The 212623-nt window shown below is 39.7% G+C and overlaps 3 protein-coding genes and 3 long non-coding RNA genes across 13 annotated transcripts; 4 read left to right on the top strand and 2 right to left on the bottom strand.

Annotated features, from left to right (window-relative positions):
- The first annotated feature begins 7112 nt into the window (after positions 1 to 7112).
- DICER1 (dicer 1, ribonuclease III) lies at positions 7113 to 80282 on the top strand. Of its 8 annotated transcripts, XM_080594903.1 has the most exons (31): positions 7430 to 7592; positions 25639 to 25704; positions 26578 to 26678; positions 28767 to 28942; positions 30607 to 30709; positions 34087 to 34279; positions 35183 to 35345; positions 35785 to 35915; positions 37567 to 37701; positions 38578 to 38738; positions 39979 to 40147; positions 42225 to 42697; positions 46826 to 46958; positions 48578 to 48820; positions 48918 to 49072; positions 50430 to 50562; positions 51058 to 51133; positions 52166 to 52305; positions 54675 to 54854; positions 57205 to 57418; positions 57814 to 57967; positions 62144 to 62326; positions 62649 to 62754; positions 62850 to 63025; positions 63294 to 64077; positions 65476 to 65631; positions 69489 to 70371; positions 72307 to 72575; positions 74825 to 74987; positions 75079 to 75154; positions 75441 to 80282. In XM_080594903.1, the coding sequence occupies exons 6-31, from the start codon at positions 34136 to 34138 to the stop codon at positions 75604 to 75606; spliced, it is 5766 nt and encodes a 1921-aa protein (XP_080451029.1). In that variant the 5' UTR covers positions 7430 to 7592; positions 25639 to 25704; positions 26578 to 26678; positions 28767 to 28942; positions 30607 to 30709; positions 34087 to 34135; the 3' UTR covers positions 75607 to 80282. The 8 variants fall into 8 exon arrangements, with proteins under 8 accessions (XP_080451031.1, XP_080451028.1, XP_080451027.1 ...); XM_080594905.1 differs by lacking the exons at positions 7430 to 7592; positions 28767 to 28942; positions 30607 to 30709 and adding an exon at positions 7113 to 7227 and having other exon boundaries at positions 34090 to 34279; XM_080594902.1 differs by lacking the exons at positions 7430 to 7592; positions 28767 to 28942; positions 30607 to 30709 and adding an exon at positions 7114 to 7227.
- LOC308196204 lies at positions 15218 to 25632 on the bottom strand. Its single transcript, XR_013952124.1, has 2 exons — positions 19474 to 25632; positions 15218 to 18884 (listed from the first exon to the last, which is right to left on the bottom strand). It is a non-coding gene; the product is annotated as an uncharacterized lncRNA (long non-coding RNA).
- A 387-nt stretch (positions 80283 to 80669) lies between the features above and the next one.
- LOC308196203 (uncharacterized protein) lies at positions 80670 to 163713 on the top strand. Its single transcript, XM_080594909.1, has 5 exons — positions 80670 to 82151; positions 107099 to 107233; positions 110265 to 110393; positions 155946 to 156005; positions 160706 to 163713. The coding sequence occupies exons 1-5, from the start codon at positions 81859 to 81861 to the stop codon at positions 160746 to 160748; spliced, it is 660 nt and encodes a 219-aa protein (XP_080451035.1). The 5' UTR covers positions 80670 to 81858; the 3' UTR covers positions 160749 to 163713.
- A 3003-nt stretch (positions 163714 to 166716) lies between these two features.
- LOC308195973 lies at positions 166717 to 170035 on the top strand. Its single transcript, XR_013951988.1, has 3 exons — positions 166717 to 167395; positions 167831 to 168003; positions 169406 to 170035. It is a non-coding gene; the product is annotated as an uncharacterized lncRNA (long non-coding RNA).
- A 25517-nt stretch (positions 170036 to 195552) lies between these two features.
- LOC308195974 lies at positions 195553 to 196656 on the bottom strand. Its single transcript, XR_013951989.1, has 3 exons — positions 196113 to 196656; positions 195926 to 196017; positions 195553 to 195692 (listed from the first exon to the last, which is right to left on the bottom strand). It is a non-coding gene; the product is annotated as an uncharacterized lncRNA (long non-coding RNA).
- A 201-nt stretch (positions 196657 to 196857) lies between these two features.
- Positions 196858 to 198544, top strand: GSC (goosecoid homeobox). The gene is made up of 3 exons (XM_080594284.1): positions 196858 to 197393; positions 197607 to 197866; positions 198232 to 198544. Exons 1-3 carry the CDS (start codon positions 197066 to 197068, stop codon positions 198382 to 198384), a joined length of 741 nt encoding a protein of 246 aa, XP_080450410.1. The 5' UTR covers positions 196858 to 197065; the 3' UTR covers positions 198385 to 198544.
- Positions 198545 to 212623: the final 14079 nt, after the last annotated feature.

The raw sequence follows: 212623 nt of genomic DNA, 5'->3' as shown, positions 1-212623 counted from the left end.
AGGAGATGAATTTTTGTGTAATTTCAAATACGTTTCTTCTAAATGCTTTCAATCAGTGGTATGTATTGAACATTTGCACTTGTTGCTCAAAGCTAATTTTTGTGAGGAAGAAATGTATTCTTGTGTATAGTTGGTAAAATAGCAAAGAAAACGTTTTCAGAAACTGCTACTCTGTAATAAGATTAGTATAATTAGTATTCACTATTAGTGAATAGTTCTACTTTATTTTATAAAATCTCTTATTTTGAAATAAATGGACAGGCTTCCTGTATATAATCTGTCATCTGTGGGTTTGTCCTTTTCCTCTTGATTTCAGTAGAAATCACCATTTTGTTCTTATTATGCACTTTAGTGCCCAGAAGCTATTCACTTTTTAGCAGAGAAGATCTCAGTAAGCAGAGTAAATTCATAAAATGTATTGTTTCCCCATCTACCCAGCAAGTGACTTTTAATTTTGGAGGAAGAAGCTAAACTGTAATTCCAGTCAACAAACAGAATGAACTCTTAAGTTTTTATGAAGGTGATTATACATTACTAAATTTGTTAATGCATAGAAATTGGTATTAAAAAGGCAAGCTTACAAAAACAGCTGTGCTGAATTATATACTGTTCTTACAATTCAGTGTATCTGGCCTGTTTCTAGGCAAGTGTCTAAATGTTTAGACCAGTGGTTTAGTAAATTACTAGGTGCAAAACTGATTCATATTTACTATGCTCTTCCCTCTACACCTTAATTCCCTTGGCAGTATATGGGCAAAGGGAAATAACGTACAACTGAGATCCAACACAATTCAGAATCAGACCCATGATCTGCCTCCTGAAAGATGTAAATAAAATGGATAAACAGTATGTGGGGGATGGCGTAGGAGTTCTTCCCGAACTAAACTTAAGGGCTGGTGGGCATCACGCTTTTTGTAAATGTTCCTCCATTCCTTGCTACAAAACGAAATCACCTCACATACTTCCAGTGTTTTTCTCACCACCCCTGCGGTAGCTGGTACTTATTTTGTGGACCATCCTCCCCCACACCTAATGCTTGTAGACGGTAAGAGAATACTCATAATGCTATTGAGAATTTGCGATATTTGGGTCCAGTGAGAGTAGAATAAGTTTTTACAAGAGTATGGGATCCAATCTTTTGTACAAACTCTGACACAGTGAGAACAGGAATTGTTGGATTCGATTTTTTTGAGTGCACTGGGAGAAAAGTCATTGTGGTAGCAACTAGAAAAACAGTCTCCCTTATCCTTGCTGTGTAAACGCAGTTTTTGTAGCTTAAAGAAGATGGAAATGCAGCATAGGAAACATAACCATCTGTCTGGATCATGACAACAATAAAACTAGCACAGGGTTCATTTTACGTAAGGAACCAGTATGCATATCGTGGTTGTGAGAAAACCCGACCCTCCTAAGGATAACCTGTGGGCATCAGGCATATATTCTGGTTGGTACTGTATGTTGAAACCTGTGATCTCTCTTCAGTGCTTATTTTACCTGACAGGTAAACAAAACCTAGCAAGAGCAGGAATTCCTTCCACTTGCTGGGCAAATATAACAAAACGTGAGAGCCCCTTCTCTTAAAACACCAATAGCCAGGTAATATTAACAGCAATAATCTTTTCCTGAGTTGCTATTTGTATTGATGTTACAAGGATTATTTCCAGGAGAGTTCATCACAGTAATTCATGAAATGTCTTCTGTGACTAGGTCTGTTCCTTGGCTAGACTGTACCATTGGTAGATATCTGTCCTTGCCAAACTGTACACTTTACCTTGGAATCTGAGGTAACGTATGATCAAAGCAAAATATATAGCTCCATCTGCTGTAAATACTTTGAACTGATTATTTCTGCATTACTTTTATGGCTGATCTGCACCCGGGGGAACCGAGTGATCACTTTGCTGATATGTATTTTCTGCACGTTAGCAAGAATCATCGTAAAAATAGTAGCTAAGCACATTTTACATTGCAAAGTCTTATTTCTTGATTCTCAGGTAAAATGGAGTGCAAAAAGTGTGTATTTCAAGGATATTATGAACATTTGCTTGTTAGGTATAATAGATGTTTTGTACTGAAGCTGCTTGTGGAACCCAGAAATTACCTGACTTGCTTAAACTAACTTTAAGTCAGTGACAGATGAGAAAAAATTCCCAGTCATGCTCCTACTAAGCAATGGCTTTCCACATTAATGAATAGCAACATTTATTATCAATTATTTTTGTAAGAAGCAGTCATCAATGCCGACTCTCTGCATGGGGAGAGTGAATGAGTTGATATCTCATTTTTAATATGGATTTGAAAAGTAAACCAGCTGTTTAAAAAGGTCAGAAAAGACACGACAGCAGTTGAAAATATTAAAGTTTTGCTTGCGCTGGGGGAAACATCCTTATTTAGAGTTATGAACTCTGAGCCACTGAAGTGTGAAAGCACTCAGATATTTTTTTTTAAATAGCATCCTAGGGGGGGAACCAAACGTTTGTGCAACCTAACACCTTCTTTAAAGTTTTAAGAATGGACTCTGCTCGAATAGAGGTTCTTTCTTTCTTCCAACTTCCTCCTCCATAGTCATACCTGCAGCTTTTTCTCATAATACATTGCAGATGTTATTATTAACGCTGTGGTTTAAAGTGTTTGTAACTGCTCTTTTCTGCAGTGATTCACAACTATGAACTAAAAAACCTGGTAGCCAGGCTGGGGGCCGTTTGAGAGGAAAGTCTCAATTTAATTTTTTTCAAGCGGGGTGCAGAATAGACACGTTCTTTCCTGGCCAGAAACTTGCTTGCAACACTCTGGCCCATATTTTATCGATCAGTGCCAGCTTGTTTCGAAGAGCATTATTGAAATAGTGTGTGATGCAATGACAAAACAGCATCGTGGCTGGTATCAACAGAAGGGAACAACAGAGGTCACCATTGACACGCGGGAAGGAATCTCTTCAGAATCCATTTTGGAACGTGATGAGGTGTGTAGAGCCAAAAAGCACAAAGCCTGGTTTCCACTGGCATAATTTCAAAGTTCTGTAGCATGAACAAAGACAATTACTTGTCACACAGTGAGTTTTTTTTTTTTTAATTGAATTTTACCTCCATTCTAACCCATACAAATTTTGTTTCTCTCACCCAACAGAAGGAAAAAAAAATAAAAAAGCATCATTTTGTGATATGATTTTTTAAAAAGGGAGAGATAAATGTCTCTTCTTGTTGTTGGTTTTGTCTTACGGCAGTTATCCCATCGAGTAAACCATCTATAATTCCAGCACTAAAGATATTTTGAAAGCTGTAATTTAGTGCATTATCACTGTTTGTGTTCTGGATTTTAATTAGTTGGGCTATTCTATTCCTTTAATCCAATGGCCTCTTTGCTTTGTTTTTATAGTTGCATGTGTTTTTTTTTTTTTTAATCAAACTTTGAAAGCCAAGAACTTAGTGCATTTTTTTAGAGTTTTTATCACATTGATAATTTTCTTCTTTTTTTTTTTTGGTAAGAAATTTGTGAAATTAAAGGTTAATTTTTGATTTGGCCTTAAACTCTGAAGAATAGCTGTCATAACACATGCATATAGCAAAAAAATATCCATTCCTTCAAAGGAGGGGATAGTGATGATAGAACAATAAAGGATAGCACAGGTTTTATCCTAACTGTGCTTTTAAATCAAAAACTCCTGTCAGCTGGCATGCTCAAGGAGGAAGTAGCTGTGGAGAAAGACACCCTTTTCTTTATAAGAAAATAACTTCCAGAATTCTCCTGGCATTTGTGTTTTGTTATCTGTGTTTTAAGCATTCTGCTTGCCTTCTCTTTGAACCTCCTTGAATTGGATAAAATTCATTATTTAATCATGGCCTGCAGAGGATTAAGGAGGGTTTCTTTCTGCTTTATTTTATGTTAGAAATAATCAAGAATGCCAATTTCCTTCAGTACTTCAGTTAAAATTGGAAAAATAGACCCATATGTTCTGACAGCTCCCACTGGATAAGGCTGAACAGCTGCTCCTCTTCCTAAGGTTTTGTCATGGGATATAATTATTCTTCCATCCATAAAAAACAGAAGGGTGCCCCCTCAATAGTATAAAAATGCTTAATATTGTGGTATTTACTAATATGGGCATTACAAAAGACATGCCCTAAAGAAGAACCGAGGTTTGAGCTAGGTAAAGGAAACACTTAATGTGGTAAAACCATAGGCCTCTCTGTCACTTTTTATCTGAAATCATTTCGCAGAGGTTTAAAAGAATCTTAGCGTGCTCCAGTTACCTTTATCTCCTCATACTGATTTAGTAGGCACAGTCATACTAAGGAAGTGGTAAGTCCCTGGCAGAGTGCAGATGGATGAGGAAAGCTGGGTCTCTGGTGACAGACCCGTTGCTGTATACCCATTGCATTCAGCCCAACTAAAAAGGGGGAAGTGGCTTTGTATTACATTTACCATCTTCGTTAGGCAACAAGGATGATCTCCAGTCCCTCTGTCAGGAAGTGTGATCTTAGGATAGTCCTGGACTAACACAAGTGTAACTGCATGCCTGAAACAACTTGTAGTGTTGTGCAGCACGGCAAACAGGATCAGTGAAACACAGCATGAAACTAAATCCATCCACTGTCAAAACGAGGTGCCAGGAGTAGGCAGAACGGGGCCAGCTGTGTATATCTACGTTATTTAAAGGTTTCCTTCCACAAAAATGACCACATTGTCCAGATGTGGCTATATCTTTACATCACTGGTGTGGTGATTCATATGGGCAGTCCACAGATCTGACTACTTACTACTAGCACTGTAGGTAGGCCTGTTATAAGCTTTAAGTGTATCCCATCGCTGTGGTAAAGTATGGTAAATACACATTTTTCTTGCACAAAGAGTAGGAAAATATGCAAAGTTAAGGGTTTTTGGACACTTGTGAGTAAAGGACAGGGAAGAAAAGTTAAACAGAAAAACTGTTTTTTGCGTTTAGCAGACAAAATGAGAACAAAACAAACTGTTGCTGTTGTCAGTAAAGATTTGCACTGCTTACTTCCATTTTTGGCACAGTTCTTTTTACCATGCTTAGAAGAAAAAACAGCAATCACCAAAACCTCTCTTGTTGGTCAACAATTCATTTGTTGATAATGTAAATGAACCTCAAGAAGAGGGCACCAAAGTAAAAAAGTTGAGCTACTAAATCCATGGACAGTTCCAGGATAGTCTTAACAGCTGGTGTTAACACTGAAAACATTGACTGGTACTGCAAAGGGTGAGCACAACGTGTTGAGCAGGTAGGGGCTTGTCAATGAGCCAGATACAGCTTTTTCAAGGTCGCTTCCAGACAGCTGTTCAAGAGTGATGCGGCAATTTTGTGCTCTAACCCTACTGTAACTGATGACTGGACATTCAGTAGGATGATTCCCCTCTCGTTCCATAAAACTGCCATTTATGTGGGGATAAGACCAAACAAAATTGGCATGTGATTATTGCATTTCAGCTCTGTGGTGATCTACCTCAATTTACATTAGGCCAAGGGACTTTAAAACTCCAAATTTGACTGTACAAGAGTTATCCTCTGTCCAACTACCTGAAAGGAAGTTGTGGGGAGCTGGGGGTTGGCCTCTTCTCACAGGTAACTGGTGATAGGACTAGAGGGAATGGCCTCAAGTTGCACAAGGGGAGGTTTAGGTTGGAAATGGACATTTCTAGGAGAGAAAAGGAGACATTTCTACTCAGAAAGAGCAGTCAGGCATTGGGACGTGTTGCCCGGGGACGTGGTGGAGTCACCGTCCCTTGGGGTGTTCAAGGAAAGGTTGGACGTGGTGCTTAGAGACATGGTTTAGTGGATGATATTGGTGGTAGGGTAATGGTTGGACCAGGTGAAGGTCTTTTCCAACCTTAATAATTCTATGATTCTATGATTATTTGCCCTCTGCATCTCTCTGGTCTGGGCTGCAGCTATGGATCTAAGCGATGCTGTAATCAAGCTTGGAGGTTTGATTATTAGCTTCATCTCTGCGAGGAAGGTTCAGTCTTCTCACCAGTCACAAAGAGAACGGTGTTGGCAGGTGATGCCATGGGAGGTGGGAACTAGGGACTTAAAATAACCTGGGATTTGAAATTAAACTGTAACAAAACTCCAAACGGGCTAGTTCTGATCAAATAATTCATTTCAATCCTGCGCCCTACCTTACCGACCAGTTCCTCACACTTACAACCAAACATTCCCCTACATCAGGTATTATTTGGCAGTCTTGTTGCACTGCAGCCCTGGTTAGGTAAGTTAGGTAAATTCAAGGCTTTTTATTGTCTTGCCATTTCCCCCCCCCACCCCCAGTTTTCCAAGGACTTGAAGATATTGATGTCAATTGTGCCAAGAAAATAAAAGCTGGAAAACAGTAGCATATGAGGTGCAAGAGAAATTGTGTTCCTGTCTGTACACCAAGCATTTTTCAGTTTCTTCACCTCTGGTTGAAGGGTTTTGATGGTGCAAATAATAGTTACTCTAAATCTAAATCAGCTGTTTAATCCAAGAGCTCTTTTGTTTGTTTCCTTTTTTTTTTTTTTAAATATAGTTGTAGCTTGTAATGTCACTCAAGTGTGTGCTGACAAGAGATGGAGACCAATGGTCCAGTTAGTCAATGCTGTCCCACGCAACGGCAAAAGGAGATGCTGCTGAGGGCGCACAAATGGACCCAACTGCCTCCAGTGGCACTTTCTTCTTCCCCCTTCTGGCCTAGCACCAGCAAGGTATGTGGGTACCAGCTCCCTGATGAGCAGAACGGGCACTATGACCACCTGTGTGTATGGATATGTGGAATTTCACTACACAGAAGCACTGGAGGTGAAGCGCTGCTGTGCCCTGAGACTGATCTAAGTCATCAAGGACTGCTTTTTGCCTCCCGTTCAGTGACATTCAAATCTTCAAGACCACTCCTGCCCCAGAGGAAAGAGCAGTGCCCTGCAGGCGGCCTCACCACCTCCCCGCCCTACGACCCGAACAACACAGCCCGACCCCGCCGGCCTCCGACCCCGCCGGCCTCCGACCCCGCCAAGATGGCGGCTGCCGCCCTTCGCCTCAGCGCTGCGCCCGCCACCTCCCGCGCGCGCGAGCCCCGCCCGCGCGCATGCGCAGGGCAGGAGCGTGGGGGCCGGGCAGCCGGGGCCGAGAGCCTCGCGGCGCTCTGGCGGGGGAGGGGAGGGCGCACACACGTGAGCGCCGGGACCACCCGGCGGCTCCCCGGCAGCTGCCGTGTCCGGCGAGCGGATTGGCCGGTCGGTGAACCTTTCACCTTTTACCCGCCTCCCGCCGCCAATCGCGCGGCTCCTTTCACAGCGCGGCGATGGGGAGCGTGCGAGCTGCGCAGGGCGGAATTCTCGGAGCGGGCTTGCGTCGCGGGCGTTGGGCGGCCCCCGTTGGTATGGGTGGGAGGGCTGGGGGAGGTGCTCCGTTTGCGTAGGGCCGGCGGCGTAAGGGGGGGGGGCAGGCAGGGGGAGGCGGCCGCGCGGGGGCCCAGGTGAATGGAGGAACCTGACAGCCGGGGGCAGCGCGGCGGCGGCGGGCAAATGGCGGCGGCGGCGGCACAATGAGACGCGGCCTGTAGCGGGGGGACGCGCCGGGCCGCCTCCCGTCACAGCAGGTAGGAGATGGCGGCCGCGGCCCGGCCCCGCGGGTGCGTGAGGCGGGGGCCGCGCTCCGGCCCCTCACGGCTTTGTCTGCGCGCGGGGCGCTGAGGGGGATGGGGGGGGCACGGGGCGCCGCTCCGGGGCGGTGTGTGAGGCGGTGTGCGGGGCGGCGTGCCCGCAGCGTGCCCGCAGCACGGCCCCGCGCCGCTCTTCCCCTCCCCGACCGCTTGTAGAAGGGGGGAAAATGTAGCGGCAGGGTGGTGAAGGCGTGCCTTGTGCCGCGTGGTTCGGGGCTGAGAAAGGCCAGGAGGGGAAAAAGGCGTAGTTCTGCGCTGGGGTTGGTTGGTGCCGGGGGTAAAACTGGAAAAAGGAGTGAATGGGTAGAAAACTGACTGTGATATTGACATCTGGAGGGATTTCTTAGTGTATTATCCTTCCTCATAAATCATTATTTCCAAAAAGTAAATCACCAGTTAACTTCAAATACTGGAAGTCTGGAGGTTGTTTGGTACTTCAGGTTATAAGATATCAGCAATCTTTACGCTAAGGTATTGAACATCAAGTTATACCGTGAGCTAGAGTGGTGCAAGTTGTAGGTTTGAAGGTGATGACCACTTTTAAATGAAAAATCAAAACAACTTTTTAGACACTCTTTTCTTTATATTACTTTGTTTTTTGTTTTGCTATATAAACCATTCTGGGTGCTGTGGTGAAGTGCAAACTGCATGCATATCTTTGGTGAGTTGAGTGTGTGTGGTGTTTTTCTTTAACCAGTTGATATAGACACAAACAGGAATGACTTCTAATATGCCATAATTATTCTAAGTCTCTCTATGAAGAGGAGCTTTCCCATTGTCTGTGTCTCCAAGATGTGTTGTAGTCTTCCAAACTACAAAAGGTTTGGAGATATTCCTAGAAGGTTGCAGCTGGAAGGTGCTTATATGTATATCCTCATTGGATTGCTACTTCATTATTTATTAATGCATAGGATTTAAAAGTATATACCTGTGTATTCAGAAGTGCCAAGCTTTGAATTAGCTACTGCTGTTTATGAAAGTGTCTTGGTGATGCTTCAGTTCTGTGCAAGTGGCAGCTCAGTACTCAGCAACCAAAAAAGCTAAAAATGTTGGAATTAACATTTAAATTAAAATAAACTGGCATCAGTATGATGGAGTTTAATTCCTTGTTTGGCCTATATATTTAATGCTAAATGCAGTTTGGGTATTCTTCCTGTCTGTCTATTCTACATGAAAAAGGCTGTGTTAGGCTAAAAAAAAAAAAGGTAGAGGCAAAGTTGACTAGGACTTTTCACCTGGGGAAAGAGTCCCCAGAGGAGGGGTAAGGGGCATTGTGCAGTAACTTTTTTTCACCTGCTTTTGAAAGGTTACTGTAGTTTACAGATTTAAAACAAATGAAAGGAGTTACTACTTTATATCATGGGTAACTAAAATACCTGGTGCAGCATATTAGGAATGCCAAAAGTTTACCTGAAAAATGAAACAGTTAATTTGTGTGTGTGGGGGGGGTCAGAAACTATCAAACACGGAAATATCTTCTCAGGCTTGGCAAACATCAAGGTGACTGGTCAGTGAAGGTAAATTACGTAAATTCAAGGCTTCCCTTACTATTATACTCCTTCATATATGTCCTCCATTGGATACTGGCAGAGGGAGGCCAACAAGCTGGAAAGATACTTTGTTTGACATATTATACAAACCTTTTTTTATAGGAGTTATACTTTGTTTTTGAGATCTACCTTAATGCTCTGTAGATTATGGGAAGAAAAAAAGCAGAATCTACAGTTACACAAAAAATGTTTTTTTTTTTTTATTCCATACATTTCCTGTTTCAAAGATTTGTAAGGTCCTTTTTCCTTGACACAAAGTTGCTTCAGGTGCACCTTATTACAGAGTTTCAGTACTGCTGCTTTGCCCATGTACACTTTCTGTATGTGCATTGATCTGTAACTGAATGCAAATTACTGACAAAAACAAACAGAAAGCATTTTTATACTTTTTAGTAGAGCAAGGAGCAACCTGGTAAAATGAATATGGTGAACGTGCAGTTGACTTATTTCTCTTTGGGTAAGCTGTAGAATGTGAGTGAGAGCAACAGTTCAAGAAGGTTTTTGGAAAGGATTGTATGCTTAAGGACGAGCATTATAGAGTGACAAGCATTATAATGCGAAGACTACAGACGAGTTTTATTTATGGCCTTAATCTAATCTATCAAGCATCAAAGCATACTTTGACATGGATTATACCATTATTTCATAATTATTGGAGAGAAAATGTGGTTTTCTTTTTCTCTCATGCAGTTGGTGTGGTACAAATGGTGGATATGGAGCTTGATAGGTTGCTGGCAGAGCAGTGAGGTGGCCGCTGTGCTCCACTTCCCTCCTGTTGTAATGGCTCGCTCTGTAGCCACTGACCATCTGTGTCCCATCACCTTCGTATTTCAGCAGTAATTTCTTCATACTGATAGCACAGAATTTATTTTACACTCTCAGCTCCACTCCCTCAGAAGTGGCTCCCTTTAAGTTAAGTAGAAGTGTAATTGTAGTACTGTACAGAGCAGTGACCTCTGTATAATTGTGTGAAATGTGCTTTTTGAACACGCTATCTTGAAGGCAAATAATAAGTAAAGGAAAATCGTGCTTTCTCCACTCCATTATTTCTTTATCCTTCAGCCTTTCATGACTTCCATATGGATTGTGATAAACCAGAAGAAAAACTTGATATATAGTAAAAACTAAAACTTCACTTTTTAGATGAAGTTACTGCAATCTTTGGTTTGAATTTGAAAGTTTGGTGTTCAAAGAGTGCTGACCATTTGAGGGGGTGGGCAGGTGTAGGAATGTCATTAAATAACCATGCTAAAGGATGGAATCAATGGGACACAGCAGCATGCAATTTTATTAAAGTATGCCTTGATACTCTGTTAAGTGAACTCTTGGTTTTGTTAGTTCTTCCATGCCTTACCTACTGATGTCACAAATGTTCAAGTTTGAACTTAAGCAGCGTATCTCAAACTCCCTTGTTATTTCTGCTCTTTATTGCAGACTGAGTTAAGGACACTTTCCCTGGTATTTCTTACCTTCAAATTGCTGCATGGTCCGGAATTGTGAAGCAGAGAACTGGAACTAGGAAGAGCAATATTCTCCAATTTTTCCTTGCATAAATACTACTGAAGCCAGGGTCTTTTGTACCTGTTGTTGTGGCTTTTATGTAGCTGTATATACACGAATCTGCAGGTTCTATTTTATTTTTTTTGACTGAGACAGTGGGACAGGTGGGTCCCTTCTGACCAAGGCATTAGAACCAAAATCATTCTTTCTTCATCCTTGCAAATTCAAGAGTCTTGTAGAAAAACTTGTTTGCTCTGCTTTTTTTTTTATGTCCATCACATAGTACTGCAAATGCTGCCATGTAAGGTGTAATCAGTTTCTGCCCATGTTTTGCATCTTTTGTTGCCATTCATAAAGGATCAGTTCCTTAACTGAGTTCACCAAATAAGTGTGCATTTGTGTCCGACGTGCAGTGGGATGGCTGCTGGGAATAGAGGTAGACAGGTTTGGACTATTTAAGTTGGCATTGTGGGTTTTTAGATTCTTTTTGTAGTTTTCATAAATCACTCATCAGTGTACCTGTTTTTTTCTTGTTTTTTCTTTACCGTTTGTGTACACAAGAAAATCCCCAACCCTTACTGTTAATTATTAAAACCTGGTTTCCAGTGCCTGTCTCTCTTTTGGAGTCTCTTATTCCTGATAAAATGTCAACCCACGTAGAGTTTCCTCAGCAGATGCTAAAACCTGACTGGGTAGCAGGAAACACTTGGTCTCCTTGAAAATGCAAGAATTAATGATTATTTTTTTAATCTTTATGAAAGCTGGCTGGAATTTTAGACCTCCTTGCTGATAACATAAATTTCCTTTCCCCATAGGAAGAGAGGCAAATACAGTTTTTCTGAAGTTAACTTGTTTGACTCCCTTGAGCTGATTTGCCTATGCAAACGTGTCTGGGCTGGCTAACTTTGCAATTCATGTTTCTTTTTTGTTTGCAACAGCCTCCCTCCCTCATCTGTGATCTAGATCAAGTTTCTTACAGCTTTCTTGTAACTGTTGCTGGCTCTTTGGCTGTGTATTTTCTTCTTCAAAAAGAAGTGAACAATGTAAATTTGCTTCATAGTTGATGCTTAAGAACTTCTAGAGATGATCTGTAGTGGTCCAGAGTTAATTCAGGTATCTCTCTCTCTCCACCCCATTCTTTCAGTTTAACTTTCAAGTGCTTAAATCAAGGACAGTTACAAGATGTTTGTATTCTGCCTTTGTACATTAAGAGAATTAGATACATTTAAGCTGACTTACTTTGGCTTTATAAAAGTTCAGTCACCTTGGCACTAATATCCTTATCATTAAAGGTGACCAAGTATAATCACTCTCAAGTGAGACTCTTAGTTCCTCGCTTAAGTTTTGTATTTCTTAGTGGGCAAATCTGTCTGCCTTGCTAACTTCATGGTCAATAGTTATGTCTTCTTCCAAAAAGAAAAACTAGGGGAAAGCAAATGCATTCAGTATAACTGAGTTTTAGCCTTGGGTGTTATTTTTTTTTCCTCTGGTTACCTACAACCTTTTGCCACCATGGCACTAAAGTTAAATGCCCGTATTGCTGATCTGCCCTGTGAAGTTATTAATCAAGAAGTGATATGATCTCTCGAAAAGACTTGGGGGGGCGGACGGCACATGCCCCTCCCATTACTTAAGATCATTTTTAGTTACTATTGCTGTCTGACTTAGTACTGTCAAAACGATCTCCAAGGCTTTAGAAGCTGACTACTGAAGGTGGATAATGGGCATGAAAAGTACACCACGTCAAAAAGAAAACTTGATTAGATCTGTTGTTTCTGCCATATGCTCTCTGAGTCCCTGGGAAGATCTGTGTGTATTTCTTACTTATTTATTGTTCTTACTACTAATGCTTTCCTGTTTCTGTGGTGCTAAACAAGGAGAAAATTGACCTGAGGAAATGAATAGTTTCAACCTGGAGTCAACCTGAATGGCAGAGACTGTAAGAGGAAAGTGACACGAGCATGTTACTAAGAGCCTAGAGGTTATTTTTCTTTCTCATTATTTCTACAGTTATTCTAAGCAAGGCCTGCATTTTCTGTTTGCTAGGGAAAATTAAACAGGATCCCAGGGACCTCACTTTAATTTTTTACCACTTGTAATGAATTTTTTCCTTTCTTCATTGCTCTAAATAACATTGAACTCTGTCAACATGAGCCTCCTGAATTGACTTATTTTGGCACTGAAGAAACATAGAAAGCTGTAACTGACACTGCAAGAGAGAGTTGTTTATTTGTATGCCTTCAAGGATTATAAATAATTAAGAAATGTATACCCAGCTATTCAAGTCTATATGATTATCTGCTGAATACATCAGTTGATTTGTTTGCTGTGTAATCAGAAAGACTACAATTTCATGAAATCTTTCTCTGAAGAAGTGTGACTAGAATATGCACTAAAGAATTCCTGTCCTGGGATTTGAGAGGAAAGAGCTTGAGCTGTGACACAGAGCTCCAGAGGAGGAGGTGTAGGTTTTACGAAGGTAATGTACAACCTAGGCCTGCATTTTTACCTTGAAGTAGTTCATTGAAAAAAGACTGGGAGAATGCCAAAAACATTTATGAGCTCCCTGGGTCTTTGAAAGACATACAATCAACTTCCAGGAGATGAGTAATTTTCCCTATGGTAATCTTTGCATAGTTAATGCTCTGCTGTGTAGAAATTGAGATGTGAAACCTGCCTTGATTAATACTGAATTTTCTGAAAAGTGGTCATCTTAAGTCTGTGTTACTTATAGAAGATGAGTTTTCAGTAACAAAATCCATGATTAGTTGAAACTGTCCACCGACTGTTTTTCATCTCAGTGGATGAGGGCATGCAACAAACTGCTGGATGATTTTAGGGCATGTAGTGACTGGCATAATGATGAAGCAGGTGCTGATTTCTGGCAAGCATTTTGAGTAATGTGCCAATAATGCTACTAATGTATACATTGACTGCCAGCTATTAACAGTTGTTAAAAGTCTTTTATCTGGTCATCCTGTTACTGCTGTCTGCTGCCACTAGATGTTTTCTTTTGTTGCATTCGATTAATTGGTTTTGGACTGGAGAGCAAGAAGTTCTGTTGCTGGAATTTTAGGTTTCTTGTCACTTAGTGACACACAGGTCAGCAACAGTTGGCAATGAAGAAGTTAGTCTCTCTTTTTGAGTGACAGTCAAAAACCTCTTGAATCCAATTTGCTTGTTTTCTGTCACGTAGACCGTATGATGGCTGTCAAAACGGATGACAATTGTCTCCTCATGCCAGCTCTAATACTCATCTGACACCTGCACACAATTGATTTCTGCTGGTTCAGCAAGCACAAGCTTCCCTAGGTAAAGGAGAAAAATGACATGGTTAGGGAGCTGAACTGTATTTTCCAAGTCAGACCAGGGGCACAGCTGTTTAGAGATGGGAAGGAGCAGTGAGAAGAGCAGGGTTCCTCTGTCTAGCACTAGGTTGCCACAGGATTGGATCAGCGGTCTCATGAGGTGTCATCCCAAAATACTACCCTCCACTTGATTGTCTTCCCTATTGAATCAGTGAATACTTCCATATTATGTGAATATTGATTTCTCACATGTTAATTAAAAGTTGTTTCATATTTTTTCAACATTCCACTTTCTCACTTTTCTTAATTGTTATAATCAGATACATTATTATAGTTATCGTGTGGGTTTTGTGTATGAAAATCGCTGGGGTGAATATAGGATATGAACCAAAGTGTGTGTGGGGTGAAAGCTTATGGTGTGGAAAGTCTAATGGATTCAAACCTCCACTTAATGACATTTCTTTACTGAATAATATTCTGAGGTTTCAACAGCTTTTAAACAAAGATAATACCACCAGAATGTGCTAGCAAGATGGAACACTTGTGCTCTAGCTTATTAGCTTTGGAAAACTCAGATCCAAAGTTATGCCTTGTATAAAACCCATCGCTTCTATCTAGTGATAGTATAGTCTCATGACTCCGTAATTCAGGAGCTATTCAAGAAAAAATTCAGAAGCCATTCAAGAAAATGGTCTAAGTTTTAGAACATCTTTTCCTGTTTTCATCGAACAGTGATTATGTGTTCCAGGGTGGTAGTAAAACTGAATACAAATCAAAGTCTAATAACTTGAAGATGAGTGTTTTCTTTTACGCTGTTTCACATTCTTCTGAAACTTTGAGATTTTTTAGTCTTTGTCTGGTTAACCTTAGGAGCTTTTGGAAACAGAGTGGTTAGGTTTCAGCAAGGGAAGGGCAAAACATTGTCTTGACTTAAAAAAAAAAAAAGTCTGTTTACTGCCAGCATGATAGAGATTTGTAATCCTTAATCTGAAATCAAAGCTTTAGGACCTCACACTATCCACAACACAAATCTTTAAATGCTTCTGAACTTCTCACATAATTAACAGGTTGAAGTAGTTGGAAAAGGCAAGTCACCTTTGTAAGCCAGGAAAACATTCTGATTTTTCTTTTTTTCCCTCAATTTGAGTAATGATTTGTAAAATTATATGGAAGGTAGAGATTAGGCTATGCAAGTTATCTGGGCTGTGTTTTTCTCTGAGTTACTCTTGGTTTAGGGGTGAATATTGACTGCAGCTTTTAAAAACACATGTAATTTATTGGCGATAGTACAGTTAAGATGCATGAAAACTTTGAGCAAGAATGGCCAAAAAAGCGAACAGAGTGACTTTCACTCTTTGGTTTTCCACACTTAAAGTAGGGGCTAAACTTTTCTATCCTACTATATTTATGGGGTAAAGAATATCTATCAGTTTCAATTAACAGACATACTATTTAGAATATCATTTGACTATGTATAATTTTCATATGAAATTTTAGCCAATAATTAATACAGGAGTGTTTGCAATTGGTGTTACGATACTGTCTAGAGGGTTAACTAAAAAGACAAGTTTTCTACTTTTAACTTCTAAAGAAAACAAACATTTTATATTTTTCATTCTAGCTAGGTGTTATATGACCATGGAGATAATACTCAAAACAGTAAATACTTCCGTTTAAGCATCTGAGGTGTGTTGGCTTCTCATGTATGCCAGGCTGTATATAGTTGGACATGCATTTGAGCTGCCGTTCCTGCCTAGGAAGAAAATGCATGTGTGTCCCCTGGCTTAATGGTACTTGCTATGAAGCTTTGAGTGCAAGCATTTCTGAAGCTGTGTGGTGCATTAGGGAAACTGCTTCATCTAAGAAACAGCTTTCTTCTGTGTGATTTTATTACTGTTATGTTCTAGATCTGGTCACAAATTACCTGGAAAGGGTTGTGCCAGCATTAGATGGAGTGGGAGACAGCATGTGGGCTGAAGAGTGAATAGAAGAGGGATGTTCTTGCATGTATGGCAGTCTCTATTAAATGCATGTTAAGCTGACAAGAGGATAGCGTTTTGTCTCACTTCTGAGTGAAAATGGAAGAGAAGTGATGACAAAAATACTGGAGACACTTCATATTTCTATACCAGGGATATCACATTTCCTCTGTATATATTCTAGAAAACTTTGACTGTACAACCAGACATGGGCTTGTGTGAGAGTATTTGAGAGCTAAAACGAAACACCACTGGTGAAACTAAGATGCATATGTTCTGTGTTTAATCCTAATTGAAGAAAAGTAGTAGGGCCACTCTCCTCAGCGACAGCTTGCCTGTAAGGGTTTAATTCACTTTTACCTTCCAAATTAACTTCATTGCCTTGATTGATTAGACTCACTTTCTCTAAGGTCTTATCTGTCCAGCAGTGTCACAGTTCTAATAACTATAACTTTACAATCTCATTTCAAAACTCCTTATTACAAATATTACAGGCCTAAATCTACAGGTTGTTTTTTCCTCAGTTTTAGTGTATGTTTGGAAGATGCTGAAATAGCTTGAATTGTAAATTTTGAAAATGGCTATCTTTTGTATACATTATATGTAGTTAGAGGAAAAAATGAGCTTGAGTGTCAGTATTGTATTCTGTGTTCAGCAAATGTCTAATTAAGTATTTAAAGTGGTAGAACAAATGCAGAGATTAGTTTTCAAATAACAGTACTTCTGATTTTTCTTATGCAAGAATGGTATTGTAATTAATCTGTTAACTAAAGAGAAGTTAGATTTCCTCAGCTTTGCCTCCTTCTTTAGAGCTAAGAAAGAGTTAAGAAAAAAATTCTTTTGAAAAAACTTCAAATCTCCATTGAAAGTTAGGCACTACATCTGTGTAAATCATTCTGAAAGTCATACCACTCAATTATCTTCTTCCTTCAACGTGTTGGTGCCTCTCTTCATGCCCACTCAAATAAATCAGCTCATTAGCTATAGGTGATATAATCAAATGATTATTCAGTGAAATTAAAAGCCAGTTATATTTAAATATTTACTTTACATAATGTAAAGTTTTGTTTAATGATGGTTTAAAGTAATTTGTGTATAACTGAGTTCTAAATTCTTTCTAAATACACCACAATACATGTAAGAGGCAGACAAACAAGCTGTTCTGCATAATGGAAAATACCAATTAACAAGGTAAATGAAGTAAGTGAATGTTCATAATAGTGGTAACAGTACCCTCCTAACTTATTGGAGGTTCATGTTTATCAGTTGTAGACCCAGGTAATTAATATCAGTAAAGAAGGAATTGTTTCAAAGGAAACCTCAAAACCTAAATGAGTTTTTAACTGATTATTTAAAGTTTCCTTGTAAAAGTCAGTATTGAATTAAGGGGTATTAATACCGTGGATTTAATCAGACCTGCTGTATTGGGATGCTGTGGTGGAATAATTATTCTGTCTTAAAATGTGTATTATTCCCTTGCTTTTAAATGTCTTTTATTTGGTGTCTTATGACTTTCAGTATATTTTTTTTTAATTTGAGAAGGAGTATCTCTACTTCTCGAATGTTTTGCTTGCATTCATGTTTTTCTTCTGTGCTTCTTGAAACCTGTTTCTTTCCTTTAATTCCTTCGTACCTAGATTGAGCTTTCATTGTTCTTTGTCATTTAAATGCTGGCAGCATTTCTTCTGATACTGCCTAAAAGGTTGTGTTCCTTACAGCTGCTGCTTCTTCCACCCTCTTGCATGCTGCTTCATGGATCTCTTTAGTCTGGATTTGATTGTCCTCTGGAGAGTTGTGTGCTCAGTCTGACCTATGGAATTGGTCATCTGCAGGGCACAGGGAGGATAAGTGAGGGCAAGAAAATATTCCTCATCCAGTACTCATTGTTAAGTGAAAGTGTTGAAGCATTTGTAGAGCTGCCCAAGGGTCAGATAACAAAAGGTGTCTAGGAATGTTTCCACAATGTGCTGCCCTAGAATGAGTCATAAATGTCAAACACTGAATTTTCTCAACTCAGGTTGGAAGAATGATATGGTGATAAGTGCAAATTAGAGATTCACGTGTGAATCTGTTTTTCTTTTGCCAGAGTCAGCATCGTGGAGATGTGTTCCACTCCTTACCGTTTGTCTTTCCCTCCATGCCCCCAAGATTTCTGTAGTGAATATACCTGCTAGGATTTTTTTGGTAGGTCCTGATATATCCAGAGTAGAAGCTTAGGACACCAGTGGAAGGGAGAGACAGTCTAGGCTCTGCTCATGCAGCTGCCATGTAGACATCACAGAATGTGGTTCTTTCTTTTTCTAAAAATTCAGAACTGACAAAATCACCAAAAAAAAAAAGTTTTATTGATAACTACCTGCTGTTGGCTGCTTAATTGTGCTGGAATCAAGCAACCTGTAAAATGCTTGCTTATTCCCCGGCAATCAGATGATACTAGGCATAATTGTAGGTGGTTTGACAACTTCAGTGCAAGCTAGAACTGATGTGGTATGAACAGGACAGAACTTTTTCCTTTGCTTCTTATTTTTCTATTTTTTTTTTTAAACTGCTGTTATTTGGTAACCAGTTCTGTGGAGCTGGAATTCTGGGTAGAGCAAAATCTACACTGATATATGTATTTTTTTTATAAAAGCTCTTCTGAATTTTATCTTTGTTCTGCCCTGAAAATACAATTCTGAGCTGACTGAATTGTAGGACTATGCTTTAGTGCTACAGAAGAGAGGAATTCCATTTAACTGATGAATGTGGACCAAGATCCTGTAGGTATGTCTGTCTTCCCAGTGCAATATTATCCCGGTTATTTAGGCTAGATCTGGAACTGAAAGAACTCGATGAATATATTAATTCTGAGTTCCCCTGGGCAGAAGGGTTAATTGCCAGCTGGAGTATGTCCTGGTTCCAGTTAGGACAGAGTTAAGTAGCTCATAGTAGCTGGTAGGGTGCTATGTTTTGGATTAGGATGAGAAGAGCGCTGATAACATGCTGATGTTTTAATTGTTGCAGAGCAGTGTTTACACCAGGCCAAGGACTTTTCGGCTTCTTGCTCTGTCCTGCCAGCGAGCAGGCTGGGGGTGCAGCAGGAGCTGGGAGGGGACAGACCCAGGACAGCTGACCCAAACTGGCCAAAGGGGTATTCCATACCATCTGACGTCATGCTAAACAATATATAGGGGTGGCTGGCCGGGGTGGGGGGGCCGGCTGCTCGGGGATAGGCTGGGCATCGGTCAGCGGGTGGTGAGCAATTGCATTGTGCATCACTTGTTTTCTTACACATTATTATTGTTAATACTATTACCATTATCACTATTATTATTATTATTGTTATTATTATTTTCCTGTCTTAATAAACTGTCTTTATCTCAACTCACAGGCTTCACTTTCCCGTTTCTCTCCCCCCATCCCAGAGAGGGAGGGGGGAGGGTGAGCGAACGGCTGTGTGGTGTTTAGCTGCCAGCCGGGTTAAACCACAACAGAGTACTACAGTGTTATATTGCTTCCAGAACCCAAACTAACCCAAACTAACATTGGAAACTCTCAACTGCACCATTTACCGGGATTTAACTGCTTTAAAACGCTATTTCTCAGCCCTGAATGGCTTTATATAAGAATTTAGAAAAAGTGGAATTGTTTAGCAAAATTCAATTATTTTTGCTTTCTAACATTTTTCAATAATCATTAAATGAGTCGATGCAATATTCAGTTAACCATAATAGCTTTGATATCTGGAACCACCCTTTTATGTTCATAGCTGGGTAATGCTGTTGTTTATAGGCTGGGATAGCTTCCACTCCAATTTTAAGAAGTAAAAGGTAAATGTTCTGTGATGTGCTTATCTTCCTTATTTTTTTAATGGCTCACATAGGTAGTAGCAAAACAGCTTATTTCACTTTTTGAAGCTCTTTTATTATTCAGCAAGGAAGAGCAGCTTGGTTACCTTTTTTGGTAAGGTGAATAGTATAAGTACACGTTACTGTATTTGTGATGTACAAAGCTAACATGAAAAATTGGACTAATGCTGCACTGGATTAGAAAGATTCTTACCTATAATGTAGACTTGGCATTAGGCAAAAATACTTGCGAACATACACACAGAGAAATCTCTCACAGATACCTATTTTATCTGCACTAATTCTTTGTCACCTTGTATTCATTCTGCTCCTGTGGAAGATTCACAGACGGCTGACTCCAGACCAGGTCTGTTCTCTGATTTGTGTGTGCGGGCTCTGAGTGCTACTGGTGCTTAGCTGCATCAGCACTGCAGTTAGGGGACCCTTATGATGAACAGGGCACTTCACAACTTCGCTAATGTGTTTGGCTGTTTATCTTGTTTGACCTTCTTCTGTCTTTCATAGTTAGAGTGAAAGGCATTTAAGGGGGGGGCGGGGGGGGGGGGGGGCTTTTCATTTTAAGCTCGTTACTGTTAGGCATCTGTGATCCCATGCACAGTGCACAAGGTGTTCCAGTTGCATTTTGTGCATCTTAAATATTTTTATTTTTCGAAGTCAATAGTAAGGCAATATTTACACTCCTAAGATTTCTATTTGAGACATCTGATAAATAAAGATGTTTTTCTTTTTTTCTTTTTCATTGCAAACCTTAAGTTGTAGAGCACAAGATAATATTTACAAACCGTCCCAGTTTTTCTTACCTCTGGTTCAGGACTAAAAATACACAAGACAAACGTTTCTTGTCCTGTGCTGCTATTTTTTGCCACTTCACCTTTGCTAAGGATTTCAGCTGTCCTATTGCCATCCTTTCACCAAGTAATTTTTTATAAAATATCTAAGTTGGTTTCTTGTCACCAGTTATTTTTGAAAGCCAACAGTACTACAGATAACCTGTGATGCAAAAATACTGTATGAAACTTCTAGCTTCATAGTGTTAAAATGTAATTTTAAAGGCTTCTTTGAATGCCAGGCAGTATGCAAATATGCCTTTTTGTGCAATGTTGAAAAGTGGTCAATGTATTAAAATAACTAAAAATAGCTAATTCATTATAACTTGAAGTCTTATTATTCTTAATTTGTTTAACTGTAAGTAATGTAAAAGAATTAAGTTCTAATTTATATGCATATGTTTATATGGAGGGAATAGCATTATATATAAAATGCTGTAGCTTTTAATGCAATGTTCATTGTGCTCCTCCAGGTACGTAGCTGTTCAGGGGCTGAGACCCAGTCTTTCTGTAGGATATAAAAGCTACTACCTTCCCAAGTCCCAAGGATTGCAATTTTTTCAGTGTGACTCAAATAGAAAGCAGTAATAACTACTGTTAGAAGAAAGGTTATTTCAATTCTTAAAAAATTCAAAATATCTGGAATCCATGTGAAGTGCTTCATGGTATGCAAAGTTTTCTAGTGTTGGTTTTGTTAACACTGCCAAAAGCACTGCACTTGTTGATTTGAGATTATCATCCAGGTAATTAATGTTAGCCTCATTGATTCTCAGCTCTAAAAACAATAAATAGCTTTATAAAAATCTTTATTTTCTTGTGCTGTGCACAGTAAGTTGGTTAGCCAGATGTATAAATTACTTCCTTTTCTAATGATCTTTTCCATTTTGTAATTTATTCAGCTCGCTCTGCAAACAGGCACATGTATTCTTGTCTGGCAGTGGGGAGTGCTGTTCTTCATATTTTGTGTGAGTGCACTTGAAACACTGTTAAGATTCCACAGAGTATTTTCATCGACTCCTTTACACATTATTATATAGTCTGTTTAAAATAAATACGTAAAAACTGGCAGGCATATAGAAATGTCTTACAGTTTATACAGTTTTTTCTTCAGTAAAATGAAGTCTTCCCTCTACCCTCCTCATTCCCCCCTATTTTTTCCCCCTATCTGAAGATATCTGTCTGCAGATTGGATTTCCTGGCATCTGAGAAGGTGTGGTGGGGTGTTTTTTCTTTTTGAGGCAAGAAGACATGAAGGCGTTAATGCAAAAAGACATCAAAGGTCTGTTAATTTGGGGAGCGTTAGGTGACTGTCTTTATAATATATTTTTATGAACTTAATATTAATTCTATCCCAGCTTCACATAAAAGAAAATTCCAGTAGTGTGTCCACAGGTAGTTGGCCAGGAAAGAGTATACACAGACCTGTAGTGTGATTAGTGAGAAGCTTTACTTTTTTAAGAAAATAGACTAAAAACCACAAAGCCCAAAATGTAATTAAATAATGTAGTAATCGGTATGTAATACTTCTGTATTTTGTGTGTTTCATTAGGGTAAGTTAATTTGCACTATTAATGATACATAAATTAATTTGGGGAAATTAAGCCTACTATTTCCACATTGATTCGTGGGTGATAGATGAATTAATATTATAGTCAACGCTAAGAGATCTGAACTCTCATTTAGACTTGGTGAAAATTGTAAAAAATGGCTTAAAACCCAGATATCCATAGACTTTTTGCATTGTGATGCTAATAATTTCAGAGACCTCTTGTGTTGTAGGACTCCATTAATAACTTTGGATGTTCTGGCAGAGAAAGTACAGAAAACTGTCAGACACCTGTGTTTTGGGGAGCTTGACTTCTTGCCACACGGGGAGGAAGGATTTATGTTTTTGTTTACGCAAATAACAGGCTTGAAATCCCCACGTGGGGTTATATTCAGGGGGCAGCTGCTGCTTTTACTTACCGTAAGCAAGAATAATTGGTGCTTTGGAACTGTACTTGCCTCACAGCTTGCCCCTGGGCTGGGGAAAAGAGAAATCCCTGCCCTAAGGTCTGCTTAATTGCCTTCCTGTCAAAACATACACTTGCCTGAGAGGCTTAAACGTAACCTTTAGCTAAATTAAATAATTACCAGTAAATAATTTGCTACCTAAGTAAAGGACCACATAATAAATTCATAGATCTGTTTGGCTATGTTTTCTTCTGATATTGATGTCATAATATTATTAACTGCATAAATTAGGATCTGTGCACTTAACTGTGATTTTTAAATGGGTAAGTTTTCAAGTATAGCTTGAAAAAAAAGGTGAGATAAGTATTACATGGAGTAATTTGACTTTAATTGTTAAATCTATTAAATGTTTCAGTGTTCTTACACTTGGCTTCTCATTTAAAGGGATGTTCTGAGTGTTTTTTTTCCTCCGGACTTCCATGGAGAAGGCTTATTAGTTCCTTAGATGCTAAGAGTATTTTTTTTTTGGAGTGAATCTGAGGTAGTATGGAGTTTGTACTGTTGTTCCTGACTAGCTTTGTTTGCAGTGTAATAAACCAAAGAAAAATATTTGAAATATAAGGTTGCTGGGATAATGAAGAGAAGGCTGACTCCCACTTGGTACTGACTCCACTTTATAACATGTACACACACACAGGATGCCAGCCCAAAGGACTTTCTCTTAACCATAATGGTGGTTTCTACCCTCTGATGCTGCAGGACTTTGAATCACACTACAATTTGTTTGTTTGCATCAAGATGGTTCACCTCATAGCTCTCTTGTGAGCTTCAGTCTGATTGCATAGATCTTCTTACAAGATAAGAAGTTCATTGTCAAGCTGGTAACAGTTCATGAATAATAGTTTAATTAAGCATTAATATCGTTATGTGGATGGAAGGAATAGTTGTTTAACTTCAAACTGTAGATGGAGAGAGAACACTAATCTTTTTCAAATTCAGTCCATTGCCTGTTGTGTGTCACCAGCTCTTTTGTTTCTAATATTTCATTCATCCATCTTCCAATCTTTTCTCTTTTTAAATAGCAGCAGTTAGGTATCACATCAAGATGATTTTCAAATACTGAATTACAAAACCACAGTATGAAAAAAGTAAAAATGAGACCTGTTGATATATTTTTCTGTATACTCCATAATACATTTGCATACTTGCCTTTTTTGCAGTAGCAAATAGCCTAGATACTTGAAGGTCTTGGCTGAGTTTGGCAGAGATGCGTGGTTGCTTGCAGATTGCCAGGGCATTGGAGATCTGCAGGAGTAACTTGTGTCACTTCTTGGATGCTTTTCTTGACATCTTTATAGGACCTGATTTTTTTTGACGTTGCTGCTTTATACTTTGATTATTTGGTGTGTTTGCAGTGTGCCTAATTAGACAAAATAACTAGCTGTTTTGGAATGCTTACCTTCTACCTTTAGATGAAATATGTGAATATTGAGCTCTCAAAAATTGTTACTGTTAAGTTTGAGTTTTCTAGAATGTCTTCTGTTGTTAGTGGTATCAGTGTCATTTAAAAAGTCACTTTTCCTTTTTCTCCTCTGCTTTCTTAACAAGACTTACAGCCAGTGTAGAGTAAAATTATATATATTATACTATATACATGTATTCTGTGGTTGAAAAAATCACATCAGATTGGGCTCTGGTTTTTGTAGGCAATCAAAGCTGGCTGTTCATTTTGTTATTTACGGGGGTAAGCCCTGTCTGTGTCCCTTGTTGGGCTGGGATCACTGGCAAGCTGCACGTGCCTTGGGCCTGCAGGCCCAGCTGACTGCTGCACCAGGATTTTGTCTGGGCGGGTGCACCAGCACCATTTAGATGCTAATGGCATCGAAGTTTGCTGTTTTGTAGGAGAACTTGACTGCATCTCAGGAATGTGGCCTGTCTGGTTATATGTTAGCTTCAGCATTAAAAGGGCCTACTGTAATTCCTGCCTGCCAATCGATTAAAGCTGCAGTCTTCGGGTTTACAGCTGGGATGTGCCAAAGGAAATCGTTGGGCTTGGTGGAGAATTACACACTTCTTTGGTTCTCCCAAATCTTACCTACCAATTTGTTTGCGTTTTGCTTGCCATCTATGTTTATGGAATAAAGTGTATTTGCTGTGTGAAGCAATACATGGCATTAGCTCTGCTGACAAATAATTGAGACTTCGTGTTTGTTATGTGGAAGGGTAACTAAATGCTGTAGTTGCAAGAGAAGCAGGAAGAAACAATATAAACTGGTTTATTTCTGTATTTTTCCTGCAGAAGTGACAGTTTTCTGTTGTTAGGCTATTTTCTGGTTCAGTGCAATACGTATTCTGGTTCATGTTTTGGAGGCAGCGAATAGATGAATAATCTAGACATAACAGGGATATATATTATAATCAATTTAAGTTCTACTCACTACATCCTACCCATAATTTTCTGTATTTTGTGCAGAAAAAGGTGTGTGTGATGCAATCGTGAACTTGAAAAGTATCCCTGGCAGTAAGATTTGTGTTGGTCTATTTTATACATTAACATGGTACTCATCAGATTTTCTGCTTTGCACTCCCTACATGTTCTTGTTGTAAAATAAAGCAAAAATTGTTTATTTTACTTTCTCAAAAGAAGTGCGTATTCTTTAAGCTTTTTCAAAAGTGTCAGCTGATAAATTGCTTGAAGACCTCATCACAGTATTAGGTGAAACTCCTGTGGAGGGAGCGCAGGGGAAGAAAACTGTAAATCTAGTTGTACTCAGCTAGCAATTACTTTAGCAGATAAAACAGAAAATATGCAAATATCTCCTGAGCACTTATGGCTTTCAGATGCTGGCTGTCTGTATCCCTAGCCAAAAAAGGACATATGATAATTAGATTTTGAAGGACCATGTGCTGTTGCTACAGAGCTAAATATTAAAATGCAAGAAAGCAGACTACCACATGGCACAATTGATTTTTATGGCAGTTCATGTTAAAATGCTCTCTTTTTATATTGCCTTTTAGGTTACCTAGGGTGAAACAAAATTACAGGCTTGGAAACTCTGGAAAAGCTCAGCATCAGCATTTGAGGTAAAAATGAACATACTGAAGTAATCTTGGGAGTGTCCTTCTTGTTAACTTTATGGAACTGATTGGAGTAGAAATTTTCATCAAGATTCATTTTACATTTAAGTTTTCAGTATTGATTAAAAAAAAATTGACTTCAGAATCTCTCTAGGTCTGGGAAAACTAATATTTTAGGTGAATATCTCATGTAAATTTTGTGCTTCAGAGCTTTGAGGATATTGTAAATCTGCTTAGATATATTATGTTTTGTGTTTTTAGTTTTATAAAGTTGCCAACGTATCTATGAAACTGTCATGAATGACTGATTTTACATGTGTAGTTAAATGTGTTTATACAAATTGACATTTAATAATTGCAAAATATTACTTTAAATATGTGCTAATGTGCTTAGAAATTGTTGCGGCTTTTTTATCAATTTACTGTATTGTGGCTTCAAATTGAAATAATTTAAATGAAATTCAGATTTTTTAATGTTTAACCTAAGTGAATGAAAGTACTTGCGCATGGAAAAAACATTACATTTGAAAGATAGAAAATCGTTTAAAACATACTTCTACTGTATTTCTCATATGAACCAATTATTAATCATAGTAACCTGTTAAGAAGGATTAGAGAAATATGCTTTCCTCGCATATTTAAACTATCGAAAATTAGTGTTTAAATCACTCTTTAATTTTTTGTTTCTACTACTAAAGTAAAATAATTCATGTTCAGGATGGACTTTAACTGGCCAAGAGAAATGAACTATTTTATTATAGCACTGACACCTTTATAATGTTTATAACCAAATGAATTTCCACAGTTAACCCTGGTATTGTAGTTCCTTTTTCAAATCATTTTTATACTTCAGAGAGATTTTTTTTGTTGTTTTTTAAGAGCCGAAGCTTGCAAATTATGTGATTAACCTACAAGCTGATATCATGATGTCAAAATGCAGTTTGGAAAGCATAAGCACAGAGGCTGCAGAAATTAAAACGGTAAGTCTGTGCGTTGTGGTATGGGAGAAACAGATTTTTGTGCACCGCTTCAGTATATTCTCCTGGTTTATATTTAAAGCTCCTTCAGGACCATTAAGTGACTGCTGTGCATGTGGATATAGGAACTTATGTTGACTTTCTTTGGAAAGAATAATGAAAATACCTACATTATGTTATCCGTGGATGGTTAGGTAAAGCAATGGCATAAAGAAAGGTGTTTGCTGAGCAACACATGCTTTGATATTTTCTGTAAAACTGGATATGATTGGAAATGTATTTTTAAAGCGGTTATTGTTTAACATTTTTTGTGGGTTTTACACTCAAATATAGTTGTGTAGGTGAAATAGAAAGGAAAAGAAAGGGGAAGAGGGAAGATGCAAAGTGTTGGAATTAGAATTAAGTTTATATGTTTTAGGAGATAAAAAGTTATTGATGAGGAAAGTAGATGGCAGGTAAGTAGTTTTGGTTTTACTCTCAGTTTGGGTTATAGTTGAGCAAAAACAGGAGAGAGACTATCTGATTAAAGTTGCGTATTAAAAAAAAAAAAATGTATATGCAGCTCGATGTCATAGTGAGGGCATACATGTACCTAGTTTCACCTGCCCTCACCTCCATTTGCCTTGTATTTAAATGCTGTGTGCTTCAGGTTTTATCTCTTGCTCTCTGTGTTAAGGGGGTGAAAGGAGGAATCTGCATCCCAGCAGTTCCACACCCCTGATTAATGAACTGTATAGATGGGCCAGTTGCACTGGGACTCGTATGCATCTTTTTAAACGATGAAATAGTTTGTCCCAGTGTCTGGCTGCACGTCTGTATTTGTTACAGGAGAACTGTCTCCTTTTTAAACTGTTACTCTGAATGCCTCGTATACTTGTGTCAGTACCGATATGCTAGAAAACAGATGCGTTTTCATTTTCTCATTTCTGGACTAGCAAATACCTTAGAGCCCATGTACACTATGCTGATATATCAAGGTATAATCCTATTGCTTTGGGGTCTGTTACAATGTACAGCAGCATAAGTTTGTTGGTGTGAACTGTGTCCTGCTGGCTTTGTTGATAGAGCTGGGCTAATTGCAACAGAAAGCGTTTATTATGCATTTGCCTCAAATCTAGGTTTGCACATACCAGCGACTGAACACTTGAAGGACTTCAGGGGTTGTGCATTTATCTGAATCTGCTAAGTGTCACATTATACTCCATTTCTCTCCTATTGTCAGTAGTTTAGGAGGAGTCTGGCAGGCATTCCAGCTGCTAACTATATCGTGTTGCATGTAGAAGTGCTTTGGAAGCAGCTCATTCAAATGTGGAGCCTCAGTGTAATCTTCATTTTCCTAGGTTTTCCAATTAGAGTTTTCTGACTAACAAAAAGCAACCTCTGACTCCCTTGGCTTGCTGTTAGTACAACCAGAACATTGGTCTCTGTAAGGTTGTTTTTATATCATAAAACTACAACAAATAAAATCTAGTTCAAGATGAACGTTCACAGTGAATACTGATTGTACTAGGGAAACCAGGGAAGCTGGCTTTTGGAGGAATACTGAAGTTTGAGTTTTGTAAGCATTTATGCATTCTGTTTATATGTCTTGAAAGTGAATAGATCTAAACTTTTATTTTTAAAAATATTGTAGGACCACAAAAACTGTTAGTGCGTCTGGTGAAGGTCTTTGAGGGATAACTGATAAGGAATGTTTTGTGCAGTTCCACTGTATATGTTGAAATATGTTAAAGATAGCATGCAATAGCAGGGATTTCTGATTCATGCTCTTTAATTATACTGTTTGACAGTATTTTCTTACTTTAAACGTCTGGGCCAAGCGATGTCCTTCAGAAACTTGGGAAAGTATACTTTGGATCCTGATTTAGAAACCAAATAACGGAGGAATCTCGTATGTTCACCTTCACTTTAGCAAAGTAATTCTTGCTGGAGAGAGCTTACAGTATAAAAAGAAGTCACTATACCAACAACTTTAGTGTTAACTGAATATTTTCCATTTTTTTAAATTAGCATTTACATTGATCTTTGATTCTGTACTTTGTATTCTTAATATTTTACAAATTTCTTTTTGTTTTTTTCATCCATTACCAGGAAAGAATTTTCTGTATTAGATCTTTAACAAATTCATGTTTCATGTAGTGCTCAGACATGTAATCTGTTGTAAAGAGTGCGATGTTCAGACTCTTTAGGTGCTCATGGGAGAGAATATACAAGCAGCAAGTTTCTGTTTCTACTTCTTGTATGGGTTGTGGTTTATTTACTCTCAAGTAAGTGTTATTTCATCTCTTCCTATCAGAGGTTAATCTGTTTTTTTCTTCCAAGGCTGACAATGTTTTTAGATAATAAATCAGAAATCTGTAGGCAAAGATGAAAACCTATAGCGTCAGAAATAATGTTTTTTATTATTAAGACTGTATCAGAAAATCAGACATCAAGGCTAGAGGTCTTGAAGGCAGAGGAAATATGTTGTATTTGTCAGTAATGATTTTGTTGTTAATAGGAGGGAGGTGTAGTTTTGTATTAATTTGTTATAAATGTAACACGTAATATGCATGCAAGTGGTGGTTAAAAACTTGAAAGATGAATCCCAGTGGCTCTAGTCTCTTCTCTGTTTACTTCAGTGTCATTCTATAAATGTTTTAAACAGTCCTTGGACCAGGGTTAGATCCAGGATGTCCTATTTCAGGTGAGTGCCCTACTTGGTTTGGCTTGTATTCCTTAGTGCAGTAAAACTGGAAGTTTTCTTGTGCACCAAGGGACTGCTCCAACTTGGGTATGGTCCTGTGACTGACAAACCTATACCACTGTTCCAGAATCATTCTAGCCTGGAAGAAGCTGCTATTAAATGTTCATTCCCAACCTTGTGCCCTTTTAAAATACATCTCTTTAAATGGTACAACATGGGGCTAGTTTTAATTGAAGTTTGCAGTTCACTGTGTGTTCACATAAACACATTAAAGTAAGGATATCAAGTTGTGGATTTTGCTGTTAAACTATCAAGACTTGTGGCCAAAAAATTGGACGTTTCAGTATTTATTTTAGTAGAACAGATAAGGCTGGACACTATGCTGCTTTGTCCAGCATTTGTAACCTAGTCTAGAGCCACAGGAAGCAGGGCTTCTGTTTCCTGTAGTTTTCCCTCCAAATTTGACTTCAGCAAGTTCTTAGTTTCTTGCTGTATCAATATCCAAATAACACAGTTGGTAAAGATAGAACATCTTTGCAGATATCTTTGTTACTTATACTGGCAGAGCAGGATAAGTTTTTTCCTGCTTCCCTTTTAGCTAGTTTCAAGGCTCAGTTAACTTCTGTCCACAAATTCTGAACATATGTACTTATATCTCAACTGTTTCCAATTTAAAACCTGTTCTTCAAGTAGATGTTTTTCCCCTCCTTATTTCTAGATGATCTTGCACTGCTTTTCTTTTATTGGAGAACTTGATATTTTTCCTTGCTATTGAAATAGAGACTTATAATGATATAATTACTTCGTTATTATGGCCTATTCCCATAATAACATTGACATTGGTCTTGTCAGATCTTATATACTTCCAATACAAATAATAAAAATGGAGGCCAGGACTAGGAAACTGTTCAGCACACCAGGAAGTAGCATTGGTGGTTTACGGAGGTAGACTTCTTTCTTCTTACCTGAGTAACCATACAGTGGGTGGGAATCAAAGCTATTCCAAGTGTGCTCTGCCTGATGAGAGCTTGACTCTGTTATTTTGCTAATCAATCACTCAGTTCATGATAGCTAAATCCTGCTTTTTGGGGGTCAGATTATAGGGTAATAATAGTATGATTAACTGAAGAAGACGACACTGCTTTAAGTTACTAATGCATACATACTTCTTCCTTTGCACATCAAAAAATTGCGTGATTTTAAATGAGAATGCTTTTTGATCTCGATGAGATGATTGTACTTTAGTGCAGGTCTTTCATGAAGCTATGTGGAAAACAGAACTAGTTTACAGTGTTCAGTGTTTCCCAGGAGCAAGGCAATGGTTCATAGGATCAAGCTGGAGCTGTATGTAAGTATGAATCTCTGCTCCTTGCGGTGGGATAGCTAATCTGCTATCACTGTCATGGAGAAGTATGTTGAAAAGGAGATAAGCTTCTTTTTGAATATTACATCCTAAAGATCCTAAGTTTGTTTTACTAAGACTTCTCAAACATATTTAATTTTTAATATTTTAATATTTAATTTGTTTGTTCCCAAAGTTGTATTTATGGTTCGGAAGAGAAACACAAAATAGGTGGAATAGTAAACAAAAAGGAGGCACAGCTGATCCTAAATGCTGTATAAGACCAAAGTGGCTGAGCTTAGGTATGAAAATGATGGGCAAATCACCTTAGTAAAAAATAAAAAAAATTCTGGTCCATTCCAGCCTTGAGCAATTATGACTGTTACCAGGTCTTGTTTTAAAACTGAAAAGCAAATAGAAATTATGCTTCTACGTGAGTTACTTTGTGGAAGTAGAGAAAAGTGCCTGAGGCCATTTCAATGAAATGTTGTAGTCATCAGAAAGACCTCTGCGTTCTTCAAAGGATTTTTTTGTGTGTTACCAAATAGCATATTACTCATTTGAATATAAAGAAAGAAAACTAGATACATTAAAGGATAGCCTCATCTATTACCTTGAGAGGGGGAGAACTTTCCACAAGTCCCCCCCACTCTCATGCACCTTAGCTGTTAGTTCATACAGAAGCTGCTTCTATGTTAGCAGTGCCCAGAGTTTCCGGGTGCTTTCTACCAGTAGCTGGGGAAGATTGTGTATCGCATGAGAGTCCTTGCCACGTGACTGATATAATCTGATTAATTACATATTGGTTAACATCAGTACATTTGATGTGTAAATGCTTAGTAGATCAGAATGTCAAGGATGATCATCTTTTACTACATGCAACTGTATAGCACATACATGGGTTTCCTGCAGCTTGTCTTACGTGGCACAGAGCTGTGGAAACTTCAGTGAAGGAGCAGCTGTCCATGAAGCCACTGGCTCCGAAGAGGGAGTGAACCAAAGACTCTTTTGGCCTTAATGGATTTGAAGACTGTATAAAGTGACTAGTCCAATTATTAGAACAGAACTTGCATGTTCTCGTATACAGCCTGAAATGTATAAAAACAACATTAAAATCTCCAGGAGTCATCTTGTATTACAACTGAAATTAATAATAATGTATTTCTGAATTTATGATGTGTGTAACCTATGTTGGTTTTGTACTTGCAACCAAATAAAGCAATATTGTATTGATCTGTTCTTTTCCATTTAGAGAATCTGAAAGACCCAGGCTGAAAACATTAACTTAGGTTACAGGACTGAAAAAGTAAATGAGAAGAACTCACAAGATTTGAGTTTAGAGATTTTTTTAAAAGCAGCTGGAAAAATCAGTTAAAATGTCAACAGCATTCTCTAGTACATCCTTTGAAAAAATACATTTATTTTTTTCCCCTTAAGCCTTTGCACGTCTTATTTCTGGTATCTTCTAACCCTGACAGTTTCTGTGAAGATCAAATTAAAATACCATACTAGGTTCCTGGAACAGTAGCACTCTCCTTTTAGTAAAGAAATACTTTTTTTTCCTGATAGAGAGGAAAGTGCATTGATCGCTGAGCCAAAGACTAAGAAGTTAAATTTACCCTCTTTTTCACTAAGCATTTGTTTCTGACTGCCTTTAAAACAGAAATAGTTCTTTATAATGGAGTGCAGCAGTGTTACTTTAACTTAACCACACTGTTCTTCAGGATTCTCCTGCCTCTTTGGAAAATAAAAAATTGGAACAAAGCTTTGTCTCTGATCACTTTTTTGTAAAGTGGCATTACTTCTGCATGAATGTCCAAGGGGAGTGAGCATATAATTCAATGTAATGCCTTCTTTTTGTCTTACAAGATATACTGGAGATGGAAACTAGACTGAATCAGTCTGATCTCATCAGAGCTTCTCATAGTTACTTAATGTTAGTTACATTAGAATACAAGTCAGTGTCTAGACGTGGTATAAATTGTAATATTTAACTTCAAAATATGAATATACAATGAAGAGCTTACACTCTGTTGTAAATAAAAGAAAAACTTGTCTTGATACAAAGAGAAATGAATACTTTTCTTTTTACTTGGACTGCTTTATTTATAGTCTTTCAAAGTAGTTATTTCTCATAACCTTCAGAGGTCAGTGTTTTCTATTACATACCATATCATACTTGTGTCAGAATTACAGATGTTCTTTCCTAGTGCAACAGTTGGAAAGCATAATCAATTTTCCTGTTCTACAGAATAGCAAGCACATTTCTGTACAATAGGGTATTAAAATAGGATGTTAATTAGCTTTTTCTCTAAGTCTTCAATTTGAAGCCATGGTTAGTTTTAGCATCAGTCTCAAAAAAAAAAAAAAAAGGCAGGCATAAAATGAACACAAAGCATCTGGAAATGTCGAGGAAAACCAGCTATTGAAAACATCTAGTTGAATAGGATATGTATCTGCTATGGAGGTAGGGGGAAGCGTTCATAAAGTTCGTCAGAGTTGATGCAGTATGTTTGTATTATAGCAAATATTGCTGTGGTATATCTTCATGCCTTGTCTATTCAGTCTCCTTGGGAAAGGTAGAATTGATTTATACCGTGATCATTCTTATCAAACATTTCTAAAAGCCCTCAGTGATGAGGTCTTTCCCCTTAGTAGGGAAGTATTTTCTGGTGCATAATTGTCATCAAATTGTGAATGGTTTGTCTATTAGTTAGTTTCTTTCTGGAAACTTATGGTTAACCTGACAGGGGACCCATTCTCCATTAGTTCTTATCAGCGTCATCAGCAATCATTTGTGAAATTTCTGTCAGCTCTTCAACAGATTTTGGTTAAGTTAGCAGTTTATTTGAAAACAGGTTCTTTTGAAGCTCTTTCATTTTCCTTCTGATTAAAATGAAGTCCCTGTTGCGTGCATGTATGTGTATGTAAAGCTTTGACTGGTTATAGGACTTACTGCATGGGAAGAAAAATGGAAAATGTGGTAGACTTATTTAGTACCTGTGATCTTGAAAATCTATTTATTTTCTTTCATGAAGCACAACTAGAACAGCTTTATTTGTTTGTTAATCAAGAAACTTTAAAAGGGGGGTCACCAGAACACAAATGGAACTTTATTCAGAAATGTACAAGTCCACATGGCTAGAATGAACTTTGCCCTGTAAAGTGCAGCTCCTTTTGAATTTCTTTGGTACTTTGATAAATACGCATCTTTAAGTGAAAGAGTCTCTAAGTTTGAAATTGAAATATTCTGCTGAAAGTAATGAGACTTGGTGCTTGCTGGAAGTAAAATTTGAGTAAAGTTGTATTATTTTCTTAGATTTTGTTTTGGTTTTGCTTTATATTGTGACTATATCTAATACTGTTTGTCTTTCTTCTCATAGTAGGCTGTGCTGGAACAAAAATGCAATGAAAGAAACACTGGATGAATGAATGAAAAGCCCTGCTTTGCAATCCCTCAGCATGGCGGGACTGCAGCTCATGACCCCTGCTTCCTCCCCAATGGGTCCTTTTTTTGGACTACCATGGCAACAAGAAGCAATTCATGATAACATTTACACGCCAAGAAAATATCAGGTACCAGTGATAATACTTTTTTTCTGACATTGATATATTAGTAAAATTAAATGCATTAATAGAAAAAGAACTAGAGCAGCTGGAGAAAGTAGTGTTGGACATAGCCTAGGCATATGTCTCTTATAGCTCCACCTATTGGAAGCTAGTTGTGTCTCTGTTTCCTTACCTTGGCTGCATTCTACTTTTGTAATAATCCCCATTCCCACTTCTCAGTTTGCTCTAATAAACCAAACTTTTAAGCTGAATATTCTCTTGCTCTGCTCTCTGCAAGATGCTTTTAGGGGCAGATACAATAAATACGACATTGTGCACCGTGATTATATGCGTAGAGTCATGTCTCCTTCTGTCTTCTACATAATAAATACAGATTTTGATTCACATATGTATCAAAACACTTCAGTAATGTCAGAAATGCTGTCATCGCACTCTGATTTTCAGTTTGCTACAGAAAGCTATTTCTGATTTCTGGAATTTTAGTTCTCTTTGTGCCCTGCAGAGGTGCCTGAAAGCTAGCATTTGGCTAGTATTACTGAAAAAGTTACATCACAGTGAGCTAACAACATACTTGCATATTTGACTGAATTGATGTATATAATTAGATTTAAAAGCACTAGCTTGTTGTTTCAGACAGTATGTCTAGTAACATAATCATATCTTAAAAAGCTATAGTTAGGAAGCTATTTAGAACATGAATAAATTATGATACTAGAGGAATTTAGTTTTAGAAGCAAGACCGTGTTACTAATGAGGGACTACATTGTTAAAGAACACTGTTAATTCTGTGGCACTGGGAGAAAGCTCTAAGAGGTAATACTGGTCTGTCTGTAGTTTATTTATCACTTGTGTTGTTTTTTGTCAGCCTTTTCACTGCATTGCTGCAAATAATATTGTTTTTAAACCTAGGTTGAACTGCTTGAAGCAGCTTTGGATCATAATACAATAGTCTGTTTAAACACTGGCTCAGGGAAGACTTTTATTGCAGTACTACTCACTAAAGAGCTGTCCTATCAGATCAGGGGAGATTTCAACAAAAATGGAAGAAGAACTGTGTTCTTGGTCAACTCAGGTAAGAGGAGAAGTATACAAAGTTCCCGAATGTGCTAATGTTACTGTTATGGGATACTCCTTAACAGAAGTTGTGTGAAAGCAGAGTTGGGAGAAACTTTTGCATGAAGTCCTTAACGGTAAGGATATTGAGCTAACTGAAGAATGTGATTGATACCTTTCACTTTTTGCCTATCATACTCTTGACACAAACTCTTTATCTTTGACATCTCCTGTTTTCTGGTTTAAAATCAATGCATAAAATTCGAAGTGCAGTTTAATTAGCAATTTGTTTCCTTACTGTAGTTTTACATGGAGGTAGTTGCCATGCAGCCAGCCTGGTTTGGCCTAACAAAGATCACATTGTGAAATATGGTGCTAGTAATAGAGCAAACATCTTAAGGGTTTTTTCATACATTAATTTTTATGTGATTGAGGGTTTTTTGTCTTTTTCTTTTAAGCAAATCAAGTTGCTCAACAAGTGTCAGCTGTCAGGACACATTCAGATCTTAAAGTGGGAGAGTATTCAAGTTTAGAGGTAACTGAATCATGGACAAAAGAGAAATGGAGTCAGGAATTCTCTAAGCATCAGGTAATGTATTAAGTATAAACTACAAATATAAGCAGAGTCTACAGTAAGTTAGGCTTGGTGAGAATTGATAGTTTCTTTCCATTTATACGTTAATGGTTCTAAAAGAAATTTAGCATGTTGGTGAGATTTGTATATCAATTTTAAGACAAAACACATGAAGAAGGTAGTCAGGTTGTTTTAAAAACCTGCCCTTTTAATCCTTTGTTTCCAGTCTCCCTACCTTGTGGTTCATAATGATGATTGCAGAATAAATTTTTAATGTGCAGGTTGTACTTTAAATGCCATTAAAATATGTATAAATGTTAGGTAATAAATAAAGATGTTAAAATTGAATGGACATCAGGGATCAGAGCATTTATCTTTTTGTCACGCTTTTTATTTCTGCCTTTTTGGATTTCTGTATAGTTCTCTTTTCAGATGGAAAATCATTGCCTTTAGTAGTAATATAGTAATATTTTTGTAGGTAGTTCAATGTTAGCATAAAAATAGTACGTAATTTTATCAAGAAATTCAACTCTAGTATGCTATAATTATATGCTGATTTCTGTAACCTAAGTCTTGAAACTAAGAGATGGTCTTAATATGTGTTTACTGCTAATAAAATCCATGAAGCCTAAACTGAGAAATTTGAGATACTGTTCTGGACAGTTCTTGCTGATTATAGCATGAAGATGTAGCAGCAAGGAATTATCCAGTAGCTCTCTCCACTACTTGGAAGAACTTTTATTATTTTCTAACTCCAACAGTTTTAGTTAAATGAGTTTTTTTAAGAAATATAAAATAAACTTGAAGCTCTTCAGAAGGGCTAAAATTATTCTGTTATCTCATTTGATAAATTTTCTTACCAATTACTCCAGTACGCAATAATAGGATTGGTTATTAGGGCCTAATTGTAGTACTTGTATTGGCATAGATGTTGTCAAGTAATGAGTTCAGAACTCCAGAGTCTGAGAAAGAAGATGAACTAGTCTAATTTATGTACAAAATATATATACCCCCCCACCTCTGTTTTTTGATTTAACAGAACCCTCTGTGTTGTTAAAACTTATTTAACTGTGATGCCTAAATGATGCCCTCTTTAAATTGTAAATAATCATTCTAACTTTCTACAGAAGTTTTGGTGCTAGAGGGCAGGGTGCAATTTTTAAAGTGTTTAGATTCACTTCTGAATGGTAATTTTGAATTTAAGGTTGGCCTTCTAAAGATCTTCTGTTGCTGTCATTAATCCCACTGTAGGCTTTACCATTTGCATGACAATTTCGTTAATTTTTGCTGCATGAGCACGTGGTTATCAGTTTATGCAGAAATATTTTTCTTGCTGTAGACATGATGATGGGGCAGATAAGGGACGCTGAATTCAGTGACATTTGTTCTGTGTAGTCTTGCTGGCGTTAATATCATTTATTTATTGTATTTGGTTTTTCTAGGCATGTGACTGGAGATATGTATAAAGCCTTTAGATAGATTACTTTCTCAAGTACATAATGTTTTGTTCTCCCATGCACTAAGGGGATGTAGATGAATAAATGCCATTCACATTTGGTAATACTGTCTAGCAAGACCTGCAGAAGAGCTTTTCCATTTTACTTTGACCTCAGACAGTTTGTACTTTCTTTTTTTTTTACTAACACTTTTTTCCCCTTTTATCTAGGTTTTGGTTATGACATGTCATGTTGCTTTGACTGTTCTGAGAAATGAATATTTATCCCTGTCAAATATTAATCTTCTGGTGTTCGATGAGTGCCATCTTGCAATCCAGGACCACCCATACCGTGAAATTATGAAGGTCAGTTTCCCCTGCATGAACGTTTTAATGCTTTGTTGAGGAGAAGGAGTGTGGTGGAAGGGTTGGAGAAATGGGAAACGTTTAAGCCAGCTTTTGATACTGGATGAACCATATTTTATTGTTCCATTTTGTCAATGGAACCATATTTTAGCATGTTGTGGAATTGTAAATTTACTGTAATGAATTAACACTTCATTGATGTTATGAGACAGAAAAAAGTGTGTTTACTACATTTTATAGTGGTGATTAAAGAAAAACCTGGCATTAACATAAAAAAAGAATTTATGGCATTAAATACATTTTCTAAATTAATTGATTAAAATATTTGAGAGGGAGTGTTTGGAAATGGGCTGTACTAGTCAGTTTCTTTATTTTTAAATTACTGATTTCTGAATATGTTTGTAGAGCTTTTTTTGAATATTGCTGTCTCTGTGTGGTATTTGGTTTATATAATATGGTTAACCTTTATAACAGATGTCTTTCCAGATCTTTCTTCAAGTTTAACCAAACCATGTGTACTTTATTTATTAGATAATACTTTTTTTTTTCATGGTGTGTAAGTATTATGATGTGTGTGTGTGCGTTGTAAATGTGGCAAGGATATCCTGTGCAATCCTAACAGTCTATTTCTTTATATATTTCCACCAAGTAAATATTTATCTTTAAATGTGATTGCTGTTAAATGTTCTTTAGTTCTCTAGGTTAAATTCCAGGCAGTAGAGTAGAAAATATCTATTGGGTGTTTGTTTCCCTGTCCAATACTCGCTATTCAAATACTAATTTCCTATTAAGCTTCTTGCCTAGTAGTTTGATAGCAGGCTTGCAGAATGGTGGAAACAACTGTCCGAAGGTATTTCATTCTGGTTTAATTTACAGATCTGTGAGAATTACCCATCATGTCCTCGAATCCTGGGATTAACAGCTTCCATTTTAAATGGGAAATGTGATCCTGCTGAGTTAGAGGAGAAGATCCAGAAACTGGAGAAAATACTAAAGAGCAATGCTGAAACTGCAACTGATTTGGTGGTCTTAGACAGGTATGTTGTTGTACAGTTATAGCTGTTTAATTCACAACTGCATTTTCATTTAATAAGGAATAAATCAGTAGAGTTTTTTCCTAGTTGAAACCTTAAGGAAAGTGTGTGTATCTGGTGCCATTACATCCATATGGGGTATGGACAGGAAGATAAACATAAAATTGCTTTTTGAGTAACCATGTTGAAGTACATCTTTCCTTAAGGTTAAGTATGAAGAGTGCGTCACTTTAATATTCAGACATTTTACATTGGGGGAAAAAAAAGACAAAAATCATACCATAACATTTTTTGTTGTAAAACTCACTGTCTTATGTTTGGAGTAGCTGGTTTATGCTCAGCGTATGCTGTAATGTTGCTATTTCATTTAGAAAAACGTTGCAGCATCCACAGTACAAGACGCCAGAGAAGTTGCATGGATTTTTTTTTGTTGTTGTTTTAAATGACTAATCTGGGTTTAGATGGTAATGAAAGCCAGAGGGAGATAAGAGGAAGCAGTAAAAACACTACTGGAATAGTATAGCGAGTGAGTGTTTTCCACTGTGTTTTTTACGTGCTATAAAATGCTGTGAATTTTCTTTTTTTAAATAAAGGTAGTGATAATGTGACTGCTGTGGAGGAAGATTAATGTAAAACAATAAATTACATATATTCTTGCATCAGCTGTACTGTTTTGTATGAACTGAGTTTCAGATAACATCAAAAAGATGTTCTGGAACAGTTGCTTTGTGTTCTTGTTTGTTTTTCTTGAATGTATTTTTTCTGAGCCGATATGAACCATTTGCTTTTACAAATTTCTCACTTGTAGTTGTGACATTCAAGAAGAGTAAATACTTTACTTGTGTAACTGCATATACAGACCTAAATCTATGTTACGTGTATTTTATTTGTTTGGCATATCAAAAGAGTATACTTTGGAATACTAGAAGTGAAGATGGTGATCAAGTAGATTCAATTTGCTTTGCCATAAATTTTCTGATATTTGAAGTGTAGATAGTGATATTAACCTCTTTTTTAGGAAGTATATGAGAGAATAATATTTTAGAACACGGTAGTTTAGTATTTGTGGTGGTGGTTTTTTTACTTTTTACTTTTTTTAATTCTACTTTTTTTTATATATTTAACTGTGTAACTCTATTCATTCATGGTGGAGAAATGTACTTGACTATACTACATATTGCCCTTGCTATTTGCCATGTAACCTTAACAGGCTGAAATAACTTGATCTTTGCCCTCAATTAAGATATACTTCTCAGCCATGTGAGATTGTTGTAGACTGTGGACCATATACTGACAAAAGTGGGTTGTATGGAAGATTATTAAAGGAATTGGATGAAGCGCTTCATTTTCTAAATGACTGCAACGTATCTGTGCATTCAAAGGAAAGAGATTCTACATTAATTTCAAAACAGGTGAGGACATAACATGTGCGGAAAAAAAGTGGGAATTGAAATCATACTACTGTTTTTCTTTGCAGTATATGTTACTGAAACTTTCTAAGCTAACTGAAACTTCCTAAGTCAGCCTAGCGTATCTAAGCAAAAAGACTTCTTATTTTTGTATTCCAGTGCAGGTATGATTCGGGCTTAAATGTCAATCATCAATTCCTAGATCAGAACTTCATCTGGTTTGAGAATCTTGTATTCGAATTAGCTTAAGGCAGAAAAATATTCTGCACCCTGATTTCTGAAGTCAAGAATTTGACATCTTTATGATCTCCAGCGACCTTTGAATAATTCAGTACAGAAGAGGAAACAATGCCTCAGGGAATATTAGGAAAAGCTGCGTGTAGTTGTATTACAAGATGATAAAGTAAGAGTAGAGGCAAAAATTCCAACCATAGCCCTACAATTTCCACAATTTATTTTAGAACAATGTTGAATTAGTGGAATGGAATTTCAACCTGAAGCTTGCCCCTACCTTTCTGCGTGTTTGCCCATGTGTTGTCATGCAGGATGGCAGAGTAGAATACAGAAGGCATGGTGAGCATCTATTGAGCAGGGACCTGTCACACTTTAGGTCTGAGGTCGAAGCACCCTTTTTTTCCTTTGGGGTTTGGGCATTGAAATTGCCTCCTGAGGTTACAACTATGTAAGTACTTAAGTCTCTTTATTTAACAAGAAGTTAGAAGTGAGTTGTATTTCTATAGCAATCTATGAGGAACTTGGCAATCGTATTTCTGGAATACTTTGGGCTGAAGAGAGTTTCCTTAAACATTTCTAGAAAACCAGCACTCTGGCACTGTCCAGAAAAAAAAAGATTATTTGCACCAGAGAGAAGGATGATAAGTAAGGCAGGCTGTATTTCTACTTTTCAGTCTGTCACAATTGCGTGAGAAGAGGAAGTCGTGGTTACTTTTGTGCTAAACTTAAAATGCAATAGGGTAAAATAAATAAGGAATACTGGCAGTTGGGTGTGATCCCAACGATTTGCATAGTCCAGAGGAGTGGATTAACTGCTATGCTTCTGATGCATGTAGCCCTCTGTGCTTGTTTGCTGATCCAGTAGCTCTACAAGAAGATGGAGGCACCCGTATTAAGAAAAAGAAATGTTTTCCACCTGTGATGTCCTTTTGTCTTGGTTGTGGGGAGAATCAAGTGTCTGTATGCAGTTACAATTTGTTTAGAAAAAAAAAATGCCTTCAAGTCCCATAGCTAACAAATGTTAGGGAAGATAGTGTAAAGAAATCTTGCTCTATATTCCTTCACAGAATTAAGGAAGAGGAATTAAGGACGAGGACAACTGAAAACTAATATCCTGACTATTTTGAGATGCTTCTGTTGTAATAGGACATGTAGATCATTAGTATTGTTTGTAACTCATTTCTGTATTTATTTGTTTAGTGTTTGATCACTTGACTCTGTGGGAGGAATAACCTTGCCATCACATAAGATGTTGATGGTACTTAAGAGTCTATGCTTTTTTCTTTGAGTAATGTATAGTTCCCTCTGTTTTTCCTATTGGGCCTCCACGTACATACCCCTAATTTTTTCCTTTGAGAGGTGAGACTTAGTAAGATTAACCTAATGCAACTTCCTGCTCAGATATTTTTGAAATCTTAGGGGAAGTATCACTAACAAATAAAAAAAGAAAAATGCCTGCTAAAGCATTTACTTTGTTATTAGTTCAATGTTAAACATAAGGGATAATTCTTTCTGCTTTGTTTATTGAGGTGCCCCAAGAAGTATTCTCCTTTTTAACATAATTATCTTAAGGTAAATTTCAAATAACAATTTCATCAAATTGCAAAATATTATGTAAACTATTTTTGAGGTTCAGAAATGTCAGAATTTGAAAGTTTAGTTGTGACTTAGAACCAAAGTTTCCAAGGTTGTCTAAATGACAGAAGCCAATTTTAAATATTTTTGTAATAGAATAGGTATCATAATCCTTACAAAGATTGTGCTATATGAGAAACAAGATCCCAATCTTACATGAATAATTCTTGAATGTATTCTTTAAACTGATATTTGAATTCATTTGTTGTAGATATTGTCAGACTGTCGAGCTGTGTTGGTTGTTCTGGGACCCTGGTGTGCAGATAAGGTAGCTGGGATGATGGTGAGAGAGCTACAGAAGTATATCAAACATGAACAAGAGGAGCTGCACAGGAAATTTTTATTGTTTACAGACACTTTCCTAAGGAAAATACATGCACTCTGTGAAGAGCACTTCTCACCTGCCTCACTTGACCTGAAATTTGTAACCCCAAAAGTAATAAAGCTGCTTGAAATCTTGCGCAAATACAAACCATATGAACGGCAGCAGTTTGAAAGCGTTGAATGGTATAACAATAGGAATCAGGATAATTATGTGTCCTGGAGTGATTCTGAAGATGATGATGAGGATGAAGAAATTGAGGAAAAAGAGAAGCCAGAGACTAATTTCCCATCTCCTTTTACTAATATTTTATGTGGAATTATTTTTGTGGAAAGAAGATACACAGCAGTTGTTCTAAATAGGTAAATCTTCTTTATTTAAAAAAAATAATTAAAAAACACACTCAGCTGCCAGCACATGGATGATAGTATTGTGAATATGTAGGATATTGTATATCTTGTATTTTCAGAACTCCATTTAAAGTTGGTTTAGGAGACAATACTGGATCTATGTAAAGAAAGAATAACAGCAAAAAAATCAGGTTATGTGTATATGGGGTGGATGGGAAGGGCCAAATATTTTTGAAAATTATACTAAAGGGCTCATTTTGGATCTGGGTTTGTAATTTGATTTGTTTAGAAGGTGAAATACTGTACCTTAACTGTAAAATAGACATATACTGACTTGTACTAATCGGTCTTTTAATTTATATTTGCAATGGATGCTGGAAATTCCTTTAGCCTACTGAGTGCAATAGTTCTGGAAATTTTACCATTACCTTACTAAATCACATTATTATATGATTCAGTCTGCAGAAATCAATTTTGCCCTTACACAAATATATCTTAAGATTTACCAGTACTACTTTAACAGTTGGTGTTTATAAAAACGCCTATTCAGTAAAACACTAAGTACTTTCTTATAGCATGCAATAAGAAAAATATGAACCCTGGAATATTTGCCAAGATCCACTTTGCAGTACTCTCATTCCTTATCAGTTCTAATTCCTGAATGTGATCCATGATAATTATACATAACATTTAAAATTCTTAAATGCCATTTGCCACAAACTGAGTGACATCTGATTTATTTACGTCTTGATTTTGGTGGGGAGGGGAGGTAGGTTTTTTAATAGTGTGCTAAATGTCCTGTGCAATCTGTTTATTGAGTTCTGGATACCTCTGAATCTGACCCTTCTGTTGTTACCTTTTGCCTGACTGAATAGTTTGTATTACATAATATAGTCTTTGATCTGCAGACTTGCCTTTGTGTTTTTTGTGAACTTCATCTTTTTTGTTTGCTTTTCTGCACTCTTAAATATGTTTACATAAATATGCTATATAATGCAAATTAAGCCATTCAGTGAAATGACGTATTCTGTTATTAACTCTTGAAGAAATAACTTTAATAGATCCTGATAACTTCGTTGAGTTGAAATTAGTATTTCACTACCCTACAGGGAGTGAATGGAAATGTGAAATTTTCTTTTAAATTATGAATGAGGTTGAAATACTTTTTTTCTGCTGTCTGTTCTTGTAGACTGTGACTTATGTACTATACTATATGCTAACTACTATTGAAACCAACAGAGAATGATATCTAGATCCAGTAGGTAACCGATTTCTGCCATCTTTAAGCTTTAAGCCCCTTTTGGTATAGGCTATGGGCAGCAAAAAATCAAACTGTATGCATCTTTTTATCCACTTTTGAAAGCTAGCTAACATAACTTCAGAATGCTTCTGTACCTCATGTACACCTGGCCTCAAAATTCCTGGAAGATCAGCACCCTTGAGGTGATTGACAGAAGCCTGGAGGTCTCCCACGGAGAATCTTAGCGTAGGCTCACTTAAACTGAGAGGATTTAGTTCAAGGGCCTCATTGATTCTGTACATACAGGTAGAAATACTGTTTCCTGAATAAGGAAGTCAGAAACTTTTGAATTAGTATATTAAAATCACCCAAGTTTCCAGTAATCCAGTATGGATCAGAACTAACTTAAAGTAGTAGTAGTATCATTATTTTTTTAAAAAATCTATCCCACAGTAAAACTTCAAGACTGTAATCCTGTTTTATGAAGTCCGTAGTTCATGATGAATGGGGAAGGGCAACACTTGTAGCCTGTGTTGGACTTGGTGGTGGAAAGGGGTAGGATTTTCCTCTGACACAGTAATTAGGGCTAATCTTTCTTTAGAGATCTTTAGCAGCAGCCACTGCTCATGTTGTAAATGCTACCGACTAGAGACGGGAGAAAAACAAAAGCAAACAAAACCAACCAAACAAAACCAATCCATCTCCTGCCCCCAAACAACTTTGTTTTCTTGGTTATTACTATGCACAACTGATGAAGTGGCTCATTTACTGTTTTGTTTGGTCTATACAGTTCATTCCTGATCTGAAACGGAGCTTAGAGGAACCTGAAATCACTTTTTGAGGCCCCATGTCCATCTGTTTTCATTGCAGTGCCTCACAACTTCCCTAGAGAAGGGTCTGAAAGCAGAAATTTGGGTCTGTTTGGAAAACAATACCTACCAGCTATCACTACTTAATTTTCTTTTTGACCACAATATTAAAGTCTTAAATGTTTCTCAAGAGCTTTCCAAAGCTGTGCACAGTGACATGTTTATTCAGTTGCTTTTAATTTTTGTCCATTTCTGTAATGAGTGAGACACAGTAGGAATGTTTGGAATGCTTACTAGATAGATGCTCAAATTGAAGCTATACAGCTTGGCAGAAATGCCACATGGAGAAATAAAACAAAAATAAGGCTTTGCTCCTATTATAACTCTTAATTTCTTAGAATGCCTCTCTCTAGAGCCTAGGCTGCATATAGAAATGGGAATCTGTTCAGCTAACAGAGCATTTGCTCTAGTACAAGAGAATCACAGAATGGTTTGGGTTGAAAGGGACCTTAAAGATCATCTAATTCCAATCCCCTGCCATACCCCATGCCCCATCCAGCCTGGCCTTGAACACCTCCAGGGATGGGGCATCCACAGCTTCTCTAGGCAACCTGTGCTATTGCCTCACCACCTTCTGAGTGAAGAATTTCTTCCTAATACCTAATCTAAACCTTCCCTCTTTTAGTTAAAGCCATTCCACCTTGTCCCATCACTGCACTACCTGACTATGAGTCCTTCCTCAGCTCTCCTGTAGCCCCCTTTAGGTACTGGGTGAACACTGTAAGGTCTCCCCAGAGCCTTCTCTTCTCCAGGCTGAACAACCCCAACTCCTTCAGCCTGTCTTCATAGGAGAGATGCTCCAACCCCTTGACCATCTTTGTGGCCCTCCTCTGGACTCATTCTAATACACCCATGTCCTTGTGCTGTCTGTTTCTATAAGGATACCAAACTATTTTCTGCTTTTCAATTTCCTTGCTTATTCTCCCTGACCATTCCAGTTTGAACAGAGTACAAAGGAAGGAAGCCTCCAAAGTGCTTTATGTTTGCATAAGCTTCATTAAAATCGGTGACTTGAGCAGTATTCCAGTGGGGGAGAGAGAGCAGGAGAACTGCTATTTTCTATTTGGTTTGACAGCAGCTAGCTGGGCATGTGCTAGGTATGTCACAGGCTAGCACAACATCCAGCCTCTTCCGTGAGGCAGAACTCCTCGAGATGTAAGTGAGGGGAATTTGGATTTCTGTTGGAGGTGTATGAAGGCAGGTTGTCCTTACACGTGAGGACCAGGTGATGGACAGATGGATGTGTTATGAGAAAACTGGTAATGGGACGGCTCTAGTGAGAGATGCAAGAGGTGTAACTTTTTGTATATGACCCCTTGATTTTATTGGCTCCGCTGCTCATAAGTCTGCTATGGTTGAGAAATCCCAGATTCTGTCCATACTGAAAACAGATCAACTAAGGATGCTACGGCATAAGCAATTACTTTGATTGCACAAGGTAATTATGCTCTTAAATCCACAAATGCCTCATTCTAGATTCAGTACTTTATTTATACAAACAATCTTCTAGCTTGTCTGTGAAATCAAAGCATTGCCTTAGTCAGTCTTTTCTGCTTGTGTAAGCTAAAGAAAGATGTAGGGGAATAAACTGAATGAACACCTTATGTTGAGGAAACACACTTTTTGAGGGAGCAGTTAGAGGTCTTTCTGCTATGGTTAGTCGTTTACAGAAAAAGAAATTCACTAAAATGTCATGAATAGGGTTTAGCAACAACAGGAAGCTTTAGAGTATTAGCTTGGTTTAAAAATACCTGTTTTTTAACAACAGGTTTTACCATGATAAGTCTAAAATGTATGTGATGCATGCAGTCGCATGCTTTGTACGTGGTCTGTCTTAGTATCATTGTAGAGGTTTTCACTACAGATTAGTCTTTTTAAAGAAATCTAAGAAATCTAAGGCTAGGTTATGTGCTAGCAAGATTTGTAATTTTCATGTTTCCACTTTTATTTAACATAAGTTATTGTAAACAAAAGATTGTCTTCCATTTTTTTGGTTTGTGTGACTTCTAAAAACACATGTAATATTTTTAGGTTGATAAAAGAAGCTGGTAAACAAGATCCAGAACTGGCTTACATCAGTAGCAATTTTATAACTGGACATGGCATTGGCAAGAATCAGCCTCGTAACAAGCAGATGGAAGTAGAATTCAGAAAACAGGAAGAGGTAACTTCAAGAAAAATAATTGAAACTAGCAGTACCTTCAGAACTTTTTTTTTTTTTTTTTAACAGAGTCTGGGCACAGTCACTGGAAGTTCAGGGAATACCCATGGTTTAACAAGTATGCATACTAATTTGAAATACAGATGTTTTTCATAAAAATAACAGATGTTTAGATAAATTGCTATGTCACATTGTACAAACAAATTAAAACTTCATGTAAAATTATGCTCCTGTCTTGTGAGATCATCAGTCATCTAATTGTTCTCCGTTGGGTTAATAGTGGTACAGTAATACTGTATAGAAAGTCAAGGTTCCTGGCATTTTTAACAATTATTAAGTTGCTTTTATGTTTATTTTTGCTGAAAGTGAGTTTTGTAAATCTCTAAGTTACATAAACATAGAACTCCATGATTTTGACCTCACATGCATGTAAAGTATTTTGAAGACAAATGCATTCCTCCCCCATACCCCAGCTGGGTTGTCAACTTTCTAGCTTTTGTGATGATGTTGTCATCTGGTATCCTTCTGAAATCATTGTGTACTTGTATAAATTTGGCCTTTTATATGGTGAGGAGAAAATAATGTTAAATAAAGAACGTTAACTTAAATGCACAGTAAAAAAAAAAAAAAGAACTTAATGTAGTAAAACTGAAGTGTAGAAGATCAGGAGTTGAATAGTGAATGTATTTAAAAGAAAAAATGTCGTCTTATAAAAGTAATTAAGCTAATCATGCCTAATAAATCTGATTAAAAACAAACACACATACACACACATTTATATAAGAATAAACTTACATGCATGAAAGGGGTGCAAAAAGACACATCTGTCATACAGAACATAAAGCCTTTAAAAATGTCATAAACTAGTATGGGTTTAGTCCACTAATGAAAGTTAGCTGATCATATGCCACATGTACAAAAACTTGAAATCAGTGAATGTTGTTGGCACCTATTCAATAACAAATTTAAAACATAAACTTTTCATTTTGGGGGGGGATCTTCTTTCTTTATTAACATGGTACAATCTGTATATTTTACTTTTTAGGTTTTTTAAAATATTTGTTTCTTTTCTAGAATTTCTAATATAACGGCACAACTGCTAATGTTCTGGAAAATATTTTTTATGCTTCTTCTGACCCTTCCTTTTTCCACCTCAAAAAAAAAAATCCTTAATGTTTACTAAACAGTATAAATATGAGAAGTACCAACTCTAGAATGAGGCTTTTTTGCCCCCAAAGAGGATGTTTCAACCTTAGAAATAGCTGATTGAAAAAAAAAAAAATGTTCTCCTGAAGGCAGCATTTTGTTATGCTCTATTTAAAAATAAATTAAAAAAAAAAAAAATAGGTGGGTTCTTCTGTTGCTAGTGGCTGCAGTATCTCATTAGACTTGCATGATTTCAGATATATATCAGATATAATTCCTAGAAGTCTGACTATTCTTACAAAATGGTCTTGCTGTGTTTCTGAAAGTACTTTTTATAGTGGCTTTGTATCTGCATACTTAGCCAAATTTTTGGAATGTCTGATCAGTTCTCCTTGATTGTACTAGCTTTTGAGGAAATGGGTGATGCAGTCAAGTGTCAGATTAATCTCTCAAATTCATCTTCATTACTTTTGCAGGTTCTTAGAAAATTTCGAGCACATGAGACCAACCTACTTATTGCTACTAGTATTGTAGAAGAGGGTGTTGACATACCAAAATGCAACTTGGTGGTGCGTTTTGATTTGCCCACAGAATACCGTTCCTATGTGCAGTCAAAAGGAAGAGCTAGAGCACCAATTTCCAATTACATAATGTTAGCAGATACAGACAAAATTAAAAGTTTTGAAGAAGATCTTAAGACATACAAAGCAATTGAGAAGGTATGTGGCCAGAGGAATGTGCCTGTTTTTGTTAAATTTATCATAGCATGTTGTAAAGGAAACATCTCTCATCATATTGTGTTCTTGAAACGTTAAGATCCTGAGAAACAAATGCTCAAAATCTGTTGATGCTGGCGAAACCGAAACTGAACCCATTGTTGATGATGATGATGTATTTCCACCCTACGTGTTGAGGCCAGATGAGAACAGTCCAAGAGTTACTATTAACACTGCAATTGGACACATAAATAGGTAGGAGGCATGTTCGCTTTTACTTTTTGTCTGTGAATAAAAAGCTTGTAAGTTTGTCTTGGAACATGGGAGCATAGGCTGGGGCATTGTACCTATTTCCTCTTGGGAATGTTGAACAGGGTCTTCTCTTCGAAAGAAAGTGATCACGCTGGTTTGAAGGGATAGTTCGCTTTCTGTCTCTTTATCCTACAGAGGTTCTAGCTCTGATATAATAAATGTAATAATAGATTCCTTTGTAATTAAAACCATTCTGTAATTTAAAGCTGTCCTGAAAACTTAATTTCAAACTAGATAGAGGTCCTTTTTTTTCCCTCCTCTTACCAAGCTAGATTTAAAAATAGATAAGTAGCATGTTAAAACTGTAGTAAAATCTTCCAATTCTGATATTCACATTTGCCAGATCAATGTGTTGCTGTTGTTTTTGTTGTTGTATTCAAAAACAAAAACATAGTAAGCTGAACATAATACCATTCCACAAGACAGGATAATATGCTTCCAAGGGAACAAGCTGATTCCATCTTTGTAAAGTCATGGCAGTTAGAGAAGGTCCTCAGAGACAGGAAAAGGTGAATGTTGTGACCCTCTTCCAAAAAGGCAAAGACGACGAGCCAGAGAGGTACAAACTGCTCAACTTTCCCGTAGTCATATGGATCAAGTCCTTGTAGAATGTGTTCCTAGATGTGTAAAGAAAAGGTGGTTTGCAATAGCCCACAGTGTCATCAAGGGCAGTTTTTGCCCTTGAACCGACCCTGTTGTCTTCTGTGTTGAAAAGTTTGACTCTATGAACAAGGGAAGAGCAGCGAACATCATTTACTTCACTTAAGTAAAGCTTTCGATGGAATTGCCATAGCACATCAGTAGCCATATTTGTGAGATGTAGACCATTTGGGTGGGACGGCCTGGCAAATAAAACATGGCAAAGCAGTCAGATTCACAGAGTGTAGTGGTAAATGACTCAAAGGCTAGCTGGCATCTGGTTTTGTGTGTCATTATTCATGGGCCATTAGCAGATCAGATGCAGGTCAATTCATTGACCTGGTAGTATAGAATGCATCCTGCCTTTGACACCTATTTAGGAGGCAGGGGACATAACTACAGCAGAGGAAGGGCTACCGTTTGGAGGGGAAACTTGTCAAAGTGGAGAAACAGGACACCAGTGAACCCTAGAGACCAACCCTAGGTGGTCTCCTATTTGGCAGTTAGTTGAACATTAGTCGTGCATGTCCCTTTGCAGTGCTTAGTATATCATGAAATGATGTTATGTAGTGTTTATGCCAGTAAGGCAAGAGTCCATTGAAATGTCTTTAGGTTTCAATCTGCAAGTTCTGATGATCTGAAAAATCTCTTGTCAATTTAGGTACTGCGCTAGATTACCAAGTGATCCATTTACACACCTAGCTCCCAAGTGTAAAACCCGAGAACTACCTGATCATACATTTTACTCTACTCTCTACCTGCCAATCAACTCACCTCTTCGAGCTTCCATTGTTGTAGGTATTTGGGGAAGGAAAAGCATGGAAATAAATGAATATGTTGGTATAGATGTGTGCATGCCTCTTTTAGATTATTTTCAATGTTGTTAATGAAAATCACATGATTTTTCTCTTCCTGTATTGTGCTCTGTAACTGTATTTAAATGTGTCTATTTGCGTTACCTGTTTTCCAGCAGTTACTGTTTTTTCCATGGGCAAAAATACTTAGATATCGTTTCCAACGCTTTGAGGTTTTTTTGCATGTTTATATATCGGTCAAAGGAACATGTACTTTATTGTTTTTGATCAATAATAGTTTTCAGTTCGAAAGCTTGTAATTTTGGTTTCCATAGAAAATGAGTGTAAGTATCCTCATGAAACTTTCATTGGTGTAATATTTTATTAAGCTTTGCTTGTCTAATATTTTTATGTTAAATTAAACTAATCGTTTCTAACATATAATAAATAATGTGCTAATCAACTGAAGTATTTAAGAAATATTTATGTTTGTAGGGTCCTCCAATGAGTTGTGCAAGATTGGCTGAGAGAGTTGTAGCTCTTATTTGCTGTGAAAAACTGCACAAAATTGGTAAGAATTTGAAAAGCAATGTCTCTTTGGTAAAGAGTTTTTTGATAATTAAAGATTGAAGAAGGTGCGACTGTTATGCATATATATGGATTTTTGATGTATCCATCTACTGTAACTTCCTTTCTCTTGCCTTGCTTTATGATGTCGTTATGTAGTCAATAATTTAGCATACACCTTTTAAGCTAAAGTCATTTTCCAGGGAAATTTTCTTATTTAACATATTCTATTGCAAATGCAATAGTAATAAGACACAGACAATTTTTTACATCGAATATACTTAAGGTAAAGGGGAAAATAATCTTATTCCCTAGAAAGTGTTGGTTATAGATCAGGAACTACATACCACGGCCAAAAAATAATTTCATGTTTTTTAAAATGAATCTTAACAAAGAAATATTTAAAATATAGAGAAATTAGAAAATATTAAAATTTATTGTATTTACTGCATTGTAAGTCATTGTCCAGAAATAAGACACTGCAGGATTATTTTAGTTGTCTCTAGTAATGACGCATATTCTTAGAGAATGTTTTAAAGAGAATTCCATGTTATCAGCGCTTTGAATGCGATACAGAAATATTTATATTTCATTTAAACAACAAGTTTGGCTTTTATATGTTGTCCATCTGATGAATTACACCTTTTGATCACTGAATTCAAAGCAATAAATTTGTCCAAGAATAACATTTTGATGGCTAAACTCGGTATTGAGGCCGTGCGATCAACAGTAGTATTTCGCTTTTTAGAATGATACAGGAACATAAATGTTCTCTCTTTCTTAGCATAACTCCATGTGAATTAAAATTTCTGATAACTAAGTATTTTAAATTCATAAAACGTTACTATAAATAAGTACTTAATAATTTAACGTTTTTCGCTCCTTCCCCAAAGATAGACTTTTGGAGCCTTGCATTAGTGTATTTAAAAAAATGATTTGAGGTGTTTTCCTGAGCAACACATTTGCACAGTACTTGAAGAGACCAAGGCTTGATTGTTCTTAATGCTATTTCTTTGTAATCTTTCACAATACTCAGGTGAACTGGATGATCATTTGATGCCAGTTGGGAAAGAAACGGTTAAATATGAGGAAGAGCTTGATTTACATGATGAAGAAGAAACCAGTGTTCCAGGAAGGCCAGGCTCTACAAAAAGAAGACAGTGCTATCCTAAAGCTGTTAGTACACTCAGTGCTGTCCACATCTCCAATCTAATGTGTTATGTACTGATCAGAATACAAAATTGCTAACTCACAATGCTTACCTGATAGGAATCTTTTACAATTTAATTTAATCTTGAAATATTTTGCAGTTTTAGCTGTATGGAAACTTGCACTATTACCTTATTATTACAAAAGAACTTATGGGAGAGGATGCTATGGAAGCACGCCTGTAATTGAAAGAATGTACATTTTCTGTAAAGCTAGTTGACTGTATTTTCCTAGTATAGTGATAACTAGGAGATAAAATTATACAATTATCTTGCATTGGTAATTTGTAAAAATTTAAGTTCTTTGGTAAATGTATTAGAGCAATGGAAGAATTATTGCCTTTCTGGAAAAGATAATTTAAGATGGATGGGGATGTCCAGGAGGCCAAAATATATCTGCCAGGCACTCAAAATTATCTGCAAGGCACTAATTAAATGCAGAAATTGCTCTTTTACACACTGGTTTTTTTTAGATGCTTGGTTTGGTGACTTTTGTGGTTGAGCGAGGAATTTGGTAATTTTTTGTTTAACGTAGAGTATCAAATAATATACTTCTAATATTTTTATTTAAAAAATAGAAGCTTTAAATATTAAACTTATTATAATGAAAGGGTTAGCTAAGATAACTGATAGTTGTTTCATTAAGTAGCTTATCCATAGATCTTTTACAACAGGTTTCAGTCATATAAGGTTGTAATATTGGACTTATTAGATGTTATTTGTGGAGATTTTTTTTTTTTTTTTTTTTTTGTAATAATAAGAGGAAATGTAAGAAAGAAGTTTTGTGACTGCTCAGGAACCTTCCTTCTTCCCCTGCAGTTGTTATGGGTTCTGTCTAAGGTCCTTTGAATTAACTTGTAATTTGTTCAGAAAAAATCATTGAGAATAGATTGCTGATAATTGCATTTCATGAAGAAGCCTGTAGCCTTTGGTCACATCTGGGAATGTCTGCATGAATACTCAGAGCGGTAGGGTACAGTGCTGTGTTCATGTACAGCCTCAGTTATGGTGATACCCCTTAAGGAATTCCATTCTTGGCATCCTCCACAGGCTCCAATTTTATTAGTAGTTTAAATAATTAGTTATTAGGAAAACCAAGGAAAGGATACTGTGACATCATAAAGAATATCATGGAGGGAGAGTCAGATGAGAAAAACTTTTTCTTGCAAGACTTGACAAACTTAACCAGCTTGGATCTTTGATGTGTTTTGTGGTGCTTCTTGTCACCGCAAGTGCCTTTTTCAGTCCTCTTACTTGTCTATTCATTTTTTTGAATTGGGGCTACTTGTAAAATGCATGATATTATTATTCATTTGGAGGAGTTGATTTGTCAAGTGATGTATCGTTCTTTCTCGGTTATTTTTTTAATACAAAATCCAAGAATATTTTCCCTTGCTTTTGTCCCAGCTTTTCACATCTGGAAAAGAAGCTTTGGCAAATGTTTAAGGTCTACAAGGTCCTCTTGGGCTTAATATAGTTATTAAACTTATGAGTAATTTTCCATTAAGCCAAAGCTGTAGTTTTGCTGCAGTATAACTTTAAAATTCACAACTACATGTATTGCAGTTTATTTTTAGATAAACAGAAGGATCACTTTCTGAGACCTATAAAGTAGTGAACTCCTACCAAACATAAAGCATGGTTTCTTAGGGTCTGTGAGAAATATGAACAGCAGAGTTAAAAATGCTTCTGGCTGTTGAAAGTATTCAAATCTACAAGCTAGAATTGTTACTGGAAAACTTTTATACTGTAATGCCTGCCTGGGCAACAGGGGCAATGTATATAATTTTGTTTGTGTTTATCCCTAATGGGGAAAAAAATGACGTTTTGAAACTGTTTTTCTGGGGAAAATGATCTGTGTTATAAAACTGTAAAGTCAGCCAAGCTTATATGAAAGCTGAATTACTGAAGTGTAGGGTTTTTAATTTGTTTTATTTGTCCAAAGATCTAGGACATAAAGGGTGTTCCAGAGATACTGGCTAAACATGGTAATTGGCATCAAAACTTCACTTTTATTAATAGTGAGGTTAAGTCTATGTTCTACAATTAGACTTGTGTTTCTAACACAGGGTGGATACAGTGAAAAGTTAGGTATGTAATAGAATTTGCCTTACCAAATAGGAAGATCTGGAGCACTGCAGGAGTTCGTGACTCCCAGGTCAATCTGGTGACCAAATGTCGTTGCTTAACAAAGCAAAAGTCTAAATTAATTTTCTTATTGCTCATTTTTAGCAATACTTTTTCCAATTACATGCACGAAGCTTGTTCAAAGAGTAATGTTTAGGTGAATTTTCCTAACTTAATCATGTTAATATTGTGTTCTTTTTTGATTTTTAGATTCCAGAATGTTTGAGAGATAGTTATCCCAAACCCGAGCAGCCCTGTTACCTGTATGTGATAGGAATGGTGTTAACTACTCCATTGCCTGATGAGCTCAACTTCAGGAGACGAAAGCTATATCCTCCTGAGGATACAACAAGATGTTTTGGCATATTGACAGCCAAACCTATACCTCAGGTAATGAATCTAGCTCCTTTCCTTCATCTACATGCTTCACAACCTCTAGTTTTCCAGACTGAAGAGTTGGAAATGACCATGAGAGGCAAGAGGCATCTGGATAATGCCATTAATAATATGCTTTAACTTTTGGTTAGCCCTAAAGTGGTTAGGCACTTGGACTTGATGATCTGTGTGGGTCCCTTCCAACTGTTCTGTTTTATAACTGCTGCTTGTATCAAGCAACCTCTGGAAAATAAGCAGTAATATATCTAGTCCAGTCACCACTTTATTAATAGAACAAGCTGTTCTATTGCAGCCACTTTCATTTTACAATTTTATTTTTTATTATTTTCCAGTGGCAAATTCAAAATGTTCCTCCTTTTTTGTATGAAGTATGATAGGAATGGAGTTTCAGCTAGAGAGATGGCCTGCAGCACTAACTTATCTAGAGGAAAGCTATGATAACAAGTCCTTTCAGCATTCACAGTCTGCTACAGCACAAAAAATAGGCTGTGTTAATAGAAATTGGCACAAAGCCCTAAATGATAGTTACATCTGGGAGGAATTGTGTGGTGAGAATGCAAATGAAATAATTCAGTGACTGTGCCCTTGCCTAAAGTGAATACTCAATTTCCATCTTGGCTTAAAAATATCTTTTGTGACAAGGGTAACAAACTCCTAGCAGATTATAGTCAAAGGAAAACTATGTTGTAGACCTTTCTACAGAGGTTTTAATCCAAGCACATGAATGGGATTCCTGTGATTAAATATGAGAATCTTTTAGCAGAAGCATAGTAGAAGTGAGTACTGAAGTTTACTTAACTATCACTGCTAAAACCAGCATGCTCCATTAGCAGTTCCTATCATCAAAGTTCTGCAGGAAAAGTAATATTGGTCTTATAGATTGGAAAGCCTAGGACCAAAGTTTTGAAAAGAGGCCTTAAAGAGTGTAGTTCTAAAAATGTTCAGCATGGAGAGACTGTCTGCATGATCATACAAATCCAAATCAAAAGTGCCTTCTGATCGCATGTTTTCACCTGAATTCTAAGAAATGTGGTAATACTTAACACACCCAGTTACTTTGTAATTTATATTTTAATCAAAATTGAGATGAAGGAACCAGTAGCTTTCATATTCTGCCAGATAATGAAAACATTTTATATCAATTGGCTTTTTGGAAGTAAAAAGTGCTTGTGTGTTTCTTTTTTAAAGCTAGAGAATCATTTATCCATTGATCAAAAATAAGTAGTATTCACTTAAAGACTCATACAGACCTGTAATATCATTGTGTGAAACTTTCTAAGGAGATGGAAACAACACACTTCAGTGCATAATTAGGTGATTTTTTGCACATTTTCCTGGATATCATATACAAAATAAATTTTTAAAAATGCAGCATACATAAAGACAACTTGGTTTTCAGATTGGGTGCTTATTTTGAAATACCATACATTTCCAGTATTTCCTTTTACACCTACTTTCACTTTACTTCAGCTGCTTTGAGGCATTATGTTAAAGCAAAAACACACTCAGTCCTCAGAAACATGTAGTAGTCATGGAATGTAGTCACGTCAGATGTCCTGCTGTTTGATCTTTATTAGCTACTTCATATTAAGATTCAGTAATGGTGCTCCTTTGAAGATTAGCCCTGCTGCTTCTGTTTGGCAGTTGAGTTGCAACTGAAGAGTTATACGTGGCTCCAAACTGTGAGGCATTTTAAAGTATTTACACTGTCGAGGTGGTTCATGTGATAGCTGAAGTACTCTGTTTAACTCTCCTGGTCCTGCACAGTTCCACTGGACTAGCAGATCTGTGAGGGCTTCCTTGGCTAACCAATGTCCAAGTCTAAATTACCTGATACAGAGATCCTGCATGGTTTTTGTCAGATATGGAAAATAGTGACCAGCAGTTTCAGCCACAAATGAAGTGCAGTTCATTGTAGAATCCGCTGATTGGTGGTTTTTATGGTGTTTTTTGAGAGCAGGGTCAGTTTGTTGCAAGTACTACTTCTGACACAAATGTTAAGGTAGGAAAGTGGCAGGAGAATGCCAACTGACAGAGGAGTACCTGTGGAGTAATTTCATACTCTTTGAGGAGGCTGGGACATCAGCTGGTTTAGTGTGTAGTCTGCCCTCAGCCTTGAAAGGGGCATGAGTTAGCACAAGTGCTTGAAATATGACTTGTTTCAAACAGCTGAGAGGCTTTATTTTTTTTAATCACTTAAATTGATTTCAGTACCATTTTTATTAACAAAATATTAGTACCAGTCTTTGCATAATTACCATTATCTGAACTAAGCAACTGGTACTCTGTAGAGGAATCCTATTCTGAATTTTTCTTTTTTTTGTTGTTGTTGTTTCATATTTAGATTCCTCACTTTCCTGTGTATACTCGCTCTGGAGAGGTTACAATATCTATTGAGCTTAAGAAATCTGGTTTTACTCTGTCTCTGCAAATGCTTGAGCTGATAACACGACTCCACCAGTACATTTTTTCACATATTCTTCGTCTTGAGAAACCTGCACTAGAGTTCAAACCCACAGAAGCTGATTCAGCCTATTGTGTTCTACCTCTTAATGTTGGTAAGAATGGAGTGTTTTCTTTTTTAATATTCACTTTTAATTCTTTAACACACTTGTTAATGTTTGTTAAATTTCAGGGGTTAGCTGTAGAAATAATATCATATGTGGTAGTATGGAATTTTATTAAGTTATAATTTTTATTACTTCACAATTCAAATTACTTTTAACTTAGCGATGTGACTTGATTTATAGTAGATTTCAGCTGACTTTGTAAGGGTCTAAAATCATATATATGTCTCCTTTGAAATCTCTTGGGGATGGATAAGTAAAATAAAAATAATCAAATATGTGTACAGAATAAGAAAAAAAGGTGTTGTAATTTACAACTTGCCAGAAAAGTTCCTCCTGGAAAACTCTCCCCTGAATAACTGAGTTATGCATTTTCCTTTTTGAAGTTGATGACTCCAGCACTTTGGACATTGACTTTAAGTTTATGGAAGACATTGAAAAGTCTGAAGCGCGTACAGGCATTCCCAGTACACAATATACAAAAGAAATGCCTTTCATTTTCAAGTTAGAAGATTACCAGGATGCAGTTATCATTCCACGGTGAGAATCAAGTATTTCTCTTATTTGGACATTCTTCAAAATAGGCGTGATTGTGAATAAGATATGGAAAAAAGATTTCCTGGGAGCTTCCTTAACCAGCATTTTCTTCAATGAAGAATTTCAGAAAGTCTGGGGATAAGGTTTTCTTGAATTTCTCTTTGGAAGAAAGCTAAAAATACTCATTAATAATATATTAATTTTATTTAGAGATGACAATTTAGGTATTTGAATAGAAGCTTAGTGATAGATGAAGTAGATCAAAGTACAAAATAAGCTAATAAGCAAACCTAAACATCAAATGTATCTTGTACAGTTACTTTATCCAAAGTGTTCTATGTTATTTGGTCCCCTAGTGATTTCATGTAGGAAAAAATTCCTTCCTGAACACAGATCAAGTGCTGTACCAGTCAACAAATTACAAAGTAAAAGAGAGATTTCAGTATGATTACACATACTAACTAGGCACTGCCCTGTATAGTCTCTACTTATGACTGTTCCGGTACTTTAAAAGAACAGTTATGGGTTACTAGTTTAAGCAACAGCTTAAACTGGCTCAGCCATGTTTCAAAGAGAGAAGGGGTATGTCTTCAGAGCCTCAGGGTTAAGAGAAGCCTTGATCCATAGAGTTAAGGCAGTATAGATTTGTAGGTAAGCATAGTAAGTAAACTGCAGTCAGGTCCTTGTGAGGCTACCTAGGAAACCAGGTATGTAAAGACTCCTTTAAAAAGTCTGAATTTCTGATGTTAGGATTTAATTAGATTTCCTGTTTTCTTTGTTGTCATTGTTGTTTAATTATTATTTTCTTGTATGTGTTTATCACATAGAATCAATAGCATCACTAAATTTAACAAAGGTGTTGCAGCATTCTGGCTTTAGTTTTCTAACATCTTACTTCTGTTAAAAGAGCCACGCTGTCCTTGAAAGGCTTGTGAATTGACCATATTAAGTATTTGAATTTTTGCATTTTACTTTTAGTTGGAGGATGACTTAGTTAAAATACCAGCTTAGATTTGAGGTAGTACAATGTTTGTATGAGGTAGAACTCCAGTTCTACTGATCTCAGCACAAAAAGGAGATCAGATTTAAAAAGCCAAGTTATCAAGTTCAATTGTTAGGTATTTGGAATTAAGAAATTATAATTTGTAGTATTACTTTTGAGATTGTTATCTATATATTGGATTTTGAAGACACAAATCCCCCATTTAATTTAAACATTTATACAGAGGAAATTAAGAGTAAAGCAAATCTATAATATCTTTATTTATCACAGAATCACAGAATCGTCTAGGTTGGAAGAGACCTCCAAGATCATCTAGTCCAACCTCTGTCCTAACACTAACAAGTCCTACACTAAACCATATCACTAAGGGCTACATCTAAACGTCTTTTAAAGACCTCCAGGGATGGTGACTCAGCCACCTCCCTGGGCAGTCCATTCCAATGCCTAACAACCCTTTCAGTAAAGAAGTTCTTCCTAATATCCAACCTAAACCTCCCCTGGTGCAACTTTAGCCCATTCCCCCTTGTCCTGTCACCAGGCACGTGGGAGAATAGACCAACCCCCACCTCTCTACAGCCTCCTTTAAGGTACCTGTAGAGAGCGATGAGGTCTCCCCTGAGCCTCCTCTTCTCCAGGCTAAACAACCCCAGCTCCCTCAGCCGCTCCTCGTAAGACTTGTTCTCCAGACCCCTCACCAGCTTCATTGCCCTTCTCTGGACTCTCTCGAGCACCTCCATGTCCTTCTTGTAGCGAGGGGCCCAAAACTGAACACAGTACTCAAGGTGCGGCCTCACCAGAGCCAAGTACAGGGGGACAATCACCTCCTTAGACCTGCTGGCCACACTGCTTCTTATGCAGGCCAGGATGCTGTTGGCCTTCTTGGCCACCTGAGCACACTGCTGTCTCATATTCAGCTGCCTGTCAACCAGTACTCCCAGGTCCTTCTCTGCCAGGCAGCTTTCCAGCCAGTCATCTCCCAGCCTGTAGTGCTGCTTGGGGTTGTTATGCCCCAGGTGCAGGACCCGGCACTTGGCCTTGTTGAACTTCATGTAGCTGACCTCAGCCCATCGGTCCAGCCTATCCAGATCCTCCTGCAGAGCCTTCCTTCCCTCGAGCAGATTGACACACGCACCTAACTTGGTGTCATCTGCAAACTTATTGAGGGTGCACTCGATCCCCTCATCCAGGTCATCGATAAAGATATTGAAGAGGACCGGCCCCAGCACTGAGCCCTGGGGGACTCCACTAGTAACCGGCCTCCAACTGGATTTGGCTCCATTCACCACAACTCTTTGGGCCCGGCCATCCAGCCAGTTTTTAACCCAACAAAGCGTACGCCAGTCCAAGCCACGAGCAGCCAGTTTCTCGAGGAGAATGTTGTGGGAAACGGTGTCAAAAGCCTTACTGAAGTCAAGGTAGACCACATCCACAGCCTTCCCCTCATCCACCAAGCGCGTCACTTGGTCATAGAAGGAGATCAGGTTCGTCAAGCAGGACCTACCTTTCATAAACCCATGCTGACTGGGCCTGATCACCTGGTTGCCCTGCAAGTGCCGCATGATGACACTCAAGATAATCTGCTCCATGAGCTTCCCTGGCACTGAGGTCAAGCTAACAGGCCTATAGTTCCTCGGGTTTACCCTCCGACCCTTCTTGTAGATGGGCGTCACATTTGCTAGTCGCCAGTCGACTGGGACCTCCCCTGATAGCCAGGACTGCCGATAAATAATGGAAAGCGGCTTGGCCAGCTCCTCCGCCAGTTCGCTCAGTACCCTCGGGTGGATCCCATCCGGCCCCATCAACTTGCGTACGTCCAAGTGTCGTGGCAGGTCGCCAACCATTTCCTCATGGATAGTGAGGGCCACATCCTGCTCCCCATCCCCTTCCACCAGCTCAGGGTACCAGGTATCCAGAGAACAACCGGTCTTGCCGCTAAAGACTGAGGCAAAGAAAGCATTGAGCACCTCAGCCTTTTCCTCATCTTTTGTAACTAAGTTTCCCCCCGCATCCAGTAAAGGATGGAGATTCTCCTTAGTCCTCCTTTTTGTGTTGATGTATTTGTAAAAACGTTTTTTGTTATCTTTAACGGCAGTAGCCAGATTGAGCTCCAGATGAGCTTTGGCCTTTCTGATTTTGTCCCTGCACAGCCTCGCAACATCCTCTTGAGTAGCCCGCCCTCTTTTCCAAAGATTATAAACCCTCCTTTTTCTCCTAAGCTCGAGCCACAACTCTCTGCTCAGCCAGGCTGGTCTAGTTCCGCGTCGGCTCGTCTTTGGGCACGTGGGGACAGACCGCTCCTGAGCCATTAAGATTTCCTTCTTAAGGAGTGCCCAGCCTTCCTGGACTCCTTTGCCCTTCAGAACCTCCTCCCAAGGGACTCTGCCAACCGGTGTCCTGAACAGCTCAAAGTCAGCCCTCCGGAAGTCCAAGACAGCGGTTTTACTGGTCCCTTTCCTGACTTCGCCAAGAATAGAGAACTGAACCATTTCGTGGTCACTCTGCCCAAGACAGCTCTCGACCACCACATCTCCCACCAGTCCGTCACTGTTTGTGAACAGAAGGTCTAGCGGGGCACCTCCCCTGGTAGGCTCTCTAACCAGCTGCGTCAGGAAGCTATCTTCCACGCTCTCCAGAAACCTCCTAGACTGCTTTCTCTGGGCTGTGTTGTGCTTCCAGGATATGTCTGGGAAGTTGAAGTCCCCCACGAGAACAAGCGCTGATGATTTCGCGGCTTCTGCCAGCTGCCTGTAGAACTCCTCATCAGTCTCCTCATCCTGGTTCGGTGGTCTATAACAGACCCGCACCAGGATGCTTGCCTTGTTGGCCTTCCCTCTGATCGTAACCCATAGGGACTCAACCTTATCATTCCCAGCCTCAAGTTCCTCAACATCTAAACACTCTCTAATATAGAGAGCCACACCACCACCCCTTCTGTGCTGCCTGTCCCTTCTGAAGAGCCTATAGCCAGACATTGCAGCACTCCAGTCATGAGAGTGGTCCCACCACGTTTCCGTGATATTCTTCTCATTTAGTATTTGATTTGGCTAAATTAGTGGTTTGGGGAGGGGGAGGCTTTAAGTGAGTTGTTTAATAGTTTATCACCTGACCACATTAGAACATGAAGTTAGCACAAGCTTTACTTTAAAGATATAATATATGTTGAATTTTTCTTTTAGGTATCGAAATTTTGATCAGCCTCATCGATTCTATGTAGCTGATGTATACACTGATCTTACTCCACTCAGTAAATTCCCTTCCCCTGAATATGAAACTTTTGCTGAATATTATAAAACAAAATATAATCTTGACCTGACCAATCTTAACCAGCCACTGCTGGATGTGGACCACACATCTTCAAGGTAACAACAGTCATATTTCTGTTTGATGTTTGTAGTTTGAGAACAAAGTACTGTTTTTTTTTTTTTTTTTTTTTTTTCTCCATGTGATATTGCTAAGGGCTTGTGTTTTCCAAAGTACTGATTTTTTTTTCCTGAGGGGTACCTAGCTTATGTTATACCAACTGTAGCTTGAATCCATTTCTTTTTTCCAGAAGTGGCTGTGCTGTCACTTCACAGTACAATAAGGGTGAATACTGAATAAGTCATCACTTTGGAAAATTTAGGCCAGTAAGTTCTATTCATTAATTATGTACTTATATTAAACTTTTCACATGTATTTTAGACTTAATCTTTTGACTCCTCGCCATTTGAATCAGAAGGGAAAAGCACTTCCACTGAGCAGTGCTGAGAAGAGGAAAGCAAAATGGGAAAGTCTGCAGAATAAGCAGGTAAAATACAAATATTTCATTAAAGTTGCCTCTCCGTTAACAGTGGTTTGATAACTAATTTTACAAGTAAAATTCTTTTCTTCTTGCTTCCCCAGATACTGGTTCCAGAGCTCTGTGCTATACATCCTATTCCAGCATCACTGTGGAGAAAAGCAGTTTGCCTCCCCAGCATACTTTATCGCCTACACTGCCTTTTGACAGCAGAGGAACTAAGAGCTCAAACAGCCACTGATGCTGGTGTAGGGGTTAAATCACTTCCTGCAGATTTCAGGTATGTATTTTTTCATTATGTTTAATAACTGACCTCATTGAAAACAAGGCAAAAAATTAGTTGTTATGAGAATTTAAATTTGATACCCTTTGTTTAACTCATGTCACTTTTCAGTCAAAATGGTAGTTAAGAAACACTTGATTGCGAATGGTGAAGTTAGATGCTGCAGACACTTTTTACAGAAAAGCATTGCTTTCTTAAACAGGTGCATGTAGTCGTCTTGTCATAATATTTTTTTCTTAATAAAGCCAGAGTGTTATCCTTACAGATACCCCAACTTGGACTTCGGATGGAAAAAGTCTATTGACAGCAAATCCTTCATCTCTATACCTAGCTCCTCTTTGGTAGAGAATGAAAATTACTGTAAGCACAGCACAATTGTAGTCCCTGAAAATGCTGCACATCAAGGTGCTAATAGAACCTCTTCTGCAGAAAAACATGACCAAATGTCTGTGAGTTACAGAACACTGCTCGATGAGTCACCCAGTAAACTCCAAATTGATGTCTCGGCAGAACTTGCAGCAATTAATGGTGTTTCTTATAATAAAAATCTTGCCAATGGCAATTGTGATTTAGTTAACAGAGACTTTTGCCAAGGAAATCAGCTGAATTACTGCAGGCAGGAAATTCCTGTACAACCAACTACCTCATATCCCATTCAGAATTTATACAGCAGTGAGAACCAGCCCAAGCCCAGCAATGAATGTACTCTACTGAGTAATAAATACCTTGATGGAAATGCTAACAGATCTACCTCAGATGGATGCCCCAAAATGGCAGTGACCACCAGTACTTCAACAGCTCTTAATCTTTCAAAAGACAGAGTGGATTCTGAAAAGAACCCTTCCAGTGGGTACTCCTCAAAAACTCTTGGTCCTAATCCTGGTCTCATTCTTCAAGCTTTGACTCTTTCAAATGCTAGTGATGGATTTAATCTGGAGCGGCTAGAAATGCTTGGTGATTCATTTTTAAAGCATGCCATCACTACATACTTGTTTTGCACTTACCCTGATGCACATGAGGGACGGCTGTCATACATGAGAAGCAAAAAAGTAAGTAGTAACAATCCAATGATATTACATAGAAGGCATGTATATTTATATTATATATATAGTATATATAATATTAAATTTATATATAGAAAAAGTATATATGTGTGTGTTTCTGTGCGTATCTATATTTGTGTATATAAATGCAAGTTGAAGGAATTAATGTTACCATAGCTGTAATTGATTGAAACTGTTTTTTATGGTTCATTTCTAAATCTAAACCAGCTGGTTACCAGCCTAAGAAAGAATAGGACCGAATCAAACTAAAAGTTCTGGGTTAGTGAGAACACATTTGGTGGACCAAACATTAGACTTGCTTTGAGTAGAAACTCTTAATGGGAGTACTTGAATGAAGAAGGATCAAGAGTTAGCAGCACAGAGCATCTGGTTGTAGCTTTATTGACCTTTTTCTCTTTGTTTCTTCATTGAGTTACTTTCCAAGAAAGCTTTCTGCATAATCTTACAAGAATACGTAAAATTAAACAAAAACAAATCTTACAGAACTGTTGAATCAAAACTTATAGAAGTATTCTAACGTAAATGTAAACAGTAGTGAGCAGTCTTCACTTTACTATTACTGTTTTAGAATTCTGGAATAATCGATTGTAAAAATGCTTTTTTTTTTCATCCTAATGTGATAATTTGAATGAAATGCTAAGTATTTGATTGTCTACTTCTAATAAAAGGCATCACAGAGGATTAAATGTTTAAATGTAGTTTAGTCTTGGAAAGTAAAGAAGGCTAAATAATTTGCACAGTTCAAATAAAAGTGATTGAATATTCACGTTCAAATTTCAAGACTTTAAAAAGAAATATGGAAAGTGTGTTTAAAATGAGAAATGAAGACCAGAAGTTGGTAGTTCAAAAGGAAAAAGATATTTGTGTATGTGACTGGGCTTTTTCCCTTCTATTTATATTATTTAAAAGAATCTGAATCTTTCAAAAATAACATCTGGATTATGACTTAATAAGATTTGTTTTACGGAACTGTGTTAACACTTTCTATTGCCAAGGTTTAAGTCAGTCTATTCACAATAGTAATCATTTTTCATTCCAAATCTAGTTTAAATGTTGATTGTTAATACAGGTAATTAATGATAGTTGTCCAAGTCATATTTACTATTATTCTAAAATGAGCAGTAATTTTGTTTTTAAAGAGAATTCAAACTGTCAGATTTCTTTAACTGAAATTGTTGCACCTAATATATTTGTCTTTAAATTAATAATATTTGCTGTGCTGTAAATTGGTTAAGAAGGCTGAACACCCTTTAGAGAATTAGAGGAAGTGCCTAATGATACAAAATCTGGCTTGACCATGTAAAATTGTTTTACTCTTTTATATTTTATCATTTTCTCTTATAAATGTATGTCCAGAGATTTATCAGAATATTTTTCCTGAAGGTCAGCAACTGTAACTTGTATCGCCTTGGAAAAAAGAAGGGACTGCCTAGTCGTATGGTGGTGTCGATTTTTGATCCCCCCGTCAATTGGCTTCCTCCTGGTTACATAGTGAACCAGGACAAGAGCAACACTGATAAATGGGAGAAAGATGACGTGGTAAGACTTTCTTTAACTATGTTGAAAAATAATCATCTTTATGCATCAGGATAATGTAACGACTGTGGTCTATATTCTTTCGCTCCTACATCTTCCACTCCGTCAGGTATTTTGCTACATTTTCAAATAAATAAAATCAGTACCATTGTTTCATTTCTGTCAAAAACTTCATAACTTAAGGAAAATGAGGAGCGGACTGATCCCAATTAGAAACCAAACTAAGGAAATTGGTTGAACATCATCCAATAAAGAATGTGTATATTAACAGAAAAGCAGGAAAGACAAACTTTTTTCCATGTAACGTGCTGTCATGAGTTTGCCAGGTTTGAAATTTCTCTTGGAAATTTTAAATTGAATTATCATTATTGTTTTTGCTGTAATAGTTATAAAGAAGGCCTTTTTATGTATGTCTGCTTTTTGAGTTTACCTTTACAGAACGTATGAAAAGGAGTTGCCATTTTTCATAGTGCTTTGGCAGAATAAAGTTTGCAGCTGGCTTGAAAAAATATTGGTTGCTGTTAGCTACAAAGCAGGGATGATCAAGAGCTACTTCTCATCCAAAATAAAATGCTGGGGTAGACACCCTTACTGTCCATTGCCAAAAGCTTTGGAATGGCAAATCTTAATGAGGAACTACGACAATTATTTTCTGACTAAACTCCCTGTATGCTGAGATTAAAAGTGGGTGTTTAAGAAATATCACTGATTACAGCAGTGAGTAACTTAATTTTTAAATGTTTGAGAATAGTTTGTAGGTTAGGGGCAGTGGGAGGATTTGCTCTTTTCTCCCATTCAAAGACCACCCTCAGATTGTAGAACCACCAGAGGGCACATGAGAGGGCTGATAGGTAGTTGTGCTGCGCAAATAAATGTTTATTGCAGAATAAAATAACCTGATTATTGTGGTTCTGTATTGTGCCAAGATTTCATTTCAAAGAGACTTACTGTTCTACTTTTCTCAAAATAAAATAGTGCATGTGGGACAGGCGCTAATCATTACTTTTAAAACCTTTCACTTCTCCATAACTTTTCAGTGGCCTTTTCCTCTTTGCTAGTTAGTCACTGTTTATTTGTAAATAAAATATTAAATTTCAGACCAAAATACAGTGATACAACTAAGTAGTAGGTTGTGGGTTGTTTTTTTTTTGTGCCAAGTGGCAACTAGATGTTTTGCAACCTCAGATTTAAATTTCATTCTTTATCCATGGAGTCATGGTCTATGACTGGAGCTAGAAATCTCCTATCATTATAAGAGATTATTACTAAAACATCCTAGTCAAATGTTAGTATTTTTTGTGTTATCAAGCATTAAGATCTTCCCTGTCCTAGATTGGTCTGTTCATTTTATCAAATACCTCTTTTCCAAAAACCATGAAAAAAACACATGATGTAATTATCTTCAGCTTGGAAGTGGCCATAACTTCTTCAAAATGAAGCAGATGATCTTTAAGAAAAACTCATCTCCTCTGGAGTTAATTTTGGATTATTACGTGAAGTGCTGTTCAATTATGAAAAAACTCAACTCTCCGAATTGTTTCCTGGCTCGTTTAGCTACTGAGCATTCTCACCACTTAGATTTCTCATTTTCATATCTTTTTAATACTAGAAGTGATGTGCAGACAATGTTAGGGTAGGTTACTGAGATGTCCTGTTTCTTAAAAATTAATTGTAATTAACTTGTGAGTGAAAATGTAGTAATTTATCAAATTTAAAATCTTTGCAAAAACAGTCAGTGGAGTCTTCCAAATTAACACATCTCATTCAGGGAGTGTATTTTTATTTTAGTGACAGATGGGACAGGTGTTGAGTGATAAGAAAAAAAATCAGCACTAGCTCGAGTTGGGACTGGTTAAATACACTTCTCTTGAACATTGTGCTGCTACTGCTGTCCAAAATAACTTCTTGAATCAAACTTTGTAGTTTGGTACTGAACAATTAAAGTTAATGAAATCCCTGCTTTGTGTGTGTGAAACGGGTAGTTACAGCAGCAGAAATTTTTGGCAAATATATCCGAACTATCAATTTCTACAGGAAACATTTTTCCTCTCAGTCTTTACTAAACCTGACAGCCTGCTCCGTTGTGATGAAGGTCACCATCCATTTGATCAGCGGGTGGGTTCAAGGGCTGCTAGTGCACCTTACGGCTGCCACCCATCCACCCCTCTAAGGAGTGGTGCGTTTGGCCCAAAGGGAGGTGTCCCCAGCGTTAGCATCTGGTTCACAGATTCACAGAATTAGATAGCTGAGACTCCGGTACAGCATACATAGATTGAGGGCAGATAGAGGCTGTTTCACTTGATTCAAAATGGTGTTGGCTTTCAGGACCCAATCCAGAAAAGCACTTTGAATCTGATCTTGCTCCTATCAAATTCAGTGGCAGAATTCCCATTGACATCAATGATGCTGGGTTGAGCCTGTGAATAGTCCTTTTGATGTAAGGAAGACTACTTGTGCATTTAGCTAATATGTTTAAGTGCTTTCCTGGATTGGGGCCATAGCAAATTGTACAGCATTGTATAGCCTGGGCATATCTGTGTTCAATTTATCATTTACTTCAGTCCATACCAATTCGCTCCATATGAGGAGGGAAGAGATATGAGATATACTTCTACTGTTGTGGATATGAATTTATGTATTAAAAAATTGGTGGCAAATGTAGCTTTTCTTTTAAGTAGGTAAGGCTATAAGTATAGCCTGGAAAAAAAAAAAAAAGTAGTTGTTTAAAGGGTAGGAATAATTCTAGTTGCCTTGTTGCCTTTACCTTGCATTATTATCTTACTTCATGATTTAATGTTTATGTTGATATTCAGTACAAAACAAAAACTTATATTGTGTAAGCGTGCCATTTATCTGCTTTTCCATTCTTAGAAGTTCTCTGCTGAAATCCTGGTAATATAAAATGTATGACAAACTGGAGAGATTTCATATTTGTTAAAATTACAAATTATTAACTTGTATTTTGGTTCTGTAGCAGCAAGATCACTTATTGAATCCCTGATGCATGCAATCAAGACAGTCTCCCACACAAGCATTTAATTCTGGGCAACTGGTATTAGGCTCCTAATTTTGATTTGTAATATAAAAATCACCTACATTGATTCAGTAATCTTACTTTCTATTAGCTTGCTGAGTACACTGCAGATCATTTGCAACTAACTGTATGTGAGAGTATAGATAAATATATTTTGCTACTTCAAGTGTTTATTATTGAAGCACAAGGGTCAAGTTGTTTCTTACAATGTTTCATTAAATGTGTTTTCAGTTTATTTGTCCCAAAACTGAGCTTATGGTGATTGTGACTGTAGTGAACCCTATGAGCCCCTTCCTACTTGGCGTAGAAGGATGTAGAAAGAATCTTCAAAATTACATTGATGAAACGTTTGCAGTAGCCTTTCTTAGTAGACAGAGAGAAGGGTATACCCAAATCTGTTCCTTTTTTAAGTCTCTAAATTTGTTAATTTAAAATTATTTCTTTATTTTTCTTTGGCATGCAATTAGGCATCATTTAGTAGTTTTTGAGTAGTTGTGTGTGCATTGGATACAGGTAGGAGTTCCTATATAAATGGGATGTACAGTGGGATGTTCATATGTGCATGTGTTGTACATAAAACATACAAAACCTTTATAACTTAACCTGTAACCGTGTATTCCAAGACAATTGCTCCAGTCTTATAATGCTAGTGTTAATTGAGATTCTGTTGTGTATCTGACTAGACAGTGTCATTAGGAATATTAACTAAAAATAAAATCAGGCTTTTTATTAGCAGATACTACTCAAGTCATATTCTTATGACACTTCTGGAATAAGAGCTTCTCATTTTCCTCCTCAGTAGCACATTTTTTGTGTTCTTTCACAGACAAAGGAGAATTTGTTGGCCAATGGTAAACTTGAGGATTATGATGATGATGAAGAGGATGAAGACCTAATGTGGAGGTTACCCAAGGAAGAACCAGACTTTGAAGATGATTTTTTGGAGTATGATCAGGAGCATATCAAATTCATTGATAATATGTTAATGGGATCAGGGGCTTTTGTGAAGAAAATTTCTCTCTCTCACTTCTCAACCACTGATTCGAACTATGAATGGAAAGCACCCAAAAAGTCATCCCTGGGTAATGTTCAGTTTTCATCAGATTTTGATGATTTTGACTATAGCTCTTGGGATGCTATGTGCTATTTGGATCCTAGCAAGGCTGTTGAAGAAGATGATTTTGTAGTGGGCTTCTGGAATCCATCAGAAGAAAACTGTGGTGTTGATGCAGGAAAACAATCTATCTCATATGACTTGCATACAGAGCAGTGTATTGCTGACAAAAGCATTGCAGACTGTGTGGAAGCCCTGTTGGGCTGCTATCTGACCAGCTGTGGTGAAAGAGCTGCTCAGCTTTTCCTGTGTTCATTGGGGCTGAAGGTGCTCCCTGTAATTAAAAAGACTGATTGGGAAAGCACTTTGTGTGCCACCGGAGAGAACTGTAACAGTGAGCAGAAGAATCTTTCACCAAACTCTCTTTCTGCTTCTGTAGCTAATTCAGAGCCTTCTCTTTATAAAGACCTGGAGTATGGCTGTTTGAAGATTCCACCAAGGTGTATGTTTGATCACCCAGATGCTGAGAAAACCCTGAATCACCTTATTTCTGGTTTCGAAAACTTTGAGAAGAAAATAAACTACAGTTTTAAGAACAAGGCTTATCTTCTTCAGGCATTTACTCATGCCTCATACCATTATAATACCATTACTGGTAAGTTATCTTAAAGAAAACTGTTTTTTCTTACATGATGAATGTAAGAGAGGTAGTTTATGTTGTATTTGTTCCTCTGTGTAGTCTTTTTTTTTTTTTTTTTTTTAATATCTGGCACGTTACTTTAGGAAGTCAACAGTCTCTTAACAGAAAATCTTAGGAAACAGTATCTTGCATTGATTTAGAAGGGGGGATACTTGTTGAAGCTGTGTCTCAACGATTATTCATATTTTGACTTGATACAGGTACAAGTGTCATCTCTGACACTGTATCACCAGTTGCATAGAACTTATGTTAGATCCTCATTTAGCTGTGATAAGTTCCTTTATAACTCCAGAAAATCACAGTTTTTCTAGAAGTAGAGATCACGTTTTGCAACTACATTTACCAGTTTTGTCCCATAATTTAATCCCCCAAATATTACACTTTGACTGTACTTCTAAAGACTAAGTGTAGACTATACAACATTTATTAGCTCAATAGTCTCTAAAATAGTGAAATACAGAGATTTCAATTTGAAGTTGTGAATTGGAAGGCTTAATTAAGTCTAGGTATTTTATTGAGTAAATACTGAAGCGGTTTACTAAATCAGACTAAATATTAATTTCAGGTAGACTGCCTAATGTCTCATAAAAGATTTAAGAGCAATCCAAATTTGTATGTCTGTAATCTTCAATTACTTTTGCTTATACTAATTAATTAATTATTCATTCTTTCTAAAATTATAAATATTTTGCTATTATAACATGCGACCCTATTTGAATGGCAAATGCCTGTGCAGTCACCAGTCCAAATTTTTCCCTATAGTGAATTGGTTCCTTATTCCAAGGAGTAATAAGTCTCTGTTTTAATTAAAGAAATAAGTCATTTTAAAAACTTAGTACATTGAGAAACAGTCCTGACGAAACACTGAAATGCTGCTTTGGTTTTTCATTTGAAGTAGTATTGCCTACATGTACATTTACTTTTTACAGAAACTTCACAAAACGTATAGAAGGTAGATGATTCCTTTTTATATATGCTAACAGTAACATTGGGGCATAGTGCCTAGATGAAATTACGTTGTTCGTACCCAAAACATTTGATCCCAGTCCCTTTTCTATTTACCAAATAAGATAATTTGGAGTTGCTGCAATAGGCAAAGCTTCTTTTCTTAAGAAGCATTAGTTGTGATGTGGCAGTATCTTAGATTCAGTTGCTATAAAAGCAGCTTCCTACTAGCCATTTCACTCTCAAGTAGTAATTTTGTACTCCTTCCTTCTCTTCCCACCTATCCCTATTTGCTTTCAAGAGGTTTAGTTGGTGGTGGTAGTTTTATTTATTTTCTAAAAATAGACCTCCGTAGCTCTCCATTCCCTTCTCCCTTGTCAATTTTCCAAACAGCGAAAGCTTGCCAATTTTATTTGTCAGCTTAAAAGGAGCCCCTTCTGAATGGGAATCTTGGTTCAGTGCATTTAGAGAATTCTAAATTTGTGGCCAACTGCACCAAAAAATCTCATTGTATGTCCCCCTGCTTTTAATGTAGTGATTTCTTTATTCATTTTTGGAAGACTAATTGTCATCCTTTTCAAATTAATTTCCTAGTAGAGTCTCTTGATTTTTATTTGTGCATGTTTCTCAGCACCAAAGGGCATAAACATTAATTGTTTATAAACAAAAGTATTTTGCTAGCCTGACAAATTAACATTTGGTTTAAAAGTAGCTTTATTTTTAAATAAAACTTGTATTTTTTCCTTATTTTTATAATTCACTAACAACCTTTTTAAAGATAACGATACCTGTTTTAAAATACGCATTGTCTTCCGTGAGCATTGGATAGTTTGTGGAATTCACAGGGCAGCGTACCAAACCTCCTTTCCAGAAAGGCCTGGAAAGAATGTGTGTGATAAACTTAATTGTGTTGTTATATATTCTTGTATTTCCAATGCTTTCAAGATTGTTACCAGCGCTTAGAATTCCTGGGAGATGCAATTTTGGACTACCTCATAACCAAGCACCTTTACGAAGACCCACGACAACATTCTCCAGGAGTTCTTACTGACCTGCGATCTGCTCTAGTCAATAATACCATTTTTGCATCACTAGCTGTAAAGTACGACTACCATAAGTACTTCAAAGCTGTCTCTCCTGAACTGTTTCATGTTATTGATGACTTTGTGCAGTTTCAGATGGAAAAGAATGAAATGCAAGGAATGGATTCTGAGGTTAGTGGTAGTAGAAAAAATGTTTTGAGTGTCTGATTTATAGCATGGCATTGGATTTTTTAGCATGATGCGCATTTTTGTAATGTTTCAGTTTTAAGCACAAAGCAGCCAAAAAAGCAGGTGGCTCCCAGTAATAAAGTATTCAATATGCAGAGTAAAATACAATCTTCAGAAGATATAACGTACATAAAAACATTCAGAATATAATTTGAGACCAGTTTTGCCTATAGATTTTTCTGTGACAGTTAATTTCAATTTAATTTTCACCTTTGTGTCATTGTTATTAGAGTGTTTTCCCTGTGTTGTTCTTAGCTTGCTTTCTCCTCTGATCAATTGGAAGCCTACTATACAATAAAATTGTAACGAAGAGGCACTAAGTCGCATAGTGCTGACTCGGGATAGGATATTCATGCAATGCTATGAACAATACCATCTTGGCACAATGACTGGGATTATTTAATTTAGCACACTGTATAAGAAATTCTCACTCTTTATTCTGGATGATTTCTGCTGGAGCAGGTGTCATCTCATTGCACTCCAGTGTGTTTGAAATGTAAAACAAAAAGCTTTGTATCCGCTAGACAGGGAAACATAAGCATCATTCAAATAAACCACTTAATAAAAAGGTTAACTGAAGACTTGCAAGCACAGATCATATGTGTCTGAATGGGAAACATAATAATGAAAATTTACTAAAGAATGGACTAAAACCAACTCCTTTAGATAAGCTGCTCAGAAAATGTGTGAGAGCAAGGGCCTTCGGGGTCAAATTCTAACCAGGGTTTTGGAAGAGATGGATGTCATCCTTTTTTAAAAATGTTATCAAATAGATATTCCTAATAGTTTGTCTTCTGAAAAACTATGACTAATCTCTTAGAAAATATTCTGAGAATACCCTGGCACTAGATAAACACGTTTTCGCTGACTTTAGTAACTTCTACTTTCTGATATACAATTTAAAGCTTGGGAATGAAAAGGCTTCAGTTCCTTATGTGTTTACAGCCCTTGCATCTGTTAGAGAGTGAAATCCATATGTTTTACGGGAAGGTTGAGAAAGTATTGACTAAGAAAAATTTTCATTGAAACTTAGATAATACAGATTATTTCACATCAGAGATCAAACTATTATCTGTGTTCATCACGGTGTAAGTAAAAAGATTAGAAACTCAACTTACAAGCTCATAACAGTGATTTTTAGCTTTGTTCAGTTCTAGCTGGTATGCAAAAAGATTGCCTAAAAACTTCCACCGAAGTTGCGACCAAATTGTGAGATAGCTGTTTCAAATAAAATTCTTGTTTCACTCTCCCTACGCCTGCTCCCTATCTTGGTCTGGCACTGAATTACTGAAACTCCTATTTCATCACAGTTAATGCAAGAGTCTTTGTTTCTGCAGTTCATGCCAGCTAGACTGGTTTCCATGTGTGTCTCCACGTCATCTGCTTTTCTTTTTTCAGATCTCACTCCTGAAACATCTGTTGCTCCTTGCCTTATAGCTCTTAATTTCTCTCTCCTTCTATTACTTAAGTTCTGTGTAATTCTAAAGTGCTTCAGTTTGCACTTGGTATGAAATACAGTATTCAAAACACAAACCATTTCTTTTTTTTTAACTCTGAAACTCCTATTTGGAAGTTAACACATGAGGTTTGACTTGTTTAATTGATTTTAGGTAGGAATGTTGGGTGGGTTATCAGTTATCAATGGCTTATTTTAATAATGTTTATTTTATGCGTGTCTTCTGAGGTGGATGAGGTAAGGAAAGATGCATCCAACTTTCATCCATGGATTTGACTTAGAGATTTTAAAGACTCCTTCTAGGAGGTCTTTAATGTATGAAGTCTTCTTTTGTTATGAGTAGCTTGCTAGTATTCACTGGTAGAGCCAAGTCTGTTTCTTATTGCGGGAAAAAAACAGACCCATGGTGAAATCCTACAGAATTATTAAAGGAGGAATTCACAAAGCATATAAGTCCTCTGTACACAATGGTGTTTGGGATTTTTTTTCCACATTTGAAAAATGATATATCCAGCAACTTAGTTTCATGGTTTCATTGGGGAATAAAAGAACAATTTCACTGTGGAAAGTTGTCAATGAAAAACTTAAAGGAAGCAGCTCAGGATAGGATGTAAGAGAGGTTACATTTCTGAAGATCTTTGTTTTATTTTAAAAGAAGCAAATGTCTTTCTCTTTTCTCCCCTCATTCCTCCCTCCCTCCCCCCCCCCCCCCCCCCCTTTTTGTAATTGCAAACAGCTCAGAAGATCTGAAGAAGATGAAGAAAAAGAGGAAGACATTGAAGTACCAAAGGCCATGGGGGATATATTTGAGTCCCTTGCTGGTGCCATTTATATGGATAGTGGAATGTCTTTGGAAATGGTTTGGCAAGTGTACTATCCAATGATGAGGCCATTAATAGGTATCGTCAGCTTTCAGAAAATAAAAAATTATTGTGTCATTTGTTATGAAGAGAACAAGCATCAATTTTTTTATCATTTATTTTTTAACAGAAAAATTTTCTGCTAATGTGCCCCGTTCCCCAGTGCGAGAGCTGCTGGAAATGGAGCCAGAGACGGCCAAATTTAGGTAAGAATACACTTTCTTTGGTATAGACTGCCCTAAAATGGTTTTAAGCTGTGCTTTGTAAACTGCTGAAGATTTTTAAATGTCATGAGTGACTTCTAATCTCATTTGCACTAAGGAGCTAAGATGGTCTTTGTATTCATTTTTTTCCCCATGTATAACTTTCTGAGAAAAGTAATGATTTCTGTTTAACTATGCTGCTTTTACTTCTGTAGAAAAGAGAAAGTAGGTCTTGTGTTTCACATTAACTTGCCTAGACAGTAAGTAATTCTTGTGTATATTTTTGCAGTCCTGCAGAAAGAACTTACGATGGAAAGGTCAGAGTAACAGTGGAAGTTGTAGGAAAGGGAAAGTTTAAAGGTGTTGGCAGAAGCTACAGGATTGCCAAATCTGCAGCTGCAAGAAGAGCACTACGAAGCCTCAAAGCAAATCAACCTCAGGTCCCAAACAGCTGAGACTCCTCTTAAAAAATAAATAAAATGGGGAAAAAACACATATGAAAAAAAAAAGCAAATTTTTAAAAATGTTGATGTTGAGAGGAACAAATTGGAAGACAGAATCTAAAGTTTGTTTGATAACAGAATAGTTAACAAAACATTTAACATGTATAAAATTTTGGAACTAATTGTAGTTAGTTTTTTGCGCAAACACAATCTTGTCTTCTTTCCTCACTTCTGCTTTGTTTAATCACAAGAGTGCTTTAATGATGACATTTAGCAAGTGTTCAGAATAATTGTTGTTAGGTCTTTTTGGTTTACTTTTATTGTCAGTACAGCTTTGCTTAGTGTTAGAAGGCCAGGGAGCTTATGCCTAATGCAGTTGCTAGATTTATATATAGTAATCTTGAAATTCTTCAATCTGTGCACTAGTGCCAGTCATAAAGCAGTTGATAAACTGTACTGGATGATTGGGTATAAGAAAGAATAAGTGTGCCAGTATTCTCCTTTTTTTTTTTTTTTCCCTCCATGTCATCTTTTTGCATTAAGATGACATTCCCAATCATTATTGCACTTATTTGTTAGGGACAGATTTTAATTGAAATGGCTGGCATGCTGGTAGAATGAGACTTCAATTTCCTTATGCCACATAGTCTTGCATAAAAAAAGGTTCTTGCCTTAAAAATAAATAAACCCTCATTAATAATCATTAATTTTTGATCTTTTTTGGAACAAGCTGTTTTACATTCCCGTCATTTTGTTATGCATTTTACAATGATACAGCTCTATATTTACAGTACAACTCATTACTATAGCTGTGAGTTATTACAGGATTATAATAGAAATTGTATTCATATATATGTAATTAGGTTATTTTTAACAATTCAGAGGAGGTGGTTAGTCTACAGATTTTTTTATACCATAAACAAAATATGGTCTTTGGCTAAAATTCCAATTTTACACAAACCTGCAAGCTAGATAGTTCCAATACTGGAAACAGTAATGAATAATTGCACAGTGCAAGTTGTCACTCTAACAAAATAACCTTAGACATATCACACCTAAAATATGCTGCAGATTTTATAGTCAATTGGTTACGTATTTAATGAACGGAGCACCTTTACACTTAGAGATATTTCCACGTAAATTTCTTACTGTACTTTTCAGAGTTGCATGCATATTTCACCTACCAAAGCTGTGCTGTTAAATAACATGAAAGTTGATGTTTGAGATAACTGCCGTACTTTTGATACATCTGTGATTTAGGTCCTTAATTTAGAGAAACTAGCTCATTGATGTTTTGGTCTACTGGGGGTGGGGGGAAATCATACTTTTATTTTTTAGGCTTTGCCTATACTTCTTTAATTAGATTTATGTAGGCACTCTTCACTTAAATACCTCAGTTCTTTTTTCTTTTCTTTTTCTTCTTTTTTTTTTTGCATGCATTGTTTTTTTCTGTTTTGGTGCTATGTTTATATATTATGCTTGAAATTTTAATTTTTGCACTGTAACTGTAATACCTCTTAATTTACCTTTTTAAAAAGCTGTGGGTCTTGTACTCCCACCAATATCAGTAGAGGTTTGCTGCAATTTTGCCCTGTTTAATTATGCTTGAAGTTTGAGAAAGCAGAGCAAGGTGTTTTAACGTTTTCCAGCACAATAGTTTGAACTTGATGCTGTGTCTTATGTATTAAATTACAGATAAATACTGTATTTCCTGCTTTTAAACCCTATTCCTTTCCTCACAAAATGCACACTAAAACAAAACAAAAACTGTCAGCTCTTGCTTTCTTAAGAAAAAAAAAAAAAGACAAAAAAAAAGCCTTAGTGGCAAGGGATAGGCATTAAGCTTTTCTGAAATACAGTTTTCAAATGTTCGTGTATTTTCTATCTCAGTCATTTTTCATTCTGCAAAAAGGACCATTCCTGTATTTGAAAAGAGCATTGTTATAGTACTCAGAGTGAGAATTAAAATACTGGCTTGTAAACAAATTCTAGCATTTCTTTGGTACTTCAGTCATGAAATTATAACAGCAAAGTATAAGACCTGCAAGTCTTGATGTGTATAAAAATGTGAATGAGATGGAACAGTGAAAACATGCAGTCTAAGTTTTCAAAAGTAAATTGCTTTGAGTTAGCTTTTTCTTTAAGTTATAGCTCTTTCTTCCTCCTATAGCTCACTCCTAGAGGGTCGGAGTGAAGTTTCTTAGAGAAAATACATGGTCAGTAAAGTTAGCAATTATGTGTTTCTCACCAGACATCAATCAGCAGATAAAATCAGACCATCCAGAAAGTCTTAAGTAGTTTTAACTGCATTACAGGAAACTAAAATTTAAGTTAGTCTTTGAATGCTTAAAATTTCTTACTGATTGTTGAAAGGTTATAGATTCTCAGGGGTTTCAGGTGATTGTTAGCAGTAAAGTGGTACAGAGTGTTTTTGATGCAAAGAAAATTAACTGAATTTGCTCTGTATTTCAGAACAGTTTAATGATCACTTTGTTACTAGATAAAGCCTATGAATTGGAAATCTGAAAGGTGTAGTGGCTGACTATTAAAGTAGTTTCTGCTGCTGATGCGTTTTTAAATGCGTTTTAAATGCCGTAATTTTTTCCAGTGTGACCTCATTGAAATATTTTGTATCCTTTGAGATAGAAAAATCATATTAGTTTCCATGTTGTACATCTGTGTGTTTTACCCTTCAGTTGATATGGTTTTGATATTGGACAGTGTATGCTATTAAAGACCTAAATCTGATCATTTGAAGGTTGGGATAGAGATCACTTGCCAAGCTGTGAGCACAAGTGTAAGCAGACTGTTGCAACCCATCTTCAAAAGCAACCACACAGGCTCATCATAAATAGTGTGGGGGTTAGTTGGCATGAACCTTGTTGTTTTTTTTTTTATCTAAGTCCTGTTATACTGTACTTTAAACAGTCCTCCTAACTATGCTGCGTTTTTATTTTTATGGCTTTTTTTTTTGCGCTGTTCTGTTCATGTAGCACAAATAAGCATTGCACTTGGTACCATGCTTTACCTCATTTCAAGGAAAAAATGCTTAACAGAGAGGAAAAATGTGGTTTGGCCTTGCTGCTGTTCTGATTTACTGAATTTGAAAAAGATAATTATAATGCCTGCAATGTGTCATTTACTTGCACAACTTAAATAGGTCATTTGCAATGTCTGTGGCATTTTTACTGTATGTGGAAAAATACAACGAACGTGTGTAACAACTCTTGGTTGTATTTTAAAGCTATTGTTTTTTTACTACATCATTTTACTGTTATGTGAAGTAATTAAAATTAGAATGACCTCTGACACTCCAGTAATTAATTATCTCTGAACAAACCGACATATTATATGTATAATGTAGTTTCTGCAAGATGACAGTCCCTAGAATTTGGTCAGCCACAACTAAATCTCTGCTCTGTCTGAATATCGAGTGTCCAGTAGTGACTTCTGAAGTGTTTGTTCAGCTTGATGCTGCTAAAGTCCATACAGAAAAAGCCTATTATTTTTTAGCCTCATTACACAATAGTATGTTGTGACTGCAGAGTACAGAACTTAGAGAAGAATTCAGACTAGTTTCAGTGCTGGGGAGAAACATGTTGTTGGCCCAGGGATGAGGCGCCAGATCCTCAGCTAGTGCAAGTTGATGTAGTAGTATTTTAATTAATGGAACTGCGTTCTTTTACAACCTGAAGATCCTGTGCTTTTATATATATAAAGAGTTTGGATTCTTCTCCTTGTAAGTAAATACAGAACTATAAACTGGAAAATAGGGGTTTTATGTTGCTGCGTATGAGATAACTATGCTACATGCATTTATCTGTATAGAAAATGAAATTGTTGTATCCCAGTCACAGCATTACGCATAATCTGACAATGACAAATAGTGCTGAGATCTGCTGTGATGCTACACTTGCTTCTGTCTGACAGTATTCTGGGTTTGTATGCTTTGGGTGGGGTTCCCTACAAAAACATTCTTCTGGAAATCTGTGTATTTTTTATATGAGTAAAGCGAGAAGGATTTTGATTTTTGGTACTTAATTACTGACATTGATCCTTTCCCAACTGCTCTAATTTTCAAGAAGTTAATTTCTTTACTTTCATATTAGGTTTAAAACTTAAAACACTACAGTTCATGACCATGAAATGTAATCTGAATATCAACTGTAACTCAATCTGAATTATGTTAGCAAATATCTAGAGGTCATTGTAGTATACTCCACTAGCAGTTAAAATTAACTTCTGTCAAAGCTAACTACATTTCTTAAAAATAAATTTTATCCAATAAACTCCTTGTTTTTATTTCCCTCATTTATTTGAATGGCAACCACAGACTACTTTAATTGCTTTGTAGATGCACTCAGAATTTACTGCAGCAGCAAGTTAGAGAGAAAAATGTTTGAAAACAAGAATTGGAAATTGCAGGCATTTTTATTGTAAATAGTTTGACTGAAAAGATGGTTGAAATCAAGTAGAATGAATAACAAATATAATTTGATGGACAATAAAATATTTACCATCACATGCTGCAGCTGTCTTTAAGGGACATAAAATGTAATTCATTCATACTGTAATCATGCTGCAGAAGTTTGCAATCTGCACCTTATGGATCACAATTACCTTTAATAGTTTTTTGTAATAATTGTAGCTGAGTATATCTCCAATAAAGTTATGGTCTGTTCACCTTGTATTGTCTTCTTGCTTTTGTTTTTAGTTACTATTAATATTTTTATAAATCTTCTAGAGTTTACAAGAACTTACTTTTCAGTCTCAATCTGAAAAAAAAAAAATCTAAAAAAGTGAAAACATCATTTCTTGACCTAGTTTAAATACAAGTCTGCATGTCTTCTTCCTCTGATGAATGAAGTGTCTTCATAGTTATGTGACGACTCTTAAGGGACGCTCAGGTTAAAAATGATGGGGTACATGTTACGATTTGATCTGTGTTGACCATTATACCTACAAAATTCCTGCTGGAGCTGGGAGGCCCCAGAGTACAAGGGTTCAGAAACACAGCTTTGCACAGTTCAGCATGTTTTAAGAGTAGCATGTTAATCTGTGCTAATAGTCCCCAAATTAATCAAATTGGTTTTAATTATTTTTTCCCATTTGTTTTCCGTTAAATATTTCACGTATCCTGAATATTGAAAACATGTTTGTAGTAACGTGGTGGGTGCACCAGTGTTGTATGTCAGTGTTGCACAGAGACGAGGTAGACCTGCCAATCTAAGATCAGGGGTTTTCCTTTTTGAAAGCTTCCCAGTGCAATCAGTTTCTTGGCATCTGCAGTGGGTAACGTGCACCTTTCTTCTACAGCTTTCCAGCTTCTCCTCCCAGCCTAGGTCCCCACCTGGCACTGATAGTTAAGGTCCTTTAAGCTCAAATATGTTGGCTAGATAAGCACAGCCCTTGCCCCCAAGTTCTAGCAAGCAACTCAAATCAGAAAACTTTCTTTCCCCATTTTTTTTCAACAGGAAAATTAAAATAAATTAAGAAATGAAAAGAAAAAAAAAGTTGTCACCTTGGAGGAATAAGATGTGGGGTGGCCATCTAAACTTGTCTCAGAGGAAGTGATCCATCCCATGCTGGTTCGTAATGTGAAGCATCTGGAGTTGTCCAGAAAGTCAAAGGGTGAAATCAATAAAGTATTCCTGCTGCTGATGGCTGATGAAATTAAATTTAAGCTACACAGAAGGCAGCAGTGACTGGGTTCTTCCCACACACCCCTGAAGGTACATCAGGCTTGACTTAATGATAAACCTGTTTTCTTGATCTGCAAAACAACAATAAAAGTCATGAAAAAACGAATAATTTGAGTAAAGCTAACATCAAACTTCACATTTTATTTTACTTGGTCAGATAATCATAGGACAAGGGAGAATGGTTTTAAACTAAAAGCGGGGAGGTTTAGGTTAGATGCAAGGAAGAAATTCTTCACTCAGAGGGTGGTGAAGCACTGGCACAGGTTGCCCAGAGAAGCTGTGGATGCCCCATCCCTGGAGGTGTTCAAGGCCAGGCTGGATGGGGCTTTGGGCAACCTGGTCTGGTGGGAGGTGTTCCTGCCCATGGCAGGGGGTTGGAATTAAATGATCTTTAAGGTCCCTGCCAACCCAAACCATTCTATGATTTTCAGGATATTTACCCTTTGCCATCCTGACAAAATTCAATGACCACTCTATAGAAAGTAAAAAGAGAATGTCTCTATATCTACCCAAAGAAGTATTTACAAGTACTGATTTCTCATACTCTGTATTACAGGAATAAATGTTTCATAATAACATCAATGAGGCTAAGATGTATTTGGTTAGCTGCTGTTCTTCCGAAGTAAAACCATACAGGAAAGGAATTGGAGTGAAAACTGAGGGGAATAAGTTTTTGAATATGCTTGCCCTGAAAAGAAGTAGTAACAAAGCTAATCGTGGCTTTGAGTCCAGAAACATGGAGGAGCAGATCTGGTACTTGGCTGGGCTTCCCCTAACACTTCTACTAGAGTCCAGGTGCAGAATCTGTTCCTTAGAGGAAATCTCCATGTCAGCGGACGGAGCCAGTACTGACATGTAAGTGTGTTTTATTTTTCTCATAACTATCATTATGTCCTTCCTTATTGTAGAATGTGAACAATGCTTTCATTTTGCTGAGTAAAATAATCAAGGGCCTTCCATATGTTATGAAAACAGTATCATTTAATTTGCAGTTTAATCATCTTCCACTTACCTGGCTTATACTCTTCTTTTAATATTACTTTACTTTTTTTTATATATATATATTTTATTGGAAGCCCCATGCTAACTCTTAAATTGAAGTAATTTTCTTCTGTTAACTTGAAAATTTCCTGTAGTTTGGGGTTCCTGTCCAGTTCCAACTGAAGTCATGGGGAAGACATCCACCTGGGCTCTGTAATTGGCGTGCGTTTGAACTTAACACAGACGTCTTTCAGATAAAGTAAATGGAAAGAGTTGAGGAATGCAGCAATATAAAAAGCCAACCTCTTCTGTTTTGCTTTTATTTTTTTTCAGGCTCTTAAACAAAAAGGGTGGCATGACAGCCAGCTACTTGTGAGATAACCCACCTCTTGTGGTGAATATCCAACTGTTTGTTCCATTATTCCTTTGCCAGGTGGGCGAGATTTAGAGGGAAGGAACAAGGGCCATCATCCTCAGAGCTTTTATTAATGTCCAGGACTCGTCAGCTTACTCCAGGCACGCTCTCTGCAGACCGCGACAGCTGTGACCAGCTTCCCCTGTCCGCGAAGGCATGGCTGCAGCCACGGGGCACCGTTCAGTTCTGCGCTTAGGTGGCCCTGTCAAAATGAGGTGACTTAAATGAGAGAAAGGCTCCTTCCTCCCCACCCAGGGCTGGCACTCAGCAGTGAGGTACATGGATCCCCCTCTGTAGCTAGTAGGTGAAATGTTCCCTTATGGGAAAATGACAGGCAATGGGAGGAAGAGATTTCTTCTTGCGTAGCATGTCCTGTGAGTCACTAGTAACTCCATGGTCACACTCATCTCTTGCCAAGGTGAGGTCTGTCCCCTCTTATTTACTCGGGGTGAGTATGATCTCTTGAGGCTGTTTCAGCATTTGTAATGGCGGGATGCTAAGTCTGCACGCTTCACTTACCGAACGGAAGCACTGAGCTACATGAGGGGACTGTGGGATTGTCAGTCCAGTCCTCAACTGTTCCTCTCAGAAAGCAGTTTTCAGAGAGGTATTTCAGTGACACTTCAACATCAACTTTAACATTTTCAACTTTGTTTTATAAATGAAGGTCTAAATATAGATGAAGGAGCAGCTATGCTTGTACGAGTTGCCTGTTTTACAACTACTAGCATTAGCAGAGGCATCAGTGAAGACATATCATTAAGTAGAGACATCTGCTTTCACGTTCTCATACCACAGCCACCTACACCAGTCATTTTTGCTTCCATGCTGTGCACTACCCAGTCATCTAAATTCAGGCAAGACCTGAGTTTCAGAACAAAACTCTGCCTGAATTCAGTAGAGCCTCAGGATCTTGATAGCTGAGATCTGCCATGCTTTCACACGCTTATGGTAATTGATAGTATTTTGCGGAACGAATTCTGTTTGGCAATTATTGTTTTCAGGGTGATTCTAGCTGGAATAGCAGGGAATTACATTCCTGCCAGCAACACTCATTACCTTCCTCCCAGCTTTACATAGTGCTGTGTTCCAGGCAAGAGGGACCTCGTTAGACAGATGAGTGTGGCACGGGCAGCTGTACTCGCTGCCTGTCCAACTGGCTGCTGCAAGGCAGGGCCTCCAAAAAGGCTCCCTGAAAACAAGGGCAGAAGTTCTCAGGCCTCAACAGCAGTCTGGAAGTTGCTGGTACTGGAGATGGAGAGGAATCTGTGACACTTGGAAGATGTAGTAACCCTTTTTTCCTGGGCCAAAGGCCTTATTTAATGCAGCAGCTAAATACGTGGCACATGGCTGCAGGAACTAAATGTTAGCGTGTAATCTGTGATAGATATATAACAGCTGCATTTTGTGTAGGATATGGCACATTGATGCACGTCAGGGAATCCCAGAAACTGCAATAACTGAGAAAGGAGTGGTGGGGACATGCAGAAAAGCCTGAGATGTGTCAACAAATGGAGAAAGCTGTGGGCTAGAGATGATATGGAAGAAATGCCACAATTCAGAGAGGGCTTAAATATAGAGAGGAAAAGGAATGGGCCTGGGTAACTTGGCTCATAAATCAGCTCCCCAGAAAGGGGTGAGCATGGTGGAAGGGGACTGGAGAGTGGTGGAAATGGGCAGAATTTGCTTATTTCAGCATTAAGTTTTCAGGTGAGAGCAGGACATACAGGAGGGACTGGGAAGGAGTGAAGTAGAAGTAGGCCGAGTGAAGTAGGCCACGTAAGGTAGAGCCTTGCAAAAAACAGTGGTCAAGGTCAGCCACCAGGCACTCCAGAACTCACTTAGTTTTGGCCACTTCTAACATTTTTTAAGTCTCAAGTATCCCTGAGCTTAGTCCTCTGGGGTGCAAGACAAGTCCTGTGGCCAGGAGCCATCTTGCCATGAACGTTGCCCCTTCCTGAAGCAGTTCAGAGCTTGTGCTGGTTTGCACCTCACCCCTGTGCAGACCCTGTGTCTTAACTACAGTAGTGAAAACTGCCCTGCAGCCAAAGCAGCCTCAGGGCAAGAAGAGCTGTGGTCTGTCTGTTGTGCTGGCAGCAAGGGAACAGTTTGAGTGGCTGCTTCTACTTCAGAGAAGTGCCAGCCCTGGCATGGTCAGCAGGCACAGCAGGTATGCGTTTGAAGGGTGCGAAACTGTTTTGCTGTTAGAGGTAGTCCATTTGCAACCTTTTGGCACCACTCAGCACAAAATCCCCTGCTGGTTCTTCACCTTATGACTGCTCACATAGGGAGCTTCATTTCCTGATCCCCTGCTTTGGCACAATCTGCTTTTTTCTGACGGAGAACCTCTGCCCTGAGCCTTCCCCAAGATTATGTGTCTCAAACTAGAGAGAAGCGATTGGAGCTTAGGTTTTCAGTTGTCTGGCTAAAGTCCTGCAGGCAGGACTATGTCCTTCGGTGGTGACTTTCAGGGGACAGCTTTAAGTGTTTTAATCAGTGACCAATTGTCTTGTAAAGCTAAACCTAACCTAATGCTCAGGAGTTGATTCCTCAATGTGATCAAAGAGATTCTGAGGAGATCCTGAGTGAGACCACGCCAGAGGGATCTGGGGCTGACTTGAAGCCACAAGAGATTACTTTGGCAATGATAGCAAGTGTAAAGAAGCAGATGAAGCTGCAAATATAATCAACTGAAGAGCACAAACAGTTTTCAGCAGTACAGGTAACGGCAGTCTTTGATGGCCAGGTTCTAACTGTGCCAATGCCTAGCCATAAATACATGCATCTGCCTGATTTTTCTCTAAGGTTGCATTATTTTTGGACAGTTTCACTCAGCTGCCCACCACAGAGGTCTTGCTTTCCTGGAAGTGCGTCTGGGGTTATCTGCTGGGTATAAGGGGATTCAGCGTGGTGATGCTGGAGGCGAGTAGCCCGTGAGCTAGGATGCCTACGGGACACCTGGGGGCAAAGGCAGCGTGAGGGCTGACGCCTTCTTCGAGACAAAAGCTGGAGTTTGGGCCTTGGATGGCCACGGCAAGGATGCCCTGCCTCAGCACGCATCCCGGCACAGCTGCCTACGCACCTCCCTCGCCTGCTTCAGCTTTTTATATTAGGCTCCTGAGACCTAGGTATAATTTTCTCCACTCCCCGTCCCCAACCATCCCTCTAGGCTGTCAGTGTTTATAACTGCTGTGTACAAGGTCTCTCCTCTGCTAAGCCCCGCTCCACCCCAGAGGCAGCTGTATTTCCACAGCGCATGAAGCAATTCCTGTACGCAGGGTTTTAAAGTGCTTCGGGATCCTGGGGGAGAGAAGGTGCTATTGTACGAGTACAAGATATTATTAAAACAGGAATCTGCGTAATGGGTGATAAATTTTGATACTGTATGTTTAATATAATATGACGGTTGTAAATCCAGTGAATTACCGTAGGTATTTGCTGTGCAGTGTGTTTATGAATTGTTTGGGCAGGTGTTTTTCACGTCCCAGGTTTTCACACAAAATGTGAATTATAGGACAGTTTAATAATATTCCTTGCTGGATTCCAATATGCTACAATTAGCTGCAGAAATGTTATCACTGAATGCCCCAGCTTGGTTGCTGATTAAGTCCATATATAACAAGGTAAATGAAAAAGCAGTGCAGAGAACGGAGATCTGCAGAAGTAAACTTTTAGATCTGACTTTGATCTCTTATGAGCAAATATCTTTTAGAGCTGAAGAAATCAATAGTTTCAGTTTTGTCCAACTGCATTTTACATGTGCTTCCATATTGGTTAGAAGCAGTTGCAATAATGGAATAGTTTTTAAAAGTTTATGTTCGATAGTTATACTCTTAATATTTATCGATGTGAAGGGATATCTGTACTGCACATGTTATTTGAATCAAACCTTCCTGGATAGCTTTTAAATCAGATCCAAAATAATGTAATTCAGGATTACATAGGGTCGGAATTTCTTATTTTTATTTTTTACTGACTTGCACATAAAAAAGACTTATAAGACCTTGAAAAAATATTCCCCTTTTCTGCGGAAGAGAGAAGCACTCCAATTCACCATTCCATCTGCTTTTGTGCTACAAGCTGAATCTCATCCTGAGCTGACTTTACACCAAGCAGACTTTACTGCACTAAACTATCTAAAGGTACAGCCGGGTGGAGGTTTAAAGCCTTGTGGGTGAAGAACACATCTTCTCAATCATTATAGGATTTTGTGGGTGTGAGTTTGGTCACAGCTAGTTTTATTAATGCCCATTGCTGGGTTTCCTTGAGGGGGGGGAGAGACCTTCTCATGCTAACGTAGGTGCTCACAGCTCCTGGGGTCACTTACACACCTCCCTGCCTACTGCTGGCGCCTTCCAGATGAATGAGGCTCAGGGCTGGGTTTCAGAGGTGCTGCAGTCCCACCGCTGCTGCAGATGTCCTTGGGGTGTCTGGAGGCGCTGGGCATCACCGCCCCTCTCCGCCGAGCCAGTAGCTGGGCTGGGGGCTCACCGGCGCGTTCTGTTCCCTCCTGGCTCATGCAAGGGGCACACTCGCAGTCCCCATGCCGTGACTCACTTATGTGCAAAAGCCGCCCTTGGCCCCAGATGATATGTTTGCATTTCATAATTAATGCTGAACTCGACTCGAGGCAGATACCGAAGGACGATTTTTTAAACAGATGTTGCAGGTCACTTGTAAGTTATTTGTCAAATAAGTTTCAGAGCGCAAGCCGCTGCTTTTGCCATTGTAACCAAAGGCGTATGCTGTTCGGCAGCAGTAATTACAAAGCCAGGGCAACGCAGGGAAAATTCATCTTATTTAAAAGTGTTTTAGTGTCACCAAACAGCTTGCTATGCCATTAGGCAAGTTTTGCTAGACACGTTCGAGTCGAGGGTTTTAATTTGTTTGAAGTATTCTCTAAAACAGAATTATGTTGGAGTTTACATAAAATGAGAGAATGACATGAAAAGTTTTAACTTAAGCAGCAAAATATAAAGGCTAATCTTATTTAAAAGTAATATGTGTGTCTTGATTGAGTGCCCAGATACACTCAACTGGGACATTTTAGTGGAATCGGTTCTAAGCTGTTACACTGAGTTATACAGAGTAGGTTTTCCTGAGCTCACATTGCCAGACCTGAAATACTCTTGTGGCTGCATTTAATAAAGAAACGAAAGTCTTGGGTAAGGGGATATGATTTTTTATGACAGAAGGAATGCAAATAACTTTTAGTCTCATTGCCTAGACCGGGTTTGGTCTGATTTGATGGAGTTTAATAATGACTTATAACCTGTGCTGACAATGTGCAGACCCGCACAACGTCATTTAACTCATTTATTCTGCTTGCTGTAAAAACAAAGAGATGGCAAATAAATATATGGAAAGTTCATTGTTTGTCAGAGGGCCCAAGCCAAAAGTTTTCAGTGACCTTTTAAAATATGGTCCCAGGCTAGTACTAAAATGTCTGTCACTCAGCGCACACACTTGCACAATTTGGCCTTTTAACCCGTGCATCTTGTTTTTCTCTCTTTCAACTGGTTGTATGAATTTCAAATCAGCTGCAGCTATTTAAGTTTTTGCATTGGAGGATTACTGTAAATTGCAGTCTGACAATTACAATGTACAGCGCACAGGAGAGTTATTAATGGATAGGCCTACTGATGGCCTTTCAGCGCTGACGAGGGCCTGGTGTTCCTCACCCGTAATTAGATCCAGTGGTCACAGTCTGGGCGGACGAGGCAGAGGAGGGGGCGGCCGCTGAGTGCCGCTTTATCGGAGGAAGATATCAATTGATCATGGATAGTTACTATCGGCAACGTCTAAATCTCTAATTCACCTTCTCCTTAATGACTTGTATTGGCTTAAGAAGCTCAGCCGCTTGACAGCACGGCGCTCAGCTGACAAAGCCGCGCAGGTGGTTTTAATAGAAGATTTCTGTTGCTTGAGATTTTGCTAAAGACAGAGCAACAGTTCAACAGACACAATAGAGGCCAGTAAAAACCCCGGTCTGTTCCTCTACTCGCCGAGGATACCGGCGGGGCCGGGGCTGAAGCGAAACACCGCTCACATTCACGGGGCACTTTTTCCCCTCACGAATCCTTCACAGGGGCCTTCTCTGAAGTTTCAGTATTTATTTTAAGGAATGAATCTTATGTGGGCATAAATTATATTTGACAAATGAAAAACCCTTCTGGAGGTAGATTTTCTTTTTCTTCTTCTTTTCTTTTTTTTTTTTTTTTTTGATACAGCACTATGAAAAACATTTTCCAGAACACATAATGTTCCTGAAAAATTAAATACACTTCTTCAGACAAAGAAAGGGTCCTGTGCCCAGGAAGAAATACTAAGTTTTACGAACGTTGAAGGCAATAGTTTTTACTATTGATAAAACCAGAAAATAAATGGACTACAGGAAAAGTGCTTAGATGGACATGGTGTCCCAAACCAAAATTCTGTCTTTTTAATGAAGTGACCCAAAAAGCAACAGTTTTGTGTTTAGATTATCGCAGTGTAAATCCAATAAGTGATGGGCACTCAACTTCCCAAGGCACTTCTGATCCAGCCCTGATCCTTTCTAGAAAGATTACAACCACCTGCTGGGAAGTTTTCCACTCAGCAAAGTTTGTAGCCAATCTGATGTTCACAGTATGTCCCAGAGGTTTTTTATTGTTATTATTCAGATTATGTATACCTATCTTGAATATAGGTTTGAGTCTGTTAAGGCTTTTTTTGGCGGGTAAACATTTGTTTAAAATCATGTTCCAATCTCTTAACACATCTTGAAGTAAAACCTAATTGAGTAGATCGCTGGCGTAGGCGGAACTTTCTGTTGTTGTTCTTGAGGGAGACCTCAAAAGAAAAGCAGGTCTGGAAGACTGCATTTTAGCCTTGAGTGGAAACATATTTATCAGTATAAAATGTGCTTTTCAAACCATTCTAGAACTTGAAATGCTGATGGACCTGTCTTCTGGTTTCACTACTAGGTTCATGACCTCACTTCCAGTAACACTTCTGGGCTCATGTCATGGTTTCTACTTGTGGGCACTAATTTGCCATTTGCACTTCCTCTCAACTCGCAACCCATCTCTGTAAGGTTTAGTTTCACAGTGCCTAGGTCAGGGACCACTGGCCCGAAGTATTAAAAATAAATACCCTGTGCACCTGCTGTGTGCTGTTATCTCAAGATCTCAAAGTACCTTTGAAACTTGCTAATTATGCTATCAAGCTCTGATTGTTACCCCTGTCAAAGGACAAAACAAAGGCAGAGATAGATAAGAAACTCCACTAAGAACAATAAGTTGTTAAATGATGCTGCGTTAAATGTTCATTAAACGTTTTGCCTAGACAGGGATATAGACTGAGCTATGAGCATGACTGAAATCATGATTCTTTCATGCTGATTGTGAGATTTCCGTGGGCTTCAAACTTGTCGGGAGCTCACTGGCATGTTTTTTGCTTTACGTGAGGATAGCACCCAGGAGCCCAAGTCATAGATGAGTTACCACATAATTGTAAGATTTCCTCATTAAGATGAGAGAATTTGGAGCTTATCCAGGCCCTCATTCAGAAAATGGTGTAAGCATCTACCGAAGCACACTTTTTCTCAAAAAAGTTCAGAGCTTTAGTAGACTTTGTGGACTGTCTCTGCTGATATAGGGTTTGGCTGGAGTGTAATGTCCTTGCTCACTTGCATGTGGGTCCCATTCTGGAGATTCAGAACTGGGGGAGGCTTTGCAATAGGAACTCCTGTCACATTTCAGGAAACCAAAGAGATCATTAAAAAGCGTGGCAAATAGGGGGGAAAGTAACGTGTCTAAGGGCATATATCTGAGCTTTGGATACAGGGAGCTAGCTTATGACCTGTCTGAGTTCTGTGGGGTCTATGGCGCTCTGTAAAAATACCCTCCCTTCCAAGGAGGGAGCAGTGATACTGAATCTCATCCTGGTCTGGGTCTCTAAAAACCCATGGAGTCAAGGACGGAAAAGTCAAGCATGCAGCTCACAGACTTTCCTGAAGCCCCCGAGCTGAGACTTTCATCACTGCTGTCTGAGCTAGTTAGCGGGGCTGCCCACATCACCCTGGTTTGCATGTGGATGTACCAGCAGAAAGCTGAGTGAGAGAATGGTGCTGTGGTGGACGGCTGTTTCCCTCCTGTCTCATGTCTTGTGTGAGCTGGTATGGATTGGTGCTGGGGCAGACCTGAGACTCAACCGCAATGTCTGCAACTACGTGTCAAACCAGAAAAAGTTGAACTTCTCATTGAGGAAGATTTTGGCACCAAGAATCAAATGCAATCCTTTTTCTTGCCTTAAGTCTGTCTTTTTGTTTTATTATTCTTATTTATTTTTCCTTTAAGTATGGATTGGAATGTTTCCATTATTGTATTTTACCTTACCTGTGTTCGAGGACTTGCAGAAAGAGTCATTTTGGATGCAAAGACCAAGCCTTGATCATTCAGCCCTCAAAGGTGACAGTTTTGGCATGGTTTAAGGGTTCAAAGTAGAGGGGGCATATTCTTCACTCTTGTAAAAAGGGGAACCTCTGCTGTCTGTTGAACCCAACAGTGTGCTCTATAATGGTTTCCATAAGAGACATCTCAGCTCAGCCCCTGTAATAGTCTGTTGGGTGTGAATAGTCTGCCAAGCTGTTAGCAATTTTGAGCAAGCCTGTTAGCACCATGGTCTGATCATCTGAGTTTTGCAGAGAGACTTCACTGAGCTGCTCTGTTGCTCGCAGCTGCATTGCTCTTGCACTAATCGTCTTCCTGCAGGGCAGCAACACTCGGGAGCTGCTGACATGAGGTAACTCTTCACCCTTTTCATCTTGCTGCCCAGAGACAATTGTGCTCCAGCATGTGGTATTTCAATTCAAACATGCTTACTAATTTTAATGAATTCGAAGATAGTTGCTTCCCTGATTAATACACATTAGCTAATGATGTTTGTGCAAGCTGTTCAAATATGGTTTTGAACATACATTTTTCTACCAGTATGCCCATGAATTGAGACCAAAAAATATTTTTCTGTGGATTGGAATATGCATCTATACCTCATTCTCCTCTCCCAAAGTAAAAGCGTTTACTGATTTAATCTTGAGTGTGGCTGTCCATCTATGATTTACACATCGAGCCATCTGATGACAAAGCACAGAAAACAACCAGCTCCTCAGCTTCTGATGCAACATACTGCTGCAAAAAGCATTACAATGAGTAACTGAGTTCTGTCACAGTGGTGCCTTCATCTTTTTATTCCTTTTTAAAACAAAGTCTGTTTTGACTGCTTTGCTATACTGTTAACAGACAGATACACTCAAAATGTTGGCAGTTATGTTAAAGGCTGGATTAATATAGGTTTGTTATTTTACTAGCATATCCAAAGGCAAATACTCCTACTGGACTCCACCCTTCAACTGTGAAGCAGGTTGTAAATCAGTCCCTTTTTTTGTTGTTTTAAAGTAGTTTAGGGGCTTTAAAATGGTATTTAATTTTATTACAGCCTGCTTGAATACGATTTCTAGCTATTTCTTCATTTTTATATCAATTTTTCTGTCACTCAGAAGTTTCTGAAGATAGAAATGCAGTCACCACTAATACCAAGGTGTAACAGAAGTGATTACAATATATTTCATGACTATTCTCTCCCGCATTTCCATATGTACAGAGGGAAAGAACAACGGACAGTTTTTCAGACTTTGTCCCATTGTCTTTGAAGCTGGAATGGGTGAATTGGTCTTTGCTTCTTTCCTTTGGATATCTCTGGTAGGTGCACAGCCAGCTGTCCTTGTGCTTGTGCTGCTCTCCTTACTGTAGCACTAAGACTATGGAAAAAGTATTCTGCATCTGGAAATATGGACGGACATGGCTACTGGGTCAGGAGCCAGCAGTTCTGATGCTAGCACTTGTTCAGCCACATCCATCAAACATGCCATGACCTGTGAAAATTATATCCTAAAACATCCCTCTTTGTTTGTTTCTATTTTGAAATAGAAATCCGGATGTTCACCAGAATTATCCTCTTTCCTCAAAACCAGAGCAACGTAATCTGAATGTTACAGGAGAGTGTTGTATGAGCTGATCTTCTGAGATTCTTGATTCCTTCTAAAAATAGAGCCCTCCTATCCATTAAGATAAGACTGAAATGCTGGTGACATTAAGCACTGCTAATAGCTTTGGCGTTCTGGGTTGCAAAACAATGTCCATCCTGTCTAGCAGGGACAATACGTCTGTCTGGTCTCTCAGACCCATGTGAGAGACTCTAGTCCATAAAGTGCCACCTCCCCCCACGTACTTATGGCTACTGCCCCCTGAGAGAGGTACCCAGCAAACCTGTGATGTTTCAGAGTTCTTGAGATAAGGCCTGTGTATCCTGGAAGACAGACCTGCTTCTGCTTCGTTTTGCCCTCTTGTGATTTCATGTCCCTGAAACCCCTTGTGCTGTTTGTTTTCATTTTCTTTGTAAGGCTCCCTTTATCTGGACTGCTGCTGGAGCTCAGTTTCCCCCTCACATCCTGCCCCTTCAGCCGGAGAGCGCCTGTGGGAGCAACTCAGGGGAGTGCTTGGCCATGCCTATGGACCGGCATCTGTGAACAGTGTGCTGTGCAAACCCAAGGCTGCTGGCTGTGCTGGAAGAATACTTACAGTTTTCCAAATGTAAGGACCAAAAGTTGGAAAAAATGTTGATTTTTCAATCCCTATAGGATAAAGTCTGACACCAAACCATGCTTTCCTGCTCTTCCTTTTGCTCCCCAGCACTGTGTTCCCGCATACTCCCTGGCACCAGCAGCGGTGTTTGCAGACTGCGTACTGAGACCAGTGAGGGAACCATTCCCATCAGAGTGTATATTTGTTTTATTTTCTGGTTTGTGGTCACATTATATTTCTGTTGGATCGGGTCGTTGTGACCTGCTGCATAGCTTCAGGAGCACCAGCATCAGCCCATGGGGGAAGGAAGGGCTGCTGGAGGCAGGGCAAGTGCGGGCTGACCCCGGTCTCTGCTTCCCCTGGCAGTCTTCTGCTGCAAGACCATCTCCCCTGTTCTCCCACCCCGTGTCTCCCATCGTGTCAGCTGTGTGAGCCAGGGTCAGCTCCTGTCCTGATGCTCAGATTGTCTGATGAGCTGATGTGCCTGCGTGCAGCCACGCGGTCCCAGCACAATGAAAATGGCAGAAAGGGATGGCAATGGGCCGGAGACAGAGAGCCAGCCGCAGATCTCAGGAGCAGTTGGTGGTTGGATCAGCCTAAGTGTGGTGTGAAACCTAGCCCGTGTGGAGGCACGGATCAAAGCACTGTCTCAGAGCGTTCACATCAGATACAGAAAGCATTTAGCAATTTACTTTGGTGGTGAGATAGAAGTTTACTTAATATTTCTGGAGAATATAACCCTGTGCTGCGGTTCGCTCCTGCTCACCTCGTTCCCCATCCATTACACCCACCCACCCACCCACCAGCACAATGACTTCTTTGTTGCCGTGGAAAAATGCTCCACGGGGAGCTGCACATCCCAGAAAGCAGCTCTGTTTGCGTCTCGAATCGTGATGGATCACTGCGGGGAACTTTAAATCTCTGCAGCTCTCAGATCTCTATCGAACACGGGGGCAGCTGGAGTATGCTCCATTTAACACAAACTACATGCGTAGCTGGATTCTTTACCACCTTGTCAATGCCACCCCCAACTGCCAAGGTCGGAGAGCCCCTGAGTCTACTGAAACCAAAGGGAGGCAAGGATTTTCTTTTACTTGGATGCAGTTTTTTTTTAAGGGGAACTTGGGAAATAATTAACACATAATTAACCTGTGGAACTTTCTGCCAGGAAGTATTACCGAGGCCAACCGCTCTGCAGGGTTAGGAATTTATATGAATAATAAGAGGTCCAAAGTGGAAAAGGTATCAGCCTTCAAAGCAGGGTGGACATCATTAACCAAAATGAGTTAAGGAGATGGTTTTCTTACGGATAAATTATTTCCTAGTGGTCTATTACGGGATATCTTGTGCCTTCCGCTGAAGCCTCTGGGAATAGCTACTGATGAAGACAGGATACTAGGCAGGGATAGAGCACTGGTCTGATCCACTTTGGCAAACGTGTTTCCTATTAAATATTCGGTCTTGCAGATGTGCTCTAAAGCTAATAGAGCTGTGCTCACCTTGGTTCCTGCTGTGTTCCAGGAAATAATTGCTTGTTCAACTGATTAAGCAAAAAATCTTATTTGATCCCAGATCTGTCACTCTTGTAGATTGTCATTGTTTGACTGATTCACTGTTGCTTCATCTCAGTGGGAAGTTGTTTGTTAGAAATGAAGAAGTTTGTAACGAAGGTAGCCGGTCTGCTAGGGAGTGAACTAGGTACGGGTGTGACATTAAACTGTCAGAACAGGTCAGACTGAAAAGCCAAGCTGCATATTTACGTGGTCTGTAGGAGTCTGAGGGAGGAGTATAAGCCATGGAGTAAGCACAGAGTTGTCCTTCCTTGTAGACCATCTGATTCTGGCACTTGCTGGTCTGTGGACTCCTGGAGCTTTAGGCTGCATCCCAAACATGAGACCCAGTAGTCACCGAAGTGCTTAATTCCTTTTTGATCCCTTTTTACATTTTAGCCTCCACCATGTGCTGTGGCAGTGACTTCCAGTGTTGTATTTGCACCCTGGGTGGGAAGGCGTCTCCTTTTGGTTTTCTGAGCCTGGTCTGCCTGCTCCCTCAGCTGCCATGGGATGGGCGAGAGTGAATGGCCATTCCCACAAGGTGCTATGGACACAGGGGCTTCTCATGTATACCTTCTGCCTCCTGCCAGCTAAATACCCAGCAGATCCTGGGACATCTCAGAGCCTTGGGGTGCTCCTTTCCAAGGAAGAGGCACCTTGTCCCCCATGGGCTCAGCTAGAGACGTTTGTGCTGGGGAATATTTCTCTCTGCTTTGCACCCTGTCCTCCAAAGCAGTAGGTTTGACTTCCTTTTCTCCTTGGCCTTGCTAAAGATCTGAGCTTTTACTCTTTACTTTCTCTGTAGCATTTGTAATTTTAAACACTTCTACCACATTTCCTTGCTGTCTTCATACCTAGTACACCTTGTCATTTCTTTTCAGTCAAGGCACCTTTCCCACTAACAGCTTCCATGTATGAAAGTTTATTACACCCTTGTTTTTTACTGCTCTCTGTGGGCTTTTCTCCAATACCCTTGTTGTCTTTCCCTTCTGTAGTTCTGCCACATCGTGTTAGAAACTGGGCAACAAGAACAGCACAAGGATTCACAAGAAGGTGTCACCATACATGTACACAGCAGTGCAGCAAGTAGTGTGGATTCTGTGAATCCCAGAACTGATACTTTCAGAGGACAAACTGCAATGAGTCCAGGATCTCTTTCGTAAATATTTTTTGTTTAGGAAAAGGAAACAGCTCCAGGACAACTCATTGTGGGCACTTTCTTTCCAATTGAGAAATGAAAAATGGTTCTATTGTTTTCACAAGAATGAAACTACGGCCACATTGGATCAGACCAGAATTGTATCTTGCCCAAATTCAAGTCTCTCTGAGAGCAGCTTGTCTTGAATGCTAATGGAAGGAACCAGGTTATACACTGTGATATTTTCTGTATATACTTTCTACATTATGCCAACCTGTGGCTTGGGAACTTCTTGTCCAGGAAGCTGCATCTCTATTTTTGGTCCTTAGGGGACCTTTCCTCTCCTCATTTTCTCATGGAATTTTGAATGCCTTTTATTTCAGCCATTTATTAACCTGCAAGAGTAACCTACTGTTATCCTGGAAGAGCCTAGGTCTGGAGCTCCTGGTTTCTGACCCTCTATGGAAAATCCTGGTTCATTCATATGATAGCCAAGATAGCTATTGGCATGATTTCACTGAAAAATATCCTTTCCTTATATGCTCTCCTTGTCCATTTGTCTGTCCATGTCAGAACCCCAAGAGTACTGCACCTTGTGAAAGCCCTCCAACCTGGCTTGAAGCTAGCTGCCTCAGAGCACCTGGAGACCATGGCAAGGTGCACAGCTCTTGTTGGGGTTATTCAGCCTTCTGCTGCCATGGCTGCACTGTTATCAGTACCCAGCAAGCCAGATGAAAGCTAGTTCAGCTGTCTGCTCAAGTTGCAGTCACACCTCCAGGCTGCAGTATAGACACCCCCTCTGTCTGAGAGTGTTACGCCACATGAGTTCTTCCAGTTATAATAAATTTACAGTGAAATATTAAACACTGGCGTATACAATTTTTTTGGCAAAAAGAAGCAAAAGTTGGAATCTGAATTTAAAACTGTAATGCAACAAGTGAGCATGCAGGATTTATGGGCTTAACAAACACACACAACTTTTGAGACATGTCTAGCAGACATCATGCTTTTAAAATGTCACAGTTCATGTAGCTGTCACTTCAAACACTAAGGAAACTGGCACTCCCAAAGTGCTAGTAAGCTCTGGCTGGACAGTAACAAGACTCAGAGGTCTAAAATTAAAAACTGTACAAGAAAACTTATAACTTCTTAGAGACCTTATTCTGAATATTTTATACAACACTCCAGTTCGCAAAGAAATGGTTGTCTGATTAGCTAAATAGAAATGAGATGTTTCTACCACACCTTTGGTATAGGAAACAGTGCTGTTTGTAATGGAGCAGCTTCCGTGGGGAACGTTATGAGCCCTGCTGATTGAAGAATGTCTTCTCCTGTGAGGTTTGCTGGCCTTTCTCTGGCAGATGTCTAATCAGTGATGTTGACGTGTTTTACACAGTGGCCCATCACATGGCCTATCTGAACGTCACTGATGAATAGGATGTATTCTAGTTCTGCAGCTATCAAAAGCCTCATTTCAGTTCACGAGTCAGATAATTTTTCTTTCTGTTACAGCATTTTAGTAATGTCAGCTTGGAAATCTCATTGCAGCCTGTTTCGGCAAACGAGGTACACTGACCTAATTGAGACCTCTAATATAAACAGACAAAACTCCCTGGGTTTTGAGACCTGTTGCCCTTCTCCTCCTAACAGCAGCAGACAGACACGCCTATGGAAGCAGCTTTCTCCTGCTGAAATGCACCAAATCACTTGATAAATGAACCTTCTTCTTCTGGTGCTCCAGAAAGTTAAAATAAATATCAGAACACAGAATACAAGAACGTGTATTATGAAATCCAAGCAGACTTCACCCTTCGAAGAAACACATTTATGTTAGGTCTTCAGGAACTTAAAAATACAAATTTTCTGGTGGACTGAGACAGGAGAACTCTGGAGTGAATTTATTCTCTGCTAACAGGATATTCTGATGATGCACGGCATTAAATAATCATAGATCAGATGTCTTAAATGTTATTTTCCATATACTTAGGTGTAGTTTTACAACCAGCCAGCTACCCTTCATCATCCCAGAGACCTGCTCCTTGTGCTGGATTTTTCTGACCTTCCCTTAGGATTAGTTTTCAGCCAGATCAACTCCCTCGTCCAATTGACCTCAGCCTCCGAAGTACCGCTGTGAACACAGGTACACGTGTCTGATGAAGGAAGGAACATCTCATGTACTTTCAGCTGCAGGCTCATTAACCTTTTTTAACCTCTGATGCTGTTCCTTGAGCTGTTGGACACTAATTAGTGTAATAAGTACCCAGTTGCGCTGAATTCCTTGTTTCCCTTGATGGCTTCTGTCGTGCTTCCAAGCCAAAGGTGTCTGTTGGATATGGTGGGGCTTTGCGTTTTGGCTTAAATAAAGCACAGAACAGAAACACTGTAAAGTCTCATCTGTATATCCGGAACCATACTCTAAGAACAGTTTTGTTTGTAGTTTCCATTTCTAAGAAGGGTTGGTTTTGTGAGGCAAGTGGAAATAAAACAGTAAGGAAAAGAAATACTCCTCCCTATGGGGATGAACAAGAAAAATAGGGAAGGCCATTAAAATCCTAGGACTAAAAAAAAAAAGACCAGAAAATAAACAATTCCTGCTTTGTCATCAGGGACATAGGAAAAAATTATATTGTCTCTAACTTTGGGTAAAATTCATTTTTCTGTCTCCCCTTAAAAAAAGACTGAAGACAGCAACAAGAATTACAATACCAGTGCACTTCTCAGCTTTACTGATCTCCATTCTTTCCTCTACCAAATTACCAGACTTCTCAAAAAAACAAACAAACAAACAAACAAAAAAAACAACAAAAAAAACAAAACAAAAAAAAAAAAAAAACAAAAAAAAAACCCACCACCTTTCAGTTCATGAAAAGTTCAAAGATTGCAAGCTTGTACACTGAAGGACTAGAACAGAATTTTTAATTAAATTCCAGGCTTGTTATCTAATTATTGTCACGACAGACAATTTTGCTTTGGAGATATTTTACTTTAGGAAGGATTACAGTGATAACACACACCACAAAACTAATTAGACCAAAAAGAAACTTCTTCAAGAAAGTCAGGAAAAGAGGAATCTTCTGTCTCTAGGTTATCAGATCCCTTTTGCTCAATGTTTGTGACAGGCACACGGTGGGATATAGTGAAGTATTGTACTACTTGAACAATACTAGAAAAATATTTATAAAAAAAATGCTTTCATGGATTTTTTTTTCTCATTTAGGTGGGCAAGGCTCCTTGCTCATGACTGTAGCTGTAGGGTTGAACACAACCCCAGTTGAACTCAAGGATTTTCTTTTCCTGAGGCACTTACCAGGAGAGCCCATCACAAGCTTTTTATCATCTTTCCAGTATTTAGGACCACTTTTCTCAGACCAAGTCCCACAGCTGGATTCTTGGGAACACAGCTGCTACAGACATGAATTCTCCACATAAGACCACGTGTCCCGCATGTCCCCTTCCCAGTGCATGTGTATCACAAGAGTCCTGCTTCTAGCTGTGCTGATTAGGTGTGTGGCTAGAGCTGACCGGCTAGTTGGGATGATTTCTTTAATTACTCCACTGGGAAGATTAAACTATTTCCCTAGCTGTATCCAGTGAGCTAGCCATGTATTTGACACCCTCTATTTACAAGGAGATGACAAGGCAAAACATTTGGTATTGGGTGTAATGGACGGATGGATTATGCAGAAATTTGGAGGTGGAGTAAGCAATATATTTAAGAGAGGTACAAATTTGTAGATCGAAACCATTGGCTTAAAAGTTTATGAAAGATCTGAGCCCTTTCATTCCTGTCCTGCCCTAGACACCAACACAACAGTGAAATGAAAAAACAGCTCATCAAGAGCACTTTGGGCTCCTGGAGAACCTTCCCACAGTGCAAAAGGGTTTCTAAACTGGCCTGAGGAAAAAGGGAAACCTGGGAGGAGCAGATGATCCCATAGTTGCTGTTGGCCACTGTGGTGTCAGGGGCAGTTTCTGGAAGATCTGAATTCTCTCCTGACAAGCCTGTGGGGATCTCTGGTGGCTTGGCTGCTGAGTAGGTCAGGTTAGGTGTCTGCACCAGCATCTCCCAGCACTGCCAGGAAGCCCCACTGTTGGTGGGGCAGCGTGGTGAGGGCAGGCTGTATAGGGACAGCCCCTCCTGGGACGCCACCCAGCTCACACGGTGTCTGGGCAGTCCTGGTGAGGGACATTCACACACATTTAGTATCTCACTAGCCTTGTATGACTTTCAGGACTAGCAAGTTATGAGTGAGAGGAAATATTTTTCAAAGTGTGAAAAAGCCATTTAAAGGTAGGCACAGCAGCTCTGGATTTTTACACTGCTTCTATCAAATGTTCCTCCTGATCCCAGGAGTCATCTTTGGTTTCTCTGGTTTGTCCATTACGCTCTTGGTGAGCCCTTTAGCAGCCCACAGGCTGTCTAGGAAGGCTCAGCCCTGCTTCACAGGGTGCAGAGGCTGCAGGCCCTGCCCGATGTGCTGCTGATATCAACACAGAAAGCTGCCTGGACTGTCTTGAGTTGTAAAGCTTGCTCATAATAAAGACAGATTTATGGATGGGGATGCTTGTGTGGTGTATTGGTAATAGCTTTCTCCTTGTAGAAATGTATATTCAAAAAGATAGAGAAATGTTGAGCTGTCAAAAAAGTGATTGAAGCAGCTACCTATTATCTTTCAGAGGAAAAAAAAGTGTTCATTTGTCACTGACCATCTTCTCTTGATGTGGTTATCCCCAATTAGGCTAAAAGTGCCAGAATTACAATATAGTGTCTGCCAATTTAGCTTTACAATGGCTTGATAATTATAGAGCAGGAAAATAGTATGTCTGGAAGGGTGTTAACTGAGGAGCAAGGGAGCGTGTAACTAAACTTGACAACGATATAGAAAGGCAAGAAAAAGACACTACTGGATAATAGCGTTATGGTGTGCAGGAGTTATTTACATGCAACCAGAGCTTGTCACAAATAATGAGAATTAGAGAAAAGCCCCTGGCCCTGCATGCTACACTCACCATGGATCCTCTTGGCCTCAAAAATGTAAGCATGGGAGTTTAATCTACTTTCTGTGTCACACAATGCAGAAAATCAAAAACTAAGACTTCTGGCTGGGCCTAAAGCATGGTCATGGCATCAGTCTCCAACTACCAGCTCTCCAGGCAAGTTCCTTTTCAGAGGTAAATCAGTTCAAGAGAAAAGTGGGAAGGGGAATATGGGATAGAAGTGGGGTTTTTTTTGTTTTTTTGTGTTTTTTTTTTAGAAACCATAGAGTTTGGGGGGGGTGGGAAGAACTCCCAGGAGTTGTAAAGACTCATGTTAAAATCCACAAAAGTTAACAACACTAGACGGTATTGTGGCATTCCCTTCATCATCAAAGAGTAATTACAGAAAGATTAGCCAAAACTTCTACTGACTTCTATGGATTTCACTAGAGACCTTCCTAACTTCAGCCTGGTCTACTTGTTCTCTGAAGTATTTAACTTTGCTCTGAACAAATGCAAGCTTTCTCTGCTTTGGCCTGTCTTGACCTGAAGTTATGGTTAGTGCAACTCTAATAATTATTGGAGAAGTAGATTAGCACAGATACAATACTATGCTAATACGACCCCATTGGTTTTAGCCTGCTCTAAGCATGTGCAGAGTGAGCTGGAGTTTGCCTGGCGAACACTGTGTAAATGTTCTTTCCCCTGAATTAAAAGGGAGGTTTGTACAGCATCCAGCAGAATGTCCTGCTCTGTGACAAGGTCTTTTATCTGTGCTGAAAAATAAACAAGGATTGTATCCATAGCTAATAAATATCTTCAAGATTTGGCCCATAGAAATGATAAATGGGATAGGTCTGTCAGATTATGAGGTGTACCTACGATTTCTCAATTTTTTTTCTAACTGTGGCTGTACATTAATGGAGACACTATGCCAAAAACTACCCGGTATCGTGATATTCACTACATTGCATAATACCCCATTTTGTGGGCAGGAAGAAAAATAAAAAGAAAAAAGTAAAACTAAACAAACAATATTCCTTCTCCTCCGAATCAAGAAACGTACATTTTTAGCTGTCATGGTGACAAAGAAAGCTCAAAAACTGGAAGCGAGCTCACTATTCAGGACTGAAGAGCAGGAGAGCTGGCAGCAGTTGCCCTGTGCTTTTAAGTAAATCGATCTTACAGGTAATTTTTAAGTCATTGTTCTGATTTAGAGGGGCTGCACTGCTGCTGTTGCACAGAGAGGATGAATCCCATTGCCTGTTGCCCTCTTTCTGGAATCACATTGCCTCCCTGTGGTTTTCCATCAAACACTTTGACGTGAGAAAAGTGATGTTTCACATTTTGTTTCTTTCTTTTAATGCAACATAACAACCGTGAGAAAGGGAGGAAGGCAGCTTGAGTCTGCAGCCAGCAGATGCCCCCTGGGTGGCCAGTGGCCAGTGCCATGCAGTCTGGGTGGGTTCTCACCTGCAGAGGGGTCAGTACCATCCTGTGTTGCATAGTGGAATGGTAAACACTGTGTGAGAAATGATCTCCTGCTCTCCTAAAGAACCATTTTCCTGTTGAGTAAGTTTCATACTTGGAGTGTTCAGGAAAATTGCAGTTATCCAATTCGCCCCATTAAGAACCATTCTCCATCCAAGCCATCAATGCTCAGTATGTAACTGAGGCTGCTGCTTGCATTGCTGGTGAAGCACTCACTGTAAATGTATGCGGTAATGTTGCAGCAGAACGGCTGTCCGTATCACTAAAGTTCAGCCTAGCCAGTATCTTCTTCATCTCCCCCATGTCATACAGTTACTGCCCTCAGGTATGCTGCCAAGGCTGTAGGTATGGTTGCTTCAGGCTTCAGCAGGGTTAGCTGGAGTGCATGAGAGCAAAGTTGGAACATTAATTTTCATCCAGTGTGTGTACAAATACACACAGCCTACCCCAGCTGTGCAATGTTGGGCATCTTCCAATCTTCCCTTCTGGTCACGTTTCACATCTCTACCTAGGGAGATGTAAATATTTCCGAATCTGACTCTGGGTGACTAAGGTGCCTCCATGCCATCTATTTGTTCTGAAACAGGATATATTCCTCCCAGCTTCTCCATGCTGAAGTAACACAGCCTGGTCCCATGCCACCCCACAAAGACACCTCGCCAGTACTTCACAAGGTTAATGGGTCCTTCTCATCTGCTCTTTCTCCCATTCTCTCTGTCTTTGCTGTTGTTTCTTTGTCCCACGCCTGCCTGACCAAGGGCTGAGGGATGCCTGTCTGCCTCCTGGTGCTGGTGGGGCACCTCTTGCCACATGATTGTTCGTAGGAGAACTTGAACACCATATGGCAATGCATTTTTTTCCTAGCAGTTTCATGTCATTGTAAACCATGTAAGAAAAGCAGCACATCCAGGGCTGAAAAAAGTGTTTTGAGGTAGCTGCAGGCCTAGATAAGCCCAGGTTTCAGAGGTTTCAGGGTTTCACTTTTGTTGCGTCCTGGTGATTCAGCCAGCAATAAGACTTTTTCAAGTCCTGTGCTTCAAGACACACTTGCCCTCCTTCATATCCTTCAGAAAATGGCTATATTATACATTAAAATGGCATCTCATTAAATGGGTCTCAGCTGTAAAATCTTCCTGGCTTGGCATCTTGCTCCTAAGACTGACCTCTTCCTTCCCTCCTCACTTGAACTGCCATGATTTGGGAGAGTAGGTCACCTGGGCACATTTAAAAATCCCCTTAGGAGCCTGTCTACTTCTCCAGAAATGTAAATACTTATGAAACTCTGGCCTGTTGGCACCTTAGCAAGTTTCATCTCTCCATATTTGATCTGTTTCCAGGAGCATCCAGAGCTGGCAAGCAGAGAAGTAGGTGGTATCCCTGCAGATTCTCTAATCAGATAAACTAGTTACCAAACCTTATGAATAATTAAGAGAAAATTAACAACATAATAGTATGGCTTCTTTACAGCTTCTTAATGGTTTCCTTTCATTTCTATTCACTTGGAAAGAACCCTACTAAATGGCAAAAATGAATACATATAGAGTCATCGGGCCAAATGCTTTCCTGATGATTGGCCAATGGGGTTGCTCTTGGGACGAATTCAGCTCAGTGGGTTTAGGTATGTCTCTGTTTTCCATGTGAAAGGACTCACAGCTGATAGGAAGCATACCTTGGCACATTCCCACAGTCCATGAAAAGAACCCGTGTTTCATGTCTTTTAAATCTGAAGATGTGCTGTGTTTCATATTTCACATCACATAACCCTTGGAAAACTATTTCAGCCTACTTAAATCCTTCATGATGCAATCGGCACAAGGAAGTGAAAATAGGTGGCCTTTTAGGGATTTTTGCATCTTCAGGGATGCCCCAGTGGAGTAGAGCTGGGGCAGAGGGATAAATGCCCCCTTCCTGCTCTTGCACGAAGAGGTGTAACATGGAGAGATGTGAAAGAGGATTTGGGACCAAAGCATCTGACCCTCTCCTTTGTCCATTACCTCCCTGGGGAAGGAAGCGTAGGAGCCATGGATGTGGTTTTCCTTTGGGTTAAGCACACCAGAGAAAAATGGTCTGCAGGCACCTTTCTGTTTCCTCCCTATCACACCCCTCTCTGTTGTGGTGAGCCCAGCGTGTCAGATCCCCAGGATCTGTCCCCAAATATTTAGCTCATTTTGTACATATTGCCTTCAAGTAATCATACACCACTGAGTCATACATCATGGGATTAACAATCCTACACATGGTATAAACAGAACCTAAATAAAATCCCAGAAAAAGGATATTGCCTTTTAAATAAGTCCTGACAGCTGTGGAAAATATTATGCCCCAATACAACCCTCCCATACGACATACATTAATACGAAGAGAACCCCAAACTGTTCCTCTGGATATTTTGTAAGGTTTTATTTTATTATGGATTGGACATATTGAAGTAAGACTATAATCTTATTGTGCTCTGACCTGTGTTTTTACTGCGCTGTATAAACAGCAGTTACTATGTTAGATGGAGAAATGTTTACAGAAAGAAGAAATAAAAACAAACGGATTTATTGTGTTGCAGAAATCTGAAACAGGGCCGAAAGGCTGCCCATGTGTTTTGTGCTCATAAGACCTTTTCCTGATGGAAACAGACAGCTTAGACATGACAGAAGCACAGAGGTCCTGCACTATCAAAAATAAAATGTAATATCCGCACTGCAGTGACTCTCTCCAGCCAGCCTTGCCTACAATCAAAGCCCTTGATACGTCTTTGCTGTTGTCTGTTCACATATAGCAGGGTTGGGATCTAATTTTTTTAATAGATTTTGAAATTGTTTTTAAGTGCTAGTGAAAAGTGCCAGATTGACAGCTCTGGAGTCTGGAGTCTCTTTTTAACCGCAGAAAGAGTACAGCACGGGAAATGGCAAAACAAACTTCCTTCCCCAGCCCTGCTCCCAAACCCCATCAGTGCAGGGGAGGAGGGAAGCACGGCGCATTGTCCTTCCCCACTGGAAACACCCCGAGCTGCAGCCACTGCCCCCTTCAGCGTCGGCGCAAGAAGTCGCCCGGGGCACCCATAAAGCCGGTCCAGGTGAGCAAAGCACCGGGGAGAACCTCTCTCTCCTCCTCTCTCCAAAAAGCCAACTTCTTCTTAGGGTGAAGATTGTTAGAGAAAACTGGACTTTTTCACATTTCCTGATTTGGCTTCTTTTTTCTGTTGACATTTTTATTGACAAGTGTTATCAAGATCAATGCCAATATGATTCGCTTCTATTTTCCATTTTTCCAAATGCTGTGTTTTTGGCAGACAAGAATGCTAATAAACATGTCAGTTATATCCTTGATAAGAACAGTGATTAGAAACATCATATACAAAACTTTTAGTGATAAAACACAGAAATGAAAAACTGGCCTATTTTCAACTCCACAAAGTGGAAACAATTTTGAAATTTTTTAGGATTTTTCTGTTTCGCATTTCAACCAGCCTTGTGATCCTCCAAGTCAAATCTCCAAAGGCTGCTCAAAAAGGAAGAAAGAGCCTCTTAAAATGAAATCCTGGCCCCACTAAAGTCATCTGCAAAGCTCCAGTTGAATTCAACCCATCTAGAATTTCACCCCTTATTTGTATACTGAACAAATCTGATCTGGAGTCGGTAACACATAATAAACATGGGACCCTAGGATGCCATTTTTAGTCACTTTTCAGGGGAGAACTGTGCTTTAATTTATTTTGTCAACTGTTTCCACTTAGGTTTTGCCTATTAATGCTGCTGTTACCCACTGCACAGTGAGGTTATACCTCCTGTAAGTTCTTCTTCTCCCTTAATAGTTGTGGTACTTTTGCAAATATTGCTCTGCTTAATATGTGATTTCAGAATAATGAATGCTTGTCAAACTGATTTTTTTTGCTGTCTTAAAATGGGTGGATGTGTTAAGCAATTTGTGCTAAGAAACAGGCATGATATGACTTAAAAATGACAGTGGGACCACTGAACGGGCCGAATTATCTAGAGCATCTTTCCAATAATCAGATGTCAGCTATTTGGCTGTTAAAAGGATGTTTCAGAATTCATGATACTTCAAATGAGTTCTGTCCCTTTCAAACCCCCATAGTGCAATGTCTGTGTATACATGAAAAATGATTTTCTGAGATTAACTGTATATCAGATAAAACCCTGAAAAAATTCTGACAGCCACCAAGCAGAATAAGGAGGGTGACACACATCCTTTCACCTTCACAGAAGAGGAAATCATAGTCCAAGTGGTATTCTTAGTAACAGTAACAATAATCAGTAACATTAAATAAACAGGGATGTAAGGGGATTATCCTGAAATAAGAATTAGTCAAAAAGAAAAACACAAACACACACACACAAAACAACAACAGAAAAAACAAACAAACAAAAAAGCACAGAAAACACCTGGAGAAGAATGTTTCCTGATTTTTTTCTCTATTTTTTTTTTCCCTCTTTTAGCAGTGGACAGTATACATATCTTCCCATTATGAAGAGCTCCTTGGGAAGCTAAAGATGGATGTTCTGAAAAATGACAAATAATGCTTTTTGTGTGGGAAATTATGCTAAGCAATAAATACAACAAACAGCTCTAACAAAATTAGCTTTTCTAAAGCTCAAACCATTCATTTTAAGGTCTAATCCCTTGGATGGTTCCAGGGCTGGGACAAGTACTGGCTCATCCTGGCATGCTCCAGCTCCATCAATCCTTCCAGCAGTATGCAGCTCCAACATCTTCCCCTATAGGGCTGTGAGCTGTCAGGCTTTCAGGTAATGGCAGTTTTACATAAGGAAACGTTGTCACTAACTCACATTAAAAGTTGGCAAGATTAGATGTCAAGAAATGATCACACTGATATAGAATCCCAGATTTTGGAGGAAAGAAAGAAAGGATTTTTTTCTCATATATAAGGAGATGTAGAGGTGGATGTAGATATAGGTGTAGGTGTAGATGTATAAAAATGGCTATTTGAAGTTGTTTACAAATTGGGAAATCAGTAAGAAGATGCCTAACTCAATGAATGCAGGTGATGGTAGGTAAATAAATATTAATTGCACAGCTTTGTTAATTTTTTGCCTTCTGTGCTCAAGGAAAAATGGTCTGGGAAGAAACTCCAGAAGTTAACTATTCTGTCTCAACAGAGGAGGGATCAGCTTTATTGTGTGGAGTCTAATCTACATCTTCTGAGCTTGGTGAGGTGTTTGACATGATCAGAAGTGAGAGATCTGTACCGATTGCCATCTGCGTTGCTTTCAGACAGTAGAACTTGTGTTATTATGATATAGGCTGGAGCTGCCTCAACACAGAGTGGAGAGTGCTTTACATCACTTCTTATCACTCCATTGGAATACCATAGCTAGAAATGAAGTGTGGGCTGATAAGAGCTTCAAAACTTTTTTAGAGTAAAAAACTGAAAGAAATGTAACCTATTTATTTTGTCACACAGAAACTGGGACCATGGTTCCAGGTGACATAGGAGCCACTCCAACAGCTCACTGCTGCACAAAGGGATGCCCCAGCTTCATGCTATGGTCTCCAAGGGCCACCTACATATTCAATATCCCTCATGGGGAGGAGATTTTGGATATCAGATAGCTCTCAATTTTGTCAGTGCAAAGGGTATAAAAATCAGCAGCTGGAAAGGTAAGCTTTCCAAGGCAGTGATGTTTCCCTCACCAATAAATAAATAAATAAAATAAAATAAAAAATCAGTCGTCTCTGATTGCTGGAACAATTTCTCCAAAGCTGTAATGGATTGCCCAAACTGGAGATCTCTGTTAACTTCCAGGGCAGCCAAGAATCACTTCATGGCCTTTGTTATTTTACGGCTGTTGTTATGTCAAAAGTCAGACTAGATGATCATAACAGCTCCTTTCAGCTGTCAGGTCTTTGGAGCTATTATACAATTTTAGAAAAATCCTACCCTGGCTCCAATGAGTTACATATGGTATGAGTGAAATTCAGAGGAGAATGCTGCCTGTAGAGGTACATGTACTCTCAGTATGTTGTTGTACAGATAGGTATAGTGCACAAAGAGAAAGATAGATGAGCATTTGTGTGAGCATGAGAATGAAACAAAATGATGCACTACAGAGAGCATGACAGCTCGATAAAATGAATCTCTATTTAAAACCAGTCATCTAATGGAAAAAGAGAGAACAGATGGTGAAATAACTCTCTAAACAAGCTGCTGCTTTAGACTCTGGCCTTCCACAAACAAGTTGCAAGTATTTCTGATCCATGGTCCAGTGATTAAAGAGACCAAATTCAAAGGAAAAAGTGCGGGAAATCAAAGAGGGAGGGGGATGGAGGGGGAAGAATGCATAAAACCCCAACAGTTTAGGTTTCATAGTGGAATATCAAAGCAATATTGAAATATAGGAATATCAAATACCAATACTTTATTTTTATGTTTTGCATTTACTGAATCACTTTCAATTGTATGAAGCCCTCTGCCCTTAAGCCCTATGATATAAATTTTATTGGATTTAAAGGAAACAGATTGGGAATCTGGGACAGAAATATATATATATTTTACCAGTACAGATTTTATGGTTTTGCCGAAGGAAGCTTCAAAAACGTTTGAAGTGTTGCTTGCTTAGTACTCCTAACATATTCAGAACTCAGGAATGAGAAGAAAGAGAGATGTGAGGGAAAGCAGAGAGAGCTGTGCAAAACCAAGTAACGTTTTCCCCCTGGAAGCAATAAAGTGATCAGAGGCTTCAAGTGTGCCTGGGGATGTGTGAGAGGGAGATGGAGATGGTGAAGAGAAGGGGCTATGGATAGCTGCCAAGAGACCTAGCAATGGCTAGATCCCACTTTGGCTGGGGGGGCTTGGTGCTCCCCAGATGTGCATCTTTCCTGTTTTCAGGAAAAATAAGAGTTACATTTAAGTCTGCTACCATTTTTAATAGGGATAACCAGTGATCTGGTCATCCATTAGCAGTCTTCTTCACCATGGTGGTGACAGCCATAGGTTTGTGTTTTCCAGATACCAGTTGTCTGCTTGGCCACTTCTGTTTGTGCATCCTACTAAGCCCAGGGTTGTAGGCTGTACTGCTGCAAGTCTGAGGCTCCAGCTTCCTCAGGATCAAAAATGCAGAACTCCGTTCCTTGTGGAAAGCTACTTTGCTGAAAGGATGAGCAGCTGGTTGCTAATAGCTCCTCATCCTGCCTACCTTGGCTATGGGTCTCTTGGGCTGGCTGCAAAGCAGCTAATGGTGATGACCCACATGCCTGAGTCTTTCTGTAGCAGCTGTAGTAAGTTAGGGTGTTAACAAGGAGGATGAAATAGTCCTCCTTTGACTCTTTTAACTTCTTGGTTAGAAGGAAATGGAGAGAAAATTTCTTCCTGAAAAGGAAATGGTGGTTGTGGAAGGATGTACAAGAGGTAGGGGAAGCTTTAATGCCTCCTGAAGGGTTGGGCTATGCTGGGGCCTCCTGGTCATGGGGAAGCTGAGGAAGCCACAAGGCCTTGAACTTCCATAAGTGAGGCAAATGTTGACAAAAGTATGAAGTCTGTGGTGATGGTGGTGTCACCTGTTGATTCTGGACACTGAGAAATTCAGTTGTTTCCATCACTGATGATTGAAGGGGCCAAAAAAAAAAAGGACTGGCCTACCACAGGACAGGAGAAAGCCCTGTTGCTGAGGGAGGGGAATGTGTTTATGGAGGTAGCTGAACCTGAATGAAGAAGGGTGTTGATCTGCCTTTCTTGAAATGTATGGGGCTGGGTATTTATTTCTGGTTGTCAATGACTGGTCTCCTTTAACCCTGAGTAGCTCTTTGTTTTCTAAGTAGTTCCAGAGCTTCTTCAGACACAGAGGAGGAAACTGGGAGGCAGAATAGCTGGTGGAAAATGAAGAGTATGGAGTCTTATCTGTGGCCTTCATTTACTTCAGAACTATTCCAGAAGTTCTGCTGGAAGAGGTAGGACCAGGCAGTTAAATCCTCTGCCAAAGATGGGAGGTCATACAGCTCTGAAATGTAAGGTTGCTATCTGAAGTGGCTAAAATTCACCAAAAAGCACTGATTTGTATAAACAATTGTACTGTAGAGCCATCTTGTTTACTTGGGCATTGGTCACTGAAAGTGTTTAATAATGACTGTTTATGTTGCCACCATTTTAAGTCACTCTGTCCTCAGAGCTCACATTCACTCTTATGCTAATGCGTCACCACTTACTTGTCACTAAATTACATTTTAAATGTATAAACTCTTTAATAAGTGATGGGCCCAGCAAATATTTTCTAGCAAAATATTTTTTTAAGCTAAGTCCTGAGTTCACTTCAGCTGTGTTTGTCTTCTGTGAATGCTGAAGAGAGCAACTTTGCTAACAGTGATGTTTTCAGGAAAAATGACTGCCAAGCACATACTAGAGACTATGCATGGAACATAAATTATAACGATGTAAGAGTGTGCAGTAACACTTATCTTGTGTTAATCCAAGCAGAGGATAATCTGTAATGTGTTCAATAAATTTAATACTGGATATTTGTAGTTGCTCATTGGAAGCACTTCTGTGATGGAAAAAAAAAATCAACAAAAAAAAAAACACAACATTTTTCCTAGAGAAAAGACATTTATTGTGCTTTTAATTTTTCTTCTCCTGAAGAAGCCTATATTAACCAAAAAATGCTTCTCTTTCCTGGCCTTTTGTTGCTATTTCAACAACCAAACTTTTTGTGTAAAGTGCTTAAAAATCTGAATGAATTCTCATGAGATTCTGAGTAGAATCTGAAAAACTGTTCATCAAGAATTACGATAATTCATCTGATTAACCGTATTAAGTGAAAAAAATTCATCTGCCAATTATCTAATTTGAGAACTAAAAATATTTTGTGGAATGATCTGGAACAAAAATAAAAGGGTAACTTCTACTCAGTTATTAGTGGGATTTGTCAAAACCACACTCAGTGTTCTGAAGTCTGTTCTCTTCTGAAGTCTACAACTTCTTCGCGAGGGGGAGTGGAGAGGCAGGTGACCTATTCTCCATTATCACCAGTGATAGGACCCAAGGGAAAGGTGTTAAGCTGGGGCAAGGGAAGTTTAGGCTGGACATCAGGAAGAGGTTCTTCCCCGAGAGGGTGGTTGCACACTGGAACAGGCTCCCCAGTGAAGTAGTCACTGCACCAGCCCTGTCCGAATTTAAGAAGCGATTGGACTGTGCACTTAGTCACATGGTCTAAACTTTTGGACAGACCTGTGCGGTGCCAGGAGTTGGACTTGATGATCCTTATGGGTGCCTTCCAACTCGGGATATTCTATGATTCTATGTTCCCCACAAGTTTGCATATTAATGTGAATTAATTAAAAAAAAAAAAAGAAAAAAGTTTTTCAATGATAAAATATTCTTATTGATTTTGATCTCAAGGAAAACTTTAATTGAATTCACTGGACTATAGTATCTAGGCTCTGAAAAGAAGGTTATTGCTATCCAGTGTGGAAAATCTCATCCTGTGGGAGAGGAGGGATAACCATAATACCAGTAATGCTTGACAAAAAACCGTCTATGTGGCTGCTGAAGGAAGACAACTGTAGCATTAAAAAAAATCTTTACTATTAAATTACAATGTGTACTAGGACTTACACTCTGAAACAGACTTTCTTGTGCATAATCCTGGTTAATAAAATGGTTGGAAGGTTTGAATATTTTTTAGCTGATGGTTCTGACAAGTTAAGACTAAATATACATTGCTGCAACCACTGTTGTATATACGTTTCATGCACAAATGGAGAAAATAACATGTTGACTGTAATTTCATAAGACCAGAGGGATCAGTCTCAGATTCGTATCTTAAGATAAAACAGTGCAATTACCATTGCAGTCCATCTTTGGAATGTCTTCAGTCTAAGAAAAGTCAACCATAATTGTGGATTTCAATGGAATATAGATGTAGCAAAAATGTTTCAGACCACTGTGATTACATCATCTGCATCTTGAAGATCCTGTGCTGTTCACTCCCGAGCCCAGCACAGCCACAGCTCTCTCGGTATGCTGTAAAGATCAGTGATACTGTACAGATGAAGAGAAAACAAACAAACCCCAATTAGGGCTTATAGGGATTAGTGTGCCAACATACACAGGTTTGCTTGCGTGCCTGGAGAGCAGAGGGTGAGGCTTGGGGGTCTTGGCTGTGGTCCCACCCCACAGGCTTTGTTCAGGCCAAGGGTGGGTGGTGGAGGAACCACTGCCCATTGCTGTGTCCCTCTGATGAAAATGTAGGGCCAGAGAAGACTGCTTCTTCTATGGACAATGAGGACTCAACACCTCACTGGGGCTGCTGGTGGTGGAGACCTCAGTGTGGGACACCTGAAAGATTGGCCAGAAGTGACTTCTTATCCCTGGGGAATGCAGTAAATGAGAAGAGACCCAAGAAACGAGTCCCTGTATTAGCAGGGCAGTGCTAGGATCTGTGCTCTCTCTCCCTGTACTGCAAAATGAATGGACCTCACTGGGATGCCCTTGTTCTCCTGCTGAAAACTTCTGCCAGCGCTGGGGCACAGACAGTCCGCCTTGTCGTCTGCGGGACTGTCAGGGCTGTGATGGATGGGAGCGGGGCGGAAAGGCAGGAACATGGCAGGGAGCAAGGGAGAGCACAAGAGCGATCCCCGAACACCATTACTACCCCGAGCTTTTGGTTTCTTTTCTGTCCCCAAAGGCACTGTGTATACATTGTGTATCCTGCTTCTCAGCCATAATAGAGCAATGTGACATGCCACATATGGTGCCATGGACCTCTTTTATTTAACCCACCCTTGGAAAAAAGAATGCAGTGCCACCGCCATCTCACAGACTTATGCAAGTTATAATAATCACCATTTTAATTTTTCCCACAACTTTGAGGCTTAATAGCTTTAAAATCTTACAAGTTGTAAAAACAATTAAAGCAATAATTTTAAAAATAAGCAGAATGGGACCTTCAAAAGAATGTGAACCTTTAACACTTCACAGTTAAATAAGGGCCTTGTAATACAGTCACTTGAAGGCCAGCCCTGAGAAAACGCAGAAGCATCCTGTGAATTTGTTGATGCTAGTTCAGACAGACTGTTTATTTTCATGATTTCATGGAAGAATTTTAATTTAATGAGTGTTTTATACACTAATGTAAAGCATAGTTTCAACCCTATAATTATTGTGTCAAAATATTTCTGCTTAAACAGCAGCAGCTGACTACAGAAATGTGATTTACATCTGAATTGTATCAGGGGGACACTGCTAAAAATAATCATCATGTGTCTCTTAATTGAATAAAAAAATTAACAAAGACTATCAATGTATCTCTCAGCCTCAGTATTTCTGCCTTTCATTTAAATGTTCTGCTTATTTGCTTATTGACATTTTAGGGCTAAGGTTTCCAGAAAAAGTAAAGGCACAGAATAGCCGTGTGTCACTTTGCCTACCCGTTTCTCCCTATTGCACACACAGCGATGGGAAATTGCATGAGCAAATTGTCGGTTCCTGTCATTGGGAGCCTACATTTTTTGAAAATCTCACCATTAATCTTTCAGCTCAGTTTTAAAATAACCAACTGCCATCATGAAACAGGTTTCTCATGCTGTTTAAGGCTGTCAGCAGGTTTTGACCAGTTCAGGCCACATTTTGCTCTTGGAATGGAGTTAGAAATGTTTTTTGTTGTTGTTGTTGTTGTTGTTTGAGAATTCATCTTTTGAGGTAATGCCTAGGGCAGCTTCAGATGGGAGAAATCTTACTTGCACACTCCCAATATGTTTATACTGTCACACCACTGGAGATAGGAACATAGCCCTGCTGCAGCTGCCCTGGTCTTTGTCTAGCGTTTGTCCTTCTGTAGGGTAGGACTGTTCTCTGTTTGCCTTACAGTACCTTTTAGAGGCCCCAGATGAGGCAGCGTGCCACTGCACTGGGTGTTGCATGCCCTTCCCAAGGAGGGAAAGTCTCTTCCCCAAAGAAACTCTGATCTACACACACAAGTCAAGGCAAAGAGAGGAAGCACCATTATCCTTATTTTGGAAAGTGAGGGCTGATATTAAGGCAGCTTCCAGATGGGTAGATTTGGCATCCTTCTGCCGTGTTTGGCTCCTTACTAAGGAAGGTCTCTAATGCCCCTTAAAACCTCCTGTGCTCACCATTCCCACCATAAAGGAGGGAGGGGCAGTGAAGGAGGGCACCCCTTTAGTTCAGCAGAGGAACACAAATCCAGGATCTCATCATAGCATATACCTGCCCTCCAGTCTAGACAACTTCCAACGTTATGTTAATGTTTGAATTCGACTGGGAAATCTGTAGCGAAGCAACTTCTTCGCCCAAGATGTTTTGTTTCACTCATGCATGAAGTAGAGGTGGGAAGGGAAGACCATGATGCAGTACCATACACACAAGTATGCCCAAGTTTGTCTTTTTTTCAAGAGGTACAGTAGCCTGCTTCTCCTCTTCTGCACCATGGGAGCTTTTGTGGGTTTTCATTAAGGAAAGGTCCCTTGTTTCTTCAAAGAAATTTTAAGATAGCTAGCTAGTTTGCATATCCTCACTTTTTTCTCTTATCATTCTGCTTTGTGCTAGTTTCTTTGCACAAAGCAGTTCTTACAGCCAGCATTTTCTTTTTGAGCCAAGACAGCATCAGCAGACTGCTCCAGCAGCTCTGCAGCAGTGTCAGCAGCCCAGGGTTCAGCAATGAGACCCCGAATGCTAGCCCAATGCACCCCAGTGAGCTACTGAGATCTCCATGGCAAAGCTTGATAGACGCTGTCTAAATCTGTTCAGTTCTCTTTTGTTACTATTTTCTGGCCTAAAAATGTATGATTACGGCCTTGCACAACCAGTATGTGAAAGTGAACAAATCTGCAAGTTAGCAAGAAGTTTCTGTTATGTGTGGCTAAACTGTGTAAACATTGCATACATGCCTTATATATCGCGCATGGGCATAGAGGTATGTGTGTGTGTGTGTATAAATATTATGCTTTCCTTATTTGACGAAGCACAAATTTGGACTCCTCTGAAATTCCAGGCCTGATCCTGATTCTTGTGTATGTATTAGCTTTAGTGCACTGTATTCCTGCGGCAACAGATACTCTCCAATGTGAGCAATGTGATACTAAAACTTTTTCACAGGGCAAGATCCTGAAGATTTGCTATGCCCTTTCATGACACTAGGATCAACTTGTATAGCTGAATCTGGTATTCGTATAGATTTCAATGTCTCTGTGGGAACTGCATATGCTCTTTTTATTTTATACTAAGATTCCACTAAATTGTCCCTTGGATTTATTTCAAAGAAGTAGAAGGGGGAAAAGGCAGTAAAGATTGCTCTTCTTATGCTTTAGTTGTTTTTTTAACTCAATTATATTTTGACAATTCTGTATGAAACTTTGGAGTATGTCTTTGTTTAAGCAGTATACCTTCCATAGGAATAGTCAGTTAAATGTATATGGCTAGTTTCAGGGATAACAAGCTTTGACAAGGGCATTTAGCGGTTGTAATTCAAATCTAATTCAGAACATCTTAGCGCTGGACCTGTCAAGCACTTGAAATGCACTGTAGCTGCAAAACCAAGGGATATGGTCCCAGTCGTGCTCTGTGTGGCATCAAGCTGATGTGTCAACAAGAGCAGTTACAATTACAGGTTCTTTCAAGCATACTAAACTAATTTACAGTACTCTGAAAATGTGGGAAAAGGCCTTGCTAGCCTAAAAGGTATATGGGACTTTCAGACTGCTAAGGCAAGGCAAGTGACAAGGCCATTTTGCTCAGGAGTTTCAATATTATGCAGTTTCAGTACCACCTTTTTTGGGGGGGTAGGTTTGTAACTAGATATTTTGTAGATAATAATAGATTTGCCTTGAAGCCATCACATACCCTTGTCAAATCCCATTAGAATCACATTGCACATTTATTTGAAACCTCAATCTAAAATGTACCCATTTGCTAAGTGAGGATGGGGTCTTAATTGCACCGGCAGTGACTGGTCCTTTTTGTTTGTCTGTCTTGTTTACATATTAAACACCACTCAGCCTGGCTGCAAAATGCCTTGGCTTCTTCTGCCAAGGCACTGGCACAGGTTGCCTAGAGAAGCTGTGGGTGCCCCATCCCTGGAGGTGTTCAAGGCCAGGTTGAATGGGGCTCTGGGCAACCTGGTCTGGTGGGAGGTGTCCCTGCCCATGGCAGCGGGGTTGGAACTGGATAGTCTTTAAGGTTCCTTCCAACCCAAACCATTCCATGATTCTTTGGTTCTGCTTACATGGATTAGAAAACTTAGCGCAAAGGGAGAGGTCTCTCCAGAAGCAGATTTGATCCAAGGATGTCCCACAAAAAACAAGACAGAATTACTGTAACCAACATGTAATTTTAACATCAAGATATAAAAAGACTTGATTTTAAAGTGCACCAGTGATTTAAAGCAGCTGCACACATTTAGAGGCCATTGCTTTAATGTGCGCACAAAGGCTAATGGAAGATTTTACAAAAGAAAAAAAAAATCAGGTTTTATGATTTATCTACTTTTTATGCGCAACATTATAGGCCCTCCCCCTGGGGACTCATAAATGTGATTTTTACTTCCCAAATTACAAAGCTAGTCAATTATTTGGGAATGAGTCATTCATTCAAAAGTGTCTGTAACGGGATGTGTTAACCATCAGGAAATTTTACACCAATTGGAATTATAAACACCAGAGTAAAAAAAGCTCGTGGCCAACCAGCTATGTCTATTTGTGAAACCTCATGCACGAAGCACAGTGTAATGCATGCTGGAGAAGGCCTGAGAAGCTGACTTCTAGGGTAGGAGGGGGCAGTGATTTTTTTTCTTTCTTTTTCTTTCACTTGTATAAAACTTGTTTATTTTATTTTGGAATAATGTAGTTAGCTAGTCTGTAGCAACTTGCAGTAAAGGCTCCTAAGGTGCCTTATAAACCTTCATCAATTAAGCCTTGCAGCCAAATACAGGGGAAGGAACCATTAACCCATTTTATGGAAAGAGTATGGAAAGAGTATAACTGGTGTACATTTCTTTTCTGGAGATGACATTGAATCTTTGTTCTCAGGAAAAGAAATTCATTCATGCACATCAATGAAAAATGAAGGGTGAAAAAGTAGGGATAGCGTATTTATATTGCCACTGCTCTTTAAAGTATAAATGGGACCCAAATCATTGTTTTTTACTTATTTATTTATATCCCTAAATGAATTTGAGCATTGTAAATAACTTCAATGATGGAAATGTTTGCCTCAGTTCTGTGCAGTAAGTGTAGCAAAGAACTGAGTTTTTTGCTTGTGTGTCATCCTGACTTTTCTACAACTGAAATGTATTTTGGTAGAAAGTAGACTCTTAATTAGTGAACATAGTCTTCAGGCTCCTAGGTGCTACAACATCTGGAATGTAAATCTTATCTCCTCTTATCTCCTCTTGGTCCCAGATGGGCCACTGATTCCACATGAACAAAACCCATATGTCAATGTGAGGACAGAAGTAGAGTTATACAGAATGCTTGGAAATAAAAGAAGAGGAGCTACCACATAGCAGTGTCTAGACGTGGTCATGTACATTAGGTGCCTTGGGGATAAGTCTTACAAAGGGTAGTTCAGACTTGAAATGGGCCACAAGGCATTGGCTAAATATTGTCAAGACTGGGGAAAGCTTCAGTTACAGGAGTAACTGGCATAGATCACATCTGCAGGCAGATGCAGAAAAGTAAGAGGTGTCATAAGGCCTACAGCAGAAAGGTGTGCAACAGGGGCTGAACTTGCAACTCTGTGAGATAGAAGAAAGAAAGATAGCAACACTTACCCCACTGATCCACTGATAAGGTTCATTTTCTCTCTTTTTTTTTTTTTTTTTTTGGTTCTCAAATCTGGACCACTGGAGTGCAGAACTGGGTACTTTGCTTCTTCAGATATTTTCTTGCAGCTGCATTTCTGCAGGTTCATCTGCAAATACTGCCAACACAAGGCGGGCATGATGAGGTCTGTTTTCTCTGGGAATGGAAGCAAAATCAAATATCATCTCGTGAATCCTCTAAAACCTGGGTGTTCAGAATCTGTGTCCAGATTTGAATAATGTGACATAATCCCAGCAAAAAGACAGAGGACTGTAGTATTTCTTCAAAGAGAGTGGTAGAGCCAAACCATGCTTATAAACAATCAACTTCATTCCATATCCTGTTTGCAGGTAATGCCATCATCCAAGCAAAGGCTGTATCCTACAAGGAAGTGAGAATGTCGTTACCATTAAGTGTGTGAGCAGATATATTGCCTTCAAAAAAAAGTCATATATAATGTACAAATTAAATATATTTTTAGGTGCTTGCAGAACTAATTTCCAACAAAGCCAGTTATGGCTCACAGAATCAGGCCCTGAATAGTGTGGTAGTGCATGATGAAAGCTTTCCTTCTGTAAAGTACTTTCTGTGAAACACTTTAACTGAGTTCCAGACAAGTGGGAAGATTAAAAAAAGGTGGAAATTTTCAGAGAAAAATAGATTTCCTGAAGTCTTATTTAATACGTCAAGAACTTATCTGTTACACAAGGCTAAAGGGTCAGTTGTTAAATTTTTAAGTATTTTCCTGACACGTATTTTTCCAGAGAAATCTGAAAAATGTTAAGTAGCTTGGACTCAGGTATTATTTACAGTGCAAATCAAGATATTTTTTCTTTTTCTTCCACCAAACCCACACGCCAGGAATCTGACATAGGATCTGAACTGCAACGATTGAAAATTAAGGAAAGTAAAGGCTATTCTCTTTGTCATCACACTTCCACTTATAGTGATATGCTCTTTTGTTATTAAACAGGCCCAATCAAAACAAAAGGGATACTGTTTCTTTTATGAGTAATGCACTAACCTACCAGCAGAAAAAAGTTCACATAAAATGTATGGGTTCAGACAGCATAAGATTTATTACGATGGCTACAAAAATTATTCCTTCTTAACAGCACTTAAATTGTCTAATTATTCACAGCTGTTTTCAATTTGTTTCAGGTTCTTAATTAGGGGGTAGGGTCCTCTGCCCAAGTTCTAAACCAGCAATGTAAAGAGCTAAGAATTGCTTCATGCTGAACTAGCCCAGCCCTGGGGCTGATTAGTGGAATCCACTGCAAGATAATTTGTTATTCATACTTATCCATCCACCTCCCGCTGGGCTGAGATAAAGGTACGGAGAGACACAATTTCCTTCTTGTTTGTGTAATTATTTTGACCTATCAAGGCAATCATGGACTTAAGGAGAAAAAAAATAGTAGTGTTTGTTGCTCTTTTAGAAGAGCAATGCAGGGTAAATGGATATATTTGTGAACCAGCACCTGATAATCTTAAGTGATCTCTGGATTTGGTGTTGGGAGACCCTTGTTAAAATTTAGCATAGCAGCAGGAGGCTGTGTGCCTGAGGGATTTTTGGGCAACCAAGAGATGCACCACCTGTGGGTAGGAGGGACTGCTGGGTGCTTTGGGCTTCCAGCAGGGGCATCTTTCCTGAAGGATGTTACAGCAGGACACAGCTGGGCTCTGCTGATTGTAGGCAGGGAGTTAACACTCTGTTGATGAGAAGAACATGCCAGTTCTCTTTATATATATGGGACTATAAAAGTGGGGAATTATGTCACGTTTAGAAAGATGAGGACTCAATTATTCTTTTCAGGTTGCCTCACGCTTGCTCTAGACTTTTTCTTTCCTTTGAACGGTATCCATGCTTCAAGTGTTACAGTTTTGAGAAGGGAAAAACCAAGGGGATGTCTTGTTTTCCTTCTGCCTGTGAAACAGCCGTGCATTTTGGATCAGCACTGTAATAAGTAGGTGCAATTCCTACCCTTGCATGCAGGAATTTGCACTTGGGTTGGGTGGTTAACTGGGCACATGCAGTAAAGGGAGCTCAAGCCATTCCAAAGGAAGTCTTACTGGTTTAAGCGGGAGTGAGATCAGGACCAGAATAAGTCTTTCAGGTCACCAGCTGCACTTAGCTGGCCTCGTTAAAGTTCAGGTCCTTAATATCTGTGTGTGAGTGTATGAAAGGGGGTTACGGGGTGAATTGGTCAGCAGATTTGAGGTTTGTTTGTGGTCCCTGTGGACTCCCCTACTGAAAAAGTCCTAGAGAGTTTAATAGGAAAAAAGAACCTTTTATTTTATATTTTAGCTATCCTGTAGGATTTAGTAGGGAATTATATCCTGAGTATGGACATTTTTTTTATGGTTCAGATAACTGTAGGCAAGACTGATTTGTGCATTACTGCATTTTTCTAGTGTGTCTCAATTATAGAAACATCTGCACTAAGTGAACTTGAAACCTCTTTGATTCCCTGTGCAAATTCTCACTATTCAAAAGCCCTCATGTTTTCCTATTTCTTGCCTTTAGCTTAATAGTTTCAGAGTGGGTTGCAACAGTATGTAACTGTGTAGCTTACAAAGGAAAGAGGCAGTTTTTTAAAAATGTAATTACTTAAATCTTTCAGAGCCTACATTCAAAAAACATACCCAGCACTGATTCATCTCCTGGAAGTTATCAGCAGCATCTGTTGTCTCTGGTAAAGATGAAGATTTTCAGCCTAAATCACAATACTTACTCCATGCAGCACTTGATTGGTCTGGGGAGGTGATGTGAATCCCCTCCTACAGTCATGGCTGTTTAATGCCGTAGTGGAATTTTGTCTATTTTACAGGTACATGGAGATTTTCTATTACTCTCTGGTGCCATTTCCACCAGTGCAAAATCAGTGTCAACTGCTGCCTCCCAGCCTTTAGCTGGGCTGTTTCACAAGATGCAGGATAGCAAATTTTTTTTTTTCCCCCCAGATAATTGGAAAATGAAATAAAACACATCATTAAGTTTCCAAAGTCATTTTCCAGGTTCATATAACAAGTTTATAGCAAGTTGCTCTTGTGTTGGTTGTGTTGGACAACCCAACCAAACTGTGGATCTACTCAGGGTGAATGGTTTGGATTAATTTTTGCTGCAGGGTGCCCCCAACACATGGTGATACCAGCTCCAGGTCCCCAGCTGCATGATCCATCTAGTGAGATGGCCTGAGACCAGTTTTGGTTCTTGACTTGACCCTGTCTCCAAACAGAGCCCAGGGACAGTATTTCCTTTTCAGCCACTCCTCAGCAACCAAAATGCCCTGTAGGGCCTAGCCTGCTGCTTTTTGCCCATGGCAGGAGGTTCAGAGCCCCTGCCTTTCATGTGGTGGTAGCCTCCAAGAGAGGGGACCTTACTGTCATCTCACCTGGTAAAAGGCAGTCTGGTTCCTGTAAAGTTTTCTGTCCTAACAAGTACAAAAAACTAACAAATAATACCAGAAACCAAGTAACTGATGTCAATTTCTGCCATCACTATAATCAGGATGGTTGTAGTAGGCAAGGACTGGGTCCTATGGCTCTTCCCCTTGGAAGAAGTCAGGAAGTATCACCAAGGAGTCTGTGGTACAGTTCAAAATTGAACTAAAAGTTCATAACTCACTTTGTGTTTTTTTGTTTGTTTTTTTTTTTTTTGTTTGTTTGTTTGTTTGTTTGTTTGTTTTTTTTTTAACCTAGCCTTTCCACCTAAGTTATCCACATCAGTACAACCCCCTTACTGGAGCGCAAACCACCGGTGGGTTGATGTGTGTTGGATATCATAATTAGATGAACATCTGCTGATATATGCTTTTTTGTGTACAGAAGGGCCAATGCTCACTGAAATAGATTGAAAGTCTCTTAATACAATGGGCTTTGCCTGAGATCTGGAGTGAAAGTGTTTGAGTGGGCATTAGATAATTTAGGCTGTTCTATGACCATTGCTGCTGTATGTCCTCTGCCCAATCTCAGCAGCAAGTGGATTTTGATAGAAACAACAGACACTGGCTGCTCTGAGGTGGCTCTTATCTGAGCCTTGAGAAGGTTTAGTCCCATTTTGGATTTTTGTGATGGCACTCTGAAATCTGTCCAGTAAATTCAAACCATTCTGGAGAGACTTCAGAAAAATTTATACCAATATAATTTTATGCTTGTATGAATCATCTCAGTGTTTTGTTAAGTCTTAACTTAGTTTGCATTTTAGTTGCTCACTGGTACACCAATAAGAAAGAAATATCCTTAAAGAAAAAACAGCTGGTGACTCAAAAACAAATCCTGCTAATATTTCTCTCCCAATAAAATTGGTATCACTGATATGAAGGCAAAATCTTCACATTATATATAATATGATATACTATAATACATAATAGAGTATATATACACACATAAAACCATAATGCTTTAAGAGCTAGGATTTAGAAAATATATAGGGAAACAAAATTACATTCACTGCTGTGCACTCAATTACCGAAAAGTATCTAGACAAACTGGAAGGGCTTCAAGGAGAAGGCATTGAAGTGATGGGGAATCCAGGGGAACTGAGTTATGTGGAGGGATTAAAACATGTCTAAGGAATCATGAAGAGGTGACTCAGGGCTTTGACTTGCATCAGCACTGGTACGATTTTCAGCTTGCTTAAGGAGGCAAATTGAGGCCAGGATTGGTTTAAACAGGGCTGTAAAGTGCTGTGGTGAAGCAACAGCAGGAGGAAATACAACTGCCCCTGCAAATGGCTCGGTGAGATGCAGATGAGGTGTAGTGCACCCATGGTCACACAGACAGCTTCTGACAGAGCTAGTGATCCAGCCAGGCCCTGAGGTCCAGGGACATAACCAAACTCAAATGCTGCACAGGAGGAAAAACTACACACTGTGTTTATCTTTGTCCTTTTGGACAGGTTGGTTGATCTAACAGAACTCTTTCACTTCAAACATGAATTATTTCCATTCAGGTATTATATGACAAATTAGGATATATTTTCCTATTAAAATCATATTCCTTATTTTAGTCAGTTGGAAAATGAAATTGACTCCTGCAAGAACACACACACACACACACACACAAATGACTTAAAGGTCAAGATATTGACATTATATTGTCATTTTAAGTGTGAGAAAACCTGTTTCACAACTGGAGCTCCATTAATAAGGAACTCAGACATTCATATCCAGGCACATAAGATACAATGCATGGATGCTCATCCAAGAACTGACCAATAAACCTGTATAAAGGTAACGGACTTAAGCTTGTGCATAAATTCTTTCTGAATCAGACCACCAATTACTTCTGCTTCCTCCATATTTGGAACTTCCTCTTTTTATTTTGTTTAGAAAAAAAAAAGTACTTATCCCACTTAAAACCATTTCCTTTTTCCTCTTTGCAAAGTGAAAAAGCAGAGATGTGAATTAGTAAACATATAAGAGCTATGCATCTGCTGCAACAAGTTATTGTTGGAAATCTTGAATCCTAATTAAGGGGAAGAAGAAAAGACGACCTTTGGAAAGTGATAATGTAATATTTTATGAATATAAACATTTGGAGAGCTGCAACTGCTTTTGTGTTTGAATTTAGAAGTGAAAGGTAAAATATTATTAATGTAAGTGAAACATGCTTCAAGCAAAGAATAAAGCAATGAATCATGTTAAATGAATTTTTAAAGAACGTGCAGGGGATATGTTCCTGAATGGTTAGTTTCTTGCAAACAGGCTGTTAGATTGAAACCGTATCTGTGGTTTGCCGTTTAATGAAAGAGCAAGATAAACTGGGGAGACTACAACAATAATGAAAAAACAGAAATTCATGAGGCAGGTTTCGTAGAGCACTTCCTCAGGGAGAGGAAAAGCAGGAGGGATGGATTGCTAATGACTACAAGTAGTACATTTGATGGCATTACCAGGCAATGTAAATACAGGCTAATGGCCTCATCCTGCAACACCTCTTCAGAGGTGCTGAGTGACCAGCCTCAACACTGACAGCAGCCAGAAGAAGCCTAGGCTTTTTTGGGGATGAGACCTGACCTTCCTGGGAACAAAAAAAGCATAGGATCTGATCTTTGGGACACAAAACTCCAGGAGTCATCAGCCCCTTCAAGTTTCTGTCCAGTGCAGCTTGAGCATCATGGGCTTCATTACAAATTTCTGCATTAAAATCTCCCATTCTTACAGTTACTTAGGGATGCATTCAGATCCTTATGTCAGGTGACTTCCAGCTGCCACTCCATAAGGGCACGAATTGCTTGTAAGGGACCTCTGTCACCTCCGCTGTCCTTGTACAGATGTCCTAGGTGTCCTCAGAGGTCCAGATGGCACTAAATGCCTTTGGCTAGGCACCACCACTGCTCCCTTCATTCCAATAGGGATATCTGGATGGATGAGGTAGGTTTTATTTTATTTTATTTTAAAGATACCTTTCCAATGTCCCCACTGCATTTATGCAAGTGAAATGTTGCTGGCTTAGAGCCCTGGAAGCTGGAATCATCCCCAGAGGAGAGCTGGTTTGTACATAGCGACATATAGCAAATTTTAACACAAGTCTAATGGGTCATAGAGACTGCAACTCTATGAAGAAAAGAGCACCCATGCTTATTGTCATTGTCTAAAAACAAAACTGCCAATGTGCATTGCAAAAGAAGAGCAGTAGTTCTGGCACTAGAACATTATTATATAAAATTCTTCTCTGTGGGTCTTGTGCCAAATTCATCTATTGTTTACATGCATGCACTGCATTCAGTGGCTGGTGTTCTTCCCACAGACACGGGAGCACATTCCCTCTTTCTGTTTTCCCTTCAGCTACACTGCTCCTTCTCCAGGTATGGCAGCTTTAAAATACCAACAAAGTCCTCTTTAACCTGCCTGACCTTTAAGCACACGGCCCGTGAAAACATCGTCTTCTTTATATCTACCGTACTCTGTATATCCAAGTACACGTTTGACATTTATGCTTTCCTGAGGCAGTAAATTTTCCTTCTGCTGATACTGAAGTAAATGCTTTAATCAGAATAAATCTGACTCTTTAAATCAGCTAACTACATCTATGGTGAATTAATTACTAAAACCAGCTGTGCTTAGGGAGATTGGATGTTTCTACTATTTATTTAGAGCATAACTTTTTTCCACAGTTCCTCAAGAGATTTAATCTCTGTGCAAATGAATAATTCCAGTTCACTGCAGCAGCACTAGTATGTGGGTTAGGTGTTATTAGTCTGGACCCTAAAATTAATGTGAAAGTTATTTCAGTGAACATCTGTGCTTCCAAGGGAAAAACCAGACTGAGCAAGGCTGAAGGAAGTCATCTTTAACTCACGTTGTCTACAAAATGAATCTTCCTCTGAGCAGGTGAGGTTCCCTGATCACGGAGCCCTGGGCACAGCTGTGCTCGAGGATCTCTCTCTGCCGCCTTCCTCCAGGCAGTCCCCGGACTTAGCCCCAGGTCTGATCCCCTCCTAAACACTCTGCAGATACAGCCATTGGGCCCAGACTGAAATCAATCAAAGCTTTCCTGCAATTTTTAACGGGAAATGCGTCAGGCCTCCATAACAACAATAGCTCATAATTAAAGACACTCTTTAAAACTTAATTTGGTTGAGAAAGGAAGCTTTTGCTGTTTGGAGGAAATGCCAATCCAAACCCTTTTTGTGCAAAGAGTCTTTAATGGTTTTCAAAACCTGCTGTAACTGTCTAGGATAACTCAGAAATCCAAACTTCTGAAGATCTCTTTTCTCCCATGCAGATGATCAAAGCAAACTCCCTCCTTTTCTGTTTTTCATGTGTTTCACAAATTTCTGTCAATTACACTGAAACTCAGGCAAGCCCTTTAGTTCATATTTTGTTATGAAAGAATGTATTTTTCATTTTTTTCCAGTTTTCACAATATCTTTCCGCTAAATATGACTGCTGTTGCTCAGAAAGCAGTGAGTTTGGCCAAACTTCTTTAATAGATGAACACTGTAATGGGAAATAAAACTAAGAGCTTCCCACACCCAGATGGATTCCCATTATTTAGCCCTTTGTTTCTTTCTCAAAATACTTTAAAAGCAGAAGGGGCTGCATCCAGACCAGCCCGCCCCAGCACCGCCTGCAGCTCGGCATCGGGTTGTTTCCCAAGACACCACTGAACGTTGAATTTGTGGTGGAAGCATCTTTCTGTCAGATCTCCCTTCTGGCTTGGTTAAAATGCTGATCGTGGGTGGCAGGCTGTGCATCTGTGACACCCTGCAGACCCTCAAGGGCATAGGGGGCTGGCGTGGTGCGGCAGCAGGAGGGATCCCACCGCCCCCACGCAGCACCAGTGCTGGGGAAGGCTACCATGGCTTTCCTGACTGGCATGTGCCCAAGAGGCAACGCCAATTAAAATTTTAGGACATTCACCAGAAAGCTGGTATTCACCTTCCAGAAAAATGTTAAGTTTTCCAAGCCACTGTTTTTGGCGGCCACAGCTGAAAGGGACAGAATGAAAGAGGAAGGGGACCTTGGAGAGAAGGACAAAGGAACTGGGGCCATGTAACATGCAAAGGGAATTTCCCCCACCAGAGCTTGAGCCTCAGCTCAAATTTATTCTGCCCTAACATGCAAATCAAGTGGAATAATAGGAAGGAAATCAAGCATCGTGAGGATTTTCTCTTTACCAGACTTCACATCAGAAAAGCAAGGCGTGTCTTAATGCACTCAGGATGTCTCGCGCTTGCTTCTGGCTAAGTCTGGAAGGCTTGGACCAACATCAAAGCCTGGCATCTCCAGAGGAGCGGTGTGTGTAGGAACTTTGAATGCCTGCTTCCTTGTCCAAACCTGTGCAAATCTGAATTCTTCCTTCCAGAGCCAGTGACATGAGTTGTGTTTAAAATGGGCATCATTCAGCTGAAAGTGCTGGCCCTGTGGATTTCAGCGCTCTTGAAATCTGGTTGAAATTACACTTCCGGGGTGAAAGTGCCATTTTTACAGAATCCATGGGGATACTATGCAATCCTTCACTCCATTCACAATCAAAAGAGAGAGAGAGAAAAAAAAAAGTATATATATATATATATATATATATATATATATAAAGATCAGAAGCTCACTAGATAAAGAACAGACCCTCTCTGGAAAAAAACCAACAGCAGTTGCAGGCTATTCATAAGTCTGATGAATAAGTGATTTGACACTTACTTGCAAAATCCTGCAAAATTATTGAGGTTTTCCCCTCTGCTACAATAAAGAGCAAGTCAGAGATTAAGCCACTGATCCACCAAAGAGTTCAAACTCCACTGAAGGGTGGAAGCCAACAGAGCTGCCAGATTCATGAGGTCATGTTCAGAGTGAGATAACTGTGTCCAAATCTCATTCCGAACATGAGCTTGCTTTCTGGTATGCATGTGAAACCTTTCAATTTCTCCATTGACTGTAATTTTAAGTTGTTCTAAGCTTGTTGGACTGGTAACTCAGACAAAGATGTTAAGTAAGTAAATAAATGAATAAAAGCGCTTGTTTGCCAAAGAGATAATTTTCAGACTATCTCTGCTCAAACAAAAACTGTTAGAAAAAAGCAATACTGAGCCAGCCTGTATGACAATGCATTTAACAAAAATGTAACCAAATTAAAACTCTGGATTTAACTTCTGTAGGTGCAGGAGGGTTCATGAGCTGCTGTCAGTTGCATCAACTTGCTTTCTTTGAATGTTTCATCCACACCTTCAAATAAAAGCAAATTCTGGGTAGTTTTGGTTCTGAACTCTTCAAACAGGCATGTAGCCTATAGACTAACACTAAGCCAGAAGATAATTCAAGAAAGTGGGGATTTTAATGAATGACTACCATCAATTTCCAAGGATATCACAAATGAAGTAAATGGTAATCATAGCTAAAGATGCAATAATTACTAAATTTACAGATTTTCCCACTGGGTACTGCTGCAGTGGTTTTAACTAGATTTTTTTACCCATGACTCTCATATTTATATGCTCATCCCCATTTCACAGATGATGAGGTTGGGACACTGAGGGAGACTCATGTTAAGGGTGATCACTGGAAATAACAAACAACTAAAAGCCCCAGGTGGCCCATGATATGTCCCTCTGCCAGGTTCCTGGGGGCACTGGCCACATCCATCTCTTCCCCCAGGTGGTCCTGTGACCCTGTGCTGGGTCATGCCATAGATGTCCATGCTCAGCCCTGCCCCAGCGCTCAGCGAGGTGGGCTAATGCTGTTCTAGAGAGCTGGATCGTGTATGTGGTCTGTGGCATGGCTCCTGGCCAACAACCATCCCAATGCTGTCCTCAGGGACCATGCTGGGGGGTTTTATGGGTCTCTGGGAGAGCAGTGGGGAACAGGAAAGGGTAAAACGTGCTAAAGGCATAGGCATTGGTGGGGGGGATCTGAACAGCCCCTGAGACGATGGCTCATTTTAAGCTTTGATTAAGTGGATATCAGGTTAACTGAGGCCAGAGGCTGCTCTCAGTAAATGATTTGATGGATTTACATTCTCCAGTGGGTTGCAGTGGCACAGATTTGGCAGCTGACTCTGTAAGTGACCCCTGTTGGGGCAGAATATGCAGCGAGCCTCTTCTGCCAGCTCAAGACAGGGTGACAGTCATACTATTACAGCTCCAGTGAGGCTGGACTGATCCGAAGCATTTCCAACCCAAAGATTCACCGAGTAACCCTGAGGACATTTGTCTTTATCAACCCTGAAAGATACTGAGATACCATAACACACTGAAGTAGTTTTTTGAGTAACAATATGGCCCAGACCTAGGTATTCAGTTACCAAATCTCTGCTGAAAACTTGCACATTTGGCACTTAGATATCTTAGAAGATCTTAGTCTGAGTCTTGAAGTCTTAATTCAACGAAAGACCTTCCACTGCATGCAACAGGAGGTTTATCAGAGTAGGGAGTGCAGGGTTTAGTCTTCCATTAGAAGGCAAGCAGTTTTAAAACTACTGGCAACAGGATGAGACTGCCTGTTTGAGAAACTCACAGCAACTTTTGTATGACAGAAGCAGAAATTCTAATGCCATTTTTTTTCTTGCAGACCAGTGACAAGAAGTATAAAAATCTTTCTCTTTTTCTTTCTTTCTCGCTCTCTTTTTTTTTTTTTTTTTTTTTTTTGAATAAGTTCTCTGCAACTTTAATATCTCTGTGTAGATTTGTGGGCATGCTGAATTTGCCTGTCCACAATCATTATTAGATAAAGAAGACTTTAAAGGAACTACTTAGGCTAAAAACGATAACTTTCCAATGATCATCTGCACCCTGTCATTCTGACTTCTTAAGCCTGAAGTTTGCGGTGCCTCAGGCAAAAACATTACTGTTACTGTACCTCAGATAAGATGCGGCCTGGCTTATTTTATATATAATATTTATAGTATATTGGGCATTGCTAAAGGGGATTTTATTTTAACCAAAGCCAGATTTTCTGCAGTTAATAGAGTTAGGAATGGTGTATTATTTTCCAACTTGGACTGGCTATTAATACTTATAAGTTGTGAACATGGAAAGAATTCCCATAAATCTGTGCACAATCCTGCAGCTCACGGCAGAAGAGATAAAGATGTATAAAGAGCTGCTGAGCGCCTGCACGTTACGTTCGGCCCCTGCTCAAGGGCCCAATCCTGCTCTGTGCCAGCATGGGGTCAGCGCTCCTCCTCCCCAGCTCCGCCACATGCTTTCCACGCACGTAAGGACCAGCCTCCCCCTCCCACCGGGTGTGGTTCAGCCAAAAGTGGGAGGATTTAGCAGGACCACGCAGGAACATTAAAGGATTAATATAATATATTTCTTCTGCACTGCTTAAAGGGATGAGCGTGGCTCTCAAGTTGAAAAGCCTCATAAATGTTAGCTCCGGTTAACGGGGAGATCGTATTCAGACATTGCTGTCCTACATCTGGTAGACTTTGGAACTACAGAAAGTTATATACACCTGTATGTGTAAAGCTGGACTTTTCCCCCCACTGTGCCATATATAATTAGGGGTCATTTTTATTCAGATGCCTCCTTTCAGACCCGCACATGCCTCCCCTGCACGCACAAGTGTGGCATTCATGCAAACCAGGTGCATGCAGAAAAAGAATTTTGCTCTGAATATGTATTTAGGCAGCAGTCACTAAGCTCTCCAAATTCTTCCCGCAGCATGCCCAGGGCTTTGTGTAAAACCTGGAGCAGACTCTCACCCTTTAATTTCTCAGCTGTCCTGCTCAGGGAAGCAGGGAAGATCTTCCCACGACACAGCAGCTCTGCAGCTGCCTCGCCACGTGGCTTTGGGCAGCACGGGCAGTGCACAGCCCTGCGAGGGGCTGAGAGCTCTGGCCTCCTCCCAAGCAGCATGTGAGCGTGCTATGGAAATCAAAGGAAGGACTCATTGGCTTCAGTGCAACCCATGCTTGTGCTTTTCTGGAAGAGGAATGAAGCACTTGGTACCTCATCGGATCCAGTCCTTGATGAGGCTGTTGCAACTCTCACTTTCCCTCACTGTCTGTAAAAACTCAGGTAATGATGCTCAGCTTGCAAGGATTTTGTTAGCTTACGCTTATGTCAAAGAAAAACTCAGGAAAGTGGATTGTAAATGTCAATGTATTATTTTGGGGAAGTGTAGGAAAAAAATGTGATATATTCAGTCTGTCTGAACAATAGCAATCGTCACAATACTTCTACATCTTCTGTACATTTATTCTCACTGCCCCTTGCAAGGTCACACTAATATCCCCAGATTCATCGACATACAGCTAAGGGAAGCTAAGTGACCTCCACAGGTCACAGAAAAATCCATGGCCATGCAGAGACTCAGGTACTCTACTCATGCTGCACCCTCTGAATTGCCTTCGTGCCATGCTGCTGAGTTACAAATAGCCTGGGTCCCATTCTGCTCTCACTCATGCTGTTGTAGGTGTGTCCCATTTACTTGTCACTGCTGTATGTCTCCTGTACGAAAGCTTACTCTTCAGCTTCAAGTTCTCTGCTGCCATAACTCACATGTGATAAGGAGATGATAGATTGGATGGCTAGAGCTCAGTTAGGTATAGCAAAGTAAACAGCCCTCTCGCATAGGTTTACAGTTGTGTTCTACTCAGATCTGGAAGTGGTCTCATATTTGTCTGCATATGCATCAAGCTCTGATCATATCTGACAAAAAAGCAAAATGGAAACCTCCCCTAAGGCAGGATCCCCAATGCATAATTAAGGTGCTGAGTGTGCAGACGGTTGCATTGCATACACACGGTGCTGTGGGACACACAGCTGCAGTTTTCTCCCTCTCAGCACTGACGGCTTCCAATATGTGGTGGGGTGTAGGCAAGGCAGGTTGTACCTCACGCTTTCTTAGTGTGCTCCACAACAAACTGAAAAATCAGTTTTCAATTAGAAAGTGACTATTCAACATTTTTGGGTATAAAAAAAGTAACTGTCTGCTGCTGAAAACATACATGGGTCATCTTGGACCTTTGGACGTGGTACAGATACTCTTATTGTCTGATGACTTTGTAGTTGTCACATTAAACACATGACCATGATGAGGGACTATCTGACAATGGGATTTTTCTCCCTTAAAACTTAAACAGGTGTGACAAAATTCCCTTCCAGGGCTCTCATTCACAAACACTGTTGGGCCAAGCTGTATTGACTGAAGTAGTTAGTTGCTGACGCTTTCATCAACCAGACTACCTGCACCTGACGGAGACTTTGAATTAGTCCACAGACCTACACAGCAGTGTAAATTGAAATATATATCTATGGGTTTGTTTGTATACCAGGCTGCAAACTTTGAAGGCTTCTGAAAAGTAGACAGTCTGGTTATCTCATCTTCACATAGGTACTGTAACCTGGGTAGATAGCCTGGCCATGTGGGGAGCAGAAACTTCTCTATCCATCCCAAGCTGTGAACCACAGATTGCTCCTCCAGTGGAACCATATCTCACTGATGTGGGTGCACTGGTGGGAGAAAAGGCCTCTGAGTGTCTGCAAGTGCACTATAAAACTTTGTTTCAAAGAGAGCAGCATTGCATACTGAGCTTGCTTGTGTTAAGAGAAGTCCTTATGAGAGGTTTTCCAAGCATCTGGATGGTAACTTCATTGTTTTTGTGAGAAACCAGAGTACTCCAAAGGACTACCCATATGTGAGGCATTGGAAACTCACTTTCAATAGACAGTTTTGATGGGATGCATCTCTGCAAGTGGTTGCTGCCACTGGCGCTTACTGCACACCACTAATGGAGGTTGCTGCATAAATCTGATGGTAGGCAGAGAGCTCCTGAAGAGGCTTGTGAATCTTCTCCCTCTTCATTCTGGTGTACCATGGTGTGCTAAGCACCTTTCCTGAAGGAAAGTGGAAGGACAACCATTATGCACCCAAAGCAGTATCATCTACCCAATGCAATGGACTTCATAGCAAAGACCGTTTTTTTAAATGGAAAACGAGCTGTCTGAGCTGCGCTGCTCCTTGACTGCAAACAGCAGAGCTACATGGCTGTTTTGGGAAGCTGTATGTGAGATAGAGAGTGTGGGAGATGGGAAGGCAGAGCAGGGAAAGTCAGCAGAAAGCAAGTGAAAGGGTTGTCACTGCCTCCCTGAGGGGAAGCGACACTGAACTGACTCCAAGGCAAGTTTGTAAATTATGAGCAAGGATAGTGCATGCTGCTTGTCTCACCATTGTTCAGAGGAATTTATGTACAGTCACATAAATGAACTAGAGTGCAGCAAGAAATGTTCCCGAATTTATCTTCCACTTCTTCTCTAAGAGTAATAATTGCTTCAGGATCTCAAGCTCCAACCGATAAATATGTGATTACCCTTTTGTCCCCAGTGGTTAGACAGTTTTCAAAGAAAGCTACTAAATATTGAAAGATTGCTGTGTACACATGTGCATGCAGTCTTGGAGATGTGTATGCTTGTGCATTTTCCAAGCCTGTTCCCAGGGAGAAAAGCATTACTTTGCAAGCCCTTCAATGACTTAGTTATTGGGAAAGACAATTCCATTGTGATTTGAATTGCGCCTGGCGTTATTAAAAAAAAATATCAAACATGGTTTTAATTGCTACGAAGGTTTGAGTTGCTTATAGCCAGGAATTTAGCTCAAAATGTCTGCACTCCTGAGTTTAATTTGTGCAAACTTTAATATCTGCATGCAACAAACCACTGAGGTATTTCTGTTTTTAGAACAGTATACTAAACCATTCTGACTTCTCCAGGCAGGATCAGTTTAAAGCTTTGATTACCTAAGCTTTAAATCCTTAATCTGTGCTTGGAACAGGCGGGGGAGGGCAGCTAGTGGAGAATGTTGAATATCTAATAACAAAAACAATAGATTTTTTTGCAGCACTGATGCATGCAAAGTTGCCCGCCACAAAAACGTATCGGCGTGCGAATTTGGTGGGCACACGCACGTGTGGTGTGTGTGTGATGGATAAAACTCAGGACAAGTGCCTGCCCTCCTTAGTCCTTGCCCCTTTTACCCCTCGCAGCCATGCGTGAGTAAATCACAGCTGTCAGTGTGGTAGCAGCTTGATTAAAGTTCAGGGGTTTAATAGATCATTTTAAAAACCCCAAATTACTCCCACTCCCCAGTCGATCCACCTGGACCCTTGCCCTAGGTGCATGGCAGTTTTCAACCAGCGCTGGAGAAGCCAAGTCTGGGCCTGAGGTTCCTGCTTATTCCCCGAGGATGCTCGCTGCAGACCTAGACCAACATTCTCAGCTGTATTTAATCTGCTCTGAGACAAGCTGGCTATGAGAAAATGCAAAGGAAAAGGCACATAAGCAAAGACATGGAAAAACTTGGACAGTTGGCCTGCTTTGTTCACTTGGTAAACTGGAGGCCGGCCAGTAACAGCGGAGCTCCCTTGGCAATACAAGTCTGTTCCAATTAATCGTGTTTAACCATTCTAATCACACTTTAGCACATTAATCCTATTTTCAATCCAAAACACATCTGAAAGAGCGGCATGTGGGCCTTTTTATAGCAACCGCAAATCAGATGTAACTGAGAGACATAGGGCCCTAGTTTACTCTGCACTTTCACTGAACTTAAACTTAATAAAATATGTGACTGAGTTGTGGTTGGATTTACTGCATGATGTTGATGCTTCCACATATAAATAGATCCCTTAAGTAACTTAAAAACCTGTCAGAAAGGGCAGTGAAAATTTGATTATAAGGTAACCAGTGCGTGTGTTTTCTAACAATGACATTGCTCCTCTGGTCAGTGGTACTGAGAGAACTTTTAAAATTTAATCTGCTTATGGATATAAATGATGCTGCACTCAGAATTGCAGAGCTGCGTTTTGTATCTCAGCCACTCTCGGTTATGAAGAACTTTATGGCTTGCTTTAACCATGAAAATGAGATAAAGCTGTTATCTTCTCCCCAGCGTGCTTTCTTCTGGCATTTAAAACAAGTTTTAAAACAGCAAACTTTTTAAAGTTCATTGTATTCAACACACACAAAGTGAAATAATATTTTTTATTTGTTCTGCTAATAAAATTTAACTGCTTTGTGTTGCTTCTGTGTTAAAAACCTTTCTTTCAATGAGAAATGATCTTGTTAAGGTATAGATCCTTGATACTGCATTTTACTCTACCCTGCAGATTAGCTTTAAACCGAACAACAGCAATAAGCAAAAAACTCAAATCCAAATACACCCAGCCCCAAATGTCTTCATGTCTTTAGTGTTTGAATCCATGTATATAGGCAGGCTCAAAAGAGGTTATTGAACTGTAAATTATGCAGAAGGGTATGTGTCTGAGCTTTGAATTTAGCTGTGGAGTGGGACTGGAGTTATCAGTTCATGCTAAATGAAATATTCAGCAATTCAGAATATGGCAAGGCAAGATATATAAGAAAGTTCAGTATTAAAAAGGAAAATCTTGGACAATTACCAGGATTACACTAGATGTTTGGTTTTCTAAGTAAACACTTCTAGTTTTTATGTTACGAATAACAATCTGGAAAGATGCATTAGGGGAACCTAAATGCAAACTAGAAATGAGTTTATCCAGGTAAGTAACATTTTATTAAACAATTTAATTCATTCCAGTTCTTTTGGAAGAAATTGCAGGTTATGGTTAATGTAGTGTATCAGACAGGAATAGCATTCACGGAGCCACCTGCATTTAATATACAACTGTCAGAAATCTCTACTCACTACCACTTACCCAGAAAGAAATATGTAACAATTTGATCAACCCAGAACTTTTAAATATAAAATAAAAAATATATATATATACATACATATATATATATTTCAGAATACATTGAAAATACAAACATAATTCATGGGATTTTGCTCTTCAGTGAAATATATGTGGTTTTTTTAAGCTTATCAAATTAACTGTCATTTTGGCCCCTTCTGTATGCTTTGGTAGCCTCTGGAAAATACTATCCACTGGGACTGTAACCAAATAGAGACTTAAGACAGTACGTCCAAGGCAAGTCTCATAAATAAGCTTTCCCAAATATCATGAAATAAGGTCTCAAAAATAAGAGTTCTAGTGATGCCAAAGCCAGAAAATCCTTGGGTTAAAGATACCAACTGATGCATGGAATATTACAAAATTCCACGACCTTCTAATGGAAACAGATTATCTAGCAAGTATTTCCAATATTCTTCAAAAAAAGACTCTGTTATTAGTGAAAAAAAAAATAAAAAAAATATTGGGTGACCTGGTGTTTGCAGTGGTGGGACAGAAAACAGTCAGATGACAGTTTTGGCTTCTCCTCCGTTGTCATACTGATGAACAGCACGGCCTGAAAAAATCTGAACCTGTTTTGTCCCAGCTTTCCTTCTTGGCCCTGCAAAATGGGTACAACCCAGGGGAGGCTGAGAGGGTCGATTTTACTAAGGCATGAGCTCTGAGATCCCCACTGGATCAGGTTGTCTTCACAGGGAGGAGGAAAGGAGAAGCCTGCTCTAATGGGAAGCTGGGAACAGTGCAAATTATTTATTTTTTACTAGCTGTACTGTTTCCTGCAAAAACTTGGCATGGTGGAGTGAGTGAATTCAGTTTCAGATTTTAAGGGGGAGCTAGGAGGCAAATGGGGAGAGTGACACAAAGTACTTTTCTACGTACCCAAGAAAATTAGCTATAGCCTGCACAAGCTGACTTGCCTGTGCTTTGGGCAAGCATTGATACTTTATTGTCTTCTGTAAAGCAGAACCACTACAGGGCAAGGCGTTTAATGCATTGATCCTTAAACTCTTGAAATTCAGCAAGGTTTTTATCCATCTGTTTCAGAGGGAACAAGAGTAGCTCAAAACCTACCTACAGTCTCTGTTCAGTCACAGGCTTTAACAAGTGCCATGGGACTCTGCTGAACCAGGGCCTGTGTCACAAGCAGAAGAGAGGCTGATGGATTTATTCCCTTTCTGACCACTTGCCCCTATTAGAAAACCTTTCCCTAGTTTGCAATCACACATCTTCTGAAGCGGAGCTCTGCAGCAGACGAGGAGGTGCTTGGCCGGGTGGCACAGGGACGGCTCCATGCCCCGCAGTTGGGTTTTCAGCACTCTGCTCACTGCTCACTGCCTAGGCCCAGCCTGAGCACCCCTGAGACCACACATACACCACCAGTGGGTGCCCACTTACCCCTAGGGGCAGTATCCTCACTCTGCCCGTTTCTTCTTTTCAGCAGTCCTCAGAAGTAAATCCTCCATCTGCTGATCACAGAACAGGGGCCTCTAGCAGGTCTTAAACCTACTTCCACCTGAAAATGCTTGCTTCCTTTAGGCTAATTTCTGTTGTTTTACTAGAGTCTAGTAACTTCTCACTTGTTCACAAAGCCTTTGTTTATTCAGTGGAGAAAGGAGGCGGTATAGGTGGGGGTATTGGAAATGTGTTTAAGTATTTTGACATTGTCGTGAAAATATTTCCCAGAGTAACAGATTAAGAAATTAAGATTTATCTTTTTATTATTTATTTATTTATTTTAAGAGAGGATATTTTGGTTGTGTTTATTTTTATTAATTCACATTAATAAATGTCTTTTTTTTTGTTGTTAACATTTGTTGCAAATAAAGACAGGATCAGCATATAAACTAAATAACCATGAAAACAGAAGTGATTAGGGCAAGAAGAAAATGTGTAAGTGTAGTTACTTGGCCATCTCCTGGATTATACAATTCTAAGGAATCCTTAGGCTCAGCATTACACTCAATGGCAGGATATGGATGGGAAGACCTACATTATTTGCTTGGTTCCCCTGCTATGAGACCGGAGTAACTCCATTAGAATATGGGTAGGAAGACCTAGATTATTTGCTTAGTTCCACGAGTATGAAACTGAAGTAACTTCAGTAGTTCAGATTTGGATCCCTATTACAGCAGTTTAAATCCTGCAGTAACATTATTATCCTCTAGGCAGCCTCTGTTGCTTATCGTGATTAATACCCATGTAAATATGATCAGAGTCTATCTCCCAAAATCAGTTTGGAAACCTTTTATAATGCTAATTTAAATTTTGATGTAGTTGGTCTCTAATCTCCTCCACCCTCCTGTGTTAGCAGTAGGTGCAGATGCAGCCTAAAAGCTGCAGTGCAGTGTAAAAGCCACTGTGGAAGCTTTGTAATTCCCCTTCAGGAAGGGTGCAATCTCATTGTCCAGGTTTGTAAAGAAGAAATCCATCTCTTTAAATGGGGTGCTTCTATCTTTGTCCTGGGATAAGACTTTGTTCCCATGACAGTCATTTTTTCTAGAACATAAAAGAACTTGAATGCATATTTAACTTCTGGGAATAGCTTGGAAACTCCCATTATGATGCAGTCATATATTCCACAGATGAATGAAGAGGATACAACGTCATGGTTCTGTTGACTGCACGGTAAATGCTTCTGTGAAGATTTTGTGCTGAATGCACTCACATGGATCAGCTAGCTGCTATCGCTATTAATTTGCACTGAAGAAGCAGCCATCAGTCAGCTCTGTGGTGCTGGGCACAATGGAGACATAAAATAGAAAGGTGGCCCCAGTCCCACCAGAGGTTAGAGCTCTAGCTTAAGGCATGGTTGTTCTTTACACTAGATTGGTTTTGGCCCACTTTCTGTCTAAAATTTTTGGATCAGCAGACCACTATCAATCGTCAACACTGCTCACAGCCCATATTTCCAGTAAAACTTTAATCTGAAACATGATTAAATCCCCTGCTTAATGCAGTCCAGCCGTGGATCGCTTACCATGGCCTCATGATGTCCTCTAATGAAACAAGGGAAAAAATGACATCTACAACTAGCTCTCCGATATGCATATCAGAGAGGAAAGTCTCATTTAAAACACTGATTGTGTTCTTATCATTTCCTTTAAATATATATATAAATTGTTATATATACCATTTGATATGTACAACATTTGTTTTTTTGGCTAAGGAATATAAACTCTAGGTGAGCTACAGGCCAGTCTATATGATGGGTAATGCCTGTTGGCTTGGACTGAGATCAGTGCATAGTTCGTGTCAAACATTAGCAGGAGCACACATAGCACCTAGAAAAATTGATGTAGCCTTAATCTTAAGCGGAAATACTACACAATGTGTACATATGGAAGTACCACATCTCAAGACACAAGACTGAATTTTCCAAGGGTGGAAGTGCACCAGACCTTAACCCATGACCACCCTCAGTTTGTCTAGAATATTATAAACCTGGTAAGAAAACTCATTTCCTGACTCAGTAGTTATCCTATGTGAGACCCGAAACCCCTGGGAGTAAAGGGGAAGCCATTCACTGTGGGCAAAGCATGTAGGTTTAAAACAGGAGGACTTCAAACTGGCCAGGCACTGGCTGTAGAGAGACAACAGGGCAGTCTTTCAGGAAACTGAGGCCACTTTCAGGATTTCAGTTGTGGCAGTGCTTTACACTCATGTATTATACTTGTAGCAGAGTTAGAATCGTTTGCAGTCTGGGTGGTGCTGATGCATGCTTTTCGAGCTAGGTAACTATTTGTGTTTGTGTGGTTGGGTAACAATATTGTAGTTCAACAGTTCAAAATTGTGCAATAGCAGTACTGCAGCACTTAGGTATCACAGGTGTGGACATGAACTGCACGGTGCTGCAAAAATGCTGAACGAAGACACATTCCATGCCCTAAAGACATGGATCCTAGAAGACAAGAGATGACAGATGTGGGAAAATTTAGGAGATCAGACAGGCCAAATCAGCCTGTATGGTGGTTGGACAGTACATTAGTAAATTCACTCTACATTTAGTTAATGCAGGTCTGTATAGAAAAGGATCGTATTTCTTATTGAGGATTGAGATATCTTTTTAGAAATATTTTAGCTCATTTATAAATAAAATTGCTGGGATTTGTCCTAACAAAGGCTCTGTAAGTCTTTGCACTGGCCAATAAGAGGAATGCATTGTTCCTTGTACATTCTTGTGCACGTGTACAACAATGTGAAGAGCTTCTCTTCCAGGTTTGTATTTAGACCAAACCAAAGAGGCAGGCTTCATAACCAGCCAGTCAGCTCCAAGCTTGTAGCCCTTGGGGTTTTGTGTGGGGGAGCTATCATAATCCTGTCCCCAGAAGGGATGTTCCCTCATGCTTGTGTGTTTAGCGATACTGTCTGTTGGCCACACAGATCTCAGCTTACTCAAACTTTGTCGTTCCCTTAAGGAATTGCTGCAGCCCTGGGTACTCCTCTCTGATCAAACTTTGGCAGGATGACAGCCTTAAAAAAAAGCAACAGGCAGTTTGACTGCCAGCCCTGTGTCAAAGTCACTGTGTCACTGAAACGTCACAAAGTGTTTTCGCTTTGGGTGAGAATTTCAGCCAGCTGCATTTGGCCTTTTCACCCATGTCTGCAAAGACATAAATACACTGGTGTGCTTGCACATTAACTCAAACACAGCTGAGGGTGTCTGTGGAGCTCAGACCCCTGCTATTTTAAAAAAGGAAAACAAACCCTAAACGTTATTATGGATGTAGTTAAAACTAGAAATAGATCCAAGTGGAAATAGGCAGAATGAGTCCAAGTCAAAATATGCAGGCTGGACCCGTATTTTCACCCTGCTTGCATCTGCAGCTCTGAAAAGAAAGCGTGGGGTGTGTTTGAAATGCATGCACCAGGTCTGGGGCAGGCACATCTCTCGCTGCAGCTAGCAATGGCCCCCACAGGGCAAAATGATGACTTGCAGCTGAGATCCACGCTTCCAGCCTTCCAGGATCTGAGCCATTTGGTTTAGGCGTTGTCATCAGAAGATTGCAGTGCACTTGATGGCAAGGCCATCTGTTTGAGATTAAATGAGAGAGGGCTCCATGCCCTGCTGCACGGACATACAGAGGCAGCCTCCAGCTCTGTACCTCAGTCCATACTCTCACCTGGCCATGAACCAGCAGGGTGTTTGCAGCAGGTTTAGAGCTGTGCAGACGTCTTCCAGAATTGCTGCACTTCCCACAAGCACAAGATCCCGAGAGGGCTGTAAGGGCAGCCACATGCCCTCTCCTAAACTTCTTCCAAAGTACATTTTTAACAAAGCTGCAGAGAGCTTTTTTATTTTATTTTTTTTTCTTTTCAGTCCAGCTATGCCTAATGAATAAGCCTCTGAGAAAAACAGGTCAAACTCACAGTTGATTTATGGAGTTCGGGGTAATAAGTATATGTCTTGTCTGTGCTACAGACTCTGGGCTTCAGGGGGTAGCTTAGTAACTGACCTCCTCCATGAAGATCTCTGAGCAGAGGCTGGTCACTGGTGGTGCCTGAGCACGAGTCGGTGCATCCCCGCTGCAGTGCACACTCCTCCTGTCACCACAGCCTGGGCAGTGCTGGGCTCCGGAAAGCAAAATGATGCCCACAGACACTTCTACCACTTCTTCCCACCCTGCTGAGGCTCCATGCAAGCAGCTGCTTGGATAATGGGATGCCACCGCATTTTCGGAGGGAAGTGAGCAGCGCAGGGCTTTTCGACAGTAAAGGATGGGCTCAGATCTTGTTGCTGAGGTGTGTTTGTTTGGGTTTGACAAATTTAGCTTTTCCTTTGTGAGCCTCCCGGACCTTCCCTTTGAAAGTCTTTGAATTCCATCTCTGAATTCCAGCTGCCTGAATTTCAGGCAGGCAGGTTTTGAGTCAGATCCCTGTGGTTTTGGTTAAGGGTTATATCCACAACTGAAACAGGCCTTAATTTATCCAGTTCCTCTTGGGAACAGGGCCAAAACATTGAGGTTTCTGCCATCTTGATCACAAGTTTCATAAGAAATGCTCCTGAAATTTTGTTGCTGTCAAATTGAAGCCCTTCACGCTGCTTCAGCATGACATCCCAGGTTAAAATCTAAGTGTAAGAGATCACAGCCTGAATCTTTGAACTTCTATGGATTTGGGGCAAGCCAGAATTATAGCAAACAGAGTTCTCCCTGCACATCACTTCCTCATCACTATTTGAGATCCGAGACTGCTGCAGTTCTCATTTCTTCCTGCTGTTCTGGCCTTGGAGATTGTGATTAGAAAGAGAAATAGAAATGCCATCAAAATGACTGGAGGGAATAGGAAACTGCCTAAAGAAAGCTGCTTTGAGGCATATACCTAACCAAAATGGGACAAGAGAAGAGAAGTTGTAGCCCTATTACGTTCATATTTTTTGCCCCACACCTCTCCATAGAAACAGGGATGTGGCCGAGGCTGCAGAATGCATGCTTCCATGGCATATTTGGGTTTTGTTTATAATGGTAAACAGGTAAACAACCTCAGGCACTGTTGGGAAGTCCTGCTTGGTGTCTATGTGATAGCACCTGTCGGGAGGGACTGACTGAGGGACTCCAGAGCCCAAAACTTTATGGAGCACCCCTGGGGCAGTGGTAGCAGTCTGGGGTCCTGGGTGGAAATCAGGATCTTGCCAAAGAGTATTTGTGGAGCACAGAAAGGTGCCGAGCTATGGGTATTAGCCTCCTGGGGCTGGCACAGAATGAGGGAGGGAAGAGTGCCATGGCGATGTATGACAGGATAATCTCTGCAGATCTCTGCATCCAGAATTTAGGAGCTGTTCCTTCAGACTGTGTTGCTTGGAGGAGGTTTTTCAAAAAGTTTGACAAGCTAAATCTGCTGGGGTTCATCACTGGATGTATTATTACATAGCATGAGCCCTCTCTCTCCAAATAGATTCCCAAGGCCTCCTTCCCCTGATGAATAGTGACATTCTCTAATGCAGAAGCGCGTTGGCGAAAGGAGTGTTTTCCCAAAATGCTGTTCTTGCCATTGGCTCTTTAAATATAGCAAAAAGTAGCTGCTGCAGCCCAGAAGCAACTGTAAGCCATTTTAGGTCCTGTCATCACTCACTCTGTCTCCTCTCCCAGCTGGTAGCTCTTGTCACGTCTTTCTTTGCTTGTTCCAGAGGAATTTCTGGGTGTTCGTAACTATTCCTTCGTGCTTCTAATTATTTGATCAGTCCTCACAGCTTCTACCCTTCCTCCTATGTGTGACCAGGATGGGTTGCTGCTTTTTCCCTAATATCTGAAGAGGGGAGTGTCGCAAGAGGGGAGATGGAAGAAATACCTATATGTGGTAGTGTTGGCTTTGACCACAGAATCCCTGCTGTGCTTGCTGGGAAAGCTGCACCGATGTACATTTTGGTGTCACCGTATGCTGCCTTTCTCTCCTGTGCTTTTGTCTTTAGCTGCCTGCAGGGGACAAAACTCCTTGTGCCCTCTGCATCAGATGCAGGCTGAGAGGGACCATGGGAAGAAAGGGGATTGCCTCTCCCTTGGACTACACATTTGTTATTATTTCATTTTAATTGTCCCCAGTAATTCTAGACTGAAATCTGCCCTGTGTGTCTGGGGAAGCATGTACAAAAGCTTCCTTTTTCTATCTGAAGAATTTTTCCTTTCATTCATTCTTCAGCTCTCTTCTCCCTACCCCCTTCCTAATCTTCATTTAAAAAAAAAAAAAAATCTTTGCAAAGAAACATTACCTCTCTTCTTTTTCTTCTAAGCTATCATTTACTTGTTGTTGAAATGGGGAGCACTAGAAATGGTAATTATTACTACTTTTCACATTACATAAGGATACTGCTCAGTCACAGCTGCTGGCCATATGACCAGCCTTTCTTTGGGGAAACCCTGTTTGGTTTCACTGTGTAAATCTGCACTCATCCAAAGCCTGCCCTTCTGCTGTTATGGTCTCTTGTAAAATGGACATTTTTGTTATGAATTAGGTGTAGATGTTGTAAAGAAGTTTAAAAATAAAGAAGGTCCTGACATCAAGATCTTAAAAAAAAAAAATATATATATATATATGTTTTTACAGACTAGATTGTAGAGGTAATGGTTTTAGTGGGTAGCATCTTTCAATACTTTAAGAGTTTGAGCTAAGCAGAAAAACAGCATTAAACTTTGAACCCCAGTGAAAATGGGATATGTTTTAGTTTAAGGAGAAATACAGGCTTTGGGCTGTGACTTTGGCTCTATAATCACAAAGTTGTGAGCCCATTTCTAACAATTTCCTAAGGGATTTTTACACAGAAGGTTACTGGAATGTCGATGTTATGGAAATATGGAGAATACGGAGATCTGGGGATTTTTATGTCTTCATGCACCTCTTCGGTATCTTCTGCAGCTCCTGGAGAAGTGGGGGGAGCTGTGTGCTCGCATCATTTACAGCTCTGCTGCAGAAGTACCAGCGACATTTTGGGGAGCTGGGGAGCTGCAGGTGAGGCAGAGACAGGGCCCCTCTCAAAGAGGACGAGGCAGGGATGGCCGTGGGAGCACCACGAGCGGGAGGATGGCTGGCACTGGCAGGGGTGGGAAACCACCTGCAGTTCTGCGTCTCCTGCTGCTCTGCCTGTGCAGCTTTTTCAGTTGTATTTGGAAACGAATAAATACGGAGGCGGGTGCCAGAAGCCAGGTCTGCTGTTTTGCCAGGGCTCAGCCCAAAGTGCTGTGTTGGTGGTGGTTGAGGTAGTTTCATGAGAGGAGAGAGGGATTGAATCCTTCAGCTTGAGAGGGACAGCAGAGCAGGTCTCCCATTTCATGAGTGGATTTTGTAGCCACGGAGGCATTTTGGGAAACCTGGCCCCAGCTGTTTCAGACTGAGAGTAGTCAACAGCTGCCATGCACTTGTGTCCATGCTGCCAATGTGTGTTCAACCTGCTGACTGGAGGCATCTCTCAGTAAGGGAGCATCTAATTTCTTAATCCCAAGTGTATTTGCCTCTCCAAAGAAAATACAGGTGCTAAAATTCCACTTAGCCCCAATAAATGTGCATCTGGGCTTATTGGAGAGCTTTGTTTTCCTGAGAGCTGTGGTGAGGATGAAGGTTTCTTCAAGCCCCAAGACACCCAGCAGCTGGTGTGTTGTTCTGAGCAGTACTGGTTGGATTCCCAAATTGCACCCAAGGGTCTTTGAGTGTTTCCTTTGAGTGGTTTTTCCCCTGCCTCTACTCTCACCCCTGTGTTCTGACACAGCCCATGGAGAACCCAAGGGGATGCCCTCTGGATGAGAGGCTTTTCCCACAGTGCAGGGGGCAGGGTGGCTGTGCATGCAGACATGGAGAGGACACTGCAGGGTCACCAAGCAGCTGTACAGGAGCAGGAACAGCAACCAAGGTTGCAGGAGGCAGGACCTTCTTCAACTGCCATAGAGAACAAAATTATCTGCTTTAGCCCTCTGATGAATCAGCCTTACTGCCTGTCAAACAGTGTTGTCTTTTCGTCAGTGGGCAGTTTTTCTCCTTGGCGGATGGACAGACAAATGCCTGTGGGCAGGCAGACACGTGACATCCTGGATACCAGACCCATTTTTTCCCCTCTTCCAAGAAATGAGGGAATCGCCTCTCTTTGTACTGGGAGCAATAAACCACTTGCTGAATGCAGGTCTCCAGGCCTGAATTACAAGTGGCTCTTCTGCCACTATCAAGCTTTTTTTTTTTTTTTTTTTTTTTTTCCTTCAGGACAGCACTTGAAGAACATTCAAGAAAATGTAAAATGAGAGTGAAAGCATAAGGCTCTGTTTTTATTGGACCAGACACAGAACCCCCACTGACTCACATTATATCCCTAAAACAATTGTGGGATCAGATTGTGAGTATTAAAGGCTGGTAAAGTAGGTATGCTAGGGCAGGGTTAGGGGGAAATAGGTGAGTTTACCTTAAAAATAAAACTCGCTGTTAGGCTAATAAAACAATATGATACATCTGGGTTGATTTTCTCTTTGGTGATAGAGGGTTGGTCTAACAGCTAAGCCTTGGTCATGGCTGACTTGGATATACTTTAAACTCTTTGATAGGGTTCTCATATCTCTTTCTCTTTTTCTAAAATCATGACAAGAGGAAAGTATTTATTACCAGGAAGGCTGCACCCCTAGGCTAGAACTAGTCATCTTTGATTTAACTTTCAACTGAAGTTGCTGAATTAAATGTAGTTTTGTTTTTATCTGTTTGCATGGAAGGCTTCCAGATAAAACAACTGTTTTAGTGACCTGTGCACTTGTATCATGTTAATTAGGTTTGAAAACTCATATATTGTTTTCATAAGGCTATTACATTTTCTGTAATTAAATTAAGCAAAAAATAAGGATGCATGGCAATAATATTTATTATTAATACCAGACTCGAAAGGCTTACAACATGTGAATTGAAGGTAAGGACCTTGAAGACAGCCTGAACTTCAAAACAATGTCAAATAGCCTAGTTTTTCAGCAAGTCATTACTACGTGTACTTTAAGAAAGCATTGATAGAGTGAAAAATAGCCCCACTGAACAGACAGACTTCTGGTCCAGTTTGAAATTGGGCAATTTCTGGGGTCTTCACTGTCTTAATGGGAATGGAGCTTTAAGCCTAGCTGCAGAAAATGGATGGCACTGTGATCTTGTGCAGTGTCATGTGTCTGGTTGTGGGATCAGGCTGGGAAAGCACCCCATCTCCTGGGGGTTGGGGTGCGGAGCATGCAGCGGGCACAGCACCCCAATTCTCGCTCTGCAGCCCAATGCAGAGGGGCCTGTCTGTCATGCCCTGGCACAATGGCTACAGAATGGTGTCCTATCCTTGTCAGGTGGCCTGCTTGCATGGTCCTCATGTGTTGGCTGATTACAAGAGAAGCCATTCTATGTCAGAGCAATGCTAGATACCTGTCCCACCTGGTGTCCCATCGTTGGTAGTAGCCTTGCACAGATATCTAGGAATGAATGAGTATAAGAACAAGGCAAAAATGCATATAAGTATTCTGCAGAATAAAGTCCTATCTTCCACTGTTTTGTTTTTTGTTTTTTTTTTTTTTTTTGTGAGACAAAAGTAGTAATTCTGAATGTGATCTCTCTGAACACATTTTTTCTTTTATCCAGATGCTGTTTGAACTCAAATCAGCATTTTGCAGCTCCTTACCCGTAGGTTGTATGAAGCACTCTTTGCTTTGGTTTGCTCTGGACCTGGAACCCACTTCTCTCCTTTCTTGGTCCCCCATATCTACACCTCTGGGAAATGGGTGCTGCTCCAGATGGACAGCATCTCAGTGTGTGTCCAGTCCTGCAGGATGGCAGGTCAGTATGTGACAGTCACTTTCCTAACCACTGCCAAGTGCTGAGGGCAAAATTTTGCCTTCAAAATATGTTTAAAATAAGTAAACATTAAAATAGACTTATGCTGTATCTCTGACCACAGAGATGAGAGCCAGCCTGGTTAACATGCTGTTTGGGAGCAGATGTCCTGTATCGCTCTTGGTGTGCTGGAAAGCCACTCAGCTACGGCTGCCACTTAGCACAGCTGGACTATCCCAGAGGGCCAGGCTCTGACACTAGCAGCTGGGTGGCCAGTGGATTGCATTTCATAAGGTTTCTGTAATTTCAAGGGCAAATTTGAAGTGCTGCCCGAGGAAGGCAGAGCAAAGGCCCACTGAGGAGAGGCTGTAGGACCAGGGATTGTTTGGCTGAGAGGAGACAGCTTCAGGGGGACCACACAGCAGCCCCCCAGTACCCAAAGGAGGTATGGAGAAGATGGGGCCAGGCTCTTCTCAGCAGTGTGAGAAGACACTTTCATAATAATGCAGATTTTCTCACAGAGAAAATAATGCTAATTATAATACTGATAATGCTAATAATGCTAGTCTAATAATGCAGATTTTCTCACAGAGTTTCAGTTCTCCAAAAGATTGCCTGTGTTCTTTAAACACAGGGAAACAGTGTCTTAGAGAACTTCCCCTTCTGTCAAATTCAGTTGAACACTGTTAAGGAGTTCAAAAGGTCCAAGGCTGGGACACGTGGATGAGTAGGCAGACATACACATAGAAACAACCTGACTGACTGCAAAAGCCTCATTTCCTTAGGTAAGAAGGCTAATATCTGCCTTAGTTCATTTCTAAAAATGGACAAAAGTTTGAGTGAAATATAATCATTGCTAAACCAGCTCACCTGGCATTTAACATAAAGATAATTAAAATAAGTAGTCCTTCCCTGGAAATAAATGCATGGCAGCTAATTGTGGCTGAGGTATGCTGCAGCACAAGGAGACTTTGCGTGCCTTGTAAGCAGAATATTCTGAACTGTCTCGAGTGCATGCACATCAATCAACCGGAACTAATCTCATGGTAAACATATACTGTGCAACAGCAAAACCATCACTTGGATCCTCTAAAATTTAATTAAAAACCTATGAGAAATTTTTAAAGACATAATGAGATTGTTTATCAAATGTGGTCATAGCTGTTGCAATGCTATTTGTAATCTTGGGCTGTGTCCTTTTACACTGTATGTTGGTCTTTTGACATAACTCTGGAGGCTTCTACAGTTGTTATTTTACAGGATACTTTTAACTGGTTTTTATAAAGGTGCCTTTACTGCTTGGGCCCAGGCTATTGGTAGAAATATGTATGGCCTGCAGTACATTGCTTTTTGTGTTTACAACTGAATTTGGGTAGATATGTTGAGCAGCTGCATTTTAAAGCCTCTCATAACAATAGCTGTCCTGCAGCATTACTGTTTAAGGCAGCTTTGTGAAACAGAGATTGGGGTTCCTCATGTAGAGAGGCCTGGCTTTTACCTTAACTTTGAAAGTCTTGTCTCTTGACTTTCTCCCTGCAGTTGTCATGTAAAATCCCTTCCTCCTGCCTGAGCTGCCAGTCCCTGGCCCCACCGGCTGCTCCTCTCCATCCCTCCACAGGCTGCCAGAGGCTGCTGTCCCTCTGTGCCACCTGGCCATAATGTGTGACCATAGAGCAGAACCACTTGCACCACGTGTAGGACAACTCCCCAGCCATTGTTTAGCTGAGTCTCCATAGCTCTTTGGGCAGTGACCTCCACGTCCTGTCCAGATGTGTGGTTTTATGAAATGCACCGCTGCCATCTCCTCCCCTGATGCCTTTGCCCAAAGACATGCCTCCGTCAGGAGAAGGAACGGAGACCACCCCTCTGTCACTCCTGCCTTACGCAATGAGTAAGTGGTAGTCACAAGACGAGTGTCGGTGGTTTTATTTCCATGCCCATAGAAAAAAATGGAATTATTTCAGTAAAATTCTTTAAATTCATTTATTCACACAGCTGAAGTTGTACTTTCAGATGTTTGTGAATAAAACAATCAGTGGCTTCATTTGGGACAGATGATGGCTCTTTGAAAATTGTTTTGGTGTAAGGATGGCACATAAACAAAGTGGTTCTTTTTCTTCTGGGCATCAGCTGCTGGCAGAAGTAGATGAAAACAAGTTCTCGCTTCATACCACTTATTTACATTTTCCATATGCTGGATTTTAAGATTATAGGGTTTTAGATTCTGACTTCGCATGTTGTACTTTACATAATAATGAGTTTGTGTCTGAGGCTGAGTTGATACATGAGAAAGCAGAACCACCACCACCACCCAGAAAGCAGGGAAACAACAACACACATCTTGGAAAGAAACTCTCAGTGAGCACTTCATATTTTTTTTCCAGGAAGCATCTTCAAGTTCTGTTTTCTGCTGTGCAAAGGTTATCTGCTTTTGGGCAGCATGGAAGGTGTTTGTCTTCTTGCTTTTGGGACCTGTTTCTTTTAACTTAATTGTACAGAGTTTCTGAGGTAACATCAGTCATAGTTTTCATCATAAATTAATTAATCAATCACACCACTAAATTCTTGTTTCAGTACTTGATTCTAGCACCATTGCAACTCTTTGTCATCATAGACTGGTCTTTCACTGACTGTTTTAACTGTAGAAACAACACCCTAGCAAAAGGTAATCCTTGAGCAATGCTGTATTTTTACCATGTTTCCCCATTACAAGGGGTTTCTTTGGGTAAAAGAGGATATATGTGTCTGTGTAGTACAGATGTTCTTTGGAGGCTGGGTTAGATGTCTCCTGAGGTCACTTCCAGCCTGAATTATCCTATGATCCTACATGAATTTTAACAAAACTCTCCCTTCCCTCCCTCTGAAAATGAATTAAAGGCTATATTTTTTCTAGTTGTTTTCATTTGGTATTTTTCTTCATTGAGCACTTGCAGGTGAAATGCCAGCCAAACTTTCACATTGCAGAGGGCCATACTGGGCATTATGGTATCTGGGTGTGCAAGTGGATGTGGTCCATTAGCATCTGCGCAGCACAGCAACATTCTGTGAGCATTATTTCCCTCCACTTCTCTCTACTCTCACAGCAAAATTGAAGTAACTGGTCTTTGCCACGGCTGAGAACTCTTTTTTTGGTTGGATTCAGAAACTGAAGGCCTTTCACTGTCACAAAAATCCCTTACTGTCTTCAGAGATATTTTCAAGTCATTTCTGCAGTCACAATGCAGCTGGCATCAAACATTTCCTTGGACATAATGTTGGGTAGATCCATCACACCCTGCTTGGTCCTAAACTCCTCTCATCTCAGCACTTTTCCTTAGCAGAGCCCTTGCAAAAATCAGAATTTTGCTGAGCAGAGAATATGAATCACATGTGTGGAGCAATGTTTTTATATCTCAGTGAGCAGTTGTGCTCAAGATGGGTTCACACATTTTGCTGTTTAAATGTAGATTTTATCAGTTGACCTATAAGGAAGACTTATTTCAGCACATGTTCTATGAGGAAAAGGAGTTACTAACATTTCAAAAGCTCTTCATACTAGAAAGTACCTAATATTTAAATTTATGGTGTGTTAACACTGAAGACAAGACATCTCTAAATAACAGTCTCCGGAGCATTAAGGAACACTTAGCTTTGGATAGTTTTTTGTGAAAGGATGTTGCACAGATTCCTGGTCGCTCAACAAAAGAGTTCAAACACCTTTAGTAACATCAGTTTCAGCAATGTCTTGCAGTAAAGGAAAAAATATCTGCATATAGTGTTACAGGATACTGCAGAACATCTTATTACTACCATGGCATTGACTGAAAATGAACATGGATCTGCTGCTAAAAAGAGCTACAGTAAAAGTTGGAGACATGGAATATGTCTGAATTCTTCAGCTTGAAAACAGCTGTAATTATAATGAGCTTATAGAAATAATGCTGCAATAGTAGCATGTTTTTATCTTCTGCCTGGAATTAGTCATAGACTCATAGAGTACCCTGAGTTGGAAGGGACCCACAAGGATCATGGGGGGATCCAACTTCTGTTTCCTGACTGGACCACCCAAAAAATCAGATGATTTTTCTGAGACCATTATCCGAATGCTTCTTGAGCTCAGTGCTGTGACCACTTCCCTGGGGAGCCTGTCCCAGTGCGCAACCACCCTGAGTGAAGAACATTTCCCTAACACCCAGCCTGACCCTCTTCTATCCCAGCTCCATGCTATTCCCTCGGTTCCTATCGCTGTCCCCAGAGAGCAGAGCTCAGCGCCTGCCCCTCCGCTCCCCTCGTGAGGGAGCTGCAGGCTGCCATGAGGCCTCCCCTCAGCCTGCTCTGCTCTGGGCTGAACAAACCAAGGGACCTCAGCCTTCCTCATATATCTTCACCTCTAGGCCCTTCACCATCTCAGTTGCCTTCCTTTGGACACTCTCTAACAGTTTTATGTCCTTATATTGTAGAGCCCAAAACTGCACACAGTGCTCAAGGTGAGGCTGCACCACAGCAGAGCAGAGCAGGACAATCCCTTCCCTTGACCAGCTTCCAATGTCAGGCTTGATGCACCCCATAGTATGGTTGGCCCTCTTGGCTGCCAGGATACACGGATGACACATACTCATTTTACTGTTGACCAAAACTCCCAGATCCCTTTCTGTGGGGCTGCTGTCCAGCTTCTTGTCCCTCAGTCTGTACGAATATCCAGGGGTGCCCCTTCCCAGGTGCAGAATACGGCACTTGCTCTTGTTAAATCTCATAGGGTTGGTGACTGCCCAGCTGTCTGATTTGTCAAGATCTCTCTGTAAAGGCCTCTCTACCCTTGATGGAGTCAACAGCTCCTCCCAGTTTAATCATCCACAAACTTACTCAGTACACCTTCAAGTCCTGCATCAAGTCATTTATGAAAATATTGAAGAGAACTAGCCCTAAAATGGAGCCCTGAAGAACTCCAGTAGTGACTAGCTGCCAGCCTGATATAACCCTATTTACTATAATTCCTTGGAGCACACCTAGTCAGCTGATTGTTCACCCATCATACTATGTTTTTGTCTAGCTGTATTCTGGACATTTTGTCCAGAAGGATACTGTGAGGAACAGTATCAAAATCCTTGTTGAAATTCAAGAAGATTACATCAATTGGTTTCCCTTGGACAAATAGGTGGGTAATATTGTTGTAAAAGGAAATTAAGTTCATTAAACAGGACCTTCCCCCCGTGAACCCATATTGGCTGTGACCAATGACTGCATTGTCTTTCAGGTGTTTTTCAATGACTCTCGGAATAAGCTTCTCTATATTTTTACCAGGTACCGAAGTGAGACTGACAGGTCTGTAATTACCAGGGTCTTCTTTCTTGCTCTTCTTGAAAATTGGAGCAATGTTTACCAGCTTCCAGTCAACTGGGACCTCTCCAGATTCCCAAGGCCATTGAAAAATAGTTGAGAGAGGTCATGCTGACGTATAAGAGGACTCACACAGAGGCATAACACTATCTTTCCATGGAGAGGAATGTCAGTTCTTTGGCTATATGATAAATCATTACGTGTTTATTAGGAAATGGAGAATGAGAGAAACGGTCTTCCATTATATGCTTACCCAATTTGTGTCCAGCTGCTTTAAGAACACCCTATTCCTATTTAGTATCTTAGCAGACTTTGCTAAATCCATCTGTTCTAAAGCAGTATTGTGTTAAGCACAAAATAAAGAACCCAAAGCAGGCACCAGCTGCAGTACCAACAAGCAGGCTATTGAAATCCACTTGCTCTAGCTTACTAGACACTTATGGGAAAGAAAGACCATTCTAACACATTTAAGGCTAGGACAAGGTTGTGTCTCCTCAGCTAAGACAAGCAGCCCTGAAGATCATAGCTGGTGGTCTGGATGGCAAGAAAGGGCAGGACAGTCTCGGCAAAGCTCCTTTGACTTCAATGGCAATATGGATTCAGGCATGCCGACTGAAGGATTTGGCCCTGTGCAAACAATGGGAGTATGTGAAGCTAATTATCTATCCAATGAGTTTTTCTCCTTCACCTTCCCCCTTTCTAATTTCTAATGAATGTAGATAATTGCTGTGTTCCCACTAATGCGCAGATTAGGCTTCTGGGATTAGGCTGTGATTGAGTAGCTAATACTAAGGGTAAACGCCTCTGGTGTTCCTGCTAAATGCATTCTTGCTAGTAAGTTAAATAATCACTCTACTAAAGCATTACTAAAAGATTTAAATACTTGTTTTGGAGACTTGTAGTAGATTTCAATAGCTTCTGACATACTGTGACATGCTTCAGAATGTTCATTTATATACAGTTTGATTTCTTTTGATGATTGTCAACTTAAGTTACTAAAAAAGGAGAGTATTTTGTATGGAGAAAGGAAGGGGGTGGAGGAAAAGCAATATATTAGAAACATGAGTAGGTGCCCTGGCTTGTCCATCAGTCTTGGCATCATTTTATTTATACATTTTCGAAAGGATTAGAAGTAATCAGTTCCAGAGGATGTGCTCTGGAGTACTGGCAGCGTCTACTTTCTTGGCAATCATTCCAAATATTTTATACAGTTTCATATTGTCTGGTGAAGTACTGAGCATTGGCAGTTTGATGTAAACAGTGTTAATGTTTTAACTTCTGTGGCAGCAACACTATTCTCCCTTCATGCCCTGAGCTTTGTGAAGGCTGAGTGGTGAAGGGGCACATTGAGCATGGTAGGAGTGCTCACCTGCAAGGAGCCGCAGGACCCCCTCCCCGGAGACCAGGCACTGTGTAGCTCTGCTGAGCCCTCAGAGCCCCTCATTCTCACTTCCCAGCAGGATGAAGGCCTTGTCTGTGGGCAGTAGGGCTGGAGCAGTCCCCATGCAGGATGTGCTCATTACATTGTTGTTTGCAGTTCTGCTTTACTCACCAGGTGAGAAATAGTGAACCCCCCCTCCCCAACCCCTTTGTTTCAACATTTGCAGATAAATAACTCCTAAGGTGTAGATGTCACCATACAGTTATGGGTGTTCCAGTCAGATCTAACCTCTATTGATTCATCAGCGTTATGTCTGGAAACAAGTTAGGGCACCAAGCTTGACCGAATGATTCTTCATAAAAGGTGCTTCAGAACTGTATTCACCCAATGGGAGTACCTGTCTTCATCTACTGAGGCTTTTTGTTTGTTTGTTTTGTTTTGTTTTGTTTTGTTTGGTTGGTTTGGTTTGGTTTGGTTTGGTTTTTTCCTTATTTTTTTTTTCCTGATGTAACTGTGTTGACTTCAGGGAGTTGCTTAGAAGAGGAGTAAGGCAGGGTGTTAATGCAATAACTAGAACTGAGGAGCAGTAGAAATGCTGAAACAATACTTAGATTCTGTCAGATGAAAAGTATAACATTAATAAAAGAGAGCCCTGTATTCCTTGAGGGTTCACGCTGTACTGTTGGCAACAGGAGCAAGGAGATGTTGGAATATCAGCAAATGGTCTTCAGAAATTGCTAGTGAAGTTCTGGCATTTAATAAAATCTAAGTAACATTGTGGAAAAAAAAATAATTGTTTCTTAATATGGCATTTGCCTAAAGTAACATTGATGTTGATTGAAGTAATGTAATTTTCATATCTAAAATGTTGCAGAGGAGAGTATGTCTATTTCATTTATGTTTGTAGAAACTTAATCTACAGGAAAAGATTTTATAACAGAATTGGAGGTTAAATTTCATTTGCTGATTTAATAAAAGCTAACAGGATGGATTTGGGGATATTTCATTAATCTTTCTTTCCTTTCAGTGAAAAGGAAATTAAGTTCAATCTAGTTCAAACTTTGCTTCACTATTATACAATAGACTGCCAATGTCCATGTTCTCCCTGGCAAGTTAAAACCTAATTAGTCACAGAAAATTCTTCCCTGATCCTGTCACTGTGAGGCAGGAAAAGCCTAGGCTGCAGACAAAGAATTCAGATGCACTCAATGCTTTGCTGTGGCTCTTTGCTAATGTCCATGCTTTCCTATGTAGCATGCAGTGACATAACTGAAAGCAGCAAATTTTATCTTTCATGCAGTGAGATCAGATATAAACCTCCTTTTCAAAACATAAAGAAAAGCTTTTAGCGTGAATCGGTGCAAAGAGCGTGCTGCTATTGACCTCTTCACCGTGCCTGCCTGCTTTGTAGAGTGGCAGGAAGGGATGCTTGGGTGCTGGTTTTATGTACAGCGTGAGACGATCAGCTGGGCCCAGCTGGGATGGGCAGTGGCAGAAGTTTGTGCCTGGCCATGGCTGATTGAGCAGCCCCTGTTGGAACCCTCTCTTAGCCTGCACTGCCTGTGGAGGTGCCCAGGACACATGGGCATGAGTGCTGCAGGTGCTGCTCCCTCTGCACCTCATGCCTGCAGCCCTCTGGGTTTGTAAAGTGCGACTTTGTGTTTCAGCCGTGCAGAGTTTTGAAGAAAAGAATCAGCTGATACAATTCATTTAGTAGTAATATGGTATCTGGCACTTCCCCTACCACTTATATAAAATAGCACTTGTTCTTTCAACAATCTTAACTGCACCTAATAAAAATAATAAACTATTAAAAATACCCGCCCTTTCTTATTCTAAGCTTAATTATAACAACCACTGTAGCACTATTGGGGGCTGAATTTAGCCCCTCTGGCATCCGTTGTCTCATACGGTATTGACTATCTGGTATCTGATGGAATTTTTGTGGTACACACTGAACACCAGATAGAAGAAGAAAGCTAGTTTATCTCTGGAAGTGCATTGCGTAATTGGCACAAGCATATCTTGTTTGTTCCTGAATTAGTATCCATAGCTGGGTCACAGATAGAACGTCAAATTAGTTGGAGGGATGCTCTGTTTTGGTTTGCATTTTGACTGAGATTTTCAAAGGCACTCAGTCACACTGTCTTGTGCAGCCCCTCTGGAAATCCCAGCTGTCAGTTCAACTACATTTATGAAGGCAAGAAGCTCTCTGTGGTGCAGTCCAAGTGCAGTCATCAGTAACTACAGTTCTTGGTGGAATTCAGCAACAAAGCATGAACCTCAGTGAGAAATGTAGATGTCCTTATCCTGAGACAGGGCATCTGGAGGTACCTTCTTTCTCTCTCTCTCTCTCTCTCTCTCTCTATTTTTTTTTCTTTTTTCTTTTTTTTTTTTTTTTCTTTCCAGAATATGTGGGGGAAAAAGAGCTGAGCAGGCAGGAAAGAGCTGCTTTTCCAGCAGTTACACTCCTCGTAGCAGCAGGCAGCTAAACCAATGCAGGTACCCTGGGCAGAGGATTACTGCGAGGAAATCCTGTGCTATTTGTTTTGTGAATAATTTTTTTTTTCTTCCTCCAGTGGCGTGTCTTCATGGAGTCTGGAAGTTGCCCAGTTCCTGCGATTTCTGATTTTCACAGGGTGAGTGTGGGATGAATATGAACATCCCCAGGACCCCAAGGGGACCTGTGGGGACATTGCCCAGCAAGTCCCGCCCTCTGCTGTTTACATTTAGATGTCTCTGGGGGAAATGTCCTTGTGAGGAGAGAAGGCGGGTATCTTGGGGCTGAGGGAAGACCAGCCCTGCGGTGCTCTAGCTGGAAAAGGACAAATGCCTGGTATCCAGCTGTGTTTACAACCTTGTCCCATCTTCCCTTGGCTTCTATGAAAACCACAAGTGGAGAAAACCTCCAGGCTCAGCCCAGGAACTGTGTGCTTTTTTTGCATCAATCCTAGCTGAGGGCTGATTGAGAAGCTGCCCTAAAGGTCTGCTCAAGTGCAGTTTCTCCCCTTTGGGCTACACATCACTTTGCTGTGCTCTGAGCTGCTCCTGCGCTTCAGTGCTGGTGAAGCAGAGGTTCAGCTTGCTCCTGGGCAGGGCTCTGAGGGGCTGGGGATCTCAGTGCTGGAGAAATGCCCTCTCCATTTCTGCATGCACATCCTGGTGAGCACTAGGAGAGGTTTCTCCAGAGCTGTGGTGTTAGGTGTCTGCACGCATCAGGCTTGTGAATAATTCAGTATACGAAGCCATGGCTTGCTTACAACATTAAACTGTTGAAACAGACAAATGGAAATAAAATAATAACTTGAGCTTAAACATGTAGGTTGCAGCAACTCAAGAATTTATTATGTTATCTGCTACTGTAGAGCAGAATTTTAAATGGATATGTCATGTCAGAGCCTTTTTATTGTTTTTACTTTTTTTTACATGACTGTTGAAGAACATACTACTGTGGAAGATATCAGCATTCCAGGCCTTTCCTATATTTGATTATAGCTGATAGCAATCAAAGTAATTTTACTGCCAATAATAATGCTGGCAGCAGCTTAATTTAATAGCATGGAGGCTAGATCTTATTTATATCATTCTTCAAATGTTGATAACTTTAAATGTAACTACAAACTATTTCTGCAATGAAAACTTAAAATATGGAATATTTAATTTAGTGGCCTGGCCTCACTGCTTAAAAATATTCAGACTACACAAACACATACTTACACCAGTTATTTTACAGATTATTTTTCCATGAAACATGGGCTTTTTTCGTGACAATCTGAGAACTGCTGATCACTTTATCACTGTAAAACATGTGAAGGCTAAAAACATGACAAAACTTGAAAAATCAGTCTTCTGTGAATAACTTTGCACTTTGCCAAAAGTAAATAAATAACCATGGGAAAAATAAATCCATTAAGTGATTTATTTTTCCACATTCAGTTTGCTTCCCTTACCTCAGTAGTCTCAGAATTGCATTATTGCCACACCAGATTACTACCACCAATTTTGATAACTACGTCAGAGTTACACCACTAGAAAGGACAGAGTTTTATCCCATTATAATTATGGGATTTATGCCACTAACTTCAGATGAAGTGGATGCATTTATAAAAAACAGCAGGTCTTGACCCACAGGCCATGCCATCTCTGAGATGAATGCTGTAGCTGTTAGTGATGTGGTGCATGAGCACTGTTTTTCTTTGATTTATTTAAAAATATTTGCTCATGTATAGTCTCGCAACCACTGCCACTGAGATCTTACTGACATACCCATTTCTCTGTGCTCAGCACTTCCAAGGCTGGAGCAAGCAAGGTGAGGATGGGAATTGCTGAAATTTGCTCTGCTTCCCTTGTCTTCTAGAACGTCTTGAGGTTTAACCAGAGCAGCATTGAAATGGTCTCCTGTCACTTCTAGTTTCTTAAACTCCATGAGCTAATTTTCTGGAAAATTTCATTCACAAACTGACATCAGGTTTAAATGCTGAACAGGAAAACCATGATATTTTCATGCTTTCAGAGCACTTTGACACAGCTGGATAATTCTGTGATAGGAGATAATGTTATACCTCTGCTACAGAAGAAGAAGCAAAGCCAGAGGAGTCGCATGTGAGATGCTCAGTGGCAAACAGCCCCAGGTGACTGGGGGACTCCAGACCATCTCGGGGTTTGATGCTGTATTCAGGCAGCCGAGACAGGCATCCTCCCCTAGGGGAAGAGAAGTTCAGGGAAAAGAGCAGTCATGCTACCTGTGCATACACAGGGTATGCAATGCTGTGAGATGTCCAAAGTTGCCACCATTTGTCAATATGGGTATATTAGAAACAGTACCGTCCATTGTTGTGGACAGATGATGTAAGCTTGATCAAGGAAAAGGCTTTTCTTTTTTTTTTTTTTTTTTTTAACCTTCTCCTCCACCATTCTCTTCCCGTATTTATTTTTTTTTTCAGTGAGGTTTTTAAGATGACCTGCCTACAGTACCACCTGAAAAACATGCAGCCAAAAACTGGAAAAAGCAAGGGAGAACAACTGGTTTAGAACTGGGATAGAATCATACAATTATCTAGGTTGGAAAAGACCTTCAGGATCACCAAGTCCAACCATCAACCTTACCTACAGAGTCCCATCACTAAACCATGTCCCTAAGTGCTGTGTCCACACATCTCTTAAATACCTCCAGGAATGGGGACTCCACCACTTCCCTGGGCAGCTCATTCCAATGCTTGGCCAACCACTCAATGAAAAAATTCATCCTAATATCCAGTCTAAACCTCTCCTGGTGCAGCTTGAGATCATTTCCTCGTGTCCTACCACTTGTTACTTGAGAAAAGAGACTGACACCCTCCTTGCTTCAACTTTCTTTCATGTAGGGTGATGAGATTTTCCTTCAGACTCCTTTTCTCCCGACTCAACAGACCCAGTTCCCACAGCCACTCCTCATAATTCCTGTTTTCTAGTCCCTTCACCATCTCTGTTGCTCTTCTCTGCACAGTTTTGAGCAACTCAATGTAGTGTTGGGTCCAAAACTGAACACAGTATTCAAGGTGCAGCTTCAAGAGAGCCAAGCACAGGGAGACAATCACTTCCCTAGTCCTGCTGGTCACGTTATTTCTGATGCAGGATGCAAGGAGGAGTTACTTATGCCAGCATTGCCAGCAGCACTCTCATGTTGTCCTATAACCTGCCTCTGACGTACCAAGCAGGATTTTTCTGGGGAGTGGTTTGACATCCTCTAGCCAGGATCTGAATGGTAGCTCCTCATGATAACACCACTTCAGATGTTAAAAACAGACAAAAGATCTCCAAAAAATTGACAGGAGGTGGATCAAGGAGTGCAGAGATCATGAGCCAGGGACAGAAGAACTGGAAACCTCGGTCTGCCCAGGGGATGTTTTTGCAGGTAGTCATCTCCCTTTGCACCACTTTTGGAGAAAGTACACCCTTGTCTACACTCCCTGCTCCCAGAAGAAGTTCCTACCTATGTCCATCTCCACACCAGGATGATATACCTAAGGCGGGATGGTCAGTGGGTCTCAGCTCTCTTGCTCTCAGAAAGTCCTCGCCTAAATACAGTATTCAAAAGATCTCACCAAAATAAGTTAAAAACAAACAATAAAAACATCCATGTTCTTACTGTGCAGTGAATTGCTTGTCTGCATTAGTAGACTTTGTGCTAAAAGACAGAAAGAATTGTGTATTTATTTCCAAGATTATTAAATTACATATAGAATATGCTTCCTGAGTATTAGCAGAGTTTATAACTGAATTCATCCTATCCATGCTCTGGTTACGTCTAATGAGGATAATTATTACATGGCTTAACTATAATTCGGTATTGACTCTTTTGTGCATGAAAAGCTTTTATTGGCAAGCATCATCCGAGAGCTTCAACAAAAGACATTTTTAGCTTGTGTAAACATTGTTGTTTGAAGGTCTCACCCTAACCTGCTTTAGGCTAAGTACTTTCTCCTCAATTGAGTTAATATAGCCAAAATGATATAAGGATGGGATTAGATACTGGCTTACACCACAGGAAAAAAATGAAAGTTGGACAGGGAAAAATGCAGCTAATTCCATTCTGTCAGCAGTGGATATTAAAGATTATTAGTTGGCACACTCAATTATGTGTGAATCACAATAGTAGTACTGTTACTTTTTGATTTAATTTTACAGGGGCAGGTAAAAGTGTAAGTTTAGGATCATCTGCAGTGATTGTTTTTTGCTTGCAGGGATTTGAGGAAACATCTATGTGTAATAAAATGTCCCACTGTTTACATGGGTAAATGTAAATGGGTAGAAATGAAAAAGTCTGCCTGTCAGGAGTTTGACTTTGGCTGCCGTTTATGAATATATTTCTTTAGGCAGTAACTAGTTATTCTGTTTAGTAATTGTTAAAATGATAAACCAACAAAAAAGCTCTCTTTTTGCTGCTTCCCTCTGCTGGATAGAGCCAGTAGTGCTTAGCTCTGTGTCAGTCTCATTAACACCAACAGCCACCATAGTCTACGAGCACCTTGAGAATGGAGAAACTGGATTTTCAGGGCAGAGTTAAGTCTGAATCTCCTTCTGAAACTCATGGTGAATTTTTCAGTCTTCAGATTAATCAGCAGTCACAGAAACTCACAACAATATGAAGTCCTTGGGTCAAATAACTCCCAGTCTCCATGCCCCTGGCCCTAGGGTAGGCTGAGAGCAGGGCAAGGAGGTGTACTGCACAAGAAGTCTAATTAATTATTGAATTTACATGTTGAAATTGGTGTGTTTTGTTTGTTTGTTTGCTGGCTTTTTTTTTTTTTTAACAATATAAACCTCTGAAGTGTTGTTTGTGCTTTGTTTCTTTTTGTAGGTTTTTGATAACCAAAAGAGACCGCTGTGACAATGCACTTTGAATGCTTGACTGCAGTTCCAAGACCAGTAACAACACTAGTTGAACTAGAGCATATATTTTAGGAAAAACAAACAAACCCAACCTTCTAATCTTGGTTTCCAGTTTCCAGTGTCAGAAGGCCTCCCACAGCATGGTGACATTCCCATGCCAGAGTCCCCTTGTACAGTTTACATCCCCTCACATGGCAGATGAGTCTCATTTGAAGATTTTAAATACCCAGATTCCTCTTTCATCCAGTGGATCTTGTACATTTTTTCTCTCCAAAATTGACAAAGCCAGTCATCATATGTGTGTGGCCTGTATGGGTACTTGATGTGAAGCAGCTTGGACAGCTGTGTAGCTGTCTGAGTGCCCAGACGTAGGATTTTACAACCTCTCATTCAGTTGTCCCATCAGTGCCCACTCCAGAGAAGGACTAACACTTCAGAGACAGTGGTGGAGCTGATGTTCATCTGAATATCCACAAAGATCCCCAAGTCTCTTCAGAGATGCCATTTCCCAGACTCATAAGTGAAACCTATGTATTTTGTGCTTAGATGTCTGACTTTTAAAGTTGATTGCACTGAAATGTGTCATTTAGGCTAAATTTACCAATAAATTTAGACTGCTGCTCTATGTTCTTTTAAGAAATGTTTGTCTTAGATTTTACAGCCTGAGCAAGGAGTTCCAAAACAATCTTTTTGTACATTTTTGTCACATGCTGTCCTTCAACCAATAGTTTATTATGGCTGGAGTCATCCTGAGCAGTTGCTTCTACCACTGATGCTAATGCCAAGCAGGAGTGGAGATCCTATTTAACAGAGAGTTCTATTTTATTAACATGTTAATCTAGTGTCTTTGGTCTAGAGACATGCACAACACTCTTTGGATCATTGAGTTAAAGCCCTCAACTACAGCCAGCTCCCTGGTCTACCAAGCTTCTGCTCCATGTGATCTTCAAAGCAGCAAACCTCAACACTGTGTGAAAAACTGGAGATCTATTGTACAGGAAGAATGGAAATCATAGCTAAAGAAAAGACCACCTCCAATAGCTTTCGTCCCAATGACAACAGAGAATGTCATAACAGAACTGAAGCTCATGGATGCTCCTGGGAAGTAGCCTAAGCTTCAACTGGGTGGACCCATGTTGCAAGCTTCAATAGCTTTTGCTATTGAGCAAAATCAAATTTCCACTATTCCTACAATATTTATCACAGGAAATAATGGTCTGTTGGTCTAATGCTAGTGTGAACACTAAGAGTCTTTGACTATATCTTGTCCCTAGCTGTCAGTTTATTCAGTGCTTCAAGGGTAGGGAAAACCACGATCCAGAAACAACTTGTTCAACTGAAAAGTGGGGGAGGGAAAAAAAAAAAAAAAAAAAAGGTTTCCTGGTCTCCCAAGTAATCAGTGAAAGTCCAGAAATATTGGTTCAGTATTATATAAATGTATAAATGTGTTAAGTATTTACTACCATTCAATCCCCCCTCTATGCCCCCTTTGTAACTGGACATCCAGAGAGCTCTGCTGTAAGTTTAATTCTCTATTTCCAGGAGTTGACTCGTTCTGTGCCTTGGTGGGGTTATCACATTTCTTCTTAAAACTTTTAATGTAACTTTTCCTTAATACCCTGTTTGGAAACCTACACCAAGGCTGAAATCTCCAGATGGGTAGGAAGGAACTTTTTTATTAGGCTTAACACTCTCTAAGTTTTTTTCCTTGATTATTCTCCCCAGGCACCAGAGGGTGTCCAGTAGTATAGCTAACTGTGCCACATTATCACTCTGCTCTTCAGGTTACCACTTCAAGACACCACTAAATCTCTGTTGACATTCCCTGCAGGGAGGATAAAGGCTGCACCAGAGCAGCTTGGACCCTTGTAGGTGAATGGAGCAAATGAGGAGTTTTGAGTGAATGAACCACACGCTTGAAGTCATGTTCACATTGACACTCATTGACACATTGACACATGTCGATATGGATCTGGTTTATCATGTCACGTAGACTAAATGTATAGGAGCAGACTCTTGAAATTTAAATAAGTGACCAAAAAAACCCCAACTCATTATCTCCCGGGTAGTTCTGTACATGATTTCAAGTATCTGGTGCTGCTCTCCCAGTAGCATGCAGAGAGTGCTTTGGTTTCAGCAGGGCTGTGGTGGTTGCTGATCAGGCCAGAGAGCTTAGAGCTTCTGTGTCCCAGCAAGGACTTTTGCAGAGATCAGGCCCTGGGAAGGAAGATTTTCTCAGCAGGTGCAGGGTATTGCTTTCTGTTGGCACAGCAATTTTGGCTTGGCTAAAATGTATATTTACTTTATGTAGCCTTGAGTGTAATAAGAATGCTAGCAAAAACCACTTGGAAAAGGAAAAAAGGAAATGTTAAACCTTAACTCTGCATTCTCAATTAAATGATTACTCCTTCAGGATGAAATCGTTCTTGATTCTTATTGTAAACCTTTCAATTTCTTACATAAATAGCATGATTATATTTACATAAATAATTGCACCCTGGAGTACAACAATCCTATTGTACACAAAAATCCTATTAAAATTTTCTGAGAGAAGAACTTTCCTGGTTTGAGCAATGGTCTGTTATGCATGAAACCAGACCTTCTCACTCCTTTCTTCATTCAGAGCCAAATCGTGCCTTTAGATGTGTGCACCCAAATACAGCACTGATCCCTTAGAATTCAGTCCTAGGCTCCAGTATAAGAAAGCATATTCGTAATTGAACTGCTGATATTTCAAAGCAATATAATGCACTCCTGCATTTTTTTGGAGGCTGATTATGTGCATTTAGGGGTGACATAAAAAATATACCCAAAGGTATTTGATTCATCTTTGAAAGAAACAGCTACAACCTAGTCTTCTACCTAAAGAAACGATGATCCAATATCTAGGCAAGAAGGAACCTCTGTCTTAATTCATCTCCCCAGCATTTTGCTGCTCTAAAGAAAAAACCTTACAATAAAATCTAGATAAATATTTTCCCCCTCCGTAGAGCAATGTCAGCATATAAAGCTTTAGTTTTTAAAATGTGATGTAAAGTAAAATATGGCCCAGTGTTCTCTCTCAGCCACTTGGATCAAGACGCACATATCACTGATCCTAATTGCAAAGCAAAACTTTGCCTAAATGGTGTTAGATAAGCAAGTATCTTTGGATCAGTAGCTATTTATTGAATCAGAGAATTCACACTGTAGAACAGCGTGTGGATACTGACTGCAACTGTGACTATGCTGACAAGTTGGTTATCGATCCTGCTACTGATATAGTTTGTGTGCATTCTGATATGAGTAGGGAAGGAAAAAAAAAAAAAGTTTCTTCACAATCAAAGAGTATTTGGAAGATATAGAGGGTATAATAATATCTATGAGTATGTCAGGAGTAATTGGTAGTAGTCTTGATTGCTGAAGTTAAAAAACAAACAAACAAACAAAAAACTAATTGAGGGTTTGACTCAGAAAGACCAAACCTTTTTAATTCTCAGGATCTCTGCACGCATCCTACCAACTTTATTTCAAAGTCAGATAAAAAGTAATTTAATAGTGGGCAAATGTGTCCTTTTTAATTAACCTCCCCCTCTATTTAGCTAATACTCTCTGAAAACATTGCTTTTAAAAATTAAGTCAAAATCTTTATCTACAATCTTTTTATCTACAAATAATCTATCTACAAAATCTTTTTATCTACAATAATGTCTACAAAATAATCCATTTCTACTTTAAAAAAATGAATAAAAAGAAAAAGAGGGAATGAAAGAAAGAAAGAAAGAAAGAAAGAAAGAAAGAAAGAAAAAGAAAGAAAGAAAAAGAAAGAAAGAAAGAAAGAAAGAAAGAAAGAAAGAGAAAGAAAGAGAAAGAAAGAAAGAAAGAAAGAAAGAAAGAAAGAAAGAAAGAAAGAAAGAAAGAAAGAAAAAGAAAGAAAGAAAAAGAAAGAAAGAAAAGAAAGAAAGAAAAGAAAGAAAGAAAGAAAGAAAGAAAGAAAGAAAGAAAGAAAGAAAGAAAGAAAGAAAGAAAGAAAGAAAGAAAGAAAGAAAGAAAGAAAGAAAAAGAAAGAAAGAAAGAAAGAAAGAAAGAGAGAGAGAGAGGAAGGAAGGAAGGAAGGAAGGAAACCATGAAACCTCATTCCAAATTTTACCTGAATTTCTGATAAGTTTTTGTTTCACCAAAATTACAAATTTGGCAATCAGTATCCAGCTGAGAAATGTAATCCAAACATCTAGAGAATGAATTTCCTGGTATTGTCAAGTAGCTCTGCAGGAAAGATAACTTTGGGTAGATACTGTCATGACGGGGAGTACTCACAAGGGTCCTAAAGAATTCTGTAATATATTGAAACCAAGCAGTTGTATGCACAGGAATAAAAGTAAATGAAGCAAAGGTGGTAAAAAACATTTGTAGTCTGAAATGCATGGATCAAGATGCCCAGCAGGCAGTAACCATAGCAGGTGAGTAGAGCTAATATCCCATGCTACTGCAGTCTGGACACACCATCCAAATTATTTTGTTGAAAGCTGACAAATCTTTGATTTTGAGAGCGATGGCTAGTGACAATATATTTTTTATTTCCTGACGCAGCATGAATCTAAGAATGTTTCTTATTTCATATGGGAATGATTTCAGGATGCTAGCAACATAACATTCAGGGAATGAACAGTCTAAAATTTCTATAAACACCAGAATCAAGGCATTTATGAGTTTTAGTAAAAATTTTATTGAAGTCTGGTCATGTTGGCATATTGTGCATTTTAAATGTAAATTAGATTACTGGCAGTAGATTCAATTTAGTGGTAAAAATGTAAAGAAAACAGTTGGGCTACAGATGAAACAATAATGTAGCTGTTCTTTAGTTAAGAGAACAGTGAAATCCAGAAACAAATGGTGTTTGGGAATATTTATGGTAGAGGAAACATGCTGCATACGATTAACTTTGTCAATTTTATGCAGCACAGTAGTTTTTGTTCAGCTTTGAAGAACAGTTTCTGATAGTGAACATATGATAGGGTGAATGGATGGCTCTAAGGATTTACAATGGAAACTGAAATCCTTTCATCTTCAGCTCACTTGTTAAAATGCAGCCCAGGCTGCGAGAGATCAATGCTGATGGCTTTGTGTGTACAACTTGTTTGACATTACACCAGGTCTCCTCCTTCCTCCATTACAATGTTTCATGTTCAAAGCCTGTGTGACTAAAAAGGACCATACCTCTTTGTATTGCATTGGCAGTTGTAGGGGAAATGCACTGTTGGGGTGTGGGCAGTTGTCTTCTCACCCTGCTTTGTCCCATAGTTCGGATGGGTGGCCCTCACTGCACTGCTCTCCAGAGACAATACACTTGCTTATCAAACATGTCATAGTCACCTTTCAAAAGCTTCCATATCTAATGGAGGAAGTTTAGGGTGTGGGCAGAGAATGAGCTGTTTTATTGGACTGTAAAGAAGCTTCAGAATATGTCAGAAAGCAAATCTCATTTGCCTCAAAGATGCAACTGTACTGGAATGTGAAGATTTTGCATGTACAGCAATCAGTGCATCTTGCAAATGGGTAGACTGGTACAGCTAAATGAAAGTTTAAATACTGATATTTAATTAAGTCAAATCTGTTCCAGGTCAAAAGCTATTAAAAAGAATAGCATTCTTTACACACACCTCAGATGTACCCCATTTCCCCATTGTTATTTCTGCTGTAAATCATGAAATGGTAGGAAAAGAAAAGAGAGCGAATTAGTGAGAAGTCACCCTCCCATACCAAGCCACCAGGGTAAAGCAAGTGTCAGAGTATTGTCTTGTGAGAAACAGACATTGTGGTTAAAATCCTGTTCTGTGATGAACTAAGCTAAGCTCCCTTTGGAAATGAATGGTTGGAGTAGCAAGAGACTCCCCTTAACCATGGATGAAAGATACCAAAACAAGGCTTGGGCAAAGACCCTGTGGAGGAGGGGGGATGCTTTTTATTTATTTATTTATTTTGTAAACCCTCTGGGGTGTTGCCTGATTCTCTATGTATTGACCATAGTTAGCATAACTTCTGCTTGATTTTTTACGTAGCAAACTCTCCAACAGAAAATTTAAAGGTGAATACATCTTCCAGTGGTTTGAAAAGATGGACTGGAGATGGTGGGTTACAAGTGCACCTTGAATGAGAGGTGTTCAGGCACTGCAGTGACTGACAGTGTTAAGAAGCTCAAAGTCATGCAGAAACACAAGTAAAATGTGAATAACACGAAATTACTGGTTGATGTTTTTCTGATTGGAATAAGAGTAATTGCATGTCGTACTGAACTTCTGAGATCATAGTGTGACCACAATAAGTGTTTAGAAGATGATAATAAGTTTATTGGCTACGTCGAATAGCTGCTGCCAGACCCCAGTCCTGAAAGACAAGTCTGTAGTCCATCTGTGTCTGTGCTCTGCCCAGTGCTTTGCAAGCCACAGGTGGAGAGAAAGCCTGCCCTGACTGACAACAGCGGGTTTGCTAGTGAGTTCCCCATCTGCTGTAGATGCTCAGGTGTTTTGTATTCTTGAACATCATTTAAAAGTCATGAGGGAGAAGAAGGGGGGGACAGGGGAGTGTTATGACAAAAAGTTCTACAGTGTGCTGAGAGCAGGAGACAGTATACAGTTAGGGGACTTTGAAAAATTTCTCTTGCCTTTAGCAGCCATTAGAGGTATCTTTCTGTTTTAACTTTTGAAGCAATTGTTTTTGAATCAGTTGGGTTCGTAATGAAAAGTTGTATTTTTTGGTACTTTTTGTTATTTAAAATCTCATAGGCAACGTAAGGAGAAAAAAAAATAAGAAAGGAGACTTGCCTCTTAAGTTCGTTTCAAACCCTCTTCCCACAGGATTCATTGGTGGGAGAACAATTTCCTGGTCAGAATGAGAAACAAACATAAGATGTCATGAAAAATGATAAAAAGAAACTTCAAATGAAATAGGAAGTTTTAATGCAAATCATATTTGACCTCATTCTTTTATAAGAGCTCTTCATTCTTGTGTCTCAGGGAGTTAGCATTGCACATTGTTGCAGGACTTCAGAATTAGGATTTTGAAGTAGTTGAAAATAACTGTTACTTACAATATTAATTATGGTTATATTTTTAAGGTAAAAATGTGTGCTTTTTAACCTTGATGGGGTAGTGTGACAGATGCATGATGGGGCAAGATAGCACAGATGGTCACCTAGAACTGGTTTTGCCTTTGGATGTGTTATTCTTGTTGTTGGGACCCATGGCTGGGCAGCATCCTGCTCCTCCATTAGCAACACTCTTCTTTTGGGTGGGTATAGCATTTACATGCCTTACCTCTTCTCTTGTGAACTGGTTGTTTTCTGGGGAAGGGCTTCAAGCTTGAATATCTCCCTTTGCTTCCCTCCAGTTCCCAACTCTGTAGTTATTAGTCAGCACAACTTTCATTGTTTTCTGTCATGTACAAATTGGAATAGTTTTGGCAAGAGCCTTCAACACCTCCTCTCAAGTGGAAGTTCACTTCAGTGGTTAAACACTAGCTGGAGGTTTGGGAGACTGAATTCAGTGTTTTGCTCTCCCATTGTTTTCTATATGCCTTTGGCTAAATCACTGTAGGAGGAGGAATTCATCTCATCTGGCTTCAGCTGTTATGAATTAGGCATCTAATCTGAGTTTGTTGTCTATGCTCCCTCTGTGGTCAATGGAGGGAGAAGGGCACCTCTAGGGGATGACTCATCCCTTTCAGAGGTGTCTGCTCTATCCAGTGATTACAGGAAGATCAGGCAACTAGCTGAGATTCATACACCTTACTTTCTGACATGTGAAATAAGTCAAATTGAATCCCACACTTAGTCTCTGTTTTCTGGCTGCTATACAAAAAAATGGAATCCATTAAGTCCATTAAAACAATGCAATACTATGTGGTTATTCAAATTACACCAAAAAAAGGGGAGGGGGGGGGGGGGAAGAAAACCAATCTAGAAAGGAATGAATAATTTTTAGACCAGACCTTTTAAAGACACTTAGGAGTCTAAAGGTGTAGAAAAATGCCTCCTGAGCCTTTAAATCTCCTATGACCTATAGAAATTAGGAGATAATTAATTGAAGATCTCACTAAATGCCTATCTGTACTTGAGGTATATAAACACCTATAAAACCCTGTCTCTAGTATTATTAGGGAGAGCACTATACAAAAAATATATACAGGTCTCCAAACGCCGTTTTCCCCAGCTTCTGCACCCCTGGCCGCTCCTGCTTCCATGCTCCACAGCTCTTGCCCCTGGCAGCAGAGGTAAGCTTGGATGAGGAGCATATGTGACACACAACACTCCAGCTCTCCCCTGCTGGTGGATAATTCATTAGGATGAGAGCTGTGGCAGGGCTGGGGAGAGAATCAGTGAATCATAACCTCTCCTCCTCTTCAGCTGAACTGTGTGGAAACTTGGCATGGTAGAGAATCTCGTACATAAACCATATTTTATTACTTGGAGTTGACAATTCAGCTGTGACTGTGGAACTGGCAAGTTATAGGCATAACACAGAAGATGTGAACTTAATTTGTCCTTTCTTTTGGGCTGCTTTGTGTCTCTCACTCCTTGCTGAGTGTCTCTATCAAGACCAGCACGATAAGAGTTAATGCAAGGTCTGGGAATGAATGTGGTGGAACCCTTCCTCCCTTCTGATTCTCCCTTTCCTTTCCTTTATGTGAACAGACTCACTTGCCATCCCCAAGAGTGCAAGAGGCAAAGGTGAGAGGAAAGCTGACAAACAAGGAAAATAATCCCTTTGCCCACCCCTAGTGGAAACTCTGTTAGCTACAACATGGCAGCTGAGAGAGAACAACTTAACCCAACCAAATCTCTTTTATTATGTTCCTGTGTTTATTTTTCCGCTGTATTTATGACTTTGCATGTTGTTTTTGGTGTGGAAAGGACTCTAAAGCTGTAGATATGTGTTGTAATTATACAAATTCCTCTGCATGGAGTCTGTTAAAAAGATTGATCTATTTTTATGAGGACACACAAATACTCATTTTGATGGACCTCATTGGCATTTATTGCAGGCCTGCCACTACTAAAATTTAAAGCCAACCTTGTAAATTTTATGGAAACTACATGCTGCAATTATTAGCCCGAAGACCTCCTGTCTCGCAGGAATGAGTCAGATTTTGCTTTCCACGTACACTGTGGTTTACACCTGAAAGAGATTAGTGGGGACCACCAGTAGCTTGAAAACCTAATCTCCAGTATTTTGTTTCCAGTTTAGCTCTGAAAGATACTCCAGGTGTTCTCATTAATTAGTCATTGTAAGTCACTGTGTCACTATTGTGCATAGAACAGCTGTTTTCTCTGTGAACTTTTTCTGCAGGAGTGTTTTAAATTAAAAGTTGTTTTATATACTTTTTAATGTTTAGAAACAATTCTTGTGGCTGCTGAAAATGAACAAAACCAACCCCTAACAAATCAGTTTAGGAAGACAAATTCTTGAGTGTTTCCTGTAATGGTGTAACTTTATAGAGTTCTACCTGAGTGGATGAGACAGCTAAACATCATAAGCAGATCTTGACATTTTTTTCTGTGGCAAAATTCCCACTAATATTAAGAACTGGCTATAAGTATTATAGACTGTACATGTTATACTTCCCCCATTATCTTATTTTATAGTGACAAACACTGAGGTGGACAGAGATGAAGTGGATTAAACCTACCAATCCCACTAATCAAAAGGGAAAAATAAGATTAAGGATAGCTGAATGATAAGTCTTAATAGTATGCAGTTAAGAATAGCTGAATGATAAGTCTTAATAGTATGCAGAGTATAAATACTACTTTGTATACTTTGTGCCTGTATACTGTCCTACACACAGTCTTTGCTAAATCTTTATTCATTGCTTGGAACCTGTAAGTGAGATGGCCTGTTGCAAATGACAGTTCAGTTGACAACAGGCAAAACATTATTAAAGAGGAGAACTTGGGAAGAATCTAAGAACCATGAGTTATGTTTATTATGTGGCCCATTATGGTTTAGACTTCAGAAAAAAAGACATTACAGATTCACAGATTCACAGATTTTTCTAGGTTGGAAGAGACCTCAAGATCATCGAGTCCAACCTCCGACCTAACACTAAGTACTCCACTAAACCATATCCCTAAGCTCTACATCTAAACGTCTTTTAAAGACCTCCAGGGATGGTGACTCCACCACCTCCCTGGGCAGCCCGTTCCAATGCTTAATAACCCTTTCGGTAAAGAAGTACTTCCTAACATCCAACCTAAAACTCCCCTGTCGCAACTTTAGCCCATTCCCCCTCGTCCTGTCACCAGGCACGTGGGAGAATAGACCAACCCCCACCTCTCTACAGCCTCCTTTCAGGTAACTGTAGAGAGCGATGAGGTCGCCCCTGAGCCTCCTCTTCTCCAGGCTGAACAAGCCCAGCTCCCTCAGCCGCTCCTCGTAAGACTTGTTCTCCAGACCCCTCACCAGCTTGGTCGCCCTTCTCTGGACTCGCTCGAGCACGTCCATGTCCTTCCTGTAGCGAGGGGCCCAAAACTGAACACAGTACTCGAGGTGCGGCCTCACCAGAGCCGAGTACAGGGGCACAATCACTTCCCTAATTAATGTCAAGCCTTCTCATCCTTCATTTCAAAATAAGCCTTTGTTGTTTGTCAGATCATTTGGACACCAAAGTAGAAGAAGGGAAATATATTTATGGACCCTTCATCTTGGGATCCTATCTCTCTCCCTTAGAGAGTCAGTGCTGTGCTCCAGAGCTCCTGACCCTGCACCTCCCTGTTCTTAACACAGTAGGCCTGGCCATGTCCACTGCTGCATCCTTTACTGATGGCTATCCAAACATCTTGAGACTGCTTTTGAATGGCAGAGCCTGACCCTTTCTGGCCTTCCAAGTAGCAAAATTCAAACCTCCTTGTTTCAGAGTAGACTCAGAACTGGTACATGCCAGAAGTCTGATTGCAAAACTCCCACCTGCAAGTTGCCAAAAAAAAAGACCAGTATCTATCTGCAGTTACATTGACTGAAATTTAAAATAAAAGAGAATTTCTAAGCTTTTTTTTTTTTTTAATCACAAGAAAATCAGTGAGGAAAAAAATGCTTTAAGCATTGGAGTAATACAAAGCTTGTTGCACTTACTTTGCAGCATCCAGTTTGGGTTGGTTTTGCTGGTTTCAGAGAAAGTATCAGAAGAGAGAACTTTTCTAAAGCACAAAAGTAGCTTGTCAGAAGCCCTCTTGTTAAAGAGATGCAATCTGATGTTGTCTTTTTCACTACTCTGAATCCTACCCAAAAGCAAGAACTCAAAAGAATTTGAGTTGACCACACAAATGAAGGGGAAGATTCTCAGAAGTAAGCTGGGTAACAGGGAGAAAGGGTGACATGGGGTATTGGTGAAGTTATGTTGTGGTTTAGCCCTGGTAGGCAGCTAAGAGCCTTACAGCTGATCACTCACCCTCCCCAGGTGGGATGGGGGAGAGAACTGGAAAGGTAAAAGCAAGAGAACTCATGGGTTGAGATAAGGACAATTTATTAGGTAAAGCAAAAGCTGTGCACACAAGCAAAGCAAACCAAGGAATTCATTTGCTATTTCCCATTGGCAGACAGGTGTTCAGCCACAACCAGAAAAGCAGGACTCATCTGCATAATGGTGTCTTGGGAAGACAAACGCCATCACTCTGAATGTTCCTCTCTTCCTCCTTCTTTATTCCAGGTTTTATTGCTGAGCATGACACCATGTGGTATGGAATATCTCTTTGGCCAGTTTGGGTCAGCTGTCCAGTCTGTGTCCCCTCCCAACTTCTTTGGTACCCTCAGCCTCCTCACTGGCAGGGCAGCATGAGAAGGAAAAAAAAAAAAAAAAGTCCTTGGTTTTGTGTAACCATTGCTCTGCAACAACTCAAAACATCTATTTTCATCAAAAATCCCAAACAGCATTGTGTGAACCTCTATGAAGAAAATTAACTCTAGCCAAAACTCCAGCCAAAATTATCACAAATTACCACAGAAATGCTTGAAAAAGTTCTTAGCAATATGGAACAGTAAGAGATTTTGTCAGGATTAGAAAAGGACAGTAGTAGTCCATCTCTGCTGTGAGGAGAAAGAGTAACTCAGCAAAGCATTAGTCCACGTAGTACTTAGAAATATATTTGCTGAAGAGCTCAATTCTTGGACACAGCAATGCTAGGATGATAGGTGTAGTAAAGGTATTGCAGTTTCACAAAGGGATATGGGCAACCTGACCTGGTCTTTAGACAAGGAGGTATTAAAAAACCCAACAACTTGAAAAGACATCTTGAGTGTCCCTGACAAATGGTGGGTCTATGTATTTTTGTGAAATGCCTTAGATTAACTAAAATAAATGTCAAAGAAAAAAGGTTTAATGTAAAAAGTTGAAATGGAGATGAGCCTTTGAAGGAGCGTTTTTATTGTTGTCACAACACATATAAAGAGATCTTCAAGAAAATGGAAGCTTAAAATAATGGGCTTTCATGGCCATGCTGGTTTACAGTAGGTTTCCCAAATTAAGCAGTTAGGCCCAAATCTGTACAGGTACTTAAATCTTAGCTGGGGGGTGGTAAGAAAGGGGGGATGATGTTGATATGAGACTTTTTAAAGAGGGTGTGTCTGCATCTCCACAGAAAACCCAGTTCTAACACAGGTCTGGCTTTGCGGTCTAAAGCAAGGTGCCGAAGGCCTTGACAGCTGTGAGATTTCAGGTACAGTCTGCTATTGGGTCAGGGTTGGTGGGCTAAGAGGGACAGATGTCCTCAGCACTGCCAGGTGGCTCGATCATGGATGCTTCTCGAATCCAAGTGGCCAATACCTCAGTTCTGAGCTCAGGCCTCATGTTCTCCCAGAGGCCTATCCTGAGTTCTCAGAAGTCATCAATGTGTACTTACACACACACACACACACATACATATATGATGGGTATGGATCTGTTTTCCAGTTCTTCACTTTTCTGACTTTCAAGGTTGGACTTTAAGGGTAACTGCATGCTGTTATGTCAATATAGATAACTCCATAGCATCAAATTACATAACTGCTCTTTTGTTGCATGTCTGCGGTCTCTTGCAGGTGAAGTGGGATTAAGGCAACCTAGTGCCCTCCACTCACAATGCACAAAAACTCCTGTTGGTCGACACAGTGTCCCAGTCCATTCCTTGGACATGTCAGTTGGTCTCATTAGGTCTATAGGTGCAGCCAGCAACTTATTAACAAAAGAAGTTTATCCCTCTTTACTCTAAGTTGTCTTTGTGTTCATGTGTCCCCATACCAACTATTCTACTTATGCCCTTGATCTTTTCCTCACATCCAGAAGAATTATAAACATTTAGCTAAGTAGTATTTAATTTTTCACCTTGCAAATGACAACTCAGATGGGGCCAGACTCAAATTTTCTGCTCAATGAAACATCTACACAGAGATTTATCTCTTCTAAACTGAAATGCAACAAGGCATATGAGGAGAGCCTTTCTTGTATTTTAGGATAAAGCGTATGTAGAGGACATAACAAAGATACCAGCTAACTCGATGTACTGTTGCTGGAAAGAGGGTGATACTCTTCACTTGTCTATAGAGAGATATTGTGCTGATTTATGGTGTCAAGTAAGCAATATTTGCTTTTTCCCCCCCTGTAGTCATGAGGAATAAATAAAACCTTCTCTGACATGTGGGCAGGACTTCAGTACGTGAATTCTTTCCAAGTTTTTTTCAAAATTTTTACTTCACCTTGAGTAGTTTCTCCTTGGAATATGATACTCCTTTCCTTATAAAAGAACGGATAGAGAATCTGTTTGTAATAAACACTCTTCTAATGTAATAAATTTAGCAAGTAGAATGATTCTAATTGAATACATCATTGTTGCTTTGAAACAAAGCAAGTCATTTGTGCTTTTTCTCTGATTTCAGAAGTAGCTGTGTCTACATAGAATGTCTCTTTAGCTTGTAAGTAGTCAAGATATTAAAATGTGAAAAATGCAAATAGAATTTGCACCATAATGTGCTTTAATTTGATTTGACATTAGATTTCTGCTCCTCATCTTTCATGATAGCTATTGAAAAGATGTAATTTTATTTTGAAGACTTAAATTTTACCTTTGGTATGTTCCAATAGATGGAAATTGAGGAGGGAAAAGTTACAGTGCCGAGTTGTGGACACATGCAAATTAAGTTTTGACTTTGATTATATTTTTTTGCACTTACTATTTGAGATGTGCACTCATTCTATTTTTCTTTTTGGTGAATATTTATCCTGATGGCTATCACTAAATAATTGCTTGGTGTCTAAAGCTCTTTTCATATGACGGGCAATTCAAAACCTTGATCAAGGTCAATTGTTAAGGTGTCGCAATCTGAAAATTTAATCATCACTGAGAGTAAAATGATACTCAGAATTATGCCTTTAAGAAAAGCCACTATTTACCAAGGAAAGTGTTTTTTATATCCAGTGATCATAGTAATTTCTAAAGTGGAGCATCTTAGAATTTTCTTTGACTTATTCACTTGAGAAAAGGGCTGTCTATTCATTCACTCAGGAAATTCTGGACAGCTAGTCAGAAAAAAACAGACAAGATCTGGTCTGATCAAGAGTAACTCAGGTTTTGTCTACAACTTAGACAAACTTGGTGCCCTAACCACAGCTTGGTCTGCTTCATAAACTTACAATACATTTCAAGTCCTTCTCCAAAACTGGCCCCCAGCTGAATACATGAATTCACAACCACATTTGGTAAGACTAGTGTGAAATTATGCAAGCTGGAGTGTGGTCTTCCATGGATCTCCTCACAGATCCAACTTCAGTTCATGTGGGATCACAGTAGCGTCTGGTGATGCGAGTATTTCCCATACAACAGACACTTTTATTTGGTTTGTCTGACAGTTTTCTGAACCCAACTCTGCAATAGCTCAAGATTTCTGATAGTTACTTGCATGCGTGAAATAGGTAAATGGGAATCCTATTTGGCATATGTAGCAATTAATTTAGATATACAGGTGACTGACTAACAGCATGACATGTGGGTTTGTTCATCTGGATGACGAGCCTCTTTCTAGCTGGGGAGCTGCACATGATTTGATAATCGTGTTTCAACTGGAGCAGTGCTGTCACTTTTTATGGTGCAGTGTCTCACAAAATGGTGTTCACTGTGGAAAGCACAGAAAGGTCAGCATCCTCATACATGTGATGACATGATTGCTTACCCAGGATCTCAAAAACAGTGCAGACCTCACTTGCTGCAGTTGTCCCAATGCAAATCCAATGCTCCATCCTGTGGAAATTCAAGGTCTGGCATATCTAGAGGATGTGTATTATTTCAACAACAATAACAGCAATTTGTTAGGTTATCTAGTACAGAACAAGGTCCCCAAAACCTTCCTGAAATGATCTCAGGTGCTTCGTGAGTGTATCTCAAGTTCCCCAGATTTTGTTTTTGTTTATTTATATTTGTTATTTTTTTTTTTTAAAGATGTGCTCCCTGATTGTCACGTCAAAAACTTGACAGGAGAATGTTCCTCTGTGGATGTTGAGTCTTCACCCACAGCTCCTGGGCTTCCCAGGGCTTTTCATATCTTTTTTGATTCCTTTTTGATACCTTTGATAGCTCAGAGAAGGCAGGACAGCAGAGCAACAAGATGGCAACTATTGGATAAATACCCAAGATGCCACTGCAAATAGCAAGCAAAACTGAAGACTACATGGAAAGACACTTTACAAAAATAGCACTAATGTATTTGTTCCTAGTGTTTAAGGGTCTGCTTCTGGATAAAGACACAGGAACCTCATCTGTTAGGTACTCTACATAGGACATCTTTATTCAGGCTAGTACCATACCAATTTTGCTAGCACCTTTCAGTCAGATGCATGATTACAGCTTATGGATGTATATCCAAAACAGCTTAGATATTACACTTGGTTGTGGTAGCATGCAATGCAAAATATTTGCAAAATCTTGCATCAAAAATGACATCAAATATTTGAGGAAATTCGTAAATAGTTCCATGCTGTTATAACTTGTTCAGCTAGCAGGTCTTGAAGATGGTAGATTAAAGCTTGCTTATTGTTCCTATCCATAGGAACAACTGTCACACCTTGGGCTGAATGTACACAGTGAAGGCAGGACATTAAATTCAGCAGTAGCACTTAGAATGAAAACCATCATCCTTCTAAAGGAGAAAAAATGTGGAAATTAGATTGCTCTAATGGCATAGAATTAAAAGACAAAAACCTCATCAACCCAGAGACCTCACAAACTTCTATCCTTGGCATGAAAAGGAGACTTGACTCATCATAATCACATCTGATCTAACTCCCCTCTCAAAGTGGGGCCAATTTTACTGTTCACTTCATTGCCAAGTTCTGAAGATCAACAGGTATGGAGAAGCTTTAATCTCTCTGGTCAACACATTTCAGTGTTTTGTGAAGATTTTTTTTCTTATATCTAACTGAAGTTTCCCTTGCTGCAACTCATGTTTGTTACCTCTTGTCCTTTTCTGTGCACATCTAGGAAGAGCATACAGTTACTATTCATTGCCTAAAAAATGCTCTTTATATCAAAGGCATCACTTTAAATCTTTTCCTTTCTGCAACGTGCCATTAAATATGTATGAGTGGGAGGGGGCAGAAGAAGGAGGGACAGGAAAATACAAGATTTTTTTAAAATATAGTTTCCTCTAAGGGTCACAAAGTCTATGCTGGGTGCACGTCTGAAAGTAGCGGATCTCTTTGCTTCACAGAAATATGGCATCTCTGTAAAAACTGATGAATAGTAAATCACTTTACTTGCCCAAAGTCACAAAAGAAATTAATCAAATCAAGAGCCCCAATTACCTGCTCCAGTTTTCATTTTATGCTACAAAGTCACCCTTCATTTAAAAGCAATTGAGATCGGAGTATTTGAAATGTTTCTGTGACTGTTTTTTCTTATTGTCCTGCTTCTGAAACATTGCTCCAAATACTTTTAGCTTGAAACCTAAAAACACATCAACAGCTATGAAAGACTTTCTTCTGAAAAAAAAAAAAAAGTGTTTCATTTTCTTTAGGGTTATTTATTTATTTATTTCCCCCTTTGGTAGGCATTCAGCCATTTTTACTAGGTCACTTCTTGCCACCTTAAATTAAATTCATAAAAATGTCAGAACTCAAGTGATCAAAATTCTCTTCTCATCCACACTGTGGTTCTATAGGGATTTTTTCCCCAGATGATGTTATTTAAAGTTGACTATTGACAATAAATTTATTGCTTGCAGCACTCCAAATGTGTGATGTCTTTTCCTTTACTTTCCTGACGTGATGCTTGCAACTTTTTCCCTTTCAGGGAAAATATTGCCACCCACAAAGCACTTTTCTCCATTTAGAAGAAGTTCTGTAGTCCCTCCCATGAGAGGGTCACGTAAGGTAAAGCTTTGAGATGAAAAGTCAGATTATGTCCATAGTAAGTAGGAACAAGAATCATATTTGATTTACTAGTCTGTTTCCTTTCCTTGGTCTTCGAATTATATTGTTTTTTAGCAACTGAATTTTGTTGTCATGGCCCCGTAAATTGTTGTGGTATGAAAAAAGCAGCCATATGACCCTCAGCCTACCATTGTAAGTACAAAATGTAGAGGTATTAATATGAAAATGGTTTTGCATGCACTATTTTGTACTTTACGAGAATTGTTGTATTCTGAAAGCAGGACTATAACAGTGCTTCCAACACTTCTGATTTTATTACAAGTCTCATGACGTTTGGTGTTTTTCTTTCGAACGCCAGCTCCTAGAGACATCTCATTACCTGTGATTCTCAGCTTTCATTGAAAAGGGATGCTTTTAGCTCTTGTGGTTGCAGAGAAAAACATGCAAGTCTGAGCCCCAAAGACTTAAAAAATAGAAGACAAAGGCCAAAAATTCTTAAAATTCCAGTTCTTAAATTAATCTTACAGTCATTGGGTCTGACTCAGAAATCCTGAGTTTTTGAGGCTGGCAGTAGATCTATTAAGTTCATGGATTATTATTTTTTCAATAAATTTCATACCTATTTGTAACTATAAAAGATTTTATAGTCTTTATGTTTGCTATTCTAGATCGAAGGCCTGTAAGATTGACTTGAAAGGTGCTGAGCCTTCACAGAAGCAATCATAGGTGAGCTGGGTGAATAGCGTATTCATATGTCCAGTAGAGATTTCTGCCCCGGAGTATTTCTCTATCTATGAACATAACATATGAAAACATTACCAGGAAGCTTATTTTGAACATAGTAGGTGTTTGTAGCACTTTTTTTTTTTAATAGAAAATTCTGATGTCATATGTTGTGATAGGAGAATCCTTTAATTTTGGCCATGTGTGCACAGCTGCATAGGAATGGCAAAGGAATGGGCGGGGAGAGAGTGATAAGCGTAATGAATTTATTTGCAAGATATTTTGAAATGTTTCAATTCCTTTTCTACAAAAAGTGATTGGAATCATTTGTGCTAATTAGAGGGTTTACAAAATAATAAAAAAATAAAAATAAAAAAAAAGAATACATTACAAATATGACGTTCAGTTCCTGAAGGACTCATTTTTTTGTCCTCCAAGAAGAGAAAAAAAACAGTTCCATGTGCCTGAGGTGTTTTGTTATGAGTCATGAACAGCAACCAGCAAGAAATACACAACAAACAGCTTGCAAATGATAAACACTTAGGAGTGTATTTGTCTTCAAATATAAAAATACTTTGGAAATAACTTTGATCGGAAAATTCATAAATTACAACAGTGTGTTACTATTCCAATATTTACTCATCCATCCATGTTTATAGTTTACCAATCAATATTTAACTCAGCTCACGCTCCCACCACGTTTTATTTATACTTATGTATCTGAATCAACTAAAGCTTTTACAGCTATGTGGTAAATTCCAGTCATGCAGTTTATTTATTTATTTTTATTAGTATTTTTGGTGTGTGTGTGTGTGATTTGTTTGAAGAACCAAGCAACTGAAACAGATGAACAGAAAAAAAAAAAAGTTTAAAAATAATTTCTTGCTAGAAAATGAGACATTCAAATATCTGAATAGAATTGGCTCCAAATAAAGTGTATTTCTTCTTTTCTAGGGTTTTTCTACCAATATAATTATAGCTTGTTTTTAAAAATGGACTTGTAGTTTAGGCAATGCCAAACCAAACAGAGCTGGCTACAGTGTTTTGATCATTTTCTCTGGCCCACACAAAAGCCTATCTACTGTATTTATTACAATAGCTCCTCAGGGCTAGTCAGAAATGGTGTGTTCACCATGTAACTCATTTTGTTCCACAAACATCAATTAAGAAGCAGAACTTCACTCCCTGCTACCTCTTTACCTCCTCTCCCTATGAGTTTTACATCTTAAATAAAATGGTCAAGGGAAAAAATGTAGAAGAAAACTTTCTCATATATGCATGCATATATATATGTGTGCATGTATGTATATGTATGTGTACATGTATTTCAGAGAAGTTATGTTACACTTCTGTGTCCCTACTCTCTCCTGTACAGAAAGGCATTGTAAGATGTGGCAGAGTTCTCCCAGCACCATTGCTGGTATTCTCCCAGCACTGGTGCTGATGAAGATGCCGAGCTGCCACCACAGCTCTGTGTACACTGGTTGGGTCAAACATCTGTAGTGACAGCAGACAAAAAGCTTGTAATATTTTCTGTATGGTGCAACCAGGAGGAAGCTCTTCCCCATGCTGTGATTTGACCATACAGCCTCATGTCCTCCCTCCTTCCTCTCCCTCATGGGGTTACCTCTGGGCTCTGTGTGAAGCATCGCTTGCAGTCACCACTCAGGGGAAATCACATTTCAGGATCAAATTCCTACACAACCACTTACACCCAGGTGCAAGAAAATCCCATTGCTTCTCTACTTCTCTGCTTTCCATTTCCCCTTACTAACTTTGTTTTGTGCTCTTAATATATTAACATACTGGGGTTTGCTCTATTAAAATAAACTATTTGACTAAATTTCCAAGCAGTTAATCCCATTATTTTTTTATTGGATTTGAAATGGATTTGTCAAGGAAAGAGTATTGCTGCAATTTATGAACGCACTGCAGTGCATTTAGGAGACAACTGTCTCTGCATTTGGAACAGGAAATGTTAAATGGAAATTGAGAGAGAATTTGTAAGATTTATTTTCCACTACTGCAAGCCTTCAAGAGCTTGATCTGAAAAATAGATTATTCCTTTTTCTCCTTGTGTCTAGGAGACAATGCTATAATTTTTTAATAAAGATCATATAGCCTTGGAAAGCCATTTAACAAGCTTCCTTGGGATATTACAGTGCAAGTAAAGTTCGTCTATGAAAAAATATTAAATGTGGAAAATAATTTTAAATTTTGGACAAGCTGTGGCTCACTTATTTGATTTTTTTCTTTCTTTTTTTTTTTTATGAAGTTACAAAATAGATGTTGTCCCCAAATACCCTGATCTGCAGTGATTAAATTCAGTCTTGTGTGGAGGCCTGGCACAAATCCTTTGCATCATAGCTTAATGATTTATTTTGCTTGGAAAGTAACTGTGGTCCTGAACTTGTCCCTATTTAAGTCCAAATGACTTCCATGGTAGCTGGATCAGACCTTATAGATTGTGTGATAAAAAATGAAATCTGCTTTGAATAAACTGTGCTGGGTCCAGGATATGGCTGGGCATGGCTGGGCAGGCATGGATGTAAAATATATTTTTATTTTCAGAGCAGCTGCAACATGCCTTGAGGTAGACCCCAGCCCCATGCCTGCTGTGGGAGGGCTGCAAGACCAGGCAAAAAACAGCCTGGCAGCTTCCGGGCAAAGCTTCTTGTTTCCATCTGTTTGGGCAGGAATCCCTCATGGGGTGGCTGCTGGGGAGGGCAGGAGGGAGGAGAGGGGTGACCAAGTGAAAACCCTAAGGCACCTTGGCTGCAGGGCATGACAGGGGGAGGTGGGAGGCATCAAGGCTCTGTGGCCCACGTGTGCGAGCCAGGCACTGTTTTGGGGATCTTCAGGGGTGATCCAACCTCTGAAGTCTCACGATCCCCTCTGGGCTCCAACAGAGCTGCGCACTACGCACTGATTTACTGTCGGTCACACGTTTTTTCGTTCCCTGTCCTCTGGGTTGGATTATGTCATCGTGCCAGGGCATTAACCTCGGGTTTTTTGCATCTAAATTTATTTTATTTTGGGTTTTTCTTCCCTTCTAATATTACAGCTTTGCCTCTAGTTTATAAATATTCCATTTAAGGAACTATTTAGCAGCAACAACATTCCTGAGTTCAATCCAAGGATTGAGCTAATTATGGCTCCCCTTCAAAAATCCGTCTTTAACTCCCCTCCCCCTCCCACCCTGCCTTCTCTCCGCTGTGGTCAGAGACACTGAAGATAATAAAGAGCAAGAAACTCCTACTTAAATAAACAGATTAATTAATTGGATGCTCTGTCTCTCACAGATTAGCAAATCCCAGTCTTGCAATCCTTATTTATGTGAGTCATCCTGCTGAGTGGAAATACTTGTGTAAGTAATACCCTGATTTTTGAGAATTATATTCAAAACCCATAAAATCCAGGAGGATTTTTTCAGCAGCTTCCATAAATGGTAAAAGGAAGAGTGGTAAGTAATATTTTAGTAATTCCTTAGCTAATCAAAGCATCTGGTGATAAATATACTAAATAATGTTCCTTCTCTTGCAACCACATAACTGCTGCACTAATTCTTCACTTTTGCATCCAAGAAAAAGCATGTCAAAGTATCCTTGGAAAAAAAAAAGCCCCTTCTGTTTATAGGCAGCACAGTTCCACATTCTTGGTATATGGAACACCAAATGTCCTGGGATAGCCAGCGTCCTGGCAGGGAGCCATGCATCTTATTATATAGTAGGAGAGCCAAATTTCCTCCTGCACAGTATGTCTATAAATAAAGTGCTTCTTCCACAAGCAATTAAATGGAAGCATTTTTCCAACCAGCATGCAAATACCGTTTTTGTTTCTTACTGCAAGTAATAGCCAATTTGTGATATTAGTTTAAGGTCAGAATTATTTTAATGATGATATTAAAATGCCTTCTCCCCGGCTTGTTTGGGGATGATAAAAAAAAAAAAAGTAGTGAAAAGTTTTCTTGAAAGGACATTTCTTCACTTTTAAAGGATCTGGCATAAAGAAGGCATCCGTCTACTCTATAGGCTGTCTGCGATTAAAGTGTTATATGTAAGTCTCAGCAGGAATCTGAAGTTAATTGTTAAGGGGTGCCATTCTAGCCTTGAGACTGTTTGCAGTCAGCCTGTAACTTCTTAGGGGCATTTGTGCAATTTATTTACACAGCTTCTTGCAAGATAATCTCATTTTTTTCCAATGTATCTAAGGAGATACTGGAAAATAAATTAATACTATATAATTCTTAATCTAAGATGTGGGTATCAGTAAACTTATTGAGCTGCTCTTCGCTGTCACTTTTATTCAGAACATGAGGTTGCATATTTATGGGACTGGGTAATGAGGTCGTTGGTGTAATGAAGAGAAAAGGTTAGGGCACCTTCATCTGATTGTTTTGGTAGCTTAAATTTAATGGCAACAGTAAGTTTTAGAAGGCATCTTTGTTTTTCAGCAGAATATGGTGGTATTCTGCAGGATAGTGCCACATCACCCCTTTCATGGGTGAGGGCCAAAAGGAATCTGAAATGGTACTGTCTCATTCAGCTTGAAAGACTGACAAAATTAGAATATCCCAACATACAAAGTCTATCTTATTCATGAAAGACTTTGTTTCATTACAAATGGAGAGACCATAGGAAGACAAGGGCTTTCTTTTGTCCCTTGCAAATCTCCAGTCACCATATAAAATAATTATATATTTGGAAATTCTTAGCTTCTTCCTTAGAATCACAGAATGGTTGAGGTTGGAAGGGACCTCTGAAGGTCATCTTCTCCACCCTCTCCTAGCACAAGGAGGGCTACCTTAAGCAGGCTGCTCAGAACCATGGCTTTTGAATATCTACAGGAAGGGAGACTCCACAACCTCTCTGGGCGACAAGTTCTCCTCAGAAGAAAACTCTCTTTCTAATTTTTGTTTGTTATTGTTTGTTATTGTTTGTTTGTTTATATTTTTGTTGAGAAAAAACCATTTCAAGCTACTTTTTTCTTGTCTCTCCCAGAACAAAATCCATGTGGCTCTTCTATTCAACATCCTTTCTTCTCCCTTATGAAAGCTCTTCACATGTAAATAGTATCTCCCACATAGAACTAATTCCAGAAGGAAATGTTTGTAGTAGTGGCATCCCATATAGTAAGAAGGATGAAGAAGTTATGATATTTAATCAGAGCTGGAAATTAGATTTTTCACGTTGCAGTTAGAGGCATTATTAGAAAGAGCTTTGAAAATATGCTGACTATAATACTGAACACTGGAAGAAATTAATATTTTTCTCTCTAATTACTTTCTGATGAAAAAATGTTTTTTAAAGTATTTTGATCTAGTGTGTGTGGAATGGTTTCTCTGTAGCCTTGCCTGTGCCTCACACTTTGAATGGCAGCCAGAAAGGTGTCATACATAGACCTAAATGGGGCCATCTTTTCTTAAGACAAAGTATGTTCTTAAATAATAAATGATCCTGGCAAGTTGTTTATTACCAGCAGTTAATGATCTGTTTATTAGTTAAAGTCTGTGGCTGTTAACACTCTAACAAATCAGTTCACTCTGTTAAACATCAATTTTGAGTACATTATTGGTATTAACCATACAACGAACTAGAACTGTTGCAGACAGTTGATTTTATTGCTACAGCAGAATTGCATAATAGGAGGCAAAGGTGTTCAATAGGATGCCAGTGATCTTGAAAAGAAAAATAGATTAGGTTACAGTTGTTTGTACTGTTTAACAACTGGCTTTTATTCATAGTGAATGTGTATTCTGTTTTCCCAAATGTGTCTCAAGTAGGAACAGTTTGAAGTCCGAGATTCTGTAATTTCCATGTTTTTAAGACTGTAAAGATTACTTTTGTTTATGTGCATATACTTTAGAAAGAAATATTTGATGGGCTTAAAAATTAGTTTCTAGAATGTGTAAGGGATGATCTTTCTTTAAAAGATTGCTCAGAAACCAAATTCTGCTAACACCACTTGTTTGTCTGAACAACTGGCACGAGATCAACTGGTTTTCCAGACTAGTTGTAGCTACTGGGACGAATAGCCAGAGACAGAGTTTGAAGACTCTGGTGTTGGATCTGCATTAAGCTGTGCTTCACTTACATCATGTTAAATTCCCACAAGTGTCTTCAACAAAATAAAGTTCCAAATGGAAGACCTCAACTATTAGGTGATCTTGATGAGAATACTTGGTTTTGAGTGGAACGATGCTGAACACGGTTTTGGCTCTGCCTACTCCCAAACCATAAAATACATGTATTGCAATTTTGCATCTGATCAGGAAACTAAGTTGTAAAAGTAGGTTCACTCCTAGGGCTCAAGTAGTGGTAATAAGTCTGGCAAGGCAGGATAAATAGGTGTGAGAATTACATTCCAACCCACAAATTCAAGAGTTCAAATCTGTTCTTGCAATTTTGGCCCACTTCTCATAAAAAGTAGCTCTGATACTTTCAGCATTTAGAAATAATCCTCTGATACATTAGCAGAAAGTAATCCCCAAAAGCTTTTCTCTAAAATGTTTCAAAAATACTTTTTTTTTCCAATCTGCCTGACAACTAAAATGTTCTTAGTTTTTCTCTAATTTGAATTAATTAAATTGATACAAATCATTATATAGGCCCAAAAGTATTTTTCTCAGTTCTAGAATATCTCATTCTGATTTGAGTCTTTCTTAAAATGGTTGAACTCAGCTAACATAAACATATTTAAAACAACCATCAGTGTTTCATAGTGCTCGGCTAGTGTAAAAGCTATCTCAAAATAACATTTTAAAATAAATCATGCTGACTTTATACTGATAATCTGCAATTTGCTTGAGGTAGAACAAATTACTTGAAAAAGTATTCAACTACCACAGCTTCAGCAGTAGTGTAAAGGGTCAGTACAGAACAAGGATTCAGTAACAAAAGTGACTCTTTGGACCCTGCACAGCAGGATGTCTAGCAGAGTTTTCTGTAATGGTATTAAAGTGTTTGGCTCTTTTTATGTTTGCCAGCCTATTTACTGCCCCGTTGAACAAGGAATAGGAGGACCTGTGGTTTACCCCTAGTGTCAACAACAAGATAATTTGCCTGAGAGTAAGTACGGATTTCTTGAGAGTTTTAATTCCCCCAGAGGTCCTGTGGTTTTCATCTATCCCTGCAATTAACCTGTTATCATGCGGGAAGGTATTTGCAATGTAATCTGAAATAAAACCTGACCCAACACCTGTTAAAATCAAAGGTGCTGAAGATTTGCTGAAATTCTCTTGCTGTCAGTTCGGTGCCAGCATATCTTGTTTGGGGGCTTGAGCTTCTCCCATGCACAGCTGACCTGTCACGGTGGGCTTGTCTGCCCTGGTCCAGAGCAGTCCCAGAGAACAAAGTGACAGCAAAGCAAGAGGGGATGAGCTCAGCTCTCACCCTTGCTAGACGATGGCGCAGACTTTCCCGGCTCCCTCTGGGAACACTGAATCATATTTTAATCTGGCAAAGCATGTGGAGTTTATAGACCAACGATATCAAAGTGATCTTAGCTGGACACACGTCGCTTGCTGTAGCCCTTGAGGATTACTGACTGCAGCCGAAAGTTTCTCTGGTTGGCATTCCGAATTACTTAATTCAAGGGGTGCATTATGGACACAGCATGATTACACAAAGTCCAAATCATCCGAGGAAGAAATCTGTGGCAATGGCCGTTTGAGCTGATTTTTAGTGCTATAAATTCAAATGCACTGACACTTGCTTCTTGCCTGAAATGTAACGATCTCTTCTGTATGTATATTTGTACGTGTTTATGTATTACAGCCTTGTGTTGGAGGCATGAATGTTAAATGTGTTTTTTTTTTTCCCTGACCTGAACAACTTTTACTGACCCTTACTCTACCCTATTTATACAGTGCTACATAGCAATGAGTGCTTTTAATAGAAAAACCTCAGAGTTGTTTCTGGTAGTAAGTATTTTTTCTTTTCCATTTATGCATTGCTATACAATGCTTAGCCAAGTGCCAAAACAATAAACTTTCCCTCTACTTTTATTTTCCTTCAAGCTGTAAGATCAAGGCTCCATTTAAATCCCACTGAATGAACACTGCAAATGACACATCAGAGAGAAGCACGTGTTTTACCAGTCAGGCTTGAGAATGTTTGAAATCAGCCCTCAGTTTCAAGTGACAGGCAGACAGCAGCCAGGCTGGGAAAGCAGCAGCAGGGTAAGCGGAGTGTTATGTAGGCTGGGGGGGGGTTAATGTGACTTGAAGAAATGCCAAAATGATGTGACTTTATGCCATAATTGGACATAGCATTTAAATAATGACTAGCATCTTTAATATTGCAGAAACCCTCAGAGCACAATGGTGTGGTTTGCTGTAACTTTGGTCATTGAAAGAACCGGACTATTCTATCCCACATTTCATGAACACTCAGCACAAAATCGTTCTGTATTCTATAAATAAGCAGAAAATCCAACTGCAGATTCAGAATTACTTTGCAATTGCTAAAGTTTCTCTTCTGGATTTTCACAGAGAAATATCACCAGTGCAATCAAGGAGTACATTTGTCAGTAGAGCTGCTGTGTGTAGACTGACTCCTGGGTTACCTTGGAAGAGTGAATGTTTCAGTTTTCCTCTTTGGGACCCCAGAATACACAACACAGCAAAGTTTGTTTTACAGTCCAGAAACTTTTAAGACACAATCCAAAGGCTGTCTATATATCACTCTCTCTTTGAGTATAGAGCAAGCAAATGTCATGCTAAGCCAACATTTACATTAACCATAGTCAGTTTTGAAGTCGAGGTACTCTGCACAAGATAGTCAATTTCTTTTAACATAGCTCTTTCAAGAGCCTGATGGTCATGTTGAAATCGTCTTTGTATTAAGAATCCAGTTGTTGGGGCCAGAGTATAGGCTGGGGAATATTTGTAGAAAAATATTTAGAGTTATGCGCTGGTTTCCCTAGATTCTGCTAATGTTTCAACACAGGCCAGACATCTTTTGCTAAATTAGGGCAGGCTGAGGTTAAGAGAACCTAAAATTAGTGGGATTTAAACTCTGATTGCTAGACTACAGCATTAGTCATCTGGTGACCAAGGACTTCAGAAGTCTTTGTAAAGAAAATATTTTACAATCAAAAGAAACCAGAATACTTTGCTACCTGTTTTGGATGAATGGAGCATATGTATAATGGGGAAACTGTAGGGGTTGCAAATATTCTGAAAGTTTCCCTACCATTCTGCAAATATTCTGAAAGTTTTCCTTTTTACCATTTTTTCCAATGTATATTACAAAATATATACATTCTGGAACTTCACATCACATCCAACATAGGTTTTGCAATGCCTTAAGATATTCAGACAGATAAGATTTCAGATAGATGTACAAAATAGCAATGAAAACAAACAGACATTGCTGCCACCAACTGCTGTTTCAAATCCATCTTCATGCCCTGTTCAAAACAGCAAATTTTGTAACCAACATCAAGTTTAAAGGTCTGGAGCAACAAAACTGAGGCACAGACAGACACTGTGACAGCTGTCACTGAATTCTGAAAAGTCACCTCAGTAAGATCATTGCTACTAAAATGCATTTCCTTATCTTCAGGTAATTTCTGATAGTCAAGTAATCCAGAAGCCCACAACTTTACCTTAAGGTAAGTCTTCTCACCTTCAGTGAAACTGTGGACTTTCTTTAGGAGCACACAGTAAGATTTGGATATAAGTTTGCAGCTCATTGTCTTCATCATGATGGCTGTGCAGGTGCTCATGGCATGCATGAAATGTGATGGCTGAAAGGTTCAAGGTATTCTCAGTCGGAAAAAACTTTTCCATGTGCAAATATAGTGTAGACTGAGAGAGCTCTATAAATTCACATTCTATGTACACTTACTTTCTTTATTAGGTCTGCCCCTGCATGTTTTGTGCCCTTTGGATTTTCTCAACGTGGTGGCTAGTGCATATATACTACCCTGAGGTTAAAGCATATTAAAGAAGTGGCCTAAGAAATGTTGATATCAATCTGTCAGAGTTTTGAGCACATTTAATTCGCAAATGAGTTGCTGATATATGCTGATGTATCCACTGCAAGAAGCAGAGTGGGAAGGAGTCAGTATTCCCTCTCTGAAAATATCTTACCAACGGCAAAAATCATGTAACAATTCATCTTTACTCTCAAAAGCATATGTTATATCATGTTGGGACATAAACAAAGAAAATGTCCTTGATAAAACTTCTGAAATATGAACTATTCTTGACTTTTGGCTGCTGCACCAAGTTCTCAGCTAAGTTCATGGTCCAGCTACACACCACACCAACCTCCTAAAACAGGCAACAGGCCCAAACCATGTTCTTGCATATCTTATTGTAACTTTGGAACAAATCCATCAAGAAAACTCAGAGTTATCATAAAAGAACAGACTTTCCTTCCAAACCAAAAGGTTGAAGACCAGACTGCATGGAAGCTATGCATAAGAATTAGAAAGAAAGATGAAAGGTGAAAGATGAAAGGACAAATTATCTTGTCCTGAAGACAGCTACAAATGTGTAGATACTGGCATAACATTCCTGATCCATGGGAGTAGCTGACACAGTTGTTGCCCCTGAACATGATATAATTCCCAATTATAAAAATGCCTTATCTCATTCGATCAGATTGAAAGTATAAGAAGTGTTAGCTGCAAGTATTTAAATATATACTGCAGGAATTTGAAACTCTAATCCTGGACTGGGGATGGTTGAGTAGGAAGGGGAAAGCCATCAATTAATCTAGACTTCAAGATAATCCTATTTAATTTAAAATTTTTCTGTTAACTTTCAGAAAGGTATCAAAACTCTTATATGTACTAACATTACAAATTAAAATGGGTTTAGAAATAGTAAGAAACAAACCCAAGCTTTATTATGTCATATAAACATAGCTTTTTACTTCTGTCCTCTAGTGGTTTGAGTCTTGTGTTCAATTCCACAAATTAACTTTGCTGTAAACAGGCTGTTTTTCCCCATAGTGCATAAATTAGAACTCAAATAGTTGACTGACAGTCGTGTGATTTAATCTAGAGACCTGGATTAAGGTTGAGAGCATTAGAAGGTAAGTATAATAATTCTTCTACCTGAGTTGTTTCACTGGATGATCCTATTTTATCTGTCTAGTGTAACCAGTGGTCACTGAGAACAATTATAGTGATATTATTAATTTCATTAATTCAAAATAACTTCTAACCAAGGTAGCAATTTTGTAATTCCTTTTGGAATATTTGCCTCACTTGCCTTAAATCCATTATCCTTCATTATATATTTCTCTACTATAACTATCCAGTATTTTACTTTTGACCTTTGCAAACATTCATTTTTAATATAATTTCCTGTGTTCTTTAAAAATTGTAAACCTTCATGATATATATCTGGCACAATTAAGTCAAAGAGAGAGAGAGAGAGAGAGAGAAAGAAAGAAAGAAAAAGAAAGAAAGAAAGAAAGAAAGAAAGAAAGAAAGAAAGAAAGAAAGAAAGAAAGAAAGAAAGAAAGAAAGAAAGAAAGAAAAAGAAAAAGAAAGAAAAAGAAAGAAAAAAGAAAGAAAAAGAAAGAAAAAAGAAAGAAAAAGAAAGAAAGAGAAAGAAAGGAAGGAAGGAAGAAAGAAAAGAGAAGTAAGCAAGCAAGCAGTCATGGAAGTCTGTTAAGTTTTAGTTACATGGTGTTTGGTAATGATAATACAACATTTAGTTGGAAGATCCCTCTCTCTCTCTCTCTCTAAGTTCTGATTCAAAATCCATGGCAATTAACAAACAGACTTCCATAGATGCAGGAATGAGCTCCAGTTTTAGTCCTACTAGAGTAAAAACTATTAGATTATGCTAGAGTGATACTCATAAACTCTGGAGTTCCTAAAAAAGTATAAGTTTTAAAAAGACATCATGTATACTTTAAAGAAAACAATGCAATAGCTGTCTTTTGTATGGTTCACTTATTTATTTTTAAAGCTGACTTTGTTTCTCTAACTCCCTAGAAAAGCCTTTTGAGTCTCTTTGCATTACAAATAAATGACTACTTTGGGTGTAATCTCCCAGGGCCTTTTTGGAGAGAGGAGACATTAAGTATGTACAGTTTATACTACAAAGAAGAGCTTTAGCCAATATAATAATGCTTGTGCAGAATGATAAGTGCTGACCACACACAATTTCTGTTGACTTGATTTGTAGCTGTGTGTGCTCAGGATCTCTTGTGGTTTAAAATCCAGTGTGCTACATGATGATCCAAAAACTTAGTTCAGTCACTGGAAAAAGGCAAATCAACAACAGAGGTCTTAGTTTGGTTTATGTTTGTCAATCAGGAAAGAAGTCTTTTGGCTTATTTTGTTTGTGTGTGTGTATTTTTTTTCAAATGCTATACTTATACTAGTATAAACCCTAGCATAGAAAGAGGTTTAATAACATAATGATGCTTAAAATGAGCGCAGTTTAGGCACATTACATGTAGGGATTAGCTACATGAACAAATGTCTACCTATGCATAGCTATATGTGACTGTACGTACAATATAGGTAAAATTGGAATTATCCTTACAGAGAAAACCAAAGTACTAAATACTAAAATGTTGGAGTGAAGCCACCTTGTCTTTGAAGCTTGTAACTGTACTGTTACAGTACGGTTCAATTTTCAGGAGAAATCTTGGCTGTTGGCTCTACTGTGACAGAGAGCCTCTTCCTAATTGTGGGGCAGTCATGTCTCTGCAGGAGACTTGTGCTGTGTCAGCCTCTACAACACTTCCTTCGGAATGAAACTTTTTCATAACATTGATGTCCACATCATCCCACTTTAGTGATCTTAAACAAATTTGATCACAATATCAATGAGTAAAGCATTTGACCCAAACTGCATCTAATGGAAAGCAAAATTGAAAGAAAAAAATATTGAAAGTAAAATTACCAATTACCAGGACATCTGCTCATTGACACCTGTGGGTGCAGTCAAGGACCAGAAATATTTTCCCACTGTCCCCTTGAAAAAAATACTTTAAGAGTCTTCTTTGCAATGATCTGCACAGATTATATGTAGCATAATTCCTTTGTTTAGAGGGGGAAACAAATATATCTTTTTCCTATTATGTCAGTGGTGTTACACCTCCTCATTTGCTAAGTTTGTTTTATGCTGGAATATATGAAAAGGCTGGGAAAAAAAAAAAAGTCTTTTGCCTTTGTTCACATTCATGGACACCTTTAAGAGATTCTACATTCTTCACTAGATTACCTCACATCAGACTGAATTCATATCGATTTTTAAATTGTTATAGCATCCGAATCGTCTACAACAGAATGTTGACTCATTACAATTCTGAAAAAAATCACCTCCGTACACTAACAAAAGGGGCAGTGTATCTTGAGAACTCTGTGTATGACAAACTGACATATACAATAAATACTAATTTTACTACAGAAACAGATTGAAATTATATAGTTCATTTGAACATTTTTCCAACTTCAGCTTAGTCCCAGCTAAAGCACATAGGAAATAAACATGTTGAGCTGTCTAGCACCAGGCAACTATCCAGGTCCTGTGCTGTCTAGCGCTGGGCTAGGCTTATCCATCCAATCAACATTAGGAAGTTTATTTATGTGAGGCAGATATATTAGTAATAAATGGATTTATTCAGTAGCTTGCTGGATTTATACATGTACAAAATCATTTAAGTTTAAGGAGACTTAAAACTGAGTGACCCACTATTTGTATGCACTGTAGGCTGAAGCCCTTATAGAAGGTCTACCCTGCTCTTCACCAGGAAAAAAAAAAAAAAAAAAAAGTCGATGGGATGTTTGCTGCAGGAATACCTGCAAAAGACTTGGGAACTGGTGAAATGCAAGCGGGCATGCAGTTTGCTAAATGGCGAATCCAAGGATTATGGTGTATTAGTATCCATTGTAGGCAATGTTCCATACCTAAAGGTCCGTTTTGATTTTTACAGACCCAGATAGTTTGTAAAAGAGAAAGAATTCATAGAAATACATTCAAAAGGGATATTTCGGTTTCCTTTCTCACACCTATTTGTACTTCAGGCAGATTTTGTTCTAAGGCATGTATTTGAATTGCAAGTCAGGTCTGTGCTGCGTCGAAGCCTGTTTTCACTGATTCGTCTGTTGTTTTTTGGAAAACAAGACAGAGAATTCACTTTAATGCTATAGTTTAACCAATTCAATCAGATAGTGAGTGGCACATTCTCACCTCATTTGCAGATTTTAATTCCAACTGGACATTGCTTTTGAAATGTCCCTTCGCTTTTCCCCCCTTATGCTGCAACTTGAAAGTTGAAATGTAGCAAGAATGTAATGTTAGGTGCCAGTTTTCTGAATTACAGGGTGACTGCTTTAGCTGATCCCAAAAAGCAAGTGTCTTTTTATACCGCATAAAAGCCTGAAATGTTTACATATCAAAAGGCTATAGGCCAATTTCTGTCAAAATTATACATGAAGTTAAGCAGTACAAGCAATTTATTTAAACACTAGTCATTGTAGAAAAATTCAAAACCATATGCTCTTTTAGCAGTTTTTCACAAATGCATTTGACCCATGACTTGGCAAGACATGCATGCTTCATAATTTACTCTAAATTTCAAATCCCCTTGACATTTAAATAAAAGATCTTCATTAATAAAGTTTATATGAATGAAAACTTTAGAAGCTGATATTGTTAGAGGGAAGCTTTAGAAAAAAACGCGTTTCTGCCTCGTTTTCAAATGACTGACTTTCCTAATCAGTTCAAGATAAGTTTATTCTGGGAACAAATTACCGTAATTTCGCATTGTATGATTTTTTACTTTTTTTTTTCGGTGAAGTAATGATGCAATCAATTTGAAACAAACTCGGGGAACGCCGAAGGACGATGGCATCCGCACGTGAGAGAGGTGCTGCGAAGCGCTCTTTCCGAGAGGTTTTTCGGGGAGGGTGATGCACTAAACCCTCCGCTCCGTCTCAGAATCCCCCCGGGCAGCGGCAGCTGAGGCTCCCCGGTCGCTTTCTCCGGGAGGCCCCGGTCTGTGCCGCTGGGGCTGCGCGGGGCCCCGCGGGAGATGCGCGGCTGCGGAGCCCCCGTGCCCTGCGGGTGCGCTTCGCATCCCCGGCATTTAGTCCTTAATACCTTAAAATAAAAAAACCCGGCCGATTTCTCAACAAGCGCATTTTCATAGACTTGTGCATGGTGATTGCTTTGTATGAAATCGTGTTGGGGTAATAATATTGAAAATCAGTGCAGTGTTTACTTTATTTCATACCTAACAGCTTGTTTTGCGCGGTGCTATCCTCCTCTTTAGATCTCCCTTTCAGCCCATGCTGTGACTGTCCTCTGGTAACAAACAATTGCTTAGCAACACTATGCAGCACAATTTGCTTGCGTTTCATTTGTTATTACAATTTCATCCCGACATTGTGTGACAACTGATTGTTTGTTTAACGCAATTTTACGTTTGCAAAGTTAGCGAGGAGCGGATGTGAAATGAGAAACTCCTAGAGCAGGTTTTGCGAAGTGGGTAGCAAAACCGGGGTTTGCACGGCAAGATTTCCCAGATTAAAACAAAACAAAACGAGAACTTTCCCAACGGGGGTGACAAGGTCTTATGAAAAAAAAAAAAAAAAAAAAAAAGCTGTCAATTGGGAAGAAAGGTGAGCATTGCAGCGTGGCAGATCATCCTTCAGCAGAGCCTCATAGATCGAAAAACTGCTCGGGAAGCTCAGAAGCTGAGCTCTCGCACAGCACAAGCGGTGCATGCCCTGCCAGCCCCCGGCTGTCCCCCGGGGGGACGTGGCGGGGTCCCGCGATGCCCGCCCCTGCCCCGCGGTGCAGCTTCCACCTGGGAGAAGCGGGACGGGAGCGGCGTGGACTCCCCGATGGGAGCGGGGCGCAGCACCCAGGGAACCCCACCGCGGTCCTGGGGTCACCGGGAGGGGCAGCAATTCGGGGCGCCGGGGGGGTCCCCGACAGCGCGGTGTCCCCGCCGCCTGGGGCTCGGCACGGCTCGGCCCGTCCCGGCCCGGTGGGGTGGCTCCGAGGAGGCCCCCAGGGCACCCGCGGAGGAGGCAGAGCCCGGGGGGAGCCGCCGGTGCCCCCGCGGCTCTCCTCGGGCTGGGGTCACGGCTCGCCCGAAGCCCCCGTCCCCGCCGGGAGCTGCAGGGGCCGCCGGGGAGATGCTACCGAGCGCTGCAGCAGGGCCGCTGGGGACGTGGACGAGCATCCCGATGGAGGAATTAAGCCCCGCGCTGCTCTGTGTGCGGCGTGACCGAGCCAGACCCCGAATATTACTTACCAAAAAAAAAAAAAACCACCACCACCAACAAAAAAACAACCCAAAACAAAATCACACACACACACAAAAAAACCCTTGAACACACACACACACAAAACTAACAAAAAAAAAAAAAAAGGAAAATTAAAAGAAAAAGAAAACTCCACGTCAAATAGTTTCACTTTATATCAAATTTGCAAAATCCGCACAAAGGTCAGCTCCTAAATACCGAGGGCGGAAAGAAATTGATCAGGGAATAAATGAAGTAAAGCAAACGACGCTAATAATTTGTCTCATCGCGGTGTATTAATAAAGTGAGAATTAAGTCCTGGGGTTCTTCTTCCTCCACGTTCATACGAGCCTTTTACTAGAAATAGGTTTTTGGTTGAGATCATTCTCAGATGCAGTTATAAATCCCGGAATTTCGAGGAAAGGAAGGATAAAAGTGCGAGTAAGCGCTAACGAAGATATTCTTTGTTGAGGCAAAATAATGTGTTCCTCACAAACGGACCTTAATGGGTTGTTTTCATTTCATGCGTACAATTTCCTACCTTCTTTGATGGAGGGCTGATGGGGTAAATAGTCTAATCTTATTCAGTTCACCTCCTGTGGATTCCCAGTGACAGTCGTGACAGACGAAGTATTCTGCAAATCACAAGAGCCAGCTACCAAGAGAGCCAAATGTCTTAACAGGAAGAGTTTTAGGGATTTTAAACTGCTCCATTTTAAATTCTCGGAGCATGCAAAATATAAAGTTTGCCGTAATACCGCAACTCTATGAGCTTCGTTTTCTAAGCTAGGAAAGAATTTATTTTTCCTTAGAAAAAGAAAAGAGAAAGGCACCGGAATGGACATCAAAAGCGAATCGGAACACCTACCAGACCCGGGGATTTGAGATGGCAGTGGTCATTAACATTTCCACCTTCTGGCTTGTTTAAAAATAGAAAGTGATACCTGTCTGGATCTGAATCTGCAGAATAAAACACAATAAAACTGTTTACAACATTCACGTGTCCCAGTTCCGCCAGGTGATCTATGAAAAGAGGAAAAAAATAGTTCATTTACTCAGCAGAAGACGTTGTTGCATCAGTGCATAAAGCTTAAATCAGAGCAACGCACACTCCTCAATGCCGCTTCAGTTCTCCGAGCCGGGGGACGCAAAACTCAAACCCAGCTAACAGAAACACTTGGGGGGAGGGGGGATTGCATGCTTATACCGAAGTTTATTATTTTTTTTTAAACTTGCTTCTTAACCAATTCGGAGCATAAATAATGAATCCGAGCTTCAGACGGAGGAAATCGCACCCACTAATGTGAACTAACACGAGCAAAGTAGGTGCATAATAGACGAGGCTAGGAGCTGCTAACCACTTCTGCACAATGGCATTAATAAGATTAACCTCGGCAATTAGCCGGTGCAGCAGAGATCAAGCCTAAATCTGGGGCCTTTCAAAAAAGCCCACTAATGGAAAGGATTACGTTAATTTCATTAATTCTCAATACACAGACCCAGGCTCCTTTCACTCCTTTGTGTAACCCCCACCTCTTCCCCACCGAAAGGGGGGGGGGGGGGGGGGGTGCAAAATCAAATCTGGTTTTGTTTGTCATCTGCATATTACCAGGAACTAAATCCAGGATGACGTCGCCTGGGTATAAAAAAGGGAAGAGGTTCAGATGGATTATACTCCGTGCAGCCCTCTGGGTTGAGATCAGTAAACAGGCGAGAGTTGAGGGGGGAAAGTTCCAGGGGTGGATCCAGCGCACACACACGCGCGTTCACACGCACAGCGGCGCGCAGACACACACGCACACTCTGCCCGCCAGCTGCCCTCGGAAAAAGCTCCGCTCTTTTCTCTCCGAGCCCCCTCTTTTTTTTTTTTTTTTTTTTTTTCTTTCCAAAATTCCTCCGAAAAGTTTCGATTCCCTGTCTCCTCCGGCCTCCCCCGCCCTCCACCGCAACCACCCTCCCTCCCCCCCGCGGCCGGTCCCCGCTGCCCTGCCCCGGCACGGTTTGGGGCATGCCTGTGAGCATGTTCAGCATCGACAACATCCTGGCGGCCAGACCTCGCTGCAAGGACTCGGTGCTGCTGCCCCCGAGCGCCGCGCCCGTCGTCTTCCCCAGCCTCCACGGGGACTCGCTCTACGGCAGCGCCTCCGACTACGGCGGATTTTACTCCCGGGCGGTGGCACCGGCCTCGGCGCTGCCGGCGGTCGGCGGGTCCCGGCTCGGCTACAACAACTACTACTACGGGCAGCTTCATGTGCCCGCGTCCCCCGTGGGCCCCTCGTGTTGCGGGGCCGTGCCGGCCCTGGGAGCCCAGCAGTGCTCCTGCGTCCCCCCCGCAGGTAAGGGGCACGGCGGGGTGGTGGACGGGTTTGGGACGGGATTGGGACGGGATTGGGACTGGATGGGATGGGACGGGACCGGACAGGACCGGACGGGCTTTCTTTGTTCCCGGAGCCGCGGGGTTAGGAGGGGGTGGCGGGGAGCGGGGGCTCTCCGGGGGGAGCAGCAGTCTCATGCGAAAGCCTGTCGTCGTCTCGTCTGTCTGTCCGTAGGTTACGAGGGCACTGGCTCAGTGCTGATGTCCCCTGTTCCCCATCAGATGTTGCCCTACATGAACGTGGGCACTTTGTCCCGGACGGAGCTGCAGTTACTCAACCAGCTGCACTGCAGGCGAAAAAGACGGCACAGGACTATCTTCACTGACGAGCAGCTAGAAGCGCTGGAAAACCTCTTCCAGGAAACCAAATACCCGGACGTGGGCACCAGGGAACAGCTGGCCAGGAGGGTGCATTTAAGAGAGGAAAAAGTGGAGGTATTTCGGGCCGCCCCCTCCCCTTGCCTTTAAACGCGCGGGGTGGAGGCGCCTCTGTACGGCTCCTCCAGAGTAACAGGTTTGCCGGGGGGAGAGGGGTTGAGATAGGTTGGGGGGGATTTTATTTTATTTTTTCCCCATTTCCCCAGGGTGTCCTTGTGGGGGCGGCGGGCGGCAGCCGTTCCCCCAATGGAACCCGGGCGGGAGAACGCCCGTCGGAGCGCGGCCGCCGCCTGCAAGGGGCTGCGGGTGGAACAAGGCAGGGCAGGGCCCGGGGAGGGGGCCGGGGGCTGCGTGTCCCCTAACCACCTGCCTGTCCTCTAACTGTCCCCCTAACATAACCACTCGGCTTCCTCGCCCGACAGGTTTGGTTCAAAAACCGCCGGGCGAAATGGAGGAGGCAAAAGAGGTCGTCTTCGGAGGAGTCGGAAAACGCGCAAAAATGGAATAAAGCATCCAAAACTTCTCCGGAGAAGAGGCAAGAAGACGGCAAAAGCGATTTGGACTCCGACAGCTGATACCTCGCGGGGGGCCGCTTCCCGTGGACTGTAGGATACGCTCTGGAGGATGCTACTATCTTGCACAGGCTCTGCCTTGTCGGACGGGGAAACTATCTGTATATAATGTACAATACCCCGAGTTGATTGCGTGTAAATAAAATGTGGTGCGGAGGTGTTACACAGGTAGACGGCGGCGCGTCTGCGGGCCGGCGGCGAGCGCGGCGGGCAGGGGCGAGGGGCGGCTGCTGCGGGCGGGTCTGCGCCGTGGGAGCCGGCGCAACGGGGCCCGACGGGACCCCGGGGAGCCGGGGGGGAGCCGGGGCGGGGGGCCGGGGCCGGCCGCCTTTCCCCTCCGGGGGCCCGAGAGAGCGGCCGCCCCCGGCGAGGAGGCCGGCAGGTGCCGCTTGGAGGGCTCCGGCGGAGCGCTGAGGCTTGGCACGGCTCGGCCCTGCTTGGCTCGGCTCGGCCCGGCCCGGCCCGCCCCGGTTGTTCGCAGGGACCCTTGGGGGCCGAGGCTGCGGGCCGTGGGCCGCGGGCGGCTGCAAACTTTGCTCCTTCTCTCGTCCTTCTTCGCTCCAGCCGCCTGTGATCATATCGATCCGGGATTTATTAGGCCCGCGGCAGCACGCCTGCCTCTCTTCTAGTTTATTTTCTTCTTTTCTCCCCCTAACAGCCCTGGTGGGTAATCCCCCGCCCCCGTTGCTGCTCCCTCACCTCCTTTGTGTTCCCGGCTCGCAAACCTGAGTCAAGCTGGAAGCAACGGTCTTCGAAACTATTTGCAGGCAAAGCAAATCCAGCCTCCCACTTGTTACTCTGTTGTATTTCCTTGCACTTTTCTCTCACTCTTTCCTGCCTTCTGGACCTATGCCCTGCTGAGTTTCTGAAGAGTTTGTCTCTGATGCCCGATCGCACGAGCACACAGCAGTGTTCAGATCTGCTGTTAATAAATTTCAGCCACTATCTGAAGCACTATATGTAACAGACAGTATGAGCACTTGCATGTTGCTCTTGGGGGATGTTCAATCAGAAGTTACAAATGGATGTTTAGTCCCCTTTGAGGCAGCACCTTCGCTATTAGGAAAGCAGGTCTCACTTGACTCTTCCCCTTGGGAGGCCCTCGTAGTAGAGACACCTATTCTCACTGTAAAATTCATGCCTGTTTGTCCTATGCATTTTTTCCTATGACTCCCAAACTCTGAGCACTCGTCCCTCCAGAGCTGAGCTACCTCTCCAAGACAGCCGTTTCCTCAGGTTGTTTTGTTGAGAAAGGCCTTTCCCTCTCCTTGTCAGTGAAGACTATAAATTGAAAACAAATGACACGAAGGTGTGAAGTCAATGCAGAAAACCTCCAGATAGAAATCTGCACGTTGTGTCTTTCCTTCAGAAGTTAAGATTACTTAGCAATAAGTGAGATGATTTTCCTTAATTACAGGCAATGCCTAAACTCACCTGTATCCATTCTGCTTGTCCAGGTTAGACAAGATATTTGTTTGTACAAATGATCTCATCATTGCTTCTGGTGACACCAGAAATGTTCTACAGCAGTGTTGCTTGTCCTCATGCATTTTCCCCCTTGCATGATATATTCTTTGTTTTTTCTTTTTTCTTTTTTTCTTCTTCTTCTCTCTCTCTCTTTTTTTTTTTTTTTTTTTTTTTTTTTTATGGGTACTGTATCACGGTGCATAGAGTAGGTGCTAGTGGAACGGGGAGGATCTCAGTGGTTATCTGCTCAGGTAACATTTCCTAACATACTCGCGTTTCCTCACAGATGTGGTATCTCTGAGCAAGCTCTCAGTGTACCGAGCTGTAGGTATATCTGCCGTGGAAGAAATTAACTCTGGTTTTGTACAAGTCAGTCCTTTAGGGGGCTTACAGTTTCATAGCTACTACTCTCTTGAAGAAAAAAAGAAATTTAGCCTCTTTTGTTACTTAGCACAGCAGAGAAGGAAGGTGAAGAGCAAACTTCTCGATGGATTCTTCTGCTTTGATACATATCACAGTCCGGTTCTACAGAGCTGTTGCATTTTGGAGATGCTACCCTATTACTATAGATGCATATCTGATCTCCATAAACTATATTGAACTGCAGCCAAGCAGCACTGAAAATTAGTTTCCAATTTACTGAAAATTAGTTTTCAAAATAAGTGTTTGTTATGTTATATGCAGGAAGTCTCACTGAGTATGTTTTAAATCCATCATCTCCTATGTATTTAGTCATTATTAGGTTTTTAAAGTGGCAAATTGACCAACAAAAAGCCAAGTCTAAGGAGAGCATTCACCAGGATTTTGCAAATGTTTAAATATTTCCTTTATTTCCCATGTATAAATAGCCTCAATGCTACATTGGGAGCTTGGCAGAGTTTTGTTTTGCTTTTTTGCTGTGCAAGTACAGGAGGATGGTAATTTTGGAAGTCACTGTTAAGGATTTTAGCCTACTTAGTTCGATGTGAGACTTAAACTGGATCTGGATTTGTAAGGGATGGTATTTAAATACATTTCTGATAACTAGTACTAGTTATTTAAAATTGTAGTTCATATCTTCAGAGGTTTAGACTTTTCCAGGGGACCAAGGTGCTCAAGAGCTGTGGGAGTTCCAGGTCACAGAACTTGCCCATTTGTGGACTTATTTTCAACATTTTGTTCTGTGGAAGCAAATGATGTTACATTAGAACAAAAAACTTACATTCCAAAACTAGCTTTCTATGCTTGAGGCTGTAATGAAATCACCAGTGATTGCTTTAAAATTATATTGTACCTTAATCTGAGTTAATATCTGAGTTTCCTATGAAATCTTGATTACCAAAGCCTGATGTTGCAGTCACTGGTATCTGCTCTTAATACTACATGTAGATGTAAATCTATTAGAGTTGATAATATTCCTTTAAAATCTAATTGAAAAGCAATTTTAATCTTGATCTAAAAGCTTTAGATTACTTACTAAAAATGGTATTTGTACCATTAACCAGTAGGAGTATTGGCTACTCTTTTGAAAGAGGAGTATTCTCTCACTCTTTTTCTCAACAGTGTGTGGCAAAAACCTAAAGGTTTTGTTCTCCCTCTCTTACACTACCAAATCAGATCCTATCTAGCCTGGAAGAACCTGATAACTGAAAAGTAGTGAGAAGATGACATCAAAAGGATCAAGAAAGAAGAAAATAAATGCTTCACAGGGTGAAGATGATTGTAATAAAATCTCTCTTTAAATTGTTGTGTTTCAAAGGCATAAGCAGGCTCTAGATGTTTGCCTCGATTTTTATTTTGGATGAACTCCTACATGCCAAAATGCAAATCCCACAAAACAATTTTCATTATTTTCTCTGTAAGTGTAATAGGGTAAGGCAAGGCAGGGGACCTGAATACTTGCTATGTTCTAACAGGTTCAGTTCTGACAAAGGAGCTTTGAAAAAGCTAGTTGCAGTGTTGTATGTTCATACTTGTATAAGGAGTCTGAAACAGATTTTTTTTTCCTTTGGTCTGTGTCTCCTCCACTGTAATTTACAACCTCACATCTTGGTGTAAACCCATTCTCAGAAGATTTAATATGACTGAAGAACTTGCTTGGCAAGCTGTTTGGTTCATGGTATTGACATACTATCTAGGTTTTAGAACACAAGTTCAGTTTCTTGCTGAAACTGATTTTCTTTCACCAATTTTCTGTGAAGCATAGGACTTTTTATTTCTAAATTTGATTGTAAAATGAATAATATTCCTTTCAGATCTCACAGGAGAGAGAAAGTGGGGGGAGGCTTACAAGAAGAAATATAAGCTACTTCAGAGGCATGCTGTTGTAGTGAAGAATTATTCCAGATAATGCTATGCATTATAAAAATAATTGAATAATTATACAATAGGACCATACACTAAATAAATCTTCCTAACACTAAGCTGTTTCAGGTTATGAAATTTTCTTGAAACGGAAAGTCATAACTTGGGACATTTAAAGCTAGGGAGAGCAGACTGAAGTAAGGGTACAAGACAGAAACATTCTGCTGTGTAGAGTCAGCTTGAGCAATCTGATGGATATCTTCATCTGTGCCATCTGTCTTTAGATGGCCAAATTTTGTTCCTGTTTAATACACTATTTAACATATCTATTCAAGTAGTCTTGTAGTAAGTAAGACTGGAAAGCAGAGGTCAAATTATTTTGGCTGACGTAAAGTGATTTATTATCATCTGAAAATCTCTACTCCCCCCCCCTCCCCCCCCCAGCCCCCTTTTCAATTTTACTAATACTCAAGTGAACTGTTTCTGAGCTTTACCATAATGGGATCCTGGGAGTATAAACCATGCAAGCTCTTTCTTACATGACTTGTGAAGCAAACATTTGGATTAGTGAAAGTCATAATAAATAAATAAATAAATGCAACACGAAGGTGAGTTCATATATTTTTGTGCTCCGTCTGCATTTATTGGTTCTCTGGGGTTATACACCATGGAGCATAAATGAACAAAAACCCAAAGAGTTTTTGTTTTGTGTTCTACTCCCTTAGGGTTTCATTCCATTTACACTTTATGTTTTCCTACTTCGGAGACTTGACTAAATCTAGACAGAGAAGTTCAGTCAAATTACTTTGTTTCTCTGGGGCTGCCACTTACCATGATTTGATATACAGAGTCTGTTATACAAAGGTAACAGTTGTAGCTGCAATACCTTAGATTGTAAGCAATTAATACAAAGTTTAAGTGACCTATCTCTAAAATCTCTGACAACTTTAAACATAGAAACCTGTGTTGTTTTGGTGCAAACTAGAATATTGTAACTACACAGAGAGGGTGGAGTGGAAGTTTCAAAATAAATTAAAAAAAAAAAATCAGGCTTCTTTCACTTTTTGTTTTCAGGATAGAATAGATGTCTGCAGAGAAACATAGCCTATGTCCCTCAAGGACATAAAGCTAAACCTAATGCACAACTGAATGGAATAGTATAGAGCCTCAACAGGAGAAAGGCCACGACACATAGCTTGAAAGTACCTGTGCAGTTCAATGTTGAAAGTTACATCATCTTTGTCTTCTAAATGATGTCTGAATACTACTGTTTGCATTTCTTTCCTTCTCCTCATCTGGACAAACATGCTTGCTTACCTTGGAGATATGGAGCTTCACCTAATTAGTATACCTCAAAACACATTTAATAAGTGTGCCTGCTTAGAAGTTCTAATTGTCCCTTTACATTATATCCAGACAAAGGGCCTTTCCCCAGATTTCTGAACTAAGCATTGAATCTTCACCAGAGTCTGCATGTGTTTATTTACGTCAGCACAAAGACTGTGATAAATCTTCATGAGTTTCAGTCTTTGAGGGGATTTATTCAGTGGTTGCTATCCAGTAACTGCAGAGTGCTTTGCTAACATTGTGCATGGTGTTTTGATCTTGGCTGCACCCTGGCAAGAGGGACAACTTAGGTATATGGAACCCCTCCTCTCTTTACTCCTCCATGTAGAACTGTCTCCTTCAAAAGAGCAGCTTCCAGCAGGGCTTTGACTTCCCTTCCTGTGCAATGTAGGTGGACCTGTGGACAAGGCAGATTTAATACATTCTTTTCTTAGGAGAAAAAAAAATAAATCAGAATTCAGAGCCAGCCTCTGACTCTAACGGTATCATTTCAGTGATCTGGTTTGCAACATAGCATCACAAACCATTTGCTCTGTACTGCAAACTACAATGCTGGGATGAGTTGCTGAGAATGACGGTAGGAATTTCTGAAGCTAGCATCACTCATGACTCCAAGGTGTTATGAATGTAGAATCTGATTATAACTATTTCCTTTATTTAGGACTTTTGGCAAACTGTCAAATAATTTAGCGGTGATTTTTCTGAGTAGTCCCAAGGTAAAGAGCTACTTCATTAGCATTACTCCATTTTACTGTTGGAGAAGCTTAAGCACCCCTTCCTCAAGGAGACATGCAGGAAATTTTTGGCACAGTGTGGAGAAGCAGAAGTGATGTCATATTTTTGGTGGTGAATTTTATACTATCACCATGATTTCCTTTCATCCTGATGGTAATTTGGCTTTTCTGGTAGAAGTAAAGCCTTCATGGTTATGCTTTATGTGATTATATATAAAACTTCTGCTTCATGAAGAAATGGCACATTTTTGCCATGTGAGTGAACCCAAACTGAAGGCTAAATTAATGGAAGATAAATGAAGGAAAGTGTAATATATTTTTGGTGTATGAAATATGTATTTTAAAAAGTTACAAAATGAAATCCCTGACTTGCTTTGCTTGCACACCCAAAAATTTGTCGAGAGTGTTGCATGTGCAAGGAATGCAGTGCCAGTAGAGAGTGAGTAACATTCTATTAAGAACAGAGAATGGAAAAGAGTTATTTTAATGCCAAATTTCACCCCATAGTGGATAATTATAGCCAAGTTGTAAACCCCTTAAAAGCTACAAGGCACCAGCATAATGAAACACATAACCGAAATTTACTGTACATGTGTAGATTGTGAGCTTACTCTTGAATATTTAGTCTTCAACTTCTTAAATTTGTAGTTTCCACAGAGGGCTTATAAGTGCTAGAATTTTGATTAACTGTCTCAAATAAACTACTGCTATTGTTATCACTATAAATCTCCCTAACCTAAGAGCGTTAAGGAGGCTGATATTTTCTGTGGAAACTGTAACGATTCATAAGGGCATGAACCCAGTACCCTTTATGTGGAGCTTCCTGTCACTGTACAGAAAGTCTCAGGCAATATTTACATGAGTTATTAGGTCTTATTTGTTTAATAAAATACTTCAATTGTTTTTTGTACTCTGCTTATTGTGCATGTTTTTAGAACATACAGGATTTTTAATTTTGGTTAACCCTGATGTTAAGGAGACACATCTTCATGACAAAGCTTTTTCACTGTCGTCTCCTTTAGCCCAATCAAAAGGATAAAATGGAGGCCTGACCCAAAGCTTTTATGAATTAATGGAAAATATTCTTCTCAGGTTGGTAATATTTCCCATTTAGGTCAATGGATGGGATTATTTTGTAATATATTCCATGAAGATAGGGCACTAATCCCTAGTCAAAAGGTGTAAAATGATTATAGGACCACTGGTAATTTTAGGGGAATTTTATCTCCTTAGAATTTTCTGTGTTCTGCACTGACTTAACTGAAGTGGTTCTACCCACCTTGTCCAGGTGGGTAGATTTTATTAGTAGAAATGGGTTTGTATTGCTAAAGTCACTGCAGCTAATGCTATTGTTAATGGAATAAGGTTTAAGGATGTATCTGTATTCATGACAAAAGTTTTAGTCATTTTCATTTGGGGATAAAAGTCATGTTACTAAACTGAAATAATTATACTAGTGCAGCAGTATTTAAATGAGCAAATTACTTCTGCTTTTCAGAGACAGCAATATTGTTGCAAGTGTATTCTTGATGTAGAAGTATTTTCCATGCAATGAGGCTTGACTAACATCAACATTAAGCTCTCAGGCCTTGTGTAAGGTTTATCTTCACCAGCACAAAAGCAAGGTAAAAGTTTACTGGTACTCATAATGCTTGCCCTTAGAGGAACAGCTGATTTACCAGATGTTTAAGAAAATCCAGAACAATGTTGCTGAATTGGAAAGCAGCTGTGTTTTTCTCCGCTCACGTATTCATTGGTGCAGCTGCTTCAGATATCCGGGCATCTAAATTATTCTGACATCAGAAGAAAAAACATCGAAACAGGGACTGATTATGGCCATATTGCTTATGATGGTTTAATGCTATGGCTGACTGATCACTGGGAAAACTGTTCAGCCACCAGACACATTGCAGTTAAAGAGCAAGTAGATTTCATGTTGAGGACTAAGAGCTAGGACATTAGGTGCACTAGAATCATTCTTACTAATATCCCTCTCTTTGAAGTAGCTGTCTTAGGAACAGGATCAGTTTCCATTGCAGCTTCACAGTCTTTTCTCTTGAGAGCTGAAAATTTTAGTCTTGTCTGGATGGATGTCAGATGACCTCAGAATTAAAACAGAAAAAGGAAAAGTTTCTATATTAGATCAGATGTTAAAAATAATCTTCTTGAAAGTGTATTAGTCTTGCCAAATTCTGCATGTTTTTGCTTTTCTTTTCTCAGTCACAAATCTAAGTTTGGTTAAAGACCACTGGACATTTAAATGATGACTAGCTACTAGCTTAGAACTGGTCTACTGATCCCATTCAGTTTATCTGAATCTTTAAATCACTTCTGGATCAGCACAAAGTAGAAACAGCTGTCCCAGAAAAATGTCTAAAGTCATTTCTGGACAAAAAAGGACTTGGTGTGGCCTGGAAGCAGTACTCTTCCAAACTACATTGCCAAGCCACTCATGGCTCTAGATCAAGAAGGAAGAAAAGCAGGTAAGAGATGTCTCCCCAGCTTTCCAAGTCAACAGTAGATTTAAACTGAGTGTGGCTATGAGTGGCTATGACTATTGTTAAGAGGATTTGGACCACAGATAAAACCAATAGAGTTATTGGGAGTTTTGGCTGAAGATTAAAACCATTTAAGGTTTGATTGAAAGTATGTTTGTACAACTGATGTTTTAAGAATTTTTAAACAATATGAGATACATTTCAAGTTTATTTTTGGAACAAAAAATTGAAATGCAGTTTTGTTTGTATACCATCATGTGTTTTTGTTTCGTTTTATTTATTTTTACTTCCCTTTACTGGAAGTTCTTCCACTGTTGTTTCAGCATAAGTTGTGAAGATAGGAATTTACACTTGTAAATAACTGAAGCATTCTTGCTCGTTTTAGAAACGAGCAAGATTTAGATTAGCAAGATTTAGCAAGATTTAGAGCAAGATTTTCTGATAGCTCATAGTTACAAATATGTGACTTTCAGGTTGTAAGGTTCCACATAAACCAGTCATTTTTCAGGCAGCTCAGGAGACCTATGGGATGATATTTACTATAAAATTGAAAACATCCAAAATCTATCTTTGGTATTGAGGAGCCCTTTGTACAGAAAAATCAATGGAAGGTCACACAAAGGCTAATGATACATAACTGTTGCACATAGCACTTGTAAGGACTGAGGTTGTTATTTACCCATTTCATAAAGTTTGAACCCATAACTAGCAGATATGAAGTGGAACTCAGTAACAATACCAAAGTGTTTAGAAAACTTGTTAGGACCAGAAGGGGCATTCCAGGCTAGTCTTCTTGAGATCTTCTAGCCAGATACTTTTCAATGAAGAAAAAAAATACTTACAGCACAAACTAAGAATGAGTGTCACAATTCAGTAGACAGAACACCAATATGAAGGTAGTAGAAGAGATATTATCCATAGTGCTGCTATTATTAGAAACTGATGGATGCCTATAATCTCAGCTAGGCCACATATGTTTCCATCTGGAAAATAGAAGTCATTCTATATGATACGCACAGATAGGAGGTACTAGGTATTATTTCTCCATCAGGGTATCTTCTGGGTGAGTATTCTCCCCTATTCACTGCAGGTAGTTAGAGCTATGTTTTAGGTTGGAAAATAAAAATATTTAGATGGATTTGTACTATCAGATCAAAGAGATTCTTGAGAATGAAAAGGCTGCAAAATATGACTTAACCAGAAAACATCAGTAGAGTCACCAGCAGTAGATAGATTTGTAAACTGGAACTTACTTCCCCTCCAAAATCTTATTTAAAAGCCATCCTGAAAGAGGGATAAGATGACTTTAGAACTCATCATAGAGGCATCTGTACAAGTGTGAGATTCCTAAATCAGAATATCTCGAGTTGGCCCTCTGCCATATTTTCTGCAGTTCTAGGGGAAGGGACAGTGCACAGGCTGTAGAAGAGATTGCAAGAGTAAGGGGGAAACAGAAGCATATAAATCTGTGTTCTTTGTCACAGTGAGAGTTTGAAGCAGTTTCTTTTCTGAACTGTTTCCAATGAACTGTTAAAGAGAGGGATTGGAATTAAAGGGTTAATCAGTTGGAGTGGAGGCAGAAGGGTGGGGAGTAAATACATTGATATGCCCTAACCTGCCAGTGCAGGCAATGGTTAATGAGCTTGGCAACTTCGTGATCTGTATCTACAAGTGATATTTTTTTTTTCTATTACATATGCCTGTTTTTGCATTTTCAAGAAGAATAGCTTTTCTTTCAGTATTGTCAGCATCCCATAGAGAAGTCTTACAGCGTATAGTTATCAAATGTGCTTGTAATCACTAATAGCAAGTTAAATGTTATCATTACACATTGTAATTTCATTAATGTTTTGGAATCTTTTCTGGCTTGTCACTTGCTCCCTATCAAAACAAATTACAAGGCAGTAATGTTCCACTGTGGTAAGGTGGATAACCACTTCATGGCAGGTGTTGAGCTGAGCTGAAAATTATTGTGGCCTCAGAGCAACCATTTGGAACATTGGGTTTTAGTCTGTTGGTACGTGAAGTAGCATGGAGGCTTTGCCCCAAAATCAAGTGTACTTTATTCATGTAAAATAATTCTTACTATGGGGATGGTTCATTATTGACCGACATTTCCGTGTCCCTCCATCTTTTTCCTTCTCCCAGAGCAAGAAACAACTAAGAGTAAAATGGTTGTAAAGGGGCTAACTCTTTTGGAATGACCACAGGGCAACCCTAAGAAACAGAGCATGGGATCTTGAAGAGCTGGCTGCACGTGACCTTCCAGCTGACTGTATTCTGGAGCTGCCATGTTCTTGATCCAAGGCATGGAACACAGCAGTTGGGATTTGGTCAAATGTCACAGCTTGCTGACCTTGCTCATGCCATTACTTTGTCCTTGCACTAATAGAGGGAGATCAACCCCATTACACCTGGGGACTTCCCCATGCCAAAGAAATCCCTAAGGAAGTAATTAAACTGAAACAAGCTTCATAGTAACTTGCCTTTTAGCCTGTGATCTAACTTTATAACTCATAATCGAAAAATAGGTAGAATGCAGCTTATTTTCTCCATAATAGTGTGGAGTTTTACTTGCTTTATTTTTCCCCCTCCCTAAGTTCTGAGAAGATAAACTATATACATTATAGATAAGAATAATAAGTAACTTTTTTTGTGTGTGTATGTAAGCATATGCAAATATGTGTCTATATTAAGTGAATTGGTAAAAAATAATTAGTAGTTATTATTATTTAATTTTATGAAGCAAATTAAGTTTCTTTACATACCAAATACAATGAAGACATTTATTTTGGAAATGGTTTAGGAACTAAATCATCTACTGAACTGTGCTTCCACTCGATGGTGACTAAGGTGTCTTGTGTGGGCTTGTAGCATCTCTTGAGTATGCTTTTCCTTATAATGTCTTGCCTACATGATTAATATCAGTTGAAAGAATAATATATTCAGTGACTTTTTGTGTCTTTTAGTGGCAAGAAAGATGGTTTCTGTTAGACAAAAAATACTCCTATGCATTTATAGAATACAGTTTATAGAAAAATTGATTTAAACACAACTTCTGTGTATTGAATGATTCTCTTTTGTTACTAGTGGTTGTATATTTGAGCTATTAGAAGGTAATAGGGGAAGAGGTGAAGCAGAGGTGTGCAGGGGAAAAAAACACCCCCCCCCCAAAACAAACAAAAAAAAACTTAGAGTTTCCAAGGCATGTAATATGTCCTGGTAGAAGATAGATGGTCCATAGCATCTTCCATCAAGACAGGAAAACTGGAAATATCCTGAACATTTAGTGCTTTCATTACCAGTACCACATAAGTGCAGGTGGATGTCAGGGCCATGTCATGTTTCAGATCATTTCTGGTTTGCAGGTCTTGAGGTTTTTGTACATTTCCAGTAATGTCACTGATTTGCTGAGTGTCTTTACTTTTTGCTGCCTGGAGAGCTTTACATTGCTGCATTTTCTGTTTGTTTTGCAGTTATACCCATTTGGTCTAAATCAGCTTTAGGAGTTTTGTTTTGTGTGTGAGTCTGGGAAAAGAAGGGGGAAGCTTCAACTAAAAAAAGTAATTAGTGGTTTAGTATGCATACATTTGGTAAGATTAGCTACTGCCTGTGCTTTTCTTATATCCAGACAGTTGAAAGTGAAAGGACAGAATTAATAATGACTGACTTTGCCTCCTCTAAGAATAGAGACATATATGTCCTCAGATGATTATTCTCTACACTAATTTATATTTGTGTCTTTCTATAGCTCCGTTTTATTGTTGCATGTGCATGTGTTGCAAATCTAGTATTGGTTTCAGATGAATACATGTGTTCTCTTAGTGGGACGTTCTGGTTACGTCTCCAATAGCTGCTCCTAAAAAGAAGCTAAAAGGATGTTGGTTGTGGTTACAGAACTCAGCTAGTGTTCTGAGACATTCTTCCAAATTATGGAATGGTCCAAATCCACATCTTTCTTTTCTCAGATAGTTCAGCTCCAGAAATGGGTATGATTTGGCCCAAAAGGGCATGTTTGGTGCTGTGCTTTGCTCATTTAATTTATTCTGTCCCAAACCACTTCAGTGAGGTTCAGTTTACTCATGCGAGATATTTTATCCTTGTGGTGGAGAAATTCACCCACTTCTGATGTGGAACAGTTATAAGAAGGCCAACTTCTAACATGTGTTTTTATAAATACACATGCTGGTGTAGTGATCCCTTTGTAAACATCTGTACTTAAGAACCTCATTGGGTTTGGAATCTCCTTGGAGTATATGGGGGAGGATTTTTAATAGAACTGTAACCTGCAAGGCAAACAATCCAAGCACAGATACTTGTTGATACTTTAAGGGATATTGCGTTGTTTGCCTTAACCCAATGTTTAGGTGAGACTAACAATTGAACAATATGTTGTCCCAATAATATGTTAGTAATACAACAATATATAATTTACTGGAGCAAGTGCAGACTGTTTTTTTTTTTTTTTCTTTGAAGTTCTGTCTAAATTTTAAGATCCAGGTACCTTAGGTTTATCATCTTAATTAGGTACCAATAAGTGTTTCTTGTTTCGAAGTGCTGAGCATCTCTGTAGGTCAGTTGGGGGTGTCAAACCCCTCTGTATCTCTAGGCTACTTCAAGTTACAGAATTGCTCTGAACTTATCGGTGGCCTTTTGAGTCAGATTGTGCTCAAGCTTTGACAGGGGCAGTAGGTGCTGATGGCACACCAAAGCCATTTCTTCATCAGACACTTTTTGTGATAAAGGTGCTACTGTCATAAATGGTACATTCAGTTGATGCACAATTTGTATATTCAAAATTTGCAATAGCACGATATTTTGAGAACCTTCCAAAAGACAAAAATTAATTTGGTAAGACAGTGTTAAAACTTGAGTAGTGTGAAAACAGTCATGTATCAACATGTATGTCAGCCTACAGCTGACCTAGCAGAGATCCTCTGCAGGGTTATTGTCACATCTGGTAGGTCATGGAGACTTCTTAGTTAAATCTTGACCTGCCAGCTTTGTGTAGCTTCTGAGAGCTTTGAGAGCAATGAGAGCAAAATGGAAGGGATTTCTGTGCACAGTATTTCTATATTTACTGTGTTATTCCAAACCTGGGAGACAAGAGGGGAATGTCACTTAAGACATTCAGAGTTCAAAATGACAATACTCACTTTCTTATATTTTCCTATTCCTGTTCATGTCGTTATTGTTCAGGGTGTTTTATTGTTGTTGTTTTTGCCAACCTTAGCAAACACACAAGTTTGTAATGAAGTAATATGGTTGATACTTTCCTTTTGTTTTAGCTTTCACTTTTCTGTAAATGGCAAAGTGTCCATGACAGTTTATATCTTAGAAAGACGAGTCCCTACCCTTAAGATGTTGAGAAATTCTGGGTCCTGATCCATGATGGAGTCTCTGAGATTGTTTTCTTTATGCTTCAGTAGCACCCAGCATATACAGCTCACAACATATAATGTCAGGCTCCTGGAACATCTAGGTAGAATGAAAACAGGAGAAGTAGAAGATAGAATTTTGGCATGGAGCATGATGGTATGCTTTATTCCCTTTTTTCTTAAAAAAAATATATATCTTAAAATTGGTTAGTGAAGCTTTAAATTGAGATGTTAGCCACACACCAGCCTCTTTTGGTGGCGAAGATAGTGTCCATATGTGCCAGTGTTAAAATGTGTGCATACAGTGGGCAAGGTGAACTTTCTGAGAGTGTATTTCAGTAAAAAAAAAAAAAGAAAAAAAAAAAGCATGTTTTAAGGGGGATGGGTGAGGGGAATTTATGTAATGTAAACAATAATATTTTCCACCTGTAGATTACAGGCACAAGGCATGTGCCTGTATCTCTCATGTGTGCAGTTTTTGCCTGTGTACACAATAGGCTCCCATATTAATAGTTGCTCATCAGTAATCTGGGGT

Source organism: Anser brachyrhynchus, assembly GCF_964034855.1.
Source record: "Anser brachyrhynchus genome assembly, chromosome: 5".
NCBI lineage: Eukaryota > Metazoa > Chordata > Aves > Anseriformes > Anatidae > Anser > Anser brachyrhynchus.
Note: the sequence above shows the minus strand (reverse complement) of the source record. Positions and strands in the feature narration are given on the sequence as shown.

Coding starts and splice junctions, on each gene's coding strand:
- GSC (XM_080594284.1), top strand. CDS start 197,066: ATGCCTGTGAGCATGTTCAGCATCGACAACATCCTGGCGGCCAGACCT. Junction 197,394..197,606: donor CTCCTGCGTCCCCCCCGCAG/GTAAGGGGCACG, acceptor GTCTGTCCGTAG/GTTACGAGGGCACTGGCTCA. Junction 197,867..198,231: donor TAAGAGAGGAAAAAGTGGAG/GTATTTCGGGCC, acceptor CTCGCCCGACAG/GTTTGGTTCAAAAACCGCCG.
- LOC308196203 (XM_080594909.1), top strand. CDS start 81,859: ATGTTTCATAATAACATCAATGAGGCTAAGATGTATTTGGTTAGCTGC. Junction 107,234..110,264: donor GTGAGCTGTCAGGCTTTCAG/GTAATGGCAGTT, acceptor TTTTCTAAGTAG/TTCCAGAGCTTCTTCAGACA. Junction 110,394..155,945: donor CAGAAGTTCTGCTGGAAGAG/GTAGGACCAGGC, acceptor TTCTTCCTCCAG/TGGCGTGTCTTCATGGAGTC.
- DICER1 (XM_080594905.1), top strand. CDS start 34,136: ATGAAAAGCCCTGCTTTGCAATCCCTCAGCATGGCGGGACTGCAGCTC. Junction 42,698..46,825: donor ACAGCAGTTGTTCTAAATAG/GTAAATCTTCTT, acceptor TAATATTTTTAG/GTTGATAAAAGAAGCTGGTA. Junction 72,576..74,824: donor TGCAAGGAATGGATTCTGAG/GTTAGTGGTAGT, acceptor AATTGCAAACAG/CTCAGAAGATCTGAAGAAGA.